General features: G+C 53.1%; 63 protein-coding genes across 67 annotated transcripts; 40 read left to right on the top strand and 23 right to left on the bottom strand.

Annotated features, from left to right (window-relative positions):
* Positions 1-369: 369 nt before the first annotated feature.
* On the top strand, positions 370-4,114 carry PV07_01952 (uncharacterized protein). Its single transcript, XM_016388534.1, has 3 exons — positions 370-586; positions 634-1,426; positions 1,473-4,114. Exons 1-3 carry the CDS (start codon positions 504-506, stop codon positions 3,255-3,257), a joined length of 2,661 nt encoding a protein of 886 aa, XP_016255462.1. The 5' UTR covers positions 370-503; the 3' UTR covers positions 3,258-4,114.
* Positions 4,115-8,591: 4,477 nt separating this feature from the next.
* Positions 8,592-12,846, top strand: PV07_01953. Of its 2 annotated transcripts, XM_016388535.1 has the most exons (4): positions 8,592-9,015; positions 9,160-9,624; positions 9,678-11,337; positions 11,385-12,846. In XM_016388535.1, the coding sequence occupies exons 1-4, from the start codon at positions 8,877-8,879 to the stop codon at positions 12,550-12,552; spliced, it is 3,432 nt and encodes a 1,143-aa protein (XP_016255463.1). In that variant the 5' UTR covers positions 8,592-8,876; the 3' UTR covers positions 12,553-12,846. The 2 variants fall into 2 exon arrangements, with proteins under 2 accessions (XP_016255463.1, XP_016255464.1); XM_016388536.1 differs by having other exon boundaries at positions 8,592-9,624.
* A 236-nt stretch (positions 12,847-13,082) lies between these two features.
* PV07_01954 (uncharacterized protein) lies at positions 13,083-28,020 on the top strand. The gene has a single exon (XM_016388537.1). The coding sequence runs from the start codon at positions 13,137-13,139 to the stop codon at positions 27,768-27,770; it is 14,634 nt and encodes a 4,877-aa protein (XP_016255465.1). The 5' UTR covers positions 13,083-13,136; the 3' UTR covers positions 27,771-28,020.
* Positions 28,021-28,136: 116 nt separating this feature from the next.
* PV07_01955 (uncharacterized protein) lies at positions 28,137-30,803 on the bottom strand. Its single transcript, XM_016388538.1, has one exon. The coding sequence runs from the start codon at positions 30,788-30,790 to the stop codon at positions 29,645-29,647; it is 1,146 nt and encodes a 381-aa protein (XP_016255466.1). The 5' UTR covers positions 30,791-30,803; the 3' UTR covers positions 28,137-29,644.
* PV07_01956 (uncharacterized protein) lies at positions 28,739-29,031 on the top strand (the record flags this gene model as incomplete). Its single annotated transcript, XM_016388539.1, has 2 exons — positions 28,739-28,926; positions 29,001-29,031. The coding sequence occupies 2 exons, from the start codon at positions 28,739-28,741 to the stop codon at positions 29,029-29,031; spliced, it is 219 nt and encodes a 72-aa protein (XP_016255467.1).
* Positions 30,804-31,080: 277 nt separating the features above from the next.
* On the top strand, positions 31,081-32,235 carry PV07_01957 (uncharacterized protein; the record flags this gene model as incomplete). The annotated part of the gene is made up of 1 exon (XM_016388540.1): positions 31,081-32,235. The coding sequence occupies one exon, from the start codon at positions 31,081-31,083 to the stop codon at positions 32,233-32,235; it is 1,155 nt and encodes a 384-aa protein (XP_016255468.1).
* Positions 32,236-32,597: 362 nt separating this feature from the next.
* PV07_01958 (uncharacterized protein) lies at positions 32,598-33,434 on the top strand (the record flags this gene model as incomplete). The annotated part of the gene is made up of 1 exon (XM_016388541.1): positions 32,598-33,434. One exon carries the CDS (start codon positions 32,598-32,600, stop codon positions 33,432-33,434), a length of 837 nt encoding a protein of 278 aa, XP_016255469.1.
* Positions 33,435-33,812: 378 nt separating this feature from the next.
* PV07_01959 (uncharacterized protein) lies at positions 33,813-36,235 on the bottom strand. The gene has a single exon (XM_016388542.1). The coding sequence runs from the start codon at positions 36,078-36,080 to the stop codon at positions 34,035-34,037; it is 2,046 nt and encodes a 681-aa protein (XP_016255470.1). The 5' UTR covers positions 36,081-36,235; the 3' UTR covers positions 33,813-34,034.
* A 484-nt stretch (positions 36,236-36,719) lies between these two features.
* PV07_01960 (uncharacterized protein) lies at positions 36,720-38,399 on the top strand. Its single transcript, XM_016388543.1, has one exon. It carries the CDS (start codon positions 36,819-36,821, stop codon positions 37,599-37,601), a length of 783 nt encoding a protein of 260 aa, XP_016255471.1. The 5' UTR covers positions 36,720-36,818; the 3' UTR covers positions 37,602-38,399.
* PV07_01961 (uncharacterized protein) lies at positions 38,176-39,554 on the bottom strand. Its single transcript, XM_016388544.1, has 2 exons — positions 38,741-39,554; positions 38,176-38,631 (listed from the first exon to the last, which is right to left on the bottom strand). The coding sequence occupies exons 1-2, from the start codon at positions 39,360-39,362 to the stop codon at positions 38,378-38,380; spliced, it is 876 nt and encodes a 291-aa protein (XP_016255472.1). The 5' UTR covers positions 39,363-39,554; the 3' UTR covers positions 38,176-38,377.
* A 1,456-nt stretch (positions 39,555-41,010) lies between these two features.
* PV07_01962 (uncharacterized protein) lies at positions 41,011-43,417 on the top strand (the record flags this gene model as incomplete). Its single annotated transcript, XM_016388545.1, has 9 exons — positions 41,011-41,199; positions 41,246-41,352; positions 41,404-41,427; positions 41,491-41,611; positions 41,659-41,812; positions 41,866-42,085; positions 42,137-42,383; positions 42,458-42,479; positions 42,529-43,417. The coding sequence occupies 9 exons, from the start codon at positions 41,011-41,013 to the stop codon at positions 43,278-43,280; spliced, it is 1,836 nt and encodes a 611-aa protein (XP_016255473.1). The 3' UTR covers positions 43,281-43,417.
* A 371-nt stretch (positions 43,418-43,788) lies between these two features.
* On the top strand, positions 43,789-47,370 carry PV07_01963 (uncharacterized protein). Its single transcript, XM_016388546.1, has one exon. It carries the CDS (start codon positions 44,004-44,006, stop codon positions 46,938-46,940), a length of 2,937 nt encoding a protein of 978 aa, XP_016255474.1. The 5' UTR covers positions 43,789-44,003; the 3' UTR covers positions 46,941-47,370.
* A 276-nt stretch (positions 47,371-47,646) lies between these two features.
* Positions 47,647-49,743, top strand: PV07_01964 (uncharacterized protein; the record flags this gene model as incomplete). The annotated part of the gene is made up of 1 exon (XM_016388547.1): positions 47,647-49,743. One exon carries the CDS (start codon positions 47,647-47,649, stop codon positions 48,976-48,978), a length of 1,332 nt encoding a protein of 443 aa, XP_016255475.1. The 3' UTR covers positions 48,979-49,743.
* Positions 49,744-51,440: 1,697 nt separating this feature from the next.
* PV07_01965 lies at positions 51,441-53,290 on the top strand. Of its 2 annotated transcripts, XM_016388548.1 has the most exons (3): positions 51,441-51,661; positions 51,714-51,896; positions 52,020-53,290. In XM_016388548.1, the coding sequence occupies exons 2-3, from the start codon at positions 51,882-51,884 to the stop codon at positions 53,091-53,093; spliced, it is 1,089 nt and encodes a 362-aa protein (XP_016255476.1). In that variant the 5' UTR covers positions 51,441-51,661; positions 51,714-51,881; the 3' UTR covers positions 53,094-53,290. The 2 variants fall into 2 exon arrangements, with proteins under 2 accessions (XP_016255476.1, XP_016255477.1); XM_016388549.1 differs by lacking the exon at positions 51,441-51,661 and having other exon boundaries at positions 51,678-51,896.
* Positions 53,291-57,090: 3,800 nt separating this feature from the next.
* On the top strand, positions 57,091-57,871 carry PV07_01966 (uncharacterized protein). The gene is made up of 2 exons (XM_016388550.1): positions 57,091-57,535; positions 57,603-57,871. Exons 1-2 carry the CDS (start codon positions 57,340-57,342, stop codon positions 57,827-57,829), a joined length of 423 nt encoding a protein of 140 aa, XP_016255478.1. The 5' UTR covers positions 57,091-57,339; the 3' UTR covers positions 57,830-57,871.
* A 7,372-nt stretch (positions 57,872-65,243) lies between these two features.
* PV07_01967 (precorrin 3B synthase CobZ) lies at positions 65,244-66,824 on the top strand (the record flags this gene model as incomplete). Its single annotated transcript, XM_016388551.1, has 1 exon — positions 65,244-66,824. One exon carries the CDS (start codon positions 65,244-65,246, stop codon positions 66,822-66,824), a length of 1,581 nt encoding a protein of 526 aa, XP_016255479.1.
* A 747-nt stretch (positions 66,825-67,571) lies between these two features.
* Positions 67,572-69,287, top strand: PV07_01968 (uncharacterized protein; the record flags this gene model as incomplete). Its single annotated transcript, XM_016388552.1, has 4 exons — positions 67,572-67,613; positions 67,668-67,755; positions 67,820-68,560; positions 68,662-69,287. 4 exons carry the CDS (start codon positions 67,572-67,574, stop codon positions 69,285-69,287), a joined length of 1,497 nt encoding a protein of 498 aa, XP_016255480.1.
* A 2,351-nt stretch (positions 69,288-71,638) lies between these two features.
* Positions 71,639-73,144, top strand: PV07_01969 (uncharacterized protein). The gene is made up of 2 exons (XM_016388553.1): positions 71,639-72,669; positions 72,726-73,144. Exons 1-2 carry the CDS (start codon positions 71,685-71,687, stop codon positions 72,755-72,757), a joined length of 1,017 nt encoding a protein of 338 aa, XP_016255481.1. The 5' UTR covers positions 71,639-71,684; the 3' UTR covers positions 72,758-73,144.
* Positions 72,625-73,931, bottom strand: PV07_01970 (uncharacterized protein). Its single transcript, XM_016388554.1, has 4 exons — positions 73,635-73,931; positions 73,563-73,581; positions 73,129-73,488; positions 72,625-73,073 (listed from the first exon to the last, which is right to left on the bottom strand). Exons 1-4 carry the CDS (start codon positions 73,853-73,855, stop codon positions 72,966-72,968), a joined length of 708 nt encoding a protein of 235 aa, XP_016255482.1. The 5' UTR covers positions 73,856-73,931; the 3' UTR covers positions 72,625-72,965.
* A 1,435-nt stretch (positions 73,932-75,366) lies between these two features.
* Positions 75,367-76,977, top strand: PV07_01971 (uncharacterized protein). The gene has a single exon (XM_016388555.1). The coding sequence runs from the start codon at positions 75,425-75,427 to the stop codon at positions 76,937-76,939; it is 1,515 nt and encodes a 504-aa protein (XP_016255483.1). The 5' UTR covers positions 75,367-75,424; the 3' UTR covers positions 76,940-76,977.
* An 85-nt stretch (positions 76,978-77,062) lies between these two features.
* Positions 77,063-78,004, bottom strand: PV07_01972 (uncharacterized protein). Its single transcript, XM_016388556.1, has one exon. It carries the CDS (start codon positions 77,790-77,792, stop codon positions 77,181-77,183), a length of 612 nt encoding a protein of 203 aa, XP_016255484.1. The 5' UTR covers positions 77,793-78,004; the 3' UTR covers positions 77,063-77,180.
* Positions 78,005-79,348: 1,344 nt separating this feature from the next.
* On the bottom strand, positions 79,349-82,453 carry PV07_01973 (uncharacterized protein; the record flags this gene model as incomplete). Its single annotated transcript, XM_016388557.1, has 1 exon — positions 79,349-82,453. One exon carries the CDS (start codon positions 82,451-82,453, stop codon positions 79,349-79,351), a length of 3,105 nt encoding a protein of 1,034 aa, XP_016255485.1.
* A 2,957-nt stretch (positions 82,454-85,410) lies between these two features.
* PV07_01974 (uncharacterized protein) lies at positions 85,411-86,048 on the top strand (the record flags this gene model as incomplete). Its single annotated transcript, XM_016388558.1, has 3 exons — positions 85,411-85,543; positions 85,578-85,749; positions 85,877-86,048. 3 exons carry the CDS (start codon positions 85,411-85,413, stop codon positions 86,046-86,048), a joined length of 477 nt encoding a protein of 158 aa, XP_016255486.1.
* A 1,165-nt stretch (positions 86,049-87,213) lies between these two features.
* PV07_01975 (uncharacterized protein) lies at positions 87,214-89,283 on the bottom strand. Its single transcript, XM_016388559.1, has 7 exons — positions 88,990-89,283; positions 88,888-88,924; positions 88,760-88,827; positions 88,460-88,648; positions 88,232-88,352; positions 88,100-88,166; positions 87,214-88,040 (listed from the first exon to the last, which is right to left on the bottom strand). Exons 1-7 carry the CDS (start codon positions 89,182-89,184, stop codon positions 87,596-87,598), a joined length of 1,122 nt encoding a protein of 373 aa, XP_016255487.1. The 5' UTR covers positions 89,185-89,283; the 3' UTR covers positions 87,214-87,595.
* A 2,235-nt stretch (positions 89,284-91,518) lies between these two features.
* On the top strand, positions 91,519-93,975 carry PV07_01976 (uncharacterized protein). Its single transcript, XM_016388560.1, has 8 exons — positions 91,519-91,818; positions 91,887-91,900; positions 91,982-92,231; positions 92,285-92,353; positions 92,415-92,672; positions 92,751-92,907; positions 92,977-93,356; positions 93,549-93,975. Exons 1-8 carry the CDS (start codon positions 91,565-91,567, stop codon positions 93,850-93,852), a joined length of 1,686 nt encoding a protein of 561 aa, XP_016255488.1. The 5' UTR covers positions 91,519-91,564; the 3' UTR covers positions 93,853-93,975.
* Positions 93,976-94,063: 88 nt separating this feature from the next.
* PV07_01977 (uncharacterized protein) lies at positions 94,064-94,573 on the top strand (the record flags this gene model as incomplete). Its single annotated transcript, XM_016388561.1, has 2 exons — positions 94,064-94,157; positions 94,218-94,573. The coding sequence occupies 2 exons, from the start codon at positions 94,064-94,066 to the stop codon at positions 94,571-94,573; spliced, it is 450 nt and encodes a 149-aa protein (XP_016255489.1).
* A 7,635-nt stretch (positions 94,574-102,208) lies between these two features.
* Positions 102,209-104,873, top strand: PV07_01978 (uncharacterized protein). The gene is made up of 7 exons (XM_016388562.1): positions 102,209-102,394; positions 102,448-102,507; positions 102,556-102,698; positions 102,753-102,801; positions 102,851-102,954; positions 103,003-104,167; positions 104,221-104,873. The coding sequence occupies exons 1-7, from the start codon at positions 102,332-102,334 to the stop codon at positions 104,425-104,427; spliced, it is 1,791 nt and encodes a 596-aa protein (XP_016255490.1). The 5' UTR covers positions 102,209-102,331; the 3' UTR covers positions 104,428-104,873.
* On the bottom strand, positions 104,387-106,931 carry PV07_01979 (uncharacterized protein). Its single transcript, XM_016388563.1, has one exon. The coding sequence runs from the start codon at positions 106,527-106,529 to the stop codon at positions 105,126-105,128; it is 1,404 nt and encodes a 467-aa protein (XP_016255491.1). The 5' UTR covers positions 106,530-106,931; the 3' UTR covers positions 104,387-105,125.
* Positions 106,932-107,714: 783 nt separating this feature from the next.
* PV07_01980 (uncharacterized protein) lies at positions 107,715-109,205 on the top strand (the record flags this gene model as incomplete). The annotated part of the gene is made up of 1 exon (XM_016388564.1): positions 107,715-109,205. The coding sequence occupies one exon, from the start codon at positions 107,715-107,717 to the stop codon at positions 109,203-109,205; it is 1,491 nt and encodes a 496-aa protein (XP_016255492.1).
* A 617-nt stretch (positions 109,206-109,822) lies between these two features.
* On the top strand, positions 109,823-111,099 carry PV07_01981 (uncharacterized protein; the record flags this gene model as incomplete). Its single annotated transcript, XM_016388565.1, has 3 exons — positions 109,823-110,051; positions 110,159-110,869; positions 110,948-111,099. The coding sequence occupies 3 exons, from the start codon at positions 109,823-109,825 to the stop codon at positions 111,097-111,099; spliced, it is 1,092 nt and encodes a 363-aa protein (XP_016255493.1).
* Positions 111,100-112,264: 1,165 nt separating this feature from the next.
* Positions 112,265-114,639, top strand: PV07_01982 (uncharacterized protein). The gene is made up of 4 exons (XM_016388566.1): positions 112,265-113,596; positions 113,647-113,768; positions 113,819-113,980; positions 114,042-114,639. Exons 1-4 carry the CDS (start codon positions 112,698-112,700, stop codon positions 114,362-114,364), a joined length of 1,506 nt encoding a protein of 501 aa, XP_016255494.1. The 5' UTR covers positions 112,265-112,697; the 3' UTR covers positions 114,365-114,639.
* Positions 114,640-115,199: 560 nt separating this feature from the next.
* On the top strand, positions 115,200-117,659 carry PV07_01983 (uncharacterized protein). The gene is made up of 3 exons (XM_016388567.1): positions 115,200-116,947; positions 117,000-117,102; positions 117,159-117,659. Exons 1-3 carry the CDS (start codon positions 115,660-115,662, stop codon positions 117,538-117,540), a joined length of 1,773 nt encoding a protein of 590 aa, XP_016255495.1. The 5' UTR covers positions 115,200-115,659; the 3' UTR covers positions 117,541-117,659.
* Positions 117,660-119,390: 1,731 nt separating this feature from the next.
* Positions 119,391-122,143, top strand: PV07_01984 (uncharacterized protein). The gene is made up of 4 exons (XM_016388568.1): positions 119,391-119,964; positions 120,032-120,157; positions 120,220-121,315; positions 121,445-122,143. The coding sequence occupies exons 1-4, from the start codon at positions 119,795-119,797 to the stop codon at positions 121,640-121,642; spliced, it is 1,590 nt and encodes a 529-aa protein (XP_016255496.1). The 5' UTR covers positions 119,391-119,794; the 3' UTR covers positions 121,643-122,143.
* PV07_01985 (uncharacterized protein) lies at positions 122,096-124,942 on the bottom strand. The gene is made up of 2 exons (XM_016388569.1): positions 124,761-124,942; positions 122,096-124,709 (listed from the first exon to the last, which is right to left on the bottom strand). Exon 2 carries the CDS (start codon positions 123,934-123,936, stop codon positions 123,271-123,273), a length of 666 nt encoding a protein of 221 aa, XP_016255497.1. The 5' UTR covers positions 123,937-124,709; positions 124,761-124,942; the 3' UTR covers positions 122,096-123,270.
* Positions 124,943-125,126: 184 nt separating this feature from the next.
* PV07_01986 (uncharacterized protein) lies at positions 125,127-127,665 on the top strand. Its single transcript, XM_016388570.1, has one exon. The coding sequence runs from the start codon at positions 125,496-125,498 to the stop codon at positions 127,320-127,322; it is 1,827 nt and encodes a 608-aa protein (XP_016255498.1). The 5' UTR covers positions 125,127-125,495; the 3' UTR covers positions 127,323-127,665.
* Positions 127,666-127,763: 98 nt separating this feature from the next.
* PV07_01987 (uncharacterized protein) lies at positions 127,764-129,650 on the top strand. The gene is made up of 2 exons (XM_016388571.1): positions 127,764-127,955; positions 128,013-129,650. Exons 1-2 carry the CDS (start codon positions 127,889-127,891, stop codon positions 129,329-129,331), a joined length of 1,386 nt encoding a protein of 461 aa, XP_016255499.1. The 5' UTR covers positions 127,764-127,888; the 3' UTR covers positions 129,332-129,650.
* Positions 129,651-129,994: 344 nt separating this feature from the next.
* On the top strand, positions 129,995-132,262 carry PV07_01988 (uncharacterized protein). Its single transcript, XM_016388572.1, has one exon. The coding sequence runs from the start codon at positions 130,221-130,223 to the stop codon at positions 131,397-131,399; it is 1,179 nt and encodes a 392-aa protein (XP_016255500.1). The 5' UTR covers positions 129,995-130,220; the 3' UTR covers positions 131,400-132,262.
* PV07_01989 lies at positions 132,262-135,924 on the bottom strand. Of its 2 annotated transcripts, XM_016388573.1 has the most exons (4): positions 135,674-135,924; positions 134,520-135,566; positions 134,286-134,472; positions 132,262-134,235 (listed from the first exon to the last, which is right to left on the bottom strand). In XM_016388573.1, exons 1-4 carry the CDS (start codon positions 135,749-135,751, stop codon positions 132,665-132,667), a joined length of 2,883 nt encoding a protein of 960 aa, XP_016255501.1. In that variant the 5' UTR covers positions 135,752-135,924; the 3' UTR covers positions 132,262-132,664. The 2 variants fall into 2 exon arrangements, with proteins under 2 accessions (XP_016255501.1, XP_016255502.1); XM_016388574.1 differs by having other exon boundaries at positions 134,520-135,924.
* On the top strand, positions 135,802-137,779 carry PV07_01990 (uncharacterized protein). Its single transcript, XM_016388575.1, has one exon. The coding sequence runs from the start codon at positions 135,997-135,999 to the stop codon at positions 137,503-137,505; it is 1,509 nt and encodes a 502-aa protein (XP_016255503.1). The 5' UTR covers positions 135,802-135,996; the 3' UTR covers positions 137,506-137,779.
* PV07_01991 (uncharacterized protein) lies at positions 137,537-139,635 on the bottom strand. The gene is made up of 2 exons (XM_016388576.1): positions 138,402-139,635; positions 137,537-138,342 (listed from the first exon to the last, which is right to left on the bottom strand). Exons 1-2 carry the CDS (start codon positions 139,534-139,536, stop codon positions 138,305-138,307), a joined length of 1,173 nt encoding a protein of 390 aa, XP_016255504.1. The 5' UTR covers positions 139,537-139,635; the 3' UTR covers positions 137,537-138,304.
* A 600-nt stretch (positions 139,636-140,235) lies between these two features.
* On the top strand, positions 140,236-142,567 carry PV07_01992 (uncharacterized protein; the record flags this gene model as incomplete). Its single annotated transcript, XM_016388577.1, has 3 exons — positions 140,236-140,496; positions 140,550-140,763; positions 140,817-142,567. 3 exons carry the CDS (start codon positions 140,236-140,238, stop codon positions 142,565-142,567), a joined length of 2,226 nt encoding a protein of 741 aa, XP_016255505.1.
* A 630-nt stretch (positions 142,568-143,197) lies between these two features.
* On the top strand, positions 143,198-146,748 carry PV07_01993 (uncharacterized protein; the record flags this gene model as incomplete). Its single annotated transcript, XM_016388578.1, has 1 exon — positions 143,198-146,748. The coding sequence occupies one exon, from the start codon at positions 143,198-143,200 to the stop codon at positions 146,363-146,365; it is 3,168 nt and encodes a 1,055-aa protein (XP_016255506.1). The 3' UTR covers positions 146,366-146,748.
* A 141-nt stretch (positions 146,749-146,889) lies between these two features.
* Positions 146,890-149,548, bottom strand: PV07_01994 (uncharacterized protein). Its single transcript, XM_016388579.1, has 3 exons — positions 147,772-149,548; positions 147,538-147,681; positions 146,890-147,462 (listed from the first exon to the last, which is right to left on the bottom strand). Exons 1-3 carry the CDS (start codon positions 149,507-149,509, stop codon positions 147,320-147,322), a joined length of 2,025 nt encoding a protein of 674 aa, XP_016255507.1. The 5' UTR covers positions 149,510-149,548; the 3' UTR covers positions 146,890-147,319.
* Positions 149,549-150,026: 478 nt separating this feature from the next.
* On the top strand, positions 150,027-152,066 carry PV07_01995 (uncharacterized protein). Its single transcript, XM_016388580.1, has 2 exons — positions 150,027-150,703; positions 150,752-152,066. The coding sequence occupies exons 1-2, from the start codon at positions 150,260-150,262 to the stop codon at positions 151,892-151,894; spliced, it is 1,587 nt and encodes a 528-aa protein (XP_016255508.1). The 5' UTR covers positions 150,027-150,259; the 3' UTR covers positions 151,895-152,066.
* A 7,792-nt stretch (positions 152,067-159,858) lies between these two features.
* PV07_01996 (uncharacterized protein) lies at positions 159,859-162,611 on the top strand (the record flags this gene model as incomplete). Its single annotated transcript, XM_016388581.1, has 5 exons — positions 159,859-161,126; positions 161,229-161,654; positions 161,712-161,944; positions 162,006-162,217; positions 162,264-162,611. 5 exons carry the CDS (start codon positions 159,859-159,861, stop codon positions 162,609-162,611), a joined length of 2,487 nt encoding a protein of 828 aa, XP_016255509.1.
* Positions 162,612-162,720: 109 nt separating this feature from the next.
* Positions 162,721-163,585, bottom strand: PV07_01997 (uncharacterized protein; the record flags this gene model as incomplete). Its single annotated transcript, XM_016388582.1, has 3 exons — positions 162,721-162,771; positions 162,827-163,271; positions 163,365-163,585. The coding sequence occupies 3 exons, from the start codon at positions 163,583-163,585 to the stop codon at positions 162,721-162,723; spliced, it is 717 nt and encodes a 238-aa protein (XP_016255510.1).
* A 2,198-nt stretch (positions 163,586-165,783) lies between these two features.
* Positions 165,784-167,089, bottom strand: PV07_01998 (uncharacterized protein; the record flags this gene model as incomplete). The annotated part of the gene is made up of 4 exons (XM_016388583.1): positions 165,784-166,669; positions 166,728-166,862; positions 166,918-166,948; positions 167,023-167,089. 4 exons carry the CDS (start codon positions 167,087-167,089, stop codon positions 165,784-165,786), a joined length of 1,119 nt encoding a protein of 372 aa, XP_016255511.1.
* Positions 167,090-169,564: 2,475 nt separating this feature from the next.
* PV07_01999 (uncharacterized protein) lies at positions 169,565-171,727 on the bottom strand (the record flags this gene model as incomplete). Its single annotated transcript, XM_016388584.1, has 8 exons — positions 169,565-169,936; positions 170,002-170,162; positions 170,209-170,712; positions 170,770-170,841; positions 170,893-170,916; positions 170,973-171,147; positions 171,218-171,269; positions 171,363-171,727. 8 exons carry the CDS (start codon positions 171,725-171,727, stop codon positions 169,565-169,567), a joined length of 1,725 nt encoding a protein of 574 aa, XP_016255512.1.
* A 714-nt stretch (positions 171,728-172,441) lies between these two features.
* PV07_02000 (uncharacterized protein) lies at positions 172,442-174,092 on the bottom strand. The gene is made up of 4 exons (XM_016388585.1): positions 173,631-174,092; positions 173,340-173,546; positions 173,073-173,293; positions 172,442-173,023 (listed from the first exon to the last, which is right to left on the bottom strand). Exons 1-4 carry the CDS (start codon positions 174,029-174,031, stop codon positions 172,470-172,472), a joined length of 1,383 nt encoding a protein of 460 aa, XP_016255513.1. The 5' UTR covers positions 174,032-174,092; the 3' UTR covers positions 172,442-172,469.
* A 1,566-nt stretch (positions 174,093-175,658) lies between these two features.
* Positions 175,659-176,015, top strand: PV07_02001 (uncharacterized protein; the record flags this gene model as incomplete). The annotated part of the gene is made up of 1 exon (XM_016388586.1): positions 175,659-176,015. One exon carries the CDS (start codon positions 175,659-175,661, stop codon positions 176,013-176,015), a length of 357 nt encoding a protein of 118 aa, XP_016255514.1.
* A 4,717-nt stretch (positions 176,016-180,732) lies between these two features.
* PV07_02002 (uncharacterized protein) lies at positions 180,733-182,357 on the top strand (the record flags this gene model as incomplete). The annotated part of the gene is made up of 5 exons (XM_016388587.1): positions 180,733-181,036; positions 181,098-181,768; positions 181,844-181,902; positions 181,956-182,006; positions 182,066-182,357. The coding sequence occupies 5 exons, from the start codon at positions 180,733-180,735 to the stop codon at positions 182,355-182,357; spliced, it is 1,377 nt and encodes a 458-aa protein (XP_016255515.1).
* A 1,209-nt stretch (positions 182,358-183,566) lies between these two features.
* PV07_02003 (uncharacterized protein) lies at positions 183,567-184,987 on the top strand. The gene has a single exon (XM_016388588.1). It carries the CDS (start codon positions 183,701-183,703, stop codon positions 184,451-184,453), a length of 753 nt encoding a protein of 250 aa, XP_016255516.1. The 5' UTR covers positions 183,567-183,700; the 3' UTR covers positions 184,454-184,987.
* On the bottom strand, positions 184,788-187,095 carry PV07_02004 (uncharacterized protein; the record flags this gene model as incomplete). Its single annotated transcript, XM_016388589.1, has 7 exons — positions 184,788-185,349; positions 185,419-185,601; positions 185,657-186,264; positions 186,321-186,401; positions 186,450-186,763; positions 186,823-187,015; positions 187,075-187,095. The coding sequence occupies 7 exons, from the start codon at positions 187,093-187,095 to the stop codon at positions 184,788-184,790; spliced, it is 1,962 nt and encodes a 653-aa protein (XP_016255517.1).
* A 685-nt stretch (positions 187,096-187,780) lies between these two features.
* PV07_02005 (uncharacterized protein) lies at positions 187,781-189,623 on the top strand. Its single transcript, XM_016388590.1, has 3 exons — positions 187,781-188,079; positions 188,134-189,227; positions 189,276-189,623. The coding sequence occupies exons 1-3, from the start codon at positions 187,916-187,918 to the stop codon at positions 189,554-189,556; spliced, it is 1,539 nt and encodes a 512-aa protein (XP_016255518.1). The 5' UTR covers positions 187,781-187,915; the 3' UTR covers positions 189,557-189,623.
* Positions 189,624-202,750: 13,127 nt separating this feature from the next.
* Positions 202,751-205,428, top strand: PV07_02006 (uncharacterized protein; the record flags this gene model as incomplete). The annotated part of the gene is made up of 3 exons (XM_016388591.1): positions 202,751-202,844; positions 202,898-202,952; positions 203,007-205,428. The coding sequence occupies 3 exons, from the start codon at positions 202,751-202,753 to the stop codon at positions 205,426-205,428; spliced, it is 2,571 nt and encodes an 856-aa protein (XP_016255519.1).
* A 570-nt stretch (positions 205,429-205,998) lies between these two features.
* Positions 205,999-207,837, bottom strand: PV07_02007 (uncharacterized protein). Its single transcript, XM_016388592.1, has 2 exons — positions 207,324-207,837; positions 205,999-207,269 (listed from the first exon to the last, which is right to left on the bottom strand). Exons 1-2 carry the CDS (start codon positions 207,458-207,460, stop codon positions 206,642-206,644), a joined length of 765 nt encoding a protein of 254 aa, XP_016255520.1. The 5' UTR covers positions 207,461-207,837; the 3' UTR covers positions 205,999-206,641.
* A 79-nt stretch (positions 207,838-207,916) lies between these two features.
* Positions 207,917-210,208, bottom strand: PV07_02008. Of its 2 annotated transcripts, none has more exons than XM_016388594.1 (5): positions 210,001-210,208; positions 209,672-209,808; positions 209,167-209,618; positions 208,685-209,113; positions 207,917-208,632 (listed from the first exon to the last, which is right to left on the bottom strand). In XM_016388594.1, the coding sequence occupies exons 1-5, from the start codon at positions 210,012-210,014 to the stop codon at positions 208,192-208,194; spliced, it is 1,473 nt and encodes a 490-aa protein (XP_016255522.1). In that variant the 5' UTR covers positions 210,015-210,208; the 3' UTR covers positions 207,917-208,191. The 2 variants fall into 2 exon arrangements, with proteins under 2 accessions (XP_016255522.1, XP_016255521.1); XM_016388593.1 differs by having other exon boundaries at positions 209,672-209,856.
* Positions 210,209-210,958: 750 nt separating this feature from the next.
* On the top strand, positions 210,959-213,318 carry PV07_02009 (uncharacterized protein). The gene has a single exon (XM_016388595.1). It carries the CDS (start codon positions 211,353-211,355, stop codon positions 212,319-212,321), a length of 969 nt encoding a protein of 322 aa, XP_016255523.1. The 5' UTR covers positions 210,959-211,352; the 3' UTR covers positions 212,322-213,318.
* Positions 213,241-217,946, bottom strand: PV07_02010 (uncharacterized protein). Its single transcript, XM_016388596.1, has 4 exons — positions 217,171-217,946; positions 216,915-217,104; positions 216,817-216,858; positions 213,241-216,738 (listed from the first exon to the last, which is right to left on the bottom strand). The coding sequence occupies exons 1-4, from the start codon at positions 217,627-217,629 to the stop codon at positions 214,004-214,006; spliced, it is 3,426 nt and encodes a 1,141-aa protein (XP_016255524.1). The 5' UTR covers positions 217,630-217,946; the 3' UTR covers positions 213,241-214,003.
* Positions 217,947-218,406: 460 nt separating this feature from the next.
* PV07_02011 (uncharacterized protein) lies at positions 218,407-220,720 on the bottom strand. Its single transcript, XM_016388597.1, has 3 exons — positions 219,928-220,720; positions 218,845-219,834; positions 218,407-218,791 (listed from the first exon to the last, which is right to left on the bottom strand). Exons 1-3 carry the CDS (start codon positions 220,591-220,593, stop codon positions 218,636-218,638), a joined length of 1,812 nt encoding a protein of 603 aa, XP_016255525.1. The 5' UTR covers positions 220,594-220,720; the 3' UTR covers positions 218,407-218,635.
* Positions 220,721-222,972: 2,252 nt separating this feature from the next.
* Positions 222,973-224,840, bottom strand: PV07_02012 (tyrosine-tRNA ligase). Its single transcript, XM_016388598.1, has one exon. The coding sequence runs from the start codon at positions 224,618-224,620 to the stop codon at positions 223,376-223,378; it is 1,245 nt and encodes a 414-aa protein (XP_016255526.1). The 5' UTR covers positions 224,621-224,840; the 3' UTR covers positions 222,973-223,375.
* A 123-nt stretch (positions 224,841-224,963) lies between these two features.
* On the top strand, positions 224,964-226,853 carry PV07_02013 (cyclin-dependent kinase 1). The gene is made up of 4 exons (XM_016388599.1): positions 224,964-225,275; positions 225,337-225,848; positions 225,900-226,063; positions 226,121-226,853. The coding sequence occupies exons 1-4, from the start codon at positions 225,239-225,241 to the stop codon at positions 226,392-226,394; spliced, it is 987 nt and encodes a 328-aa protein (XP_016255527.1). The 5' UTR covers positions 224,964-225,238; the 3' UTR covers positions 226,395-226,853.
* Positions 226,854-226,914: 61 nt separating this feature from the next.
* Positions 226,915-229,988, bottom strand: PV07_02014 (uncharacterized protein). Its single transcript, XM_016388600.1, has 6 exons — positions 229,100-229,988; positions 228,892-229,045; positions 228,451-228,799; positions 227,945-228,354; positions 227,855-227,884; positions 226,915-227,768 (listed from the first exon to the last, which is right to left on the bottom strand). The coding sequence occupies exons 1-6, from the start codon at positions 229,371-229,373 to the stop codon at positions 227,132-227,134; spliced, it is 1,854 nt and encodes a 617-aa protein (XP_016255528.1). The 5' UTR covers positions 229,374-229,988; the 3' UTR covers positions 226,915-227,131.
* Positions 229,989-239,934: the final 9,946 nt, after the last annotated feature.

Consider the following 239,934-nt stretch of genomic DNA (forward strand, 5'->3'; position numbering starts at 1 on the left):
CAGACCTGGGCGCCGGCACTGATTGCTGCGATTCGAAAAGGTTGCCTACAGAAGTATTGCAGCGGACGTATCAGATGTAGGAAGCTAGTTACACTTGCAAGAATACTAGAGGAAGAATGGATGCTGCTTCCAAAAAAGCCGTATATACAGCGCGTTGTGTTGTGTAGTGAATGAGATCAACGTGGCGGCAATCATGGCGCCATCCTGTCGATATGCTGTGCGTATGTTACGTCTCAGCCTTGGGCCTCGAAAGCCGGAAGCAGGCTGGTGAGGCTGCACGAGGCTGTGTGTCATAGCTTAAAAGCGGCGCGGCACGGGCGACAGCCGCCGCGACCTGGGCGCGAATTCACCATAATATCCGACCCTGGACTCCGTCCTCTCCGCATGAACAACCAATGTGTCCTCCAACCGGTCAATGTTGACGTTTGTGGGTGATTGTCGAAGCACTGTCATGATAATGAAGTCTCGCAGAATCGTGGAAGAGTCTTCGAAACTTTGCGAACATGGCAGGTCCACGGTCCGACGACAGCAATGCATCTGACCTTGACTTGATCAGCGCGGAGGAGACTGGTGATATCTCTTCAAGGTAATGTCTATGATTGGAGTTACATGGTTTTGCTAATGTCTGGACAGCAGAGCACCCAATCTGCTGGACTCAAGGACACCGGCTCGCCCTACAAGCACTTCCCCCGTCTCACAATCGCGATCGAGGAAGACACCGTCGACGGTAACATCCGTACGGCTCTCTTCCAACGGGGAGGCGGCCGAGACAAGTACCAGTACTGAAGAGGGTGACTTTCACAATCCTGAACACGTCGGCCAAAAAGACGATGGTCCACTCGACTGGTATGTCGAAGGGCCAGGCAGGCGGGTCGGTTACGACGACATGACTGCCATCGATTGGATTTACGAGTATACCAAAGAGCGACAACGACTGAGAAAACTTCTGGCACACTATACGGGCCTGGTTGGGAACCTGAGACAGCTGCTTGACGCCAGCCATGTTTGGTTCGTCCTCGTGGCGAGCGGGATCTCCGTGGGTTGCGTCGCAGCTTTCATCAACATTGCCTCGGACTGGCTGGGCGACATCAAGACAGGCTATTGCAAGAAGGGAGTCGGCGGCGGAGACTTCTACCTGAACAAGCAGTTCTGCTGTTGGGGTCACGACGAATTTGCTCAATGTCAAGATTGGACTCCATGGCCTGCGGCGTTGGGGATAAGAGCCAAGGCCGCCCAGTTCGTTATGGGCTACATTTTCTTCATTGTTTTTTCTATCCTGTTTGCGGTTTCAGCGGCGGTCCTCGTTAAACATTACTCGATATATGCCCAGCATAGCGGTATAGCGGAAATCAAGACCGTCCTGGGAGGTTTCGTCATCAGACGATTTCTCGGCACATGGACTCTGATCACGAAGTCTTTTGGTTTGGTGAGTTCATTCATGGATCTTCTTGAAGGCGAGCTGACTTGGACAGATCCTCGCCGTCTCTTCGGGCATGTGGCTTGGTAAAGAAGGGCCATTCGTCCATCTGGCTTGCTGCTGCGCCAATATTATCATGAAGCCATTCGAATCATTGAGCCAGAACGAAGCCCGAAAGCGAGAAGTCCTCTCCGCTGCAGCTGCGTCTGGTATCTCCGTTGCCTTTGGTGCACCTATCGGCGGTGTCCTATTCTCTCTGGAGCAGCTGGCCTATTACTTCCCGGACAAGACTATGTGGCAATCGTTTGTTTGCGCGATGGTGGCAGCAGTGACGCTGCAGGCTTTAAATCCTTTCCATACCGGAAAAATTGTCCTGTATCAAGTCACCTACACGACGGGTTGGCACAGCTTCGAACTTGCGCCATTCATTCTCCTCGGCATCATCGGTGGAGTATATGGTGGATTGTTCATCAAACTGAACATGTTAGTGGCACGACTGCGCAAGTCTGCAAATTATCCATTTCGCAACAGGCCCCTGCTGGAAATATTGGTTGTCTCCGCCATCTCTGCAGTCATCAACTATCCGAACCTCTTCATGCGGGCCCAACTGTCTGAATTGGTGTATTATCTATTTGCAGAGTGTGCCACTATCGGGAACAACGACATCTTTGGTCTCTGTCGTGCCACAACTGCGGGAGCTTTGTCGATGGCGTGGCTCTTGATCGCAGCTTCATTGCTAGGTTTCTTGCTGGCGAGCGTCACATTTGGCCTGCAAATTCCGGCAGGCATCATTCTCCCCTCTCTGGCCATTGGCGCACTCTATGGAAGAACACTTGGTGTGGTTGTTGAGCTGATACACAAACACTTTTCGACATCCTTGTTGTTCGCTGCTTGCGAACCTGACGTTCCCTGTGTTACTCCGGGCACATACGCCATCGTCGGAGCTGCTTCAGCGCTGGCCGGGGTCACAAGGATGACCGTCTCGATTGTCGTCATCATGTTTGAACTAACAGGCGCCCTTACTTATGTCTTGCCAATCATGATTGCAGTCATGCTTGCAAAATGGATCGGAGATGTCTTCTCCACACGTGGCATCTACGAGTCTTGGATTCAATTCAACGAATACCCATATCTCGAAAACAAGGACGACGCAACTATGCCTCACGTCCTCGTTTCCAGTCTGATGACGAGAGTGGAGGAAATGAAGTGCTTAGATGCCAATCGGCTGTATACTGTCGAGGACCTGCAAAACATTCTGAGAACAACATCTTATCGAGGTTTTCCGGTGGTCTCGTTCAGGAAGGCAGTAGGCGATGTCACTGAAACAGGTTCACACCGGCAGTACCCGCGCGAGAACACTCTTCTAGGGTACATCTCTCGGGTTGAACTGGCGTTCGCGCTGGAGCGGATGATGCATCCTAGCAGTCACCAATCCAGACCCGGGGCTGAAACGATTGTTGATCCAAGAACCCCCTGTTATTTCACCTACCATCCCGACATTGCCGCAGGTTCTGGAATCGACCTGCGGCCTTGGATGGACCAGACACCCATCACGCTCAACGCGAACAGCTCACTCCAACTGGCGGTGCATATGTTCCAGAAGCTGGGGCTTCGATACCTCCTTTTCGTTGAGCGCGGCGCTTTCAGAGGCATGCTCACCAAAAAGGATGTTTGGTGGATCTTGTCCGCATCGGCAGACGGACGCAAGGCTGGTGGGTTTGTTGCCGATGCAGAAACCGTTCGAGACTCTGCTCTGGAGGACGACGAAGGCCCCGAGGAAGCGAGAGGCCTTCTTCAGGCAGACTCAGAGGATCCAGATCCTCAAAGAATGCCGACTTAATCAAACTTTTCTTTGCCAGAGTCTGGACCCTCCACTTTTGCCTTTTTCTCATGGACATGAGAGACCGTCAAATAACTGTACAGCTGAACTGGATTCGAACTTCGGACGCCTGACAGTGAAATACCCGGAGAGCGGAAGACTCGTCCGGCAGAAGGTCTAGTCAACGCGGGATCCTCGCTGGATATCGCCCGCGAGAGCCTACCAGCTGTGTACGAGTCCAGAAGGGGGCGTGCCGTTTCAGGAGTCTAGTCCAAAGCATCTATCTTCCAGGGTGATGGAGCCACGGTGCAACTTTCTCCTTGCACAATCAATCTCCCGAAACAATCAGACCCAGCCTCTCTTGTATGCACAAAGTTACCAGGTTGGAGGTCTTGTCAGTAGACCGCGATACTCCGTAGACGACCCAGCGGGAAAGGCCTAGAAGCCCAGCTGATCATCCGCTCCCTAGAAAGTCTGGAATATCGCTTAGAAAGACATTGGCCCACGCTACATATGGCGCGTGTCCCACACATCTCTAGGTTGAGTTTTGGCGAACTTTAGGGCCCTGACAGCAGAACTACCACGAGGCGAAGACGCAATATATTGTCGTCGTCGGCCGCAACAAAAGGGGGCAGTGCATAATTGGCCATCTCTCAGAGACTGGGGCCTCCTTGCCTACGGGAAAAACAGGGCAGGCAGGAGAAAATTGGGGGCGAGACCTATGCGAGTGAGCTGAGCCGAGCCTCGCGTTGTACCTGTGCTCCTCCTGACGATCCCTTTTCCCGCAACCGAAATGATCAGCAACAACGTGTCAATTCACATGGGTTCAAGAAGCGAAGCATGCCGAATTAGCAGTTCAATGCGCGTTGCACCGATAACGGCAGACTAATGCGCAGGCCGTAAACTTCTAACACCCCTTGTGACTAACGACATACAGGTACTGCTAGAGTCTGCAATGATAACTTAGCCTGCTCTGGCCTCAAACTCAGGTCCCTCGAAAACGGGCACGGCGAAGATTTCGAATCTGTTGCGAAGCGGCGACCCAAACGGGTCATGATTGTCGTGCGCCACGAGGTACTAAGCGAACATCCACTTGTCCACTGGTGGGAAAGAGCACGGCACGGGGAACGATTGGACTTCGATGGTGCCAAAAGAAAACGCCCCCGGCTGCTTCTTCCAGTAATCGCTCAACAGCAGCTAAGAGAGTACGGACTCGTGCTTGCTGAATCCGTCTTGTCGCTCAGGTTCGCCTACCGCACAGTCGCCGTGGTTCCTCTCAGTGGTGAAGATGTCAGATACATGTATTTCTATACCCGACTCAATGAAATCTCCAAGCGATACAACGGAACTTGTTAGCTGAGTCGCCGTCAGCTTGTCACTGCGCGGTAGCCGGAACCTCTGGACAAAGTGCTTATCCACCCGGGTCTCGACCAGGACAGGAACATAATTTTGACTGGCGACCTCGCAGAGACTCAGGTTCCAAACGAACTCAAATGGGCTTCAGGGGGGGGGGGAGTCATGACTTTGCCGCGGCCGTGCTGAGCCCTGCGGCGACTTGATACGAGGATTCGACCTTCTATCGACCACTTTGGTGACGATTTCCCAGCTCCAATTTTCACGCCGCGATCTTTGGAATCGACGAGTTCCTCAGGACCAGTCACCGTTGTAGAATGCCTGCCTTCGCCTAGAATGGCAGCCGCCGTTTCTTGTTACATCACTTCAGTGGGGAGCCATCTCTTCCTACCGGTGTCGATCACTTCGATTTGACGTACAATGGTGTAGATTTGAGGGCGATCGAGGGACCGCGTTGCAAAAGTTGAGAATCATTGGTACGCAGAAGGAAAAACTCTCAGTCTGTAGACTCCACGCCCCTCCACTCAAGCACGTTGCTGCAGCTGCACACGTTTTTTTGGTTACCACTAGGGACTCAGAACGTCGTTGGGCCAGGAAGGACAGACAAGAAAGTCCTAATCGATGGTCCCAAAGCTGCGGACCTCAGGTCGAAGCATAATGCCCACTTTAATGCAGGAAGAATGGGGGTTTTCCTCTGGAGCCGATGGAATCCTTCACGAGCCACGAGGAGAAAGGATGACAAGCGACATGGCTCTGAGAATCCTTCAGTCGCTCGTCTCGACTTGCTCTGCGCCGATTGCGGATGCAAAAAGTGTCCAGGGTAATACTTGTCGGTTTTGCAAGGCTGCCCGGTAATACTTGAAGGGAGATTCAATATGGTTTGTGCCTGGAGGGGGATTGGGCCCTTGCGAGTTGCAACCACAGAATGGGAAAGGAAAGGGCCAATCTGAAATGGCCATACCCTTCCCTTGCAAGACGCTTCGGATTGGTCACCAACCCCTTGGTGTTTGGGTGCCTGTGCCCGCTGCCATCGACGCAGCAAATCCGAAATGTGGGAGCTTCAGGAACCGGCGATCCTTGCCGCGAACGAACCCAAACGCTGGGCTTTTGCGAGGCGTCACCTTCCACAATCAACAGGTCTGATAGGAGCCCGAACGCCACAATCCCGCCCTGCCTCCTCAAAGGCTCAAAGCGTGCGAGCATCTTGGAACGGGCCATTGTGGATAGACACTGCGTCCGGAGTACTCAGAACTCACTTACTCGTACACCCGGGCGATCAGGGGGTTAGAAGTGTACGGAGCACTGAGGAGTGAGGACTGAGAACAGCTCATGCAAAAGTCATGCCACCATATCTCGCTTACAGGAACAGAGTGAGAGGTGTCTGTGCACTCTGAAACGAACTGCTCAGGTACTATGGTTCTATCTAACAATGCCGGCAGTTTGAGGGGATGAAACCCGTTGCCCTAGTCTCTCGGTTGGGCGATTGGATTGGGGAATCTGATGAACAACTATCTGGATTGCTAGTCACTTCCCCGGGTGCCCTAACCCTGGACTTCGCAGCACCGGTAGTGAGGATGGGTTTGAGAAGTAAAGCGATGGAAGGGAGCCGAATGCACGAGCGCTCTTACTGCCCGCGACTATGTAACTTTCACTGGGTATCTGCGAGTACGTTTCTTTACATGCCAGAGTGTCTTGCGAGATGGTGAGTGGTACGTAATTTGCTGACGGTGGCGACTGTAGCTCTCACGCTTCACGCTTCACGCTGTTGGCCTTGCCTACTATCGCTCATGTACTTGGTCGAAAGAAGGCAAGTATGCGCAGGGCCATCGACACACGACGCCAGGCCGCTGTATCCTTCTCTGCCCGTGAACAGTCTCGTGAAAGTCCTTCGCATCGGGCTGCTTGCGCCACATGACGAGGTTCTCTATAGCGATGGACAAATGAGACGAGCTCGAGGACGAGGGCCATGGCATGACCACTGCAATCCTGGACACCAACGGCAACGACGACATGGCGATTGAGTCGGTACCTGAACCAGCCGGATGCTTTGGGAAAAGGTCCCCGGCGGAGGTATGCAAGTGGTTGGGTCCTTTTACGTATCGCTCTCTGGGCAGCCGTGGGGCCAATATGGCAGTCAGTTGTGCCTTCGTACGGAGTATTCATGCAGGAACCCCTGTCAGTGGCACCTTATAGACATGGGCCACCCTGTTTCGCCTATGAGGATTGAGCCGGGGGCCTCCTGAGGACGTCTGCGGTTGAACGTTGAGGACACAAGCCACGCTTTCTTGGGCTGCTTGCAGTCCTCATGGATGATGGCATCATGACACAGAATCAACGAGATCACTAGTGTATACGATGCAGATTCACTCTCCCCAGAACAGAAAGGACCGTGGGAAGGCGTCCCCGAATTGCACAATGCCCGTCCCCCAGCTGACTCGAGACCAGCTTCTTCCCAGATATTGTTGGCAATCCAACCAACCCGCCAACACGCCTGGCTTGGTCTAATTCAGGGATTTCATGCGACGGATCAACCATGTTTTGCCTTCTCAGGAGGCCCAAAAATCGAGGCATCAGGCATGAAGGCATAGGTTTCCTCCCGGGGTTCCCTTTGCCCTTCAGTTCCGCAGAGAAAGAGGGAACAATAGAGATACATACCGAATACAAACGAGCCATCGCTTAATATGCTGCAAGTCAAGGTCTAGCTCTGTCGATCAGTCATTTCAGAGGCACAGGTAGGTGCGAAGGAACGTGGTTTGAGATCATATTAGCTCTCGTCACGACACGGGAAATTTCGATAAAAGTGGAAGGGGATGATGCCCAAGGGACTATTTTTCCTTTCGCCCTGCTCCACCCGCCCAGAAGGCAAAGGCGTCTGCTAATGTTGGCCAACACCGTCGACCGTTGAGCGAAGTGTTGTGTGGTACCTTACATTTGGCGAGTCCATTGTTCCTAGTGTTCCTGCTGGCATGTCGCAAGGTTCCCCCTGCCTGTGTGGCCGTTGGCCCCCATGGGCAATGTCAACGCCGACAAAGGGCCATCACGCCCAGGTATGTACTACTGTAACGGTTATGCCTGGCTCGCTGCGTGTGTACCTACGAGTATACGGGGTCTGTCCTTGTGGGCACAATGTTCCGAACCCTTCTCCTCGACCTGTCCACGGGGGTTGTCCGTGACGTTGAGTTCCTGCCGTCGTGGGCCCGTTTCCTTTGCCAGGAGCCACAGGTGTCAAAAACCGAGGCTACCAGGCTTGGACTTCCGACGCGTCGTTTCTGGGGGATGTCTTGGGGGGAGGCTCGAGAGTCCAGGATAGGGCCGGAACAGCTAGCTCGAGACCTTCAGGTAACGTTGGTTGACATTTCCCCTTGGTGCTTTACCTGGCAAGGAAAGCCTGGACGCAGATCACTACTGCAACACGACGCCCCCCCAGAGAAAGCCTCCCCTCGAATGGCAGGTGGGAAGAGACGTGAATCGCCCCGCCAGTGTCGGGATCCCATGCAGCATTAGCATCAGTGGCATCCTCCGATGGCCCCCGCTGCTGTGCCTGCCCTGAGCCCTCTCGCAGCCTTTCAAAGGGGGTTGCCTGGGGTCCTCGCTGGTTTCTGGGTCTAATAGCGCCTAATGCCGGCTCCATGGCGCCGGCTGAGTCTCTTTCCCACAGCGGCATGGTTCCAGGCGCTCGGTGCAACACCATCTCCATGCCCGGTGCTGGTATGGAGCACGGAGCATGCCCCCAGGCCCTCAGATGCCTCTTCGCTCGTCCACAGACAGTTGAGCTTCTCCACCACTGCACGGTCACAGGCCCCTCCAGCCTGGCAAACTTGTCTTGACATGACATCCGCCGTCCCAAAGCAGGGCTCCACACAGCGTTGCGCCATGGGATTCCCCCACCGAGCCGGTTCAACTGGTTAGAATCGATCGTGCCTCATGGTCTCATATGCTAAGGTGCTCGTGGTCAGTGATGAATGAGAGTGCCCCCCCACAGAGGCCGGGTTGACCGTGTCGGAGAGAAAGAAGCAGCATCCACCATTTTCAGACGGCCAAAGTGCTACTTCCCTCCAAGTCCCCCAAGCAGCAATCCAAGTGCAATACTATACTCTAGCCATTGTAACCCCCCTCTGGATTCTATTCTCATTATCCCCGTCCTCCCGAAGTGCCCACTGAGGAAACAAAATTGAAAGGCCTCCACGTGGTTACCGATCTCCCCTAGTTCTCTCAGGATCTTCCCTCTGGATGAAATTGGTCTGACGCTAGAGTGGGAGAGCACTGCCAGTCGGGCATCTCTTTTCCATGACCAAACACGATCGCTCCTACTCCAGCGCCGAGGTGTCGAGAGAGACCACCGAAAACCTCTACGAGTTGGGACTTCTCAATCGTCCTCGTTCAAGGTCTCGGACAAGCACAAACGATTCGAAACCGGCCCACCACTGTAAGACCTCCAGCAGCAGCGTTCCTTTTTCTTGCGGCGGCGAAACTCCCTTCCTCCAGCGTTGCTTTTCCACAGTCAATTAGTGTTTCAGCAGGACAAAGCGAGGAAAACGATAGAACTGACTCATGGTGTTGTACCTCCCAGACCAGGTCTCGCGAGCCCGTCACGACGGATATCCTCCTCGCGCGGCCTCATCACTGGGCGCCTCTTCTCACAATTCGACCTTCAAGCAGTCTAGTATTTCCTCGGGCACATTGGGTAGACCGCATACCCCGAACAACCATCGTCCGCGTACGAGGGACCAACGGCCGCCTCCTTCCCCCACGACAAGCGTTCCTGGAGCTGGGCATCCCATGGCCGGCATGCTCGACTCCGACCGCTCACGATCACGACGAGAAAGGACATTTGTTGGAGGGGAATGCGCCGCTTGCGAAGAGCTGCTGGAACATACACTGAGGGGGGAGAGGGTTCTACAGTTCTCCTGTGGCCATGTCGCCCACGAGGCTTGCTTCTACGAATACATTCGCGACTCGGACTCCCAATATTGCCCAACATGCGACGCTCCCTTGAGTCTGGATTCTTTCCGCGGTGGCAGCATCCTGGATCTGAGTGAGTGCCCTCGTTGCCGGTCTGCTCAGATCACTTCTAACCGAACTTCATAGCCAAACTGAGTAATATGGTCCGAGCCGTCGCTTCCAAAGATGTATCTTCACCAAGGAGTTCACAAAATACACCCATGCCTTGGGAGCCCAGTAGGCAGGTGGTCCAGGACGACACTTACAGCTCACAAGCTGTGAGTGAAAGACTCAGCCGCGAGAACCCCAACCGAGACAGTCGAGATAGCCAAAGAATGCGCATCGAACGCCTCGGCATCGGTCATGGCACCGGTCATGGCACCGGTCATGGCACTCTCGGATCACAGACTCATTCACGTAACGACAGCGGCAATGCCTCCTCGACCGACTACGCCAATGACCATGCGGGTCATCCACGAAAGCACGATTATGACCTCCACGCTATGGAAACCACCGTCCCAGGAACTCAGACCAAAGATATGAAGCAGCCCATCCCGGTCCCTATTGTCACCGTTCGCAGTGAGTATCCGACCTTGACTCGGTCCCGTCAACAGCAGACTGTTACGTGCCTCGTTACTATTGAAGTTCCCGAAGGTAAATTCCATGGTCAACTCGAAGAAATGCAGAACACGCCTCCGGTCCCACCCCTTCCCAGCGACTCTGGCGTCGGTATTCCAGCAATGCATAGACACCAGGAAATCCAGCGGCCACCTCTCGCGTACGAGTCTTCAGAAATCCTTGACGAAATTACCGAAGAACTGAGGATGCGTGTGGATAATTGGCATGGGCTCGAGTTTCAGAGATTTGGAAAATTACGCCTGCATAGTGTCATCAGGGTGGGCAAGGACCGTCACTCCTGGCAAGAGCTTGAGTGCTACCTGTTCGGAGAGATGCTCATTTGTGTCAAGGAGAAGAAGAACGCTCAGCCTCCATTGATCACCGATTCCGGCCGCAAACTGACGAGATGCACACTGAAAGGCTCGATTCTGATCAAGAAACACTTGCGGCAGGTGCATGCATCTCCAGACGAGTGCATCTTGACGTTGAATTTGTCCGTGGCCGAGCTGCCTACATTCCATCTTTTGTTCCAGGACCGAGACAAGCTGGAAATCTGGCAACGAGCTCTGCGAGACCTTCATGCCACCGAGCCCTCTCCGCGTTTCAACCAGGACTACGAACCGGACACCTCCGGCACGGATGAGGAAGAGTACGGCCGGCAGACCACGCGCAATGTCCGACGTGTGCCTTCAGTTGCCTCGTCCTACGGAGGACCCAGGTCGGCTACGACGGCAGCCACGGAATATTCGATGTCGAAGAACATGGTCGATAAGCGGGTTCCTCCCTCACTCCACGTCCCCATAGACATTGTCGTTGTCATTCCTGTGTCTTCCTCGATGCAAGGTCTGAAAATTACCCTTCTGAGGGATACACTGCGTTTCCTGGTGCACAACTTGGGCGACCGCGATCGGATGGGTCTCGTCACCTTTGGTTCGAGTGGCGGAGGAGTTCCGGTGGTTGGGATGACCACCAAGACGTGGAGTGGATGGAACAAAGTGCTGAATTCGATTCGACCCGTTGGACAGAAGAGTTTGCGGGCGGACGTGGTGGATGGCGCCAATGTGGCCATGGATCTCTTGATGCAACGCAAAGCCGCAAATCCGATCTCGACTATCCTCCTGATCAGCGATTCCTCGACATCCGAAATGGAAGGCGTGGATTTCGTTGTTCAGAGAGCCGAAGCTGCAAAGTATGTTCTCGACTGTCTCGTGTTCTTCTCTCTGCTAACTGCCCCAGGGTCGGTATATACTCTTTTGGCCTGGGTCTCACCCACAAACCAGAGAGCATGCTTGAGCTGTCGAGTCGGACAAAAGCATCGTATCTTTACGTCAAGGATTGGATGATGCTCCGCGAATGTGCGGGTGGCGTCCTGGGCGCGCTTCAGTCGATATCTCACCAGAACGTGAAGCTCAAGCTCAAGTTGCCTGAAGGATCGCCCGCGAAGTTCGTCAAAATCAACGGTGCTCTCCAGACGACGAAGAGAGCCACCGGTCGGGATGCAGAGGCAAGCTTGGGAGACCTCCATTTTGGCGACAAACGCGACGTGCTGGTGCAGTTGGTGATCGACCCGGACACCTCGACCTCGGAGCCTGCACCACAGGATGCTTGGGAATCGATAGTGTCGGGTCTCGAAGCTCTGGGTGGTTCCCTTGATACCGATGATCAGAGGATTCAAAGCGTGGAGGAACTGCCATTGCTCCAAGCGGATCTCTCCTTTGGCGATCTGCACCGGGAAGGCTCCATGGTGCAATTACCCCGGCCATCACTCCTGACCATCACCATGTTACCCTCGAATCGTCGCTCGCGCCAGAATGGAAGACCGCCAACACCTCCCATCCCTCCCCATCCATCCATCGTGCAAAGGCGCATGGAGCTGCTGACGTCCGACATGCTGAGTCGCTCCCTCACTCTTGTCCAGCGCGGTCAGCACGAGCGTGCGCATCACCTGTTGAACGAAACAAGAACTATTCTGAAAGGGTTGGCGAAAGGCGGGCTGCCACCACTGCCTCCAGGCGCCACTCATCCGGTCAATAAACGCCACAGTCCGCAGTCAAAAGCCGGAAGTCCCAGAGCTGCCACCCCGGACCACGCCCGCGACCACAGCCCCCATTCAGACGCCAGCACCCCTATTCCGCGCTCGACTAATGTTGATCACACCATCATGAATGCTCTCGACGCCGACATCGAAGCCAGCCTTGAGTGGATCAACCATCCCGCCGTGTTCTCACGCGACTCACGCAAAGCAGTTCTCCAGGCCATTGGAGTGATCTCGTCCCAACGGGCTTATACCTTTAGAACTGCATCCGAATCCTTATGGGCGGAACGAGTCACCGGGGTCAAGAGGCTCACGGAGCAGTCGAGGGAATGGAGGGAGACAGGCGACGACGCTCTGACTGAAGAGTAATGAGGCCTTTACGACATGATTCTATGTACAAATTCCTCCCATATGTGCATGTTCATTTTCTTGATTATGTTGCCTGTTCTAAGATCAGCGAAGAAAGAACCCCCTGTGTGGAGCGAAAGAGCTTACTACAGCACTTCAAAAGTTGAGCGGTTCCATGTGTTTTGTTTTGGAGTATTATACCCAATGTAACAGAAGCGGCTTGATGATAGCGGTCAAAGCGACATTCCATAGATTACGCCCTGCTCGGTGCATAGTATTGCAGCTGTCAAATCTCCATCGCACTTGGACATAGTATTCTCGCGCACTGCACATGTAGAGATGATGTCGGGAGACCAATTGTCGCCTTTCCTCGTGTTCAATGTATGTTTGATAGACCGGGACTTCCTCAGCTGCTGATTGGTCAATGCTGGGTGCCAGCCTTGTTCAGCCTCGCGCCACGCGAAATTTTTTGTTGGCCGCCGCCTCGCCAAGAAATATCATGTTTTGACAATTGCCTTCTATCGACAACGATCTTCTGTACATTTACCCTTCTTGATTCTCGGGGCTGAAAGTAGGGAAGAGGAGTTGCAGCATCCGACTTTGCCATGGAAGACATAGCAGTATTCTGCTCATGGGCTGATGCGCAACTCAACGCAGACCACTCCTCTCTCAGAGGACTTCCGACAGAAGTCCGATCACTCATTATCAGATCAACAGCATCTCAATATCTGGAGTCCCTCGCCGACGCTATTCGAGATGCTCAATACACAGATGCGCTCTTTCCGCTTTACAAACCTCTCTTGCCCGAGCTGCTTGCGAGGTGGTCGAGTCCCACTCGCACCACTGACCTCAAGGACATTGTCACCACTATTTCATGTCTGGCGCGGGTTTTGCCACTTGCTACATATCTGCGCCCTCATGTCAAGTGTCTTCTTCGGATAGACCTCTTACGGCATCGTCTGTTGGATCTAGGAAGCGCTCCCACCGAGCCTCAAGACGATGTCGACCATTCGCTTCTGCTCGCGGTTTTCCGCCTTCTCTCCTTCGACCGACGCATGCTCGCCGACATCGTTACTCCTGTCTTTTTCTCGTCCTTTTTGCGTCATCGCTCGTTGTCAGTCAGATACTTGGCTGTCCAGTGTCTGTGCATAATCATGCACTTTGCCGATGCGTTTTCGGAGACGATGGTCAAGACATATGTGGGCAACGAAGCCATATGGGGCGAGTGGGAGGGCCGCAGGATCGACTATCGACTGCTCAAGCTTTGGGAAGAGAGGCGCTGGAAAAGCCTTGATCGTGCGCTGGCAAGCATTGAGAAGTCCTGGCAATCGTCACCACCGTCACCTTCAAAAGCTCCCAACCTGCTTGCTGAAAATTTCTCACCACGCATCGTTGATATCGGCAGCGTTCTTCACTTGCCCTTGGAAGGCCAGACTCCAAGCTCCTCTGCTTCCACTTTCGTTCTGACCGCCACTGCGAAGCGCAATTTACGGTTGCTCGGCCAGCGTTTGCTAGATTCGAGACCGATCCTCATCTCAGGACCGGCCAGTTCCGGAAAGACCTCGCTCATTCACGAGGCCGCCAGGCTCCTAAATCAAACGTCGTCGATGATCACATTGCACCTCAACGAACAAACCGATGCTAAGAGTTTATTGGGGATCCACACCTCTTCGGCCGATGGCAGATCTTTCACCTGGCAACCCGGCGTTTTGACCAAGGCCATGCAGCAGGGACGATGGGTTCTGATAGAAGATATTGATCGGACGCCTGGCGAGGTCATGGGAGTGCTGCGTCCGATCCTTGAGAACGGCGATCTATTCCTGCCTAGTCGTAACGAAAAGATCCGCCCAAAGGATGGTTTTCGCATATTGGCAACAGTCGAGGCAACCAGGCAGACCTCTTCCGCGACAAATTCTCGCCAATCGTGGTTACTCAATCCTCGACTCTGGAGCACTGTCGAAGCGGCCAACTACCCACCTGAAGAGGTCGAGGCTTTACTTTATTCTCGATACCCTAATGCTAGTGTTTTCATTCCGACAATCTTGCGGGTTCACCGAAATCTTCTTTCTCTTTACAAAGACCACCATGCACTAAAAAGAGTACAGACACGACTTCCCTCTCTAAAAGACCTGCTCAATCTGCTGAGGAGGATTGTTCGCAGACTGGGGCGTCATGGTGGCCGTTCAGAGACGGACCCTCTCCCCGAACATGCAAAACTCGACATATTCAAGGATGCTGTCGACTGCTATGCAGGCTACCTTGACAACGAGGAAATTCACGACGTGATGGCTGAGAGTATTGCAGCTGAGATGAACATATCGCCCCAGCAGATGCGGTATTGTCTGAATGAAGCTCTTCCAGCTTTTTCAGAGGACAAAGATGTGGTGCAGGTTGGGCGAAGCACTCTCACAAAAATTGCCCTTCGCCGTCGACAGGCTAAAAAAGCCCCTTTCGCACTCACCACTTCGGCTGGCAGAACGCTTGACCGTATCGCCGCGTGTGCAGACTGCTCGGAACCGTGCCTTTTGGTTGGTGAAACTGGGGTTGGGAAAACAACGCTGGTGCAACACATTGCCAACCTTGTGGGCCAGACACTTACCGTGATCAACCTTTCACAACAAAGCGAAGCTGGTGACCTTATTGGGGGGCTGAAGCCTGTGACAGTTCGATCTCTGGTCCTGCCAGTAGTCGAAAAGTTCAATACCTTATTCGATGATACCTTCTCTGCGAAAAGGAACGAGAAATTCCAGATCGCTCTGGCCAAGGCATTTGCGAGACAGAACTGGTCGAGACTAATAATTTTGTGGAATGAAGCAATTCAAATGGCAGCAACCTCTCTCAACACGGCGGAACATCCTCATACCAACGGATCTGTCCATGCAAACAAGAAGCGCCGGCTAGACACACCAAGATATGAAGTCCTGCGCACAAGGTGGGCCGACTTTTCCGAAAGTTTGAAGCAGATTCGTGCGTTTGTTGACCATGGTGGCAAGACGCACACTTTCGCCTTCGTCGAAAGCAGGTTGGTGCAAGCAGTCCGAGAGGGCGGATGGGTACTCTTCGATGAAATCAATCTAGCTCCCTCAGACACTCTAGATCACATCGTCAGCCTTCTACACAATGGAGATGAAGAAAAGCCATCATTGCTGCTCACCGAAGCGGGCAACATTGAGACCATCATTGCCCATCCGAATTTCCGAGTCTTCGCTGCTATGAACCCGGCAACAGATGCAGGAAAAAAGGATCTCCCGCCTGCCCTGCGATCACAATTTACCGAGATATATGTTCCCTCTGGTGACAGTAATCTTGAGGACTTGACCAAGGTCATTCAAACCTATCTTGGGACCCTACTTGACAATGACAAACGAGCTGCCCTAGATCTCGCGAACTCCTACCTCGAGCTGAAGAGGCTCAATGAAGCACACCAGCTTACCGATGGAGCAGGTGAAACACCGCATTTCAGCATTCGATCGCTTGTTCGGTGCCTGTTATATGTCTCACAACACAGTGCGATCCACGGTCTGAGACGTGCCATGTTCGAGGGATTTGCAATGAGCTTCTTCACAGTACTGAGCAGAGCGGCGGAAAGTCTAGCTTTGCCATTTCTTGAAAAGCACTTACTCTCAAGTGTCAAGAATCGAAAGGCATTCTTCAGCCAGCAACCGAAGATGCCACTTACTGGAGAAGATTACATTGCTTTCAAACATCACATCGTCAAGAGAGGTCCAATGCCTCCAGACTTTCAACCGCACTACATTAGAACACCCTCCGTCGAACGCAATCTGCTCAATCTGGCACGCGCTGCCTCCATGCGACGCTTTCCAATTCTTCTACAAGGGCCGACGTCGGCTGGAAAGACCAGTATGGTGGAGTATCTTGCAAAATTATCAGGCAACAAATTTGTTAGGATTAACAACCACGAGCACACAGACCTCCAAGAATATCTGGGCAGCTACATGTCAGATACGGACGGCAAACTCGTGTTCCGAGAAGGTGTCTTGGTGGATGCTCTACGTCTGGGCCACTGGATCGTGCTCGACGAACTGAATCTGGCTCCGAGTGATGTTCTCGAGGCCCTCAATCGCTTGCTGGACGATAACAGAGAGCTCCTCATTCCAGAGTCTCAGGAAATCGTGCGTCCACATCCTAACTTCATGCTCTTCGCCACGCAGAATCCAGCTGGCCTGTATGGAGGCCGGAAGCGGCTGTCTCGAGCTTTCAGAAATCGCTTTCTCGAAATCCACTTTGATGATATTCCTGAGGATGAACTGGAGATAATACTGCGAGAACGGGCACAGATTGCTCCTTCTTTTTGCACCAAAATTGTTGCTGTTTACAAAAAGTTGTCACTTCTCAGGCAGTCTTCTAGATTGTTCGAACAGCGCAACAGCTTTGCCACATTACGAGATCTGTTTCGATGGGCCTCAAGACCCGTGGATGACTGGCAGCAGTTGGCACATCACGGCTTCATGCTGCTGGCTGAACGGGTAAGAGAACCTGCAGAGCGTGCTGTGGTCAAGAGCATTCTTGAGGAGACTATCAAAGTCGTCATTGACGAAAGTGTACTGTATGGTGCGTCGAAGATTCCGGACACTGTTCAGCACTATGGTTCGATTGTCTGGACCCCAGCAATGAGACGAGTTTTTGTTCTTGTGGCTGAAGCACTGAAGAATAATGAGCCAGTTCTCTTGGTCGGCGAGACTGGGTGTGGAAAGACTCAAATCTGTCAAGTGATTGCCGAAGCAACTGGCACACCACTCGATATCTACAATGCCCATACAAATACCGAAACTGGTGACCTCATTGGCTCTCAGCGCCCAATTCGTAACCGATCCGAGATTGTCAACAACGTGCAAGCAAGCTGGCAAGCCCTGATTGGCTCCAGACCTGATGGCATCTTGATCGAAGATCTAGGCGTTGACCGAATTGTGGAATTGTTCAAAACTTTGGATCGATCTAACTACGAGCCCAGACTCGTCGAGCATCTCCGATCTAGCATCGGAGCATATGAGGCTCTGTTTGCGTGGAACGATGGCAGCCTCGTCCGAGCCATGAAAAGGGGCGAATATTTCTTGCTCGATGAGATTTCCCTGGCTGAAGATTCCGTCCTTGAACGTCTGAATAGTGTCCTGGAGCCATCCCGGACAATTCTGCTCGCGGAGAAGGGTTCTGTCGATAATCTCGTCGTCGCGCACCCAAGATTCCAATTCCTAGCCACCATGAATCCCGGAGGGGATTACGGAAAGAGGGAGCTGTCAGCGGCACTGCGAAATCGGCTGACCGAGATATGGGTACCTCCTCTGTCTGAAATAGCAGATCTCTTGCCCATTGTCCAGAATAGGCTGGGAACGAGAAAGAGCGATCTAGCCAAGAAGATGCTCGAATTTGCTGCCTGGTTTCGTGCCGAGTTCCATAATGCGGCATCCAAAAGTATTGCGTTGCGAGATCTGTTGGCATGGGCAGACTTCATCAATCGTGCTGAGTCACTGGGCGTGGAATCTGCTTTTGTCCATGGGGCGTTCATGGTCTATATTGATTCCATCGGCGCAAATCCAGCGGGAATGACTTCCACCGGCACAAGCGACTTGAAGTGGTCAAGGCAAAAGTGTCTCAATCAATTACAAGATCTGGCGAGCCTCGACGTTTCGGAGAGTTATAAAACAATCCCCGAGCTTTCGTCTACTGGTGAACGCATCCATGTTGGCCCATTCTCTCTCCCTCGAACCGAAAATTCGAGTCAGCCAACAACCGATCTTGTTTTCAACGCTCCGACCACCGCACAAAATACAATGAGGATCGTCCGCGCTCTGCAAATGGCAAGGCCCATCCTGTTGGAAGGCAGCCCCGGTGTAGGAAAGACAGCGATAGTGACAGCGCTTGCCCAAGCCTGCGGCAAGATGTTTACTCGAATCAATTTGTCTGATCAGACCGACCTTATGGATTTGTTCGGAGCAGATGCCCCATCCGACAACGAGGGCGTGGGGAAGTTTTCGTGGCAAGACGGACCTCTGCTGAAAGCCATGCAATCCGGTGGATGGGTCCTGCTTGATGAAATGAACCTGGCATCTCAATCTGTTTTGGAAGGCCTGAACGCTTGCTTGGATCACCGCCGAGAAGTGTACATCGCAGAGCTGGATAAGTCATTCCTCTGCCATCCAGATTTTACCCTGTTTGCTGCTCAAAATCCTCATCATCAAGGCGGTGGTCGGAAAGGACTTCCAGCTTCATTTGTCAATCGGTTCACGGTCGTATACGCGGATTCTTTCCAGCGTGTGGACTTGGTTCGTATTTGCGAGTCCAGATTCCCGGACGTTAACCGTGACCAACTCGAGAGCGTGATTGACACGGCCACGCATTTGGAGCAGGTCGTCACTGGAAGCTCAGCCTTTGCGCACGGGGGACCTTGGGAATTGAATCTCCGCGACGTGAGCCGATGGCTGCGACTGTGTAAGGAGCAGCCGACACTTCCCTCGTCCTACCATCTTCGTACTATTGTGACGGAGCGTTTTCGCACCTCTGTTCAAAGAGACCTAATCCTCAAGGAAACCGAATCGAGTTACATTTCCATTACGCCCGAAAGCTTTTATCACAACATAACTGAATCCCTTCTTCAGATTGGCAACGCTGTTCTGCCCAGGGACTCAGTTTTGCAGAACACTGAAGCACCGAACACAACTCCCTCTGTATGGCAACTTCCTGCCTCAAATTCTATCATTACGGCCGTCAAACAGAACTGGCCTGTGATCCTAGCAGGGCCTTCAGGCTCAGGGAAGACAACTCTTGTTCGATATCTCGCGGCTGCAGCGGGGGTCGAGCTCGTCGAGTTTTCAATGAACTCTGATGTGGATACAATAGACCTCGTGGGCGGATTCGACCAATACGATGTCCGTCGCGACGTCAGCGAGGTCCAGACCAAAGTACGAGAAGTGCTTCGAGAACGACTTGCAGCATCTCTACTGAATAAAGCCGACGAAGCAGGCCACATTCAACTGCTGAGGCTATGGCGATTGTTCGAAGGCGATGAGATAGATATCCCTGATCTTCAGGCAGCCATCTCAGGTTTACTGTCTATTTTGCCAGAGCTCCGAGCACAAGTCGAAATCATTTCAACTATTCCAGATGCAGCAGATCAGGAAAATCTCCGGTTCGTCTGGAATGATGGCATTCTCGTCAATGCTATCGAGAAGGGTTCGTGGTTGTTGCTCGAAAACGCCAATTTATGCAACCCGTCTGTTTTGGATAGGCTGAATTCATTGCTTGAACCTGGTGGATCACTTGCCATCAGCGAGCAACATAGTGGCAGTGCCGGCACGAGAATTATTGAGCCACATCCAAATTTCAGGATATTTCTGACGATGGATCCGCGCTACGGAGAGCTTTCGAGGGCGATGAGGAATCGATCGCTCGAGATTTTTATGCCCGAAATCCAAGAGACCTCCAATGCGTCTCCCGTCCAGTATCCGATCGCTTCGGCTCTTACTCGCTTACGACATTTGTCGGAGACTGCTGACCAAATCCAACAAGCTCACAGTATCGAAGCTGCGGTCGACAATCTCGATCTTAGAGATATGAAGTTGATCTCACATGCAGACTGCCCATTGCCCGGTGCTCACACCAATGACTCACTGCAAAAGGAGATCCGCGAGAGGAATCTATTCGAGGTAGAAAGCGTGTACCGCACCTTTAGTTCTGTGGGAGTTTCTGCGGACAACCGATTTCCACAAATGACCGTCTTGAACGAGCCACTCATCTTGCTAGGAGCATTTTCCGGGAATACATTCTCAAGTTCTTCGTTCACCAGGCTATTTACCAGGTATTGGTACCTCACACGGCGGTTAGCAGAAATCGACTCAATCATGAAGGACGCGTCAACTCGAGCCCAAACTCTCGCTATCAAAGACCAAACAATCCTCGAGCGATCAATTTCTATCCCAAAGCGAGAAGCAGTTGGTGCAGCCCCGAACATTGCAGCTTTTGGAAAGCTTGTTATCTCGTTAATTGCCGAACTTGTTCAAAGGGAGATCAAAGCGATGAGGAATTTGGACTTGGCAGATGGAGTAGAACGAATGCTCTGTTTTACTCACGAGCTCATCCTCCTCTGTAACACGAAAACGATCGACGTGGCTTCGTTCCAGGCATACCTGCAAGTTGGAACCGACTTAATCCATCTCGTTGGGCAAAACTTTCCCGAGATTGCCGCTCAATTCTCAAACTGTCTAGAGACTTTAGGAGCATATAAACCTGGGCTCAAGACTGGATTCGGACTTCAGTTCATGTGGCCAGTTTTTCGGCCCAAGACCGCAAGCACATGGCCACAACTTAATTGCCAGCTTGCATTGGAAGAGCTCATCGGTAAATTCGACGTTGCGTGTCGCTCCTTACCGCAAGCTCGAAACTCGCTCTCAGGCCTGAAGCTCAGATTGCAAAATGCGTATGCGTCGATTGTTGATTCAGGACAACCTGAGTCCCTGATGCTGGATCTTCAAGAAGCCGTGTCTAGACTGGAGGAGCAATCGACGAAAGGCTTTTTCCTTCAAGGAAAGTTTGAGAACGTCATCACGTTCGTATACGAGGCGGTTCGGTTGCAGAAGCGCATACCGAACGAGCCAGACCTGGGGAATCTGGCGATGTTTATGCCCCAGTCTGAAGGACAATCACTAGCTGTCGGGCATGAAAACTCTGTGCCTAATTCATTGGCCCGCCTTGCATCTCTGAATGCTGATATCCTGGTGGATGATGGCTCCATTGGGCTGGAACTGAGTGGTCAGCTTTCTTCGATCCAGCAGCAGCCTCTCGGCACGCTGGGCCATGCGAAAGAAGAACTACAACAGCTGACGAGAGCGTTGGCAACCCACACATACTCACTTGGCGACTTCATCTCTCCGCTGACTGAGGATCTGCTCTCGATCATAGAAGGATTCATGTTTTCCTTCCGCACCCTCCTGACGCCGGAGGCAAGAGAATGCTTTCCAGAAGGAGGTACACCAGATCTATTTCGGCTGGCTGCCATGCCAATCAATGATGTCTTCCTGAAGGGGCGCAGCGACGAACTCCTCAGTGAAGTCTATATCAGACTGATCCACCCTGTCCTGTCGCGGTTGCAAGACAGGGATAAATTTGGTCCTCAGCAGCTCAAAACATGCCTCGTTCGCTTGTCCCTTGCCGGCCTGATCCTCATGGTGCCCGATAGGCCCATGGATCCCGCAACATACCCGAAAATTGTGTATCATCTCCATGATCGCCGACAAGATGAACTGCTTTCCAGAATCGAGGGGCAAAAGCAATTTCACAGGCACCTGATGGGAACAGACACAGCTCTAGTTATCCGTATTCTGCAGCAAGAGCTTCTCGATTTGGGGACTGTCTCTCAACCTCCGGCAGTCGTCAGACCAGATAAAGAGGAACTCTTCAAGCTTCAAGAGATCTTCACAAGAATTGTTAATGGCGTGCTCGAATACCAGGGCACTCAAACGCTTCAAGGAATACGTGCTGGTGGTGCAGAGTGGATCGAGCAATGGTCTAGCCAACAGGGAATGTCAAATCTGAGGACCATCATTGAGCGACTAGAAAGCTCCCATCGAGCGTTCGACGACTTTGTGAAGCCGATCCTATGGTTTTTGAAATGCCTGTATCTTGCCTTGAAGCTTGAGATTGGGGAGAAGAGTCGAAGCACCACACCCTCCGCTCTTCACGAGCTTATCGTCAGCACTCCTCTGTTAACGAATAACCTTGCCACTATTCGATACTCGGAACCCCTTCATGCCACATCTTCAGTGGTCAAATTTCACTGGCTGGACTACATTGGAGTGAGAACTGCTCTAACAGGGAAGGAGGACCGGCTCCTCGTCGAGGAATTTCTTGGGGTACTTGACAGCTTTTACTTCGAATGGAAAACTCGCTTAACTCAAGACCAAGCCGACGCTGCAACGAGATCTCGATACTACACTTACCGTGGCGACGCGCTTCAAGACGAGGAAGACGAAAGTCGCGAAATGAGCGAGCTGTTTCCACGATTCGAAGATGAAGACCAGGAGGTCGATATGCATCAACACGATTTCGATGTTCGCGCTACTGCAGCACGACTCAGTATGCTGCATCAAAAGATCTACGCTCGACGGAATCCTGAAGAGGCTATGGAGGCATTCATTCTATCCACATTGGAGTCATTACCCAAGGCTGCCGGTGTTGGCGGAGGCACTGGAAGTTCGTTCATCGATCTCCTCCCAGCCGTCTTCCTGCAGATGGAAGCTAAAATGAACGAGTTCACTGGCGACAAAGGTACCCGCACTTTCAACATCTACAGCGACTCCGATGTTCAACAAAGCCAGAAGCTGCTAGATCTAGTGCATGAGATTCAATCGAGGTTCTACATCATTCAAGAGAAGTGGCCCGAGCATGCTATCCCCGCAGAGGTCCTGTCGTTTTGCAGAGAGGTCCTCCATTTGAGCTTCGGCGACCCTGTCGCCAAACTTCTCACCAAGACAGAGAAGCTATTTGAGATTGTGTCGCAATGGCAAAGTATTGCCAGCAGGGAGTGGTCAGTCAGCCCCCTCGTTGAGCAACTGTCGTCTTTGATCATTAGCTGGAGACGCCTGGAGCTCTTATCTTGGTCAAGGCTACTCGATGAAGAGATGCGTAAACATGAGGAGGACGCACAAGCCTGGTACTTCATTGCCTATGAGGCTGTCATCTACAACTCCAGAAAACTAGACGCCGGTGACGAAGGTGTTCTCTCATATCAACGGCATTTGGTCGAAACACTGCAGGAATTTCTCAAGTCAGCGACATTAGGCCAATACTCATCCCGCTTGCGACTGCTCGATACACTTAACAAGACTATGCAGGCTCTGGCAGATGATCATGTGCACCTCAACCCAATTGCCGCCTGCGTCCAAAACATCATTGATCATTATCGCCGGTATGAGGGTGGCGTTGAGTCCGTGCTGCATAGCGGCCGTGTTGGACTGGAGAAGGCTTTGAGCGAGCAGATCAAACTCGCGAGTTGGAAGGATACGAACGTCACGGCGCTCCGTGAAAGCGCACGCCGATCGCACCACAAGCTGTTCAAGATCGTTCGCAAGTATCGTGACCTGCTGAACCAGGCTGTTGTATGCACTGCGCCTGAAGAATCGGGACAAAATTCTCCGACCAGCATCGTGGAAGACCTTTCTGCGCCTCGCTACAACGATGAACTTATAGTAGCGGCATTAGGACGATGTCGCCTGCTAATCGATGATTGGACCATGCGCCCTGAGCGTCTTACTCAACCTCTAGGTGCAATCAGAAGCATGAGACATGTGTACCAGTCGAAGGATACTGAATTCCAAGCTCAGGTGGAATTGGCCTCCTTCCGGGAAGACCTGCTTGAAGCATCAAAGCAATTGAAGACTCAGACACCGTCAACATTGACTGAAGACAATACTCCATTTGTCCGCCATCTTCAGGAGAGAAAGAGAAGATTGCTTGCCGATACGCTGAAAGCAGTTACGCATATGGGAGTCAGGAGAAACCTCCCAACCTCTGAACTTGAGAAGCAATCGTCATGTGCCGCTGTTCTCGCACTGGCGGCAGATTCACCAATGACCCAACATACGCCAATCCAGTCTGCTGCCAACGGGGCACTCCACCAATTGCTTGATGTCATGCCTGAAGTCCGCGCAGCTCGCACAGACCATTCTGATGACCTCACCGATGGAGAAATCAACCGCTGCGTTGGGCTTTTGGAAGGCTTGCTGTTCTTGACAATCCGTCAACGTCAAGCAAGTCTGCAGCAAGCATTCGAAATAAGGGGACTGGGTTCTCAGTTGTCTATGCTCAGGTCCGTGGTGTCTTCTCCATCAGGCCAGATTATGCAATCCACTGTCTCTTCTCACAGTATCGATTTTGCGCAAGAGCGCCTCGCATGGCTAGCAGGGATCTTGAATATTGCCCATCGTATCTTAAAGTTCCAGGCGGAATATGGTGGGTTCGACATTAAAGGGTGCTTGGACTCACTGCGTTCCTACGCAAAGCAAATCACAGACCTGAGACTCAGTGTACTTGACCTGCCTGAAGCACCGTTGGGATTGACATGGAAGACCTCACAAGCTCTGATGGAGAAAAGTTCCGAAGTCCTTTCTCAACTCAAGTCGTTACTGGTGGAGTGGCAAGTCAAGGAGCCTCGTGTTGAGTATCTCATGCGCCGAATCATTCCCTGGACAGAAACAGTGCCACAACTGACAAACGGAACACAACTTCCTCGGTCGAACTTCCTTCTTCGAGAATTAGACCAGAATCTCAAAGACGCGGTAGATCAAGTTTTTGTGGCAATGCAGCGACTGTCTTCACTCCCAAAAGAGATACCCAGCTCAGAGGAAGACCAAGGGTGGCTCTCGAAATCGGACAGACACATCGTTGAGGCGTTGAGCTCGCTAAAGATGAGCACCATTACCAGCCGACTGGAGATGTCAGTGACACAAAAGCTTCAATATCTAGCTCCCGAGGACTTCGAAGCTGCCAAAGACTTGTTACTTGTGGCGATGCCGGTGCTCGATCAATATTACCACATATGTGAGCATCTCCATAAGCGGTACGTGGGACTGTACTTGGAGACGTCCCGGATGGCCTTGCAGCTAGCGAGGTCTTTCACGGTCATTGCAAAACAGGGTTTCTGTCGTCCCTCAGAGCCTGCGGATGGAGAGGAGCAGACCGGCAAACTAGAGTCTGGGACTGGGCTGGGTGAAGGGGAAGGTGCAGAGGATATCAGCAAGGATGTTCAAGATGATGAAGATCTCTCTGAGCTTGCACGTGAAGGGCAGAAGGAAGAGAGGGACGAGGAAATGGAGAAAACGGAAGATGCGGTTGACATGGACCATGAGGACCTTGAAGGCGAAATGGGTGACACTGAAGAGAGACTCTCGGATCAAGGCGACGACAAGGACCAGTCTGGGGACGAAGAGCAAAACGATTTCGACGAAGAGACAGGCACTGTTGATGACCTTGACCCCAACGCTGTGGATGAGAAACTCTGGGACGACATTAAGAACGAGTCGGAGAAAGAAAGGGAGATGAAGAATGACAAGGCTAAAGGAAAGAAATCTGAAGAGCAGACTGCAGGAGATGGGAACCGGGACGAAGGGGACGAAGGGGACGAAATGGAAGAAATGGGAGGGTCAGAAGAGGAGATGGACGAAGACGGTGAAGACCGAGACGAAGGTGGGGAGCGACCCGAAGGCCAACAGATGGACCAGCATGTGGAGGAAGAGAACGCTCTAGATCTGCCCGAGGAACTGCAGTTGGCTGGCGAGGATGAGATTGAAGACGATGATATTTCAGATGATGGCATGGATGAGTTGTCGGATATGGACAATCCTAGGGAGGAAGTCGAAGGGGGTGAGTTTGAGGAGACTGGGGAGACCGAACAGCAGGAGAAACAGTTGGATGAAGGAGCCAGTGAGGATGATATTGACCTAGAAGAGGAGCAGGCTGAGAACGGTGTTGCTCAGGACGACGAGATTATGGAAGACCAACCCGAAGCTGCGGAAGACGACCAGAAAGACGATCATAATCCCCGAGAAGACGACACGGTCCACGAGTTGGAAGAAACTGCTGGTGGAGAATCTGGAGCTGCGAACGAGGTTCAGGAGAATGTCGATGCCGAACAGACCGTCGAGGGCATGAACCAGACTGACAAAGAACCGAATCCTCAACAATCTCAGCCAGGCAAGGCTTCCGAAGACGAGGAGCAAGGAAAGACCGGCACTGGAGCGTATGAACGTGGTGCCGGACGGGCAGAAAGCCTGGAGTATCAGCAGAATCAATCCCTGAAGCAGTTGGCGGATGTCCTTGACCGATGGCATCAACGTCGCGAGATCTTGCCGGCCGCTGAAGAAAAAGATCAAACCAATGAGCAAGGGGATATTGACATGGCGGATGTTGATTTCGAGCATGTCCAGGATGAAGATGAGGGAGATGCACAAGCTCTCGGTGCCGCTGCCGCAGATCAGGCTCAAAATCTTGACCCAAGCAAAGCCATAGAAGATGAAGATGCGCCAATTGACGAAGACACAGCACTTCCTGATGTCCTGGAGCCGGAGATGCAGGAAGATATTGCGGAGAGGTTCAGCCGTCTCAAGGCGCAGCAGAGGCCAGCGGCAGCCAGAGATGCAGGGGCTTTCGTCCCTGACCAACAGCCACAACAGAGGGAATATGACGGACAGACAGATTCTGGCGACACTGCGTCTGATGACTTGTCGCCTGATATCGAACAGCTCGAGCTCAGCGGCGACCAAGCACAACTAGCTGCGCATCCGACGAGCAGCTCCAACGCAGCCCAGCTCTGGCAACAATGCTCAGCCACTACGCACCAATTTTCTCTCATCCTAACGGAACAGCTGCGTCTCATTCTCTCGCCCACGACCGCCACAAAGCTTCGCGGCGACTACCGCACAGGCAAGCGGCTCAACATCAGACGCATCATCCCTTACATCGCTTCGAATTACAAGAGGGACAAGATCTGGATGCGTCGCTCGGTGCCCAGCAAGCGCAACTACCAGATCATGATTGCGGTGGATGACAGCAAATCCATGAGCGAGTCCGGCGCCGACGTCCTCGCGTTCGAGACGCTGGCACTCCTCACAAAGTCCCTGGCCATGCTCGAGGTCGGGGAGATCTGCGTCGTCGGCTTCGGCGACTCCCCCGCCATCACGGTCGCGCACCCCTTCGACCAGCCCTTCTCGCCGGCCGAGTCCGGCCCACAGGTCTTCCGCGCGTTCAGCTTTGAGCAGCGAGGCACGGACGTCAAGAGCCTGCTCAGGCAGAGCATTCGCCTGTTCCGGGACGCGAGGACTCAACGACAAGGAGGTGGCGGCCGCGAAGAGCAGTGGCAGCTCCAACTCATCGTCAGCGACGGGCATTGTTCGGACCACGACGGGATCGCCCGGCTGGTCCGCCAGGCGCACGACGAGGAGCGCGTAGTGATTGTCTTTGTCATTGTCGACGCCGGCGACGAGAGCATCCTCGACCTCAAGGAGGCGGTCTTCGAGCCCGACCCCGCCGCCCAAAGCCATGCCGCCGGCCCGTCTGGCTCGGGAAAGGGAACCGGACCAGGCGCAGCGGAAATGCGAGTCCGCACAAAGAGGTACCTCGACGGCTTCCCCTTCCCGTACTACCTCGTCGTCCGAGACGTCAGGGATCTGCCTGGGGTGCTGGCGACCGCGCTGAAGGGCTGGTTTGGGAGTGTCGTGGACGTTCAGGGGTAAACTTGACAGTGCAGCCTCGTCGCGCACAAAGCAAGTTCATCCATCTCTGACCTTCGTTTTGGATGACCCGTTTTCTTTTCTTTCTATGCCAGGACGGGAAGATCTGAGTTAGAGTTGGAGAGTGTGTTAAGGACAGAAGCTGGGGATGAGTCTAAAGGGAGATGGGCAGTGTGGGGTGATAGATTGAGGATATCGCATGTAGATTGACTGGGTACATAGCTGTAATGAGGACTTCCCCGTCTAACTGAAACCTGAATGAACGGTGCTCTCGAACGGATGCATCTCTTTTACACTCCCACATGGTATGGGTATGGTACTACGCTCGCGGTTTGGGTGTGATCGCTTTCACCAGAGTAGAGTCGAGGCGCGGAAAGGTGTCTTTCGGATTGTCTATGGACGGGATTCAACAGGTGCTCCGGACGCAGTACTCCCTGGGTAGGACGTCCTGGGTACACAGCTATCTAGCCAAGCTACATCAACCGCAAATCCAGATGGCGGGCGGGAAATGTATCTCTTTAAGCAGCTCAGGGCGAGACCCCACGCGCTGAAGCACTTGCTCTCGACGCCAAGGCAGAAAGGGAACCCATGTCGGGAGGAAGGACGTGATATACTAGACTATCTCAAGGTGGTCTATCAGTCACTCATTCACCTTCACGTGATGGCTGTGAAGGAAGAGAGGAAGGAAGGAAGACGAGGCCAAAGTGAATCAGGTTGGTTGGTGCTGTACAGGAGTCCAACTGAGTGAAGATGGACGTACTACCAGTAACAACACCAACACCAACACCAACACTAACACCAACTGGCGTTCGACGTCCATTGTTGACGAGGGTGAGGCATTTCTGAAAACTGACGGCCAACACATCTCCTGCACTCACTGTATCGCGACCTCACGGACTCTCCCTCACCGAGACGCGCCTGCGGGATCAGATCATCTGTTGGGTGCGACAGGATGGGTGTATCAGGCGACAATGACGATTCTCATGGTCATGGCTCGCTCACTGAGTCTGGTTCGAATAACTCGGCACAACAAGCCGAATCACAAAGCCGACATTCCAGCTTACGAAGGGCGATACTACCCGAGAGCAGAGACCATCAGAGTCTGGTCCAGCATGCTCGAGAAGCTCTTCTGGTGCTGGGCTGCGAATGGGAGTCTCAGGTATGTGGTTCGCCCTCCCACAACTGCTCTGCTTCCTGTTAGCACTTGCCTCTGACACGGTTCGCAATATGCAGCACCCAACCGTTCCCGAGGATGTATCTGTAGCGCGTGCAAGTGCGGCATCAAGACGAGGCTCTGGTCACTACCGCCGAGACAGTCCTTCTGGAGGCGAAGGAGAGGAAGAGCATCATGAAAGGGACACAGGAAAGAATATCAATGGTGTCGGCGTGGGCGGCAACGACCCAGACGGCGGCGGTAGAAGCAGGCGCGGCAGATCTCAGGCGATGCAGCGAGCGACCGGTGACCGATGTGAGCGCTGCATCCTCCAGCGCAAGAGATGTGACGCTGTGAAGCCTGTCTGCGGCAGCTGCGCGAGGAGGAAGCGCGACCCCGATTGCCAGTGGCCAGGTGCCGTGACACGGCGCCAACTGCAGGCCGCGAGGCATCAGAATGCCACACCTTCATCTTCCGCCATGGCTTTTCACTGGCCCCAAGGGAGACCTGCCTGAAATGCCACGGTAAGGTCCAGAGCACCTGGGCGAAGGCTAAGGAGGGGATGTTCTTAGTGTTATCATTCCGGCACTCATTATTGGATACCTCATTTCCTTATGTGAACCAATGGGCCACGGTGCCATGATGCTGTCGTCAAAGGCCTGTCGTCCGAAAATAGGCTCGAATGGAGCGACTCAAACGTCGACCAGAGGCAGAATAAACAATATCACCATCCGTACTTGCTTCCAGCTTCCTTTTTATTCCTTCTGCCGGTTGCAAAGCTCTCCTCAAGTGCCTCTTTTTGGCCAGTAGCGGCACTCACGAGTTGCTTCAGGCTATGTTTTCCTGGAGCAATGGCGCGCACCGGATTGTGCTGGACTTGCTCCCCGCTTGCGCGCAGCACCTCGTTCGCTGCATATTCTTGATCTGTATTGAAGTTGACCACGTTGATGGCAGTACCGCCTGACTGGCCGCGGCGCCCGAACAGCTGCCTCCGGGCTGCTTTTGAGAGATTCAAATCGGCAGCGATGGAGTCAAGGGATTGAGCTTCAGAACCGGCTGATCCATGGACGGGGTCTTCTGTTGACGTTGTTTGGACGGTCTCGTCAAGTGGTTCGTCCAGGAACTCGACGATCTCGTCCTCGTCTTGTTGAGCCTGAGGCTGTTGCGCCGTCGTTGTCTCTCCGCCCATGGAGAAGAGGCTGACTTTCTTCGGTGGCAAAGAAGGTTCGGCTGCCAGCGATGTCGCAGAAGATATATCCCTGAGCGCATGGTGTCCTGCTCTGATGGCCGGTCTCGGACCATCGACTTTCCTTTTTGTCTTCTTATTGTTTCGTGCCACGGAGAGGGGTTTGAACATGAAGGGATTTCCTTGTATTGACTGTTCCTTCGGCACGTTTATCGCAGGCTCTGCGCGTTTCGGGATTGCAGGTATAGTCTCATCCGCCTCAGGGTTCGTGGTATTCCTTTGCTGCTCTTGTTCTGCAAACAGACTGCGCAACTCTTCATCTGCCTCTCTGCTGAAACCGGGCTCGGCGCCCGTCTTCAAGCTAAAGACTTTCCTCGTGGAAGGCTTTGAAGGGGCTTTGGTATCTGCATCCCGTTTGGGGGCAGGCAGCATCGCGTTGAACCCGCCGAATGTTCCTCCGCCGCCGCCGATTCGAGGTCGCTTCGGAGCAGGCTCTCCATCTGTATTGCCGTTTGTGGGTGTATCTTGTAGTTTGACTTGAATCTTTCTGGGGTTCGCTTTGTTGACAGTGAAGTTGGTGTTCGTGTTGCTCGCAATCTTCGTCGAAGGCTTGTCAGCTCTCGGTTGCGGTAGGACCTTCTCGTCCTCTGAGCCCTCCGAATCTGAGTATGCGACCAATGCCATTGTTACATGTCAGGATATCTCAGATGTATCGGAACAAGTCTAGGTGTAGCAGGCAGGAAGAACTTGACGTAGGCATAGAGATCACATGACCCAGTGCCACTGTTTTCCTGCGTCATTTCAACTTTGGACTCGTTAGCCTTTTGCCATCGAACCAAGTCTTTGATCTTTAGAGATCGACAAGAGTCATGCTTTGCCAGTCACCGAGGGAGGACATCATCTAATCAGCCATCAGCTATCAAATCTGGTACCTGGAGGCCGCCAGGGATACTGTGAGACGTCTTTCCCATCCCATGTTCACCTTCCGGGCATTCCAGCGAGCTGCCAATCAAGCAGCTCGCCGACGCTTCCAACACGGCTCCAATACTGTTCACGGATTCGGAAGAGGTCCACAGTTTCAGCCACGGCGACCAGCCTCCTGGGGTCCGAACTCGCGTTACAGGCGGTTTGGCGATGGAAATGGGTCTGGGCAGGGACAAGGGCAGGGCCAGCAATGGAGCAATTTTGGTCCCGTCTATCGCATGCAGTACATTTGGCGCAATTACCAGAGACCACTGACTGTGGTTGGGGTGGGCGGTGGGGTGTTCTATGTCTACAACCTCGAAGAGGTCCCGGTCACTCACCGACGACGCTTTAACATGATGTCTCCGGCGGCAGAGAAGGAATTCTTTGGTGGAGTGGGAATGTACAACTCTGTACTTCAAGAATTCCAGGGCAAAATCCTTCCGGCCGATCACCCTCTAACAATTCAAGTCGCCAAAGTGGTTGAAAAGCTACTTCCAACCACGCGCGGTCTGGCAGGCGACGATTGGCGGGTTCATGTCATCAATGACCCTCGAGAGAAGAATGCTTTTGTGATGCCGGGCGGGAAAGTCTTCGTCTTCTCGGGGATTCTACCTATTTGCCAGAGCGAGACCGGTCTTGCCGCCGTCTTGGGTCACGAGATCGCTCACAACGTCGCTCATCACGCCGCCGAAAGGGCCTCGAGGTCTAGTTTCGTCCTTCTTGCTGCTTGGGCGGTGTCTCTCATCTTTGACATTAGCGGCCACACCGGAAGGACTATCGCCGAATTGTTACTATCTCTGCCAAATTCAAGAACACAAGAAGCCGAGGCCGATCGCATTGGCCTTCTCATGATGGCTGAAGCTTGCTACGACCCCCGAGGAGCTTTGGATTTCTGGCAACGCATGAAGCAAGCATCAGAATTTGAACCTCCACAGTTCTTGTCCACCCATCCGAGCCACTACAACCGTGCCGAGCAGATCAAGAAGTGGCTTCCAGATGCCGAGAGAGTATATGCTGATACAGGTTGCGGCACTGCAAGCGGATATGAGGACGCGTTCAAGCAGGCTCTCACGTTCCAGGGACCCGGGGGAGAGCGCCAAGCTAGACAGCAGCAACGGCCGATAATTGTTGGGAGGAATGACGACGACGACGATTTCTTCTGAAGACGAGAGAAGATCTTTGTTGCGAAAAAAGATCGTTACTACTCTCTTCCCACGCTATATTTGGTCGGCCCATCCACTCCCTGCACAGTCCATCGGAACCTGCTCAGGCGTACATGATGCATGGGGGTACAGGACTCCAGAGAACCTCACATCATCACTACACGTGACATCCCGCTCCCTCATTGTACTTTATACTTTTATGCACGAACTCCGCACCAGCTACTGCTCTAGCTGCATCGATACTGACGTGGCAAGCGTGATCCAGCTGTGTATCTCCTCCCAACATATCCGTCGACTCTCACCTCATTCAAAAACTCCCAAAACGACCAGGTGTCGCTTTCATCTTCACGCCAAAAGCAATGATGGGCAAAACAGACGTCCCGGGAGTCGCACTCATTTCTGGCTCGGGCTCTGGCATCGGACGAGCAACAGCTCTAGCATTTGCGCACGCAGGTTGCACTCGTCTTGCGCTCCTCGACCTGAACGAAGAAGGTCTCTCGACCACCCAGAAACTCATCGAGGAGGCAGTTGGCAGCAACGCCTCTTTAAAAATCCACATTTACAAGTGTGATGTTTCCAACCCAGATAGTGTCACGCAGGCCTACGCCGACGTCAAAGAAACATTCGGTCGTCTCGACTATGCCGTACACTGCGCAGGGATCATCCTCTTTGGCCGCTCGACCGACTTCCCCCTCGAGGATTTCGACAGGCAGAACACGGTGAATTACCGCGGCTTGTGGCTGTGTTCTCGCGAAGCCCTACGGATTATGCGCACTCAATCCCTGGATTGCGATGCATACCCCGAAGCCCACATTTCCCCGACTCGCGCCCAGCGTGGGAGCATTGTCAATATCTCCTCCGGCCTCGCATTGTCATCGCAGTCCAACTGTCCTGCATACAGCGGCGCCAAAGCCGGTGTTTTGGCAGTCACTCGCTCAGATGCGATCGACTATGCGTGTGAACGTATCCGGGTGAACGCTGTGTTGCCCGGGATCGTGGATTCCCCAATGACAAACCCGGACCCTGCAACCAGGGAGTGGCTCGAAAAGAACCCGGTCCAGAGCACGCCGATGAGGAGATTCGGAGTGCCGGAGGAAATCGCGGACGTTTGCGTCTTTTTGGCGGGCAACAAGGCGAGCTTTGTCACCGGCGCGGGCTGGAGTGTTGACGGTGGGTTCATTGCAGGGACGGCATATTGAACAAGCAGACCATTGAATGGATAGTAGCCCTTCCTCGATCTACCATGGAGGAAGCCGCTTTCTGCCGAACCAGAATTGTTCCTCTTGTCTTCGGTCTTGTCACTTTGTCTTCTCCAGTGGACAAGTCATCTCCGTCCAGCACAAGGACGGCTCTAGCTAGTTGGTGAATCGGCCACACTTCCCTCCGCTCCCTCCCTTGTCCATCATACATATGACAGTTCCCTAGTCGTCGCTATTTCGCCGGACGTAGTCGAGACAGAAGTGCGCAGATGAAGGGTATAGACGGCCGAGAGCAGCCCGAGCATGCAGCCTAACTACGTAACTACGTAACTACCTATTCAAATTCGAGTATCCAGAAGACTCGCGTTCGTGAAATGGCGCAGACTGTGGCGCAAAAAAGCCTTCATGTGCTATCTGGATGTTGTGATGCCAACGGCACTGCGACTGTACAAGCATGTGCAAAATGAAGGGGTATAAATGTGCTCCGTTGACTTCAGGGGGCATGGTATTGTCGCTCTGCGTCGACCATCCCTCGTCCAACCCCTGTCCCCGGGGATGTTTTACCTTGGCTCACTAACACTGCCCTCTACTCTAATAGACCTAGATCAGTTGCGCCCCCGGGTGAGGTGGGCTCGCAGCGGGACTCCTTTCAGCCTCGATCTTGGTCCGCAACATCCTCACATAGACGCTCTGACTGTTGGGACTCGCGCTCAGCAGGTCGAACAGACACCGGAGCTCCTCGCTGTCCGACCAGTTGGTGTTGGCGATCGTCAGCGCATCCATCAGCGTGTATGCGATCTCGAACAGCTTTTCAAAGATGCCGAGCCCGTGGACGAGGATCGCGTTGGGTGTCAAGTCGCCGATCGCGGCGCACAGGTCCTTCGCTATGGCGATCGGGTAGGTCGAGGAGAAGATGGGGTCGGCGGCGCTGTAGCTGATCAGGCCCTGGCGCATGGATGCTTGCCAGAAGATTAAGCGCAACCACTGGTGCGTGATGAGGACGTCGGCCTTTTGAATGTCCGTCATGGCGAAATGGTCGAAAGACATTTCGTTCAGTGAGTGTTGGATTGCCGCCACGTTGTCGTAGGGCTCGTACCCCGACGATGCGGTTTCAAGGGGAGTGGTGCTCCAGAGCTGGACAAACTTCTCGTCAAGGATAGAGAAGAGATTGACCAGGGCGGAGAATCCTGCCAGAATGATTCCGTCCTGCTCATCGAAATATTCGCTGGAGAGAATTGGCAAGCGGGGAATTTGGGCGATCTTGTTGCGGAGGATGGCGAGGCCACGTTCTGTGATGAAGAGCAAGGCGAAGGTCCGTCTGGAACAGATCGCCTGGATCTCATCCATGCCGAAATAGGTGGATTCGAGGTGTAGGCCTTGTTCGAAGGCCATAGAAATGGCCTCCCGGAGGTACAAATCATGCGCCCGAGGCTTTTTGAGTTCGAACAGCGCAACGCAAATGTGGTAACTGGCTTGTATTGACAGAAGTGTAGCAGACTCTGCCCAATCATATTGGCATCTAAGAAGAAAGCACAACTCCACGAACTGCTTTCCAAGTTGCATTTTCCTATCCAACGGAAGATCTGACTGGGGAGCCGCGTGCAGAACGGTGTTGGCGCAAATTGACAAGATCAAGATTTTCTCTTCATTAGATAATTCATCGAAGCTATTGAGGCGTTGAATAAATGAGCCCTCGTGGATCGTAGGTCGTATGGGGTAGAGGTGTCTGAAATACTGCGCAATGCACTGAGTCATAAGGCGGGCCGATAAATCGAACTCTGTTGCTAATACTTGTATCTGATGTGGACTTTGGAGATCTCCAGAGTCGCTTCGATACAAAAATTTTGGTCCATGTAGTGGCATCGGCGAGCTCGTGGTGGTGAAAGTTGGAGAGGGAGCGTTTGTGGGAGCACGATTCAATATAGCCTCGAGGGAAGTGGGCTTGGTGAGAGGGGTCGAAGCCCTTGACGGGGTTTGCGCATTCGACCTTGGAGGAACTGTATGCGGAACAGGAGGGTACGTCTCCTGGAAGATTTCTTGAGCCAGATCCCTTATTGACATGTATCCATGGGGCGAAAGAGGGGTTTGGAACTGCAGAAGTTCCGACGCTTGCATCTGCCATGATGCTGGGAACTGAATGCCTGCTTGCGCAAATTCGGTATGCGAAGTCGGATCAAATTCTGTGCCATTCTGAATGATGGGAACAGATCTAGGGACAGCCGACGGTCCCGAGGTCGGGCCATACGTGTCGCCAAAATACGAACTGGTGGGAGAGCTTAACGACGAGGCCAAAGGACTGTCGTTTGTCACGGCTCTGTTGAAAGATGGCATTTGTAGTTGCAACTGGGGCAAGTCGAGTGGTGGGAATGTTTGTTCTGATGGCGAGGTCGCCTGGCTTTCGTCTCGCAATCTTGCGAGAACAGAACCTGATCCCTTCTTTGGCCCCCTCTTCTTTCGCGCAATCTCTCTTGTGCACCTCAGTCCTGCCGATATGCACCGTTCGCAGACCTCTTCTTTGGAGCATTTTACTTTCCTCCTCCTGCAAGCGTCACAAGGCAGGAGAGTTTGGTGTGATTCCGCCGTGGCCAGCGCGCCAGCGCCAGCGCGGTCTTCGAGGGCGTCTGCCATCTGAGTGAGGTTGTCCATGAGAGTATTTGACTGCAATGGGGATGTTTGCGAGAGAGGGTGGCCAGACACCAATTCCTTCTGGCCTTCGATTCAAGGACTGATCGTTGGCGGTGGAGTCATTGGATTGGATTGTTGGGACCGACGCAGCCCGACTCCATCATTCCGAAAGGTAGTGGAAAACGCTGTGAAGCTCGATAAGAGGAGGCTGGGTGTGTAATAGCTGAACTGATTCCTAATCAAGACGGAGAGCGAGGTGGGTGCAGAAGAGAAGAGAAGAACGCCTTCTGGGCAGCGCCGAGAACATGTGCGTCGTGTGATTTGAAGGCCATGGCGAGGCATTCCCAACACCCCTCATCCCCCGGAAAAGTAATGCGTTTGTGTTTGGCGTGGGGGTGTGCCTAACCAGGCGAGTCGGCTGCCAATAAGTTGGATCGAGGGAGGGGTAAAAGCTGGGGAGAGCTACCCAGTTATTACCTAGGCATTCAAATTAGCTATCCCGGGGGAGGTGGATAGGGGCAACCGCCAACAACTACCTACCTGGGCACCTTGGTGGTAATAAGCTTAACTATTTTTGGTGGGCAGCAGGCCCCCAGCACCTGATCAGCGCTTTGCAAGGCTCGGGCTCTTTCCATCTGCTCCTCCTCGTGCATGCGAATTATAAACTTCCCGCATCCGCGTTCCTTTCCAGCAGATCGATCGTCACGGCAAGCAAAGGTACTTACAACAGCCTTTCTGAACCCTTCCTACCATTCAAACATGGCATCGGCTGTGGCCATGGCCACTTCGCCTCCTTTTACGCTCGACGCCGGCACCGCTTTCTCCCTCGCCGTCGCCTTCTCGCTGATGCCCTCAGCTCAAATACTGGCCGCCTTTGCTTTGCCCAAGTCCACGCCTCGAAAGCTCTATTACCTCTTCCTGTGGCATGCCTATGATTTTCTCACGCATTTTATCATCGAGGGCAGCTTCCTGTACCATTGCTTCTTTTCATATGAGCAATTGCCGCCGCAAACCGCCGATGTCTCGCATCCAGCGTCTTGGGGCGGGGAGCCGCAAGCCTACCTGTACAATCGCCCCGACCGTCGTTATGGTGCCCAATACTCCCAAGGCCCCATGGCTAGACTGTGGCAGGAATATGCAAAAGCTGATCGAAGATGGGGAGGTGCAGACCTGAACGTCATATCGCTGGAGATTCTCACCGTTGGTCTGGCTGGTCCGGCTGCCGTGTACATCTGTTATCTGGTCTCGAAGGTTGCGAACACCACGGATGAAAGCATCAAAAATCGATATCAACCCCGGCTCTGGTTGACAGCAGTCATTCTCGCAACTGGAGAGTTGTATGGAGGGTTCATGACGTTCGCACCAGAGTGGTTAAGCGGCAACAACGCACTTGCTGGCGACGACCCCGTCTATCTCTGGCTATACTTGGTCTTTTTCAACATGTTGTGGGTCTTCATACCTTTCTGGGTTCTGTATGCGGCCTTCCAAGAGATCTCCGCAGCCTTTGCGATGAAAAGTGTATCCGCCAGGAAGACCAAATGAGCCTTGTACTTTGCCTTGTACTTTGGACCAAGAAGCAAAATGAAACCCGGAATTGAAATCAATCAACTTCACTACTGGTAGTGCCTCAGGAATGTTAAGCGTCACTTCTCCCGCAAAGCCAGTCATTCTGTACACCACCAACTATTCTGCTTCGGATCACGCCTACATATTTTTCAGCGGCCAAATTTGTGTCAACATTTCCCAATTCGAAAGAAGTCAACAGCAGCAATGAGACCCCAAAAGCTACACTTCGAGTCTGAAATGTGTTTTAAGGGTTCATGTTCTATCTGGTTTGGTGGGCGGGGCCTTTCCCCTCCTCTATAATTGTATGTGCTTGCTGTTACCAAAGGTAGTATTAGATTCACATTATCATTCTATGATATATGTGAACATCTAGTACCATCTTCAGGTAGCGGGGGGTCTCGCCATACCATTATGCAACAATTGGATCTCAGGGTTGTGATGCTCCTCTCGGAGTATCAACATACAAGAGAAGAGATCCAATTGTTAAGAGGAGCGGAAAGGTAACATCAGAGCCGGTGGGATTTGAACTTTTTGTCCCCTGATACATATGGTAGGGTAGTTCAATCCATCCTCTGGCAGAACATGATTTTTATTTTTGATCTCAGATATACAATTTTCTGTTCGCCAATGTTAGTTGTGTGGGCTCCTGCGTTAGGTGAGGCAGAAGATACTCTATCCTCAGATCATATCTTCAGATTTGTATCAGGCATGAGCCGTGCCCTCTCACAGCGCCTCCTAAATCCTGACTCTCTTTATTGTCTTTGCCTTGTAGGTACCCGCAACATGCCAACCACGGGAGCCACCTTCAGATCCTCATCAGGTACATCAACGTCGATGGTCAACACTGCTTTCCAGCCGTTGCGTTCGTACAGCCTAATCCCAGCCGGACGCGCAAACAACCATGAAACGATATTTTCCCTGTCGGCAACTTCAACGCCCCAGTCAAGCAGCTTTTGGCCGATGCCCTGCCGTTGATACGATGGATGGATCGTCAGCCAGTGTAGATCTGCCCACGCAGATTGCTAGCGTCAGCGCTTGTGCTAAGTGTACATAAGGGGAACGCGTCCTCAAGATTGAGAAACCGGGCGCCGACTGGGAATCGTGTCTTGACCTACACAAATGTCTCTTCCCTCTGATGGCCCCGACGTACGCATTGCCTAGTTTCCGGGCCAACTCGGCGTCGGGATTTGCATAAAACGGCTTTGGCTTTCCTCCTGGGCCAGCTGCGCCGTCGCCGCTGATCCCAGGGGTGGCTGTGGTTAGGACGTCGGTCGCGCTTTCAGCGTCGATGCCTTCGGAGATCGGCACATTGGTGATGCTTGTCGCGACGGTCGCGTCCTCGGTCGTCTCGTTCTTTGGTGCGAACGGGTCCATCTTGGGCACTTCGACGTATCCCTTCCGCCATAGTGTGAAGCCTACCATGACTTCTTCCTCTCCTTGAACTTCGTTGTTCGGTACCTCGGCAGTGGAGTTGAGATCTGCGGTTCGATCTTTCCTGGGGGCGGGTGACACAACTGCCTTGAAAATAAAGAAGCGGCCGCGATCGTCTCGGATCGCGTCAGTTAACTTCTCAACGGTATTATCGTATACACTCTTGCTGTACCGGTTCCGAAACTCGTGCAAGCCATCTGGTTTCAAGGCTGCGTCGGCAAGCTTTGCGCAGACGGGGATGTCGGCCTCGGAGGTGATTGGTTTGATCACTATCCCGGCCAGCCCCTGTGAGGAAGAAGACGCCATATTTCTGAGCAAAGTACAAGAGTCTCGGCTGCATATGCTGGGAAGAGGCTCCTTTTGTCGCGGTCGGGCTTGTCAAAGTTATAGAGAATGAGGTTCCAGGCAACGATATTTCACTCAACAACCGCAAACACAGAAATCAAAGGCAACAAATGCCCCAGGACACGGTGTTCGGACCCTTTGCATTCGTCTTCGAGGCATGATCACGGCTTTGGGAAGAAGTTATGTTCAACTGAAGACTAGAAATTATGACTCCTCAGGTCAATCGCTGGCCAATCATATTCTTTCCGCATTCGACCTCGATCGAGTCGTCCAGGCTGCGATGAATGAGAGCCTACCCTCCCAAAGAGAGGCTATAAAGACAAAACAGGCGACTTTGATTCTGGGCAAAATGAGGATTCTTTTAATTCTCACCCCAGCGCAGCGTGTGAATTGTGACGAGTCGGGAACTTCGCAGTCGCTGGGCTGCCTAGCGGCATCGGTCAGCCTCGCTTACAGCACAAGTCAACCCATTGCATTTTAGCAAAGGCTTCAAAGAAGTACATCGTTGCAATAGTGTCATCCCCTAGAAGCTCATCACCTCCACGAACATTGTAGAAGGGAGCATTGGGGGGAGGTCTGATGGCAGATTGATGCGCAGTGGTAGGAGGTTAGGTCAAGCTGTATGAAATCAATCAGGTTGTGATTGAGTACCCCAGCTCTGTGGATCCTACCACCTGAACTGCAACCCTTTTCCACTCTTCGTGGGTCTTGTGAAGCACCCAATGTAATTTTATTGGTGATCCACAAAGACACATGAGAGGGCTCGCTGGTGGTGAGGCTGCATGATCAGCAACTGAATGCCAACACGTGTCGACGATCCGGCGAGAGGTCAAAGGGTTCGTTTCGGACGTGGAGATGAATTGGGATATACAGTGCGCTGCGAGATCCACGCCCGAGTCATGGATACTGGATACACGGCACGCGCCCTGGCGTCTTGGGTTAGCATCGGATATGTGGTGCAGCGAAACAGCCAGCTCCCTTGACTCTCGCTGAGAGATATCCCGAGTGCGGTTGTGTGTGCAGACCTCGAGCGTTGTATAGATTGGTGCGCTTGACTGATTCTAAGCAGGCGACGTTGCATCGATCAACATAAGAGTATTTGATGTGAGGGGAAAAGTTATGGTACCATCAATAGACGAGAGCAGGCATGATCGACAGTCTGTTGCATTCAGGCCTCCACGAGGTTGGGCTTTGCCGTGCCTTGATAGCCGTGGTGGAACAGTGCCATAGTGCTAGAATTTTGAGAGGGAAGATGATCTCCACCGTTGGCAACCTGTCCCTGAACTGAATGCGGTCAGTGGCGCAGATGACGCACAAGGGCCTTTCGCAGGGAGGCGCCTTTTAGCTTCGTCGATCCCCGAGCCAAGAGGAGCTAAAGACATGCTAATGAGAGCCAAGACAGAAACAGTGATCCGGATTGGCCAGAGTGGTGGGGTGGCGTCTACACAACTGGGAACAAGCATCAGACGCCTATTCGACGAGCAGCCTCGAGTGATGGTCCACTACATCATCCATCCTGCCTCTGCCTTCTCCAGCTTCTACCCCCGTCTCTCCACAACCCCTAGACGAGACTGCACCAGGGTGTGTCAAATCATGGAAGCAGGGCGCAATGAGGTGGCACCATGTAACATTTCTCCGCAAGAGGTCACCGGAACACCCTGATGCCGTTCTCTACCACATTACAGATGCAAATCTCGTCCAATACCTCGAGATGTTCGGGCCCAGTTCGCTGCCCGTGTGGGAATACAAGTATACCCCTTCTGGCGCCTACCGTCGGTCGTTCCTCTTCCCATCTCTGGTGAACCCTTCGAGACTCCTTTTCTGTCCCCTGATCAGGTCGACAGCAGCCGGTCGCCATCATGTATCAGATAGGCAATATCTATTTCATCACAGCCATCGCCGTGATCGGCGGTGGTCTGTTTGGCTTCGATATCTCGTCGATGTCTGCTATGTGAGTAACGATTGTACATGCCAACAGACGGCCCTTGCTAATTTCCACCAGCATCGGCACGAACCAATACAAATGGTACGAACATGCACTCTGAACTATGCTGTCGAATGCTATCCAGGAACTGATTGATTCTCCCAGCTATTTCAACCAGGGCCCTAATGGACCTCCTCAGTGCTCCGGCCCGAGATCCGACGTCCAGGGTGGCATTACTGCTGCCATGCCTGGAGGCTCATTCATTGGCGCTTTGGCATCTGGATTTGTACGTCTCAGGTGCAGATGTTGTGACTTATACTGACGTTGTGAAAGTTGTCAGATATCTTTGGTCGAAAGAAGGCCATCCAGATCGGCGCCGTCATCTGGTGCATTGGTTCCATCCTGGTCTGCGCTTCTCAGAACATAGGCATGCTCATCGTGGGCCGTTTTATCAATGGATTTAGCGTCGGTATTTGTTCAGCTCAAGGTACATCTATCACCGTTTATCATCTTGAAGATCTGTGGCTGACACCCCTTGAGTTCCTGTCTATGTGTCCGAATTGGCGCCTCCTAGCAAGCGAGGAAGAGTGGTGGGAGCTCAACAATGGGCAATCACCTGGGGTATTCTGATCATGTTCTACATCAGCTACGGCTGCAGCTTTGTCTCCGGAGCGGCGGCGTTCCGCATCCCGTGGGGTTTGCAAATGATTCCTGCCATCATTCTTTTCTTTGCATTGTTCCTCCTTCCAGAAAGTCCCAGGTATAACCACCCGTCTTGAGTCGCCGTGGACTATAGCTGACGTCGTCGTAGATGGCTTGCACGCAAAGATCGCTGGGAAGATTGCCACAACGTTCTCGCCCTGGTGCATGCAAAGGGCAACCGCGAGGCTCCCTTCGTCCTCCTCGAGCTCAACGAGATCCGAGAGATGTGTGAATTTGAGCGAAGGAACGCCGATGTTAGCTACCTTGAGCTCTTCAAACCAAATATGATCAACCGAACGCACATCGGTGTTTTCACTCAGATCTGGTCTCAGCTTACCGGAATGAACGTTATGATGGTAAGTTCTCCTTCTCCACAGAAACGCTTTATATTCCCATTCTCGTTGAGAGCATATGCTAAGAGATTGCCTAGTACTACATCACCTACGTCTTTGGTAAGAAGCCTTGGTTAGCATTCTTGAGAATCACTAACGTGGATTATAGGCATGGCTGGTCTCTCCGGCAATACCAACCTGGTGGCCTCGTCAATCCAATATGTCATCAACGTCCTCATGACCATCTTCGCACTCGTGTTTATCGATCGATGGGGACGTCGCTGGCCCCTGATCATTGGCTCTACCTTCATGGCCATTTGGATGTACGCCAATGCTGGTTTGTTGGCCTCTTACGGTAAACCAGCACCTCCGGGAGGAGTCGACCACGTCTCAGAGGAGTCCTGGCAAATCCACGGAGGTGCAGCCAAAGGTGTTATTGCCTGCACATATTTGTTCGTGGCATCATTTGCACCGACTTGGGGACCTGTCTCGTGGATCTATCCGCCTGAGCTGTACCCTCTTCGCGTACGAGGCAAGGCCGTGGCCCTGACAACCTCTGCCAACTGGATCTTCAACTTCGCGTTGTCGTACTTTGTTCCTCCGGCCTTTGTCAACATTAAGTGGAAGGTCTACATCATCTTTGGCGTCTTCTGTACGGTCATGACAATCCACGTCTTCTTTTTCTTCCCTGAAACCGCCGGCAAGACGCTTGAAGAGGTCGAGGAGCTCTTTATGAGCGACGTCAAACCATGGAATACCCACGTCAACTACCAGAACATCAAGAGGGAGGAGCGAGGTGAAGTCGATACTGAGAAGCGACTGAGCTACGCTGTTCACCGGGAACGTGGTCACAGCGATCATACTGAGCATACTGAGGTCGGTCAGCAAACTCAGGAGATTGCAAAGAGCGAGGCTGCATGATTCAATTGCACCCATACAACACCGACAACCGGGTCGATCAGTCCCCGCCACTTCCTCTGACGTGAGGATGCCCGATTACAACAGCTTTGAAACAAACAGATGGGTTTTGATATGAAGCAGAAGCGCGGTTGTTATCGTAGGACAGCTGGAGGAAAGATTAGCAGATTTGAGTAGTCTGTGCAGAGACTCACAACTGTGGTAGCCCACGAGAGAATTGAGGATAATTTTTTTCCCTTCTGCTTACTCGCTCTGGAGAGGCGCATCAAAAGGCAATGCATCAGAGGCAGCGTTGCAGACCTCTCCAAAATAACGCCCAAGGATGCGAGGCACCCAGAGGCCCGCTGCGACCATGGACGCATCGAGGACCCAGATTTAGCTAGCGAACCGAGCTGCTCCAGTTAAAACCTCGGAGTGCCGCAACCCGCAAAGTAAAAATAACCGCCTTGGTTCTAAGGCTGGCAAAGTGTGAAGTTCGCCTCCGTGGAGTCTGGACTGGGCGCCCGTACAAGTCCACACCACCTGCGCAACACAGCTGAGCTCACTTTTGCCTTTTTCCAACTTGTCGTCGCCTTTTCGTTCATTACATGCTCTCTTCTTCCCTCGTTTCTGTCATAGCTCACTCGAGACGGTATATCAAGGATGCTACTGCCACAAGCGCACATTCCCCGAGGCTGAATCCGCAACAGCACTGCAATTATATCATGACCTCGACTCTATAAGCTCATGGCTGCCATCACCGAAGCCCCTGCCACAGGCCTTCTCAACCTTGAGAATGAGCTCGTCTGTTTCATTTGCACCGAGGTTCTCTATCAGCCTCTTACCCTTCTCGACTGCCTCCACACCTTTTGCGGCTCGTGTCTGAAAGAATGGTTCTCGCACCAATACCGCAAAGCAAGCCACTCGCGTGCCCCGCCCTCCGTAAATCCATACACCTGCCCGACATGTCGCGCTCCTGTCAAAAACGCCCGGCCCTATGCGAAGATAAATACCTTGCTGGAGATGTTCTTGATCGCAAACCCTGGCAGGGATAGGACTCCGGAAGAGAAGGCTGAGATGTCGCAGGCGTATAAACCAGGCGAAGAGATTCTACCAAAGATCGAGAACAATCGTAGGAGGGAGAGAAGAAGACGCGAAGAAGAGGATTCGGGATTGGGAGATTCACGGAATGCAGATGGCGCAAACGGCGAGAGAAGCAGACACGACCAACACCTGGACCCCGCTTCGGCTGACCGTAGACGGGGCACCAGCGGAAGTAGCAGAAGTCGGGAACGAAGAGACACAATGGAAAGGCAAAGAGATGCAGACCGTCGCCAGAGGCGTGAACAACAGCACACTTCAGATGTGGAATCCTCTCGACCCCGAACAGCAAGCTCTTCCCACTCCGCAGATCCCTCGTCCCTGTCTCCCCCACCTAGTTCACCCAGGCATCCCGAGGCTGTTGAAGCACGCCAAAGGGGTGCCCGGACCGTCGCTCATCAAGCAAGTCTAATATCCCTGGTCAGCGCCTCCGAGAGTGGCACTGGCACTGGCACTGGCGACAGTTTAGACGAGGCGCGACTCATGCAAGAGATTCTGGCTGAAGGCCTCTTGGATGGCATCAATATTGATGAACTGACCGAACAAGAACAGGACGCGCTTAGCGAGGCCATTGCTGAACGGATCAGGCAATTGCACCCAGAGAGACTTCGTCGACCAGGCACAGATGACAGTAGGCCCGACCCTCGCGGGGACACGACAAGGCCGCTGGGATCACAGGCTGACGAAACCGAGCGCCATTTCCGCCAGTCATCCAGGAACAACAATCGTGAACGGACGCAACCAAGTCCAAGATCGAGTCATAATGTGGTCATTGGAGGATCCAACACCCGACAGCCTACCGCTTCGTCCCAATCAGCAAATGACCAGTTATTGACGCTACCGCAGACTGCAGCTCACCGACGGCGAGCTTCTGATGAGACTCGAAGGTCCGAAAATTCTGTAATGAGAACAGATCGGACACCTCATCCTGCAGCGAGATCGGCGACAGATCTCTCCAACAGACCTCACTCGAATGCGGGTGGTGCGGATCGCCTCCAGCAACTCCAGCAGGGGCCACATGCGCAGAGATCTAATACGGAGCCCAGAACATCTCCGAGAGCCTCCGAAGTTTGGCAGGCTGCCGGTGGACGCCACATGTCCAGCCCGCCGCAAGTTGCTTCGCCCGCTCAACAGTCACCAAGGCCTGATTCTGTGCCGCCTCTCATGTCGAGTGTGGCAACCGGCCCCGTCCCAACTTCAATTCCCACCGTGGAACCCGAAGTTCGTGTTCCCGAGCCAACAGAGCTACCGGCAACGAGTGTCTCAACTAGGTCTGATGAACCATACGTCGCTTGCTCACGGTGTTCTCGTCCGAACATTCAGTATGAAGTCCACAAACACTGTGATGCTTGCAAAGTTGATATCTGTCTGCGGTGCTATAGAACTGGGCGTGGATGCAATCATTGGTTCGGTTTTTATCGCTCTGCCATGGTCAAATTCAACGCATCTCATCCGCCGAATCGCAACAGTCAGTCCATGGGCCTACCACACTTGCCAACTAGTCGACAATATGAGAAGCCCTCAGCAACTGCGGCACAATCGGGGCGGTACAATACGACTGCTAATGCTACTTCGCGTCTAAGAGAGGGCAACTTCTGCGATCGATGTGGCAGTTTTGCAAACGAATACTTCTGGTCATGTGACTATTGCAATGAAGGCGAGTGGGGATTTTGCAACGACTGTGTAGGGAGCAATCATTGCTGTGACCATCCCTTACTGCCCGTGGCCTACAAATCATGCGACCCGAACTTGACAAGCTCGAGATTCGGAGGAGGGCTGGGTGCTGCTACACTGAGCCCGTACAGCTCTGGTGGCCGCGACATCTCCCCAGCTCAGAGCGCAGCTTCGAGCGTCACTTCGGGAACTGGGCCTTATCCCGGTCTCCGCCCCGACTTTGTACCTTTAGCAGTTACAACCAATTGTGACATTTGCTCTCGACCAATTACATCTCAAGAGACCCGGTACCATTGCCCAACGCATCCGACGCCGACTCCGGAAAACGCTGGTCAGAAAGGCGACTACGATATTTGCAGCACTTGCTACCATAGCTTTGTTGAGACGGGGCGGATGAAGCGCGAAGATGGGCCGGATGGCTGGCGACTGTGCCCCGATGGGCACCGAATGATTGCTGTGGCTTTTGAACGGGACGAGGAAGGCAATGAGCGCAGAATCATCACCCGTGACATTGTGGGTGGTGTACAAATGACAGAGGCGGATGTGGCGGCGTGGAAACTTGCGATGAAAAATCTACACCGGGTCGACAGAGCAAACCTTTCCGCAGTGCGAGGCGACTGGAGCTGGCGAGAAGACGAAGCTGGTACACGACGCAAAACACGAGCTAGAACCTCCACCCTCCCACGCTCGGGAATGCAGCTCCCGCCGGACGGTGGCTGGGGCAAGACTTGCGTCGCCAGATGGGGTTACTACCCACCTCCCAACGATGATGGCAAGGCCAAGGACGAGCTGATGTTCCCCAAATATGCTAATATACGCGAGGTGGAGGAAATCAATGATGAATGGTGGTTTGGAGTATATGCAGGAGATGCAGGCGTCTTCCCAGCGGTGTTCGTGAACAGGGCTTGAGCATGGCGGACGTATGATGAACTATACGGCCACGACACTGAATTCTGGGATCATCATGAAAATTATTTGAGGGAGCGTGACCTTGGTTCTGATTTAATGTGGAATGTGTTATGACTTGGATATGGAAACCAGCCAGCGAGGACTAATGGCGGCTAGTTATCAGGCAGAGATACCAGGCTCTGAGCCTAGAGCCCGGGGCAATGGAAGTGCAGTATCCATCGCGCTGACATTCTCTTTCCGATCCTGGTCATCTGTTTCGCAATGTAGAAAGATCAAGATGGAGACTTGGACTTTCATACTTGGCCATAGGGGTAATATTAGTTAAGGCCTCCTACGATCGATTACAGCGGCAAGTCCAAGAGGCTTGGGATGCGATAGGAGAAGACACACTGGAAGGCCTGATAGATACTATGCCACCACGCTCTCAGGCTGTTATAGACGCCTAGGGCGGCCACACTGAACACTTCGAAGCGCGCCACTGAAATCGCCTAATCAGGTTTAGTTGGATTCTCAGGGCTGGTCTTTCCTAATATGGACTAGCTGCACTGGGGTCGGCTCCGGGCGACCATAGGGCGGCATCACCATTTTGCCTCATGAGGGCGAGGCTGAAGGAGGCAAGGCTGACCCGGCGGACATCTCCCAGGCAATTTTCCGCATGCAATTTGACCTTCTCCTAGCCCACCGTTTCATCAGTGGCCTCTCCAGAATGCACCATCAACGGTCTGCTTGTGATCGCTGCAGGGGTCAGAAGCTGCGCTGTCCACGGAGTGATCAGTCCAAGACTGAGCCATGTGCCAGATGCCTGAAAGTCGGGATCCAGTGCGTGACCAGCAGCGCGCGACCCCTGGGACGACCTAGAACGACGACAGTTTCTGGGCGCCGGACCAAATCCATCAAAACAGGACTCACAGCACCCCAAGCACCGGACACTGAATCGACTTCTCTACGACTACCATCGACCACAGAGGATCTGCAAGCGTTCTCCAACTTGTGGGCGCCTGGGAGGTTGGATCTGTATGCAGACTATCTGGAACACCCGTCTTACGTGACCGGCCTGAATTTCGAAAATCCAGGACTGAGCTCGGCATCCGAAGCAGATGCAGGATATGAATTTGATCAGCAACTGGGGAGCCACGACGAGCTTTTCGCCCTTGAACCGTCGACTGAACGTTACCAACGCCCACAGCATGACTTTAATTTGCCTGCTATTCCCGAAAGTCATATAGCAGGACCATCACTGAAACTGCCAGAGCCTGCAGACACCCTCACCTCTCTATCGCGACTGAATGAAGACATTTCTGGGCAGATATCCCGTATCAGTTCACACATCTGGGGACCTGTGAACGCAGGGCAGCATTGTCGCGAAAAGCTTCATCAAATCGAGGGTAACCCTATGGCTGAGATGTTACAAAGCACTTCCCAATTTGTTACCATTCTCGAAAACCTAGCTCCGTTGTCACTACAGCCAATCGCATCTACCGCTGGGTCCGTAACACATGAATCCTCTGCCTCGGACACTGGTACCCCCAATTCCAATCCCTCGCAACAGCAGACATCGCTGCCTGCGTCATCCTCGCCGCTTCATCCACCATCGACAAGCTTGAGCATATTGAGCACCCCAGTCGTGCTAATGCTTCTGTCATGCTATCTCCTCCTTTTGGAGCTCTACGACGCAATTTTCAGCCGTGTTTGTGATGCTCTGTCGAAACTGGGAGACCTATACAGCTTCTTTCGGGACCTGCCAGAGTTTCAAGTGGCTGGTCTGCCGTCAATGAAGGCACATCTGTATGCCAAGATCATCATACAAATCATTGAGCATCATTTCGACCATATCGAGCGGCTTTTAGGCCTGCCCAAGGAATTTGGCCTCTCCGAAAGGACGCCGAACTCGATGGGGTTGTTCAATTCTACGGAACTATCTCAGCTTCTACATATGGCCATGACGCAGATGGCAGGAAACTCCGGAAATTCAGGCAGTTCAACATTGAAATCGTTCAGAGCTAAACTGAGAAGTCTCCAAGGCATGCTACCGCGGTGAAGATCGGGTAACTATCTTCATCGATCTTGCGACACCTACTTTCAGAAATACCCTAAATACCGCTCGACGGAATTAAGTGCTATGAGGAAATGTGCCAGAAGGACGCCAGTAAATGAAGCTAGATCTTCTCCTTCGTCCCAGATCTTCTCATTCATTTCACAGAAGAAACTTTATGGGTGTTCTGCCACCTTCCTTTTATGCGAGCCTGGCACGAGCCTGGCAGAGATCTGTGCAGGCCGTACAACATCTCCCTTTGGTTTCAGCTGCAGCCCCTAGAGGCCAGACTATTTTCCAATATCCTCTTCCTTTGAGGTGCCAATTTCGCTCTCCTCCTTCTCCATGCCGAATTCGGTTTCAAGGTCCTGGCGCAGCGGAATCTCTTTCTCCAAGAACGCGAGCAAAAACCCTAGTGCTGCAAATCCGATTCCAACCTGCCATGTTCGGCGGAGACTTCCATTCAATACTGCGACAACTTGTTCGCGAGTGGGAGCAGACAGTGTATCGAGGAAAGCAGCTGTGGCATGGCCATACGCTTGACCATCGATGAGCTGCCCTCTGGCGACTGGATCTGTGATGCCTGTCGACGCAAGGGCATCGAAGCGATTGTTAAATATTGCAGCAGGAATTGCAGTACCCCACGTCCCGCCGAAACCGCGCACGAACGACCAAGTTGATGTTGTAAGTGCGGTGTCGCTTTCCGAAAGCGGCGCCATAACCGCAGGTAGTAACGTGGAGATAACGAGGCCTGCTCCAGCAGAACCTACCATTTGATATCCAACCCACGCGCCTGTGGAGGAATTCTGGTCGAGGAGATCCAAGAGACCAAAGCCAACCACTATCAATGCAAAGCCTGCGTAATGGATAGGACGATAGCGACCAAACTTGGACATGGCCGCCCCTCCCATTGCAGCAAAGGGAATCAGGATTAGTATGGTAGGCAGTAGCTGGACTCCCGAATAGGCGGGCGATGAGCCGAGGACGCCTTGAAAGTAAACCGGAAGAAAATAAATCGACCACATGGTGACTATGCCGTGCAAAAAAGTGAGGATGTATGCGATGGCGGATGTGCGGTTCGACATCAGACGCAGCGGCATGGTTGGCTGAGGAACAAATCGCGACCCTTCGAATACAAGAAAGCCTGCTAGGCCCACCAAGCCAATGACCAATGGAACAAGAACATTGTATGACGACCAGGGATATACGGCGCCAGCCCAGGATAGCGCGATGAGGACACCACAGATGGCCGCGATGAAGATGGCATTACCAGCCCAATCAATCGAGGTCAGCCTGGTGGCGAGCTTGACGTTCTTGTTCCATCTCACCTTCAAGAAGGCAAGGAGAAGTGACAACGCTACCCCGCCAATGGGAAGATTGAGGTAGAAGACCCATCGCCAGGTGGAATACTCAACAATAAGCCCGCCGAAGAATGGACCGAGCGCCGTGCCAAGAGCAATCAGACCAAAGATGATGGCAAAGTAGTTGCCTCGTTGTCGCAAGGGGATCAAGTCGCAGATGATCATCTCGATGAGGACGCTCATGCCGCCTGCGCCGGCTCCCTGAATCACACGACCGACGATGAGCATCGGCATGCTGCTTGCTCCTCCGCAAATTCCGCCGCCCAGCACAAAAATCGCCGTTGCGGCGATCGTTGGCCACCGACGTCCAAAGACATTTGCCAGCTGTCCGTAAAGGGGCTGCAATGCCGTCCTGTCGCGAAAATTCGTCAATACCACGTTGATGCAGCAATGGAAGAAGCTGATTGCGAGACGAATATGTTGTACTTACATGGTCAGGAAGTAACCATTGACGGCCCATATATACAAGTCGCCGCCACCTAGATCCGCGATGATAGACGGCAGAGCCGTGGATGTGATGGTTGCTTCCAGCGCTGTCAGCAGACCTGTGAAGCTGAGTGCTACCACAATCATCCAGAACCGCAACCCTTTCTTCAGTCCGGTCGTTGAGGGCTTGGTCGAGAGCTGAGCATCTTTTGGAGCAGCTGTCTCCGCCTCCTTGCTGGCTGCATCGTTGTCCATACCGGCACTGGAGTTGACCACAGCCTTGTCACGGGAGAGGTCCATCTCCGGATGCGGATTTGACTCCATGTGTAAACTCTCTTCTTCCAAGTTACTCATTTTCTTCCAGGCTAGGGTCTCGTACTGTCTCTCGTCGACTCTCAAGGATCGGGGGTGTCCTGGCGGGATAAGGGCGGGCTATACGGATCTGATATGCCTCTCCTGGGCGAGGGGGTTCGCGAATTCCAACTTCAATTGAAAGGAACGATTGACAGGACCACAGACCAAAGATAAAAGAAAGCCACACGAGTCAAAGGAGCACCAAAGTCTTATAGACTGTGCTACTACGGTGGACATCGATCAGACTGATGTACTCGGAGGTCTTCCTGTACCGGAGGCTTTCTTGCTCTCCGGATCGGAGGCTTTTGTTCAATCCTTTCGGGGATCTTTCAAGCGGGATGAAGTACGCCACCCCGTTTCGAAACTGGCTCATGACCAGACCTTGCTCCTAGGAGCATTGCAAGCATATTCGGATATTTTCAACCTTGTCATTAAGGGGAAACTGACTGCTCGGCGTGATGGTCGAGACAGAGCGTGCGGTCTGGGTTTAGGGCGGCATCACTCTCGTCCCGATCTGGGGAGGACTGCGAGTAGCGCCGACCTTGGCAGTGAGACTCTCTCCCCCCAGTTGAAATGCTTCTGCTTCTTACACATCAGCAGAAGCTGCCACTGCACCGTTCTCTAACTCAATTATATGGCCTAAAGCTACGGCCTCCTCAACACAAGGAAGCAACTAGCATCCTGCAACAGCGGACCTAGACACTTCACAACCACTTGTGAACAGAGCGTGGAGACGAGCCAGGATCCGACTCTGCTGGAACTTGCAGAATGCATATTCAAAGGGTGAGTTTAATCAGTTAACTATACTTCCATTTACTTTGGAAGCTCCAGCCGGACGCACCATATATGTTGCACTCAATTCTTCTTGCATACGCTGATCATAATCTGCCCTGTACATCTTCACAGCTCTTCATATATCCTATCAAGTCTCTCCTCCCAGTCGAGGTTACCGAAGCAGAAATCACGTCGACGGGGCTGAATTATGATCGGTCGTTCATCCTCATCAAGGAGACGGATGATGTGGCCGCCGATGAGCACACTTCATCGGTACAGGAACATCTGACCATCAAATCTCTGTCAAAGTTGTGCCTGTTTCAGCCGTCAATCCTGTCAACTGGTGAAACATCTTCGCATGGGAGGCTGAATGTCAAACATACGCTCAGTGGTGAAGAGATCGAGTTTCCCCTCGTACCTACGCCGAGTTTTCTAGGCAATGCTGAGGCATATACCGTTGAACTGTTCGGCACGCGAGCCGTGGGAGAAGATATGGGCGATGAGATCGCGGCATGGTTTACAAAGCATCTGGGACAGAAAGCACGGCTGCTATATATGGTTGACGGAAGCACAGGGACGCGGGATTGCCCTGCGCCATCATTAATTCCACGCAAGCCAAAACCACGGACCGGATTGTTGTCCTGGATCAAGGCTCAGGAGGAAGAACTTCATGCCCAAAAGATACAGTTTGCTGATGCAGCACCTCTGCTAATCACGACAGTGAGCTCCGAAAGGGACGCGAAGGGTCGGGTGCCCAAGAATGTAGTAGAAGACGAGGGTGAAGAAGACGATGTGATCGTGCGGTTCCGCTCGAATGTGCACATCGACAACGTCTCTGCGCGTGGAGAGCATGATTCCGTGAGCGATGATGAGGGGGGCGAGAGTCATTCAGCCCCCTATGCCGAAGAGAACTGGAAGGCCCTCAACATCGTCCCTGCAAGCTCCGGTGATGACACTGCCGCCACAAACGCCCCAGTCCACCTCGACCTGGTCTTCAACACGGTCCGCTGCATGTCTTTGAACGTGGACTTCCGCACCGGTGGCACCGTGCCGCCCGAGCGTCAGCTCTATAGACTCCTGACCAAGGATAGGAGGGTGAATCCGGCTTTTCCCTACAAGCCGTGTTTCGGACGGTATGCCTTTGCGGAGCCATTCGGGACGGTGATCAGGGTAGGGGATCGGGTGGAGGTGGAGGAATGGTGCTGAAGAATGCTCTGGTGCACTATTTTCCTTTGGTTCGGATATCAAGGCCCTCAATGTGTCAGTGAACCAATGCACACAGTTTCTTTGAGGAGCTATATGAAGCCATTGTTTGTGGGGGTTCCCTTGAATGCTGGACACTGCTGATTTGAAGCTGGTGACTGGGAGAGTGTCTTGGTAATAGCAATCAAAGTCCTAATCGCCCATCTTCCGCTCATGGCTAAGCTGCTCGCCGTTATTACTCGCCCTTCTCGTAGAATGAAGGCGTGCAACCACTTAAAATGCAAATTTGACGTGTGTTGAAATGGTACCTGAGTCCGTCCCCAAATGCCGAGCCTCAGCCCGGGAGAGGAGATTTCGGACACTTTGTGGCTCACCTTCGAAAGACCGAGCGTGGGATGCCAAGACGGAACATGTTAGCGCCCACAGAAGCGGGGTGTCTGATTTTTACACAATATAATATTTACCATCGGAATGTCCTTCAACAATCACAACAGGAAACATTCCTCTGTGGCGCAATTGGCTAGCGTATGTATCAGCAAGACCGCTAAGTCGACACAGCTAACAGTGTTTCTCCAGGCGTCTGACTGTTAATTCACGATTTGACACTGTGAAAAACAAGTGATCAAAGGGGATCAACACCCATCAGGTGGGAACTATGCTCAACTGAATCTTACTCCCAAACTAACAACTCACAGGAGGTTGGTGGTTCGAGCCCACCCGGAGGAGCATCTATTCTTTTTTTGCCCCGTCTTTCACTTTTGTTGCTGTGCCTAGGGGCAGAGTTTGAGCCCATGAACAGGCGTCTGGGCACAAGAATCCTCTGGCCCCCCATTGTCCCTTTAGAAGCCAGCCTCTTGATTTATCTTTTTCTCAAGATTAGTGTAGCCTCCAGTCGACGAGATAGATATACCGGACTTCACTTATGTATGACTGCAATCGTGGCTATCGCTTTCTCTTCCTATGTGTCATAAAGGGTGAAGGGATTGAACAGTATCACCTGCAGCGTGAAGATATGCGGATATCAAGAAGTGAGCGCCTGTGAATATGGTAATACTGATATCACTATTAGCTACCAGATCAACGATGAAGGCGTTACAAACCCTGAACTCATAGCTTCGCTAGAGCGCATAGGATATGAATCTGATACACCAAACATCCATGGAGTTTGGAAAAATTCGAGGCTATCCAGACGGGGAACTCTCAGTCAATGTGAGAATGTTGTAAGAGATCGCTGAGACACTAATACGAGGTGCTTGTGGTTGGTCTGCATCTCCGCATCGTTATGGGCGGAATAAGTGTGGGGGAAGCTCTAATTAAGTGCCCTGAGTGCCTGGGAGTCTCAATTCGGCCACCCGGGGAACTGGGCTGCGACCGCCAAATCCAGAAATGCACGAGGCCTCCAAACAACAGACTCCGCACCCAACTTCCTCCTTTCAATTGAGCCTTGACCCATACCGAGTACATACCTACACACATACTTCTTTGTTCGATTGGATCGTTTCATCGCCCCTTGATCCAGATCCAGTGCTCGCGATGGTGGCCACCCCAACGACACCGCGCACGCAGTCTGGGCAGAGGAAGGAAAGAATGGCGGACAAGTCTCAGCAAGACGGCCCCAAGTCACTAGCACGAGCATGTCTGTCCTGTCGAGCTCGAAAAACCCGCTGTGATACGGCAAGGCCACGCTGTACCTCGTGCGCCGCGCAGGGGAAGGACTGCGTCTACAAACAAGAGACGCCGCAGAGAAGGTACGTTCGTCCTCTCGGAGCTGGAAGCTAGGTTGACGCAGTGACATATCTAGACCGACGTTGGCGCGCATTCACGAATTGCAGAAGCAAAACTCGGCCCTTGATGCTTTCATCGCCAGGCTCAAATCGGCACCACCTGCAAAGCGAGAGAGACTGTTGACATCAGTAACAATCTGCGATGGGCGGGTTCGTTTACCGGACGACGGCAGCGACGAACGTAATGCTGAACCACGCTTTTCACCTCAACCACACCTTGCTGGGCCGCCAGCGGGAAACCAGGATGCTATGCCCAACATCGCACAAAATCTGCGGCGCCGGAGTAGCCTAGGCAGTCTGGAAGATTCCTCAGACGAGGAATTCGATATCGGCCCTTTCCTGTCTGTAGATGAGGCAGGGAAACCCAGCAGCTTTGGACCTTCCTCTGCCCTTCACTACCATCCCCGGTCGGGAAGCACTTCGGTGCAATCAGCAGCCTCTCTGGCGAGAGACCATATCAGGAACTGCTTGATTGCAGAAGCTGCGCTCCAGAGACAGAACGAGCGCCACTTGGCTTCGCTGCCCGACGTCCATGGAGTTCCGACAGAGTTAGCGATGCATTTGCTCGAATTGCACTGGAGCCGCCAACACCACACGTTATTGCTGACCTACCGACCTGCGATTATAAGAGATCTGTTACGGAACGGACCTCATTGTTCGAGGTTCCTACTTCATGCTATATTTGCGTGTACAAGCAAGTTTTCTGCCCGAGTGGAGGTCCGAGACGATCCATCAGACCCTTCAACAGCAGGTCGACGGTTTTTCCGACGTTGTGACGAGCTCCTTGCAGAAGACTCTCTCTTGATTTACCCCAAGCTTCCCACCGTGGTTGGACTCCTACTCCTAGGATCGAGCTACAATGCCAAAGGCGAGACCTCGAAAGGATGGTTATACACGGGTTATGCCCTGCGCATGATTTATGATCTCGGTCTGCACCTTGACCCAAAAGAGACCAGCGACTCTCCAGAGCAGGTGGAAATCCGGCGGAGAGTCTTTTGGGGTGCCTTTGTGTCGGACAAGTTACAAAGTCTCTACCTTGGACGCCCAGCGGCCATCAATCTTCGAGACTCGCATGTCTCGCGAGACTTTATGGACACTCTCGAAGAGCAGGAGCTATACGTGCCATACAAAGATCCCAAATATCCCGGCCCCCAGACTACTTCCCCTTCTACCGGTCTTCCCATCTACTCGGTCTCGACCTTCCAACAGCTGTGCCTGCTATCCAAGATTATGACCAAGATTATCAACACATTCTATGTCGTTGGAGCAACACCTCGCAACGCTCAGGCCAGTCTGCAGCTTGTCGACAATGCGCTACAAGCATGGAGGGAGAACTTGCCAACAAATCTGGATTTCCAGCCTCGACTCTTGCAATCTGATCCGACATCGTACCCCCCTCCGAACTTGATGAACGTGCACGCGCTCTATTATTCCTTGCTGATTCTTCTTCACCGACCGTTCATCTCGGACGGACACTTGCGCTCCACCGCTACTCCGTCATTGTCTTGGGGTCGCTGCACATCGGCGGCACGAAGTATCACGAGCATTGCACTGGCATGGAAAACTGCATACAGCCTCAGAGGCGCCCCGTACTTGTTGAGCTATGCGATATATGTTGCATGCACGATCCACGTTCGGAACGCCGCAGCCGATGCATCCAGTGGCAACAACAGAGAGCACACCTCCCTCCTGGCGGCAAGCTTGTCTTGTCTTGAACAGCTGTGTCTTGCGAATCCCGGTGTTTCTAAGCCCATGAAGATCATACAAAGATTGATGGAGGCTAGCAAAATTGTATTGCAGCCAGGTAAATATGTCTCGGATGTTGTCATGTCAGTTGCTGACTCTCCAAAGAGGAAACTATATACCCCAGCTACTCGCCATCCTCGTTCGATTTTGACACCATCTTCAGCATGTTCCCCACGAGGAATGTGACGAGCTCAAATGTGCAATACTCGGGAGAAGTGATTTTCGACTCGGATATTCCTGATGATCCGCTCTTCGGACTCATGGACGAGCCCATCTTGCCCTACACCGACATGTCTGATACCTTTTTCAATGGCACTAGAGCATTTTGAGGCCAAGATGAATACAATCAAAGCGAGTCGCCTGCTCTGGGGAAAGCGTGGAGATTGAAGCTTTGAGGCACCGTCCGCTCTGCAACGAGTGAAAAAGATAACCAGACTAAAGGAGGGAACTGCAGCCGGAGGATCATCCTCCGGCTGTCGGAATGTGACTCTCCGCCACGGGGACTGCAAGCGAAATTGGTCCGACTATCCTTGCTTTGGGGTATAACCTAGCAACTGGACTCCAATTCGTGGATCCCTGAATCCCTCTGGGTGCTAGTGATGGTCCGAAGTTGGAAATCTCTATAATACGTCGATATTTTGGCACCCCTGGTGAGCTCCAGTAACCCGTATCAGAAGGAGCCAGAGTCGAGAATCGCAAAACACTCGGAGCTAGTCACAATGAGCGGCGAAAGTTCATTATACGACAAGGGCAAGGAGGTCCGCATCGCGGTGCTAGGAGAAGCACATGTGCAGAGGTCTCTGGCGGCGCGACAAAGCGAGTTCGCCAAACCGTTGCAGGACTTCACCACCGAGTTTTGCTGGGGAAAAGTCTGGGCTCGCCCGGAGCTCGATCGCAGGTCGAGAAGTCTCGTCAGTACGTTCAGAGCTCCCCCAATGGCTGTCCCTTCACCCAGCACCTTTTCTGACAATGAGCAATTTAGATCTGGGATTCATGATTGCCTTGCACAGCTGGCATGAATTGGCTATCCACACCAAAGGAGCTATCCGAAATGGCGTGACGGAGGTTGAGATCAGAGAGGTCATTATGCAATCTATGGTGTATTGCGGTGTGCCTGCCGGTGTCCAGGCCTTGAAAGTGGCTGAGACGTCGATCAACGAGATGATTGAAAGCGGAGAGCACCAGAGACAGCTGAAGGAGAAGGTGTAAGGGCGGCAGCTAGAAGTAAATTCTGTCTTTTGCAGAAAAGCAGGGCATATTGAACATCTCCATGCCTGCCATAGAAAAGGATAGAGGAACCAAAATAGTCTGCATGGATCTCAATACATCCACCGTGGGAAAAACCGGTTCTGGTTCTCCGAAGCCCATTTCCAGTCGTGCGCGACTATCCACTCGACCGCGTCGCCATTGACCTCGATCAGCCTCTGCACGTTCTCAATTGTCTTCCGGGCCTTGTGCAGCTCGGCGTGCGCACTCTTCAACTTCCCCTGGCCGTTGTCGTACTCGAGAATCTGCTTCTCCCCGGTCATGATGCGGCGGTCGTGGCAGCAATCGCCGCCCAGATACACCCACTTCTCGGGCCCGACGCGGAGCAGGGCGTTGACATGGCCGTGGATGTGGCCTGGGGCGTCGATGATCCACAGGCTGCCGTCGCCAAAGAAGTCGACCGCGTAGGGCAGCGTCGAAATGGACGTCCACTGGTGCTTCGTCTGCGCGGGCGCCGCCATGTGTTTCCTGTCCGAGTCCGGCACGGGCGGGAGCTCGGTGACCTGGGACGCGGGCAGGGCGCCCTTCTCGATGCGCTCGAGCGGGTAGTGTGGTGCGCCGTTCTCGAGGATGTACAGCGTGCCCGAGCCCACGACGAACGTCGACTGCGGGTAGTCGGACGGCAGCCCGATGTGGTCCCAGTGGATGTGGCTCAGGACCACGTAGTCGATGTCCCGCGCTGGGTCGAGCCCGCCGCTCATCAGGCTCGACCGCGCGTCCGCCGACGAGTATACCGGTTGTCGGGTGGTGATGTGGTGCTGCGTCGCCGGCTGGGCGTACCGGGTCAGGTCGCGCTTGATGCCCAGGTCAAACACGACCCGCGTGGGCTTGGACGTGCTAGTCGCGCGGTGCTCGATCAGGAAGCACATCGACGGCACCGTCGTGCCTTTCTCCGGGTCGGGGTCCGTCACGAAGTTGCGCTCCGGAAGCGTCAAGAACCCCCCGTTCAGGGCTGCCACTTTCACATATACCTGGTTTGGCGCCGGGGGTGGTAGACGCAGAGCGTCGTCGCCAGGTCTGTGCGTGAGATCTCCCATTGCCGTTGCTGTAAGGGGGCCTGTCTTTGGATCTTACTGAGCTGCCGTGCTTGTTGGCATGTGTCAGAGCAGGACTGATGGATCTGATCAATACACGACCGAGTACCACTTATGTGCGAAGCCTCTCGAACCGGCAAAAGCGACATCGAAGTATCTTGTCCCCGTGTCGAAGTCTCCCTTGGAGTCACTCTCCAGCCTGGTGATGCTGGAGCAAATGCTAGAGGTGTCGCCCCCACTCCTCACTCCCGAATACCGCACCTCGTGCTCCGGGCAGAAGAATGCCAGGTCGAGTGTGGTCCCTTCCCCGAGGCAAAGCCACGACGGAGAAAGGCCGATTGGTGCAAGGTATAGCATCCCAGCGGGGCCATGGTACGGGGTATCATTCGGGGTTCGCCCGGGGTAGATGGAGACCAAGTCCCCAGCCTCATGAGCCGAACAAGCATAGCAGTTCAGACCCTGCGTCCGGAGACTCATTCTCCGGCCTAGCCTCACGCTTCACGCATCCCCTCACTCGACAAGCGACACTGCAGATTGGGGGAGAATCGACCCCCGAGCTGGAAGTACCCGAGAGTACGGAGTCCATGCAGCGACTCGTTGCCGGCGAGGACCACGCGGGGTCATCGTGCCGGCTATCGACTTCAAAGATCACAAAGTGGCAATCACTGTGGTAACTATTTAGTGAGTTGGTTGGTAGCAGCCTTTCCCGAATGTTGGCATAGGTTCATCACACGAAAAACAAACAAACGAACAAATCAACCACCACCAACATCAGCAGCCAGCAGTATCCAAACAATGGGCTCGTACGCGGAACCTCAGTTGCCCGCCAACATTGGCTTCGTGGGCCTGGGCAATATGGGCTTCCCCATGTTTTCCAACTTGGTCAGCAAACTGCCCGAGACCTCGACGGTACACTTCTACGATGTGAACCCGGAGTCAATGCAGAGGGGGCTGAAGGAGTCGGGCGCAGTGGCCAAGCTAGATCCCTGCAGCAGTTCAAGAGAGGTCGCCGAGAAGAGTGTATGCATTCCATTCCTGTTTGGATGGCGGTACCATTCCAGTCTCGCTAACCCAAGTCCCTTGCGAATAGGATTTGTTCATGTCCATGGTCCCCGAGGGCAAACACGTCCGAGCAGTCTACCTGGATCCGGAAAACGGCGTGCTGGCGGCCAAAGACCTCAGCGGCAAGATCCTCATCGACAGCAGCACAATCGACACGGCCACGTCGCTCGAGGTGGGCGAGGAGACGCGCAAACAGCACCCGCGGGCGCACTTCTTCGACGCCCCCGTGTCGGGCGGCACGGCGGGCGCGAAGAAGGGCTCCATCACGTTCATGATCGGGTGCGCCAAGTCGGACCCCCTGCTGCCGCTGCTGAAGGCGCTGATGGCGCTGATGGGCCACAACATCTACACGTGCGGCGGCCCGTCGCTGGGGCTGACGGCCAAGTTCTGCAACAACTACCTCAGCTCGTCGATCACGCTGCTCAACGCCGAGATGTTCAACTTCGCCATCAAGTCCGGCATGGACCCGCGAACGCTGCAGGACATCCTCAAGACCACCACCGGCTGCAACCGCAATGCCCAGTGGGCCAACCCCGTCCCCGGCCTGAGCCCCGACGCCCCCTCGTCCCGGGGCTACAAGCCGGGCTTCAAGATCGAGTACGTTAAGAAGGACATCGGCCTGGCCATCGCGGCGTGCGAGCGCGTCGGCGCGAAGCTGTGCGTTGGTCCCACCACCTGGAACACCTACGTCGAGGCCGGCAAGGACCCGCGCTGCGCCGGCATGGACTCCAAGGTCATCTATCGGTACATTGGCGGCGACGAGGAGTGGCTGGACAAGTTCCCGCAGCAGGACGAGTGATGCCGCAGGACTGGTTTTGCGATGCGTTTCAGGTTGGGGAGATTAGAATACTATAGCTTGATACACAATGGGATACATGGACGTTCAATCATTGGTATATCTTCGACTTTGCGTAGGCTGCGTCTTCCACTGACGGGAGATACGGCATGTAAACGAACGCCCTTGAACGAGCTGGAAACTACTGATCGAACAGCTTTAGCCACGCAAACTTGAGATAGGTCTTGGTTGATATCGTCATTCCACGAGTAACATTTCTTATTTTGCTCCATCTATCAGCTTCTGCAAGCCCTCCAGCACGGACCTGTCGACCTCGACGACCCCTCCTTCCCGCGTGCGCTCACGGCTCTCCCAGCTCCGATCGAAGGGCATCCGGATGGGCCCATTGCCCTCGAGCGGGCGGCTGGCCCGGATGGTGTCCGAGTAGGCGGCGACCTCGCGCTTGAAGTCGGCGAGGGGCCGGAACATCTCTGGGTCCATGGCGATGACCAGCACGCCCCAGCCGTCGTGGGTGCCCGTGTGGGCGGGCGCCCCGGCCAGCGCGCCCAGCAGCTGGATGGCGATGGCCAAGCCGCTGCCCTTGTGGCCGCCCCAGACGGCCATGGCGCCGCCGTCGAAGGCGCGGAAGGGGTCGCGGGTCGGGTGGCCGTCGGCGTCGAAGGCCGTGCCCTCGGGCAGCTCCTCGCCCATAAGCTGCGCCAGCTTGACCTGGGCGTGGATGATCTTGGACGTGCCGATGTCCCAGATGACGGGCTGGTTCGACGCGGAGGGGAAGGCGATGCACAGCGGGTTCGTGCCGAAGCGCGGCGTCGAGCTGCCCTCGGGGGCGACCCAGGGCCCCGCGCTGGCCGTGACCAGCGCCACCAGGTCCTGCCGCGTGCACATCTCGGCGTAGTACGACAGCATGCCCGCGTAGAAGGTGTCGCTGACGCCCACGACGCCCACGCCGCCCGCCTTGGCCTTGCTGATGGCGAGCTCCGTCGCCCGGTGCGCCGCCAGGTACCCGATCGCGCCGTGGGCGTCGAGCTGCGCCGACGCCGGCCGCTCGCGCGTCACCACCATGTCCGCGCTGCCCACCAGCTTCTCCCGCACCCGCTCCGCGATCGTGAGCACCCTGGCCAGCCCCGTCGGCCCGTAGCCGCGCAGCTGGGCGTCCATGATGTGCGCGCAGATCGTGTCGGCGTCCTGGTCCGTGAAGCCCACCGCGCGGAGGGCGCGTCGCGAGCGGTCTGTCGCGTCCGCGATCGAGATCGTGACCAGCTCCTCCCGGGCCATCTTCCAGCTGGAGCCGGTGGCCATTTTTGCCGAAGAGGTTACAGGTGTTGGGCCAAATGAGGGGGGGTGAGGAAAACAAAAACAAACGACTGCGACGTCGATGACAACAAAAGCGAAGCACAGATGGTCTTGTGAGGGCTGTATATCTACGACCACCCGACGCCGCCAAATCGGGACATGTAGCCGTCCTCAAGCGCGTTTTTGGTCTGGTGCATTACTTGTACGTTGCAAGTCCGGATGTGTTCTCTCTGCGAAGTCTGCGCGGAAGTCTACCATCCGGGGTGTTTGACTCGGTGGGAGAATCTCTCTCCGATGGTCCCTCCCCCCCCCCAAAAGGGGGATTTTGCACCAGTAGTTGGAGAATGGCAGTGGCAGTGGCATTGCCGTGGCTACCAACAAGCACGGGTCCAACGCATGGGAATCTATCTGATCTGATCTGCTCTCGCAAGTGGAGTCTTTTACCAACAACCCCTTTCTTCGATCAAAGAAACGATTACCGAGAAAAGGGGATGCTTTCAGTGGAGTGAGAATACCGAGTACGGATCCAATTTCAGGGGTGGCAGCTTGGGCCAAACTAGAATAGACGTCTACATTGGGGCATTCCCTTCTTCATATTCGATCGCAGGCAGCTCACGCTCCTCAAGGCTAATGTTCGCCGATGAAAATTAAACTTGAAATCCTCTTGAGCACTCGTCACATGTCTTTCCTCCTTCGCAGCGAAACTCGGTTAGTAGGTGTATCGGAATCCAGGCTGTCCCTCAATGACAATCTCGCCACGGTCGGCCCGCTTGTTCTGGATGTAAAAGATGACAAAGTTCTTGGCCACAAGCACGAAGTAGAGCATCTAGACGGCAGGTCAGTAAATTCGATCTTGGAGTCGCCCCGTCCGGAGGGATATTTTGCGCTCACCTGAAAGCCAATGCAGATCCAGAGGCCCGATCTGTAGCCCGGCGCGTCCTTGGACTGGAACACGTTGCCTGCGATGATGCCGCCAAAGGCACCGCCCATGACCATGAGGGCCATGGTGAGGCCCTTCTTGTTCTGCCCGACCATGTTGTTGTGCGCGTAGGCCCACTGGGTAGGGATGTTGGCGATGATGCCCATGACGCCCAAGAACACCCCGGCGTAGCGTGCGTGGACGTTGTCGGCGAAACCCGTCAGGGACACCCCGACAATATACATGGACGCGTTGAAGAGCATGACCGGGCCGCGGATCTTGAAGTGGTCGGCCGTGAACGCGCAGATCATGATCCACGCCGCCCCGGCCGCGTATGGAGGGAAAGTCAGCAGCTGGGCCCGGCCGGTCGAGTAGCCGAAGCCGTCCTTCAAGATCACGGGCAGGAAGTATGAGAAGGCGTAGACGCCCGTGTTGTTGAGCAGGAGGTACAGGGTGAACTCCCAGAGCTTCCAGTCTTGAAAGTGTTTCATGGCGATCCGAAAGGTGATTTTGTCCTCGACGGCGTCGCCACGATCACGCTCCACGCGGGCGAGAACGATGGCGGCTTCCTCGGGCGTCAAAAAGCCGGGCAGGCCAAGGGAGTTTTTGACGGTGGCTTTTTCGGGGAAGTCGACCATGACCACGTAGGAGACGAGGCCGACGATGGTGCTGACGATGCCCTCCTGTATCCAAACAGTCAGAAGATGCCACTCTGTACCTGGGGAAAAGTAGACTTGGGCTTACGATGATAAAGATCCACGACCACCCATTCAACCCGGAGTCTCCAGCCATCTGCTCGATCCCGTAGGCGAGCAGCCCGGCCAGGCCGCTGGAAGCATTGCCAATCACGTAGAACCCGGCAATGCGGGCCTGGATTTCGTAGCGTGTGTACCAGTTGTACAGCAGAAACATGGCTGCCGGGACGAGACCACCTTCGAGGAAGCCGAGGAGGACACGGCACAGGGCGAGCTCACCCCAGGTCTTGACGAAGCCTTGACAGAGGGTCACGACGCCCCATATGGTTGTAATGGTACCGATCCACAGAGCAGGGCCGACCTTTCGGACAAGGAATGTCGCCGGGATGTCGACGAGACAGTATCCAACGAAGAAAATCATGGCCAAGACGGAGTAGCGGTTGCCGATGTTGGTCTTGAGGTCTTCACTCATGCCGGCGATGTTGGCCTGCGGACATGGTCAGTTGTTGTCCCAAGAGACACATTGATGTATAATGAGGGAGTACTCACGTTTCCCAGGTTGGACCTGTCGATGAACGCCCACATGTAGAGCAGAGAGAGCATGGGCACAAGACGCAGGTCGACTTTCCACATGACTTTGCGGACGGTCTTGGGGTCCTCCTCGAGATGAGACTCCAGCACCGCCTTCAGCGGGATGTGGTACTTCTGCTCGAGCTCGTCGGCATCGTGCTGCACCTGCTCGGAGATGAGGTCCTTGAAGTGGCTCTGCTTCTCTGCATCTTCCACATGGTGCATGGCGGTATTCTTGACGCCCGCGGTGTTGGTCATGGTAATGACTCCAAGCACAAAAGAGACACTGCGAGATGCCTTGACAAAAGCAAAGACGGCGCTTTTCGAAAAGGAAGACAGTGGGCAACTGAGCACACAGGAGACTTGCTCTGGAAAAGCGAGATAGGGACGACGGCCTTGCTCTAAGTATCAGAAGACACCGCCTGGAACCTCCTGGAGTAATGGGCCCCGAAGATACAGGCCAACACCATGCCCCTTTGCGTTTGGCGGTGCGAGGCTGGGCCGGCACATGGGGGTGTTTAGACCTGCTGGAAGGACGGGAGAGGGATAAGTCTGGAGCAATGCCCTTCCCCGCAGGATGTACTCCAGATTCTCGCTAGCGGCACGCAGAGGACGGTGAGTGCCAGTGAGCATCGGGTAACGCGGCTTGGACTCTGCAGGGATGGCGGAGCTTGATGCTCTATCAACCCGTGTCTGCGGAGGGAGAGTCTCCGAAGCTGGGGGCTAGCCGGGGAGAGGTCGGTCGCTGTCCTGCCGTCTATCAGCTTCGATCATGAGAGGTCTACACCGCCACCAATGATATCGAGCAGGACGAAATTACAGAGGAGGACAGTGACCTGATCACAGCCTCGTGTGTTCCAGCTTGAGACGGGACTTGGGTCTTGCTTTCGCCTAATATATACTGCTTATACTGCTGAAGCCTTGACAATCAAATCTTCACATCAACAAACACACTTTCGACTGAACAACAGAAGACTACAAGATCAATATGAGTTTGCCCGCTGCGTGCGACGTGCTTGTTGTCGGCAGCGGCAATGCTGGCTTCGCTGCCGCCCTTTCGGCCTCTCAGTCAGGGGCAAAGAGGATCTTACTCATCGATAAGTGTCCCGAATCCTGGGCGGGCGGGAATTCTTATTTTACTGCTGGAGCATACCGGACCGTTCATCATGGCCTAAACGACCTCTTGCCCATCGTGAACAATGTGGACGCAGAGCTAGCGGGAAAGATCGATCTGGATCCCTACACGGAGAAGGACTTTTCTGATGATATGCACCGTATCTGTGGGGGCAGATCAAACCCCGAGCTCTCCACGGCTCTAATCAAAGATTCCAATTCGGCCATCAAATGGCTGGCTCAGAATGGAGTCAGGTTTCAGCTCTCATTCAACAGACAAGCCTACGAGGTCAACGGTCGATTCAAATTCTGGGGCGGGCTACACCTCAAGACTCAGGACGGAGGTAAAGGTCTGATCGAAGACTACCTCCAGATGGCGCGGCGGCAGAAGATTGCGCTCTCCTTCAACACCGCTCTGACCGGTCTGTCGGTAGAGGCCAATGGCAGGGTCAATGCAACCGTCCACCGAGACCGAAAGGAACACACCATCAAGGCTGGGGCCGTGATTCTTGCCGCGGGAGGCTTCGAAGCAAGCCCGCGTCTACGGTGCCAGTACCTAGGTCCTGGATGGGATATGGCTCTGGTGCGTGGGACGCCCTTCAACACGGGCGACTGTCTGGAAATAGCTATGAGAGACGTCTCTGCTCTAGCAGCTGGGAACTGGAGCGGATGCCACTCGGTTGCGTGGGATGCCAATGCGGACCCCAACACTGGCGATCGACTGGCATCGAACGAATATACAAAATCCGGATACCCTCTCGGTGTCATGATCAACACGCAAGGGAAGCGGTTTGTGGACGAAGGAGTCGATCTCCGGAACTACACTTATGCCATATTTGGTCGTGCGATCCTCGCCCAGCCCGAGAGCGTGGCGTTCCAAGTATGGGACTCTCGCACGAGCCCTTGGTTGAGAACCGAGGAATACCGGGAGGAGCGCGTGGAGAGAATCACCGCCAATACCATCGAGGAACTGGCCGACAAATGTGCGCAACGGGGACTGCGCAACCGCGAGAGCTTCATCAGTACATTGCGGGAGTACAACGAAGCTGTCTATGCTCATCGGCAAGAGCACCCCACGGCGACCTGGAACCCGGCCATCAAAGACGGGCTCTCGACACAATCCTCCACTAAGAAACTGGCGCTGGCCAAGTCGAACTGGGCGCTTCCAATCGACCAAGGGCCATTCCTCGCTGTCAAAGTCTCTTGTGGAGTGACATTCACATTCGGCGGGTTGTCTGTGAACCCGGAGACGGCGCAGTTGAAGAGTGCAGTGACCCGGGAGGGCATACCGGGGGTGTATTGCATTGGCGAAATGCTTGGAGGGCTGTTCTATTCCAACTACCCCGGCGGGAGTGGCCTCACTTCAGGCGCGGTGTTTGGACGCCGGGCGGGCAAAGCGGCTGCTCAATGGGCTGCGAGATCGTCTCTACAAACCGGACAGTTGGCGAAGCTGTAGACGCCTACAAAGTGTCGCTGCCGTCGCTGAATAGCACTATTACTCCCCTCAACCTAGCACTTAGGGCAATTGTGGAAAAGATTAAATACCTTCGCAGGTGTCTGGTAGAGGCGACCAGCTCCCCCTTTGTATTCTACAGGGTCCCCAGAAAAAGCATATATGAAGTCAGGCATCTGCCCGCTTCCTTTGGAGTGGCCATCTTAATCTCTAGGATAGTCACATACAGAAGAGGTAGCAGATAGATAGAACATTTTACTCGACGCTCAAAGCTTTCTTGTTTAGTTATATCCGCCGAACAACAACGAGCCATCGCAGTTTGTTTAGAAGCTTCGCTACGGAGGCAGGCGAGCGAGCGAGCGAGAACAAATCTGCCACGTCCCTCGACCACCACCAAAAGTCACCTAGCTCGTCAGCATGCCGAAACGGAGACTCACTCTCCGAAGCGGGACAACGCCCGACCTTTGGTGATGGTTTTTTTCTCTCGGCACGCCCTCCCCGCAGCCTGTCAACATTTGGGGTTGCTAGGGGCACTTTTTTGCGCCTGGCTGGCGAGGCGTGGATGGAGTTTCGGAGAGCATCATCAGTGGCTTGAACCTGAGCGCCATGCGGATAAATTGGACGAGGCTTTCGAGAATCAGCGAGGTTCGACCCCTGCCGTTCAGACCTTTGTATGTGCCTCCAAAGCGTTCTGCAAGACGACCAGCTGCTTTTGCCTCGGTGAGATCACAGCGCAACTTTTACGCCACGATGTCAAACAAGTCGCCGTTCAAAAAGTCTATACCGTACGAGGTGAGAGATGGATATTCAATAGCGACGGCACGGGTCTGACGTTTGCAACATCAGTTCAAAGACTTGACTCTCATTGACACGCGGTCGTTGATCGGAGGCCAATGGGTTGGTGCCGCGTCGGGCAAGACGTTCAAACTTACGGGTGAGAGAGCGCCCAGCGGCTCCTGAGGCTAGCAATCTCCTCTCGTCTCTAATGCGAAATGTAGACCCGGAGGACGATGCTGAGATCTGTGACATCGCCGACCTGGGCGCTGAAGACACCCGCAACGCCATCGAAGCGGCGAGCAGAGCCTTCGAGACGTACAGACTCACCCCCCACCGGGAGAGGCGGTGGCTGATGCGGCGCTGGGCCGACCTGATCAAGGCCAACAGGGAAGACCTCGCGGCATTGTGCACTCTCGAACTAGGCAAGCCGTACACCGAGTCACTCGGCACCGTACAGTATGCGGTCGACTTTATCGACTGGTTCGAGGGCGGCATCGAGCGCACCTTCGGCGAGACCATCCCTGCGGCGCGCGGGAACAACCGAATCCTGACGATCCGGGAGCCTCAGGGCGTGGTCGCCTGCATTACGCCCTGGAACTCGCCCGTGGCCATGGTCACCCGCAAGGTGGGCGCCGCGATCGCAGCCGGCAACACGGTCGTGTGCAAGCCAGCGCCCGAAACGCCACTGTGTGCGATTGCGCTCGCCAAGCTGTTTGAGCGCGCGGGCGGCCCGCCTGGCGTGTTCAACATCGTCACTGCCGGCGTCGAGAACACTCCGGCGATCGGCGAGGAACTGTGTAGTCACCCGGCGGTCAAGCACCTGAGTTTCACGGGGTCGACCGCCGTGGGCCGTCTGCTGAACACGATCTGTGCCAAAACGATCAAGAAGACCAGTCTTGAGCTGGGCGGGAACGCCCCGTTTATTGTGTTTGAAGATGCCAATATCGAGAAGGCTGTGGCGGGTATGTGTTCTCTCTTCCCTTTTCTATCGGATCTATCGTCTACGGGAAAACGGCCCTCCAACAATTTTCACGGTGGGGAAATGCAATCTAACACCGTCCAGGTCTCATTACTTCCAAGTTTAGATCGTCGGGGCAAACATGCGTCTGTGCAAATCGCATCTTCGTGCATGCATCAATACTGGACAAGTTCGCAGACGCCTTGACGGACGGGTTGAAACGCACTTTCACCTACGGGTCCGTGTGGGACAGAAAGGTCAACTTCGGGCCGTTGTACGCCGGAAAGGGCATCGCGAAGGTGGAAGATCATTTGGACGACGCTCTGGGCAAGGGAGCTCGGGTCCATGCCGGCGGCAAGGACAACACCCTGGGCCCCAACTTCTTCCCCGCGACGGTGGTGAAGGGAGGCACGGCGGGGATGAAGTTCATGAAGGAAGAGACCTTCGGCCCACTGGCCTTTCTGGCCCCTTTCCAGACCGAGGCGGAGGTCATCAAGATGGCGAACACGTCCGACGTCGGCTTGGCCGGGTACTTCTACACCGAGGACATTTCGCGGCTGTGGAGGGTCAGTGAAGCGTTGAAGGTGGGCATGGTCGGGGTCAGAGTCGGGCTGGTCAGCGCGGCTGAGGCGCCGTTCGGCGGTGTCCTGGAGAGCGGATTGGGCCGGGAAGGAGGCATCGCGGCGCTGGAGGAATACTTGAATATCAAAAGCATAACGATCGGTATCTGAGTGTGCCTTTGCTGGCTTTTAGGGAGCTCGGAGCTGTCAGGTATGCGAAGGATTGATGTCACAGGATTTAGAAAGGTCCATGAGGCCATGACCAGGCTCGCAAGGCTGTCATCCGTCTCGACAGACTTGGCGTTGTGAGAATCCAACTAAGGACCTCGACCACATTTGCGCCATATCCATACCATTGATCACCACAATGAGGCGTGACGTGCCGCCGTACTCGGCGTTTTTCCCGGTGATTGAGATCCTGCCGGAGGTTGTTTCCCCGCAGAAGCATTTACCGAGGAGCGCTCTCTCCAACGCGCATGGAGTAGAAGCGATCGATAGATGGGGGACCCGGTCATTACTGATGGGGCGAAGTGATCCATGACATTTCGAGAAGTGCAGTGTCGTCGAGAGTGCAAACTCAGAGCGGACGAGCAGCTTGCCTTCGCCATCAGGGATTCCCGCGACCACCACCCGATTCACATCGTCGAAAAGAAAGGAGGCCAGCCTCGTCGTCCCATCGCTCGACTGAACCCGCCACAATGGGCTCCGCTGAAACGATGAAAGCACTCGTTTTCCATGGCCCATATGATGTGAGATTAGAAGACCGATCAAGTCCGTTGAGACAAGCCACTTTTGCCTGGCAATGTGTTACTGACCACACCCAGTCCCTCACGTGATAGACCCGACGGATGTGGTGGTCAAAACAACCTCTGCAGCGCTGTGTGGGAGGTACTATTATCTCCTCCGGTATGATTAAATGCTCTCAAGTGCTGACTGTGGAATGTCGCGAAGTGAGCTGCACCGCTATCGAGGGCATTCGAAGATCAACATGCAGCCCGGTTACATCTGTGGACACGAAGGCATGGGCATCGTGCATGAGGTCGGCAGCGAGGTCAGAAACTTCAAAGAGGGCGACAGAATAATCGCCCCGTTCACCATCAGTTGGTTCGTACTATGGTCCGGTTTCTGGCATTGCAAAGACTGAATATTTGCAGTGGCGAATGCTTCCATTGCAAGAGGGGCATCACCGGCCGTTGCGTGAAATGCAAGTCGTTTGGATCCGTCGCATTGGACGGATCGCAAGCCCAGTATTTCAGAGTGCCGTTGGCAGATTCCACGCTGTTTCACACTCCGCATGAAGGTGACCTGGGAGAGCTGCTGATCTTGATGACCGACATTTTTCCTACCGGGTAGGCAGACATTTCCCCAATCACCTACTTTTTCCATTGATCGCAAGGCCCGGCTGATGAAACGGCACACCAGATTCAACGGGGCGAGAAACGCCTTCCGAGAAACTCCAAGCGATCAGTGGAAGGACATGACCGTGGTAGTGATCGGCTGCGGCCCTGTAGCGCTCTGTTCGATCATCTGCGCCCTCGAATACAAACCCGCGCGAATTATCGCCATCGACTCGGTCCCTGATCGTCTGCAACGGGCCAAAGACCTGGGCTGCATCCCTCTCAACTTCAAGACGGTAGATGCTGTCAAAGAGGTACTGAGCCTTACGGACGGCAATGGCGCTCATGCAGTCATCGAAGTGGTTGGTCTGAGTCCCGCGCTGAAGACTGCTTACGACGTTATCTGTCCGGGCGGCAAGATCAGCTCAGTAGGTATGTTGTTACTCACATTGGCCCCTTGTTTGATTCAACGCTCACCACACCGGCAATAGGCGTACATAATGGCGAGCTCCCATTCACGGCCGCAGACTGTTACAACAAGAATGTCCACATCCAGTTCGGCCGGTGCCCGGCAAGGTTCGTATTCAACGAGGCCCTGAAAGCCCTGATCCGGAACAAAAGCACGATCGAGAAGATGGGATTCATAGATCTGGTGTTGCCGGGCCTGGATGAATCGTGTGTAGATGCTTTGCGGCGCTTTGAACGGGCCGAGGTCAACAAGGTGGTCTTCAAGCCCAACGGGCCGGACGCGTAGCCAGGATTGAACAGCATTCAGCGTGACAAGAAAAGGGCAGCTCTTGAAAACTTACGGCTCAGTGCGGCTGAATCCTGTACCTTGTCAGCGAGGTGGTTCTGGGAAACTAATACAAGAGAGTTGCGCCCACAAACCCAAGAGAACCATGAACCCGGGAGTGTATACACCATCTCCCAGCACCGAGCTCTTGCCAGCTCCTATACCACGCATTGAGCATTCACATACATTTAAGATCGACTGAAACTATCGCCCAATCTGCGACTAGCAGTGCCCTACTAGGAAAGTGATCTCGATCCTACTAGCTGTTTTGGAGGCTCCATTGGTCAGTGGCCTTTGCTGTCATTACACCTCTTGGCCACCAGGCACCAACCAAAGAGCTGCCCTTTAAAAGCACAATCCTTGATCAAACAGGCATCTAATAAAAAGCCCGACTGATAACAGTGCGCACTTTCTATACCTTCAAACAATTTGGAAATAATGGCGACAATGGATGACTATGACAAGGTAAAGGGAGAAGAGGAACATATCCTCCCTTTACCAGGCGACCGGCAACTGGCATACGCCCACAGCGGCCCCGCAACGTCTCGAACCGTCGTTATCTTCTTCACGGGCATCATGAGCGTCGGCACCGCACCGAACACGCCTGCCCCGTGTCGCGACCTCGGGGTGCACTGGATTTCGCCTACGCTCCCGGGCATGGGGAATTCCAGCACTCGCGACAAGAAGGTACCCTACTACGTCTCGTTGGCGAGAGACATGGTCGCCTTGCTGGCGCATCTGTACCCCACGGACGCCTTTGACGCCCTCTACGTTGCGGGAGGATCGTACGGCACGGTGCAGGCACAAATGCTGTACGGAGCGCCGTATGACCTGTTTCCTCCTGGTCGCAAGATCGTCGGGTGCGTCCTGTTAAGCGGCTTCGCGCCCCTCAAATACCACCCAGGCTATGCGAAGACACTGAACTGGCAGAACTGGTTCTCCTTCGGGCCCCCAACACGGGTGCTTCCCTTCCACCTTCTCCAGCGGCTTTTCCGCCTCGCAGTCGAGTCGAAACTGCACACCGTCGACGGCGCGAAGACGTTCCTCCGGCAGACGCTTATTGACAAGATGGACGACGAAGAAAAGTCGACGTTCGGCAAATGGCTGGAGAAGAATGACCTGGCCGAGGACGCCTTCTTGGACCAGATGGCGCGAGGAATTATCCGATGTTGTGTGAACTGGGATGGCTTCATGGAGGTCTCGGACGTGATACACTCCGACTGGGGATTTGAGCCCAAGGAGCTTGACGAAGAGCATGCGTCGAAACCAGTCCTCGTCGTCAGTTCAGACGTTGACCAAATCGGCGGGAGCACCAATAACTGGCTGGTCGACAATTACAGGTCCACCAAGCACAAACTGGTGCCGGGAGGCCACATATCGTCCTTGTTTTATATGGATGAAATATGGGATGAGATCATTCAAAGTAAGTGGCACCAGAACAGGTTTCCAGCGGTTTGAGTGAAACTTACACGCAGGCAGTGGCGAAATCGCAGGTAGACCGTGATGCCTGATTATGGCTTGCCCCAAGGATCCATCGGCACATTTGGGCACAGGAGTCAATTGTGAAACCCGAGAGCCACAAGAAGAATACATGGGACCAGGCATGTGCACTTGACACCAGCCTAGAACAGGCAACAGCATAGACCCATCGTGGACTCGGCGGCAAACTAGATTTCTTCACGCTCCTGGTAGTGAGCTCCTCCTACCCTAGCAGGACATTCAACTCGTCCAATATAGCGAAGTCAGACCCAAGTCCATGAACAACTTCTCTACCTCCTGTGGAGTCATCCGGTCATAGTCGTAAGCGGCCTTGTTGGAATACCACGCCTGCGACAATTCTTAGCAGACTGGCCGTGGCTTCATTTGGTAGTAGCAGAATTACCTTTGATAATTTCCACAGTTTGTCCAGGCTGATCACATCGCCGTGGTGAAAGGCGTGTCTTTGAGCGAAGCTCTGGGCTTCTTGCTCAGACGTGCAAATCTGGATCCCGCTGCAGGCGAAACGAACGTCTATCCACCACTTGGAGGGAGGCGCAGAGAAGAAGGCATAGTACTGTTGCAGTGATCTCTCTCCATTTTCACCAATTACTTTGGTGATGTCCCCATCGACGACTTCGAAGGTCAAAAGCTCCCCTTGGGACGGAGTCAGGACTTTGACGTTGACCTCGCCCGGCGACAGCATGGCAGCAAGACCAAACGCGCACCATGCACAATTCACCCACCACAGCTTTCCTGCTTTTGTCTGACAAGCTGCAGGTCAACGACTGTTCACATTCAGTTGCGCACGGATTCGGAGTCTTTGTTCAAGACACTTACAACGATATAGGGTGTAGGCCTACTTGAATATTAGCTGGCTGAGCTTCCCGCTACTGCTGCTGGAATACTCACAGATGGGAGAATGGGTGGACCATTGCGATCGGAGTTGGTGTCGGCACTCCCTCGTCGTGCAGCTTTAGATGGTGGAGGTCATGAAGCTTGCGTAGCTGTAGCGTGACCTGCGACTCGTCACGCGAGCCAGGAACCACGAGCTCTTGGACGGTAGGGTGGCGGCACCTCTCCAGGATAAATTGGAAGACCTCGTATCTGAGCTGGCGAGCGTCGCGATCCATGGCTGTGATAGAGACGTGACTCTGAGTAGGGGCAGCCAGCGACGAATCCTTCGAATGTATTTCAATCGCAGTTGGCACGCGCCAGTAAGGTGTACGCCTTGTGACACATACTGGTACATAGCTTGGCCAATATGGTGGTAAATGCACCCCTCAATTCTACAGCACGAATCGCTTCTGTCGCCAAGGTCGAATGGGCAGCAAGATGGCGGATCGTCAAGCAGGGGAAGGTAGACCTTCGGTATTGCCCACTTGGTTTGGTAAGAAAATGTCAACTTCGCAGCCAAAGACAACAAGCATCAATGGCGTGGTCGCTCTAGCCCATCACGGCTTCGGCTTCAACCGAAAGTCTGTCTCCAGACTGCGGAGTGATCATCTTTCTTCCTCTTCGACATCCTTCTACCTGCCGTTTACGGTAGAATCAACATCTGATCGACCTCCAAAGGGGACAACTCGACTAATTGTGGAAGGTCCTGTTGTCTGATGATCGCCCGAGTATGGCCTGATGACGAGCGATCTCCCCGGGGCAAGCCAATGGCAAATGGTCTGCGCTCGCTACGTGTGCGCCACCTACCTCAAAGCGAGGAGCCTGTGTCATGGGGATGTTTGGCACTCGCCTCCTCCGCAGCTAACCTCATACCTTCCTAATCTTTCTGCATGTCCTGCCTTTTGTCTCTCAAGAAACCATTAAGAGGGTGACAGCCAGTCGCCGCTGCCCTTGAGCTCAGACTTGCCCGACCGAAAGGGATTTCAGCCCAGGCGCAATGAACAATCGGGCACCATTTTTTATGTGAAAAACGAAGCTGAGCCTATCGAGGCACTCTCAATCGATGAGCACACGATGATACGAGCTCCAGGGAGCTCCAAGGTGAATGGTTCCGACCCTACAGCTGCCATTCGTATCGCGCATTGTGGTATGATCCTTCGTTGTGGTGGGTGGAAATTGTTACAGCAGAGATATATATGCAGATGAGGTGAGGACCTGAGCGCTCCTGGCAATTCATTATCAAAAATAACTTCGCCCCAATGAGGATTGCAAATTCCGCCCTGAGCCATTAACTAACTTGGGAGAAATATCATGCTGACATGGATATGTTGCGGTGTATGTATGTCTAAGATTCCTTCACTGCAATACAGGCTCAATTGCTCATCTCGACATCTATTAGGAACTCCATCGCGTTAATCCTATATTTTATTCCAGCGCTAGAGTCATATCCCACTGGTCCAAGATATGGGACCAGCACATATCTCAACGACACACGTCTCAGCGGCTCACTTCTGTTTACCTCAGTCACCAACGTAACCCTCCCATCGGCAGCCGAGTCGGAAAGCGAATTCCAAAGATCGATCCATCTGAGCCTCGTCCTCGCTTGTCTAGTCCTGCTTGTTTTCTATCATCTCCATGTCAAGTCTTCAGGCTACCAGACGAGTCTCTGCTGGGTGCACTCGACGGACTGCCGGATGTGGTTGTCGATGTTTGCATTGTCGACTTCCTGGGCGACAATGGTCTTTTCCACGGCGTTCTGGTGGGACGATCACCCGTGCTGCCGGCCCAGAAGATTTTGGCCATGCATGGCTCGACTCGCTTTTGTTCCATGGATTCTGCTGATCACTTCTTCTTGGTGGTTGGTAAGGCTTGTGTTCCATCTTCTAGCTATTTGGGATCAAGAAAATCAAAACCTCTGGCGAGATAGCCAACGACAGACAAACAAACACGCAGAGAAAGATATCCAAGCCACCGAGAAAGGTTTCCAAGAAGTCGACGTGGCCGGTATGTCTCCAAAACCCTGGCATTCGGGAAAGCGGATGTACTACATCGAACCCGTCGGGCTCATAATTTTTGTGTGGTTGGCCTTGACCCCTGGGGTGTTGGGTGCTTGGAATGCTAAATTTTACACCCTTTCCCTCCTCACGGTCGCTGCGGCCTTCCTATATGTTCACGCAGTTATGGGCGACGAGTGTTACACAACCTGGCCTCACAAGAGCCGACTGGACGATATCAGAATTCCACTGTGGTCTCCATTTGGCCACTGTATGGTCTACACGTTGCCGGCACGAGGACATGGATTGGAAGCTCAGATCACCCGAAAGATCAAGTCAGAACACAAGGTCTTGGACAAGTACCAGCACTTACTCGGCGCCTTGGACGTTGTCAGAGACAAATTCACTCTAGATGAGTGCAAATCTGCCATGTCCAAAGTAGTATCTGAGCGGCTGCGAACCTTGAACGCGTACAACCAGGAGAAAGAGATTCAGTATCTCGCGCGCTGGCTCTACCATCCGGGAGAGAATAATAATTCGAGCCCCAGAGAACCCACAAAGGATAGCTCTAAGGAACTTAAGGACATCTCTAAGGAACTTAAGGACAGCTCTAAGGAACCTATAAAGGAAAAAGGTCAAGGACTAGGTTCCCTGAAGGCCGCGAAGTGGGTGCCCGGGGCAAGTTGTATAGGCCGCGATGTTGTCATGGCACTGCTTCACTGCGAGCTGCTCCTGTTTGAGAGGCGTACGGAGCTCGCCAATCGGGGTGACGTCTGGAACCTTCGGAGCAGAAATTATTCGGGGCCCCTTTACTGTCGTTATGAAAAAGACATTGCCGTCGTTGGTGATCCGGAGAAAGAAAATCCAGGCCAAAAGATCAATGCTTTCAAAGACGCTGTCTGGTATGCTATTCGGGTTGTCAAGCAGATCTCGAATGAGAAATGGGAAGACGGCAAGTGCGATGATCCTCTACTTACCCTCAACTTCAAAAAGCCAAGAAGGTCTGTTGTCAAGGAGCTCAACTTCGAAGGTTTATGGTTTCCATTTGAAGACATGTACGTGGAAAGGCTATGGTCCCTCTGTTGGGCGGCCGATCCGAGTACGTTTGGCGCGCTCTACCTCTTCCTCCAGGTGCTGTATCTGGATATCGGCAACGACAACAGGGTTCACATCGCGCCCTTGCAACCATGTGCGGAAAGCAAATACGACAGCGAATGGAGGTTGCGCTGGCGACACCTTTGGCAGACCGCTCTCGTTTGCGAAATCTTGATCATGCTTCCAACCATCACCAACTCTTTCTTCGTGGCAGTCGCCTCTGTCGTTTAGGCTATCCGTTTTGACTGACCAGCCGACCTTCGGCAAGCCACAACAAGTTCTTACACTGATTCAAAATGATCGGAGGGAATGAACTATTAGGGTGCCCGGACAAAGAAACAAAGGCAAAGAGGAAATGTCAAAGTGTGTGGTATTTTACTGGTGCTCAAAATTTAGCAAGTCTAGGAGAATAAATCATGTGCAATCCGTCTCTCCGTCCACAGTGTCTACGAGCCTCGCCCATCAAAGCAGCTCAAGCAATGACCCGATATCTTCCTTCCAAGGGCTTCTTTTCCTTGGGAGCGGGCTTCTCGCCAGCTGGTTTCCCGATGACCATCTGAGCGGTCAGCTTCCAGTTCGCATCGATCGACCACGTCTTCTTCACCTCGTCGTCGATGAGCGGGTTGTAATGCTGCACATGGACTCCCAGACCCGCCGCCTCCATCGCGGTCCACAGTACCAATTGGTGCATGCCACTGCCTTGCTCTCGCCAGGCCTCGAATTTGTCGGCATACGCCACGAACGACATGATCGGGTCGTACGTGGATGGGTCCTCGAAGAACAAGATCGAGGCATATGCCGCTTGGAAGGAGTTCACTTTCGCCTCGGTGGCTGCGGCTTGCTCTGGGTTGCCGGCCACGTGTGGAGCCAAGGCGGCCCTGACAATGTCCCACAGCTTCTTGTGCTGTTCGCCCAGGAGGACGATGATGCGGGCGCTCTGGGTGTTGAATGCAGAGGGCGTCACGAGCAGGGTCTTCTTGACGATTTCCTCGAGCTTCGCGTCTGAAATGGTCGATTCGTTCGTCAGGTTGTAAATAGTGCGCCGGTTGGCGGCGAAGTCGAGGTAAGCATCTGCGTCAGACATGGTGACTTCGTACTAAGATGGCAACGAGCTTGACTTGATTGAACTGCACTCTGGGGTTGATGTTGTCTCGGTCTCCACGGTCTTGGTTGTTTTGTGCTTGTCCTGGTTGTAAGTTAATCGAGTCGTCAAGCTCCGTCCTTCCCCTTTTATATTCCATTCCCAGCCAGCCCTATACCCTTTTTCTCCCCCACCACCTGTGTGCCATATACTAGACAGCGCGCATTCCATCATGCTAGGTAATTCCTTAGGAAGCAGATAAAGCTGGGAGAGGCTGCACCATCGGTAAGCATTGTTGTCCTAGCCGAGTTCCTGGCGAGGTTGGGCGCTGAAGCCGCATTCTCGATGGCGGAAATGGTCCGATGCGGAGCTGCAACATGACGCAAAGGGCGCAACATTTCGATGGCTGCTTTCCTAAAGCGCTTGTCGATAAGGAACGTTACTAATATCCCTCAACAGTGTTTCCATAATCGCCGCTCTACCAGTGGTTTATATCAGCGGCCTCGCTGGACTGCTTCCAAATCGCACAGACACTCGTGCTGGTCTGGATGGGCTTCTTACAACGATTGTTTCTCCGGCGCCAGCACACAGCACAGCTTGACCGCTACGAATCCAATGGGAATGGACGATGTTCGCATACTGCGTTGAGTCTGGTTGCTGGGTGAGTGTTTACAGCATCTGCCGCCAACAGAGCATTCTGTTTTGGGGCCAATGACGACTCGTCTGCCTCGTTGACCGTCGCGATTGACTTGAATTCTATTGTCCCCTAGACTGACTCCGATCTCTGCTTAAAGTCCTCATCCTTCTCATCAGTGGCAGCCATTTCGAAGTCATCTAGTGTTTCCAGTCAGCAAAGGCCCAGTCGACTTACTCCTCATTATGTACTGCTTCCAGTCCGCAGCAGTCGTGGGCGCCGCGTCTCAGCCTTACAATACTGAACTCGGGAATGACTTCGGCCCGCAACTCCGAGCGCAAGTGCCCACACCGGCAAGTTCGTTTGTACGTAGCAGATGCTATCCCTACCTACACTACAGCCTGTGTTATGGCGCTATCTCAGAGTGAGCATGAGTATGGCAAGTGCAGGTACGGTAAACATGGCCTTACAGTTAGGCAATCATATACTAGAAGACAGACTGTATATTTAGGTGTTGATGATGAGGTTGAAATATACAGCCGAGACGACAATCGTGTCCCGCAGCGACGAATCTCGACTGGCAACACCTTGACTTGTCCGGTCTGAGAAGCTCCGTTCTCTAAAAGGGTGGACTTTTCGACAAGGAGATTTGGTGCTGTGTAAAAACCCTCTAGCGTCACCCTTCGCGACGAGGTCCCTGCCGAAAAGACGACTATACGATGCAGCACGACGTCTCAGCCTTGGGACGACGCCTTCACCACACATAGCTGTCTGTGATTTGGTGATCTGAATGAACATCTACGGTTTGGTATTGATCAGTTATTGTATTCTTGTTCAAAAGTACACAGGGCCAATGCTGTCAGTACTTCATTTCATCCGCCCACCATTAGAGCACATAAACCGCTCTGTCTCTCCAGGAACGAGTTTACCGAGTCCTTTTAGTTCTCTTCTTCACTCCTGTGGACCTCTTCTTGACACCCTTTTTTGTGCTGGTAGTCTTCTTTCCGGTCGTCTTCTTGCTGACAGTCCGCTTTCCCTTGGTCTTCTTGCTGGTAGTCTTTTTCTTTCCCTTGGTCGTTCTCCTAGTTCCCTTTTTCTTTTTCGCCACCGCGCTCTTTCGCCGTTGAAGGAGTGCCTTGAGCCTCTCCGCCGTCATCTTGGTATCTGGATGACTGACCCCCTGTACTCTCTGCCTGATTTCTAGAACTTGACGGAATAGCTGTTCTGGCTCCTGATACTTGTTTTGATCTTGAATGATCTCTGCAAGTTCCTCGAGATTGTCCAGAGTCTCTAGAGCCTCAGGCCCTAGAGTCCTCTGTCTAGCCTTTAGCGTTGATCGACACATAGTCTCCGCCTCTTGACGCTTCCCCTGCTCCATTAGGGCTGAGATGAGGCAGTCCATAGTCTCGAGAGTCTCCGGGTGTCCAGGCCCTTGTATTTTCTCTCTTCCATCGAGGACTCGACGATATATCCTCTCTGCATCCAGACATCTATTTTGTTCGTAAAGAATTTCTGCAAGTCCCTCGAGAGCGTCCAGAGTGTCTGGATGATCAGGGCCGAGGGTCGTCTGCGTCGTCTTCAGCAACGATCGACACAGGGTCTCCGCCTCTTGGAGCTTTCCTTGCTCCACAAGGGCTGAGATGAGGCAGTCCATAACCGCTAGAGTATCGGGATGCCCAGATCCTTGTATTATCTCTCTCTCTTCGAGAACTCGGCGATATATTCTCTCTGCTTCCAGATACCTATTTTGATCACCAAGAATCTCTCCAAGACTCTGGAGATTCTCCAAGGCATCCAGATGTTTAGGCCCGAGAGACTTCTGTCTGGCGTTTAGCGTCGATCGACACATAGTTTCCGCCTCTCGGAACTTTTCCTGGTCCAGAAGTACTGAGACGAGGCTATCCATAGTCGCCAAAGTGTCTGGATGCTCAGCTCCCAGGAGGTTTCTTTCATGTAGAACTTGACGGTATATGTTTTCTGCTGCTTGATACCTGTGTTGATTTTCAAGCACCGATGCTAGATTTTCAAGAGTCATTAGCCTGTCTGGGTGTTCACCCATTCTGTCCAAGAGGAGGCGATAGTTTTTCTCGGCTTCCTGATATTTCTCTTGTTCGTCAAGTACCGCTGCGAGGCTCTCAAGGGTTTCTAAGACTTCTTGGTCCCTGATACCCTGAATATACTCTCTATCAGCTAGTGCCTGGCGGAAAAGCTTCTCGGCCTCCTGGTATTTTGCTTGGTCGGCGAGTACCGATGCCAGACAGGTAAGAGTGTCCAAGGTGTCCAGATTCTTAGTGCCTAGGGTCTGTTGTCGTCCTTCGAGTGCTCGTCGATACATCCTTTCGGCATCCGCATATTTCTCTTGGTCGTCAAGTACCGATGCTAGACTGTGCAGGGTCTCCAAGGTATCAGGGTGTCTGACACCTTGGCTCTTCTCTCTTTCGTCTAGTGCCCGGCGATAGGTTTTCTCTGCATCCGGATACTTCTCTTGGTCGGCAAGCACTGATGCTAAACATGTAAGAGTGTGCAATGTATCCCGATGCTTGATTCCCAGGGTACATTCTCTTCCTTCGAGTGCTCGTCGATATCTCTTCTCGGCATATTCGTATTTTTTCTCCTCTTGGAGCACCACCGCTAGATCATGGATAGTTGCCAGAGTACTTGGATGATCTGTTCTCAATACTCTTTTCTTGGCATCGAGCGCTCGGCGATACATCTGTTCTGCGTCTTCATACTTCTCCTGATCATGAAGCACCGATGCCAAATCATCAACGGCCGATATAGTGTTCAGGTGCATATCTCCCAGTATAGCCTCACTTCCTCCTAGTACCAATCGGTATATCCTTTCTGCTTCGCGATAATTGCCTTGATCATGAAGCAGACTTCCTGAGTGCTGAAGTGTCATCAAAATATTCACGTGTTCATTCTCTGACATGCTCTTTTCTTTCTGCGCTCGTTGATAGGTACTCTCCGCTTCGCTATACCTGCGCTGGTATAAAAGTCTCAAGATTGAATCACTGACTCGGGGTGAATTCAAGTTCAGAGCTTTCATCTGTGTAAGTGGCACATCATTCCCAATGGAAGATGGACTTGAAGGCCTGCTTCCCGAAACAACCATTAAAAGAGCTTTGGCATATGCTGCTGCGGTTGCCGCCGCGTAGACCTGCCACTCTTTGTTCTTGTGTGAATCTGCATAGTCACAGATTCCTCGGATGACGACGCAAGGGAATGCGGCGAGCAGTCCGGCCGCTTCCATTTCGAAACATAGGACGTCTGCCTCGCGTCCCCAACGATCCCTAGTTTTAGCATCTCTCATCACCTTGTTCGCAGATGCAATAGTTCCATAGTGAATAACAGGTCCAGTCCCACTCCGATAGGATCGTGAGACCAACTGACTCATATCACACCGGTCGCACGTCTTTTCGTCCTTACGATGTTTATACTCCGCCTTGAATAAATGGTCGTTTCCCGCTCCTCGATATGGGTATTTCGGTTTGCGTGATGCGTCACTCACAGAGAGATATTGAACCAATTGATGATCGACATGATCGTGTTGTGCTTTGAGGAAATTTATTGCCGTGAGTAGCTTTCTGGGAGGTGCGTTCACTGCGCCTGTGTGCTCGAATTCACCATCGTTGATCAGCCGCCCATAGTCATATTGGATGACACCATTATTGCGCTTGCCGGGAACACTGACAACGACATCGCCAAGTCTGATGTCGTGGTCATCGCTAGGAGCACCTCCTCCGACCCCTACCAACAAACAGAACTTGATCGAAGTGAAGGTACACTGCATAAGCATCGCGGCGGCCGCGGCGTGGTTGGTTCCCACTTGTCCAATAGGCAAACACGCAATCACAACGTTGTGCTCACCAATCCTTCCTAGTTGGTAAGAATTGTCGTCATTTTCTGGTAGCGGCGGTGTAGCATGTTTTTCATCCAGCATGTCCAGTACTGCCCCCGCCTCTACGGCCAAGGCACATACACATCCTGCCGTGTAATCATTTCGGTCCAGCACAGGATATCTGGTCATTGTGAAGATGTTGAGAAAGAATTTGTTCTTCACTTTGCAATCAGGAGGATTGGATGCTCAAGGGAAAAACGGTCGCGATCACGAACAATAAAGCAGGGAATGTCTTTGGACGAGTATCATGGAAGTTGCATACAGGATGGGATGTCAACCTTATGTAGACCAGCTCAGTATACATCGACTCATCGCAAACGCTTACATCTTTGAAAAACGCCTTGTGTGCGCCTTACTCGCTGTGTTGTCAAGAAGCACATTGCTATTGGTATCATTGGGACCCAAGTGTATGAGGCTACGCGTCACCCTGAGACTACATATGCAAAGTTCTTAATATGGTCACCCCATGGACCCATACGCCGATGTAAATTTACGTCAAAAGCGGAATGAGAAGCGACTTCCCTTCTTAGTCGTATCAATTTACAGGACAGAAGCGGCCGGTAAAGGGCCAAGGAGTGCTTCAGCCCAATGTTTTCACCACACCGGTTAGTCTTGGACTGATCAGGCTAGCGAATTTCTTCTTCGGCAGCGAGAGCAACAATAACCCCCGCTGTTTTCGGTATGGTCCATGAATTGGTCGGCTGTTGATCAGAACGAGATCAACCGGGGGGCACAGACGTGGTGACTCGACACCACACCCGCTCGATCCGGCACCGGTCGTGGGGGCCGAAGGCTCTGACTGCTTGGCCTGAATGGTGTGTCGCCAACCTTACTCGCCCATTGGGCACCGGTGATAACGACCACTTGTATGATTAGCCCGCCATGCCTACCTCTGAGGCTCCGAATGCGAAGGAATCCTCTCGCTATGTCCCAAACATTGTCTCCCTCCCTCTCTCAGCTTTCTCTTGACTGCTCCCAAAACACAATCGACACTAGAGCAATGACTTACCCGGTGCAGAGGACGGTCTGCTGTAAACCTACAGCTTCGGCCTACCGATCGAGATCTTCGAACCAATGGATCCGACAGCGTCGACAAGCCCTTGGCCTCTTCTCTCCCGTTCGTCCTTCCATGCCGTCGGTGCCCTTCCTATCGAAGCAAATGTTACATTCCTTCAGTGGGTAAACAGCCATGCTAATCATTTGTCGTTTCTTCCTCTCCCTTACGCCTCACCTTGGACTACAGACAGTGACAATAACTACATACATACTGTAAGTGGAGTTGCCAGGCCGTTAGGCTACGTGACTTCTCCTTGGAGACCACATAGTGATGATGTGGTTTCAGACCATAAGTCTATGATGTATGGAGTGTATCTGTCTCCTGATCAGTCCTTCACCTCCCTGGGGCTGGAGTCGATGTTGAAGGCAACCTGCCATGGTGCTGCATATTGCGTTCCCACCTGAACGGGCTGTTAGGCGAGCCTCCTCAGAGCCGCCTGATATTCGATCCAATGGCAAATATGCCTCACCCCAGAGTCTGCGGACGAGTGAACCAGTGGAACAGTGCAGATGTACGGCCTTCGGGCTCTCCGCAACTTGTTCGCGGCGTGGAAGTCGAGGAACGAATCGACCTAGGCAAGGGTGATGGGCTGTGGAGTGCTCGCCGAGCCCGAATTCTGCCTTGGTAGAAGGCTGGTGGGCTCGTGGGATTGCGAGGTGCAGACGTAGCGCGTCGTGCTGAATCGTGGATTGGGAGAGAGCATAAACCCTTGCTCTCCAGGGACTCTTAGCCGATGTAGTTGTCCCAATTCGTGAGAAGAGGGAAGGAATAATCAAAAAACGTATCCAAAGACCGCGATGGCGAAGGAGATGGTGTACGAAGTTCCTTTATGACATTGACAATCTAGCACTAGTAGCTATGCAGCGGTTCGATTCCCTCGTACAGACTGCAAAATACGGATGGAGTAGAGGCTAGCTATCTCATACTCACGAGAGGGAGGAGGGACCATGCCAAAAGAACCCCTTTCGATTTTGATCGGCCTTGAGCCCATATTGGCATGAACACCGTAAGGCTTTGATTCTGACCACATCTTCTTGAGTTCTTGACTGACGCAGGTTTCTTTTCAAGATGGCTTGGGTCCACGTATGTGTTCATTGACACCGTGACCGTAATTCTGCTGACCAGGTGGGATCTGTTTGCGACACTTGACTGTCATGTATGGCTCTGGCCTCAAGCGCAGTGCGAAATCACTTGGACAGCCACTTTGCCGTTGTCCATCTCTTTGAGCCGCAGCACGTCGGCGGCGTCGAACAGTCTCTCGAGCGCGCCCCCCCCCCCCTTCCCCCGGGCCCCGGCATTTGGATATTGCTTCTTTCAGGGAGTTGTCGTACGAGTCGAACACCACGCGCGAGTACCAGTGCTCCTCGAGGGTGATGAGTGGCGGAGTCATGACGAAGAAGAATGACAGTGACAGTGGCGGCTTGCTTGGTATGACAGGTGAAAGACTTAAGTAATTGACGGAGATGGAGAGGACACAGTGCTTGTCTGACTTTTAAAACGGAAAGGTCGAGGACTGAGCTCGGCGAGACCTCGATACTTGAGGCTGTCACATGGACGACCCGGTGTCTTTGCTAGATGGCGGACTTGTACTTGTACTTGTACTACTCCATCCCGAGACTTCACGCCTCCATTACTCGGTGCGTTTGATTCAGCGCTCCGCATTCACGACATGCTTAACAGTCGGCATTGTCAGGAGCCGAAGAGGTTGTTGCTTCAGCTATCGGCATTTCCTAATACGGTCGGCTCACCATTAGTTTGTCCTGGGTAGCGGCTCGATGGCCTTGCTCGGCTTTGTCGGATGATAACGACAGACTTTTGAAACGAACAAGATGTGCTGCGAAGAATACAGCTTTGGTAGTAGGCTGATGGTTCTGCGTTGCTGGCCATATCTGGCGGTGGCAGCTTATATCCCCCCAAACCACCAAACTCACTCGCCCGTCGGACCTTTAGCACCGAGTCACCTCCTATACACTACATCCCAATATCTTTGCGAGGAGTACTTCGCTTTGAACATTCTCAAAACCCAACCATGGGACCTCCCACCGCCATCGTCACCGGTGGCTTGTCCGGCATAGGAAACGCCCTAGTCCGACACCTCGTCTCGCTGAACTGGCGCGTCGTCGTCGCCGACATCAACCCCCCAAGGAGTCCCTGCCGGAGACGTTATTCGTCAAGACGGACATCTCCTCCTGGCAGGACCAGGCCGACCTGTTCAAGCAAGCGTATGCGTGGAGCGGGCGGCTGGATTTGTGGCGCTCAACGCGGGTGTCGACCATGGAGACGACGTGCTTGAGAATCTCTCGGGCGATGTGGACAGGCCGCCGTCGAAGCCGGATACGCGGCCGTTTGAGGTGAATGTTACTGGGGCGTAAGTTTCCCTACCTCCCTTTCTTTTTTTGAGAATACAGTCCGTCCCTCTCTTCCGTCTTTTCCCCTGGCTGACTCTGACTCTGACTCTGATCTCTGACTCTGATCTCTGACTCTTTGCGTGGCAGCTTCTACGGCATCAAACTCGCTGCGCATTACATGACAGTGCCGAGCACCCACGCCGGCACACCTAAATCGGGTGGCAAAATCATCATCACCGCCTCCGGGGGCGGCATCTTCCCCATCCCCATCCTCGCGCAGCACACGGCCAGCAAGCATCCGCTGATCGGGCTCGTGTGAGCGCTCGCCCGCAACGGCGCCGCCACCACGGCCAACGTCCATATCAACACCGTGTGCCCTGCTATCGTCGACACTCCGGGCCTCCCGCCCGGTTTGGCGAGTAAACTCGGCCCAGACCAGCTCACGCCCACGAGCACCGTCATTCGGTGTTTCGACACGCTGGTCAATTTCGCCCGTGTCGATGCTGTCGACTACAACAATGACGATTGGGTCACGCGCGGCAAGGAGGGAGAGACAGTCGAGGCGAATGGAGAGGAATTCATCTGGCATCATCCGCTGCAGCCGCAGGAGGGGAAGTTTAGTCGCGAGGCGGGTGTGTTGGTGGCGGCGCAGGCGTATAAGCAGAAGAGCGCTGAGGGGGTTGCGATGTGAGGTAGTAATATGGACACAAAGGGTCCGGGAGAAAGAACAGGGTCGCCGTGGTAGTGATGGTGATAATGTCTAATTGGTGCCTGGCTGCTTAGCAAAGCTTAGAACTAGCAAGGCTTAGAACTACGAATAAGTCAGACGATTCTCGTCCATAGGTTATTGAGTGAAGCGAAGCAGTAAGGCGTTGCTCATACTCGTTGTAGCTGATAAAGGATAAATCCCAAAAAGCCGCGGATTTGATTGGCTGGGGCAACCTGGCTTCCCTGATTAGCTGGCTCATGCTGGAGTCAGGTGATCGCAGCATGAATTACTTCACGTGACTCTAACATAAATTCGTCCTGGTGCCCTTTGGCTCTCTTTGGCATCTAGTAGTGTTGTCTGTCTTGTGTCTAACACGGTCGATTGGTACTTACGAGGTACTTCTAGGTACCATGTACTCTGGAGCAGTACAGTAGGTATGGACTATGTACGAGGTATGCCATGCATGCGACAGTCTCGTCCTCCGTAGTAACCGGACACAGATACCATCTTCCCCTCTCTTTGAACGTGCGAACCATGTCCATTTCGCTAAAGATATCACTCGCTCCGTGCGCCACTCTGCACATGAGCGGTGGTGAACGGAGGAGGGTCGCCAACGGGGTCGCCAGTGGGGTCTCTAACGAGATCTCTCTAGCACCCCCCGACTGATTGTCCGTCTATATAATATTCTTTTGGACCGACCGGCCAGCCATAGTTTTTCATTCAACTTTTGCTACACGGTATATTTACTGTGTATATATATATATATAATACATGTCTTGATACTCACAATCGACCGGCCGGCCGGCTGATTCGACCTTGAGTGTTTTGCTTTTGCTTTTACTTTTGCTCGCTTCTCGCGGCTGGTTTCTTCCGGACAAGGCCTTCAAATACAAGTGGCTTTCCCAATCTGAGGCAGGCGAGACGGGTGAGTGTGACAAGACTTGGGGATCCCATGATGGATGGATGGCTCCATTCATATCCGCACTTGCCCGACTGCCCGACTGCGTTGAGATACTGTTGTTGTTTTATCGACCACCCCCTCTTCTTCCTTTTTCACGACCGAGCTCGGTCCACAAACGAGTGTATGTGTGTGCTTTTTCCATCGCAGTGCCACCGCAGTCAATTTCCCACATATGCGTCGCGGGGACGAGGCGTGTTTAAACGGCGTGAGACTCCCAGTGAATGTCCGTCTTCACAGTGATACCCTTTGACCCGGACTCATCACTGCCCTTGGTGCGGGTACTTCCCGGTCCCGTCGTGTAGGTGGTCAACTGAACCTCGTCGTCCCCAAAAGTAGGGTTGACGATGCGGTCCCAGTCCCGTTTGACTTTGATCGGGATACCCTGGCTAGACTTTCCCATGGTGGACCCATTCATGTTCCCGCTGGAAAAGCCGCTCGTGGGTACTGATCGGGACTGCGAGCCGGCCGATTTCCAAAAGCGCCGTAGCAGCGGCGCGTAGCAGGGCATGCAGGCGCAGAGGATGCCGATGAAGGGTTCGCAGCACGACCAGATGAAGACGCTGGCCATGGACCAGGTCAGGTCGTCGTTGTGGATGAGCTGATGGATCGAGATGATGCGCACGATTGAGGCGATGCAGACACTGTGTTTTATTGTTAGATTTTCTCGGGAAGAAAAAGCGCTAATTGCGGACTCTCTTACAAGCCTCCGAGTCCAAGGACGCCGCCAACCATGAACTTCTTCCTTGTGGACATGCGCAATCCTAGAACTGTAGCAAATATTTTTAGCATGTGAAACACCGCCAGTATTTAACAGGAGTGGGAGGATACTCACGAGGTCGAATTGGGATGATCAAGATGCAAACATCGACAAGCATGGCCCAGATGCCGTTGGCGAAGAAGAATAACGGCACGTCAATACAGTGACCCTTAGCCCCGGGGGTGGTATACTGAGTCTGGTGGTTTTTGAAACGGGGTCAGCGTGTGTACAATTCCCCCTCCTTGTCGGTTTTTCTTTTGTTGTCACTCTGCCGAGAGAGTATGTGGAAAGGGACCGACTCACCCAGAAATACTCCAATGGCTGACAACCGGTATTGATGGTGACGACAATGACGACGAAATAGCTCCAGACCAAGAAGAGACCGAGATAGGTGGACCACCTCTGGCGAAAGAGACGCCAGTAGTACATGACGATGGATGCTTTGGTGAAGCTGACGGCGCCTGCGTAGATCATCACGTAGGAGAATAGAATCTGTTCGGGAGAATTAAAGACTGGTCAAAACTGGGAGAGTTCGAGTTCGCCCAAAGCATCAGAGGCGACAAGGGCAACATAGATTGTTAGAAAAATGGGATGGATAAATACCTGCCAAATGGTCGTAAAGTCTTCTCCCGACACGGCCCAAAGATGCTTGCCACCACCGTATGGAAGACCTGGTCATTTTTGTCAAATTTTCCAACATCGTGTGCTGGGGGAAAAGATTTCAAACTCACTGACGAGCGAGCAGACTGCTGTACCATGTGCCAGAAGCTGTTTTTTGTCGAGAATTAGTCCATGTTGTTTTATCCTTGTTCCTCAATATCGGGGAAACTCACCAATGCTGGGAGGATCAAGTAGTCATCCCAGGAGAATTTTCCTTTCTCCCGCATCAACTGCGACGCAAAACGGAGCATGACGGCGAGGGTCCCGATGACCATCAGGCTGACAACTGCTCTGATAATGGCGCCATTCTTGGTTTCGGACAGGTCAATGCCCGGAGGTGCAGGTCCAAAAGCTCCGCTTGCAGACATTGGATGGTTTGGTCGTGCTGAAAAAAAGGGGACACCCGAAAGATGAAGGGAAGGGACAAGTAAAGAAAGCCACTCGAGCTTGCGAGTCGACGATATAAGAAGTGTAATAACGAAGGAAAAAGAAATGCTCAAAGAGTCACTCAAGGCGAAGGTATTATAAAAAAAAGGGTCTTTACTTGACTTGCCTCTCCTTGGGATACCCCCAGATCCCAGATCCCAGACCGTTTGGGTCTCATATCACTTCAGACTAGCCATGTACCGAGTACATAGTATACATTGAGGAGCACTGTGACCCAAATGGGAATCCACAAGGCCATACTCTGTACAAGAAGAGAATTGGAGCTGGACCTTGCGCAATCCCGGTTCCTGATCCCCGGTCCCTGATCCCTGGTCCGGGGCAGTAGCTGTTCAAGGCGTACCGGATGATCTGCATAACCAAAACAACAGTATGAATCAAACTGGGTCATTCTGGGTATAGATCGTTCTCCGCTTCTTTAACTGAGAATGAGTTGGTGACAAGACACAAGGCGACGGGGCCGAATACGAAGTGGGCAGTAAGTAGTATTAGGCCTGAAGATTTCATTCAGGAAGCCTTGGTCTCGAAAGAGTGGCCAAAGTCCTCGGGACTACTGTAATCTCGGTATTTTCAAAAGCCCAATTTGTACTCGGTACCAAGTAGCACTCAGCGCCAGAGATTTCACTGCCTTCTGGAGTTCGTCGTGCGAAATAATATGCCCGGGACCCATATCCCTTCCAGCCGTTGAGCTAGTTGCGCCGATCAGCCAAGACGCCTTTTCGACTTGCCTAGAACCTGGCAAGCAATCTGCAATGGTTCTCGAACTAGATTTTTTCGACCTAGACTTTTTCGACATGCTTTGTACGGAGTACGTAAGTGTTGACCACTCGGTGGAGAAACTTCAATGCAGGTCGGGAGGTTGACAGTTCGCAGGTTGGGCAAAGCTGGGGATCCACAGTACGGTCGGGTCAGTGCAAACGCATGGCTACCTAACATTGTGCAGATCAGAACTGTAGGGGTAAGCTTGAAGAACAGGCACAACAGGAACAGTATTCGATCCTCGGATCCGAGTCCCTGGGCACAAGTGGCTGGAGCAAAACTACGCAAGGACTAAGAAGGGGGTGCACGTCTCCAGATGGGCATCCCAATACGGACGAAGTGTCGTCGATCTTGGGTGAGCCCCGACTTTCAGGTGTTTCAGGGCTGCAGCCGAGCCATGGCTGAGCCAACGGAACGAGTATCTGGTCCCTCGTACGCGTACCCAAGTACCTTGTACCTTGGATTGGAATCCTCGTTTCTAACGGTTTTTCTGGAGCCCTTTGCGGAGTAACTTTAGGGGGGGGGTAGTTACGGAGGATTGTGTTCAACGGGCCGGTCCAGATCTCCGAGTAAGGCTAAGTGCGGCCCCGGACTACTCAAAGACTACTCTAACTTTGTTCATGATCGTCGGCAGCTGGAGACAAATCGAGACACGAGTCAGTCACTCTCTTGTTTCTTGGCTCCGACGACTTGATGGTGGCCCGCTAGTCCGAGGCGATTCGGGTGCCGCCCACGAAAAGGATGGCGAGGACGAGGGACAAAGTGGGGGGAAAGGCTGTCACTGGGAAGGGGACGCGTACTGAGTAGGGAGTAGTTGTGTCCAATTGGTTAGGAGCTCAGGGACAGGATAGAGTACCTGCTCCGGATCACGACACAATACTTTAGGTGGTATAAGCACTCGATAGGCTTGACGACAACACAGCAAAAAGCCACAGTGGAGTGACTTGGTACAATAGCCTGCCTGGTGCTACCACTGATCTTGGCCGAGGTCTGTGGAAAAAGACTTTTTTCTCTATCATCCCAGCATGGTGGTGTGCTGTCGATCGGGCACCTTATGCGACGAATAGCGTGACAACCTAATAGTTAGCTACCCTTTGGGCCTGAGCTTTCCCCAGCAGGCGAACTGGGGACCTGACTTGCTTGGGACCTGGGAACTGGGAATATCCCTACTCGATACTCTACTCGCACATATCCTTCGTTAAGCAGCGAATGATACTGTCTTGCTGGAACCACAATGGCCATTTTACCTTTGGGACCAGCTGCCAGTTTCGTTTCACCCATAATACTACTGTCTACCGAGTGCATAGAACTGCTTGGTGCCACGACCGAGTGTGCTCCACCATCATCCGTTAATATGAAACTGGTCCACGAGAAGGTCTCCACAGGAAGAGAGAGTGGATGGGAGACTACTTCACACCGCTCTCGTGGCGCCCAATTCTTTTATTATTTATCAAGGGACGAAGGGCCCGGATACTTCCCCGTGGAGATATATATTCCTTGTCGACACACAAAGTGACACAGGGCAATCATCTTACCAAAAAGAAAATGGGATCTATCCAGGAAAAAGCACCCAACGATGTCAGCCAACGGCCAAACTGGGTCCCTTTGTTGGATACTCCGGTCCTGACTAGGAGGAAACTGAGGATCGTCGGTATCGGTGCTGGGTTCTCGGGCCTCACTCTGGCACACAAGATCCAGCATGAGTTGAAGCTGGAGGATGTCATTGACCTTCAGATCTACGAGAAGAACGCCGACGTCGGGGGGACCTGGTACGAGAACACGTATCCCGGTGCCGCGTGGTAAGAGTGTCTCTCCCCTGTATCCTTGTCAGCCAGAGCACATCAGAACCTGACCACAGAATTACTAGTGATATCCCAGCTCGTGAGGCTCTCACCTTGTGAAGACGGCATTGGCCCATGAAAGAAAGCACGCACACTAACATTTGGGGATCGTTTGTCTTAGATGCCTATACCTTCTTGTTTGAGCCGAACCCGAACTGGTCGCAGTTCTACCCTGCCCAGCCCGAGATTCACGCCTACATCAAGGCAACCGTGGCCAAGTACAACCTGGATAAATACGTCTCGCTCAAGTCCAAAATCTTGGAGACGATTTGGGATGATGAGGCGGGACAGTGGAAGATCAAGTTTGACGCGAATGGAGTCGTCCGCGAGGATACCGCCGATATCCTGGTCAATGGCTCCGGGTTTCTGAAGTAAGTCAAGAAGACTCTGTATAGCATTCAGCGATGTCTAACCGAAAATCAAGCAAATGGAAATGGCCTGCGATTCCTGGTCTACATGACTTTAAAGGGAAACTCGTCCACAGCGCCAATTGGTACGTGTTCACAAAGTCTAACTAGAAAGAGGTCAAGGCTGAGAAGTGTCTCTCTGTGCAGGGACAAGGACTACTCATGGGAGGGAAAGAAAGTGGCCGTGATCGGGAACGGGTCCTCGGGGATCCAAATCGTGCCGGCCATGCAACCAAAAGTGTCGAAACTCGTCACCTACATCCGAAATCCCAGCTGGATCTCGATCAATTTCTGCGCCGACAAGACCATCGACGGCAAAAACTTTTCGTATACCGAAGAGCAACGAAAAGAATTCAGAGAAAACCCCGAATCTCATTTTACTCTACGAAAAGAGTTGGAAGCGTCGTAAGTTTTTCTCGGATATTTTCTTGGGTTTGCAGAAAACCTCAATGGCTAACCTTTCGGGAAATCCTCGACCACCAGGGTGAATGGGTTCTTCTTCGGAATGAAGACGGGTCATCCATTCCAGCAAGGTCTCGAGGCTGCGTGTAAAGCTCAGATGGGCGCCATCCTCAAGGATCACCCTGAGATGGCGGACAAATTGATCCCCAGCTTCCATCCTGGCTGCCGTCGCCTGACAGTATGTTCCGCCAGTATGTTCCGCTGAAAAGAGATTGAAGCCCACTAACAAGCTGGAAATCTCGATTAGCCCGGTGATGGATATCTCGAAGCTCTTCAACAACCAAACGCGAGCATCAACTGGTCTCCCATCACTCGAATCACGGCCAAGGGGATCGAGACGGCAGAAGGAGGGGAAGAAGAATTCGACATGATCGTCTGCGCCACGGGCTTTGACACAAGTTTCATCCCGTCGTGGAAACTCGTCGGGCTCAACGGGGCGACGTTGGACGAAAGATGGAAGACTGACCCCGAGGCCTTTTTCGCCGTCCAGGTCGACACCATGCCCAACTACTACATGTTCAATGGACCCAACTGTCCCATTTCACATGGTTCCGTCCTGACCGAGATTTCTTGGACCTGCGACTATATTCTCCGCTGGGCGGAGAAGATTGCCACTCAAGATATCAAGTAAGTTTTCGCACTTCTCTTATCGACAGGGACCACACTCTATTGTTTTAATGCTTTCCCCTTATTGGCCACGTCGGCCGTGGTATCTGTGATTAGCATCTGCAGGTGCAGGTGATTGCGCAGGCGAACGAGGGTGAAAAGAAACGGATGGACGGACGGACAACTAGCTAATCTCAACGACTTACAATTTAGATCCATTACTCCAAAGGCTGAAGCGGTCGCCGACTTCAACACCTATTCCCAGGAGTTTCTCAAGTCCATGGTGTGGGCAGACAACTGCCGGTCCTGGTACAAGAACGGCAAGGAACGTGGCACCGTCACCGGCACGTACGCCGGGACCATTTTGCACTTTAAGGACTGTCTGGAGAGTCTGGGCGGCGAGCATTTCGACGTTGTCTGGCGGAGCAAGAATCGGTTCCGGTGGTTGGGCAACGGGCAGAGCAAGTGGGATAACGATGGGATGGGCGATTTAGCGTATTATATGAAGAGACTCTGAATGTCGAAGTTGTTGGTGCCTTGCCTGATAGCATACCGAAGAAGATGGAGAGAAGAGAAGAGAGTAACAGCACTCGAAGTCGGAACCAACTGACCTCTACGTACACGGAATCCTATTTGACCTCTTGAACCATCGAGTGACAACCTGATACCGTGCAAATGACATTTTGGCGACCGAATATCTCTGACACAAGAAGCTCCCGCTCGCGTTCATGGCGTCCTTCTTTGCCCTTGCCATCCAGCAATTCCCAAAGGACAAAGAAGGCAATAAAAGCCGGCCAAGAGGCTATGTCAGTGGTCTAATATGTAAGCCAGCTGGCAGCCCTTAGTCTGATATCAAAAGCCCTAAGCTCTGACAATATTCAGTTGGCATCTCTTTCGCAGTATCCATTCCCTTTATCATCTTCGCATTCAACATTGGGCTCTTCCAGCATCTGTGGATCAAGGTTTGGTACATCTGGCCCAAGTTACTATTGCTAGGGATGCTCTCGATCCTTTCACACCTGAAAATTTTCGGAATCGACAAAATGTCCTCAGGATGGAAGCGCGGGACCCAAGATTCTATGAACAAGTATGATCCGAACTATGGCGCTGGTCTCATGAACTGGCTGGCCCAGGACAACGTGCGCGATGCGGAGGACTTCCGGCGAATGACAAATGCGTATGAAATCCTGCAGACAGAGCACGGCCCACGAGCCAGAATCACTACACATCTGGTCTGATCCTCCTGACCAGCGATGATTGGAAGCTCCACAACAGTTCCACTGAGATGTTTTTTGTCTTTCAGAGGCTTGGTTTACGGTTTCAACGCGTGGCTGGGCTGTTGGGGGTCAATATATGCTTAGTTAGCTTGGGCGAGTCGGAAATACCTCAAGTTTCTTAACCCGAATAGCAGCAGCCTTGGGTGATTCTCTGACTGTTCGCTGTAACTGGTTCCTTCAACCGCATTCTTGTTTGAAGACGTTTTCCCATTACGTGGAAGTCGGGGACCTGGGAAGAATCTCTCCCTCGACAGTCACGCCCTTAGTTCGCCTTTATTTATATCTTGTCAGGCGCATGGGCCCTGATCTCTAAGCTTCAATCGACGATCTGCTCGTCGTACTTCCGATGGGGATCCTGTACCCGCTACCCCGGCGTTTTGCCTCTACAGTGCATACCTGAATTCAGGATTCTGCTTGTCCGTCAAATCCATGAACTCGGTGTCCGGGACGTGGACGTATCCCTCGGCAGCCGCCAGACGGTCTCGACGCTTGTTCTCCCAGGCGTACAAGAACCTCAAGACCAACGCGGTGACGATCGCTAGAGACAGACAGGCCATGATTGCGACCTTGGCCGGAATGTACTCCGGGGCTGTATAACCGGTGAAGGTTAGGGGGCCGATGATGTTGGAAGCACCGTAGGCAAAGAGGATGATGGCGTTGATGCTGATTTTCTTCGTGTGCCCTGCATAGTTGGCCGCGGCCCAGGAGTACATCATGGAGAGATCTGTGCATTGAGAGATAAGCATTATACGAGGGTCAGAGGAGTCGGGGGAAAATTGTTCTTACTTGGCCCGAAAATCTGGGTCAGGTAGATACCTGCCAGTTTCCCCGCCTTGTCGCTCTTAGGGAGGAAAGCCATCAAACCGCCGCCCAGCACGCCAGGGAGGAGGAGAGCAACAATGCCATACCCACGGTTGTTGAATTTGCCCGCATACCATGACGCGGATAGGACTGCAATCATGGAAATCGCGCCGCTGGGGATATTGAGCAAGGCTGACTGCTTGGAGGTATACCCAAAGCCTTTGATGAGTGTCGAGGAGTACGTCCCGCATGCCCCCGTGGGAACATTGCCGGCAATGATGATGACGGCGATGAGCCAGGTCCGCGGATCAAAGATGGTTTCGAGGAATTGTGGCCGCTTGAAGGTCTTGTTCTCGATGCCGGTCATGTTTTCACGCAGGCGCTCGATGGCCAAGACTTTCTCCTCGTGTGTGAAGGACGAGCTCATGGGAGAATCGGGCAGGACGAGGAAGACGACGATGCCCCAGGCCACAGTGACGATGCCGAAGACAAGGAACATGATCTAGATGGCTTTATCAGTTTCCGAAATCCCCAAGATTGGAAATGTGCGGATAAGCTGCTCACCTGCCACGATTTGAACGCGTCTGCGTGGTAGTATTGAAAGCCAAACGATGCGAGGGCCCCGACGATTGTGCCACCACCAACACCCAAATACCAGATGGCCACCCTGAGGGGCTGCTCTGCACGCTATAAAGGGTCAGCTTATCTTCACGAGCCATGATAGTCACAGACTCCAGGTGTTGATGCTCACGTACCTTGTACCACATGCCGGTAATCAGAATCAAGCACGGAGCGCTGGCCGATTCGAACATGCCCAAAAGCAACCGAACAACGATGAGGCCGCCGAAGTTGTGGCAAGCGCTGTGCACTATCACGGTGAAAGAACTGTCAGCCCATAATACATCTTTTCTCGATCATCAATCCGTTGTCTGCAACATACCGGCCAGGACGACACCCCACAAGACAACGTTCACAGCAAGGTACTTTGCCGTCGGAAACTTCTGCATCAGGTAGGCGTGCACCGGCTGGAAGACGGCAAAGGTGACGTAGAAGAAAGTGGCCAGGTAAGAGAAGTCGGCGGCGCTCATGTGCGTGTCTTTGCTCAATCCCATGACGTTGGCATAGTTGACTGTGTGGCACCATTCGTTAGCAGCGAGTTCTTTGCACCGAGAAATACAATCAAATGCGTGATCCGACAGCTAAACATACTCAAACTCTTGTCGATGTACTGAAGAATGTAGACGCCGAACAACATGGGCATAACGAGCCAGTCGATGCGGCGGAGCAGTCGCTTCTCATCCAATTCGGCAATGGATGCGTCGGCTTCATTGCGGAGGAAAGCCAGGGCACCGTCGACCTGGTCGAGGGCGAGCTTCTCTTTGCCCTCGAGCACGGGCTCCTCGACGGTCGGATTGGCACGTCCGATCTTCTCGACGTCCGTGGCCATCTCTAGATTCTTCCTCCTCTTTTCCTTTTGTCCTAGCTGGGGCGAGAGAACCCTTCTTCAAGTCAAATGCTAGTGTAGTGATGGAGGTCTCGAGGGCGGTACGAGACAATCCAGAGAGCTGTGTGTCGCGAGAAAGGGAGTCCTGCCCACCGATCTTCTCGTGAAGCCAGGGTTATATAACCATGTGGATCATGGCAGGACAGGGCTGTGGCAGCCCAGGGTCGCGGGTCGCTTCAACGCTTAGTTAGTTCCTTTCTGTTGCCTCCCCAGCCTAGAACCATTCTTTGCTGGCAAATAGGCTGTATAAAGCTGGTACGAGGTATGTTTCTCCAACTGCAAAAGGGCTAGCTTGGGGGTTGGTAGGCCATTCTCCGCGCTTGGTGACTGGACAGATCAGCAGAGATACAGTCCCGACGCTAATGCAGGGCAAAAGATACAGTCCCGGCTCCTACCCCAGCGGGTAGTGGCGCTGAAAGATACAGTCCCGTTGCCCGTCAATCAACTATGGGGCGTCGTGCGAGATACAGTCCCGCCATGGCAACATGTAAGGCGAACATCTGGTGCGAATGTGTCAGATTGAAGACGAGCGTCGACTCTTGAATATACCAATCGAGACTAGAGCGAGCCTCTCTATCAAGGGTCGTTCCACGTGGCATTCCACTTTTGCAACCGCATCGATTCAAGGCGTGCATGCCTTGGAAATCTGTGACATGAATGTAAGTTGTAATAGCGGCAAAATGCATGGTTCGGGTGAGGGTTACTGCAGCTACATGGAGGGGTCGATGTGCATCTTCTCCGACTTTCACTGTGGAGTACATCCACTCAAAAGCAGATGAAGGGGAGGATGTGCTGGTATACATATACTATGGATGCTGAATGATCCTTCAAGGTCATGAGAAGATCGACTTCCCACAGCAGCTTTGGGTTTTCTTGTTCCCCTTCGTGAAGTCCTCCAAGCCAACTGCTCTCGTTTGCCCACCACGCAATGCTCCTCACTGGAACGAGAAAGGCACTTGGCTTGCTTTCATCCAGAGTCGGGTCTACCTCGTGTTTACCGGGTGCCCAATATGTCGCCTTCGGCCAAACGTACATCCGCACGCTGAGCAGCACGACGCAGACCACCATTCCCTCATACTCGGTGAACAAAGACCGACTCTGGAAGACCATCCACGAAACTGCGCAATGGGGCGCGACCCCGGATGGAGGTATTCGGCGCCTGGCACTGACCGATACGGACAAAGCCGTGCGCGAGTGGTTCGTCTCCACGACGGAGGCGTTGGGATGCACCGTCAAAGTCGACGAAATGGGCAGCTTGTTTGCTACGCGCGCGGGCATCTCCACTTCCCTTGCCCCCATCGGAATTGGGAGCCACCTCGACACCCAACCGGCGGGTGGCCGCTACGATGGGATTCTGGGCGTCCAGGCTGGCGTTGAGATCCTGCGGGTCCTCGAGGAGAACGGGTACCAGACATATGCGCCGCTGGCGGTCATAGACTGGACAAACGAGGAAGGTGCTCGGTTTAACACCGGCATGGTCTCGTCGGGTGTCTGGTCTGGGCGGTACACCTTGGACTACGCTCACGCGCTCCCAGCTGCCGAGGACAAGACCAAGACGGCGACCTTGAAAAGTGAGCTGGAGCGGATTGGGTTTTTGGGAAGCGTACCCGCCTCGTACAAGGCGAATCCTTTGAGTGCGCATTTCGAGCTGCACATCGAACAAGGCCCGGTGCTAGAGGACGAGGGTAAGAAGGTAGGCGTCGTAACGGGCGTGCAGAGTATGGGGTGGCTTATCATCACCGTCCACGGGAAAAACCAGCATTCGGGCACCTGCCCGATGGACCGGCGGGCTTGTGCTCTCACATCTGCCGCGCGTATGATTTCACGCGTGGAGGAGATTGCTCTTGCTGCAAACGGCCTGTCGACCGTCGGAGTCATCAACTCGTGGCCTCAATCGCCAGCTACCGTGCCTCATAAAGTGGTCTTTAGCGTCGACTTGAGCCACCACTCCACCGAGGTGCGAGAACGCATGATTGCCGAGACGTGTGCAGAATTCGCCCAGATTGCGCAGGCGAACAAATGCACGGTTGAGATCGAGGACATCTGGAACAGTCCGGCCGTGCAGTTCCATCAGGATTGTATCAGCTGTGTGCGCGACGCGGCACGGAACGCAGCCGGGGAGGAGAATGTCAAAGAGATGATGGCAGGTGCTGGCCACGACAGCGTGCACACAAGCGACAGGTGCCCGACGAGCATGGTCTTCGTGCCGTCCAAGGGAGGGATCTCGCACCATCCCGACGAGTATTCTTCTCCAGAGCAATGGTATGTTTCGTCTGACTCCCCAATCCCACCACTCACAAGGCATTTCGAGTTGACAATATTATATCCAGTGCTCTCGGGGCGCAGGTCTTGCTTGAAAGTGTGCTGCGGTATGACGATCAACTGCGGAAGTCTGCACTGTGACACGTTTGTGCGAATGGGTTTTATCAGTCTCCTGAATTGGTTAACGGTCGAGGGCATCGTGGGTCATCGAATATTGCAATGGTGAAAATAGAGTAACGAACTTGATGGACTAATCACCCGGCACTGAGAACCGAAATCGGGACGAGGTCTTCCTGCGAGTCATTTCTTGTCTCATCTTAATCCGGAATATTGTTGTCGAGTAGTTGCCTCCCATGTTGTATACATCGCAGGATAAAGGTGAGTGTGTTCCATGGGTGGAGGCATAGACTGCCAATTTGACATGTCCGTTGAAAGCACACCTTGGGAGAGGTGAATGCAATTTGGGTGTTCCAGATGGACAGGCGGCGTCTCTATGTTGTAGAAAATCTCGCTCGCTGGAGCCTCTGGCATGCTGAGGGAAGTCTCTGGCGGAAGAATTGCGGGCATACGTTGCCAGGAGCGTTCAGATACCGGATAAGTGTGCGGGACGGGCGCTGTGTATGATGTTGTAGAGCCCTGGAGAGGATAGGCGAGAGGTGGAAACGGTTGTTGCGGTTCAGGCACTGCAGATACCTGACACGGCCAAGGTGAAGGTGTAGCAGCAGGGTCAATATAAACCGGTGGTTGCGACGTTAGTGGCCATGCAGTGTGAGGCCCATCTATCTGTTGGCATGACTCTGATGGCGTCCCAGTTTTGACGTGCCCTGCAAGTTCGGTGATCAGGACCAGGCACGGCCGTTGTAATAATGAGCCGTAGGCGTACGTACCAATTAACCTCTGAACCCGTAAAATGTTTTCAGGGGTCCCGTCTTCTCCCAGTATATCGAGAGCTTCCATGACCTCCACTTTAACCACCACGCATGGGTAGCCCAGACGCACGCAGTTGGCACATCTGCGCAAAGGGTCTCCAACGGCAGGCCTGCACCTGGCCTTTCGTTTTCGGCAATGGTCTACCAAATGAGCGAGTGTCCACATCGTTCCAACCCGGATTTTCTGCCCCAGTACTTACCGCACGCGACAGATGCCCGGTAGTAGCCCAGCTTGTCTCCTTTCGACCGCGCCCGTGAGAAGTAGCCACAATGGGACATGATCTCTGGACGCGCACAATGAATAATGGCGGTTTTAGCTTGGGTTCTGTGTATATACGCCTCAAGGACGCGTAAATGCCCCAAATTGCAGTTGATCAGGGAGATTCTTTCGACGGACGACTGAAAATGAAGTTTCCGGGGCCCTTATCACTGAGAAACCCCGCAAGATTGACGAGATGCCTAATCTGGACAAGCTGTATTCAAGAATCCGCAAATTCCACCCACAGGTGAGTGTTGTAAATTACGGGAATGGGTGGCTAAACGTTAGGGTCCTTCTCATTCTTCTTTACCGAGGGCGAGACAATGCCGGCCAGCTTCGAAGAGTGCCAGTCAAAACCTTCCCGGTCAAATGCCGTTTCTCCACATGGTCAGGATAACTGGTTTTCTTACCGCCAAAGTTGGGGTGCCATACCGCTGGGCGAATTATGCCCTCTCATGCCCTCTTCTCTTGCGCTGCATCCAGTATTCCGATCTGAAGGTCCCTTTCGGCAGAAGATATGGACCGCACAAGTTGGTGACGCTGGTATCGTCAGGCGAGGCTGCAATGGAGCGACTTTGTAACGGGAGCACCTCCCAATTCGGCAAGCTATTACACCAATCACAGTCTGCCTCAGTGTGGGTCTAGTTACCAGTTGGGCTATTCCAGTTACAGCCTGGCGCAAGTGAACACCGATGCTCTTATATCTCTTGGCACTTCCTCCAGGAGGCCCTCCTCCTGGTCATGAAAGGGTGAAAGGGAGGGACAAGTCGGAGGGACAGTTCGGGTATCTGAGTTATAGTGAGTACTTGAAAATGTCGTCGCGCGACAGTTTTATTTCTCGCTCCAGCGCCGAGCAAATATCTCACCAAGTTGAAGTAGAAATATCAACATCCTGCGTCATTTGCTCTCCAGGTTCGAATCACTCTCCGTTTGGAATTTAGAACTTGGCTGTGGCACTAGCGTGCGTCCGATGGCTGGCACAGCGTCGCAACTCGACGTGTTGGCAGGTATTTCCTCAATGACACGCTTCGGAGACACGCCATGAAGGATATCCCTGAGGCGAGTAGTGGTGGAGGTGGACCGGGCCCATCGTCGACACAGCTGGTAAAAACACGATTGAGGACTGTCTGGCTTCAAATGCACTCAGTGAGACAAAGAGTATCCCACTACCCGGTCCAGTAACAGGCTGCTAAGGATCGTGGTAGAAATGACGAGACTCGGTTTGCGCTTGCTCGACAGGGACGCAGCTTCCTTTCACTCTCCAAAAGGCTGTTTAGAGGTTATACGCCAAGTCGCATGCTGAGACCATGAGATCCATGTCGGAATAAAAGACACCAGACCCTTCTGGGGGTGTCCCTGAGTATCTCGTGGCTCCCTGGGGAGGAGTATCGGAGATATTTTGGATACTGCGACAAATCTTTGTCGAGGTGAACAAGTCGCTCACATACCTTGCGGACGTATCGCAAACTGCGTCTAATACCTTGTCACGCAGTCATCCAGAGTCCCAAATCTAGAATGCGGAGAGGGATCTGCATTGCGCATCTCGGAGCGTATGGAGCTTCTTCCCAGAGGGAGAAGCGCTTTGGAGTGTATGATTCGGATAATGGACAGCCCACCGCATGGAGATAAGGGAGCACATGATTCATAGGCTGATGCCACTCCTTGATGGAAGCGCATAGCTCTCTTTACTACTCGTAGGGCACCTGCTGTCGATCAGGTGTTAGTTCGGCAGATTCCCTCACGGTTCGCCGTAGTGCCAAACGGGGTTAGCGTGGTTTATCTCTCCGGCCCGCCGATGGAGGGACCAGCACCACAAGGGCTGCGGTTGCGGTCAGCTCCAATGCCTCCCAAAGTGCTTCAGATTTGTTCCAGCCTGGCAAATCTGAAAGCCCACCGAGACTGCAGGCTCAGTCTTTCCAGTTTCTCCTCCGCAATCTCTCTCTAGCATCTTCCCTGTCAAAACGATGGCAGGCCGTTTCGTACGCTCTTCAAAATATCGGCACGTGTTCGGCCGCCCGACTCGCAAGGTGCGGCTTCACTCACTCTCAGCTGGGAGGATTCATGGCTAAGAGTTGCTAAGGAACAATGCTATGACAACGTGAGGGTATCGAAGAATGCTTGGGACACGAACTTGATCAAGGTATACACCAAGTGCAAGCTGCAATAGTCCAGAAGCTCACAATGTCAGGCCAATCCAGAATACCTCGCCCTCAATTGGGATAGCAGCGGCGGTGGTGCGTTTGCCGTCATCCCTACGAAAGAGAAAGGCCGCCTGCCCGAACGTATCCCGCTCTTCCGAGGACATACCGCCGTGGTTTTGGACACAGATTGGTGGGCGATCTGTTAAAGAGAAGCAAAACAAGGGCGCGGGACTGACAAACGCAGGAACCCTTTCAATGACTCGTTGATTGCTTCGGGGTCGGATGATGGCAAGGTCGGGATATACACTCACGTTGATGATCAGGGAATGCTGATTTGCGCAGGTCTTCCTATGGCGAGTTCCGGACGACTTCACACTGCATCTCGACATTCCCGCAGATGAGATCCAGGACATTGCCCCAGTGGGCAAACTTAGCGGCCACCCAAAGTACGCAACTGGTACATTGTCTTTGGAGCCATGACTGATTCCGTTCAGGAAAGTGGGCCACGTGCTCTTCAATCCCGCCGCTGAGAATATCCTGGCATCTGCGGCTGGAGATTTTACGATCAAGATATGGGATATCGAGTCCGGTTCGTCCAAGTTGTCGCTCAAGGTCGGCGAGGTGATTCAGTCTTTATCATGGAGTGCGAATGGTTCCCTTTTGGTCACGACCTCCCGAGACAAAAAGTTGAGGATATGGGACACAAGACAAGAAAAACCCGTGCATGAAGGGCCAGGCCACGCAGGCGCCAAAAACAGTCGCGCCGTGTGGATGGGGGAACACGATCGCATCGCCACAACTGGCTTTTCCAGAATGAGTGACCGTCAGCTTGCGCTTTGGGACGTCCGGAACGCACAAGAACCCATCGATGGATTCCAAATGCTTGACTCGATATCAGGCGTGTGTATGCCTTTCTGGGACGAAGGCACCCAGTGTCTATTCCTTGCAGGCAGGGGTGACGGAAACATCCGTTACTACGAATATGAGCACGACAAGTTCGAATATCTGTCCGAGTACAAATCGTCAGATCCTCAACGTGGAGTGGCCTTCATCCCCAAGAGGGGAGTCAACCTACATGAGAACGAGGTTGCTCGAGCGTACAAGACGGTCAATGACAATTACATTGAGCCTATTTCTTTTATTGTGCCTCGAAGAGCAGAAACGTTTCAGGAGGACATCTACCCCCCTACTGTTGGTCTGAAGCCAGCCATGAGCAGCAAAGAATGGCTTGATGGCGCCGAGGGATTGCCACCAAAGATTTCCATGGAAAGTTTGTATGAGGGTACGGGTATCAAAGAGGTTGCAGCAGATGAGGCGAAGCCAGTCAAAAAGGCACCCGAGCCGGTCAAGGCTGTCGAAACTAAGAAAGAAGTTCCCGAGTCGATACCAGAACCGACCCCGACGACAATCCGATCTCCTCCTCCATCGATGAAGGAACAAGGTGCCACAATGATGGGTGCTGCAGACAAATTTAAAGACACCGAACCTACAGAAGGAGAGGATGACGAGTCAGATTTCGAGGAGGTCCAGAAGCCCGTGGAACGAACGACTGCGGCCAAACACGCCGTCCCTGAGGAGAAGAAGGAGCAGTCTCCCACACCCGCAGCGAGTAAAGTATGGGAAGATGTCGAGGACCCTGAGCCCGCTCCAAAACACAAGGTCAGCCAGATCCTGTCTCACAGGCACATCCTTTAGCTAACATGGAAGAACAGATGACCGAATCGGAAATGCCAGAAGAACAAACCGTCGAAGCGGGGGAAGCCTCGAATGTGGCCGAGGCGACCCCTCCGTCAGATTCCGTGGAGCGTGAAATGAAGAACATGAAGGCTATGATTGCCCAGCAGTCCCGGCAACTGAGCAGTCTGACCAAGACGGTAACAGAACTGGTTGCGGAAGTGAAAGCTTTGAAAGGGTCATAGATGGTCGGATTGGACACATCGTCACTTGACATTTAGCGAGCCGAGTCAAAAAGCCATAACCACTTTCACCTCTTTCGCCTCTTTCCACTGTCACCCCTTGTCTGATCGTGCTGACAGCGCTATTCGTACTCCATGCAGTTGAAAGTGTTTGAAGAAGGTGGACTAATCAGCAGGCAGTGTGGCACACCGCCACGGACACCTTTGATTGTGTTTCAGACCATCCCACAATCAGGCTGTCCCTATCAAAAGACGAAAGTGGCAATCCTGGGAATGCAGAACGAGCATAACGAGAGCATATCTTCACAGGACCATGCCGCTTTCGATCAAGGCCCTTGCTTCATCCCGTCAAACTTCCCATTCTGTCTAGTCAGAGATGGATTCCCGGAATCGTCTCAAGAAATACGATGCTATTCTTCCATACATAGCTCCCCTGAGATCAAAGATGGACTATCTCTAGTTTGAGGAAAGGGAAGGCGTAACGCAGTGGAATGATCAGACCGGGGCTCTCGTGGTGTCTCATCGGTTGCTTGCATGGCTTTCCCTGCTTCTCTCCTCGAGTGTGGGCTCCATTAGCAGCGGAGAGGTAGTCCAGGTCTGGCATATCTGGAAAAGAATGAGAGAAACGGTCGTGAAAGGAGGGCATGAAACCCGGTTTGGCTGAACAGATTGGCATACAGGTTGTTTCTACGGCCTCGCTTTCACACGTGAGGCAGGAAGTTAGGCCAGTTGATGTCTTGGTAGACGGATGCGGGCAGTGCTCGGAGGCTGGCGAGCGACTCGGCCAGCACGATGGCCCTCGCAGCCATGTACACAATGACGAAGGGCCCGTGCATGAGGACTTTGACCCACGGCGGCAACATGTTCGCGAGCTCGGGGATGCTGGTGGCTTCGTGCTTGAAAAAGTACCGGCCCAGCAAACGGGTGTTGTAAGCACCAATCGGCGCCGCGAAGCAGTAGAGCAGGATCAGGACGAAGTCGGTGCCACTGGACACGAGCCAGAGGTAGAACTCGGTCCGCGAGGGGAACGCGGCCAGCCAGGCGAAGCCGAGATGGAGCCCGTGATACATGAGCTGGAACATCATCGTGTAGAGCGTCACTCCCATGGTGAGGCCGCCGGGCGGGAGGGTGATGCTGTTTGGCATGGTCTGTGCGGGCCTCTGTTTGGCTCTTTGGTTGTAGAAGAAGACGACCGAGAAGCCGTACCAGAACGGAATCGTCAGACTCTTCGGGTCAGGCGCGGGCTTGACGAAGTCGAGTGGAGTCCGTGAGTAAGGCTCAGCGCAGGCAGAGGTTACTGCCGGAGCAGCGGCAGTACTGGCAATGAGCGTGGTACTAGCGATGAGGGCCGTGGTGGCGGTGTTGGCGGTGACGGTGACGGCAGGATTGGTCTTCGAACCCGTATCCGAGATCGGTCGCTCGCAGAGTTGATTAATGTTGGCATCAATGGGCACCACGCGCTGTGATTGTGGGTCAAGAGGCTTGTAGAACCAGAAGGAGAAGGTGTGAAGCGTGCAAATTATGAATGCCAGCGTGGTGACTTCGAGTGTTGAGTATCCCAGGCCGGTAGCACCACGGGCTATGAAAGAGATGCAGAACCAGGTCATCTGGATGAGCGTCACCAAACGTGCTAACCCGTCTGCTTTGTTCAGAGCCTGAATTTCCAGCGCGGGTATCTCTGGCAAGACCAAACTTTTGTGTTCAATGAGGTAGGCCAGTTGTTGGCTGTCAACCGGAAAGGCAGGATAGTCTCGTGGAGCGATGAGGATACCGCCCATATCTGCGTAGAAGCCATGGCGTGTGGTCCACTCGGGATGGCCCAGCCTGTGGAATACCTTGACCGACTGGTGTGCGGACAACCACTGTTCCATGGCCGTAGCCACCAGGACTTCGGGGAAGAATATGGTGAAGAGCTGCCACCGGAATTTGTAGAAAAGAGATCGCCATCCTCGGCGACTTTCTTGTGGGGGTATATTCAGACAGAGGCATGTCCAGGTGCAAAGCCAGGTGGTTGCAAGGCTGCCGTACAATATGTCACTTGTGCCTCGAACATTGGGTGCCGATACCCAGCCTCGCACAAGATCTTTCGCTCGAGGAGGGAGCATTCGGCATTTTTGTCTCAAAAGAGACCCTCAATCTGCGCAATATTGTCCTCGATCTGGTATTGACGGTAGCATTTGTGATGACCCAGTACCAATAGTAGCAGCACAGCCTTGTGGTTTCGTTGTCACTGAGGGTTCCAGGGGCAAATCAGTAATTTGGCAAAGTCGTCCGTGCCAGCGAGATGCCTTGCAGCCGTAGATATGGATGTTTGAGGTGCTGAATACCACGGCCAGATCTACCGATCCGATCCAACAGCACCTTGGGGTCTCATCCACCACATAGTGGGCAGGTACAACATGATTGTACGGAGTTTTGGAGTCTGGTGACGGTCTGAAGGGGCCTCTCACGGGAATATTCGCCGGGGTCGACGAAAATATCGGAAGATCTCTTGACGTGGCTTTGAGCCTAGAGGCAACGTGCCCCCAAATACCTCAAGCCATGCTCGGGCGCTGGATGCAGTCAATGGCCGATATAAGGGAATGGTGTATCTTGATTTGCTGTCCAAACTCTTGGCCCCCTTCTTCTCCCATCCTTCAGGCAAGAGGTCCGCCCTATTGTCAACGGTGGTTCGGCGGGTGGACGCAGCTATGACTAACACAATTTGAGAGGTACTTTGGTTTGACACCAGGCACGGGCCATGCCTGACACGTAGTGAACACCTCAATAAGTGGGCTTGAGCCTTGCCAGGATAGGAAGCTTGGGTGCAAAATGAAAGGCTTCGCAATACTGACCTGGGTCATGTCTTGCGCGGCGCGAATGACTAAGAATGCATGTAAGCCGAAGCGTCAGTCAGGCGACCAGTACTGACAACTAGACCCTCGAGAGCTGCGGAGGGAAGGTGGATATACGATAGTCATGTACCAGGCAGGGAGGATTAACTAGAAGCTGAATAGGCAGGCGGTAGGTGCGTTGCAGGTCAAACGGGGAGTTACCGCAAGGCTAGCGAGGCTAGGGTGCCAACCAAGGCTGCAAGGCTCCCAGTATCCCCCTTTCCAGCCTTATTCGTCTTCCCCCCGCAAGCATCACCTTTTCTTAGCATAAATCCAACGCTGGCAAGGGGGCTACTCCTTGTTCGGCCGCCTCAGCTCTGCTCAGTACGGAGTACTATGCTCCTACCTGCTTTTTGGAAGCTTGTCATGCCCCAGACATGAACTCCTTCGGTGGGTTGGAAAGAGATTACCACGAAAATGCCTTCCCACGAAGAACATGTCATCCAAATATCCAATGCCGTCAGAGACTTCTTTGAGCATGGCCAGCCGTTCCGCATCTTTCATGGTTCGACAAACAGCACCCGCCCAACCGACCGACGCCATGCTGTCGACATCACCCCCTTATCCAACGTGCTGAAAATCGACACTTCATCACGGACGGCGCTCGTAGAGCCCAATGTTCCAATGGACAAGCTCGTGGAAGCCACTCTTGCTCAGGGAATGATCCCCCCAGTTGTCATGGAATTCCCAGGCATCACTGTAGGAGGGGGATTTGCCGGTTCTGCCGGAGAGAGCAGCTCTTTCAGATACGGTTACTTTGACCAAACCGTCAAATCTATTGAGATGGTCCTCGCAGATGGTCGCGTGGTCACAGCTTCTTCATTCGAGAACAGCGACCTATTCAAGGGTGCTGCTGGGTCCTTAGGGACACTGGGCGTTACGACCAAGCTAGAGTTGCAGCTGATTCCAGCCCGTCGGTTCGTCAAGTTGCACTACTCTCCGTATTTCACCATTCATGAGACTATCAAGGCCGTAAAACGGCAGACGGAGAACCCTGACAATGACTACGTCGACGGTATCATCTTCTCCAAAACTCACAGCGTCGTAATGACTGGTCAACTGACAGATGAGATCCCCCACCCGGCTAAAGCCCACAAATTCAGTGGCTCCTGGGATCCATGGTTCTACCTCCATGTGAAGGATAAGACACTACAAGGACCATCTACAGAGTACATCTCTATTGCCGAGTACTTGTTTCGCTATGACCGAGGTGGCTTTTGGGTGGGTAGGCACGCATTCAAATATTTCAATCTTATCCCGTTCAACCGATACACCAGGTGGTTCGTGAACGATTTCATGCACACGAGGATGATGTACAGAGTTCTGCACGCAGGCGAAATGTCGTTCGGTTTCATGATTCAGGACCTTTCACTACCGTACGGCACTGCGGAGGAGTTCATCGAGTACACTTCCGAGAGACTAGGTATCTGGCCATTGTGGCTTTGCCCCTTACGAGCCGTGGATCCTCCGACATTCCATCCCAGTCATATTGAAGACGGAAAACTTCAGCCGATGCTGAATATTGGGCTCTGGGGACCCGCATCGACGAACATCGAAACTTTCGTGCAGCAAAATCGGGATCTGGAGAGGCGTCTAACTGAGCTAGGCGGCCGCAAAGTCCTGTATTCACACACATACTATCCAGAGGAGGAGTTCTGGAAATTGTACGATCGCGAATGGTACGGTAAGCTGAGGGAAAGCTATGCCGCAGCGAATTTGCCAACGGTATGGGACAAAGTCAAAGTGGATAAACTGTACTTGACAAGGAACCGCTCATGGCTTCAACGCCTCGCGTCATCGTGGCCCTTTGGAGGAATCATCGGGATCTGGCATGCGATCCGGAGCAAAGATTATTTGATCCACAGGAAGCCAGGCTGGACATACTGGAAGACGCGCCTGTCGAAGTAGGCCCGGGCTGGACTGGGCAAGATGATTACAAGCATCTCTGCCCGCACGAATTGGAGCAGTCCAGACGACCTCCCGGCATACACCTTGATAGGGGGACCTTGGTTTTCTTTACCAAGAGCTTGTGCGTTCTCGAGGAGGAGCAGGCTGACAGAGGTTTGGAGCATCTCTAAGTAGTGTTCGGACACGAAGCTGAGAGTAAATCAAGCGATAACCCAAGCGAACCTGATACGGGCCCTCGCGAAGTCCGAGTACACACGACACGACAACCCCCAGACCGTTGCCACGTGGACTTTCGGTTCCATCAATAACGGTCGACAGCAAGTCTTATTCGCCCGCTGCTCGGTTCAACCGAAAGATGAGGAGAAGTTTAAGATAAACAGCCGAATTCGGTCATCTCCAACATGGATTGCGTGATCAGACTGAACAGTAATGATCGTTGATTCTATCATCTAGTTCTCGATTTTCTTTCCTTTCCTTTCCTTCTCTTAATGCGTCGATATCTTCAATCCTGCACTGTCGACAGCAAAATTTTATACCAAGTGATAAGCACCAAAGCATAGACCCAGTTTGGTCATCCATAGACGTCTCCAAAAAAGATAAGGCTGTGCTTGGAGACCATGGGATCCATTGGCGAGAATTATTCCAACGGTCATTCGGCGGCCTCCAGCACTGGGGATGGCCAGGGTCCCCGAAAGCCGCTCAGACAGAGCGGGCTGCTGAATGAGAAATTCGAATCCGAAGACCTCACGCCCATCATCGGTCGGGAGTTTCCGAAAGTCAATATCGTAGATGACTTGGTCAACTCCGCTGACGCGGATACGCTCTTGAGGGATCTCGCTATCACGAGTAGGTACTCCGCAATCCAATCTCATTGCCGCGAGATCCGTTCCATAGCCTCGCACTCCGTGGAAAGATATTACAGGCAAGATATTTACCCATTCTGAAATGGTTAGTCAGCGAGCGGGGAGTCGTCTTCTTCCGCAAACAGGACAACTTGACGGACGATCTGCAGAAGAAGTTCATCCAGCGCCTCGGGGAGCTGACCGGCAAGCCACCCTCATCGACGCTCCACATCCACCCAATCCTCAATGGATCCAGCGAGTTCGGCCATGATCTGGAGATTAGCAACATCTCGTCCGTGTCCCGCAAGAAACTCTTCGATGCCAACGGCGAGATCAAGAACAAGCGCAAATACGACGCCGCGCAATGGCACAGCGACATCCAATTCGAGCCTGCCCCCGCCGATTACACGAGCTTGAGGCTAACCCAGCTGCCCAAGACGGGAGGAGACACCCTCTGGGCAAGTGGTTATGAGATATACGATCGCATGAGCCGACCGTGGCAGCAGTTCCTCGAGGGATTAACGGCCACATTTATTGGAGACGGTTTCATCAGAGCCGAGCAGCAAGGGAGAGCGACCTTGTATGATCAACCCCGAGGGTCGCCGTTGAATGTGGGCAAGCATTTGAGTGCCGTGCATCCTGTGGTGAGGACTAACCCGGTCACCGGGTGGAAGACTGTGTATGCGATTGGGACGTTCCCCAAGGCCTTCAACGATTTGAACGCCGAGGAGACCGAAGAGCTGTCGAAGAAGTTGCACGGGATGATCGTGAACAACCACGACTTGCAGGTGAGGTTCAAATGGAGGAATGAGAATGATATCGGTATGTGCCCTCCCAAGATTGATTCTGTCCTGTCGCTAGAAAAGCTATGCGATGCTGATTCTCTTTGTGTGCGACCAGCTATCTGGGATAATCGATGTGTCTTCCACTGTGCCACGTTTGATTACGACGGGCTGGGCGAGCGGTTTGGACATCGCGCGGTCGGAATCGGCGAGGCTCCGTACTTGGATCCCAATAGTCAGTCGAGGACGGAGGCTCTTGCTTCATCATAGAAGAAGCGCGTCAGGAGTCGTGCTGCTCGGCTGGAATAGCCTGCGACAAAATCACAAGGAGATCGCCTGAGAGCAAAGATAAAAGATGTGGAGCGATCACCACGAATGGTGGGACGGACTACACGTGTGATGTCAGCTCGATATTTGGAAGAGATAGTGCTCCCCTTAGAGTTCACAGGTCACCACGGGCCAACGGTGGTTGAGCGGCACCTGCTGATACTGATTGCTGGCGAGTGCAAGAACCATTTCAACTCAGTTGTACTTGACCATAGTTGGTCTACAACCACATTTTGAGAGAGAGGCGCAGCGGGCTGGTTCTCGTTCCTCACAGCAAGCCCGGCTCGAAAGAAGCACCGAATATGGCGGGGATTGTGGGGTGGCCCTGTTTCTTATCGTCAAAGGTTTGACATAGCGTCTCTCGTCAAAGGAAAAGGTGATCGCAGAGTTTCTGTAGCCGCATAGGCTTCGCGGATCCTCGGCTGATGAGCCACTCAAACCCTCTCGCTCTCTGGGGACTTGGAATTTATACACTTGGTGGAGTAGTTGCTTCCGCTTCCGGTTATGCACTGCAGGGTAGAATCCGATTTCAAATGGAGTTCAAAGACTCCCAAGTCGCATTTGGACCGTGTAGCCGAGACGAGTGTTCGCGGTGCATTGCCATCGGCTCTCCGCAGATGACCTCGGAGTCCACTGTGACAATTTTCGCATCCTGCCCACGCCGCCCGTGCTGTCGGCAGAGAGAAGGAGAGAGATGTTCGTAGGAGCTCGCCGAAGTTGTCAGGAATTGGGTTTGGCCTTCAGTGCATCAGGGCCGTCGCCTCTGCGAATCAGTAGACCGATGTCTATCTATCATGCTTACTGGAGTGCAGAACTCAGCTGCTTCTTAGATGAGCACCAGTATCGTTAGCTGTGTCGATGTAGTACCTTTTCCTCTATCCAGGAGCTGGCCCTCGGAAGAGGCTGCTGGTCCTGTGATAGCCACTAACCGGAAGTCGACTAGCTCCAGACCCACCACGCCGTCTGCTTCCTTCCTATTCGGTGCAGCCAAAAGCTTGAGCTTCACGTCATCAGCAGAAAATCGCGGGCGAAATTTTTGCTCCAAGGTTGCAGCCACCTCGCCATATGGTTCCGACGCGTGCCGCTATCAGTGGTGCCCATTTGAATCCCGCTTCCATCACTGGTCCATCGCGCTGCCTCGGCCTTGCCTTGTCGCCGTCTCCATCGATAACAATGGCTCGCAACCAAGCAAAAGCACCTGCTCCCTCATCGGGGCTTGCTGAGGCGATCCTTGCCCAGACGCACTACCACGTCACTGGCTACCATCAAGCCTTGCGATAAGCACTCGCAAGCTTCGAGCTCCGATCCTTGATGTGTGGTCGTGGCATCGCCATCCCGGGCTCCACATATCCACTTGTGCTATTTTTCATATTTCTTCAATATCCGCTCGCAGGGAGTTTCGCTCTGTCAATCCATCTCGTCGGCACCTTCACGACGTCGATTTGGCTTCGCTTTTTGGATACTGAAATCTATCCCCGCAGACAGTGCGTTTCTGGCTTCCTCGAACCGGGAATTTGCGCCTTGCGCACTGCGTCGTTATAATGACGGGTGACACGACCCCTCCGTTGGTGCCGTCACCGGACATGCTGGAAAAGAAGGAAAGTATACAACAAAACACCGACCTCGAGGCGACCATCGACAGAGAGGATCCCCTTGCTCTGCTCTCCAAGATCGAAACCAATTCGGATGCTCATCCGATCCGGTGGCCGCTATGGAAGAAGTGGTATATCGTCTTCGTGTACTGCCTTCTCCAAGTCTTCGTCACCCTAACGTCGACGACGTACGTCTCGGTTGAATTCTTGATCATGGAGAAGTGGACCAGCAACACACAGGTCGCCACGCTCGGCCAGAGCATGTTCATCGTCGGTACAGCCGTCGGGCCTGCATTCCTTGGTCCTCTATCCGACATTGGAGGGCGGAAATGGGTATACGTGGGCTCAATCCTGGCCTATGCGATTCTCAACATCGGCACCGCTCTGGCCGACAACTTCCCAATGTTGGTCATCTTCTGCTTCCTCATCGGATGCGCGGGCTCGGTCGCCTTGTGTAATGTTGCAGGGACCATCGCCGATCTCTTTGGCGACCACGATGGGGCGGCGCAGCCTATGGCTCTTTTCGTCCTCTCTGCCAATTTTGGACCGAGTCTGGGCTCGCCGATCGGAGAGTGGATAGGCGAAAATGAGAGCTTGGGATGGCGCTGGATCTTCTACATCAATATCATCATTGGCGGTGCCTTCGCCTTGGGCCTGTGTTTCATGCCCGAGACCCTACCCCGGATCGTCATTGCGAGGGCAGTCAAGAGACGGGGTAGCGTCGATCAGAACGCCCTGGATATCGCAATGGGGTCCAGCAAGCTCTCCGTGATGCGGGAGGTGAAGTTTGTGGCGACAATGGCGCTGAGGATCATGTTCACCGAGCCCATCGTCATCTCGCTCGGCCTGTGAGTGATTTCACGTCTCGGAGATTAATTTAACTGACTTGTGGGCTTAGATACAATGGGTTTGCCTATGGTCTGCTATTCCTCTACCTCGATGGCGTCTTCGATGTGTTCGTCTTCGACAACGGGCTCAGTTATATCGGGGCATCATTGACCTATCTTAATTTCTGTGTTGGTACGTGATCGCGTTTGAAGGCCTGTGTATCTATTCTAACCCGAGGACAGGTGTCACGGTGACATTTATTTTCGTCCCCGTTCAGACCTACCTCTTCCGCCGAGACAGGTTGAAGCACGGTCGCCATAGGCCCGAAGCCCGTTTCCTCACATCTCTGGTGAGCGTGTGGCTGTTCCCGATCAGTCTGTTCTGGTTTGCTTGGACGTGCGATGGTGAGTATCAAGATGCCGGTTTTTCCCATGATCCCTTGAGCCCTAACAAGTCCTGATTTAGGCTCCGTATCATACTGGTCTCCAGTCGTGGCGGGCGCTGTGCTCGGCTTCTGCGACCCGCTTCTTTGGTTGGCCATGCTCAACTACATCACGGATTCGTACCCGAACGTGGCCGCGAGCGCCATCGCAGCTTTCCTTATCCCGAGTTTCCTCATAGCCGCGGGGTGTGCACACGCTGGTGTTGCCATGTTTGCCAACATGGACATCAGATGGGCGTTCTCAACACTGGCATTTATCTCGATTGGTTTGGTGGTGTTAGTGTATGTTCTCTTCTTCTTCGGTCCGACGTTGAGAAGGTGGAGTCCGTTGGCCAGAACGTTTTGAACGAGAGGCGGGCAAGGCAATCACTTAGATAGACGACGTGAGGATATGGGATTGAGGGACTGGTCCAGATTGAACGACAAAGCGCGCAGTGTACACAGTTTCGTCAAACTTTTTGAGGTTACCGCTAATACAGTCACCTTTTGAATCAACCCGATCTGGGCCATGCTGTGAGGTAGAAAATGTTAGTTCCTTACAGCTGAATCAGAAGAAGCTGCAGATACATCACGAGCCTCAGGTGCAGCGGGAGAAAAGCCGAGTCCAGATGTCAGATGCTCTTGCACCAAACTGATGACATTGGGTTTCGTGTGATCTGGTCAGAGAAGCCAATAGGAGGGCGCCGATGAGGATCTGATATTGGATTACTAGCGTGACCTGTTTGCGTTTTTCTTTTCTGTCGATGGGTCTGGAGAGATGCTGTGTGGGCAGGGCATGGCACGAGGTGGGTGAGATCCGACAGCGGACCAGGCTGGTCTTTCTGATACTCGGTAATCGTGGCAGGATTTCTTATCCGATGGTCAGAGCGGTGACGGCAAACGTAAACAGGTCGAATAATGGAAAGCCGCTGGTCGAGATGCTCCAAGCGCAAGAAGCAAGAAGGGGCGCATCCCAGTCGCGGGAGGAAGAGAGGACAGAGGAGAGAGGAAAAAGAATGTGTCGCAGGCATTGGTCAAGCCCTGCCAATGCCCAGCCATTTATCTGGGCGGTCGGTGGGCTCCGGGCCAATCAGCGCGCGTCGATAACGTGCAGTCCCTCACAGGCGTGTCCCGACGCAGCCAGCGACCGCGGTGCACGGTGTTCGGAGAAAGTTCTGCATCTTCTTCTTGATCGTTGCCCATGCGCAGGGCCCTTCGCCAATACGAGCATCCTGCCCAAGGGGGCCAAAGGGACCACAGCGACCTAATCAGTGCCTAGCACTCATTCATTCTGATTGCTCGTCGCCGCCCGCCGTGCTGGGTCCCGCCCATTTGCATCGCGATATGCCTCGCTATCGACCCCGTCTGGCCCAACGCCATCTTGATCAGCGCCTGATCAACGAGAAATTGACTTTGCAGCTCTTGGGCGGAGCTGGCCATGGCCCGTCGAGTCAGGTTCTGCGCTGCAGCTCCAGCAACGTCGGTATAAAGAGAGAGGGGGAGCTTCGCATTGAGGGTGGTGAAAATGTGCCCAGACGACTGACCTCACTCGATTGAGCACGCGACCACAGCACCCCCTCTTCGACTACTCACTCTACCATTCCCTCTCGTCCTCGGTGAACCAAGACTCAAGTCGAGACAACCAAGAACCTACTACTCGCAATGGGCGAAGCAGACCGCATCGGGCCAGACATGACCCCCAAAAAGACCCTCGCCGACCGTGCCAACAGCATTCGCAAGACCTTCTTCACCAAGCACGGCCTGATTGGCGACTATGACTATGCCTTCCTTTTCCGACCGAATCTCCCTTTTCTCAAGAAGCCTCGTCGCGCATCGCCCTTTTTCGGCCTCCATGACCCCATGCCCATGGTTCTGGCGCTCCTGCTGGGCTTTCAGCATGCTCTGGCCATGTTGGCTGGTATCATGACGCCGCCCATTATCCTTTCCGGCCAAGGAGGCGTCAATCTATCCGCCGACTACCAGCAATACCTCGTCAGCACCTCTCTGATTGTGTGTGGGATCCTGTCCTCGATCCAGATCACGCGGTTTCATATTTGGAGGACACCGTACTTTATTGGCACCGGCTTGATTTCGGTCGTGGGAACATCTTTCGCAATTATTCCCGTTGCCACCGGCGCCTTCACGCAGATGTATGCAAACGGCAAGTGTCAACTAGATGCAGACGGAAACCGCCTGCCCTGCCCTGATGCTTATGGCGCCCTCATCGGCACGTGTGCGCTCTGTGCTTTGGTTGAAATCGCGCTGTCCTTCTTGCCACCCAAGGCGCTACGCAAGATTTTCCCGCCCATTGTCACTGGTCCGACCGTTATCCTCATCGGTGTCTCCCTGATTGAATCAGGCTTCAACGATTGGGCTGGTGGTTCAGGCCTCTGCGCCGCGCGCCCAGACAGCGGCCCCTTCACCGTCTGCCCTCAAGTGGGAGCTCCGCATGCTCTCCCATGGGGAAGCGCCGAGTTTATCGGATTGGGCTTCCTGGTGTTCGTGACCATCCTGATCTGCGAGCGTTTTGGCTCTCCGATCATGAAATCCACCAGCGTCATCATCGGTCTATTGATGGGCTGCATTGTGGCTGCAGCCTGTGGATACTTTGACGATTCGGGCATCACCGCGGCCCCCGTCGGCTCCTTCATCTGGGTCAAGACATTCAAGCTCTCGCTCTACGGGCCCATCGTTTTGCCCATCATGGTGGTCTTCATCATCTGCGCCTGCGAAGCCATTGGCGATATCACTGCCACTTGCGATGTCTCACGCCTCGAAGTCGAGGGCCGACAATTTGAGTCTCGTATCCAGGGTGGTGTTTTAGCTGATGGTCTTAATGGATGCCTGGCTGCCTTGATGACTATCACCCCCATGTCAACATTCGCCCAGAACAACGGTGTTATTGCTCTAACCCGCTGCGCAAACCGCAAGGCAGGATACTTCTGCTGCTGTACGTACAAACTCCCGATTGGCATCGCGACGAGTCACTGACCATTACGCAGTTTTCCTTATCGTGGCTGGTGTGTTTGCCAAATTCTCCGCAGCACTTGTTGCCATTCCTGCCCCGGTTCTTGGAGGCATGACCACATTCCTGTTCTGCGCAGTGTAAGTCGTCTGCCCTAGCGATGAATATTTATTTGGTACTGACATTGGAATGATAGCGCCGTATCTGGAATGGCCATCGTGAACCGTGTCCCCTTCAACCGTCGCACGCGGTTCATCCTCACAGCAGCACTAGCCCTCGGGTATGGAGCCACTTTGGTTCCCACGTGGTTCAGCTATGTGTTTACCTATAACGGAGACAATCACGCCCTTCGCGGCTTCTACGATGCCATTGTTCTGATCTGCGAGACGGGCTTCGCCATCACCGCCCTGGTCTCCATGATCCTCAACCTGACTCTGCCCGAAGAAATTGAGGATCTTCCTGCTGAGGAGGCTACCAAGGAGATGGAGGATGAAGGTCGATCCGAGGCTACTGGCTCTGTCGATGACGGTGTCCACAAGAAGATCAATGTGGATGCGCCCAGCAAGGAGGTTGTGTAAGATTAATGGTTTGTGCCCAACAGCCAAGACGCATTACCTGGGGTTTAATAGAAGTGAGATTTATAAAAGTGATAACTAGTGTCATACCTGTTTCAAAAATGTACATTGCCTCAAATCTGCCTGTCTCGAAGTGTCTCATTGAGCTTGTTCGCCTTTGTTGAGGTTCTCCCCTGCATCATGCTCGTATACCTTGGGATGGTAGCAAGCCCTGTGCTGAAGAGCTAGCGGTGCATTGAAATCGCCACTATCTCTGCGCAACATGTGGCCTGACTACTCTGATTATCTTGCAGGATTTCATAGTAGTGAACTGGATAAATTACCTTTGAGGCGTAGATCCGCATGCTTCCGCAGTATAGGATGCCAGATATCGGCTGGTGGTAACTACCTACGTAGCACAAGCACAGGAGCAGGAGACGTGCTGGACCAGGTAAAGTCTTTCTCCTAACCGTATGTGTCTACAACTCTTTTGTAATTACTCGGCTTGCCTCGGCTGGGCTCGTTCCCTTCCCTACCTAAGTATTACCAGTAATCCGGGTTACGGGGCCCCATCAGTCATCAAGAACGACTTTGCCTCTGTTGTGGCACATTCTCGGTTCGATTCTGGAAGCAACTCTGGTGCTTGGTGCTTCGTGTCAGAGTCTAACCTTGAAGGATGTCCCCTTAAAACTCGTGGTTGAACGGTGGTATTGGTCGCCTGCTGGAGTGCATGACAAAGAGCTCAAGTCTCCTGCCACTGCAACTACGACACTACCACACCATCAACCCAGACCATGTCAATTTTTGGCGTGCCAACTCGCTCAGACTTGGATAATCCCCGAAGACGACAAGCTCATTCCAGCCTATTTAGCCCTCTGCTGCCCGATCTGGCATGCATCTTACGCAAGATCGAATATCGTCAACCACCTGAGCCGGCACGGCTGGCCACTACGGCCGTCTCTGCATTGCAATCTCAAATCACGGGAGAAGATACGGGATGAGCCGGAACCCGAGCTAGACAAGCAGCTGTCTCTCCACCGTGGAGACCCGGCGAAAGCATTTCCATCACGACAAAATACCCCGTGGGGGCTGCCCAATGATTAGCCTGATGGGAATTTAGCCGGAATGCCCAGCTCTCGTCCTCGGGAATGACAGAAGGACAAGGGGCCGGTGCTGATTGATGGGCCAGTGCCGTTTAGCCAGGACAGCTGTCTCTCTCACATGTGGGAATTGCAACCGCAAATCTGGGGTAAGGAGAGAGGAGTTGGGGCCCATTCTTTCGTTCCTCGTGAGGGAGTCCGCGTCCCCAAGAAACCCGCTGATCCATGCATCTTCGGCCCGTCGATTGGCTTTGGACATGCAGTGGCTCGTGGGAGAGGTCGAGAGACACAACCTTCACGAGGTCTCTGTCCTTTTGCGACGTCATACAACGCCACTCTGCTGCCGTCTTCCGTATTTGCACAGTCTCCCCACGACGGCCAAGGCTGGACCATTCGCCCTTTGCAGTCTGGGGTAGGAAAGTGGCGGACAGTTGTTCGTATCCACTTGTCGCCACAAGGCTCCAGATTATCAATATATCAATAATGGACCAAAACAATCAATCAAATCTGGCAACCCAAGAAACATCAACAAAGCCACTGGCGGCGTGTAACCCCCCTGTCTCGACCAACGGAGTAAGGAAGGTGTGTGTGTGTGTGTCATGTTAGCGGACTCAGCTATGCCCCCTGGGAGAACAATTGACAATCTAGCTTCCAGAAGGAGCGCTAGACCCCCAAGCGAACGAATCGAGGATGCCCCCGTCCGCCACCCAGCATCCTGATTATTACGCCTTGGACACGAGCCGATTTTTCCTGGTTACTTCTTCTCAGGGCGGTCGAAAGGAGTCCTTCTGGAGGGTCACGGCGCGGCACAATGTGATTCAGCACAGACTTTTTGGGTTGCGATGGCACCTCGTGTCGATCCACTCCTGCTATGGCCTATGCCACCTTAGCCGACCAGGCTGATGATGCTCCTTTGGCTGCAACAACTGCATGATTCTCCTACCGCAATTCAGCCGGAAGCCTGGCCAAGTCGGCAGATGGCTCAATGGGCTCTTTTGGGGAGGTTCTTGCTCCAAAGGACAAAAAGAGTGCAACTTCCGGTGATCGACTGCAGTACATATATATATATGGCCATGCACCCGCTGGAATGATAGACTGACTTTGCCACTCCTTCAAGCCCGAGTGCAACACCCTTGACTACCTCCATCACTCATCCACGGCTTGACCTTACCGCCATCATGGTACCTAAGATCAAGAAGAGCGTCTCGCACGCCGACGAGGTCCAGATTGCCCAGGCTGAAGCACCGGAGCTCGAAAGAGTCAACTGGCTACAAGATCCCGGCTTGAGGAAGCTTTATTTCTATGCGGCTATCATCTGTGTTGCTTCTGCGACCACCGGCTACGATGGGTAAGTGTGTCGGGCAAATAAATCGTGGATGTTATCGTCTTGAGACACGGCGACTGACGTCTCATAGCTCCATGTTGAACAACATCCGTATTCTGGATCAATGGAAGGATTACTTCGACAACCCCCAAGGGTCGAACCTGGGTCTCTTGACCGCGCTGTACAGCATTGGTTCTATTGCGAGTTTGCCAGTTGTGTAAGTCTATGGCAGTCGTTTCGGTGACACATCAAAGATCGCCTGCTGATGCTGCTGCTCAGACCCTTCGTTGCTGACCACTATGGTCGCAAGGCGGCCATCGTCATCGGTTGCGTTCTCATGATCATTGCCGCAGCAGTCCAAGGCGCCTCTCAGAATCTCGCCATGTTCAAGGGTGGCCGGTTCCTGATGGGTTTCGGAAACAGCATGGCCCAGCTCTCTTCGCCTTTGCTCCTGACCGAACTGTGCCATCCGCAGCACCGGGGTCGCATCACAGCCATCTATAACTGCCTGTGGAATCTGGGGTCCATCGTCAACACCTGGCTGTCCTTCGGCACCAAGCACATCCCGAGCGAATGGTCCTGGAGAATCCCGACCATCGTCCAGGGCGCGCCGTCCATCATCCAGATCATTTTCATCTGGTGGATCCCCGAGTCGCCGCGGTGGCTGATCTCCAAAGACCGGGCGGACGAGGCGCTCTCGATCCTGTCGCGGTACCACGCCAACGGCAACGACCTCCACCCGACGGTGCAGTTCGAGTACGCCGAGATCAAGGAGACGCTGCGGCTCGAGTTCATCGCCAAGAAGTCGTCCAGCTACCTCGACTTCCTCAAGTCGCGCGGCAACCGGTACCGCCTGCTCCTCATCGCCTCGCTGGGCCTCTTCTCGCAGTGGTCCGGCAACGGGCTGGTGTCGTACTACGCGACCGACATCTACAACTCGATCGGCATCACCAACTCGGACACCCAGCTGGGGCTCAACGGCGGCCTGGCCATCATGTCGCTGATCGTCTCGTGCACCTGCGCCCTGCTGTGCGACCGGGTCGGCCGCCGCCCGCTCTTCCTGGCCGCCACCGCGGGCATGCTGGTGTGCTTCACCATCTGGACCATCTGCTCGGCCATCTACCAGGACAACCACAACAAGGGCGCCGGCCAGGCCGTGGTGGCCTTCATCTGGATCTTCAACTTCTCCTACGCCCTCGCCTGGTCGGGCTTGCTGGTCGCGTACACGGTGGAGATCCTGCCGTTCAAGATCCGCGCAAAGGGCCTGATGGTCATGAACTTCTGGGTCCAGGTCGCGCTGGTCATCAACCAGTACGTCAACCCCCTGGGGTTCGACCACCTGAAGCCGAACTGGAAGCTGTATACCATCTACACTGTGAGTTCCCCCCTTGGCATCCCAATTCACCCCCTTTCTCCTTTCTCCTTGGGCTCTTTTCTGCCTTCATATAAAATGTATATGCACACATATACTGACAAAACCCCCCAATTTTGCGGGATTTGATAGTGCTGGATCGCTCTGGAACTCGTCTTCGTGTACTTCTTGTACGTCGAGACAAAGGGCCCCACGCTCGAGGAGATCGCCAAGATCTTCGACGGCGAGGACGCCGAGGTCGGCTTCGTCGACATCGAGCCCAAGGCCGTCCTGGCCTCGGGCACCGAGAAGATCGACGCCGCCGTCGTCGAGCACCGCAGTGTCGTCTGATCTCGCCATTCGCACATTGACATCATCCTCACCTCCGCTTCACGTCAAGCCAAGTCAAGTAAAGTCGCGTGTCAGGTCATCTCACAATTCAATCCATCTCTTGCGCGCGCGAAAATGTCGATACGTGCGTGGTCATGGTCGTTGTGTGGTTAGGAGAGTGCGCAAATGCAGGGGCGAAGCTGTAACACCATACTCGGTCCACGGTGTGGGATGTTCTATGCGATGATGGAAAGGCTTGTGTGATATGATCCATCGCCGTGACTCGGTCGTCTGGCGTCCCGGTGCTACGGAGATGTATACACCCTGCGCGTCAAGACGAGAATATCCAGACGCCCCCAGGCAAGACAAGACAGGTCCTGTACAAGCCAGACCGACGGCATCAGACGAAGAGCGAAGTCGGGTCGAGCGAGCCGAAGCGTAATGAATAGACTGAAGACTTTAACATCTTCATGAGTTTCTACAGTACCTCTCAACTACCCTAATCATGCGATTCTATCTCGGCCATAGAGACATGGTGCTGCGTAGGTAGATACCCAGACCAGTGCAAATTGCAGTACCCTAGCCATTCATTGCACTCCGCCCCTACTCCCGCTGAATGAACGTACGCGCACACAGATAGCAGAAACAACGCCTCCGAATGTCCATTGTCCATTGTCCGTCGGCCGACTCGGCTACCCACCAAGGTATCTAGATCTTAGGTCCGCTATACGAGGAACTCATCGTACGGCGTATTGCAGTCCCGAGGACAATGTCCATCCGGCGTATACAACCGTGCCCGTGGGTGCGAGTAGTGTCATATCCAGCATATCAGCCTGAATTAGCATCGTACTCATGGACGATGGCTCCATCGCGCGGAATAGAGGCTGGCGAGATAGATATGCATAGAGGCGGAGACATGGATACACAGAGAGAAAGAGATACAGGCAAGGAGCTTGGGCCTTGCATGCATGCATACATACATAAATATGTGAGTTCGTTCGTGGGGGTGAATTTGCTCTTGCTACGCATTCTTCACCTTGATGATGCGTGCGGCGTGCGGCGTGCGGCGTGCTCCTCCGGCATGCACTGCACTGCATCGTGGAAAACCGGGACGAGCGATCTGTGTGGAAGCATTGGACGAAGCTGAGCGATCAAGCGACCGGCAGATGCGTAGGCAGTGCAAAAGTACCAACACGATCGGAAGAGCACCTGGACAGCTCATGGAAGTCAGGACCGACAAGTGTCCGCCGCGGCTGTCCATCGTACTGTGTTGCCACGAAGGAACGCAGCGCCCCGATCTAGACTGGCCCGTTCAACATGCATCACGCAGGTGGGAATCGGTAACGTACGCCCCATCCGTCCTGTCAAGATAATACCGGGGATGAGTGTTGGCCTTGCGGGCATTGATGAGGAAGTAACCCATACGGCCTCTTGCCGCGGCCCTTTTTTCTCTTCAAAGCATTCGTTTCTTATAGTTAGTTCGCTAGTCGTGCTGGATGGATGGTGGAAAACCGGGGCGAGAAGTGAGGAAGCAGTGTCGCGCCGTGGGAGACGACCCGCGCGAGAGGTCGTCGAATTTAGCCGGTCGCTGGGGCTGATTGGCTGACCCTCACGCGGACGGCTAGGAGCAACAGTGTTGTTTCTTCCTTTCAATAGGCAGAAAGATTGTGCGATGGACGAGGTGAAGGGTGCATATCGAAGAAGGAAAACAGGCAGGTAGATAGGGAAAAGAGACGGTGCGTTTCCTTGTTTTCGCGTTCAAGCTCGGCTTTTGGTTCGGCTTTTCGATCGGCGTTGTTAAGCGGCAAAGGGCATGAAGTTCCAACCAAAGTGCACGGGTTGGAGTAGCGTGGAGGTGGAGGTGGAGGTGGAGTCTCGGCCGGAGTTGACGCATCCGTGGCGGCATGGGGAGAGATGGAAGACTGCCGTAAACGAGACGTCTTTGGTGGCGTGTGATATGTGTAAGGTGACTTGTCACCTTCTCTGGCTCTCCCAACCCAAAGCGGAATACCGGACTGAGTCGTTGAAGGTGCTCCGAGATGCGTCTCTGAAGACAACAGCCACAGTAAAGTCCTGTAGCTGCTTGGGCCGTGCCATTTCTTCTGGTGGGCAGTATGGGCCGCTCCCTGCTCTTGTTCTGGATATTGCTTTGAGTAGCGGCGGTCACATATATCGACAGCTGTGTCCAGGCCTGCAATTTTCATGTTCCCGGACGAGTCTGGGAATTCAATCCATGCGGTATTCCTCAGTATTCCTCCGTGCTGTGATCTAAACATCGCCAGCTCGTGAGCACCCCAAACCTCCCCATGCCACATCGATTCTGTTGACTCCAGACTCGGGTTCTAAGTGCAACTTGATACAAGTAGTCGGGTCCATTAAGGATGGACGAAAAATGACGCCTACCTCTGGCACTGTTTGCGCAGACATCGTGTCTTGGGACGGGAGAAGATTCGTAGCGATACAAGCCGAAGCAACCTTGGAGATCCAAATGTTGCTAGGGCTTTAGCCATATTCCGAGAAAGTATGTGGCTGAGAGAATGGCTGCATGGAAGAGCAGAATGCACGACTGGGGAAAGCTTCAATAGATCAACACGCGTATTCGCCTCCTCTCCAGTCGAAGAGTCAAGTACTATGCGAGTATGAGGTGCTGCCAGCCTCGAGGCTTTGGGCCTTGGCACAAGGTCTGGCTGTTGAGATGCTGGTTGAGTTCGAGGAGGTCGACAAAAGCCCATCGCAACTAGGGCACAACGACCCCACCAACACACAACACACAAACATACAGGGTCACCCACCAAAAAATCCAATACCGAGAAGTAGCAAAAAAACTTTTTCCACCAGCTCCTTGGTAGGAGGTGGTGGGAAGTGAAACCCGCAGTGGCAGGTTTTTCCGGTCGAGATACATTGATTCCTGCCCGGGGCAGGTTACCTGGTATATCTCATTCGATGGTGGAGGTGGGATCGGAGGATCGCCTACTAGAACCATTTCCTTCGCTTGTTGACTTCGTTAAGTCTCTTTCTCTCATTGTGTTTTGTTGGCTCTTGTAGCCTCTTTCCTGAGTAGGGGTCTTTGTGATTGTTGGGAGATTTTCTGATAATCTAATTGATATGTTTGAATTTCCAGATGCCCATATAATCTCACCTTTTGGTCTTCACCCTGTGTGAAGATCTGTAGAAGAGCGGGTCCGGGTGTGGCAGAACGGGTTTGCTGAACTGATGGTTTTCTGGTCTTCGGCATGCGGACCTCTGCAAGGGGCTCCAAGTAGGTACAATGTTGAACTAAATGCTCTCCCAAAGAGCGTTTACCCACAATACGAAGTTGACACATTGTTCGTACTAGAAAGGGTTTGATATTCACGAGGCTGAACATGTCACCCATGTGGAGTGATGGGTGACACAGGTGATGTCATCCGGCAGTTACCCAAAAGGGCAACTCAGACGAGCTGCTCGCCTGCTTCTTCCGAAACTCAGGTGACGGCGAGACGGCGGGGCGGAAGCAAATGCAATGGCAAAGAATTTCTTGGTCTTAATCTCGGTACTTGGTCCTGGGGGTCCAACAGCCAGGATACAATAACAACCACGACCAAACGACATTCCCCTGGCGTTGCAAACATCTTCTTTGCTACTGACCTCCGTGCTATCTGTTCTGTTTCCATCAAGCGACCGGTGAGGCGTGCGCAGACTCTGCACAGCCGCCGATCGCGTCACCAGGTCATATCAGTTGGCCCTCCCTCCGGCTGCGCGCATGTGCTCGGTCTGAGTGAGCAATCCAGGCATCCAGGTCAGAACATAGATGCACAAAAGACAAACAATGCCAGCTCGACGCGGTCGTCCCTATCCATAAGGCCAAAACACACCTCGCAGGTGCTCGTCAACCATGGCCTTCAACTTCAACTGGTCGCCCTTGTCCACGGACGCCGGCTTCCTACCGCGCGCCCAAGAACTCCTCACCAATGCTCTCAATCGAGCCGACCCTAAGCCTGCCATCATTGTCGACGACATAATCGTCAATGAACTCAACCTGGGAGATGTTCCTCCCGAGCTGGAGATTTTGGAGATCGGCGATTTGGCAGAGGATAGATTCCGTGGAACTTTCAAGATGATGTACAATGGGAACGCATATCTCACTCTCAAGACAAAAGTTCAAGCAAATCCATTGAACACATACCTACGCACTCGCTCCGCGTTTGCTACACCACGACCCTTGGCTGCCGACACCGGTCTGACCATACCACTTCAAATCACCCTGTCCGAGTTCCGCTTGTCCGGCTTCATTATTCTTGTCTTTTCGAGACAGAAAGGGTTGACTCTGGTCTTTCGCAACGACCCTCTGGAGTCTCTACGCGTCTCCTCTACTTTTGACTCGATACCTTTCGTTGCAAACTTCCTTCAAAAGGAGATTGAAACCCAGCTACGCGGGCTGTTGATGGACGAGCTGCCTGCTATCATCCATCGACTTTCACTGCAGTTGTTAGTACCCGAGGATAAAGCACGGGAGGAACGTCAGCTTGGGGCCACACAGATATCAAAAGATGAAGTCGTGGTTGATCCGTTGGCCAGTCCACCGCAAGACCCGGTCGACTCTACCGGCGCAGTGTTGACCCCGGCAGAAGTTGCATCTTTATCACTGGATTCGTCGGTCGAGACGCAGTCATTGTTTTCACGAAAGAATCTCCTAAGATTAGCTACCTTGACTGATTCACACCGAACTTTGTCTTTGTTCACTCCATCCATTCGAGATGCTGTTTTCCGTGCCTGGACCGGTCCATTGGAACGAGGAGAGATGACGGGCCTTCTGACCCGAACAACAACCCCAGCCCTGTCTCGCAGCCACTCGTACGCTGGGAGTCTCAGCACGTCGACGGCATATACCTTTGATAGCGGATGGTCTCGGCCACCTTTGTCGAGCTTCGCTTCTTCAGGCCACGGTCTGAGCATGAGTGGTGGAAGACACGGGCAAGCACACAGAGCGCGCAGGAGGAAGAAGCGTGTAGTCGACCTGCGGCCTCATCCGGAAACTGGGGAGCCTGAATTGGTCGTCGAAGATAGTTCAACAGCTGATTCCACGAGTGTGTCGGAAAGCACATCGACTGCAGCGTCCGTCTTCTCGGCACCCGCCGCCACCACCACCATGTCTTCTGATCCAACCCAAAGTGTCAATCCTGTGACCCCGCCGAGAAGCCCTGTGGCAATCAAGCGAGCAGCAACGTTCGAACCGATCCGCCAGGGAGGGATGCGGAGTGTCAGTGAAGGCACGCCCGCTCAGGAGTCCATGGATCAGATCGAGGAACCCTCCTTGGACATCCACCAAACACCCCGAGCTACGGATCCTAACGCCACCATTCGGCTTCGGACTCGAAGAACACTTCCTACTGCTTGCGATGACGATGAGACACCTCGAGCTTCGATGTATCTACTCGATCAGAAGGAGCCACCCATGTCTCAACAGCCGGCCGAACCTAAGGTTGTTGTCAGCGAGAAAGCTGAGCTCCACTCCATCCCAGGCCCGTCGCGGCCAGCCCTTCCGAATTTCCTTCAGTTTGTCGCCGACCCGTCAAATGCAGGCAGCATTGCAGAGCGTGCCTGGATGATGAAAATGGCGAACGAGATGGCGCAGCGGTATGAAGAAGAAAGACTTAAAGGCAGCTTTGGACCAGTGTCCCGTGAAGAAGAGGCGAATCCTCCTCCAGCCTACGCGCGATAATGCTTTTGGGGCACTTTTGATTTTCCTTGAGCGATGCTTTCAGACTAAAAGTTTGCGTTTCTTTTCTTGTGTACCACCAACTAATGGCGTGATGAGGATACGATGTTGATGTAGATAGATTCAGACTCCTACGAGGCTCAGGATCCTCTCGGAGGTCCAGAGAGCTGGGATTACTACTATTTCTATGTACCGTTGTTTTGTGTACACGATCTCAACGATATCAACAAGTCTCTGAAGAATTGGTTCTTTACCCTTTTCGTCGCACATTGCTGTTTAATGTGGCCAGAGCCTTCCCCAAGTCGGTATTTCTCCTGGATTTTGGGATTACTTGGTGACCTGGTCGTTCCGAGAATACGACGCAGGAGAGTTTGCGCAGCTAGTGGATGCCACAAGCCACGCGGAGTGCATTTGCAAGAAATTGTGGAGAGCTGGAGCAACGCAGTCCTCGGCCTTCTGCACTTTTCCCTTCCCTCCTGTGTCAAAACAACGCAGCGCAGCCCTTATCTGCGCATAGAGAACTGTCGGGGTCATTTGTTTGATCCAGACCATTACTTTATTTGTCCATCATGGACTACTTTAAGTCTCTTCTCGGCCCAAAGCCTTCCCAGGCGCCCGTCGTCGCCGATGATGCAGGTGAATAGACAACACTCCCCAACACCACGTTCAAACTCACTCATGCCGGGCCTCTAGATTTTGCAGATTTCGCAGCTGCTCCTGCGCCTTCGCCGGCCTCGATCCCTGTCTCTCCCGCCGATGCGCAAGCTGCTACTGCAACAGGAGCTGCCGTTGAAGGCCGTCCAGTGGTTTACACGAAATGGTATCGCGTGTGGGAACGGACCCAGCTGTCCGACTTCATGATGGAGGGTGTTCTTATACCTTTTATTCTTCTGGCCCTTCTGGTGCATTTCTGGGGAACGAGGACGAACCGGCGCAAAGCAAAAAAATGGATGGCCGTCCATGCCCCTCTTTTGGAGCGAGAGTTTGCGGTCGTTGGATACAGTGCGATCCCGAATGCTGAACCCAGTGCAGAAGGCGGAGTGTCTCCTGGGGATGTGAGCTTGTTCAAGGACATTGTGAAGAACAAGGGAGATAACATCTCGGACGAGCTGCTGAAGGAGAAGGCCGCATGGGAGTACGAGTCGTATGCGACCGGACGACAAAATGTGGCATTTATGGATGTCAAGATCTACTTGAAGAGGCGCATGAATCCCATGATGATGCTGGCGGAGGAACTCACGGGAATGTTTATTGAGTCGATCAAACCCAAACCCGAGAGGATGGAAGCCGTCATCTACACCTTTGACGGCAAAGAGAAGGAATTCGTCCCACCGTCCGTTCCGGGCTCTGAGGAAGCAGGCAAGACAAAATCCGTGGGGAACTCAGCCTACGACCCGTTCGTCTTCGCCGTGGTCAACAAGTTGGCGATGCGCAAACTCCGCGAGGAACGGTACGACCTGTCTCTCACGTTCACCAAAGACCACGCCAAACTCCCCGACTGGGCTACATGCATGAGCGAGTCGGCCGAAATCAGTGACTGGATGCTCACCAAAGAACTGGTCGATGCACTTCATGAAGCTGGCCCAGACTATTTCCAGTACCTCATCATCACGGACCAACCTCATGACAAACCCACCAACTTGAACGAAACGGCGCCGAAAAAACGTCTCCACATCTCGCTTCGTCTCCCTTCGGATGGCAACTACCTCCCTACCCTGCCTCTGTTCGCGGCTTTCCTCCGCTTACCCGACGTCCTCGTCTCGCAGTCGCACCTCCGACCTGAGGTGCTCAGAAAGATCAACACGATCCGCGAGCAGGAAAAGAGCAAGCTCAAGAAGATTTCGGACAAGGAGGCGGAAGAGGAGAGGCTGAAACAGCTGGATAAGATGAAGAAGGAAGAAAGAGAACGGAAGATGAAGGGCATGAGCGCGGAGGAGCAGAGGAAGTTTCTGGAAAGGGAGAATGAGAAGATGCGGAAGAAGCAGGAGAAGAAGATGACGAGGAGAGGCTGATGCGCAGTCTGCAGAGAGAAAGGAAGGACAAAGGATCCATGACGGATGTGACAGTGATGAGTGGCCGATTCTTCTCTCGCCCTTGGTCTTGTCACATTTCTCACTATATTCTTGAGCACATAATTGCCCCCGAAGATACTCTTTCTTCGATATAGAGGTGCACATACCCTTCGACTGAATGTGTACCTGATGAGGCCCAGTTCCCAAGCGGATCTCTTCCCAACCTCCTCCACGTCAATGGCTGCGTGCTGTCAGAATCTTATCGACGGAAGTGTACGGAGTACGAGTCCTCCGTAGTATCGCCGTAGCAGGTGCCTTGTACCCCAGATCAGCCTTTTCCCTAATGATCCAAAATTAGGAGGCCTCGAAGGAGTGGGTTGGTGGGCTGTGTTCGGGGCCTGAATGCCAGGCCGAAACCACATCCGCCGTGCAAACTCCACCAAACATTTGCACGTCCGGCGACCTATTCACCTCGATTGGACACATCAACCCCCCCGTTTCAAGCTTGATTCTCCAGCCCGGTTTGAGACTTGGAGATCGCCTTGCCGGATCTGGGGGCGAGGCTAGACTCTGCCACCGCCCAATGTATCCGTACGCGCGGCTGGTGGCTCTCGGTTTCATGCACAAGGCTTCTGGCTCTTGTCCAAGCCTCAGCCGCTGCGAGGCCATGCCTGAGGTGCTGTATCAAGGTCAGAAGCTGGGCTTCGGAACTTCCCTCTCTTTCACTTTGCATTGTTCTCTTCTTCCACTCTTGCCTTTGTACCACTCGTTTGTTTGGTGATATCCTGGACGACTTGACTGCTACACAGGTGGGATAGAGACACCTCACCGCGAACGAGAAGCACCATTACAGCGGAGTGTAACTATACTTCTCTGACCTTTGGCAAATATGCATTTGCGGCCCTTGCTGTCCTTCCTCCCCTTCCTCAGCCTCAGCATTGCTGCTTCGCTCGACGTACCGGTGTTGAAACGCCAATCGACCGCATGCAACAACTCTCCTTCTCTATGCTCGAAAGCCTACAATAGCATCGTCCATCTGGGTGCGCACGATTCACCCTTTGTCCGAGATGCCTCGACGGGCTATTCAACGTCTGGAAACCAATACTACAACTCGACGGTACAACTCTCAGCCGGTGTCCGTCTGCTTTCGGCCCAAGTCCACAAATCCAACGGCGAATACCACTTATGCCATTCTTCCTGCGATTTGTTGGATGCGGGAATTCTGTCAGACTGGCTAGAAGAGATCAAGACATGGCTGGATAATAACCCGAATGAGGTTGTCACCATTCTCCTTGTCAACTCGGACAATGCGTCCCCAGAGGACTTGGGGGCACATTTCACAACGGCACAGATCACGAACTACGCCTACGTCCCTCCTTCCACGAGCACGCCTCCCGCCTCGGGCACCTGGCCAACCCTACAAGAGCTGATTACTGCCAATAAACGGCTTATGGTCTTTGTGGCATCCATCTCGGATCCCGCGTCCATACCCAGCCAGTATTCGTACCTGATGGACGAGTTCACTTTTATATTTGAAAACCCTTACGACAACACCTCCCCTAGCAACTTCAGCTGCCTCCCGGATCGGCCCACTGCCGTCCAGGGGAACACTGAAGCTGCCATTGCCTCCAACCGGATGGCATTTACCAACCACTTCCTCTACGAAGAGGGCCTGTTCGATATCGAGACTCCCAACGTGGACAATATCACCATCACCAACTCGCCAGGCAACAGCATTGGAAATCTCGGATATAGCCTGTCCCAATGTAACTCGGCGTACGGCAAACCGTCGACGTTCGTCCTGGTCGACTTCTTCGACCAGGGCCCCGCGATCGCCGCCGTCGATGCCATGAATGGTGTCACCAACCCCGTAGGGCGTACCGCCGTGCCTCCGAGAGATAGCGGACAGAGTTCTGATCCAAGCGAGTCAAGCTTCCAAGGCGTGGTCAACCTGGTGAATGAAGTCAAGGACGGGAAAAAGCCAAAACTGGGGGCCTGGATTTGGGCGGCTGGGCAGTGGACGTTCGGCGGCATCAATCTGAGTGGCGGCAACGTCTTCCAGAAGTGAGGGAGTGCATGTGAGAAGAGAAGAGTGGATTGAAGAGACATGAAAGAAGGAGACACCGACTAGTCCAACGGTATCCGCGACTTGGCCTTGCACGGCAAGCAGGATGTCGTCCTGGACCTGCACCGGGTGCGCACCTCCGACTTTTGGCGGACATGGATCTGGCTATCTCGCATGGCCACCATCCTCCCACCACGAGCACCACAAGCCCCGAGTGATCTCAAACACGGACTTGGCGCCATTTTGGAAGAGTCAAGTTGGAAAATCAAGGATCGACGGCAAGATTCCATATCTAATCCCGAAACGAAAACTTTCACGACGACATGACACGACACACAACGCCCGCTCTGGCACTGACTTGTTGGCCATATGCACGGCGAGCTATCCCACCTCGTTGGCCCACAAGGGTCGACACGACATTATATTGCACTGCATTGCATAGCGAACGGCGTCTTGTTTGTTTGTTTGCTTGCTTGCTTGTTTGTTTGTTTCGCCACCACCTGAATTTATATCGACTTGGATATTTGAAGAGGGGTTTTGATCTGGCGATGGATACACCACAAAAGCGAGTCTCGAGTAGATTTTGTCGCTCAACCGTTATTGTGGACGAAATAGGGGCATCGAGATTGTGAATGGAATTGGATAGGGATAGGGATAGGAATAGGTACCGAGATTACGAGTGGCATCGAGACTGGATATCTAGCAAGGATCGGGATACATATTATAGGTACTCCGTGTACGTATAGGTATCTGCGTACAATTCAATGTGCGGCGAATATAGGCGGGTGGCCACTTGCTTTCACAATTCGGGACACGAAATCAAAATGGTTCGTTGATACCTACGTAGGTAGGGACATTGATTCATGGCTTTCTTTCGTACTGGTTCTGCTTCTGGTTCTGATATTTGTATTTTTATATTTTTCTAGAACTTAGTCACTCTTCACCCGCCCTGTCACGTTGGGTGGTGCAGCTCTCTCCTCGAGAATCCATCCACGCTCTCAATCGGCCCCTGGCAAGAGAGACTACGCCTATCTGTGTCGAGTCCTCGACATTGCCATCCATAACCATTGCACGGCGATATCCTGATAGATGGCTGTCTACGTGTCTAGCGACCTGGGATGATCAAAATGGCTTTTACCACCAACCGCAGCAGCGTGTCCATCCGACTCGGGAGCAGCTACGACAAGCAGTGTCAAGATGACCTGTTGGATATCAAAAGCCCCCTTTTACAATTTTTTTTTCCATCTTCACACCCATTCCGTCAAGCATCACAACCTCGCAAACACCCTCTTCAGAACCTCTCGGCCCTTGTACAGGTTCTCCACCCGCATCCTCTCATTGTCCAGGTGCGCGTTGTCGCTCGCCTGACCCATGGGGAACATGGCGGCCGGGGCATCAAACTCGTGTTCGAGAAACGATATCGCGGGGATACTGCCGCCTTCGCGAATGAACAAGGGTTCTCGTGGCAGAGTTGAAGGTGGGAAGAAGCCCGTCGTCGCGAGGGAGGAGGCCCGGCGATGGGATGTGCGGGTTGGAGTTTCTGTTGATGCTGATGATGAGGTGGTAGCTTTGGAGGACGAAGGGGTTGTCGTCGCCTTCGACGGTGGGAATGAGCTTCCCACGGTGTCAGCGGTGCTGCCGACAGTGGACGCCTTGAACGTTCGTTGCTGATGCGCTGCAACGTCAGGATTCCAGACGTCAATGATGGCGTCTTTGAGAGCCGTGTAGATCTCACAATTCACATCGGCAAGCCAGGGATCTGCTTTCGACGTGATGGTGACAGTCAGAGAATTCGAGCTCTGCAGCTTCGCGAACTCGGCATGTAGATATTCTGTAAGCGACTGGGCAATCTGCTCCGCCGTCTGGGATGGGACGATTCGAATGGAAAGTGTCGCTTTCGCGGAGCCAGAGATGGTGACGGCAGTCTTTGCCTCAGGCACTTCGATACGGTGCACAGTAAGATTGGGATAGCGCCACCGTTGCATTAGCGAGAGGGCAAAAGCCTTCTCATTTTTGATCTCCGGGTGGCCAGGTAAAAGCGAGGAGGTAATGGATGCATAGGCCTTCACTTCTGATTCGGACAGCTCATCAACCGTGTCGTAGAACTTCGGAATCGTAACTTTGGTTGCGGAAGACCCAACAAGAGCAGCAAGTAAAACCGTCAGATCCTTGAGTGGTTCGTGTTGGACAGACTTCCCATCCATTCCCGAATGCAGATCTGGTCGGTTAGAAGTGACAGTGACGCTGGCATGAATAACTCCACGCATGCCAAATGTAAGACAGGGGATGTGGTCATCTAGCCAGTAGCTGTTGGATAGAAGAATATAGTCCACCGGACCAATGGCGTCGTGGGCCGATTGAACGGCTTGGCGGAACCCTCGGGAGCCAGCTTCTTCGTCGCCTTCAAGCAGAAACGTCACATTGCAAGACAGAGAGCCGTGTTGGACCAAATCGGCCACAGCATAAATGGCGGCTAGGATAGGACCTTTGTTGTCGGTTACGCCACGGCCATAAAGGTACGCGTCTAGTGGCTGAAGAACGAATGGATCTCCGTTCCATGTTGGATTTGAGCTGCTGGTGTCAAACTCGGCATCGACCACGTCATAATGGCCGTAGAAAAGAATTGATTTTGTTGATTTGGTAGGTTTGGATGCCGGGAACCTTGCGAGTAATACCGGGTTGACCCCTTCTTGGGGTGATAGGAGGCGGGTTGTCGCACCAAAGGCATTACATTTCTTGCGAAGAAATGTGATCGCTTCATGGCAGTCCCGAACACACATGGGGTTCAAGGCCACCGTACGGTATGCCACAAATTCTCGAAGAGCGTTGACGAGTTCATCTAAGTACTGGTTAGCAGGAGATAGAAGGTTGCACGGGGCTAGATGTTACCATTGCTCCTCGCAGATGCGGCGATGGAGGCATGGGACCCAGGCTTGCCGCTCCAGAAGGATACCACACTGTCGTTTCCTCCCGTTACTAGCATGTCGTGATCCGGGGTTGTTGTCAAGCCCATCGCTAGGATTTTTCCAGCAGCCGCCTGCCACGATTCGAGCTCTGCGAAATGATCGTCGTACCGCTGACAAGATGTCAATGACTGGTCGCCCCGCTGGATGGTTGGCTTACCTTGATCCAACCTTGGCTGGTTCCGCACAAGATGCTCTCTGTGCTCACCAGGATCTGACTGACGTCGCCGTGGCCCACTTGGAGCTTTTGCACGAGTTGGTTTGATGCCAGGTTGTAAATGTGGGCGCGCCCATCCGACAGACCAGCATAAAGGAAAGAGCCACGGTATGAGAGACTCAACACATTCGAGTCTGCATTTTTGAATTTTGTGATCTGTCTTGGTCCGGCTCCAGCCAGATCTTCAACCGACCATAGTTTGATGGTTCCGTCGCCGCCACCGGTGACGAGGACTTCCTCATCTCTGCCACGCGTGAAAAGCCCTTTTACCAGTAGCATACTGTAAATATAGCTTTTGTGAGCGTAAGGAAGATAGTTGTGGCTAGGGATGGTCAAGGCTCGACCGCCCTGGTTATTAGGCCCATTGCTTGCACCCTCATCTGCAATGACATTGGCTATCCCGCCTGGTCCCAAAGAGTCGAAGAATCGATGTTTGCGAGAGCCGGGTGCAAAGGTGGACGCTGGAGATTTGACAGCGAGGTCGGTATTGAGCTTGTACCACTGAATGCTGGCATTTTGGGCGCCCCAAAACAGAGTCTGGACCTTAGTAGAGTGGACCACGCAGAAGACATCGCCAATCTCGAAGTGCGAATATAGAGAATAGAGTCTCTGTAGCGACTCGGTGGACCAAACATTGACAATGGCATCGGCACCAGTGGAGAAAAGAAGCGTCCTGTCGTCCGAGAGGGATAGACTGAGGACACTCTCTTTGTGAGCAGGGACTGTAGCTAGAAGCTCGTACGTCTCGAGGGACCAAACGACGATGTTGCCCCCCTGGGTGCCGGCAAAGATCACATCATCGTCGACAGCAAGAGCCTGAACGCTGCCGGGAGCCTTGATCTGATGGAGAGGATGCTTCACGGGTGGTGATTGAGATCCGAGTGAAGTCGAGGCAGGCTTCTCGGCCTCAGGGAGAATGCGCTCATCGGAGGGTTCAATGCCGTCGGATGCGCTTGAGGCCGCAGAATGTGATTTGTGAGGTGACCCGTTCTGCTGGACCGAATCAGTTGGGGCCATGGACGAGAGCATCAGATGATTTGGAACTGGAGAGAACAAAGGCGATGGAGATGGGCTGGTGGCTGGTCGGAAACTCGTACCTCCGAATCCTCTTCCCAGGGCGACGGACTTGGGCGCGGCTGCGGCGCAGGGACTCCAGAGTCGCCGATCTGGCACATGATCGAACCGCGTCTCAGCAACCACTGTCAATTGTTCGCTTTTCCCTCAGGTGACTACATTATATATTCCTCCTGTTCCTTCTTCGAGATATGCTTGCGCGCAGTTCAAGCAATTAGACCGAGACAAGTCCACTTCATCCAACAGAAAATTCTGAAAGCCTCCGACTTTCGCCCCCTTCGCCAGTCGATGGCGTGATCTCGCATCAGCTCGCCTACTGTGTACAGCCTTGCCGACATTGATCGAAATGACCTTCAAGCAGCCCTCAGCACTCGGCCCTTTCAAGCCGACACTCATCCTCCACGGGGGGGCAGGCTCCCTCTCCCGTGCAAATCTTCCTCCGGATCTCTATGCGCGTTACCGAGCCTCCCTAACCAAATACCTAACTGTCACCCGTGAGCTTCTCAACTCGGGTACATCCGCCCTCGACGCTGCATGCCATGCAGTTACTTTGTTGGAAGATGACCCTTTATTCAATTGTGGCCGCGGGTCCGTCTTTACCGAGTCAGGAACCATCGAGATGGAAGCCAGCGTGATGGTGTCTTCCGTCGACCCCGCCGGACCCCCTGCCGGTGGAATCAAACGTGCTGCTGCTGTCAGTCTCATCAAGAACACGAGGCATCCGATCCTGCTTGCCAAGGAAGTGCTCTTGGAGCCAGATGAAGATGGCGGCCTGGGCGGCACGAGTACGATGCATTGCCAGCTGAGCGGGAGAGCGCTCGAGGAATGGGGCTGGCGGAAGCGGGGGCTTGAGAAGAAGCCAGACCGATGGTTTTGGACCAAAAAGCGTTGGGAGGAGCACAGGAAAGGGCTTCACCACGACGATTCCTACTCATTCAACAACCTCGTTGCCTCGCTCGATCCATATACCGAGTCACCCTTCGAAGATGACGACTCCGAGGTGGATGAGATCCCTAGTCAAGGCACAGTCGGCGCAGTGTGTCTAGATTCTTGGGGCAATCTCGCCGTGGCAACGTCGACCGGTGGACTCACAAACAAGAAAGCCGGGAGAATCGGAGACACGCCTACGATTGGCGCCGGATTCTGGGCGGAAGCCTGGGAAGAAGATTCTCTTCACCTGCCCCAAGTTCGACAGAAGTCATCTTCACGCAGGGCTTCGGGACTCGGAAAATTGCCTGTCCTGGACCAAATCCTGTCACACGCAAATGACTCCTTGGGAGCTTGCCTCAATCGCTCTGAAGCAACACAAACCTACGACCCACTAAACGAAGATCCCCCAACATATACTACAAGTATATCAACATACCAATCCTACCCACCCCCTCACGTGCGCCACCCCTATTCCTCTTCTGGTCAACCTATACGAAAACGCCGTCGCGCTGTAGCGATGAGCGGCACCGGCAACGGAGATTCCTTCCTGCGTCTCAACGCCGTGCGTACTGTCGCTGCACACTGTCGCCTTTCAGGTCCGCCCTCCGTATCACTGGCCGATGCAGTCAAACTGGTCACGGGCCCCGGGGGCGAGCTGCAACGCTCAGCTGGTGACCGCTGGGGAAGGACAGGCGAAGGACAAGGCGGCATCATCGGAATTGAAGTCATCGATGAGCTGGACGAGGAAGAACCTCAACCATGGACGGATGGCCTCAAGAAGCGAACCGAGTGGGAAGGGTCGAGGAAGAAGAGGGGCCGGGTGGTGTCCGACTTCAACTGTGGCGGTCTGTTTAGAGCGTATTACGAACTTGACGAATCGGGCGTGGAGATGCCCAAAGTCATGGTCTTCCACGAGGAATATTGATGGGAATCTATCCCCAGGCGACCATTACACACAGTGGTCAGATACTTAGATTTAGAGTTCTAATATTAATCATGATCTAGAGCAAGATATAGATTGTGATGAAACGCTCAGCGCTGTGGTACGAATGTGATGGATGGAACCGGGAATTTTCTTTTTCAATGCCTTGGCAGAGATAGATCAATCCCTCCGACATATCCTCTCTTTTGCCCATCTGGCAAGATCTAAGTGGGAGACCGTGTCCCAAGAGATGCCCGGTATCATCATAGTCTCCTATGGACCACCATGGAGCTCGGGCTGCTTTATTCTCTCCTTGATCTTGATCTCGTCTTCGTGTATAGCCGCCAAGCGTCGGTTTGGAGAGCACATGATTTCCTTTATACAGTGTGGTCTTCTCGGCCCTGGCATCCTCTCTCAGCCGACATTTCCATCGTTTCTCCATCGCCGGAACCGTGCTGCCGTGGTGGCCACCAGTTTTGAGTAAAGCGTCGCTCTCCAGTCCGTACATGCAGTACCCTGCCGTACTCCGGCAGAGGTCTCATACTCGTGATGACCTGGTCGCAAGGCCTGCGCTGGTTTGACGAGGATGGTTAGATAGTTAGAGACTTGGTCCGGCGGAAGTTAGATCGCTCGTTAACCTTGATGTCTGCCCATGGAAGGCGGAACGTCTTTGGGGGCCGGCGGAGCTAGGGACGACATTCCAAGTCGATATCATTGACAGCAGTTGTGTGAGTCAGGGACGCTGATTGGGCATGTCATGGCAACGATGTCCAAGGTGAGGCTATTGAGCATTGGCCTAACCTCAGTATTCCAATGTTCTTTTAATAGCGTCATAGATCCCTGTACTTCGGTTAGTCCCTGCATGTTGCTCGCCAGCGCTCACCAGGCGGTGGACTTACTCGTAATGTCTGGAATGTTAAATTTCTCGAAGATCAGCCCTGGATGCGTGCTCCAGCCCGTAACCCTAGCCACAGGAGCCTCCAGTCGGAGGAATGCCCCTTCTTGTATACTTGCGGCAACCTCGGCTCCTACACCGGCGTTGTACATACTCTCATGCACCACAACAGCGCGGCCTGTCTTGTTCACGCTCTCCATAATGGTAGCTCGATCCCAAGGATAAATGGCCCTCAGATCAATGAGTTCGATACTCAGACCTTTGACTTCCTTCTCCAAAGCTTCAATAGCAGCAGCGCAAAGGTATAACGGTTGGCCGTAAGAGATGACTGTGAGATCTTTGCCCTGCTTCAGGACCTCTGCTTTGTCTAGTGGCAGTGTGTATGGATCTCTGGGGACGAACTCCTCGGCGGCGCGGTATAGGACTTTTGGTTCCATGAAGATGACTGGGTCGTGAGAGTGAAGAATGGACGCTGTGAGTAGTCCTTTTGCTTGGCTTGGTGATCGAGGCATGATGACCCTGAGGCCGGGCACATGTGTGAAAAGCGATTCTGGACTTTGAGAGTGGTAGAGAGCACCATGGCCGACGCTACCGCACGGCATTCGCACCACCAAGCCTCCACAGTTGCCGCCCGTCCCGCCTTCTCTGTATCGAAATTTGGCGGCTTCATTGACCAGCTGATCAAATGCTGGGAAGACGTAATCTGCAAATTGGATTTCGGCGACAGGTTTCATGCCCTCAGCCGCACAGCCAATGGCAAAACCAACAATCCCTTGCTCAGACAGCGGGGTGTTGAACACTCTACTGGTGCCAAACTCATCCGTCAAGCCTTTTGAACATCGAAAGACGCCACCAAAGGCGACATCTTCGCCAAAGAGGAGCACATTCTCATCACTCTTCAAAGCATGATGGAGAGAGGCATTTATGGCACCGTGCAGGTTAACCCAGTCGACCGGTGCATCTTGAGCGAGCCCGTAGGCAGTTCTGGCACTGTTCTGTGACTGGTGGAGGACGGCTGTCTTTTTGAAGTCGATGGGTTTGTTCAAACGCGCTTCGGAGGACGCTTGACTGGCGTATCGAAGCTGAGTTGGTGGCTTCAACGCCCTGGAAACCGTGTTGAGCCTGCGACCGGCAAACATACTGAAGAAATGACAACTTTACCCAATCTATGTCACAGAAAGAGAAGCAGAGGGAGCAGATATTTTGAAGGGGGCTTCTTGTTAGATGGCCACATTGATCCTGAAGCCGAGAATAAGCGCACCTTCGCTGCGCTCATAACCGTCGAGGCCGTCTCTCCGGAAATCGGAAAGCTGAGGCTGTGCACGTGGGGTCCCTCGCACAAGTTGCCTTATTAACCAGCTGGCGAGAGGTGCCTTGCGCCATCCGCCATGACGCGGAGTTCACACTGCGGGACGTAGATGCACTGGTTGCTTCATGTATCAAGCTTTAGAGAACACCAAATAAGCATCGCAGGCTGGGAAGGGGACCGCAGAGGAGGTACTAGTGACCACAAGTAATACTTACGAAATCAGATTCGCAGCCGCACCACGCTGTTCTATCCTCCTCCACGAAGTACGCCTTCCGCCAATCATTTCGCCATTCGGCCCACGCGTGTCTACAAGCCCTCAGCTTCACCTCTGTGCTTCTCGCTACTGACCTATATCTGTATTGCTCAAAGAGACTCCACGACATACTCACCTTAGAATCTATCAGACACACGTCACCACTCACGAAGCTGCGAATCGAACGATTCCAAACCGAAGCATTCCCAAGTCGAGATCGAGAAGCTCTATCCACCTACAAAGATGTCGGAATTAGCATACCACGCCTGATCAACCATGCAACCACAAAGACCAAACCCCTCCTTGCATGTGCGGCCCATTGTCTTGGGGTTCGCCAAAATCCTATTTCTCTCTCTTGGGCAAATACCCTACGTTCAAGCCGCGCCGCTCTATGCTGCAAAGCTACTCTCCACCGCCGACGAACCAGAAGGGAAAGATCCGGATGACCCAGGGCTATGGATATACTTGACTGTTGCAGCAGTGCTTGTTCTGTTGGGAGGGGCATTTGCTGGGCTGACAATTGCGTTGATGGGCCAGGTGAGTGGAAGAGAGTCAAGATATGATACCCAGGCACTAATACTGGTTCAAAGGATGAGATATATCTGCAAGTCATCAAGGACTCTGGTGAAGGGAAAGAGAGGGCACATGCTGCCAAGGTGCTTAAGTTGCTCCGGAAAGGAAAGCACTGGGTCCTGGTTACATTGTTGTTGAGCAATGTTATCACCAACGAAACTCTCCCCATCGTGCTCGATCGGTCGCTGGGCGGCGGATGGCCTGCCGTCCTGGGATCGACTGTCTTGATCGGTGTGTTCCCTCTCCTCAATGTGGAAACCTACCCTAGCTAACGCTCTTTGCAGTCATATTTGGTGAAATAGCTCCTCAGTCCGTCTGTGTCCGCTATGGCCTCCCCATCGGCTCCTGGATGGCGCCATTCGTCCTGATCCTCATGTACATTCTGGCACCTGTGGCATGGCCAACCGCTAAACTACTTGACTATCTCCTTGGAGAAGATCATGGAACAACCTACAAGAAAGCGGGGCTGAAAACACTAGTCTCCCTTCACAGGAATCTTGGAGAAGCCGGTCAACAGCTTAATGCTGACGAAGTCACAATAATCAGTGCTGTTCTTGACCTCAAGGACAAGCCTGTTGGCAGCATCATGACTCCGATGGACGATGTCTTCACCTTATCCCTTGACGACGTGCTAGACGAATCTACCATGGACGACATTCTGTCACAGGGCTATTCAAGAATACCTATCCACCACCCTGATAACGATTCCAACTTCGTAGGCATGTTGCTGGTCAAAATGCTCATCACATACGATCCAGAGGACGCAAAGCCTGTCCGGGACTTTGCTTTGGCCACTCTACCAGAGACTCGGCCTGACACTAGCTGTCTGGACATTGTAAACTTCTTTCAAGAAGGCAAGTCCCACATGGTTCTTGTATCAGAGTATCCTGGAGAAGATCACGGCGCTCTGGGCGTTGTAACTCTGGAGGATGTTATCGAGGAGCTGATTGGCGAAGAAATCGTGGATGAGTCCGATGTTTTTGTCGATGTACACAAGGCGATTCGACGAGCCATGCCTGCACCAACCAGGCGTATCCCAAAGACGTATTTCCTTCCCGACGAACCTTCGACAATCAATGGCGCTCCAGCTGACTTGGTCAACATTGACGAAAGCGAAATACTCTCGCCCGAGGACTTACAGAGGGCTAAAACCGCAGATAATCCAACCCAGAAACCAAAGGGCCCGGCTGGCGCTAGAAGACGCTCGAGTGCAGGAAACAGTGTGGGTGGAGACGGAAAGGCTGGCCGAAGAGCCGCAAGCACAGATGAACTCAAGGAGCATCTCAAGCACCTTGGACCCTCCAACCTGGCGAGTAGGCCAAGGTCTACGCGTTACAATACGGTGAAAATCAAGCCTGGCAACAGCACTGCGGCCAAGGAGGATGAAACCCGAGCGACCCCAGTGCGGCAGATCTCCGAGAACGTTTCTGAATATCAAGGTGGCATTGGGGAAGGCCTGCTCAGCTCGGGCGGTAAATCCGCCTCTGGTGGCGTCCAAGCCTTGAAGCAGGGATATGGCTCTCTTTCTGGTTCGCCCAATGAAAGAAGGCCGAACAGTGCAGTTAAGGGATTGCAGACAGACTCAGCACATGAACAAGATTCCAAATACGACGGCACCGGAGCCAAAGATATACAACAATCCCGACCGCCTGCTAGAACACTCGAAAGCCAGAGCACCATTGGTAGTTTGCCCGAGTCACGAACTCCGTCGAGAAGTCCCTATTATCACTCCAAGGGCCCAGCCCGAAGTGGTAGTATCACAGAAAACATTGTCGACACTAACGGTTTCCGAAAGGTTGTGCTTGAGATGACTTCAAGCAGCGAGTCGAACGAGGAAGAAGAGAATTCGGGGGCTAACAAGGGACATCACACACACGATGAACGCAAAAACCTATCAGGGATGAAACTACGAGGCGGCAGCCATGAACACCTCCCCGAACCCCATGATGATGACTCCAAGAAGAAAAAGCGCCGGCGAAGAAAGCACGGCCACGGACACGGAAAAGGGGAACGTGAACCACTGTTGCGCGACTAGTAGAGCTGGTGGCCACTCTGGAAAAGCAAAACAACATGGTGATATTGTTCTATTGCACGGCCTGTGATGCGCAGTTCGTGATCATGCGTCCTCGGAAGGGGTTTGACATTAAAACAATGGGCACATTGAGAGAAGAGGTCTGGCAGAAAACAGTCCAAGGCATTGAATTCACTTGATGCATGAATAACAAACAAAGACTTCATTCATTACACCGTCTATTCACTGCCTCACTCACACAGTCAACACCTTGGCGTGGTCCACGTTGTCGAAAATTATTCTGTTTATATTTCTGCCTTCCATCTCTTCAACAAAGACACCATCTTTCTCTCCTCCGTGAACGTTTGCCCTCTGTTGTCTCGCTGGTCCGAATCAACACCACCAAAGCCACCACAACTTGACCACGCCGACCACCAAGACCTCATTTTAACCCAAGACACCCTCTTCTCCCTGGGGCACACTGCCCATATCACAAGTTCACCGCCCTCGGTCCAGTCACGACCACAGAGCCACCACCACCACCTCCCTCCTCTCTTCCTTTGGCGCAGTGAGAAGCGCAGACGACAGCAAGACCCTCCCAAGCTTGCTCAAGTCACCCTTCACAACCACATACCCAAACTCTACCACTTCGACATGGCGGCCGAGACCACGACAACCTTTCCCTCCCTCCAGGAGTACATCAGCCTCGTTATGGCTGAAGAGATGCCCTGGGAAGATGTCACGCTGGTCGTGACCAAAATGTGCATCTTCTTCATCATATACCACCTCGCCCGCCACCAAGTCCTCTCTGCCATGTATGAGGCAGTACAGAATCCCGAAGTCGGCCTCCCACAACTCCACGACTCGGTCTCAAAATACCTCACCCATATCCTAAAGACTCTTCACGTCGGCGCCTTGTTGCTGCTCATGGCACTGGTGCTAGGAATACCCGGGACAGCGATCGTCTGTTACCTCTTGATCATCTTCTTCTTCCTCCAAGAATGGCGTGGCGCAGCCACGAAAACTTTCAACTTCATCACCGCCACTTTGTCAAGTCTCTTTCAAAAATACAAGGACTCTGTCGACCTGGTCGCTCTCCTCTTTGGAACGATCTTGTTCATTTATAGACTCTGCTCCAGCACTTGGCAAGCCCTTTACTCTCTCAAACATCTCTGCGCCCACATCATCAACAGCCCACATTGGAGTACGCTCAAGAGCGCCTTGGACTCAGTCACTTGTCCCGCCTTGAAGTATCTTCAAAAGCGCACACAATTCGTCGCCGCCCTCGCCAATTCAACCTCGGAGCTTTTGTTCCGACTACGGGGCGGCCGTGAAGCCCTCAGAGCGGCGTTGGAGAGGAACGCCCAACTCTGTGAGGAGAATGCGCGGCTCGCAGCAGAGATTGCGGCCCTTCGGCTCCAGGCGACGCCCAAGGACAAGCAGGGGATCTGGATACATGAGCGGCCGTCCTTTCCAGGACAGTCGCATAGTTTCCAGGTCGAGCTTCTCAGTAAGCTCCGTCGGGACTGTCGGGTGGCGCAGAAGGAGAGTGAGCGATGGCGGATGGCCTGGGAGGAGTGCCAAGGCCGCATTGCTGAGCTCGAGGCCTGCGACGCAGACGCAGATGCGTGCGTCCTGGCTGCCACTTCCCAGAGAGATGGGCGCATCCGAGCCTTAGAGGCCGAGAAGACTGCCGTCGCCGCTTCGGCGGCTTCGAAAGTCAATGCCATGGCGTCGGCGCTTGAAGCTGAGAAGGCCGAGTCCCACAAACTCAGGTCTTCTCTTGAAGCTCAAGTGGCCAAGTCTGGCGATCTCGAGTCTCGCCTTGGATCTGAGAGGGTGGTCTCTCAGAGACTCGGTGAGGAGGCTGCTGTGCTTCGGCGTGGGAGGGACGCCGACTCAGCACTCCTCGAAAAGGTGAGGATGGAGGCGGCCCAGGCCGAACGAGCAGCTGCGGACCGGGTCCGCGGACAGAAGGATGCTGAGATCAGCGTCCTGAAGGCACAGCTTGCGGAGGCTCAGGCCAACGCCGCGGTGGTCGTGGTGGACACCGCAGAGATGGGGGTTCAGACCGATCTTGCTGCGGAGGCATCTCCGGTGGTAACGCCGGTAGATGTCAATGATGCAGGCACTCAGACCGAGTGTATCGGTCCGGACACCCAATCTCAGCACGCCGCGTCTGAGGACTTGGAGTCCGAGCTGCTCGCGAGCAAGAAGGCGCTCGAGGAGAAAGGCAAGGAGCTGGCGGCGTACCAGCAAGCCTGGAAGAAGACCTCGGACGACCTCATCAGCTGCAACACGGACCTACAGAAGGCCGTGAAGGAGACAACTGAGCTGCGTTCCCGGAACATGAAAGGCGGCCAAGAATTGCAACAGAGCAAGCGAGATGTGGAGCAGCTCAGACAGCTGCTGGCCCACCGCGAGCAGGAGGCTGCAAACCTCCTGCATCAGCTCACACACTGCAAAGAGAGCGCCGAGAAGCAGCAGCCAGTTGCGGAGGAGGTGAAATACTGGAGAGGCCGAACGGAAACACTTTCGACTGAGATGGCGAACCTGCGTGCCGAGAACCTGAAAGCCAAGGGACAACTGGACGAAGTCCAGGAGAGATTCCGGACTGGCGAAAAGCAATACTATGCACTCCAGCGCGATATGAGGCAGCAACTGGACACGAAAGAGAAATCCTACAAGGAACTCGAGAAACAATTGAAGGCAGAGCTCGAAATGCGTGCCAGAGATGTTCAGGTCCAGGCTCTCATGCAAAACAGCCAAGTCGAAAGCTTGCAGAAGCAGGTCATGTCCAAGGATTTCGAGATTCGCGATCTAAGACAACAAATCGACCAGCACAAGATGGATTCCGAAGTCGCAGTCACCACTCCAAGATCAGACCGCATAGGCGCTTCCCCCTTTCCCACACCGATCAAGACCCCTATCTCTAAACTACTCGAGAACAAAGTCCGCGAACATGCAGAGGACATGAAGAAGCATGCGATCGAGAAGCAGCAACTTGAAAGCAGAATCGCAGCACAAGCGCAGGATCTCCAGAAACTGTGGGATACCAAAGATCAACTCGAGCAAGACAAACTGAGATTGGAGGCCGAGAATAAGAATCTTCAGGACCAAATTTCCGACGAAGCCATGGACGTTGCTTTTGCCAAAGAATTCCTCGAAGAAGACAAAGAAGACATTAAACAAGCCCAAGAAGAGGCTCAAAGTTGGAAGACGCAGTTTAACGAGGCGCAGGTGTCGGTGAAGAACATGCAACTCGACTTGCAGTTCAAGGAAGGTCAAGTGGACGCAGCACGCATGCAAGCAGATCTGTACAAGAAACAAGCGCAGAATCTCGAAGTCCAACAAGCACCGAACAGCCAGCAGGGTAATCCACCGACCCTACGACTGAGACCTCATAAACGCAGCGCCAGCCTAGACAGTCAGGATGAAAAGCCGGGTCAGGACATAAAGAAGATTTTGACCAAACGTCAATTCAAAGGATTGCTGCCGTCATCTCGACTTCACCAAGGACACATGGTTCAATCTCAACAGGCGCAGGCACCTCGGCCACCACAAGCGCAGGTATTCCAACATCTCCAAGCGCAGGCAAGTCAGCCATCACAAGCGCAGATATTCCCTCCTCTCCTCCAAGTGCAGGTCAGCCAACCTACACAAGCGCAAGTACCTCAACCTCCACAAATGCAAGCAAATCAACTTGCACAAGCGCAGACATTTCAACCTGCACACGGACAAGCAACTCAGGCCGCAACATCGGAGACTGAGCAAGCCGACGAAAACATGGACGAGTCATCCATTATCTCGGAGGAAGAATAAAGAGAGTCGCGCAACACATGCACACGAACCATAGGCTTACAAAAGCACTCACAAGGCAGCCAAGTACGGACTGCAACTTTCACTTTGATGAATATGACGAAGAGTCAAAACGGACTCGGTGGAGGATCAGGGACTTTCAAATCGAACACAAAGGAATCGCGAAGCGACAGACCAAGCACAAGGCATTCAAAGAAATGCATGATTCCAGACAAAGAGTCAGAACGGACTCGGTGGAGGACTATGGGTAAATTCAAACCGGATTCAAATTGGAATCACGGATCGGCAGGCGAAATCACACAAAGCATTCGATGAAAGAGTGCATTTGGACATCGCATTGCTGAAACAGGAGGAGTCAAAACGGACTCGGTGGAGGATGAAGGATTACAGAGCTGGCATGGAGCAGAAGTCAAAAGGCATTACTGCACAAAAGAGTGCCCGGAAATCGCAGGCGATCACAGAGCTCCATTGTGAGGTGCAACATTCAGATGAGACAGTGTACAAAGGAGTCATAACGGACTCGGTGGAGGATGTAAAAACTGCCAAAGGAGCAGAGAAGGGGAGCCAAATCAGCTTGATGAATGTGCACAAGTTCCCAGATGAAGGAACACGATCGTGATATGCCTCGAATCCCATGAGAGCCAGATAGAAATGAAAAAGGATCTTTTGATCACCATGACGTCCCTGTTTCTCCCTCGTAGCCATTCTTGTAGATGATGACCTGCGTCCAGGTTCTTACCGCCTGCGACCGGCACTCGGACTACTCTGGATAGCTTCAAATGCCCTATTCCGCCCACAGGACTCGTGTTGGCTCTTGCCTGCGCTGTTTTCGAAACCAGTGCGCTCGGAGATCTTCCATTATTTCCATGTTTCATCTTCCCTGCTGCATGAGACGGACACAACGCCTGCAAGACCCAGAATGCACTGGCCCGGTCGACTGCTGTCGCCTTCGGTCCTTTACTTTCCAAAGCCACCCTCAAAATCTCCCCTGGTGACCCGCTCCAAATTGATCGCCGCAGACACATACGCCAAGTGGCTGAAGGCCTGCGGCGTGTTGCCCAGTTGTTCGCCGGAGAGGGCGATTTCCTCGCTCAGCATGCCTGGGAGTGCACAGGAGGGGGTCAGCAGTCATCATTCAGTCAGCTGCGGGTGGTTTTTTCGGTCGAGCCACTTACCGACGTGGTTGCGGAAGTTTGTGACCGTCTCGAACATGGTGTTGGCGAGCTCCAGGTACTTGGAGTCGTACTTTGCCGCGCGTATCAGGGACTCGATGAGCCATAATGTGCACATCACGAATGTGCCCTCGCGGCCGCCCACGCCTGCCAGTCCCTCGAGTCAGTATCGATAGTGGGTGATAAGGTAACAGTGCGAGGTATAAGAAGAGCGGGTTAGGATACAAGGGTACGCACCATCATCAGTCTGCTCGTGGTCGTACCGAAACACAAACCCGGCGCTTGTAAGGCCACCTTTCTCCGGCGTGCGCAATATCCGGTCCAATGTGCCCACGAACTGCGGATCATTGGGACTCATGAAAAACACCAAAGGCGCAATCAACACTGCGGAGTCCAACGTCGTGTTTGACTCGTAGCTCTGCACGAAGCAATTCATCTGGTAGTTGAAGCCCTTTTGCATCACCTCCTCGTAGATCGTGTCTCTTGTCTCCATCCATTTATTGCGGTTCGGACAAGGGAAATTTCTCTTCTCCGAGAGGCGAAGGGCGCGGTCCACGGCAACCCACAGTAGGATTTTGGAGTAGGTGAAATGCTGCTTGCGGCCGCGGACCTCCCAGATGGACATGTCTGGTTCGGTCCAGATCTCGCAGATGAAGTCGGTGAGGTAGCGGATGTCGAGCCACTGGGCGTACGAGATGGGCTTGCCGTGCTTGTTGAAAAGGTAGATGGAGTCCATGAGTTCGCCGTAGATGTCGAGTTGGACGTGGTCGGTGGCGGCGTTGCCGATGCGGACCGGCACGCTGTCTTGATACCCACCGAGATGGTCGAGCGTGAGTTCTGGCAGGCACGTGGAGCCATCGATGCCGAACATCAAAGGGAGATGGTGCCTCTCCTCGGCCGACGACTCGGCTTTCTTGCGCCACTCGGCAATGCGGGCGAAGATGAAGTTGATATATGCTTCGGCCTCGGCGGGGAAGCCCATCTTGAGGAACACATAGACCGTGAAGCTGGCGTCCCGGACCCAGGAGTAGCGGTAGTCCCAGTTCCGCGGCCCGCCGATGGCCTCTGGCAGCGAGAAGGTCGGCGCCGCGACAATCGCCCCCGTAGGGTCATAGGTAAGCAGTTTGAGAATGAGCATGCTCCTCTCGACCTCTTGCTGGAAGCGCCCACGATATTGGCACGCGCGCACCCAGCTCGTCCAGAACTTGTAGGCGTCGTTTTCGAGGTTCATCACAAGGTCCTTCGTGAGGTGGGGAGCGACGTGCCGGTTGCACATGATCATGAAGATTTGCTGGCCCTCTTGGAGGTCGAAGCGGGCGCGGAACAACCGCGTCTTGCTGTCGGTGGAAGCAGTTTCGCCGAGCTTGAGGGGTTGGAACATCTTTGGTGGCGAGCTAACCGGCCGGTCGTGGGTGCAGTATGTGGCGTGGAATTCTGGGATGTCGGCAGATCCCTCCCTGCCGGGGTCGTCGGGAACCCAAGTCAGTGTCTGGTGATGGGTGCCGTCTTCACCCTTGACCTCGGAGGCCCTCATGGAGCCCTGGTCTCGCGCGTAATCGGGTCGGGGACACAGTTCGATATCGATGGACATCTTTCCACGGACGCACTCCAGCTTCCTCACCAAGGTCGAACCGCTCCATTTCTCTCGCAGGACTTTGTTATGCTTTGACACGGCGAAGAAGTCGGTGAGATTGACCACGCCGTCTTCGTCAATCCATTTCGTCTGGAGAAGGTTGGAAGATGCTCGGTAGTTCTGTTTGCACACGGTGCTGCTTTGCGGGCTGATTTTCCAGTGCCCGCCCCCACCATCGGTGGTGTCAAGGACATTGGCGAAGATAGATGGGGAGTCGAAGTGAGGCCAGCACATGAAGTCAATGCTCCCATTCTTCCCAACCAGAGCGCAGGTTCGCATATCCCCGATGAGCCCATAGTCTTCGATCTGGAGGAGTTTCGCCTGACGCGCCATTTCACCCATGGTGAATACAAGTGGGCTGTGGGACCTGGAAGAGAAGATGGGCAGAGCAAAGAGAGAGGTGGCAGGCCTCGAGAGTAAAGACAAAGAGATGGGGAAGAGCTTCGGCGTCGAGAGTTTCACAATGGATCACGGGGACATACCGAAAGAGACAAATACGGGATGACTAAGGAAAAGGGAGGGCAGAACAAGCAGAAGTTGAGGCCCAAAACCAAAACTAGTGTGTCTGGTATTTGCCTGATTCATCAATTTGATTCTGGTCAGCCACTGACCGTCGCTTGTGTCACTCACACGCAGGATGAAGTAATCTATCGAACTTGGAGTTGGTTCAAGGTTGTGGAGTCCGAACCAGCTGTTGCTATGCGATTTGAGGTGGGTTGTTGATAGACCCTTTGTGTAGCTGCTCGGATAGACCGTTCCGGCACTAAAAGTAGATCCAGTCACGTGTGCACCTAAACTGGTCTATTGCCTCTGTTATGGGGTCCGAATTCGACTCGCTGACACCAGATCTCCATATCACCCCTGTCTCTCAACCAAGGACGACCCTCATTCATCACAAGCCGTCATCTTGGATCTTGCTCCTCCTCTGTTTCGTCGCCGTTATTCTCATCCTTCTCCTGCTCTTACTTTAAGCTTCAGGCTACCAGTCATTCGTTCATAGTCCGCCACTCTTTCCACCCGCTGTCCTCCTTCCAATGACTTGATATCCCCCTTCCGCACTCTCACTTCCCTGCTACGTCTCACATCCATTCCATGGATACCGCACCCTACAGTGACCACACTTCAAGACCTTCGTCCACCGCTCCGCCGACAACTCCTGCTGACAACGACTCTCTGTTCATCAACCCTCGTCGTAAGTACAAACGGCGAGGTACTGGCTCCATCTCCGACACCAAAAGCGAAGGCTCAGAAGATGAGGCAGGTTCCTCCATGTCGGAATCAGAAGAACATGAGCTAGGGCTGTTGGACTCGGACGTGGATGTCGATGACGACGGAGAAAGCGGGTTGAACAAACATGACAGACGCAAATACATCAAAAGAAAGAGGCGGCGTGATGGGCTCGATGCGAGAATCGCAGGCACACCGGGTATATCCAAGGATGAGGCACGGCAGGCTGACCAAAATGTCGCCCGCAACCTGGTCATCAATGCCGTCCTCATCGGCCTGTGGTATTTCTTCTCGCTGGCCATATCCATTGTGAGTCTCGAATTCTCGAATTCTGGCGAAAACTGACCAGCTGGGCAGTACAATAAGATGATGTTCTCATCCGACCACCTCGATTTCCACTTCCCGCTTTTCGCAACCTCGTTACACATGGTTGTCCAGTTCATCTTAGCCTCCTGTATCCTTTTGATATTTCCCTCCTTACGACCGTCTCGACCCCATCCGCAGGTGTACGGGAACGAAACGCACCCCTCTAAACCACTAGTCACCCCTCTATTCTATTTCACCCGACTAGTCCCCACCGGGACGACGACATCTCTCGACATCGGCTTGGGCAACACCTCACTTCGCTTCATCACCTTAACATTCTACACCATGTGTAAATCCTCAGTCTTGATTTTCGTTCTTGTGTTCGCCTTCCTCTTCCGGCTGGAAAAGCCGTCTCTCAAACTCATCCTCATTATCCTCACCATGACCTTCGGGGTTCTCATGATGGTCGCTGGCGAAACGGCTTTTCATGCTCTCGGCTTCGCGTTGGCCATGTCTGCATCCTTCTTTTCAGGCTTCCGATGGGCCTTGACACAAATTCTACTCCTCCGCCACCCTGCAACCTGCAATCCGTTCGCCACGATGTTTTTTATCGCTCCCATCATGTTCGTCACACTATTCTTCATAGCTTGCGTCTCTGAAACGCCCTCCGCGGTCATCACAGGCATTGTCCTCTTGGTTAGGGAACATGGGGTCGCCAAAGCGCTGCTTCTCCTGGTGGTTCCAGGATGCATTGCGTTCTGCATGATCGCAAGCGAGTTTACATTACTTCAACGTACCAGCGTCGTCACTCTCAGCATTTGTGGCATTTTCAAAGAAGTGGTTACAATTAGCGCCGCGGGCATCGTGTTCCATGACGAGCTGTCTATGGTCAACATCACTGGGCTGATCATCACAATCATCAGCATTGGCAGCTACAACTACCTAAAGATTGTGAAAATGAGGGAAGAGGCGAGAGAGAAATTGAAGAAGAGGGATGAGCAGCAGTATCGTGAATTGGACGATGAAGATGATGACGAGATCAGCGATACTGCTGCGGCCGACTTCGCGTTCCTCCATGACGCTACCAATACAGTACGCGACACGACTACGAGCTCTGGCTCGGGTTCGAGATCCGACCCCACACCGAACAATCTCCTTGGTCCCTCCGCGAAGAGGAAGGAAAATATAGAATAGAAGCCTTGTTCATTCAAGATGGGATTTTGTATGGTTTGCCATGAAAAAGGAGTAGTAGGAGCCAATATGTCTTTGATTTCTGGTACTGGATTCAAGCGGTGGCTTACGTCGCTTAATGGCATTACAAGCCAATCTGATCCGATCCGTAAAAATGTCATGCATACGATTCCGCCCCTCCAACTGAATATTGCCCGTTGTTCCTCGCAACTCAATCTTTGCCGCCAGCATCCTCCAGTCAGTGTTGCAACTGCATTCGTTTGACTTTGATTGTTTCAAGTCTCGTCATTGTTTCGCTCAGCTCGTCCGTGAGTGCTCTTCCTGCTTTGTCGTCCAAGTCTCCCAAGCAGACTTATGTCCCTCTGCCGGTACACAACTTTCCCAGCGCTTCTCCGATACCAGGGGCACCACCTATTCCAGATTCAGAGCACAAGGTCACGCTCCGAGAAGTTCAGATTTACCTGTCAATAAAACCACTTTGTCTTTCAATTGATCCAAGAAGATGTCTGGATAGGACCTGGAAATGGTGGACAGAATCTTCGACAACTTCAAACCATAATAGTTTACTATACTAACATTTTCACTTTTCTCTTCTACCCGCGACTATAACGTAAGATTTGTTCCTTTCGTCCGTCCCCCATGGAGCTTCTGTTGCATGTACTGAAAAGAGATCAAGAAGCCCCTGACAATGATATGTAATTCTTTCGGGTTAACCCCCTACGCTGCTGCGTCTGGATCCAGGAATGGAACGCTTCCGGGGTGATGACCAATTTCCCCAAGGCCTCCACCCTCCACATCTCCGCAAGATGGTGGACGACAGGGTTCGCAAGGTATACTTCCCCTTTCGGCGCATACGAACGCCTTCTTGATACGTACTTATACGTGGACCTTACTCTTTAGCTCCTGGGGCAACATGTTGTCAGATATCTTGTCGCAGGACCACGATGGCGTCGAACTTACGGACTTTCATTCATTCCGCAAGCGAGAAGGGGCTCTCAAGTGTCACGACGTTGATCGTCGGCGAGAGTCTGGCTGTCCTCATCGACCCTCCATTCTTGATTCCAGACGCCAATTCCGTGGTCGAGTGGATCAAGAAAACGACCCAAGCAACTTTGAAAGCGGTCTTCATCACGCACCACCATCCGGACCATTACTTCTCCGCGAATCCCATTCTTGAAGCGTTCCCTAGTGCAACGCTGTACGCTGCACCTTACGTCTGTGCTGGCATCGACCGAGAATACGACGAGAAGGTGAAGTACTGGCCCTCTGTGTTTGGCAAGGAAAACGTGCCGGCCCAACCTAGGAAGCCCACGCCCTTTAATTTCAGCTTCTTGCAGCTAGAGGGCAATCCAACGTCACCGATTGTTCTTCTTGGTCCATTACAGGGCGACTCCGTGGACCATACACTGTTCTGGCTGCCCACCGAGCGGGTTATTATTTGCGGTGACTCTGTGTACGCACGGAGCACGCACGTCTGGTGGGTCTCGTATCTGATACTGTTACTTTTGTTCGAAGCTGACAGAAATGTTTCAGGGTAGAGGAGATTGAAACTCCGCAGATCCTCGAGGCATGGAATAAGACACTCGATGTCATTGAGGCACTCAAACCCATGCAAATCATTCCGGGCCACCTAGAGTCCGGGTGGACTTTGAATGCAGAGGAAGACATGGCGCACATGCGAAAATACCTGAAGCTGTTCTCCGAAAAGGTCACCTACGCCGAAAAGAAGCCGCAAGTCAACGACCTGTTCGTAGCTTTCAAAGAAGCTTTTCCGCAGGCGGACAAGAACCTGGGCTTCTTCTTGGGTCACTTGTCGAATCAATTCGGAGAAGGAGGCGAGATTTGGGAGGAGAACCGGCACCACCAAGTCGGGGCGAGGACGAAAGAGCAGTTGCAAGGGTTTCTGCTCAAGCTCTAGTTATTGATTGAAATGCCAGCCTAACTTGAAGTAGCTCAACTCCACACTCAGAAAAGATGTCCTTGGCAGGATATACACCACTATGTTCAAATCACGGTCAAGGTTGCGAGTCTATTGAAGTGTGAGGATTTTTGGCTCCTTTCACTTGACCAGTGGGCCAACCAGGAACTTCTGACATGCCTCAACAAGCTTGTCTAGCCTTTCTTCGCCGACAAGTTTCACGAGATCGTTTTTCCTCCCGGTTTTCTCTGGCGTTTGAGTCGGTACAAACTCAGACTCATCCTTGTTGCCTTCCATAGGCGCATAGTACACCATTGACCCTGGCTTCTCTGAGCTGTACGCTGGCCAAGGCTCCGCTCCATTGACAAAAGCGATTACATCTTGAGCATATCTTTCCGCACATAGCCGTTGTCCCCCCGAGAGGTGATGTGTATAATTTTGCAAAACGAATATGATATCAAGAGCGTGGGTTGCATAGCCCTTCCACGGGCCGTCCCATGGATTGGGGCAATTGAAGTGGCAAATGTAAGCCTTGCAGCCGTCCATGGCAGCCAACGATCGCGTCAGGTAGCGTGTTGGAAGGGCAAACGATACGTCTGCAGCAAAGTCAAGACAAGCCTTCGTGGTCTCCTGGGAGTTGGATTTGGCATCGATGTCCAGCCCGTAAGCTGCTTGGATGACAGGGGCAATCTCAATGTCGATAGGATCGAAGACAGTACCCAGACACTGCGCCAGAGTGTGGGGGAGGACGTCTGTACGGCCTGCCACTCGGGAATGAAACCCGATTCCCTATAACGGTTGTTGTCAGTCAAATGCTGCCATTGTCATCCTGTACCATTCAGTCGTTAGTATTGCTACTTACATCCATCTGGCAATCACCCATGATGACTCTCTTACAATGCTTCAGAGCAGGAAATAAGCGGGTCAAGTCATATTCTTTGCTGAGAATGTCGCTAAAAGTGGATGGTGTTCGGACAAGGTCGTCGTCCGCAAATGGGCCAACTGGGATCTTTCTTCCAAGCTTGATCACAAATTCGTCCTTCGGTGCTTCTACGAGCCTTGCCACTTGATCACCTGGTGAACAGTCTTTTGCACCAAGTTCGGCAGCCGCCAACTCGAATCCTCTTTCAAGCAACGTAAGTGGTCGGGGGCGTAAGAAAGAAGAACCACTCATTGCTACCAGTTGGTGGAAAAGTGGCTCAGGAGATTGTAAATGGAACCACCCCGATACTATATGTATAAGCTGGCGTTCTCAAGCGTGCTCAGAGTTACTTTTGGCTCACCTGCGCCGGCACTTTCACCTACAAAGGTTACCCGTTGGGGGTCGCCGCCAAAGCCAGCAATATTGTGCTTGACCCATTGCAGCGCGAGTCGTTGATCGTCCAGCCCGTTATTCGGTCTGTAGCCCTTTTCCTTCATGGCCGACGAATACAAAAATCCCGGAACCCCAACTCGATAACTGTTTTGAGCCCAAACAACATCAGCAAAAGTCAAATAGAAGCAGGGGGGAAACGAGCTTACTTTAATCCAACCGAAATCATGGGCATGCCTGATCGAATACTCAGCTGCGTGATACCGGCCAGATCGTATTCCGGATACTCGCTGCTGCCACTCGTGAATGCACCACCGCATACAAAGACGAAGATCGGCAATTTAGTGGATACACTGGCGGTGGGAACATTAACGTCGAGGGTCAATCCCTCTGTATCTGATTGATCCCACGCCTCAACAGGCAGGCCTTTCTGCACGATTGCTTTCTGGTGACCCTCACAAGCATTTGGAGGGAGCAATGGACTTGGCCTGAGGGAAATGGTAAGCTGCCAAAATTGATTGCATGAGGAATTGAGGCTGGTGAGGATTCTGCATACCCCTTTTTCGTCGCATCGAGAACATTTCCAGAGCGACGAACGTGATCATCCGGAGGGCTTAGCAGTAGTTGTCCTCGGGCGAATCTGTCCTTCAAGGTTCCATATTGAAGACCCAAATATTGTGTCACCGCCGGAGTCTTCTGGATACCCCGGATGGAACCAATGGATGGGTGTTCCAGAACGTAGTCAGACATGTCGTCGTTGTGAGAGATGATGCGTCTGTACAATGCCGTTTGCCGTGGAGGGTATGTATGGGCACCATCAGATTCTCAGCCACGAACGAAACCTCGATTCAGCATCATAGCTATTCCAGTCAAGACCGGGGCTAAACTAGTCAAGGGACTCCTGCGAACCTCAGACTCGTGCCCTAAGTTGGACCCACCTCACTTGACGGATTTTCGCTGTGATTCTGATTGTTTGTGGGACTATTCTCGAATCTCCCGACGAGCGAAGCGGGAAATGCTGCGGAGGTGGGAATTCCGCAAACACGACGGGAAAACCGCATCTCTGGTAAGCAAGACACTTGGAAGTCAGCCAAATTGCCGGTCTTATGTCCCGAGACGACACGACTGCTTCCTTGCTGATTTGCGTATAGTGCTGTATCATTCATTATAAGTCGTGAATAAGACCAAGGAGTAGCTTGCGAAGGAAGCGTCAACAGACAGCCTTTACGGCAACAGCCTTCACCGCATTTCGTGTCCACAAGATGGCTAGCAACGGCATTACAGTGCCAGCCGATATTGACAAGATGGTCGATGGGAAACTCCTCGCGCCAGGCAAGATTGCCCACTGGGGAATGCGAACCACTCCGGAAAACTTCGAAAAGATGGTGGAATGGCACTGCAACTTTTTCGGCGGCGAGGTGGTTTATAAATCACCCGCCGCGGCCTTCATTCGATTTGACGACGAACACCACCGTCTCGTTATCGTCGCCGATGCCGGCCATAAGCATGTCGAGAACCGGAGAGCAGCATGCGGCATCTACCACATTGCCTTTACGCTGAACACCCTCGCCGACCTGGCGGTCAGCTATGAGCAAAAGAAGGCCCGTGGCATACTACCACACTGGCCTGTCAACCACGGCATGAGCACGTCGATGTACTACTTTGATCCCGACAAGAACGAATTCGAAATCCAGGTCGACAACTTCGAGACGGCCGAGGAAGCCCACGCCTTTATGAGGACCGAGGAGTACACCGTCAACCCGATCGGGGTCGACATCGACCCGGAGGAACTTGTGAGACGGATCAAGAGCGGAGAGCCAGAGGCGGAGATCAAGAAGAGACCAGTTATCGGACAGAGACACACCCGATGGGAGAATTCGCTCTACTTCAAGGAATCAGACAAATGGAATGATTAGGAAGCTCTCTCTGCCTGACGGTTCTATAATGCTGACGTGCTGTGTTCGAGATGTAACCACTGATCAGCAGCAGGAATAGAAATGAAGAATGTCTTGAGGCAGGGTACCTGAATAATCTCAGCTAGTTGTTTACTGGGAAGTCTTTCTACACTGGGTTGTTACATAGCCGTCCCCATTTCCATCCCTGGATAGAGGATCGAATGTGTATCCGTCTAGAATCAGTGAAATTCAAGTTGAAGCTAGGATCTTCTTTTTCGTTGCTAACCTGGGTCTTGATAGGATGTTGAATATGTGTGGTGAAGTTCGTCGTTGAGAATAGCTCTCTCCTTGGCGGAGGCGCTCATCATGCACTCGACAACCTACCACCATCTCACGCACATTGGGTCGACTAGAGACTTCACATCACAATGTTACTAATCAGGCCTTGTTGACTCGCCCGCAGCTGAATGTGTCAGACTTGACCTCCTACTGCCTTAGCAGTTCCCGCATTGCCGGAGAGATCGCGAGCTTCTTTTCATCCGCTGTGGCCTGCAGATCCCCAGATTTCACCTCGCTTCCCCACTCCTCCAGCTGTCCTCCGCATTATCTCCACCATCCATTTTGGTATCCGCACAGTTGACCTGCATCACCTCCACGTCCAGCAAGACACGACTGATACGGAATTCATTCTAAAGTGATGGAGGTATTAAAAGGGTCCGTGTTGGGTTCACAGCCTTGAAGTCTTGGCCAAGTTGACTGTCTCGCCGCTACCCACTGGAGACCTTGCAATACCTGACAGCCGACGAGCTCACAACATGGTGGCCGAGCCTTCAACTCCCGATATTGCCATTGTAGGTGGAGGCCCATGCGGCCTTGCTTTGGCCGGGATCCTGGAGCGGAATGGTTTCAACAACTACATCGTCTATGAGCGTGGTTCGCGAGAGGAAGTTCCTCGCGGCGGCTGCCTCGACCTGCACACTGGCAGTGGTCAACGTGCTTGTCGGGAGGCCGGATGCTTCGACTTGATGCGAAAGTACGGCCGACTTGGTGACGCGACAGAGGCCTGGGTATGGAGCCACACCGGCAACAAGATGGCTTCGTGGGGAAAGGGTCGTGATGCGCCGGAGCTCGATCGATGGCAGATCAAGGATGCCTTGCTGTCCAGCATCACCCCTGACAAGATCCGATGGAAGACTGAGGTGACGGACTCTACCAGAGACGAGAAGGGACGTGTGACCTTGCACTTCGCCGATGGAACAACAGCTTCTGGCTTCAAGCTTGTGGTGGGAGCGGATGGAGTGCGCAGCAAAATTCGACACCTGGTAAGATCTTATCTCTCGCGGTCGTCACCAAGCAACTGGTAAGACTATGTGACTAACCCCTTTCTATGGCGAATGTAGGTGACAGATGCGACGCCCAAATATTCTGGCTACGGCTTCGTTACCGGCCATATTCTTCCTGGCAACCCCCACTACCCGAAGGTCAAGGAAATGGCAGGCATTGGCCCTCAGGCAATCTTAGGGAAGGGGACGTTCACCTGGAACCAAATGCAGGCCGACGAGAAATATCGGATCGACATGGGTTTTGCGAGAGAGGGCCAATTTGCCTTCGAAGGCCTGGACCTCAACGACTCTGCCGCGGTGAAGAAAATGTTATTGACAGGGAAATTCGCGGAGCATGCCCCTGTGTTCAAAGAGTTGATCGAGCACATGGATGGGCCTTTCCATCTGTGGCCCTTGTGGTATATGCCCGTGGAGAGCCTCAACTGGGCCCCGAACCCCGGCGTCACCCTCATCGGCGACGCCGCGCACGTGACGACGCCTCATGTTGGCGACGGGGTCAACCTGGGGATGCGCGACTCCATCATCCTGGTGGACAAGCTCAAAGAGTTTGGCATCACGACGGAGGCGATTGCGGCCTACGAAAAGGAGATGTTCGAGTTTGCGATCGACGTCATCGAACGCAGTCAAGAGAGTGCGGGCTACTTCCATCACGAGAACGCCCCAGACGCCTTTTTCGAAGGGATGGATAGCTACTATAAGCGGACCGGACACCTTCTGATAGGGAAAACAGACGATTACTAAATTCAATCAGGCTTCAACGTGGATCGAGTACATTCCCCACCAATCTTGATAACGGGACTGAAGGACCAGAGGAGGAGGTTGAATGGCCATGGAGTGTCTGCATAATGTGTGCTCGTCATCCCCATCAACCCCCCCGGGAGTAGTTTCGACAATACATAACTAGTGGTGTGCCTTGTCTTGACCGTGCGGATATTCCGCACGGCCAAGACAGCTCTCTGTATTCGGGATAGCCTCGTGAACTGCGCAGCCGCCACAATTGTACGCCACCAAGCGCCCCCAGGCCAATTGCAGGCCAATTGATCCCCCCCTGAGCTTTCCCCAGGCTCACCTCCCCCCTCACTCCTCCGTCCTCGGCCCCCTCCTTCGACCTTCGTCACACTCCATAGGCTTACTAACTACGACTTGCATTGCACACCCCCCCAAGTCTCTGCATCCTGCATGTCGCGCATATCGTCTGTCGTCTATGCGTATTCAAGAGAAATCGTCGATTGATGCAGGACACACCTCCATCTCTTTCTCTGTTACCCAAGATATCCTGTATGGATGCTTGAGTAGACAACCTCCTCCAAGTTCTTCAATATAAACCTGGTCCTCTCTTTCTTCCGTCTGTGTGGCTGCGAAGATGAACCCTCCTTCGCAGAAACGTGGACGAGAGCCGGAGGCTTCAAATTCTTGTCCCCAGGGATCCAAGAAGCCCATGACCCGCAAACGGACTGTACTGGCTTGTGAAGAGTGCCGAGTTCGAAAGAGACGTTGTGATGGAGTCGTCCCGGCTTGCGGGTTGTGCACAAAGCGCAAGTCGCAATGTGTCTATTCTGCGGAAACTGATGCGCGAGAATGGAATCAAAGGTCCGGCCAGTGATCATCCCACAAGTCTATTGACGACCTCCATGGTGGCTGATACGAGCTATAGTATGATACAATCACTAAGACAGCGGCTGCAAGAGCTGGAAAAAGCTGCGGCGATGCCACCTCCATCACAAGAAATGCAAACTTCGACAGCTGCTCCAGGCCAACCACCGGATCAACCCGTACAGGCAGAGGATACGAGTAATCAAAACTCCTCTGAGCCACTAAACAACGCCGGTGGTGCTGGGGACCGAGAAGCCTACAATGGTCATCATCTTTCTCAGGACACCGCTACCACAGATTGCGCGCCGGCGAACGATGTCTCCGCCAGTAACGCAGAAGGAGAGGCATCACCATTTGCTAACGACTCAGCAACCTCAAATCTATCCTCTAGCAAGGACAACTGTCATTCCTCTCGGTGTATTGGATTATACAACTTCGAAAGGTTGATGAAACCAATTGGCATTGCACTGGACCGAGGTACTAATACCTCGGAGGGAACAATAGCAGCACGACCCGCGGATCGTGGACTGTCGCCCACGCCAGAGCCGAATTCTCCTCTGCCGGAGCGTGTAAAATGTAATTGTGACCGTCTACTTGAGGCCATGCCATGGAACTTGCCTCTGCGAAGGCAGGCCGATTTCCTGGTCGCAATTTACTTCGCTAGGCACGCTCGAATGTTTCCAGTCCTTCACCGGCCGACATTCATGAAACAATACGAAGCTCTGTGGGAAGCCAGGGCTGATTCGGAAAAGGTAGGACACAAGTGCGTGAGTCTCTGCAGGCAGAGGAGTAAAGGCAAACTATTCCCTGCCACGGTGAACGTGGTCTTTGCTCTTGCCGCCCTCTTCTCGTCTGGGCATCACGAGCGGAATGCGGCTTACGGCGCCGAATTCTTCCAACTGGCAGAAACCGTAGACGTACATGTCCTCCTGAACGAAGAGTCCGGGCTCGAGTTTGTCCAGTTGGGCCTACTGATGGCGTTCTATCTGCAGAGCACGGAAAGGTTTTCAAAATGCTGGAACATGGCCGGTCTGGCACTGAGGATGGCTCAGAATATGGGGTTACACTTCAGTCTGCCAGAAGCTCGAAGAAGGGGTTTGTTGTGCTCCTATCCCACACAAGTTGAATGTGAGATGCGGACACGCGTGTGGCACGCCTGCATCCTCTTGGAAACGTCAGTTTGTTGTCATTTCTTTCTGGTTGCTTTAGTTGCACTGTTACTATGCTCTCACTACAGTTCGTGTCGTCACTTCTTCACAAGCTAACTCTTGTGTAGCGAAGTATCGATGACCTTTGCTCAGCCATTGACAATCCCTACTCATGGTAAGCGGATCGGACTGCCAGAAGCCATCGACGACAGTCGTCTAAGCGATGAGGTGGGCAAATGGAACATGCAACCAAGAGATCTTCCCAGTCTGATGGAATATTACGTCTCTACATTACAGCTTCACGAAATCCTTGGGCAGGTTCTTAACAGGCAAGACACGAAATCCGACAAGCCATCCGACACGGTCGCCACGGTCCGTGCTGTCTTGACCCTCGACAGTGAGATCACGGAATGGCGCGACCGTTTGCCCCTTTACCTCCGACATGATTCGTCACGGGAATTGGATCCCGTCAGAGGTGCTGCTGGGTCAGAGCCCATACCAGATGCCGAAGTGGTTCTCGGCTTCCCGGATCTTGCAAGACGACTGCATTGCAGGTATGAAATCAACCTTCACTGCCACCAGGCACACTGACGCTAAGTAAACTATTGAAGGTTTCTTTGCGTTCGACAACTCGTCCTACGGCCGGCGTTGGATCTTCTATTTGAGAAACAACAAACTGAGAAGTCACTCATTACGGCTGACCGTACAGCGAAAGCAAAGCTCAAAGATTCTGTGATTTCTGATATCGCCGCGCAATGCGTGCTCTTGGCAGTCGAGCTGGTGGAGTTTTTGACGACCCAGATACAGACAGACTCTTTTATCTGCTGGTGGTACAATATCCATTGTAAGTGCATCCAAGTTCCGGGGTCACCGTTATGCCCAGTATCTCATGCGGGGCGAAATAGATCTGCACACATCTGGGAGTACTATTTTATTAGGACGTCTCTGCACCTTTCATGACGGAGCCGTGCTCCCAGCATCACTCTCATCAAGCTGGGAGCTGTGTTTGCAATACTTGACTCGTTATGAAAACCTCAGTAGCGTCGCCCAGAGGTCCTCGCAACTGTTGAGGGAAAGCGCAAAACGAATATCACAGTTGGGAATTCCCTTCTTCTCGGTAAGGACACCGCCGTCGTTCATTATTTCCCTCCTAACGAAACAAGGACGAGAACCATCAGTCTGGAGCTACAGATGAGAGATTCGGCCAACCTTGGAAAACGAGTGAACAGTCTGATAATGTTACGGCTGGATTCCTGAACGATATGACGCAGCCTTCGACGGCGGGTGAGCTGTTTGACAAACTTCTTGCCGGTGACAATTCTTTCCAGCTGTCGAGCGACTTTCTGAATCCTTTTGGAGCAAATGACCTAGAAGGTCAGCTGTCTTTCTACGAAGGCTACGACGTTCGCAACAATGCCCCTTTCGCTTGTCCATCATGGGCATTTTTCCCTCCCAACTGTTCTCCACTTGGGAAAATCCCACAACAACCGGATGGGTGGAACTTCATGTGACCATTGCTATATTTATAGAATGGAGGAGATTCTACCCTCCTCAGATATGGCAAGCACCGGGCAGGAAGAGCAACTCTCCTGGCAGGCACCGTATATATATGTGGGAATGTTAACGAAACAATTCCAACTCAACGCTCATGGAGCCACTGGCGGCACCAAGCTACGACTGCATTCTTAGCTCTTTCCATTCCATCTCTCTCGGCCGGCTTTCTTACATCTCCACGGATGGCAAAGCCGTGGTCAAGACCGGGGAAATGCTGATAGTCATAAGGGATGCCGAGGGTCGGAATGACCTGATTGCAGAGGGCTTTTAAGTCGTCGAGGAACATCGCGTCATTTTCAGGCGCGCATATTTGGACGGGTACGCCTAGACCTCGGATTTCCTCCTCGACCAAGAAGCTTGGATGGGCTGTTGAGATACAGTCGACCAACCCGTTGTTTGCCGTCGACCCGAGTTGAAAGACACCCCAGCCACCGAAACAGTACCCCACAGCTCCTAGGCGTTTGTACCTGGCTCGCAGGAGTTTGGCACACTCCACCATTTCCGGGCCTCTGACGTGCTTTGCATTTTTGCTGCCGAAGAAGGTCGGGAAGTCAAGGACGCCCCAATGCTCAGGACCGGCCAAAATTACATCGGCTGGTAGAACGTCACCGCCAAAGCTGTTGTCCAGAAATCACTGGTTAGCCGTGACCATCTTTCATTGGAAACATCCGCGCGCAAAGGGAGGCGAGAAAGAGAGTAGGCAGCCCTACAAATCTGGCACATAGACTGTCGCACCGATTTCTTCGGCATAATGATCGGCCAGCACACGAGTATTCGTAAAGGTCCAGCCAAAGACGTCGTGAATAATCATGATGCCAATCTGGTGCTGAGATTCGGATCCTGTCACATAGCAGTGCCTCCCGGCAAGTGTGGTGTCCTTGCCTTTAGGCTGTGCGTCCCATCGGAAGCCCCGTAGACAGCATTCGCCCATGTTTTGCTCTTGAATGGCAATCAATGCTTGCGCCCGAAATTTTAGACCAGCAGAGAAAACAGAGACCAAATCAAGCGATGAATGAATTTTTGGTAGAAATACCCTCGCGATGCTTCGAATGGAATAATGTAACTTGACACGTCAACTGTAACGCCGAATTCAGAAAGAAGCTATGCAGCAAGGTCTCAGCTCAAGAGCTTTCGCACCAACAAGCCGGTGGGGAATTCAAAGGGAGTTTCGGAACCTCCGCAAAATCAACTTTTACTAATGTCTTCTATAGTGTGGAGTCCTGCTTGTCTGTCTCTTCCGCACTGCATGGTGGCGCTGTCCTGATTGTGTGGACGCCTCTCTCTTCCGCACATGCTTCCGCAATGCTCCCGCATGTCGTATGGGCCTAGGAGAGTACTCGCTAGAATGCCTAGGTCTCCGCCCGTGAGGCGATTTGGCGAAACGCTGCATTCTCGCATGTTGCCAATCACTTTCTCCATGCAAGAAGTTCGTACGTGACGAAATATTGTCTGTCTCCTTGGGCAGCTCCAATAAATACCCAAAGTGAGCTATCTCCTTGGATACTGTTACGACTCTGCCCAATACACCCAGCGGAAGTTTGAGTGAGATACAGTCCCGGGGCGTCCCAGAATGTCGGTCCCTTCCGTTCAGCACGCAGTCATTGTCAAAGAGGCCGGCGGGCCTGAGGTCCTGGACTACTGCACCGACGTCCCCATCCCGGCCTTGAAAGAGGGACAGGTCTTGATCAAGAACACCGTCAGCGGGGTCAATTTCGTCGACACTTATTATCGCAGCGGATTCTACAAGTCCTCGAAACCCGAGATCCTGGGCCGCGAGGGCGCCGGTGTCGTGGTCGCTTTGGGTCCCGAGACGGAGCAATACAATTTCTCCGTGGGCGATCGCGTGCTCTGGCTGGGGACAAACGGCTATGCTCAGTACACGGCCGCCGACGCGGCGAAAGTGATGAAGCTGCCCGAAAGTGTATCCGAAGAAGATGCGGGCGCCTGTGCACTCCCCGGGTTGACTGCACTTGCTATCGTCAACGAGAGCTACAAAGTTAGTTCGGGGGAATGGGTGCTCCTGCACGCTGCTGCGGGAGGTGTCGGCGTACTCCTGACACAGATTCTCAAGGGCCTCGGGGCTAAAGTGATCGCCACGGCAGGAGGTCCTGAAAAGGTGGCGCTAGTAAAGAGTCTCGGAGCAGATTATGTTATCGACTATCGCAGCGATGAGGGCCAAAACTGGGTTTCGAAGGTCAAAGAACTCACCGACGGACGTGGTGTTGACGTGGTGTACGATTCCGTCGCGAAGGACACCTGGGAAGGCAGTTTAGAGTCCGTCAGGCGAAAGGGGACCATCGTCTGGTTTGGAAATGCCAGTGGCCCGGTTCCCCCATTAACACTACAGTGAGTCTCCTACTCCCATCTATCTACTCCTTCCTTTCCAGGCGCTATTACCACTGTCTATGTGTACGATCGACTGACGAGCACACGATGTTCCTCACAGCCTCATTGCCCTCAAGTGCGTCAAGATTTGCAGACCAACTCTGTTTGGATATATCGAGACCCGCGAGGAATTCGAGGAATACTGCGAGAAGCTTTTTGACCTGCTCACCACGCGTCAGCTGAAACTCTTCGTGCACAAGATATATCCGCTCTCAGAGGTGGCTCAAGCACATAAGGTGAGGTTCCACGGCGCTTGAGGTGTGCAGTGCTAATGATTTTGACCCGTGTAACAGGACCTCGTGGGCAGGAAAACAACAGGAACCCTATTGTTGAGGCCGTAGGCTGTCAGGGTCAGACGGAACTACATAGACACGATAGATCAGCGTTGTCAGTATACGAGTGCGACTCTGACTCCTAATTCGATTCCTTTTGGGACAATATTAATCCGCTCCGAATAGCTCGATTAGGTACAGACTACGACCCTACACTCGATTAGAGAAGGTTAGGCGAGGGGATAGACCTCGAAACACATCTGAAATGTAAAAGTCGTTGCTAGGAAATCCACCTTCGAATTAGGCGGTCTTGCCGCTTCGGGCATAGTCTCGGGCTAAGAGCGCCGCCGCTTTTGACGTCTACAAGAACACCGTCTATCATCTCCCTCCCTCTCTCCCTCTTTTCCAACCCATTCTTCTGCTGCACACTTCTCGGAACTGTACACATCTCACATGCCACGCGAAGATTCCCCTAGAGTTCTGTCTTCCTGACAGCATCGTTATCCGAATACCATGTCCATTTCTTACAATGCTCACTGTTCGGGTACCACGAGTTAGGCATGCATGCATCACCACCCATACACAAGCGGACCCTAGCAAGCTGCACAGCTCCCCTCGACGCGGCAAACAAGTGATGATTCAAGCCTCGCAAGTAGTCCTGAGCCACGATTTTCTCGTTGTCTTTGCACCTGTTTCGGATGATTTGTTGGAAATTGCTAGCCTTGACATGGGCGCCAGAGAGGAGCAGGAGATCAAACATGAGATCGTGGTCGTGCAAGAAGTCTTCAAGTGCATGCCCCATCCAGTCCCAATCCGTGGCGTTCGCTTTGGCATCTTCATCCGCCCAGAGGAATTTGACGGAGCCCGGCATGTGAGGGAATATACCGTCATCGCGTATCATTGACCGCAAATTTAGAGAAGATCGATCAAGATGGACGGAGAGTACCGACTGTATGTGTCTGCCTTTGAATTTTTCGCACTCTTCGTCAGGAACCTCGGTTACCGGATCCAGCCAGATTCCAAAACAGTCGTCCAGGTCATACATATGTAAAAGTGAGAGCTGGCTCTGTCTTTGGAAACTGAGGCGGTCGAGCCCAGCCAATTGGAGAAGCTGTCGAATTGGCCGGGTGAAGGTATCACTGGTGCTATTTTCAAAGTCTGGGATCGCCAGGAATACTAAGTTTTTCGATAGTGGCACCGATTTATTCGCCTCGGAGAAAAGTGTACTCATCATCTCCGCGATCGGGATGAGTTCCTCGTAGGTGGCCTGAGGCGAGGTTTCGGCGTGGTGCTGTAGCTGCGCCTGATACCACGATCGTAGCCGTTGTAGGAACGGAGGGGCAATGCTCGTCTCAGAACTTGGTACTTTAGCATTTGGCGCAGACACCTCAACCAGGTGCGGGTGCATGTACTTACTTATTCTCGAGGTCCAGAAGATGGGGGTCAACATCAAGATGGTCCCATCGCTTCATGGCTTGAATATATGCTTCGGTTCCGTGTATCAAAGCAACGTCGGAGATCGTACCATTGGCAAATTGAATGCTTGTGGAGCTGAAATCGATCAGAAAAGTTTTCCTTTGCACTTCCTTTGTCTGACGGTGCGTACCCATAACTAGGTGCTAAAGACAAGCCAACACCTGAGAAAAAGCATATCAGTGTCCCCCTTCTGTGACTCGAGGTGGATGAGGGCACAGCCCTCCGCATCACATACCTGGGGCTTCTTGGAGACTAAGCGGGCGGCAATCATCACAGACAACTGTGGCGTGAACGCAACTCATAAGAGTAACCAGGATAAAGATGATCCATCCATGGCTCGGTGGTGATGGAGGGCTCGACGAAACCATGTTGAGCAGCGGTAACATCACCTCAAGTTGGAAATATTACTTTTCCTAATTGGATTAGCAGGAACGCTGAAGATATCCTCCTTGGAGCCGAAACTCACATTGCGGTCAGGTCAGCGGAGTATTTCAATGTGTCCAAAATGCACTAAGCTACATCGGGCTAACAAGGCCCTGACGGGGAGAAATCTTGGCATCGGGGGAAGAAGCCCTCCAAAAGCGGCGGCACCGACCACCAAATTCGGCGGGAAATTTCCCTGCAAAGTACATATCCCGCAGATGCGAAGTTGCCTCTGCCTCTCCCTGCTGGGTCATGACTATTGACATGAATTCATCATGAGCCCCCGAATTCTACCGCCACTCATGCCGGAGAGCTGACGACTCGACTCTGTTCCCCTCCATGTGCGGCAAGGCTGAAACGCTGCGCAAATGCCGCGGATGAAGGCGGCAATGCCGCATTCCGCTGACTTGTTCCTCCCTGACAGACCTGTGATACCACATCTGCCTTAGCACTCACGGTGGACGTGAGACTTGCTGCCAGGCTCTTACATAAAGCCAAGTGTGTATGATGGTTCTAGGCATGGAGAGACGAGTAATTCGCCGGATTCGCAGAAACCTTGCTTTGGGATAGTACTGATACCTTGCAGAAGGGATAATCGTGGCCTTGAGCTGCCTGTTGCTGGAATCGGTCGTTTATTCTCTTACAAACGATTCTCGCGGAAAATACATTCGAAGATCATACAAATCCTCTCCATGGTCATGGCGATGAGTGCAATTAAGTATGTCGGCCGCGTTGTTTCCTGCACGTGGTTTTGAGAGGTCAATTGCTTCGTTGAGGGCCTCATAACTCATTCTTGCCTAGGCTAGACCCGGATGAACTTCGGACGATGTTTGTGGTCGCGTTGTCTGATATGTACAGATCAGAAGTACCTCTGTATGGGAAGCTCGTGGATATTGTCCGTGAGGTTGATCGATCGGTCGTCTCGGCCGGAGATGGGGGACGTCTTCCCATTCGACATGAGCTTGAAAGGCACGGCGCCATCAGACTCGGGACAGAGTATGAACTACACATAATTCGACGCCTGTTCGGAATCTTCGGTATGTATCCTGTTGGGTGCTACGACTTGGGCGTTGTCGGCTTCCCCCTCCACGCAACTGCCTTTCGACCAATTACCGAGGCGTCTCTGCAAAAGAACCCATTTCGGGTGTTTACGACTTTGTTACGAAAGGAGAGGCTATCACTTAAGATCGCGGCTATGGCAGAGAGCATCCTCGCGGGGCGGAACTTATTTACCAGTCGATTGCTCGACATAATTGACCGAATCGAGTCCAGCCTGCCTGTAACGCCGCAGGATGCCGAGGACTTGATCACCGACTCGTTGAAAATCTTCAAGTGGCATTCCAAGTCAGATGTGACGATTGGACAATATCTGGCTCTGAAGCAGGAGCATCCAATGGTGGCCGACATCGTCTGCTTCCCCAGCGCGCACATCAATCACTTGACCCCGCGGACCCTAGACATCAATCTTGTGCAGGAAGAGATGGTCAGGCAAGAGATGCCAGCCAAGGACAGAATCGAAGGCCCTCCAGCTCGTCAATGTCCAATACTCCTCCGCCAGACGAGCTTCAAGGCTCTCGAGGAACCCGTTATTTTCGGCAGTTCAGAGGGATCCTCTGTACCTGGGACACACACCGCACGATTCGGGGAGGTCGAGCAGCGAGGTGCAGCGCTCACTCCCAAGGGTCGGGAGCTGTATGATCAACTCCTCAATCTGACGAGAGAGAGCGTGGCCAACGCGAACGGCGCCGCACATGGTAAAGATTTCGACACCCTTCTCCTGGAACATTTCTCCAAGCACTATCCCGACTCGTGGTCGGAGCTGCAGGCGCGGTGTCTGGTGTACTTTCACTACCAGCCTACTTCTTCTGGTCGTGAATTCTCCAAATCTCCCGAGTTCCAGCCACGGAGAGTCCACCTGACAGAACTCGTGACTCGCGGCCTTGTTGAGTACGAGCCGATCACGTACGAAGATTTCTTGCCATTTTCCGCAGCGGGGATTTTCAAGTCAAACATGCGTGAGGATCCCGAGACTACATCAGCCGCAGCCGTGCAGAAGGAGAGCGCACCGGGCAATGTCGGATCGGAACAACGAGAAGCGCTCGAGGCTGCGTTGGGTTGCAAGATACTGGACGAGTATGAGCTATATGCCGCATTGGAGCGGCAAAGCATCAGGATGTGCGAGAGAGAGCTAAATCTTCAGGAGATAATCATATCTTGAATATCACTCGTCTTTTAGGAGGAAGGGGGGTTTTCAGTGGATACTCGGGCCAGGAAACGGAAATGGACTTGGGAGAAGATACCAAGATTAGCCGCTGAGGCTGTCGGTATTTATCACCGCAGAACAAATCAAAATTCTAAGCTTTTGAAACTTCCTCCTTCTTTCTCAAATCCTTCCATCCCATTCCCCATGCGAAAACGAAGCAGCCAACTCCCAATCCTGCTGCCAAATAGAAAACGCGATCAATACTCTTGGCGTAAGCAGTCAATACACCCGCAAGATCCGTTCCCGAAACAATTTTTCGAAATCCAGTAGCCCCAGCATCAATGACACTTTGACCATTGACCAAAGGCGCGTATTCGGAGATGAGATCTCCAAAACTATTGCTGAATATAGTTTCTGCGAGACTAAGGAATAGGGCTGCTCCAAACGATTGGCTAAACATGACGAGCGCCATGGCGATGGGGAGCTGTGGAGGTGGCACTGTATTTTGAACGGCAAGGAGTGGCTGCCACGGAAAAATAATGTTAGTAGGTGGGCACTAGGATCAATGATGGAGAATATCAAGCATACCATTTGCAATCCGAGACCACGACCAGCCCCGTAGAGGATCTGGTATCCAATCCACTTGCCTGTTGAGGTGCTAGGAGAGAAGGTAGCAATAAGGCCACTACCACTCGATAACAAAACCGCAGCAAAGAGAGCTACCGGTATGTAGTATCCCACCTTGTTGACTGTAGAAGCATTAGCAGTGCGTGCCATGGGAAACAACGTCCTTACCGATGGGACCTGAGGATAGAGCTGCAAAGATGTGAGCTATAATCATGGGCAGGATGTATACACCACTCATTGCTGGAGATGCGCCCTTGACTCCCTGGAAATATACTGGCACCCAGTAGGAAGCGGTGTATAAGTTGCTTCCGAATAATCCATATACGATGCAACTCGTCCAGACAGTTCTCATGCAGACTATGGAGAACGGAAGTATGGCTGCGTCGCCTTTATGGTAATCCCAGAGTAGAAAAGCGATGAACGTGGCCCCAGCGCCGCAAAAGAGGCCAATGATCTGAGAACTGTTCCAAGCGAATGTAGTGCCACCCCATTGTAAAGCAAGTAGCAGCATGATGAGAGCAGGGGCGAAGATGGCAAAGCCCAGAAGATCGAGGCTTGAATGTAGTGAACGAACGACGGACATGGGAGGAGGCCTGGGGTGTTGTTGTGGAATGCGGACAACAACCAGCATCATGGCAACAAGGCCGCCGACGGGGAGATTGAGGTAAAAGCCTAGCATATTTAGCTTACTCCAAGCCCAAGAGCAGGAAAGCGAGTTGGGCGACCTACACCATCTCCAAGTCGCGTATTCTGTCATTAATCCTCCAAATAACGGACCGCTGGCTAGGCCAAGCTGCGCAGCTGAAGTAGTAATCAGCATATGACAATCAGCCCAGATAGAGGTGGACTTACTACCCATAACAATGCCGACTAGAGCTGTAAGCAATGTCAGCTATCCAACCGCACATATTCAGGAAGGCATTGAGTCATACTTGGTCTTCTCTGCATAGGGGCGCATTCCGCGACGATAAGCATGATACCATTCAACACCCCCGAAGTTCCCAAGCCTGCAACTACTCGTCCTCCGATCAACATACCCGAGGAGTTCGCAACCCCACAAATTAAGGAACCGATTTCAAAGAGGACGAAGAAGCTCAGAAATGTCCACTACATACGATAATCAGTGAGCACAGAATCAAGAAAGGGGAGTAGAATGGGGACCTGAAACCCGACTTACTTTGGGCTTAAACTTCATATATATCTTTCCAGTAAGCGGCTGAAAGACTGCGCTGCAAGCATGTCAGTTTCGCGTTCACTCATGGTACAGGTTTCGTTCAAAGCTCGAATTCACGGACCTTCCTAGCTGATATGCAGCTCCGTACCATCCAATGTCATCCAGGGAACTGAAATCATCGGTGATGCGAGGAACAGCTGCGACGACAATGGTCCCATCGAGAAGGATGAGAAAGCAAACAAAAGTCACGGCGGCCAAGATGGTGAAAAGTTGGAAGCCGTGAGCCCACTCGGGCTCTAGATTTTGATTTTGGGAGAGGGCCATGCTGGAGGATGCTGCTATTTCTGTTTCTGCGGCACCTTGTTTACACCCCTCAACAAGTTCACCGTTGGGTTCATGTTGAATGGAAGATGTGGCGGGCGACGGGTGGTAATTGTCGCCAGTCTTTTCCGGATGGTGGAGTGAAACAGAAGGCTGCTGCTTCGGAGCAGGAGGAAGTTCTTGCAATGGCATTTTTTCACAACTAAGCAGTCATAAACATGAGTTGTTGGTTTGGGTTGGGTTGAGGTTGAAGTTGTTGATTAAATGACGACAGAAGGGACGGACACGGTGCGAAGAGAGTCCCCGTCGGTCTAAAAAAAGGCCAGTTATAAAATACTGCTTGAGTTGACAGTCTTCGTGGTTAATGTGAATAGGAGAATGAAGCATCGGGATTCAGTGAAAATCGAAACCCGAAACCCGGTCTGGTTCGTAAATCCGAAATCCGGTCGCAAAACATGATCTGATTGTCCCAGACAAGTACTGAATTACCAATACAAAGTGATGGGACATGCCAATCACGCAGGTAACGATTGGTGCGCTGATTAATTGCAACCGCAAAGCCGGTGTAGCTCGTGGGCAACGCATCTTCTCCTGGATCGTCGTTGCATGAATTGCTCGGCATTTGGGTCGATACCAACGCGTGTTCGCGGGTCGTGGTCTGGAATCAGATCCACTCAAGTAGAACGCAAGTAATTTCCCATTGTGTGATTTGGTAACTGACTGGAGACTGTAGCAGAATCATTAGACAATCTTTGATCTATTGACTATACTCACTGAATCTGAACCTGAACCTCTGGATGACTGTCACCGAATCCCTGAACAACTGCCGTCGAATCTATACAGCTGTCATCGAATATTGATCGGCCCTTCACCAGATACAAGGATAAGCACCGATACGAAGACAGGCACCAAACCAATACTGATGGATCCAGCGTTATTGATTGGGTGAAAGAAACAAATCCGTAAACCAGTCAATGTCAAAACTATCCGTGCCAATTAAATCCGGAAGAATCAGATCATCAATATACTGCGGAGATGACTTGCTCTGAACCGAATTTCGCTTTGTTTCCCACGCCGGTCGAAGGGATCGAAACATACGTGCTGTTCGAGTAAAGACGTCTCCGTCGGGACAATCAGTGTTGTCGAATCCACCAAGAAACGTCACTTGCTCCATGTTGTTGAGAACTCGATCCAAGACTTGCAGTGCTTCGTCCGTCTTCCAGACATGATTCTCCGCCCACGTTGAATCGTCAAGAGTCTTGAGCCGGTAGAGTATCATTATGCAGCGGGTCAGTTGCAAAAAGATGAAGTGAGAAAGTCCAAGGTAGGCGAGGGGTTGTATCGTAAAAAAGACATTGAACCAGGACTTAATCGACTCAAGGGCCACATCAAGGGATTGCCACTGCTCCAGGGTCAATTCATTAGTGTGAAGAAACTCTGAAAGTATGACGTCCAACTCAGCGCCGTACAAATGCAAGAGCACCACGTCTATTAGCAAATCAGTTAGTACTAGATCAGTTGGAGAACGACAACGTACCACTTATATGAGATGCAGAGACAAGACTCGTCTTGAGATTTTGCAAATCCAAGAGACTTCGTTCAAGCGGCATGCGGCTCTCAACTATCAATTGCAACCGTACTTGTTGTACCAAAATTGCATCGTTGGGACACTCTTTCTTTTCGTCCAAGATAACAAGACACTCTTCCATGTGTGGCGTCCAACGGAGTGCATCGGTCTTCTGGAGAAAGGAAGATACTCTTACAAATGAGCATGAAACACAAAACGTGATTTTGGGAGACGTACATTGATGTACTCAGGAAGCAACCAAGCACAGCTCTGCGTTCCTCCATTGTACGAGGAGTCGTGGGCCTTGAAAGCTTGGGCATACCGCATAGCCCCATCTGCGAGTCCTTGGGAACGGGTCTGGCAAGACCAAGTTCAGAAACCAAAGAAATGGCAAGCTGAGTGAAAACGGAAAGGAACGGCTTGTCATGGATTTGAACAGTGGCCCTGAGACAGATGGTCAGCGTCTGGTTGCATCAGATTGAGCATTCGACTGATTGCAGCAGGTTGACTGCAGAAATAATGACATACCAACCGATAAAAGCCAAAATACCCAAGAGAAGATCCATGTTCCTATTCAACTGAACAACCACTTCCTGTGCGATGAGATGTCGTATTCTTGAGCCCAGTAACCGTTGCTGTGAAGTTGATTTCGAGGCGATTGACATGATACAAAGCCACAGAAACGGACGTTCTTGCTTAAGATGGCTAGCAGTGGTAGTGGAGGGAATGTGGACAAAGGGAAAGCATCTTGATTTGTACGTCCGGAAACTTGCAAGAAATTCCTCTGCCTCGGCTTGCGAGGGTTCGTATGACGCGCGTGTTCCATCCGTAGTGGGCGTTGTCGACGATGTTTCCAATGTACCTGCGTCGATAACGTCCAACAATGAGACTCCAAGAGATTGAACGTAACCCGGAGTATTTGTATCCATGTTGATACTACCACGAGGCAGAGGATCGTCCAGAGACCTCGTGGCCTGGGGAGATATGTCGACGGTACTGCTTAGCGCTCCAGACTTAATTAATGATACAAGACCATCTAGTTTTTGCTCTAATCGTGCGGTCTTGTTCACAGCACGTCTTTTGGGATTTCGACGTCGAATCGACTCTATTGGACGACACTGCTTGTTTAATCGATAGCACCTAACGAACGTTAGTCGTGACAACAAATTCAAAAAGTTGCTCACCTGTCACAAGCGCCACCAACCGGGCGAATGATACATTTGCATTTTGACTGAGCGCAGCTTGTGCAAGCTTGACCATACGGCGCTGGAGTGCCGAGAGATGGCGATGAATGCTGGTCCATGTTCAACGGTCAGAACATGGTAAATCTGAATCCGTTCTGACTCTTCAGAGCCAACACACGCCCGTATCCAAGGGGGGTCTCAACAACCTCGGCGATGGCCTTTAGAAGTCATGCATATAGCTGGAAGTCTTCCTCAATACCACAATCACGCCGCCAACATCGAGTAAGAAGCGTGGAGCGATGTTTAGTGCTATCACCCAAAGCTTTGTCGAGGAGATGATTTGTCAGAAGGTAATAGTCGGGGCCGAATCGGGTATGTGAGATCCCGGTCATGTGCACAACTCGGCCTGAGCCTATACCCTTCAAGTCTTTGCTAGCCAGAGAGCAGCACGGCCTTAGAGATTATGGCGCCAGGAGATGGAGATGAGGACTTATCACTACGGGCGAGCAAAGAGACAATCCTGGCCACTCACGGTGCTAGAACGCTGCCCTAGACGACGCTGGTACCGTCACAAGCCGTCCCAAGTAGCTGCCAAGCAGCTTCGGCTTGTTTGCGGATCGTTACCGCGGGCCACTTTGGTGCATCGCGAGCGCTACCAGACCAGCGCCGCGGCGCTGTGTGCACGAACAACGGAGCCTACCTATGTCGGATGTCTATAGAGTGTGAGAGAAATGGCCTGGCCGTCCACCATGGTGATTCTGTCATCGAAAGCTTGACATATCGCTCCATTCGAGGCGCCCGGATGGCAGACTGCCAAAAGGTCACTGTCTATCTTGTCTGCCTATGTGTCAACAAATTGACGATCGCTAGGAATGAATCCATACCAGGGGTTCTTGTCAAGAAAACCTGAATCCGTTTCCCTGAAACCGCAGTCACAGGTCTGTTCGCCTCCTAGCCGTACACTGACCTAGAATTCGTTGACACATCCTTCGTCTCGGCGCTTGAATCTGACATCGAGATAATCACGCCGCTCCGAACTGACTCAAGGCCATTCTTGTCAAGACCCATCAGCAGCTGTGTCGAGAAAGGAAGCTAGGGGTCATCAAATCGCTTGCTCGTCCAGACCATTCGTCGTGGCATCTGCGGGGAATGCATCCTTGAAAGAAAGGGGTTCTAGTAAATGCCTAGTTAGTTCTCAGTGAGAGAGAGATAAATAATCTGAGTCCGCATATCGTAATGTCATCGTTTCTGCGAGTGGGATGTCGAAAAGCCCAACTTCCACCGCCTCCATTCCAACACCTCGAGTCACGCCGCGCGGAAAATACACTATCGAACTTGAGACTTTGTTTACCCAGCACATTCGGGTGTCATCATGTCTTCAGCAGCAGTCAAATGGATCTGCCTGGTGAAACGGAAGCCCGGCCTGTCCAAAGCTGAATTCAAAGATTACTACGAGAACAACCACGTACCGATGGTCAACGGTCTCATTCCTCACGTGGAGCGATATATTCGCAACTATACGGTCGGCGAGGGATCAACCTTCAGTCCTGCATGGGACTGCATCACAGAATTCTGGTTTACGACCGAGCAAGACTGGACAAATTTCAATCAATGCCTCTCAGAACCCAATATCTCAAAGAAGGTTGCGGCGGATGAAGAAAAATTCGTGGATCGTAGTGCGACACAGGCTACCCTGGTCAAGGAGCTTGGGGGTCTTGTTAAGGGATGAGGATCTAATTGTTCTCGCAGTCTTCTTCCACAAGGGACATAAACTTCTGGCGATGCGAGCTGCGGAAATGCCGTGTTACGTACGCCCACAGCACAGCCTAGATAGCTCAAAATCAGAAACCAACACACCCGCATTTTGGATGTGGTTGACAACAGAGGGCAGCATTGGCAGTGAGCTTTTACTACGATCTCCCACGACACTTGCGATCTTTTTATCAAGGGTCAATGGAGAAACTCCTGACATGTTTACAATATTCTAGATGGTAGTTGACTTGGTATCCTCAAAGGCAACACAGTTGTGACCTCATGACACGTTGCAGACTTGCTAAGTACCAGCGGACACCGCACATTGAGAGTCAGGCCGGCACAGTTTCTGCAAAGCCAACTTATAAGCCGAGATGCATTTCACCACTTTCCTCCACACGTCACGTTTACTGTTCGGCGTTTGAATTCTAATCGACTCGTCTCGATGATACCACTCTTCCTGTATATCATGATCACTGACATTGTGAAGTCCGAGTCAGATCTGGAAACGAGCCTCTTGACCACATGACTGCTGGAGGATAGAGTCATGAATCTCTTGGTCATACATAGGAGATAGTCAAGGGTTTCTCAGCGCCCCTGATCGACGAGGGGTTAGTTCCAATGAGGTTACTTAGGCCCTCCCGGGCAGTCTCACGTTTAGTTGACAGCGAAAAGCCACAGTCAGGTCGAAGAGTAAATTACAAGTGAGGTTGTAGGCGAAATGGACAACTCAAATTATAAAGAGAGAGTTTGAACAGGGAAGAGGTTTTCAAAATCAGCTCGCAATCTGGCACGAAAGTGACCTCTATTTTTGTTTAGTAATTCTTGACCTTCTTTTCGGGCCGCGAAAGGTTTCACGACACTTGGGAAATCTGTAATCATGCCTATGCCATCATTTACCAAGAAATACTACCACGCCCCGTACCGGGCGATCGATCCCCAGAAAGCCGAATTCTCAGCAAAACACAAAGTCGTTGTTATCACAGGAGGTGGTTCCGGCATTGGGCGAGCGACCGCTCTCGCTTTTGCCAAAGCGGGCGCCAAAGTCGTGGCCGTTCTTGGGCGTCGTGTGGGACCTCTAAATGAGACAAAAGCTCTCGTCGACCGGCTGGGAAAAGAGACGACCGTTGCCGTATATCAGGCCGACATTCAAGACGAGAAGGCCGTGGCTGACTGTTTCACCGACGTCGAGACCAAGTATGGTCCGATCGACGTATGTTCCAACGCCGCGGCGTACCTCTCCGACAAAGGAACGATCAAGGACAGCAGTCTGGCCGACTTCTGGGCCGCCTTTGACATCGGGGTCAAGGGCGCATTCATTGTTACTCAACAGTTTCTCCGCCACTGCGCCCCTTGTGGTTCCGTCTTTATCAGCGTTAACTCCCTGATCTCACACCTCGCCGCGGTGCACGTCGAGTCGGCGCCGGTTAGCTACGCAGCGAGTAAGGCGGCGGTAGCCAAGTTAGCGGAATTCACGGCCAAGGAGAATCCACATGTTAGGTGTTATTCTCTCCAACCGGGCATCATTGAGACCGAGATGCAACAGAAGAGTATTGCCATGATGACCGAGGAAGCCCGTGCAGCTGCCCCGTTTTGGCCTTTTGACGACGGTCAGTAATCCCCGTCTGCCTTCTTCTTGTATGTCATCGAGCGCGCTTACAGACAGCTGACATGTACCCATATCACCCACAGTGTCTCTACCGGCCTGCTTCTCCGTGTGGCTGGCTTCACCGGAGGGTGCATGCATTCAATCGGGAAAATTTCTCTGGGCCAACTGGGACGTTGAAGAGCTCGTACAGCGCGCGACCGAGATTAACTCGGATCCCTTCTCGCTCATCATGACCATCCCGGGCTGGCCGTGGGATTTGCCGAAGGAGGAAGTGATGCCTGATTATGAAGCCGCTGGGAGGATGGCGAGGGAACCTTGAGAAGGTCAGAATCTTGCATAATACTCTATGGTCATTTTAAACCGGCGAGCCGACTACAGTTCGCCAATCTGGGTCTCGGGATATACTCCAATTGTAGCAACAAATGCCTCCTTTCCTAGGGACGAGTCAATACCGAACACGGACGGCCACTCCAGATGGTCTCCTTACTTTTTAAATTTCCATTCCTTCGCTTTGATAATCATTTATCGCCAGCAAATGTCAAATGGGCACCGGGTGGAAGTTCTTACATACACAAAACATTTTCGGCCCAGGATTTGGACGAACGACCCAAACTATACTATCTAGGCATCCTCTCTCACTATAGTATCGTGCTTTTCATCACCTCCTTCGCAGTGCTCCAAGCTAGTACGGTTTATATCCCTTTCAAGCACAACTCGCTTGCCAGCTTCTTCGATCGTCTCGGCAACAGTGTCACCAAAAATACCCTCGATGTCTTCCAGGGTCTTGTTCTTGGTCTCAGGGTAGATGAAGTAGACGATGATAATATAGATGACGTCAATGATGAGGAAGATGAGGAAGAATTTCCAAGCGATTGTGTCCAGGGCGAGAGGAGTGATGTACACAAGAAGGATGTTCATGCCGCTGAACACAAAGATCCCGCATGCGTTGCCGGCAGCTCGAATATTCGTGGGCATAACCTGAACAGGGTTTCTTCCATTAGAAACATTATAAATTTCTGGGGGTCCAAGGAGGGATTGCCTCCTGCACCGACAACGTACCTCTCCGGCATATACAGGACCAAATGTGTTCATGACAGCGGAATAGCCATAGTCGGTCAAGAAAATACCAAAAACTATACCTTTGCCTAATGCCAGGTTCGTGTTGTTGCTAGCTTGAAAGGCGGCCCATAAGCCAACAATAATGCAGCCGGCGGGAATCATGATGCCGTATGACAGGAACAGCGACTTTCGCCGGCCGATTTTGTCGAAGAGAAAACCAAGTGACAATACCGCAAATGTTGAGACCGTGCCCCAGATACCAGTAAAGACGAGAGACAAGACAGGAGTAAAGCCAATGCTCTGATAGATAAAGACCTGATAGTTGGACAGAGGGATAATTCCTGTGCTCTGCATGGCAAAGAAGTAGAGGACGACGAGTCCAACACGGCGGATATAAGATCTCCGGGAGAAAATGTGCCTGACGCCGAGCTTTGCGAACTTGTCCTGCTCGATTTGTGCCCTGATCTGGTGAAACTCAGCGAAGTAGAAATTGTCGTCCTCGTTGCTGCTGTGTAAGCGCTTCAAAACGACCAGAGCTTCGTCGTAGCGGCCTTTGAGCGCGAGCCATCGCGGCGAGAATGGCATCCAGTACGATCCGATCAGCATCAACACACAGGGAACAAATTGGAGCCCGAAAAGAGTGCGCCACGAAGAGTTGCCTTTGATGAAGTAAAAGGCCAAGCCGAACCACTCGCTGACCATGTAAGAGGCCGAGACATTCAAGGCAAACCAAGCGCCGATTCGGCCTCGAAGATGCGGAGGCGCCATCTCAGCAGCATAGACCGGGCACAGCGCGAAGACAATTCCGGAACCTATGCCACCGAGAGCACGGCCGGCAAGAAGCATCCCATAGTTGACTGCTCCGGTCTGTAAGACGATGCCGACAATGGAGACGCAACAGGCGATCTGGACTGTTCGCAGGCGTCCCAATTTGTTGGGAAAGTACCAATTGAGAAGTGTGCCTGGGAGACCATCATTGTTAACCCCTATGACATCTAAGGGCTAAAGTGGGAACTGCTCGTGACTTACCGACAGCGCAAGCAGCATAATAGGCAGCATTGACGCCGCCGATACGGCTGTTGTCTAAGTTGAAATAGCTGAGGAAACTCTCGTAGGCAAGAACCGATGCCATCATCCCAGAGTCATAACCGTAGAAGGAGGCCCCGAAGCAAATGTAGGCTAGGCATAGGACTTGGTAAGAGTTCATCCCTAGGATTGCCATGATGGTGGTGGGCAGTCTTTTTTCTCGTTTCTGCAGGTCTATATTCGTTCCGCATGGCCTCGTATAAGGTGAGCACGGAACAGATGAATTCTTTTCAACGTAGATGTGCATGCCTGGGCCTTTATACAAGAGGGAGTAGCTGCGGTCGTTGGACTCGCAAAGGAGGCTCGTCTGCCCAATCGCAGTCCAAGATGGGAACCCCACGTTTCCTTGTGGGCCCGGGGTCCCCGCTATCCACCCCCTAACCCTCGTCTAATGCTCGATTAGCCAGGAAATGGACTATTTCTATTGGCTTGACGCGGACTTTTCTTCTTTGAGTCAGTTTCCTTTGACGCAAGCCGTCCATTGGGCCGTCACGTGATTTTCGGGGTCAACGATTTCTGACTCAAGGACGCCTCTGGCCCGGCGGCGTTATCACTCGATTGCAGAACCATTCCAGCGTGGCGCGATGGATGGGTTCAAGCTTTCCGAGTCGACGCCATCCTTCGATCCTGGTGGCGCACTCCCCAGCCTCCCACCCCGACTCTTTCCCATGGGCAAGGGTGAGGACGGGTCGTCGTACCCCGCACACGGTCACAAACTACCGAGAATCCCCAGAGCTCATGTGGTTGCACAACCTCTTGCTATCAATTCTAGGCCAGCTAACGCATTTTCAATCAATCGCAAAGGTTTGGCCATTCTGATCAAAGCAATCAACCGAATATCGGAAGTTGGCCACTCAAACTACGCCGTAGCATAGCATTCAAAGCGACCCGAAGGGCACGTAATCTATCCTTGCACATTCAACATTTTAACCAGCCCATCATGACCGACAAAATCAAGGGAAGAGTCGACGAATCACGGAATCATCGCTCGACGCTCGAGAAGACTCATGCTCAAAGAAAACGAGAGCTCGATCGAGTTGCGCAACGAGCCAGCCGCGAGCGGACCAAGAATCGCATCCGCTTTCTGGAAGAAAAGCTAGCGGCGCTCGAAGCAGAAGACAGAGACTCACGGATCTGTGACTTGATGAAGGTGATCAAAGATCTCCGTGAGGAGAACGGGCGTTTGGCTTCAAGGCTGTCCAAAATCAAAGTTTGGGCAGATGTTGACACTCAGTTAAGTGAGGGTAATGGTTCCTTTCCTGATCACCTTGACTTCCTAAAGAAATGACTCTGACGTACCTACAGAAAGCCCAACAGGCAATACACAGCTGCCGGCACCGCTGACTCCTTCCCGAGTCTTGACGCCCGACTCCGAGGACGCCACCGGCGATGCTCCATTGGAGCTGGTGGACGGTCATGAAGTCAAGGCGGCAGGCTATTCTCAGCAAGTATTCCAGGATCTGGGTTCGAACGAGCCTGATGATCCATTCCCAACCACGATTGATTTCAATCTCGAGAATGAGACACAGGAATTGAAAGACCTGGCTTGGGCTTTTTTATCTGGTCCGTCTAGCAAGCCAGCGGTCGAAGCGGTGGCTCAAGCTTCGCCGTTTGACTCTTCAGAAACATTATGTGGACTCTCCAACTTCATCCCATCATCCATCGTCTGGGCTCCAACACCTGCCACTCCGATGATGTTTCCCTATTCGGAGCTCCCTGCCGAGGCGAAGTGGTCCTTCGGAAATGAAGCTTACACATATGCGATACGATCAACCCGACAGATGGGATTCGATTGCAGTCTAACCGAGCTACAATCTCCCCTCAGGGCCATTCTCTCCGGCTGGGAAGTCGTGGATGAACGGCAGCGGTCGCATCCGTTATGGATGGCGCTCAGACATGTCGACGAGCTGATATTGCCCAACTGGTCCATTGCACAGAAGATTGCGTACATGCTCATTGCGTACCGCTTGCTTTTGGTACGTTGGCTCTTTAGCCTTCCCAGAACGTTGGCCAGCGCCATCATGGAAAAAAGCCAACTAATACGAAACTAGTATCGAATAAATCCCACGAAGGAGAATCTGGATAGAGTTCCGCCGTTCCTTCGTCCACGGTATCTCCTCTTACGGTCGGCCTGGATTTGAAATTGGTATTAACTTTTTCTAGGCCGTCACAAGAGCGGATTGAGCATCCCATTGTGATTGACTTTTTTATATGGTAAGAAGTCTTCCAGGACTTTCTGATCTCTTGAACGCGGTCTAACTTGAAGGCTACAGGCCTGGACTGCGTGATCGCTTGGTCTTCAATCATGATAGATATTCCCGAACAGGCCACTTCTCTGCAGCTTACTGCTCCTACGTCCGCTTTTGCTGGCCCTTCCCGGACAATTATATCTTGGCCCGCGACACGTCCAACAATTACAAAGTCTCCCAACTCTTTGAGAAATATGCCTATGACGTGAATAACTGGACTGTGGACGAGCGGTTTTTTACAAGCTTGCCAGAACTGCGGGTTGACGTGCCGTGTTCGACCGAAACTTGGTCGGGAAATCTATTGGGTGCTCGATGAACACCTTTATTCCCAGATAGGATCCGTTTTAGCGGGTGACAGTTGGTGCTGCCAACGATCGAGAACTCTTGTCTGCATTTCTGGTGAGAGCACACTTGGACACTCTCAATGCTCGCACCACAAACGGTGCTGAGCGGTAGGGTTTGTAGAGGCAAAAGACTCAACGCCATCAAGAGGGGCTTGACAGCTGCACCTCGCATCCCAGCTCGAGCCACGTTACTGTAGGCGGCACGTGCTAAGTAGCATCCCGAAAAGCCGCCACCTCGACTGCGGCGAGGCGACTAACTCAGAGGTCAATGATAAGGCGCCATCATCCTCCCCCAACTGACTATGCCCGACCACACAGACAAGTTCTTTGCTCACCTGTGGAAGAAGCAGCACTCAATCCAAGCGATCACAGCCCACCACCTGCGACTCAAGCCGGACAATTGTCGCGTTGTCAAGGGCAAGACCGACGAGCTGGTCAAAACACAGAGCAATTTCACCCTAGCGGGAAGGCTGCACTAGCTGGAGGAGGTTGCCAATGCGATTCTCCTCTTGGCTAGCAGCGAGGACATTGAATCAATGCAGAATATACGCATCAATGGTGGGATGACGGCTGCGTAGATAGGTGACGAGGCCACACGCATTCCTTTTCTTCCCGGTTAAGATTTGCCGCTGAGTATATTGGTATATGATATACTTGGAAGACTCTACCGCCACAGGCAGCTGGAAGACCGACCAACCGAAAAAAGGATCTACATGGGACGATGATATGACCTCACTCGTGGATGAGGTGATGAGAATCGTTCGGAATCTACATGTTTATTCCCCAGAATCCAACTTAGAGTACGTCAGTGGACAGCCCAATCACTCAAAAATAGGTCCATCAACGGTTTCAACCACGAATTCGAAGTCCAAATCTTCTAAATGACACGGGCATCAATGGTGTGGTAGACGACATTCCCAGTTACAGAAAGTGTGGCTCATGTCAAGCTCCCTAGGCGTTTCTCGGTGGACCGGCGCGCCCTCTTTCGCTGGGGCCGACGCCTTGCAGGAAACCCCTGGTACCATGTCATTGGAATCAACCTTGGCTCAGCCTCGCCTAAAGCCCGCTCAGCCTCACCACCTGCAGCCCGCTCAGCCTCACCGACGAATGCCGAATGCCGGTATCAGGCAGAAACCATCCTCATTGACCCAACCTTTTTATCCTTTCAAATAAAAGCCATCATGATTTGCATGATGCAAGTGCTCTTTCCACGATCTTGGTGAGAATATTCCAATTTCCGACGTTCTGGGACTCGTCAACCTAAGCATTCCAACAAGACCTAGATCAGTCGGGGTACGGCTGAGCTTGACAAGCAATGGCCCTGCTCCGCTGGCTTGACGACACCAAGAACCCAACCCTCTGGATCATCGCCATCTATCCTCTCCTAATATTCCTCGTCGGCCTTCTCTGTCACTTCAAAATGATTCATTTGGTCCGGACCCTCCCACTTGTTCCGGAAGAACCTGCAGAGAAGGCGGAAGGAACCGGATGTTCCACGACTGAAGACACATCATTTAAAGAGTACGACGTGGAATCGGCGACTTCTGTGAATGATATCACGCAGAATCCCAACCTTTTGGCTGAAAGTGATCCTGCGGTCACGGGTCCGGAAACTCGAGAACCACCGCCTGGAGACGGGGATTCGATGCCCGCGAACGTCGAGCACGAAACCGAAACAGTCTCTCGCCACAATCATTCCGAATTCATCAAAGGCGTTCTGCTGTACTGCCTCCAATTACTTCTGGCCCATCGCGTGGGAGTCCTGATCTCCAGACAAGCGCACGAGACTCGCCGCCTCACAGATATCCTGATAGGATTGCTCTCAATGTCGGCGGTCACCATCATGCTGCTGATATCCCCGGCGTACCTGGGCAACGCCAGATTCCTGACCCTCCGAGGGTACCGAACAAGCGAAAAGCAGACATTCCTCAACGACCCGTCGGATCCCTGGGCGAGCTTCTACGCCGTCTGTATCCTTTCGTTGGTGGTGCCGTGGTTGCGGCTTCTTTTTGGCTTCTATGTATGGTGGAGCCTCGGAGAAAAGAGTGGTTGTCAACACAGCAATTGAGGATCAACGTGAAAAGAGACAAATTTGGTACCCAATCACCAGTCTTTGCCGCAGCAACATCGGAACCTCTCGAAACTCGAAGGGAATACTTCTTCGACAACATTGTGGTGGGAACATTGGGCATTAGAAGAAGTTCTTTGCAAGGCATTCGGAAAGCTAGGATTGTCCTTGGTGATAGGATCAACCGATCGGCAAAGACACTTTATTCGCCAGAGGGATGGGTATGGGCTGGAATGGAGAGGGGGCATTACGATATCTTCCTCATAGGCGTCCGTGATTTCGGGGATCTCTCCCAGGTCTTCGTGACAGGCATCTACTGAACTACCTGTCTCCCTCATCCTCCAACAAAGCCCACGTCAAACTGCGGAAGATTATCGTGCAACTGTGTTGCAGAATTCAACACTTGAGCACCACTGCCGTAGCTGCTCGTAAATAAGCCCTCAAAGGCATCGCCAGGGAGACCAAAGCCAGGACCGAGTAGCTCATCCACAGTGTCAAAGCCCAGAGGATCATCCCACAACGGCAAAGCCCCACTCGTGCTATTCGTAAATGACCAGTCCTGGTGAGAAGAGTCAATCACCGGGTTGCCGTCGTGCCTTTGAAGTTCGTCCTGGAAGTTTACAGTCAGATGGGTGGCCGAGTGATCTTCTAGTTGATCAAAGCCCTGGCTGGGTCTTTGAACAGTATCGATATTGCCAAGCTTGGTTTCCTGAAGTATGCGCTGTGCACGCTCAAAAAGCCTGTGCATGACGCCGGCGCTCCAGTAGGTCTCGCGTAGTTTTGACAGCACCAGCATACAGAGTTGGAGGCGATTGCCCGCGAGACCACTGACGAGGGGCTCTGCGGACTTGTAGTCGAATAGATGGATTTGCATCGAGGGAACCAAGGCCGTGATTCTGGTCAGTTGATGCAAGAATTAGCATGTGGAAAGGCCAGCTGCATGCCCCAGAAGTAAGGCTGCTTACATCATCGGTTTTAGAAATTGGATGGCATTGAGCTCAATCAACTTCTCCAATATGTTGTTGATACTTGAAGCTGCCGCTCGTGCTTTCATCAAAGCCGTCTTTTGCCACGAAGGTGGAGCAGAAGTAGGAATGGCCGCAGGCCCGCCGAGGAGGTAGGGTCGATACAGTACGGTAACTGTGCCTCTGGGATATCATTTGCATCTCTATCGTGGACTTCCTGGGACATAGAGAGACTTACTGATAGAACAACTCGACCTGATAAGCATGCATACGAAGCAGGTCGCTGGAGTCGTCTGGCAACTGGTCATGCAGAGCGCATTCTTGCAACTCTTCCGCAAGGGTATCGACGGCTTCGAGACTTGGCCGAGGGCCCTTGACACGGTAATGGGCACGCAAAATGTTCCCTAAGGCATGACTTGTGTGGACAAACCGAACCCACATTGCTGCCAGCGGTTCGTATTTTAGGGGAATGAACTTCTCGAGATAGTCGTTTGGAATCTGTTGGAGGTCGAAGAGAACATCGCCCGCAGTAGGCATCGGCACATCACAGTCCTCGTGATGAATTCGCATCGGACGGCCTTTCGCCAGGGATACCCAGCGGTCTCTAATAAAACAAGTCCACCAGAGGCATCTTGCATGTCTGCCAAAGGACTCCGACACACCGGGGCTCCGAAAGGTTGACTGGGTATCTCGATGAAGGCCAAGGTTCTGGCACAGAGAAATAGCAATACCCGTCCAATGCCATGCTCCAGTATGGTCTTGTGGATCGGTATACCAAAATCCCATCAGGATGACAGACTGAATGAGGACGAGTTTATCCGTTCCTCGGTCGAAATCATAGAGACACTGCCATAATAGGGTCAGTTGATTCGACAAAATGAACCCTTTCCGCCTTGACTAACCTTCGCCCGCTCGTACATCGAGGTTTTCAGAGCACGTCGGGACGAATATCCTGTTTTTCGTAATAGGTCGGAGCTCACAAACTTGACAATCTCAGTGATGCTCCATCTAGAAGGAGTTGGCAAACTTACATTTGCCGCAGCTAGAATCATGCTCCAAAACAAAAGTGGGCTGATGTTATTGCGGTCGTTTTTATACTGGTTCAGGAAAGTGGCAGCATCTACGACAGGAATGAAGAAATGAACGTGCTCGAAATAGCAGCGAATGGCTTCATCTGCAACATCGTTCGAGAATGTCTCGAAAACACCTTTGGCGCGCATATATTCAATCTCGTAAGGCTTCCTCGGCTTGTTGTTCGAGTCTTTTGGAATATATGGCCGGGGGTCCTGTGCTTCACTCGGATGGCAAATATCGTAGACCGCAAGGCGAGGACCACGCCTGTCACCTAAAGCATACAGATCAGCTTGTGCTTCGTCAGGTTTACTGTCCCACCGCCAATCTCACCAATATATGAAAGCGAGGAATCGTCAGGTAATATAGCATCAACATCCTCATCCTCATCCCCATCAACCGTATCAGTTGTCCTTACAGTAGTGATTGATGCATCGACCGCGGCATTGGGTCGTGCCAAAGGACTGTATTGGTCGGAGGGGCTTGTATTGGCAACAGTCTGGACGGGTGGCAGCGAGGGCGCAGTCTGATCCAAGGTGCGTCGCGATCCACGAAGTCGATGTTTCTTGCGTGGAAGCACTTCACATTTTGCTGTGGGCCCTTCATGCTTGCAGTTGGAGCATGGTGTCCCGGTTCGTGTCACGTCGCACCGAACCTTGCGCCGATTGCAGGCCTGGCACGCGACTCGTGAACGCGATCGTACCTTGTCATTCGGCTGATTTGTATCTTGCATCGAAGCATCGGGCGGCTTTGATATCAGATGAGCAAGAGCAGAAGTTTGCCTCGGGTAGAAGAATGGCCTCAGCACATTAAAGGGTTGAACATGAGGTAGAACATTTCTCCCCGCCTCCGGTTAAATATTGACGGGAAGTAACGGTCTATTCGGCTCAAAGGGAAAAAGTTGAGCAGTCTGACAAAAGCTTTCTCTATGTCTTTACTGAGAGTTTTCGCCTGACCAGGACTCATGAGCGTGAAATGACCGCTGGTAATACTTGTTAAAATGATCAGATGTTCGATCATCTTCCCTATTTCTATACGTAACTGAGAGTCATTACATCCGTACTACCGCCGGCGCTCAAACAATAATTCCATCTGCAAATGACCCGAGAGATACATATTTGGTCGTGACACTAATTACCGACGATCGAACTTCCTCCCAAACTCCTCAAGAACCTGGCACCCATGTCTGATTTTCCTTCCCCAGATCTCTCCACGCCCACCGCGAATAGACGGAGTGGCTTCTTAACATGACCTGACCTTTCCTCATCAATGTCACGTCATTCGGGCTCCTGTGGGGTTGAGTTTGCCGAAGACGGCACGAATTTCTCATGGGACGGGAGGCGAGAAAAGATAAAGACTTCATAGACCGTCACCAACGCTTTGCTCGGTCTCCATTTCCAAATCGACTCGATAACCATCGGCCATCATGGGCGAGAAAGAATTCGACGCAAGCATTGCAACCGACGAGGCGATGAAAGAGAATATTGCCATCGAAGCGGAGCGGATCGATGGCATGGACACCACAAAAACTGAAGGCGACTCCTTTACGCCCGATGAAGAGCGACGTCTCGTTCGAAAGCTCGATTTCTGGTATGAGATTAAGCTGACTTGAACCCGCATGAGGATACTAACTGTCTATTCTAGGCTGCTGCCCCTCATGATGACGACCTATATGTTACAGAGCTACGACAAAGGCATTATGAGCGCGGCAACCCAGTTCGACTTCAATAGCGACCTCAAACTTACAACGATTGTGGGCTACCAAGCGGACGGAAAACCCATCACCAATAACCAGAAGTACTCGAATGCGTCCATGATATTCTATATCGGCTACTTGGTCGGAACCTATCCTATGATGTATCTGTCCCAACATTATCCCACGTCGAGAGTTCTTTCTCTCGCCACATTTCTCTGGGGCGCGGTGGTCATGTCAACAGCGGGCTGCTCGAACTATGCCGGTATCATGCTCAATCGCTTCTTCCTTGGCTTTCTCGAGTCTACGGTGGCTCCGGCATTCACGGTCTTTGTTACCTTCTGGTGGACTCGCGATGAACAAGCCCTTAGGACCAGTCTCTGGTACAGCTGTGTGGGTGTGGCTACAACCATCTCGCCCCTGATCAACTATGGTCTAGGCCAGATCAACACCTCAATGGCTCGTTGGAAACCCATGTTTCTAATTCTAGGTGCCGTAACCCTGGTTTGGTCGATCGTTCTGTTCTTTGCTCTACCAGACAGTCCCCTGACCACCAAAAAGCTCACTGAATCCGAGAGGAAGATCGTTGTCCGCAGATTGGAACGAAACAACGCGGGCACCATCAGTCGCACATTTAACAAAGGCCAGTTCTTTGAGGCATTCCGTGATTACAAGCTATACAGCTGCACTCTCATTATACTCCTCACCGGTGTTCCATCAGGAGCCCTCGGCACTTTTGGTACAGTGGTCATCAATGGGTTTGGCTTCGACCACTTTGACTCATTGGCCTTAACATGTCCCATTGGCGCCATTACCGCAATCAGCATTCTCTTTGTGGGCTTCATCACCCGCAAATGGAACAACCTACGCTACCTGTCCATTGTGACCTGTGCTCTCATCTCCATTGCTGGAACCCTCATCTGCTGGCTCGGACCGCGAGATAACCGTGGCTTGTTGTTTGCCGGTGTCTTCCTCATTGCGGTTCAAGTCTCTGCTGGAGGAGTAGCAGTTTCCCTCGCTGCATCAAATATCGCAGGACACACAAGTAAGTGGGAGCCACCTCTTCATATTTCTCTGGTCTAACTCAGAATAGAAAAAGCGACCGTCAGTGCAACAACGTTCCTCGGGTACTGCGTGGGCAACGTGATTGGACCTGAAATCTTCGGCGCCTCCCCGGGACCTGTCTACCATGCAGGCTTCATGGGAAGCTGTATCTGTTTGTGCTGCGTGGTAGTCATTGCGACGATCACTTACATCCTACTCCGCCGGGAGAATGCGAAGAGGGACAGAGTGTATGGGGGTTTAGCCGGACAGCATGATATAGAGGAGGATCTCTCAGACATGAAGAACGAAGAGTTCAGATATGTTCTGTAGATGGTGCGCAGTCGTTGGAAGGTGCTGAAGGGATATAAATTTCTGCTGGGCCATCAGCAAGCTGAATGACAAGAAGAAATTATGGTATGCTCTAGCCAGGCATTCTCTAACAACAAATCCCTGACTCGCCTTTCTTTCGATTGTCCTTCTCTTTGGCAAGTATTGGGAAGAATGAGCTATCGTCCAGGCGTCCCTCTACTACAATGAAGCACTCCTTGGTGCGTGGTCGTTGAAACCTCTGAGCCGAAATTCCCGAATATGCCGAGGTCGCCAATCAGAGCGCTGCCACCATTCCGCAAAGGCATTCAGCCGCACCACTTTCATTGTCACTTTCGCGGCCTTTTCCCGTGCTTTCTCTACCGAGATGGCATCTCATTGCGCCACCTTGAGGACCTACCTCGATGACACCCGCAACGACCAATTTCCGTGATTGCAACCGCCGCTGGGCGGAACCCTTCAACTACTTTTGCGGAAGCGCTCATTGATCGCTGATACTTGCCGTGGGCATAGACACACAGGATTCCGGGGGATGCTGTTCAATCTCCCTGTTGTGGAGATAGGAAGGGGGCGAGTGCGGAGATGAATGTCACTTGGCTCGATGCTTTTCAAAAGGTAAAGTGCGACGGCAGGTTCGAGGTTACTTAAAAAGAACCCGAATCGTACTTGGCTGCCACTTCTCGTTGCATTGCTTGCATCCTCCTCCTCCGTCAACATATTGATCTAGTGTCGAGAACCCAAGATCGGCTAGGATGGCGCTGGGCAAATGCTTACTGCAGGTGTTGTTTTACACAGTCACTCTCAATGTGGCGACAGCATGGGCGCTATCGATGGGTGCCCGGACCGACCTGAGTTGTCAATCTGTGGGATGCGGGAAGAATCTCCCTGACGGGCAGGTTGTCGGACAGGTCACCAACGTGACAATAACAAGCGATGGGAACGATCGGACTTATCTCATCTTCATACCGCCGACGTATCGCAAAGACACTCCGACATCTCTCATTGTATCCTACCACGGAGGTGCCCGGACGGCAGAAGATCAGCTGGAGTTGGATCTCCTCACCAGCCCAGAATTCAACACCAGATCTTTCGTGGTGTATCCACAAGGGATAAATGTAAGAACGTTTCTCTCTGTGATTGGCTTGCAGCGAGGGGCGAGGCTGAAACATTAGTAGAATACATGGCAAGGAGTACCCGGGGTCACAACGAATGACGTCCAGTTCACAAGCGACATTTTGAATGAGATCGAAAGCCTGTACTGTATTGACACTTCACGCATCTACACGACAGGGAAATCCGACGGCGCTGGGTTTTGCAACATTTTGGCCTGTGACCCGGCTCTTTCGACAACTTTTGCGGCTTTTGCTCCCGTTTCTGGAGCATATTACGTGGACTCTTCACCCTGCATGCCCACGACAGTGAGCCTGCCTTGCTCCCCGGGAAGGTCTGAGATACCTCTTCTTGCTTTCCACGGAGGCAACGACACCACCATCCCGTATGCAGGAGAAGAGCGAAAAGGCGAATGCCTCCCAAGTATCCCTCACTTCATCCAGGAGTGGGCATTACGGGAAGCTCTTGGGACGAGGAATATCACGACTTCAGTAGCGAACGATACCGTCAAATACAGCTATGGAATGGGGCATGATGCAAGCCTGGTGGCTCTGATTTTCGACTCTGACATCGGCCACGACTGGCCCAGCACAGCGCCAAACGATGACAACCAGCACGCAGGCCATCATCCGGCAAGCTTTAATGCTACGCCAATCATCCTGGACTTTTTTCAACAATATCGACTTCCGCAAAAGTGAGAATGCGACCGGATGCAGTGCCGAGTAACGAGTTGGGGAGACATACAACCAAATTAGTCCGAGAAACAAGGAGAAGAGATCCTTAAACCGGATGGTGAGGACGGACTCTTGATGTACACTTAGTTTCTTTCTCTCATTTTAGTTCGGTAATTTGTGATTCATTTAAGCACCGAGAAATTTTCGTATCTGTCGAGATATTTGCCGTGCTTGGACATTAGCCGAAGTATGCCAGGGCCTCAATTCCTTCGGGTGGCACTAGGGCCAATTGTCCAACCGGTATGAACCAGACGAGAGGCTTCAGCAAAGAAGAGGAGAAATGGGTCCTCCTCAGTCCTTCGTGTCCTTCTCTACTCAATTTTCGGCGGTTGTAATAGAGTGCTTTGATACAATATTTGCCAACGAGTCTGCGCCAGTGCAGTAATTGCCGAAGCATTTCAGGCTCCCGAGTTCCCACCCTCATTCTCTCCCCCCTCCAAGCCGAGGCCAGAAACGCTTAGACTCGTGTGCTCTTGACCTTATTTTCCATTTCCCAAATCTGTTGCAAGAATGCCACCAGCAGTCCACGAACAAGTCCCATGCCCGGACCAGTGGAAGATGGGCATCAAAATGTCGAGAGAAGGCCAACAACAACAACCACAACCAAAGTCCACCCTCGAGCCGCGGTTCAGCTTGCCCTCGACGACACCACCTTCCAGCAGAACAGACATCGTCATTGGCGGCATCAGGGTCTACGTGTACGGCCTGGAGGAGCTCGCGGACAAGTCCAACGTCGAGGTCGCCGTGCTGTACCTCGCGCACAATCGGAAACGGTCGTACCTGGTCACCGAGGACATCGCGTACGAGGTCCTGCACAGGTATAGGACCGAGACGCGACGGAAGAAGTATGAGCTGATTGCCTTGACGATCAATATGAGGAACCATGGGGATCGGGAGGTATGGATTCTCCTTGACTTTGTCGTTTGCTGTTCTCACCTCCATCCGCCGATCGCCGGATCTGAAGCGCCAATGAAGCCCAAATTTGGTTCCATCATGCTCATAGAAAGTGAATGAACAGGTCAGTCCTCAAGCGAATTACACGTGGGACGACGGAAACGATAACCATGGGTAAGTGAAGCAGAATTCCCTGTTCATCGAGCCGCTGTTTTCAAGCCTGGTGGAACTTCCATCACCCATTGTACACATAATTGGGTGTTCTTGTCTTCCTGCTGTTGTTTTCCCTCTCTGAGTAGATGCTGACGTTGGACCCCTTCGGGGCGAAACCAGTATGGACCTCCTCTCGATGATCTCAGGCTCGGCTCAGGACTTCAAGCTCATCCTCGACTACCTGCCCGCGTATCTACCCCAATTCACGCGCTTCCACAACATCATGGCCGGCGTCTCGCTGGGCGGACACACGGCTTGGCGGATGGCCTCGTTAGCAGCACCGGGCCAGATTGAAGGGTTCGCCATGGTCGTGGGCTGTCCGAGCTTGAATCCACTGCTGCTCTCGCGGTTGGAGATCGACGTCGCGGCCCTAGCGACCGCGAGCTACGACGACCTGGAGAAAGTCATGACGGCGGAGCAGAAGCGTCGGTGGCCGCGCGCGCTGGCCGGGCTCGTCCGAGAAGGCGACAGGGTGGTTGCGGAGGAATTTCCGACCGATGTCCCTGTCTTGTTGTGCAACGGCGCCGTCGACCCGTTGGTCCCACCACAGTACACGGTGGCCTGGGTGGACAGGGTAAGAGAAGTCGAGCGGAAGAACGAGAGTGGCCGAGTCCGTTTCTTCGTCCAGGAGAATACAGGGCACAGCTGCACCAAGGAGATGGTGGCGCTGATTGCGTCTTGGTTGGGCGATGTTTTTCAAGCGTAGCCCGGAAATCGAGGGTTTGGTTTTGCCATTTCAATTGGCTACGAAAAGGTGTCGGGATATATGGGATTCGGCACGGTGAAGTGATACACAAGTTTCCCCTGTTTTGAGGAGGCAGGTTAAAGGTGTCTGGCACAAGATTGGCTAGAGGTTGGGAACGCTATGTTACACACCACAGAAACAAGGACGGTTACAAAGTGAATTAGCTCATTAACAATCCTACAAAACTAGTAGTGTTGGTTCAGCCTTTGACAAAGTACGGCGTCAAAGCGATCTTGACGCATCCGCTGCCAGCTTTGGCCCCGACGGCCAGGTTTCCGTTGCAGGAGAACCAGTTCTCGGCTACGTTGTCAACCTTGCACGTCAATTTGCTGCTAGCCACGTTAAATGTGGCAGTTGCGTAGTCCATCGCTGTGATATTGGCAGGTGAGTCGAAGAACAGAGTCATGGCAGCGCCCGATGCATTAACTGGGGGGTGGAGGTTGGCGACTTCCTTGCTGGCCGACCCGACGAGGCTGCAGGCCTTGTTGAATGTGAATTTGGTTGCCTTGGTCGACGTGGCGCCGAAGGAGATCTTGTCGCGGCCGCCGCCGATCTTGGAGAGGACCGCATAGGTCCCGTTCTCCTTGGTCGTGCTGGAGGTCTGTTGGATGATGAACGTCGGCTGGAGGCCCGAGGGGTTGCACGTGGTTGGCGTCGGAGCCGCGGCGCTGCTTGAAGAAGTACTTTTCTTGCTTGTTGACTTGGGCGTGGTGGTCGTCGACGGCGGCGGCGTTTCTTCTATTGTTCCTGGCGGCGTGGAGATGGTAGTCGGCGGGGGAAGGGAGACGGGCGTGGTCGTCGTCGAGGACGAGTTTGTGGTGACAGTGTCGGTGCCGTTCCAGTAGACATTGCAGGTGTCGTCGGTGCAGCAGCTATACTGCACAATGAGATGCTTCACGCACTGGAACCCCGCCGGGCACCAGTAGCCCTGCGATCCGCCGCAGCAGATGGCTCCCTGGCTTGCAGGATACTGCCAGGCGCTGCCGCAGCACTTCCAGCCGTCGGTGGCATATCCCACCCCGCATGCGATGCTGTCCTTGGGCCGACAACCAAGAGCATTGCAGCACTCTTGGTCCGGCGGGCAGCAGTACGCTAGAATGAAAGCACTTACAGTCAGCCCACTGGACATAAGATAATAACAAGTGGTGTTTTAATGAGAAATGGGGCTGTACTCACCGGCGCAGCCCGTCAAACCGTCGCATGAAGTAGCATCAAGAGCAGGCAGGCAGGAGTTCGAAGGGGTCGACAGATCACGCTTCATGAGCTGGCCATACATTTGAGGCGGCGTGAGCAAGGTAGGATTCGACCGAGCCTCGATCCAGGCTGCGTCGACCAGATACAGGAAGAGAAACAGCACACAGATCATCGTGCAGAACGGACGGGGGAGCATTTTGGATGCCATTGTGGGTGAAGCAGGAGTGCGAAAAGGTAGCGTCGGGTTCTGGAGCAGATATACCTCTTCCTCCTCCAGGTTCAGAGGCCTCGCATATTTTTAGAGGCACTTCTTCGAGACTTGCCTTATGGTGGTCCGACGCTGCTGTTTGGAAACATCATACCGCAGGAACCTTTGGCAGACATCAAAAGTCTGGAAGTTCGGCACCTGCGGCTCAATGCCATGAGAACCTAAAGCATACAAGCTCAACCAACAAGCTTGTGTTTTTCCCGCTTTCAGACGTTCTGTATGGAATTGTAAGGGAGCGATTTGTCCAAGTTGTCCCGTGTGTAGTCGCAGATAGTAGACGGAGGTCGTCGATATTTGGTAAGGCTCCCCGCACTATGCATGCGCAGCGGCCGGGAATGTACACAATGGTCTTAGCTTGGAAGGGGAATGGCTACAGAGACGATTCTGCCTTGTGAGCGATACCCTTTTCTGATCAGCCCTATGACCACTGCCTTGGGCCTTTTGACAAAACACGAGGCGAGCGGGCCACATTTTTTGCATGGAGAATGGGGAAGAAAAGCCGATGCGCGACGCTTTGTTAAAACTCTCGTTCCCGCTCAGCCTAGCTTTGTATGAGGTTTGGACTTGTTAGGCGAGGCCAAGCAAGAACTTCTCAGCCGCATACGAGCGAGACGCGGGAAAGTGTTTCGAGAGATCCTTCAAATCCCCCTCGTTGGGCGATAAGCTATGACTTGTCATAGGGAAGCTTTCTTGGCTACAGCAAACACGAGCTTTAGTGCACAAAACTTGGTCTGTTCTGGACCTCGTTGTGCCGTACTTCGCCACTGAATACTCCCCTGAGGGCCGACTTGATACAGAACGGAACGGATTGTCTGTAACACACTCGCGGAGTGACGTTCACACCTGGAATGGAAGGGACAAAAGGACCTGGATGTCGTCGTGTTAGAGAAGTCTAAATACTTTGTGAAGGCCATTCACAGCCTAACCGGTGAGTTTCCAAACTTTCGCCGAGCCATCATCATGTTTTCTGGACCCGTGTTTCGAACTCTGCGAATTTTCATCGTGATCGTGGCGGTGAGAGTGGATTGGGTTGCAAAACGGCCCCTTTCAGGGGGAGAAGCAAGAGACAGCTCCTATGCCGCATAAATGGGCTAGAGACCCATTTGCCTGACTGGATCTTGGTCTTTTTTCTGCTCTGTGTTTTCGCAAGGGTAGACCTTTCCAGACACTCTTCTTCGATATCCCAGATCTCATTGAAAGATTCAAGAGATGAGATTGTCAATTGCATTACTGGGCGTGCCGCTTGCCGCCGTCCATATGGTCTCGGCACAGATGGTTTGCACCACGGAAGGATCTCCTGGGCCTGAGTAAGTCCACCAGCACGATTAATGCTGAGTTGTAGTGAAGGCGAAGGAGGAAAGTACTAACGGTCTTCATGCAGATCTGTCCTTCAATGCCTTGGCTCCGTCGTACAGTGTGCAACGACACTCACCAATTCTGAGGCTCTCAGCTCCTGTGAGTGCAGTTATATTCGTGCAGCTCTCAGGTAATGACACCCTTCTTATCCAGTCCACACTGTCTGTCAAATGACACCTCACTAACAATTTCCACTTCATCCTCGATAGTTGCTACACATCGATCTGTGGGGACAGCATCCCTTCCACCAGTGACATGATGTCCCTAAGCTCGCAATACTGCGGTGGCGTTGGCGGAGGGGCGGCAACAACGACCACAGACTCCGCGGCTTCGATGACAGGGTCACAGGCCAGCGCGACAGCCTCGGTGGCAAGCGCAACAAGCAGTGCAGGTGCTGAACATAGAGGACTTTCACAAGAAGTCTTTGTGGTTGCTGTTGTTGGGTTAGTTGGCGCGTTGGTCTAACTGAGGCCATGAGCAAACGGGAACTCTTGGGGTGTCATCCAGTTTAGGACTTCAACTCTGTAGGAGTTGAGCTTTGTTAAGGAGATGTCGATCAATTTGGCCTCGCCCTTGGCACAATACAGGACTCCTTTTGCTAGCAAGTTGGAAACGCCGAAAATCCACATGAGCACGATACGCCCAGAGGACGTACTTACTACCAAGTATCTCATTGCTGAATCTGCATTCTTCGGGTACATCATGGAAGGCTTTATGTGAGATTCAATAGATACTAGATCTCGTCCATTCTCCAACGCGTTTAAGAAGTCAAGATGGGAGTTGTGGATTGGCTCTGCCAGCTGGTCGCCAGAGGCCCGTCGGGGCTTGAGGTAGGTTTCCGATCAGCAGCAATCGTCTCAGAGCCGGAATGAGAGGATGCAGCTTGCAGTTGAGGCCGTCATAAGTTCAGCAATTCAGGTTGAAAGGATGAAATCCTTCAGAAACCCATCAACTGTGTGCTGGGGCCTGAGCCAACAGGAGTCGGAGGGGAGGGATCTATTGAAAACCGAGGTTTGGCCCGTCCACCCCTGGTCGGCCCAGCGCCACTTTCATGTGGGGGCCCCAGAATATGGTACCCCAGATTGCTCCAGAAGCTCCAGAAACCCCAGACGCAGGTCGACGAGGGACGGAAATTGATTTAGGTCCGACCGCCTGCTCGAAACCTAGAACTCTGCCAAGTTGTCTTGTCTTGACCCGAGACCAGCCTCTCCTCACCGCAAATGGTCAGCTAGACCCCTACCATTAGCCGGGATCTAGAATATGCGCCTCGATACATTCATTTCGGCACTAGACTATGTGGGGGTGAGATGGCTCTCCTGGATAAGGAGCTCAACGATTGGATCAACCTGAAAAGCCCGTCGACACCTCGGGCAGTGTTTTAGTTAGATAACCAAGAGTCGAAAAATCGATATTAAAGCCATCCCATCCCTGCCTACTCGACTGCGAGTGAGCTTCGCTAACATACGGAGCACACCGGTGAACACATCTCCACAATGGAGACTGAGATCAAGATGGATGCCAGTGAGATCGAAAAGGCGTCTGCAAACTCGCAACAGAAGCACGTTGAGGACGTTCCTCTCGACTTCCTCGACCCTCACCGTGCAGCTCTCGAGAACAACCCTGAACACGCGGAAAAGCTGTCCTTGTCGACAATACTGGCGGTCGTTGTATGTGGATTTGACACTTTATCTGATTATTGCATCATTCTGAAGTTAACGTGTCGTGGTAGTCTTTGGCGACGTCGTACATTTGTCCCATCTCCTGCGGCTTTTCTCTTGCGACGGGCATCATAATACCAATCGGCACGGATCTCGGAGACACAACTAAGATTACATGGCTGGTAGGCGGGTGGTCCATCGCCTCCTCCGTGTCCTTCTCCATGGCGGGGGGTTTGAGTGATGTGTTTGGGAGAAGGTGGACGATCCTCTCCGGCCAGATCTTCTGCGTCGTCGGCTCGGTATGTAAACGTCCCATTTCTCTCCATTTTAGGCTCCGCATGTATGAGACCCTGCGTGGCTGATCGGAAATGACAGATTGTGGCGGCAACGGCACAGAATGTGAGCACCATCATTATCGCCTCAACGTTTCTCGGGTTTGGCTGTGGCATCATCTTCGTGAGCTACGCCGGGATCTCTGAATTGCTTCCCAATAAATGGCGGTAAGTGGGTGGTTGGTTTCTGCTTCTTGTGCAGATGATGCTAAGATCCAAAACAAGTGGAACGGGCCTGGCACTCACCGAATTCGCCATCAACGTTCCATGGTGCGCCAATGTCCTCATTGCCACTGAGCTGAACTTGCACACGTCACTGGGGTGGAGATGGTGCTATTACATCGGGCTGATCTTTGCTGTGATCAGCACATGTGGTACCCTCCTGTTCTACTGGCCGCCCCAAAGACCCCAATTCGACAATGAAAAGACTCGTTGGCAAGAAGTCAAAGAGCTAGACTTCATTGGAATCAGTCTGTACTCGGCTGGACTGGTGACCTTCCTCATCGGCTTGACCTGGGCCGGCCAGGCAGGCCATCCATGGCGAAGTGCTTCGGTGATCGTTCCGATCATTGCTGGCTTCTGCTGCTTAATGCTTTGTTTTGCGTACGACTTTACGTTGGCGAAGAGGCCGCTGTTCCCACTTGTGGTCTTCAGGAAACTGCGAGACTTTACCATGTTGCTCGGCATCGTCTTCGTGGCTGGTATGGCGCGAGCCTTTGTCTTCATCTGCTCCCCTGTACTGACAGACTTCAGGAATGACGTTCTACTCCATGATGGCGCTACTCCCGCAGGCTTCTTTGTATATCTTCACAAGTGATGCAATGGAGATCGGATACATTGCCCTGCCAAACGGGATTGTTCAGGTATGTTTGGCCCTCTATACCGGAACAAACTTGGAAAAGCAATTAATCCAGGAAACAGCTACTGTTCGGTGCCGTCGCAACCAGCTTCATGGGCAAGATCAAACACTTGAAAGCGCAAATTCTTGTTTCCCTCGTCATCCAAACAATATTCATCGCCTGCCTCGCTGCCGTTATCCCACAAAACAAGGTCGGCTGGGCTGCACTTCAAGCCTTTGCAGTGGGACCATTTGCGTTGGTCGTGCTGGCTTGCTATGTCATTGCAGGTCTCAATATTCCACTGAAGTATCTGGGCGTGGCGACTGGTTTGATCGGGACTTTTCGAAGTATGGGAGGAAGTGTCGGAAATGCCATCTTCAATACGATTCTCCAGAGTGTGGTGGGCGCGGATCTCGGACCTGCCATTGCAGCGGCAGCTGTCGGGGAAGGCTTCAGTCCCGCAGGTCTGGAGGCACTAATCCCAGCAACCATTCAGACCGTGGTCGGCGTCCCGGGCGCCTTCGAAGGTGTTCCAGGAGCTACGCTTGCTGTGCAGAAGGCAGCTATCGTCGCCGCACGGTCAGTCTACGCCAAGGCCTTCCGGATGGTCTTCTTCAGCACAATCCCTTTCGGTGTGATTGCCATCATCATTGCATGCTTCATTCGGGACCCTTCCATCTACCTGACGAACCATACTGCGATTCACATGGAGAGGGAAGGCATCTTTGACAGGAAAGCAACAACACATGAGCACAAGCACAGTGGGCAGGTTCGAGAACAGACACTGGAAGAGCAGTAGCGATAGCGACAAAACCTCTTGAAGTGAATGGCTTCGATACTGTTGAGGAGATATATGCTGGTCAACGAGTGTTCAGTCAAAGGGCATCGTCAATGAACTTTTGAACTTGAATAATACAGCCCAGCCGAATCTATTTAAAGAGATCAGGGCTGTAAAGTAGGAGACGAAAATTGCTTGGATGACAAAGGAAACGAGGATTCTCTACACTCAGGCTGTGCTTGTATACATGTTCAAATCTGTACGCGCAACGGATGGCGGGCGACGTGTGTCCTTCCTGTGAAGCGGAAATAATCAGCATCTTACAGGCTATTTTTCGGACAAGTTGAGTAGCTTGTCCTCGAGCAAATGAAATTAACACATATATGTACAATTGCCAATCCACTTGTCCTTTTGTGCCGTCCCAGTTCCTTGTAGTCGAATACTACCCAAAGAACAGCGATTGCGGAGCTCCTTATCCACGGGTGGTCAGCAGTATTTGCAGCGGGGAATACCACAATGCGCAACTTGTATCTCTATGTTGCACTCAGTTTTCGCATCGAAGGTACAGAGATTAGTTGGTCCTCAAGAGGTGGCGGTGGTGTACGAGGACAGGATGTGGGGCGTTGAAAGGTCCCTAGGTACGTAGTAGGTACATAGAAGACCCGCCCCCACCTCAGCCTCGTCAACCCACCTCAAGACCAAGATGGGGTGCAAGGTGGGGGGATTTGGTGGGAGGAAGAAGGGAAAGAGCGGAGATGGATGGGTCGAGATTGCACACCATCAGTTCATGTGGGTTTGGTCATGCAGTTCCTTGAAATTCTCGACTATCGGCAGACATCTATCCACAGATTTGGCGTGGTGTATGTGCGAAACGCCGCTAGGCAAATGCTGAAGTGCAAAATGTCCCCGGGCATATATCCTCGTGTAGACGCTGTAAAGACTAAAAGGAGGCCGTACCCTGTCACCTATCTAGGTACTTGCAGGGAACCTTGCACTCACCGTTCACCATGAAATTAGAAACCAGCTTTGCAAACACTGGGTTTCTCAACCACTTTACTCAGCTGTCGGCGTTGCAAGTCGCTATCTCACTGCTTGCACTACCTTTCGCAGTGGGACTGGCCTATATCCTGGTCGATTACTGCCGAGTCCTCAAACAGCGACGCAGGCTTCCTCCGGGACCTTTTCCATGGCCACTCGTCGGCAATCACTACCAGATCAAGCTCCCGCGGCCATGGCTCTACATGGAGGACTTGAGTGAGCAATACAAGAGCTCGATGGTCACAATCTGGCATGGTCACAAGCCAAATATCATCTGCAACGACATATGGACCATCTCTGATTTACTCGACAAAAGGGCAAACATCTATTCTTCCCGACCGCACATGGTCATGCTTGGGGATTCCCGGAATGCCACGGACTACGACCAAGTATGCCTGCCGCACAACGATCGTTGGCGATACCATCGTCGACTGACTCATAATGCCACGGGCTCCCAAGCCGTGCGCACCTACCGGCCATTCCAAGAAGCTGAAATCAGGATCTTGCTGCAAGACTTGTTGTTGACGCCGGACAATTATGTCAAAGCAATAGAACGATACTCGATCTCAATTGTGTCCTGCATCGGTTTCGGGCGTCGGGTGGACAAGATGAACGACGGTGTAGCACAGGTCGCACTGAAATTTATGGAAGGAGTGGACCTGGTCATGCCGGGAATGTTCATCATGGAGACCATCCCGCTCTTGATCAAACTCCCCAGATGGATCTACCCGGCGGCATCGAAGGTGCTGGAGAACGGCAAGAAATTCCAGCGCTTCTTTACATCCTTGTCCAGAGAAGCCTCCACCGCAAGTTCCGACAACTTTGCAAAGGCGCTCTTCAAAGAGAAGGAGGTGAATGGCCTGCGTGACGAAGAGATTTCCTTTCTGACCGGCAACATGATCGGTGGCGGAGTGGACACGACGGCAAGCACGACCGTGACTTTTGTTCTCGCCATGTGCGCCTTTCCGGAAGTCCAAAAGAAAGCCCAAAAGTTCATCGACGACATTGTCGGGACTGAACGCTTACCGGACTGGACAGACGAGGCGCAGCTGCCCTATATCCGTGCATGTGTCGAGGAGGCGCTCCGTTGGCGCACGGTCACGATCTTGGGGGGGATTCCTCATGCACCTTCGCAGGATGACGTGTATGGCGACTACCTTATACCCAAAGGAACGTGGATTACGGGCAACCTCTGGGCCATCCACCGAAACCCGGACGACTTCCCTGACCCAGACGTTTACCGACCCGAACGCTTCATCGAGAGAGAGCGCCCTTACCCGAACAAGAAAGGTCACAATGCTTTCGGATGGGGACGAAGGCAGTGCAGTGGACAGCCACTGGCTGAACAGGGATTGTTTCTGACGTTTGTGCGGCTTCTGTGGGCATTTGACATCCGCCCCGGCGTAGATGGCAATGTGAGTTCAACGATGCTACCCTGTGACAATTGAACCAGTACTGACATGTAAGAAGGGAAATGAGATACCGGTGGATATATTCGCATATGGGGAGTCGGAGAACATGCGTCCAGAGCCGTTTCTTGCTCGATTCATTCCTCGAAGCGATCGGCACCGTGAGATGGTCATCAAGGAAGGCGTCGCGGCAAGGGAATTTCTCAAGCAATTCGATGGCGAGACAAAGGTCAGAATGGAGCCATTGGAGATGTAAAGTACACGGGTCGTAAACAGCGATTCGGCCCTTGAAGCTGAACCTGAGGAGCCTTTTTTTCAGTGACGTGGAGGTGATGATCTTGCTATGCTGCTTCGGCGGGATGTATCCTGAGTCCATCGAGACCTAGAACCGTGTTAAAGTTCCCATGTCTCTCAGATCGACTGATGGCGAGCCCAAGGTTCAGCACCCCGGCTTGGACGCCCAAACCTTCAGTCCCCGCAATATCAGTCGCTTGAACCCTGGCCCCACCAGGTTGTTTGTGAATAAATACGTCTTGCAACTACCACATGCCCAAGTCTAGCACTTTTCCATCTCTTTTCCCGCTCCCCAACGACTTCGATCCGGCAAGGACCATTATACCCTGACCGCGATGGATGGTATGTCGCCCGCCGGCGGGAAGAAATGTCAATTCTGTGATCGTCGATTCAGCAGAAACGAGCACCTTCGCCGACATCAACGGTATCGTACGTCGGGCAAGGCCAGGGCCAGCTACGTGCACCGGCTGACAGCTGCATAGACACGGGCGAAAAGCCATTCCAATGCCAGTTCTGCAGCAAATCATATGCAAGAAGGTACGTAGTGCAGAAATCAGAGCGCCGGGCCTTTCTCACCCCGCCCTTCATTAGCGACGTCCTTGCCCGCCATCTTCGAAATCATGGCTCCGAAAACCACGGGGACGGGGCGAATACGGAGGGCCGAGAAGATCAAGAAGATTGCATGATGACGACGCAAGAATCCGCGCCAGAGGCTTCCTTTGAACTGCAGCAGATGGACTTTCCTGCCGACCAACGTGCTCTTGGATTCGGCCATGATGGCGGCAGAGGTCCCTCTCTCAACAACCTAGAGAACCGAGCTGAGCCAGGCATAACCCCCAACGAGAATACCATCACGCATGCGATGCAACTTCCGGCCTCAGAACAGATGCCGGCGATGGAGGCTTTCCCCGTCTCCGCCACGGGCTTTGATCTGAGCGCACTCTGCGGCTACAACTTCGACTTCCCTTCGGTCTTCGAAGCGCTCGACAGATGGATCACGCCCGCCCCAACGGCAGACCACGGCATGCTACCCTTTTTATCTCCAGGGCAGGAACCCCCAAATACAATCTCGGTCGACCCAGCCTCTCTAGAGCTGTCGAAGCGCGTGCAGCAGGCGTGGCCACGAAGGCGTGCGTCTCCCGTCATCCGCGTGATCCGCAACATGTGGCGCTGCGCCGCCTCGCACACGGCCGACAATTTCTTCTCGAACCCACTCGTCGCGGGCCCGTCTCGACCTCCGAATGCCAATATCTCAAGATCGAGGTGGAATATGGACGACGAATGCCGAGCCAGACTGATGTCAGATTGCGAGACCAACCTCCTCCCGGCGGAGAGCTACACCGGAGGAGTCACCGCGCCGGGATCGCCTCGCATCTCGGTCCCTTCAATGCAAGAAGAGGTGGAAGTGGAGGGCCTCTCGCCTCAAGCCCCCCGCCTCCCATTCCCCTCGACGGAAACGTTGGACATGAGCATCGACTTCTACTTCCGGCGGTTCCATCCGGTCCTGCCCTTCTTGCACAAAGCCACCTTCGACGCGAAGGCGACGCCCAGCTGGCTCCTGCTACCCATCTGCTTGATTGGATTGTCGATCCTCAACCCCGGCGGATCCGAGGATCTCATTCGCCTGTATCTCGGCCGGCTCATACGGTTTAGTCGCTTGAACCTCACCTACAAGGGTTTGGGGAAGGGTGGAGCGCACCAACTCTTGACGTCCCTGGCGTCGGCGCTTCTGGTGCTGTACCTGGGTTTGAGCTGTGAGAAACTGGTCGACGAGTACCAGGCACACATGCTTGCCATACAGACGCTCTTCATCGCCGACCGTCACGGGATGTTCTCGGCTCTTGACGGGGAGACGGTGGCCCTGGACATGTTCCAGAGTCATTTGGCTCCGGAGGAACAGTGGAAGTCTTGGGCACGGGTTGAATCCTTAAAGAGATTGGTAATATGCTTGATATCTATCGATTCGGCTTACACCAGGATGCTTGACCTGGCCGCCAACATTGGAATCGAAAGAGTGGACGTGGTACTGCCCTGTGACTCGACATTGTTTGAAGCACCCTCGGCGGCCGTGTTCTTCTCCCGAGTGGAAGCTGGGGCCTCGATGATTGCTCACCAAGCCGATCTAGCTGCGGCGCCGGTAGGAGCAGGGCCTTTGATTTCCACCCTCGACCCTCTGGGTCTGAGGGCACTTCTCGACGTCCTCTCCCTGCGCGAAGCAGCATACAGGCACAAGCTTCTCTCCAAGGCGACGTCTTCGTCCAGACTCACCTCCTTCGTTCCGGCGCTGGCATATGCGCAGAACGAGAGTGCGTCGAACATTGCCAGGGCCTTGGTATCCATCGCCACCACCAGGATGGCCGTGCTCCAGCAAGATACGCCGGCCGCGTTGACCTGGAACCATCTCTGCCTCCTGCTGTGCGCAGATATAGATCGAGTCCAGACTGCGTGCAGCAGGACCGGCTTGGAGGCCTCACGCAAGGCCATGAGGGACCTTTCCCCGTGGTCGCAGACGCCCAGCGCACGGCGGGCCGTCCTCCACGCGGCGCAGATCTTCAGCATTCTGTCGCAGCGGAGGGTCTCCGACTTCAAGACTCTGCTGCCGGAATTGCTCCTGTCGAACGCGGCGCTGGTCATGGCAATGTACGTCTGCATCAGTCCGCAGAACGACCACTCTTACACCGAACCCACCGAGCTGTTGCACAGACCGGACTGGTCCAGCATCGGAGACCAAGGGTTCTGCACGCGGTCCCGAGTCGATGACCGTGATCACTTGACGAGGTCCGTGAACGACCAGGTCCGGCGATTCATCACAGAGGGAGGAGCATTTACATTCGGCGGCGAGACATACTCCCCCGGCGCGGTATCGGCGCGGAAGGTGGTGCTCGTCTACGCGCAGCTGGTCGACGAGATCTCGCCCAGGCCTGGGTCGGAGCATTCGCGGCTGCTTCGCACCATTGGCGACTTTCTGGGCGGGGTAGCCGAGCAGTTGACGGCGGTGATGGAGGTCGGCTGAACGAGAGGCAGTCACCATTTGGCACCCCTGCGGCGGGCATAAATTGGCAAATGCTGATGGTAATACACACTACCGATCAGAAAGAGCAACGTTCCAACTAGCCCCGTCCTCGTCTCGGATATCAAGGCCCAAGGCCAGTTCTCACATCTTTAAAATCGCTGTCTCTGGATGCCTTGGGTCTGTGCAGGGCCTCTATTAGTCGTAGGTTGTGTTCTGAAATGGGATGCACTACAAAGCCTCTCTGCTGCCTGAATTCGACGGCGACGAGAGAGGACAAACCCCAGTATTTAACATGGAGGGCGATCCCGACCCATTGAGGCTTAATGGAAGACGACGACTGGTACCTTAGAGAGACCCAGTCACATAGCAGCCGCCTGCTTGCGCTTTGAGTCTCTTGTGGTTATTGGGAATCCGAACATTGATCCCGCAAGGACTTGATACGGTTCGAACCTGGAGCGGCCATCGCTCGCCCTCCAGGATCAAAGCCCATTGGGCAGCAAGAGTTACTCGTTCTCGATTGATCTAGCTAGATACCTACTGCTCAATACCATACCGACCTGTGACATAGGTATATATACTTCGTCTGTTCTGGCCTATAGCTGCGCTGAGGGAGTCCGCAAGGCTGACGCGCGAAAAGGGGTCGATCACACTGTCCTCCCAAAAACATGCTCCATATGCCCCGCACCGCAGCGTTGGCCAAATTCTGGATGGTTGAGCACTTGAATTCGACCGTGAGTCACTCTGAGAGAGATACTGGAGCAGAATAATTTTCCTGCATCCCGCGCTTCGCGTAGAGAGTCCAGATACGAGTGATAAGAGAGGAGAACATATGCAGAATATTGTTATGGACGCATGGTTGGTCCAGCTCAGTGCACAACATCCTTTAGGATCTCCTCAATCCAATTTTCATGGAGAGTAGGATGATGAGCCTCTCTATCCTGCTGCTCGAACACTGCGCACAACATAACTTGACGGTTGTTATGACCTTGGTCTAAACAGGGCCGTCGGGTTGATTGAGTTGCAGTCACTCTGGCACCAAAGCCTGTCAGCGCTCTGTGCCGTCCTGATTGATATCCTGATGATGGCTCCAAACAAATATTCAGAGCCCGTCGGTGCTTGTTCCTGACCCCTGCGCGAGATTCCGCACAGTGGACCGTCCCTTCCTCTTTCCTCATTGAAGACCAGACATTCGGTTTTAATCCCTTGGTCTACATTACCCGCCCTTCTTCATGCCTGCGGGCGAAGCCGCTTTGACAGGCGAGACCTCCGATCCTAGCTTCCCATCCAGCGATCCCTTTGCAAATCTCAGTGTGATCTTCTGCCGCTCCATATCTACCACCTTCTTCATCCGGTCCAGATCTCCGTCCCGGCCTTCGGCGTGCCGAACATTGGCTGCGCCATACGGCTTATCGATCAAGAAAGTATCAGAGATAATCATCGTGTTGCCGGACCAGCGCGCTGGATGAGTCCGTGAGAGGGAATCGAACAGCGCTTGATCAACTGGGCTAGTGCCCTTGGGACCAACACGGGCTTGTGCTGCTTGTTGGCCAGCTATGTTCCTCGCAAGTCGGGTTTGCACAGCATTGGTATCGATTGTGTTAAGGGCCGAGATGTTTGCAGATATAGCGGATGACTGAGGGAGCGAGAGGAGCTGAAACGTGCTGATCTGCGAAATGGGGATGATGCGGTAAGCACCCGCTGGCGCGACGAGGGAAGTGGAGGTAATGGAGGTGCTAGAGCTGGCAGTGGTGTTTATGACGAGAAGGTTGGTCAGGGGATCAGCTGTATAGACAGTCCCCTCCACTGTCGTTTGATTTGGCGCAGTGGTGGTCAGGCGGACACTGTGACAAGTATGAGCAACCTGAGGCGACTAGTCTCGTCAAGCACGAGCTTACCGGCTTCCAATCGCTAACTGCAAACTAACGTCCTGAGAGACCGAAGATGCTGCAGGCTGAGTCGGCTCCCCCTTGGGCAGGGCCACGGGCACTCTGGCTCCTGCATTCTGGCGTCTGGTGTCGGCTGCCATCATCATGCGATAGGGGCCCGCGGAAGGAGATCAGGTATGAAAGGACACTCCCACAGGAAGCTATCACTTTCGTAGCCTGTTGGCGAGCTGCGAGGACGTGGGGACTTCGAGGCGAGAGGCACAGAAGCGGCGTGGGTCTCAAACGGTTGGGATCAAAGTCGACGTGAGGCAGTGACAGGCCAGGCTCGTGCCGGCAGTCACGATGCTCCGGAGCGCAAAATTCAAAGCCAAATTGATACGCCGGGCGCCCAATGCCAATGCTTTTGGAAATGGAATGGAGAAGCAAAAGCGAACCGAAAGAGAAAATGAAGTGCGTGGTCGATCAACCCGCGACGATGATGAGCGCGAGAAGCCGCAACTGACGGGTGCGGTCGCAGTTCTGGTGGACAAACTTATTTGGCGAGAAAGGGAAAGGCGAGTCTGGAGTTGGAGCGGGATACGAGCCGCATATGATTGGTCTATCGGGGTTGGAGTTTCACCGAAAGCCGCAAAGGGGGAAGAGGGGGGGGGAGCGGGCGGTCCCAGGATCAAGTTTTTATTTTCCAGGCACAAAAACACGGCCCAATTATGAACACTATCTATGCCTTAGATGCAATCCTGAAGCCCTCCAAGCGAAAGTGCCATGCACAACCAAAAAGCCAGCATGGACAAGTTTTCGAAAGTCCCGTCTCCCAAGACGATGCTAGAAGACATGCGAAAGAGAGACAGAGAGGGAATGGGGAGATACGACGACACGTCTAGGCATTGTAGGTGGAAGCAGAGACGTTTCCACCACGGCCAGTCCAGTTGACGTGGACGTGCTCGCCCTTGGGGTACTTCTCGTTGGCATACTCGGGCTTGATCACAAAGGTGTGGGCACCGAAGTAGTCACGCTGAGCCTGGAGCAAGTTGGCGGGGAGGTCCTTTGTGCGGTAGCCGTCGAAGAAGGCCAGGGCGGTGCTGAAGGCCGGCATGGGAATACCAGACTTGACGGCAAATGCAATCACGTCTCTCCAGCCCTCTTGAGCGTTGTGGATGGCCTTGTTGAAGAAGTCGTTGAACAGCAGGTTTTCGAGGTTAGGGTCAGCACGGTAAGCAGAGGTGATGTCCTTCAAGAAGACCGATCGAATGATACAGCCACCACGCCACATAAGGGCGATGGATGGCTTGTTGAGTTTCCAGCCGTACTGTTTGGCAGCCTGTCACTCCGAGTTAGCATGTCAAGTGGGAAGATTCTCGCAATCGACTTACGGTTTGCATCAGCATGAAACCCTGGGCATATGAAATAATCTTGGAAGCATAGAGGCCCTGCTCGAGGTTCTTGAGGAAAGCGGCCTTGTCTCCCGTGAAAGAAGGTTTGGGGCCGTCAATCAGCTTGGAAGCACGGGTACGCTCGTCCTTGATGGAACTCAGGCAACGAGCGAAGACAGCCTCGCCGATCAAAGTGACAGGCATGCCGAGGTCAAGAGCGTTGATAGCAGTCCATTTGCCGGTGCCCTTCTGGCCAGCAGAGTCAAGAATTTTCTCGACAAGCGGCTTGCCGTCGTCGTCGTTGTAGCGAAGGACGTCTCGGGTGATTTCGATGAGGAAAGAGTCCAAGACACCCTTGTTCCATTCGGCGAAAACGTCACCCATCTCCTGGTAGCTCATTCCGAGACCACGCTTCATGATGTCGTAGGCCTGGGCTTGGTCAATGCAACACATCCCCGCAGCAGTTGGCCGGGTCGACTCACCTCGCAAATCAGCTGCATGTCACCGTATTCGATACCATTGTGAACCATCTTGACGTAGTGTCCAGCACCATCATCACCGACCCAGTCGCAGCAGGGCTCGCCGTCGGACTTGGCAGCGATGCTCTGGAAGATGTCCTTGATGTAGGGCCAAGCCTCCTCATTACCACCGGGCATCAGCGAAGGGCCATAACGGGCACCTTCCTCACCGCCAGAGACACCGGTTCCCACGAATCGAATGCCCTTCTCGGCAAGGTATTTTGTGCGGCGGTTGCTGTCCGGGTAGTGGGAGTTTCCGCCGTCAATGATGATATCACCCTTGTCGCAGTAGGGGAGCAGCTTTTCAATGAAGTCGTCCACGGCAGGACCAGCCATGACCAAGAGCATCATGCGGCGGGGTTTCTTGAGCTTGGAAACGAATTCCTCGATCGAGTGGGCTCCGACAATGGATTTGCCTGGGCACCATCCGTTAGCACGCTCACTTGCTACACCCGGGATTGTTCCGTACCCTTGGCCTCATTCTCGAGGAAACGGTCGACCTTGGAAACGGTTCGGTTGAAGGCAACGACGGTGAAACCATGGTCGGCGGCATTCAAGATCAGGTTCTGACCCATGACCGCCAGGCCAATGAGACCAAAATCACCACTGGGTTCGGCCTGCGCAGGGCCGACCTTGAGGCCAGCCAGTCGCGCTCTAAAGTCAGCATCCTGTTCGTCAATCGGGTGTAATTATATGACGCGGTGAACGACGCTTTGCAATGCATTCTCAAAGCAGGAAGGGGAAGCCAGGAAAGGGGACCATTGGGGGTGCCTGCGCGACAAGAGGAGGGGGACGTACACTGGACCAGACATGTTGACGGGTAGTAATGAAGATTCTAAAAGGTATGGATAGGTTCAACAGCGATTCAAGAACAAGTTTGACGGGCAGCAATCGAGTCTCTGTCTAATGCACCGAAAAAGACGAGAGTCACGAACGTCAAGAAGAGAGAAGACCGGTGCAACTGGGGAACGGGCAGTAATAATATGTTGATTAGAGCTGGCAACTGGCATGGATGACGGCTCAGGCACGGCTTCAACCCCACCAAACAAATTTCTCTCGTTGGAGGGGCAGTTTGGGCAGGACCACCGCCGTCACCCACCGCCGTCCAGCGCAGTCCACCAGTCCACCAGTCCACCGCAGTCACCGCAACTCACTACTACTCAACCACCCTTTGTTCGGAAGCCTGGGTACTGAGTCGCCCTCGGCCGGCTGACTACTCCTGCCACTGGGACTAGCCGTCTTGACCACTCATCGAGGCACGGTCAGTTCCCCAATAAAGAGAGTCTGCGACTGTTGCGGATTACGTAGAACTCATGAATCCAGATGCAATAAGCCAGCAGCAATCTGGTACCCGGCCATGTGCTATCGGGATTCGTGAATAACCAGGACACTGGTGACTCAGCATGGAATCGTTCTTCCAGCCCTGCTTGGTGTGCCAGAGGCTGAGGCATCAAACACCTAGACACCTGACAATGACGCTGGTCAAACTGCGACTTCCGAGATCCTTCTCCCGAGCCGTCCGAAAACCGCCGGGGTTGTGGTTTTTGGCAAACGAGACCCGCGTCCTGGTAGTATCAGTGCTCCGTACATTGGTTCCCCATCCATATAGACCGATGCGGGCGATTGACCCACGTGGGACAGCCCATCCGAAGGGCTCTGCTAGGGCTCAGAGCAGGGCGAGTGTCGCTTTTCCAATGTTTGTTCATGACTAAAGTCTCGGAGCCTCCTCAACAAACTGCCTCCGCTCAGAAAAGTTCTCATGCCAAGACCGGTCACATGTAGCTAGTACGGGATTATGCTATATGTGGCCTAGCACCTTCGGCAAACTTTCTTCTTCAAACTAGACTCCTCGATGCGCAGTTTGGTCATTGTTGATTCCAAAGGGCTTCGGCGGGCGATCGCCAGACGCTCTTCTACAGATTTCGATAGCCTGCCCATCTACCACTCGATCACACATCCTCCAAGCTTGCGACAAGATACGTCCGCAGCCCTTGTCTTCTGCAGCACATTAAATTCTGTCTCTGTCACCCAGTGACCTCGACGACCCCCTCTATACCGGTTGCTCTGGTCCAAGACTTAGGTAACCTCTGAAGAGGTCTCTGGTACGTCTCATCAACCAGTGGTTTTCACTACCAGATCAAACATTCATCATGTCATATCCGACCCCTCCAGGTCTCAATACCTCTCAACCACCAGCTTCACTCCCTGCGCGACCGCCGCCCTCTGCAGTCAGCCCCGCACCAGCCTTCAAGCCATCCTCGACCGCCGCCTCCGCTAAACCAGCCTTCACAGCCTTTGCTCCAAGATCGATAGCAAACTCATATCGCACAAGCAGTCCAGCGCAATACGCGGCAGCGCCAGTCACTAGCTACAGTCCTGCTGCACAGTATCCGCAACCCACCTCACTACCTCAATATGACGCATCGTACTCAAGCGCCCCTCAGATCCGCAACCCTTTCGTGCCGACTCCAGACACATCTTCCTCGGCGAGCCCATATCCAGGCTTTGATGCAGACTATGAAACCCAGGTTCAACAATGGCAAAGCGCATACGTGAATAGAGACGTTGGTACCACGTCCACGCCAAAACCAGCAGGAGGAACTTCCGCAATCCCGACCCAACAAACGAGCACGTCCCACAGAGAATCTGCAACTCAACATAAGGATGATATCCCCAAAACGGTCCATCGCTCTGGCGGCGGTACAAACTGGACTGATCCCACCCTTTTGGAGTGGGACCCGGCACACTTCCGCATTTTCGTCGGCAACCTCGCAGGCGAAGTGACGGATGACTCCCTCCTGAAAGCCTTCGCTCAATACCCCTCGGTCCAAAAAGCTCGTGTGATCCGAGACAAACGCACCACAAAATCGAAGGGGTACGGATTTGTAAGTTTCGCCGATGGGGACGATTACTTCCGCGCTGCAAGAGATATGAACGGAAAGTATGTTGGCAGTCATCCGATTGTGGTGAAGAAAGCTGTGACAGACGTGCGACCCACAAACTCGAAGCAATCAGGACACAAGGGCAAGGGTGGCGCGGGTGGCCATGGAAAGGTAGAGCACGGCGGTGTGCATAAGAAACAACCCAAGACCAAGGGTGGACTAAGGGTTCTTGGTTGAAGACGGCACGCTGTCATTGTCATGACTGGAATGAAGGGTTCGAAACTTTCATCGAGCAGGATGGTAACAGTGGTCCAACCGCCCAACTGAAAGGAGCCATGACCCTTCTGCTTCTCAGTTTTGTCTGGACCCAGAATCGACATGAAAAGCATAATCATATGGTTGAAGCATTTTCAGGGCAGGACATCAGAGAGAAGGGACCACGGCTATCCCTGGGGCCCAGTGACAGACGCATATGTTAACCCAGAACGGCGATCCCACTGTAACGCGTCCTAGTTTCCGAGTCCAAATACTTGGTCACGAATTCATCATATTTGGAGGACCTGTGGCGGCAAGGTTGCACACTATTTCTATGCGACGCTAAAGTCGCTCAAGCAAGGGTATGATGGAAAATACCGTCTGACCCGGCCTCGAGGGACGCGACATTATCAAGCATGCGAGAGTGGGAGGCAATCACTCCTTGTTCCAACCTCACACTTTCAGCCTAGATGAACGCCCCGACATGGGTTGTCGAGGGATAATGCTTCTTGAGCTCTTGACGCCGTTGTCGGGATATATGATGGTCAGGTAGCTATCCAGGTTATGATGCAAGAAGGCTGCCTCCGACCTTCGCTACCGACCTGGAACGCAGATCTCCAGCTGCATTGCAACCAATAGCAGGAGCGGAAGGTATGCTTTCAGCTCGGCCCACCGGTGATATGGCTGTAAGGCAAGAGGAAGAGCATATGGCATAGATACAGGATGAAAAAGGCCTCTCACACCGGAGCGTTCATTTCCAGCCACGCAATCCAGACATGGACAGATGCGGTGCATGGACCTTACAGAAGAAGAACAACAATAAAGAATGTGATAGATGTCTCGAGGAGAAGCGGTAACATATCCCCTCTTGCTGAATACGGGAAGTTCATATCCTCCCGATGACCCATACCGGTGGGTGCAGTGTAGTTTAGAGCCACTCAACTCTAGCCTGCCAGGGAGATGAATACATCTTACAGTGTCTGTCTTGGTCCCGTCTGAATCTCAATCGATTGAGGTGATTTTCGGTTTCGTTTGGAGCTGACTATATGGTATTATTGTACGGCGCTGCCCCGTGCAGCCTCTGCCTATAGATAGATCTCTTCATCCCTGAGCCTTCCTGAGGTCCATCGGCGCTGCCACTGCCAGCGCCAGCACGCAGTAAGAAGGAAGTGCGAAATGGTGGTGATAAGTGACGTCGTGAGTCGTGAGTCGTGAGTCGTGAAACGTAAGTAGTGAGGGGTGACATGTGAGAGATGAGTCGCGAGTAGGCAAACAAGTCAATTATAAGTCGGGAGTCGTAGCGTCATCACGGTCGTCAGGTCAGGCAGTCGTCAGAGTCGTTGGTATATCGCGAGGTAAAGGAAGGAGTAGGAGGAGGAAACGCGGAACATAAACAGCCCACCACAGACCACAGCCCACAGCCCACAAGCTATCCTTCCCACCATATCGTACCCGGCCCATCATAACACATCGCACCCCAATCTTCTCCCCGTCATCAGCATCGTGACCACCTGCAGCGAGGAACATTTTCGGACGAGTCCATCCACCCGTCCAACCATGGACAAAGAGCCCATGCAAAGATAGGAGAGCAAGGGGAAACCGGCGATGAGAGACATGAAATGAAAAGAGGAGCAACGCCATACCCAGACCTCGACTGTCGCAACTCATCTCCGCCGAAGCTGAATCTCCTTCCTCGACCTCCTCTTGTTCGCCGCCATTGTCTCCTCCACAGGAGGACGGCTACCCAGCTTCAAGTCCCTGCTGCGACTCCCCAACGCCATGCGGTCTCCCGAGTGCTTAGCACCGCGTTTCCCGTCCTCGGCGTCCACCACGGCGCCCGTGCTCTCGGGCTCAGCGGCCACGGCGCCCTTGGAGATGTCGTCCGGGTCCAACGTCGGGTCGGGGGCGGCGGGCTTCTTCTCCGCGTTGTGGCTCCCATCAGGCCCCTTGGTGGGCTTGTGTCCGCGGTCCTTGTTGTTGTTGTCGTCGTCGGAATATTCGTTCGGCCGCACGACCTTCAACTTGATCCCTTCGGCCTGGAGCGTCGAGTACACTCTCAGACCCAACACGCAGACGGCGTTCCACGGCTCGTTGGGCCCGTCGCCGTCGTCCTCTGCTCCGCCGCCCGGCGGCTTCAGGCCAGGCCCGTCGATGTCGATGGCCGGGTTGAGGAGCGGCGAGCGGGAGCGGCGCCGGCCACGGCGGACATGGGGCCTGCTGATTCGGCCCAGGCCGGGAGTGAAGGCCGGGGCCGTCGACGAGGTGTCGGACTCGGCGTCGCTGCTGATGTAGGGCGACATGTCGAGTTCCGAGTTCCAGTCGAACGGCGGGAAAGAATCGGTGTCGGACACTGCACCGTCGTCATTCGCGGATCCTCTGTCGTCGCTGGGGTCCCGGCCGCCGTCGCTTTCGCGGTCGATGTCCAGGTCTCTGACTTGGATCTCGTATTCTCGGTCGTCAGCGCCGCTACCGATCCCTAGCATCACGGCTGTGCTGTTGAACGTGTCGCTGCGCAGGGGGGCTTGATGGCGAGGTCCGTGCGACATGCTAGATAGAGGATCCCTCTGTCTTTTGATCACAGAAGTGGTGTCGTTCCCTGAGACGGTGGCTTTGGACGCCTCATGCTCCGGGCGAGACAGTGGGGGCGACTTCGACAATGGCTTGACGTCTGTGACGATGTTGGAGCCGTCGACTTGCACAAGCGCATCACTGGTCCCTGCTGTGGTGACCTCGGGCAGTGCGGGTTGCTTGCCAGGACGATCTTCCGGCTTGCCGTCGCGCTCTTCTGTGTCGGCAACCTTGATCACTTCTTCCAGCGGCTGGACGACATTATTGGCGGTGACTTCTTCTGCTGGCTTCTTTGGAGACACAGGGATCGGGTTGGGCTCCTCGGACAGCTCCGCAGGTTCCTTTGCGGTTACTGTGACGAACCCATTGTCGGAGGACTGCACCTCGATGGATTCAGGTTCGAAGTTCAAGTCTCCCACTTTGTCGGCGTGCCCATTCTGTATTGTTGGAGTGTCCTTCTTGCTCTCTGGACTCTCATTGATCATGCTGTCAAAGGTCCCCTGCCTCTCGACAATCCGCTCGACAGGCTCTTCGTCCGCCTTTCCATTCGCCCGCTTCTTCCTCTCTTTCCTCTCCTTGTTCCTCGCCAATCTCTCTTTCTCCAGCTCATGTCTCTTCTTCTGTCTCTCCCAATGTTTCTTCGCGCGGGCCTTGGCCTTTTCCTTCATCTTTTCCTTTTCTTTCGCCCGTCGAGCCCTCTCGCGGTCTTTGCGATCTTTGCGTTCCGCCTCCGTCTCCACAGCTACTCCCTTGGCGTGTGCCAGGTCGTACGAGAGGCCCATCTGGATGAGCTTTTCGCGTCTTGTGGCGGCGTAGACGGGCAGGACGTCTTCGACGTGTTCCCTGTCCGTGTGTCGGGTGGCCGTGATCTTCATCAGGACCGAGTACGTGCCGGCTTCCAGCTCAATGTCTGTGCTGACAGATCTGGCCATGGCGTAGTTGCCGTTGGACCGGACAATGTAGTCGTTCTCGTCCTCCCTGTCGTCGGACTCGAGGCGGAATTGCAGGTCGAATCCGTAACCGCCCTCCAAGCCCCCGAAATAGGTGTCGTCCAGCTGCGCCAGGACAATCACCACGGGCGCCTTCTCTTCCAGCGTCAGGGAGAACTTGGTGCTGTGATACTCGGCCGACCACGAGACATCGACGCTGGTCCAGCACTGCGTGACGTTCCACTCGGCGCCAAAGATCCTGGTGCGGTCGAAATGCTGGTACGTCTTGAGGAGGTCCTCGTAGCTGATCCAGAAGATGCCGTCGTTGCCGAATTTGTGGTCCAGCAACTGCATCCACTCGGGCGTCCATTCGGAGCTGCCGTCGCTCCATTTGCCCGTCCACTCCTTCTTGCCCCAGGGGTTACGGAGTTTGAGGAGTCTCTCGCCCTTGATCTCCCTCGCGTCCATGATGCTGTAGGCGTGGCCTTCGGAGATTCCTTCGCGTTCGCGCGGCGCCCCGGTGGTGTCGAGCCAGTTGGCGTAGAAGCCCGTGGCGCAGCCAAACAGGAACTTCTTGCCGACCTGCATGAGCTCGTCGCGCCAAAAAGCCTCGCGGTCGAGAATGTCAGTGCTGTAGATCTCGGTCGTCACGCCGCCAGTCAAGTCCTCGATGGCCTCGCCGGTGAATCCGCCGTCGATCGAGGCAAAGTCCCCGTGGGCTTTGGCGTAGGCCTTTTCGAGAAGCGGGAGCCACGTCTCGTTTTCGTCGCTGCACTGCGCAAAGTACAGCGCCCTCGAGCCGGTCAGGTGGGCTTTGCGGTATTCCTCGGCGCTGTCCACGCGGTTGATGTCGTCCCAGACCACCCGCTCGTCCTGGGCTTCGTCGTAGTCGGGCGCTCTGGCTAGAAATTTCCGTCAGCGCTCGCGAGCATGGAGAGCTGTGATCACGCATGGAGACATGAACCCCAGGAGATACTTACTGTAAAGTTTATCATCGATGATGGTGTGCTGCCATTCGCCATCTTAAGAATGGATTAGCATATTTCATTGCCTTTCGCCCAGGGTGTCAGAATCTTACCTCGAAAAAAGACAAAGCCGTAAACACCGACGTCTGGGTGGTCGTGTTTGACACAAACCCTGTCGATCAATCCTTCCATATTGCCCAAACCACACAGTGCCGCCATCAGATAGCAATCTCCATCACGACCCTGGCGCACGTCACCAGCAGTCGGGCCGTTGATGAAAAATTGGGGCTTCTCGAAGATGTCCTAGCTATCGTATTAGCTATGGGTGAATCTCTCAAAACTGCATCCACAGAGCAGAGCAGAATTTACCGTGACCCTCTTGACGCCCTTTGGCTTCATGGAATCGCCCGGCGTGCTGAGCCCGTCGAGACAGTTCCGCTGCCCGGACTTGAGATCCCACTCGATGTCGAAGTGCATGTCCCGGTACTTCTGGTTCAGCCGACGGCACTCCCGGACGATCCTGTCGACGTCCCTCTCGCACTCGGCGCGGGCCTCGTCGTACGACTTGGCGGCGCGCTGGCCGGAGACGGTGCCACGGGGGGTCTTGGCCGCCTTGTTGCGCGCGTAGGGGTTGTTGGGGAGTAGGGTGAAGACTTTGCCGGGGTGTCGGGGGTTCAGCTTGTCCCAGAACTGGTTGACCGTCTCCTGGGGAGGCTGTCGGCGCGGTTTGCGCCGCATCTTGGTGGGCGGTGGTGCGATGGACAGATCCGGAGGTGGAGGACCGTAATAGCGGCCGCCTCCGCCGATGTTGTCTCGGCGATCGTCCATGGTCTTTTTATGAGTTGAGAGGAGAGATGATTCGAGCCCAAATGGATGTATCAGTGACTCAATTAGCAGGTTGCGTGTCCACAGAAGCTCGATGGCAGCTGAAATGCCACGGCCAAACTAGCTCGCTGAACACAGCGGCGGTGGGGAATAGCACAAGGCCCAACGGCGTGGCAGCCTGCCGAACAGTCAAACAATCACCTGAGTCAGACGACACGAGGATGAGACGGGTTGCAAGAGAGATGAAGTCCGTCTTATTAGTCCAACACGAACCAGATCGACAAACATAAAGAACAGAAGTGGATGGTGTGGAACGAGAGGGAGGCTGAAACACCCAAGGAAACAACAAAGACGAAGGCATCAATTTCACCGGCGACAAAAAACACCCGAGCTCGAGGTCGTCAGGCCAGCTCAAGTCGCACGAGGGATCTCGGCCCTGGACCAGTGCACGGCCTACTAGCAGCTACGCCAAATGCCAGACACATCAAGTGGGCGTGCGGCTGAGACGCAGCCAAAAGCCCTGGACTTTTGCGATGCATGCAACGAACGAGTGACGGACGCCACGATGCGCCAGAAAGTGGCATGTTGCCTTTTTGCTGGTTCTTTTGGGCATGGCCTTTGGTTGTTTTGGGCAGAGAATCCTTCAGATGGACGCCTCACTAACCTCAGCGGTGCTGCGGGATGAACCAGTGGCTGGGCAGAACCAGGCAGGATTGTGGCCCCCAACAAGGCCAGCGGTTATCGTCGCCTTCGCCTGGATGCGCAAATGTCCGTGCACTGGGGATGGTCGATGGTCGATGATGACCAAACAATCGAGTATATTGGGAGAGAGTTGCCTTGTACATGGTGAATTCTCCTGTTTTGTCTCGTTCCAAACAACTAAACATGGCGTCTACATTGCTTAGACACAAAGCCACTATTACCATATACCCCGCCTACTAGGTAAGCCCAACAATCAGACGTGCCTGACAGACCTATCCGTCGAGTCACGCTGGTAGCACGATACCCCTTAGAAGCCCTTCTTCTCGGCCACATCATAGTCGCCAAACTCGTCGGGAACAATGACCAAGTTGTCCGAGCGATACGGGTCGACCTTGACTTGCTTGAATTTGCGGGCAGAGACTTTGTTCTCAAACAAGACATCAAGTTCGGCATAGGTGAGGCCCTGGGAGCAGTGTAAGTCACCTGGACAAGATCCAAAATGGGACAGCAGTTTACCTTTGGCTCGGGGAGACGGAAATAGGTCCAGATCAAGCCCAACATGTTCAGACCGCCCCAGAAGAAGCATGTCTTCCCGCGCCACCCCCACGCCGTTGGGTTCATCATGCGAGGTTGAAGAGTGCCAACAATAATACCCATGATATTGTACACGTTACGGGACAGCACAACGGTCTTGATTCGAAGCCGAGTGGACGGAAGCTCAGCCACCAGTGAGTAGCAGACGGGCCCAACGGTGAAATCATAGATGAAGGTGAGGATGAGAATCAAGGCACCAGAAGCCCAACCAATCGAGGTGGACAGGCTGGGAACTCCAAGACCGCCGATGATCATCAGAATGATGAACATAGCCAATTGACCGGCGAGATACAAGGTGCGACGGCCGAAGTGCGGCATCAAGAACCAAGAGAGCACCGTCCCAAGGAAGCCCATGGCACTCTGGCCAACACCGAGGGAGTACGCATTGCTTTCGCTCAAGCCGGCCTGGATCATGAAATAGGTCCCCCAACCGATCATGGGCGATCCAGACGTCTGTTGAATCAACCAGGTGATGCAGGTAACTTCCGTTCGGCGCAGGTCAACGCCCTTGAAGCAGTCCCAGTAGTTGGTCCCCGCGGTTTGCTGGATCTCGAGCTCGTTGGTGTGGATCATCATAGCCAATGTGTCTTCAGCGTTGAATTCAGTGTTCTTTTTGGAGGTCAACCTGAGCAGTGCAGCGCGAGCTTGATCCAGTTTGCCGTGGCGAACAAGCCACCACGGACTCTCCGGTGCAAGGAAGGCAGCGATGCCAATGGGCACCGGCCATACCCACTGGATCGCATATGGCACGCGATAGGCCCACTGGTCAGTCTGGTTCACAAAGCCCTTCAGGACGCCAGCAGCAATAAGCTGACCAATGACCCAGCAGAGGTTGACGTAGGTAGTCAGGTACGGTCTCAACGGCACTGGGGTCACCTCGGCGGCATATGTGGTGGTCAGGGTTTGGAAGACCTAAGGGGAGTGATATCAGCATGATTGCTCGAAGCCTGGATGCTATGGTTGTGAAGGGGTCACTCAAGGCTGCAGCACAGGGATCGAACTTACACCCCAGGGGAGACCGGACAAGACGTAACCGGCGAGTAGCATATGCACATCAACGGCGAAGAAAGTGATGAAAATGCATCCACAGATGAAGGTCAGGGCGCCAATCATGGTCCAGCGGTATCCGATGCGCTCGGAGATGATGCCGTTGAGAAACAGTCCGATGATCTGAGCGGCAGCCGTGCCGTTGGTGAGCGCCGATTGCCAGGCCGCAGAGACCTGGTAAGTTTGGACGCCGTCGACGATCCCTGCGGGCGAACCATACTTGCGAGCAAACGTGGTCAACCCGAAGAAGTTGCCGAGGAGGTAGGTGTCGTATCCCTCCATGATGACGGCGAGAGACAGACAGAAGGAGAACATGATGGCTTTGGGATACAACCGGCAGCCCTCGCGGAAGCCCATCTTGTGTTCCAAGTCTGCGGCAGCTTTGGCATCGGCAGAGAGCTCAGCCAGGTTGGGGACTGCCACAGACATCTTGCGAAGGGTTTCATCCTTCTGATTGAAGACTGTCTCGTCTTGTTGTGCTGCGACAGCTGCAGCAGGGACAATAGACGACCTGCGTCTGGTCGTGTCGTAGGTAGGTGCTCCCATGTTGTTGGCATAGTTGGAGACACTCATGTGGCGGCCAGCACGGCCAGCGCCACTCTCTTCGTCGTGGGCGTAGCTCATCTTGAGAGGCAGTTAGGCTCAGTCAAAGATACGGGCAATGAAGCATGCGGCCTCGATGGTCCCGAGTTAAAACAGTGAGATAGCGTAGCTGCCCAAACACCTGGGCCTGTGGTCGAAGGATGCGAGCCTCCAAGGAAGGGGTTTACCACGGCCATATATACTCTTGTACCTGGTGATCGAGCTTCCCTTCCTCTGGTGAACCCAAATGACGCAGTGACATCTCAAGACAGCTAGGGCAGCAGTGTGCGCAAAGCATAGCTCTCGGTCGCATTGACATCTGCCAATAGCAAAGAGGTCGCCGGAGAAATTTCCAATCAGCGCGACTCGAATCAGCTGGGGGCTCGCATGATCGAGGTACGAGTTACCCAAACCAATGTTGCTCAGTCTGCACCATTGGCTTGTCCAAAAGTTCGCTGAGCAAGGCTAAGCGAGTTGGTCAAGGTCAGGCGGGTCAGGTGTTGCCAGCTCACAGACCAATGGATCCGAGTGGAGAGGCTACCAAGAGGCTTGGATGGTCCCAGAGCCTTCCCACAAACGCAGGTGGACATGCAGTCCGCGAGGGAAAAACAGGCGACGAGTGGTCGTTGGCTGGCCTGGGCGGTGAGCAGTGGAGCAGGTGCTGAAGATCGCAGAAATGGCCGGCAAAAGAGTGGAGAGATTGGCAAACAGCCTCGCTTTCCCATGTGCCACCCTGTCTCGCTCCTCTCCCCCTCGATGACCCCAGCAGACCTGGTTGCTTACCAAAACGGGCGACTTTAGACTCTCAGGATGGTGCCCTAGCTGCTGATGGTGAGCCAAACCCCGCACTCTGGCCAAAGAGCCCACTTGTGTCAAGCCCCAGATCGTCTCCACCATGTCGATGGCTGGGGCAACTTGATGTCTGGGTTTCCAACATGCCTCCGGACCAATCTGTCTCCCAAAGTCTGTTTCTCTCCAGGTGTTGGGCTGCGGGCAGATGCTCGGCGCTTTTGGTGATCTGGGGGATCAGCTCTCTCACCCACATTCCTCGGTAAGCCGCCGCCCGTCCACAGACAGGTCTTTGCCGTCCTTCTCTGGAAATAGAGTCTCCTGATGTGCGTGGGAGGATCCGCGCTTTGTGTTCGTCGAGGTGGTGCCGACAACCGCATGGATCATTGCAACCTCTGTAATCAAGATAACTCGGCAGCTACGAGTCTGCATTCCTATCTGAGGTTGAGATGCGACCGGCGAAATTGTGATCCCTGTCGATTGCAGCAGCCATCTGCCCCCTTGTCACCAACAAACGAAGCCTGAGCCTTCAGCCTCGAGTAGCTGCAGTAGGTCTAAACTTCGCCGAGTTCTTGTTGCATCGAGATCTGTCCGGGCACTAAGCGAAATGGAAAACGTCACCACTTGGGCGGGTTGTTGGTGTCAGAGAGGTTGTAGGTACCGTTGTTGCCGAATGTTCCTGTTGCCTCTCGCTAAACTATGTCTATCATTGATGATCTCCTCGTCACTCTGTTGGTTTTCCTCGAGCCTAGCAGACGACAGGACTGAATCAGGACGGGCTAAAGACAAAGGTTGCGTGGGTGGCTTGGCCTTCGTGTTGAGGAGGGGTTGTCGGTTGGCATTCCACGGCGGAAATGACAACACCCTCTTGTTCGCACTAGGCTCTGACATCAAGGATTGGAAAAAAGGGTGCACTCAAGCGACAGTGTTCTTCCCTCTTTTTCCTTGTGGCATTCATGGTTGAGACCAGTTGCACCATAGCTTAGAAAAGGACTAATGCATAAATCGGCGAGCCCTCGTTTCCATGTCAGAACGCACTTCAGTATCCACGGTTTCGGGGTTGAGGCTGTCGAGGAAGACCCGCTCGTGAAGACTTTCTGGGGGTCTCGTTCTATGCAAGCTGCCGTCATCATGCGCATGAAGACGCCTGCCTCACAAATGGATACTCCGTGCACTAGGCTGCTCTCATGTCAGTGATGGCCTGGCTACCTTCGCACGGGCGGGCGGAAATGCGCAAGCCGGGTTACAAGTCCTGCATTTGGACACTGAAAGAAAACGCCTGCCAGGCTTGGTGGGGAGTCCATTTGGCGGTTAGTGTGCCTCCTTACTGTGCTAGGAAACTTGTTGCGGTCTGGCGATGCATGAAGGCTTGCAGCAGTGTGATTCCTGCAATCTCGGCGCGTAAGCTGTGCCCTACCAGGCCAGGGCGCTAGCAGCCTCAACATCCTGGACGAAGAAGAGACATTCGATGGATTTGGGTCGCAGTAGACATGTCGAAGGGTGCGTTTGTTGAGTGGAGGAGTGAACAAAGGGGAAAGGCTTGCCAGAAGCAACTGCTGGGCTGCGCAAAAAAGTAGGGCCGAGAATTTTGCCGGCCGCAGGACCGCAGGATCGCAGGGAACCACAGCGGGACCAGGTATGGAGCATCGAGTATAGAGAACATCTCATCACACAATCCACAATTACTCCGGCCGCAGCACACTTTTCATTCTATCGACGTTCGAGATTTCTACCCGTTTCAGCTAATGAAACGGTCCAGGGGTTCTCAATTCTTGCAGCGGCAGGTTCTACGTACCACGTTGCGGAGAGATTGATCGTTTGCGACGGCAGCGGGAGACCTCTTGCCTCGATGTGATCTGTCGCTTTGCACTGGAGCGTCCTTCAATCGCACTCATCGGGCTCTCCCAGATCCTCCATTTACTCATCTTCCAGGTCTGCATACCCTGCGAATGCATCGAGAACCCCATCCACTGCTGAGGCCGGTGAGAGGACGTCGAAAAGGTTCCTGTGAGGGGGTGACCTCTATTTCCACTGCTCATGAAGCTTGACCGTTGATATCCAGGTTCGACATTGCCTCCTCTGCTGTCTTTCCCACCTCAACTCGTTCCTTCCCCTTGCCTTCGATCGATCCGTCTGGTTTGGCTGTGACATTGGCCGTGCCTGGGTATCTCGAGCCTTTGTCCTTGGGTTGCTTCTTCTTCTTCGCAGGCTCGGGAGGAGGGTAGGCTTTCCTCTCAATCTCTTGCCATTCCGGTGATGCCTGGAATTCGGCCTGAATAGGAGCCAGCAACTCCACAAGAGCAGCAGAAGCGCCAGATTTGAGCAATTGTGGGGTGAGCTTGTCGGCTTGGTAATCCCCCTTCAAGGTCTCGATATCATGATAAACCAGCGGCTCTCCTTCTCCTTCTCTTCTCTCGCACACGAAGGTTCCTTTTCCCTCCGGATCCCGAAGAGCGCTAATGGGCAGTAACACATACTCGACGAAAGATATCAGGCCATTTCCTTCGACTTCTCCTGCGGCGGCATAGGCTTTGCGGAGCTTCTTTCTGACTACCTCAGCCGTGTCGAGAATGTCAATTTTGGAGTCGGGGTCTGATGCAGACATTTTGCCTCCAGCCAGACCGGGCACCATGGGATTCATCAAGTGTGCTCGTTCTTTGTAGCCAATCTTGGGGAGTGTCTCTTGCGCCAGAGCAAAGATTTTGCGCTGATCAACTCCACCAAACTGTGCATCGACCCCCAAATGCTGCTCATCTAGTGCCTGCATCAACGGATAGATCAACCCCGATAATGTGGCATTTTCAACCTGTTTGACGACCTCAGCACCAGCCTTCTTGGCATCATGCTCTGTGACCACGCTACTCAGTCGAAAGACATCCATGGTATAATCTGCACTTAACTGGTAGGAGGAGCCGAGAACGAATTCCAACTTCTCCAAACTCACACCGACTGCCTTGAGGAGGGATTGAATAATGTATTTGTAGTATTCCGCCCGGAATTTGACCAGTTCGATTGGCGCTTTCAAATTGTCGAGAAACCCGTGAATGTCCGCAAGGAGGATCTTGACCCGACAGCCCGCTCGGAGGAAGTGCGCAATTTTCATCATCGGCACGAAGTAGCCGCAGTGCGGTCTTCCTGTCGTAGCAGTGCCCCAGTAGATTATCAATGGTCTCTGCTCTTTCAGAATGACATTTTCCAGGATATCTTCGTGTAGAACCTCCTGCAACTGGTCTTTGATCAAGGCGAGCTTCTCCTGCGGAGACAGCTCTTTGCCCGCCATGGTGGGCAGGGTGAGATGGGGGAGCGGTGCGGCGGTGCTGAAGGAGTGTAGGGAGAAGACTTCAAGGCCTGTAGATAACAAACTTGGAGCGCAAGTTCGTGATGTTGGCGGAGGAGTAGAAAATGGAAGCGCCGACAAGAGTATCTTAAGACCAAGTCGGTTGTCTTCGCAGAGCGGTCGTCTGTGACTCCCAAGATGAGTCAATTGGCGGAGGGCGGCGTGAGCGGGCAATTTTCACAGATGCCCGCAATTCAGCCGAACTGCGGGCGCGGAAATCTCTTGGCAGGGACCATCTCCTCCCAGCCAATCAAACGCGTCTCTGGCCTAAACAAACACTGCGCATGGGACAACCTTGCAGCACTACCTTACATCGACCTGTGAAGAATTCCGTTGTAGCTTCAGGGTGAGGACTGTGCATACTGTTCGCTGCCTCTGTATCGGCATACTAACCTCTAGGTCCTTCGCCACATCGTAACCTTACTGCCGTCTTCAGGCAGAGGCAACGCGGACATTGCAATATTCAAGGCGGCCCCTTAACGCTGTTTTCCTGTTACCTTACGACCAGGCTTTGCTCTCCTGACAGCAGGTAGATGAATCAATAGCGGTTATCGGAACAAGATGGAGAACTACCAGAAAATCGAAAAGGTCGGCGAAGGTGAGAGTGGACACTGCTACAAGTTCCAATTCCCGCATCTGACTGACAATTCGGCGACCAGGCACATATGGCGTTGTATACAAGGCTCGAGACCTCTCCAATGGCGGCCGAATCGTTGCTCTCAAGAAGATCCGTCTAGAAGCCGAAGACGAAGGCGTCCCCAGCACTGCAATCCGCGAGATCTCCCTGTTGAAAGAAATGAACGATCCGAACATCGTGCGTTTACTGAATATCGTTCACGCCGACGGCCACAAGTTATACCTCGTCTGCGAGTTCCTTGACCTTGACCTGAAAAAATACATGGAGGCATTACCAGTATCCGAGGGTGGACGAGGCAAGGCCTTGCCCGAAGGCTCGAACTTGGACATGCAGAGACTCGGGCTGGGCAAGGATATGGTCAAGAAGTTCATGGCACAGCTGGTTGAAGGTGTTCGATACTGTCACAGCCACCGTGTCTTGCACCGAGACCTGAAACCCCAGAATCTTCTGATTGATCGCGAGGGCAATCTCAAGCTGGCTGATTTTGGTCTTGCACGAGCTTTTGGTGTCCCCCTGAGAACGTATACTCACGAAGTTGGTCAATTCGCTCCTCCTGCCTCAAGCCGTCGCTAACTGAGATCATAGGTTGTCACACTCTGGTACCGTGCCCCAGAGATTCTCCTCGGTGGACGACAATACTCGACGGGTGTAGACATGTGGTCCGTCGGCGCTATCTTCGCTGAAATGTGCACCCGCAAGCCTCTATTCCCTGGCGACTCTGAAATTGATGAAATCTTCAAAATCTTCAAGTAAGCCTCCCACCCCGCAGCGCTCATCAGCGTCGTGTCTCGACTAACGCGAAGCAGACTGCTCGGCACCCCGGATGAAACGACTTGGCCTGGCGTCACATCATTTCCAGACTTCAAAACCTCCTTTCCCAAGTGGCGCCGAGAACCAACCTCCAAATTCGTCCCCAACTTGGAACCGGCCGGTCTTGAATTGCTGGATGCGATGCTCGAGTACGACCCTGCGCATCGCATCTCGGCCAAGGCAGCGTGCAATCATCCGTACTTCGCGGCTGGATCGGCTGCCTATTCCCAGCGTGGACCCGGCGTGGTCAGAACGAACGGATTTCATTGATATCAAGACTTGAACGTGGACGATGCATCTGTGGAATGTGGAATGAGTTCAAGGGGGAGGGGGGCGTCCACGTCAGTTAAACTGGTCAAAAGTGCCTGCCAGCAAACGGACTATGATATTTGTTACCGAGCTGTGCATTGAAACGAGCGGCACAGGATCGGAGTGAGATCGGCGCGGGCTGGGTGGACGGGCATGCTGGGCTGCACTGGGCAAAAGGGCCGGGTTGTAATGAGTTATGTATGTTTTGGGCTAGAAACGACGAGCGCAAGGGGTTTGAGTGAGGCCTTCTTCGGGGACCCCCTTCTACGCGCTGACCACAGGAGTTCCATGGCAACAGAGCTGCTTTGAACGAGTGCATGTCCGGCGAAATCTCCATACTCTTTCGATGTGCGTGTAGCTGCCCGGTCCGACATCGAGTGCTATTGTTGACGGGGTGGTCCGAGACATCCACATGAACGCAGATTGGAAGCGATTTCTTTCCACATCCCGCCCTTATTCCGCATTCTAGACTTTGGATGGGGGCCCGATGCAGTCTTGAGTCTGTGGAGTAGTAACACAGGATAGATTTATAACTGGCTACGGCTATAGCTGTGGCTATGTGAGAGCAGCGACTACGGATCTTCACTTGTCAACTTTCGCCCCAGCTGCTGCTCATCCCGTTGAAGCCCGTTGAAGCCGTGGGAGGGCGCTTCCTCTCCTCTGCTCAGCCTTCTGACATCCAGACGAGAGACGACATCTCACGCGTGGTCCTTGTCCACCAACGTCTCCTGCGTTGCCGGCCCACTCACGCTGGCCACGCTCTTCCTCTTGCCCACGTAGGAACTGGCCTGCAACATGTTCAACTTGTCCTCCTCGCTGTCGAGCTTCTTGAAGTTGAGCCAGAACAGGACGCCGCCCGCGCCGGCCAGGACGGCGACGACGCCGTAGTTCCACACGAGCAGCGGGTCGGCCGACAGGGCGACGAGGCCCTGGGCGATGGCGCTGGAGAAGGCGTTCATCAGGAGGTTGATGGCCATGACGAAGCTGCGCATGTTGTACGGCGCCTTGGTGAAGGCGTACTCCAGCGACGTGATGCTCGCCATGATCTCGGAGAAGCCGATCAGCACGTACGGCACCGTCTGCACCCACACGTTGATCGGCGCCGGGCCCGCGCAGTCCGGGTCCGACGCGTGGTGGCCGCACGGCGAGAGCCGGTAGATGTACACCTGGATCACGCACGCGGACACCATGGCCAGACTGGCCAGCGCGAACCCGAACGCGATGCGCTTGATTGGGGTGAAGTTGATCCGCGCTTTGCGGAGGGCGGGGTAGACGACGAAATCCATGAACGGGATGAAGATGATGATGGAGATCGGGTTGAGGTTTTGGATGATGCTGGTTTCTCGTTAGCGTCGTGGAACTGTGTACGCGGAGGTTGAAGGGGTCCTGCAGTCCTCGTGCAGGTCTCTGGGAAGACTTACTCGTTGGGAACGCCGTTGAGTTCCATGACGCTAGAATGTGTAAGCGACTGGTCAAGTTTCCCGATTTCGCGTCCAAGAGGAGTCACTCACGCAGCTTGAGACGTCAGGTTGCCCGTCATCTGGCCATAAGCAAGCCAGTAAAGAGGCAGGTACAAAAAGACGGCACACGCCTTGAGTCCGCGACGGACTTCTTCAACCCAAGCGTCGTCGAACGTCATCCACGTCGGTCGTTGAGCGGCGGGAATGTTGGAAGGTTTCACCCGTTCCCAAAAGTCCGGAGCAGACAAGTTCTTGTACGTCCTGACTGGGTTGATGCTCCATCGACCCTTGGACGCATAGGTCCACAGATGCCAGAACTTGGCCACGATAGAGCCAGTGGGAGGAGTCAACACGTAATGCTTGCGGCATACTATGAGCACCACGGGCGCAAACAAGAACAAACATGTGGGGAGCATGTAGGCGAGCCAGAAGCCGACATATTTCTCGCAATAAACCATGCCCTGCGGTGTTTGTTAGCATTGAAGAGCGCTGGCGGGACAAATAAACCGTGAAGTGTTCCTGCGACAACGAAGGCACCGAGATTGGGAGGGACTTACGATTTGTCCGACCAGAGAGCCGATGTTGATGCAGAGGTAGAAGTAGAGGAATATTCGAGAGGTCGTCACTGTTGGATCCACGATGACACGCTCGCCCGATGGGAGCACCTCGATCCTCTTCTTGGTCTCTGTTTGTTGCTCTGCCAAAAGTGGAGCGATGTTCGACTTGAAGCCACCAGTTCCAACACCGAGAATGATAAGTCCGATGGAGAAGGCGGCGAGAGCAGAGCTTCCGTGAGCAATAACACTCGGGGCTGCTGAGGCTGTCAAGATGACATGTCCCACAATTGCACAGACGATGGCGGCGTGGATGGTTTTGTAGCGACCCCAGTGAGCATCGGCAATGTATCTGCATTTCTGTCAGCGTGGCCTAGCGGCGATGCACTCTGATAGCAACAGCTTGTTCAAAATCAACATCCCTTCACCTCAGAGGAGACTTACGCGCCCAGCAGAGGCATCACATATGCCCAAAACTGGTTGAAAGTCACGAGTCCCGTCGAGGCTCGCTGGCCCATTCCCAGCGCACCAGACTGACCCTCATGGCCTGCCCCGGTCGTAGAGCCTTCGGGAAGAGGCTGCTGAATGAAATTGACAACTGAATTGAATCAGCGAGTGCCTCGTGTTGCAGGGCCCCGTGAGTGCAACTTACAGACAACGGTGGTGCCATAGTAGGAGAATCGCTCGCACAGCTCAACAAAAGCGACAGTGAAAGCAGGCCAAGGAATCTTTCCTGAGACTCGGCGAAGAGTGTGAAGATCGGCCTCAGTAACTTCGTCGTCGGATGAAGAGTTCGTCTCTTGAAATGAGGTCACATCAATGGAACCACGCCCCAGGCGCTTCTCCGCCACAGTGCCAGCAAGGGCCGCATCGTCCACCTGAGCCTGGGCAATAATGGGAGCCTCGTTAGAAGCGATAGCACTCATATTTGCAAGATGTTATGATTGAGACTGATGAGGCAAGAGTAATCATCTGCTCTGATGTCGGAGCGAAGCATGGGTCGTCTCTGCACAAATATATATCTCGATCCCATTTTTGCCATCGAAAGCATTCATTTGCATATCACTAGAACGTAGGCCCGGAGCAGTCCGACAAATGAGGAAGGTGTCGTTGGTCGTTATCAATGGGAGGCAGAGTGGCACAATAGTGATGCATCCCAAGGACTTGGCGACATGGTTCAAATGTCTTGGTACAGCAGGCTTAAGCGGATAGGATCATTGACAGGCAGTTTTTGACCACACACCAGCCCGCCAACTGATGTGATGGACAAGCTTGATAACCAAGGTGGCCATACCTTTACTTGAACTTCATTGGGGAATTCTTTCTGGGTGGTCGCGTGTCACAGGATAGCCGTGGTGGTTGTTGTACCACCTACCGTTGGTAAGCTGCAGACATGTTCCTTTTGTTGGCAAAACAAAGTGCCATGTACCGCGTGCACGATGCTGAATAGCTACACAGAGCTCCTCGTCCATATGCACATCAACCTCGATGAGACAGGTGATGGGGGTGATTTGCGTCCAGAATGATGGTGTAGAAAGGAGAGGGGGTCTTTCGCCACTGAATGGAAAACTGCGTCTATTGCTTCTCTGCCTCAGATCTCCCGCGCCCCAGCTGCAGATCGCACCATTCCGCTGTCTTGGCAGTCTTGGCCCTGCTAGTTAATCAGACGGAGCGAGGCAAGTGTAACGTCAACTTAGCGAGAAAAAGGACAACGAGGAAGGACGTACAAAAATACTACCTGGTGAGCTCGTTGTCTCGCGACACTCCTCGCGGTCCACCAGACCTCCGGTTCCTCACGGCTACGTACGGCATCAACTGATAGGGTGAGATAGGAGATACTGGTCCAAAGCTCCCCATAATTACGGCCTAGGAATTACCCATATTGGCTAACCATGACCGCCCTGGCAGGGAAGGGGCTCGTCCAGAGATGACATTACCTCGGTAGGTTCCGAATCGGCACTGTGGTCTCAAGAGCTCGAGTTGCTCATCAAACTCAGCCCATATTAAGCCGTTGACCTGGGTTGTCGTGACAATGGCTCTTGAAGCCTTCCTGGAATTCGTCCTTATACCCCTTGGATCGCCACGGATCGCCTATCTTTTCCCTTTAACTATTTCCGCTGGAGAATCCGCTTTATCGTCTCCGTGATGCCGACACCACCGACAAGCCGTTCGTTGGGTGCCGTGGTGTTGTGGGATCATCGCTGTTGGAGTCCAGAGAAAAGCCATGTGATTTCCGAACAAAGCCTCATTCGTTAGTGAAATCTCTTCATCACTCTACACCACTTATTTTCGTTTATACGGTCTCCTGGCTGCCTTGAAGTTATAGAGTCTTCTTGGTGCATTGTATACGAAACACAATGTTCTGTCCCGTGCTGTTCGTCCTGTCCTATCAACTCATTCATGTTGCGCAGTTGCGCAAATTGCAAGTATCTTGATTTCTCCATCTGTGGATGTCCTTCTCGCACAGGCGAGGAGGCATTCTCTATAGAATCCTCCCCCAAATCGGCTTCTGCGATGTTGCTCCCGTATACACCCGTTTTATGCGCAACCTTACGCCCGCAAGAGACTGCGGCTATACTGCAGTCTCTGCGTCGGCAACGTCGAGGCTGTGACGAGGCGGAAGTTGAATATATATGTCCAAATCGGGTAATTGGTCGGTGAGTGGCGACGTTGACCTCGCAGCCTGACAATACATTTGTTCGTGTATCGGGGACCTCCCTGCTGTCAGGAGTCAAACCTGTCCCAGTCAGCACTTTCTTTTCGCTGGCAAACTGGCGACAAATGAAAATGGTGTGCTCGTATCTGCAGCAATCCGCTTTGAGCATTGCCATGGAAAAAATTCTGCCTGCCATTACGACGCCGGTTTGGTTCGCACATGCAAGGCATCTCCCTGCTTGGAATATCAACCTCCCAGTCCCCCCTGAGTACGGGGTCATCTGACTCCCGGGGAACTGGGGTAAGAAACTTTGAGAGATTGACGTCTGCCAGGGCCAGGCTGACTTGGTTTGCACATGCAAGGCATACTCAGCGCCGCATGGATATGAGACGACGTTGTTGTCTGGGGACTGTTTAAAATGGAGGACCTCCTCGACTTTCTAGTTCATCTCTAGATTCTTTTTCAACCCATCGATACCTGACCTTCCGACCACATTTTAGTACGCTTTCTCGGACGTTGAGCAGGTATGGCTTTCATCAAGCTTAAACACGGGGACGAACTTAGCCTTACTATCAAACCACCGCCTACTCCGCCTTGTATGTCAGCCCTTCCTTCGGGCCAAACTGGCCTCAAAAGTTTTATTCTACTAACGAGAGGTGCCCAAGGGCCGATTACGCCAGGGCCTCCTTGCGTAGCTTGGCAGATACACGAAGATGGCTCATTCAAGGTTTTCAGTACGTTAAACATATTTTTTTCCGTTTTACCCCTCTCCCGGAGGCCTTCAACTGAGAAAGAAAAAGTAACTGATTATATTTTTATTAGCTGCAACCCAAATACCTGATCTGGAGGCATTTAGGCCCCTTGAAATTGGCGGTTTGAGTTCGCACCTTCAATCACAATTAGTCGCATCTGACGAGAATATAGCACCCGTTGAAGGAGCCGTGGCGTTAACAGCGACCGAGTCGCATGGAGAAGCCGGTGCGTCCATCATGTCACCAGTGCCCAGTTTCCCCGACTATTCCAGAAGCTAGAGGACTTACAAGATATGTATCTTCAGGCCCGGCGGCGCACGGTGAGGACGGCAAACCAAAGAAGTATTCGAGGCGCGAGGCCCTGATGATCCAGAGCGAGTCTCTGCGTATTGCAGCCAGGGCAGTCTCGTTGCAGAGCGAGGCCGTTCGCAAAGAACTCGAGGCCCTGGATAAGGTGGCCTCGTAAAGGTAGATGGAATTTGGAAATTCCAGAGGAGACTCTAGGGGGCAGAACTTTGATTTATTAGCTTCCATCGCAGAACAAAAGCAGATGACAACTGAGGCCAAGGGTTGGGAACACCTAATGCGGGACACAGGGGCCTCGCCTAGTGCACATAACTCTTGGATCCTCCGTTTCTAAATCTGCCGTGGCTGCTGGTGGGAATTTGTCGCTTAAGTACATTCGCTTCAATGATCAATGTTGTATGGGAACAACTTCTGAACCCGAAATGAAGGAGTCGCCGTTTGGGTATCGTTGCTGTCCAAAGATGCCTACGGTTGTTTCTCGATACGATACCTCCGCGATGGCCGAAAGTATTTTCTTTAGATGTGAGCATTAGATAACGAACATACTGATACGAAAATGACGTATTCAAGGCATTTGTTAATATGCCCGTCCAATCTGCCGGAAGTCGATCTGAGGGACTGGCCTAGGTCTTTCTCCCCAGGCGCCCCATGGGTGAGGCGGTTGGGTCAGTGTTGCCCCCTCCGGATCTTCGCCGTGATCACGGAGGTCTGGATAATTCACCGTGCTCGCTCCTTGGTTGTTTGCATCCTCCCCATGATATTCGAAGTCGGCTTGATTTGCGGGGATCTGACTCTCGCTAACATCTCCAATACTGGGAAATCTCCGAGCTATGGATGACGGGGCGGCGACGAAATTGGTAGAGGAACTAGATAGCCAGGAACCATCTTTAGGAGGCCGGAGCTCATGTACCTGAAGGTATAGAGTTCGATCGAGATCTGCAACCTTCATCAAATGGCCAGGGCCCGAGATTGGAATACCGTTTGAACTGAGTCCCCAGATGGTCCGACTCCGGCGCTCAAAAAGGATTCGCAACATCTCAAGCATCCCATTCTTCACCCACATGTCTTGTCTGAAACTGGATTTTGTGCGACCATGGAGGAGCCGACGTTGGCGCCATGTTGCCGTGCAATCCTCAATCGTCAACCCAGCAATGATGATTATTAGACCAGCCACCAGGATGAAGATAAGAACGAAAAAGTTGAACGACAGATATGACGTTCCGCGGATGATCTGATTCTGACACAGCCACAGTTGTGCAGGTGATCTGGTAACATTGATGTATGAAGTGTCTGCCGCGAACTGACCAGTGCTATAGTCAATTACGGAACGTTGTAAATTTGCCGTGCAGATAGAGCTCCAGTAACGCGCCTCCTGCTGCCACTGGTCCTCAGGTAGCCCGATTCCCATTAATCCTTGAACAGATCTGCGAGCTAGGAGAGGAGTGTCTCTTTGTGCCAGGCCTCGCACAACGTTGGCGAAGGATGAGTCTAAGGCTGACTGGAAAACCCTGTTCGCAGTGGCATATTGGCGGGCCGTCAGGTTGAGAGAATCTGCACTCTGAGGTCCAGTGCTGACTCTGTACCACCCTGTCAGAGGCGTGCACCTCTCCAGCACAGGAATTGCCGAGGGAGAATCGCTGTTGATGCAGATCTGATGCTGTTCGGCACAGGCAAGGGTAGTGACCGGCCTGTCCCGCGTGTACACCGTTTCGTTGATTGGGCCGATGCGATCCGGAGTCGGGTACGGCCGTGGCGTCTGTGCGAGAAACCAGGGATCACTCACAGGGGTCTTGTAGACTTTAGAGAACGAAAGAAAGACGAGGAAAATGTCCGCGTCGTCGAGTGCTAGCTCTGCGATCGGGATGAAAGTTGAGAAAGCTCCCGTGACATCACCGGCTGTGGCATATTTAACATTGATCTGGTATGGGTTGGTATCGCTGTACTGATCGAATGAATAGTACTGACTCCACTCAGAGAATGAATATGTCGCATTTCGATCAGCAATAGGGCTAGGGCCGTAATATGCATCAACCACACGTTTGGCGGGTGAATCCGCAGTTGCTGAAAGATTCTTCCAATCACTTATATATTTCTCATCGTTCAAGATTGTACAAGTAGTAACCTTGCGATACTGGATGCGGTCTCGTACCGGAGCATTCAATCCGAGGTGGCGATGAGAAGAAATGAGTCCTGTGTCCATCACAATAGACTGCTTCACCTTTGGTGAGCATACTCGCGGATCGAATGGACAACCGTCTTGGATCGTCCAATTCCAATCAAGGGTTTGTTGAGGAAGTTCCTTACATGCCGAGGATGGATTGGAGCAAAATTGAACGTATTGCTGACTTTGCTGATAATGTACTTGAGAGTTGGTGAAATACTCGACATTTCTGAGATTGGGCATTAATATAGCCTGGGAGGTGCCCAGTGATTCGTAGTAGGTATTGTTGAGCTCTCCACAAAATGGGCTTGTTGACAGCACTTGATCTCCAGCTTCCAGAAGCCTTGATGAGAAGATACCTGCAACACTGAAGGCGGCGAAATGCAGGAGTGCACACCCAATCAATGCCAGCGATCTTCTTCCAGATTTTATTTTCTTCTGATGTCGCCATGCAATAGCGACACGGAGCAACTGCCACAGCGTGCCGAGCTCGGAACCACTATTCCGAAGAATGACCTGTTGTTGGTGGTATAGTCCATCCCTGTCTTTGTTTGTCGCCCGGCACTGATGGAGAAGGAAAACTACCAGCTTCCACAAATATGTTCCCACAAGCTGTACATATATTGCCACTATGGCAATCAAGAGAGCAGCATTTGTAGGTGTGAGGGTCAATGTAGCGCCCAGCGGCATTCCTTTAGTCCAATTCGTCCATAACCTTTCATGGACATAAGAAGACGCGGCTTCGGCCTGTGGCATCGCTACCTATTTTCTCTCTGGTGCTGTCAAAGAGGTAGATCAGGTGGAGCCCAGGTCACTGATAAACCAGAAGTCGAGTCGTAAGCTAGAAACGGTTGAAGAATTATCGGTCCAGCAGAGAAACTCATGTATCAACAAGAATGGCCACTCTTCTTGCTTGACCTGGCTATCGCAAGTGGCATCGCAGAAGGCGCAGGGGACGAGAAGTTCCATTTCATCACACCCCCCAGAACTAGGAAGCTGGGCAACAAGGCAAATAGGCAGCCTAGCCGCGGCCTGGGCGTTGGAATGAGCCCAAGGTGCCAGCGGAAACCCCGGAAGTTTCGTGTTGAGGCTGCAGCTTGGTGCCAGTGTGCACCCTGTAGTGGCATTTGAGCTGAGGCTCTGACCAGGTTGCCAGCTTCGAGCTTTACTTCAGCCTGATTGAGTCTCTGCCAGCGTGCTCCTCTCATACCCACATGGACAGTAGTGCCATAGCCTAGACGTGAGTGACCTAGAAACGTTAAAGCAGAGACAACAAGTTAGATTCGCGAGAGTCTTTCAATTACCTTCCCTGGCAGCCAATCCTCGAGCTTGAAGCCATGATAAGTGCCAGAGCGTCCCTACGCTGCACAACCCCTCTCCCTCCGCGTATGCTAACGGGAAGTAACTTCAGGTGGCCAAGCCCCAAAAGTTGTACCAAGTATGAAAGAAATCATGCGCTTAACCTCCCCAAGTTTACTTCCCGTTAGCTTACCCGAAGGGTGGTGGGTGGTCACAAACAAACCAGGACCTACCTCTCACTGCGTCTGTAATCATACGGCTGAAAGCCCCCCTCCCCCCACCTTCAGGTAAAATGGAGGTTCAACCCTCAAATTTCTACAGCCTTTCATGCTAGATCGATGCAATTATAAACAAATTCTATCACTCCTGATCGTTTCGGGTCTGCTGGAACGCCTCCGCAGAGAAGTCGATTGACTTTGAAATGTCCACGACAGGGAATTGGCTACACTCGAATTACAACCGCAGGGCTATCATACCCCAGTGTACCGTGTCTCCAGGACCTTTAGCAGCTGATAGGTTCTTCGTGAAATCACGAAGAGGGCGTCTTGAGACACTTGATCAGCCCCCCTCCCCCCTTTCATGGCAAGAAAACAGCAATCAGCGGCTTCTGAATTTGCAGCCGTGTTTGGCTGGCTGGAGACTTAGGGAACGGTACACAAGATCCTCAAGTGTCTGTAAAGGGGCAGGGGCCGCTGAATTGGGGATTTCACGGAGCGGAATTCTTGGCAATCTTGATCACCAACGAGAAATCCCCAAGCAGCCAAGATTTCTTGCCAATGTGTCTCGACTTCAGACAAAACTTGGGCTGGGGCGGAAGCCTCGTATTCGCTGCGACTTCAGGAGAGCAGAACTCAATGTCTGGTTGTAAGGCTCACTAGGCCTTTTGTCACTCCTCGCTCTGTCCTTGTGTCTACCACCAATTGTTCTGCAGTTGAGCCCTTGTCTCGATCGTGGCCCTATTTCCAGCCAATACAGACTTCCGGTGAAGCTCATACTAAGGACCAGACTCTCAAGCTGAAGATCTAGCACAGCCACCATGATTGCCAGTGTTAAAATTCCTTTCCTCCCTCACCGCGTTCAATACTGTCCTTACTTCTCTGCATTTCTACACCAAATGCAATGTTGGGACGGGAGATCGAAACCCATCGCAAGCGCGCAGTTGATACCGCAGATTCGAGTAAATGAACTCAGCACCCTTCACAAGGAGAGAGACTAACTACGACTAGCTAGCAGACAGTACAGTCGGACAAAGCATCCAAAGTACTATGCACCATTTTGCACAAAATGGCCTGTTTTGACCTCCATTCTGATTGCTCTTCTCGTCTGCGTTGCTGTTCTTGAAGTCGGCTTGCAGGTGGGGCTCACCTTGGAAGAGAAGCATGAAGAACACGCTCGCAGGTTGAGAAGACAGGTAGAAGATCCTTCTTCCTCCAGTATTACTCAGACTGCCGTCGCTTCGTTGTCAACCACTACGACGGAGCGGACTCCAACCACTACGACCGCAACGATCAAGACTCTGACACCGACAACAGTCTCATATTTAACAACAACCGATGGCACATGGGCAGACTGGACAAGCGATTATATGATTTCTAATACGACTTCCTCAAAGCCGACATCAACCATAGCCACAGAGCTTGTGGAGGGTGCAACCGCAATTACCGCATTTATCACTCCCTCAAACACAGGAGCAGACGAAGTATCCCCAGCGATAGCGGGCGGTGGCTCAACGAGCTCTCCATTTTATGCCTCGGTTTGCAGTATCTACGTCCTCAATCCCAGTACTGCTACGATGATATCGCCATCCGGCCTCAATTATATGAGGACCACTCAACCGGCTCCCCCTCCCGGTCCAGCAGCTCCAAGAGACTCCACTGAAGACTCGCTAACCAGTTTGTATTTTGTCATGATTGCTTCTCAAGCCGTAACCGATTTGAACGGCCAAGTCTCTACATTCGTTGCAACTATTACCTCTTATCCCCCGGCATCGACAGTTCTTGGACCGCCTCGTTCGAGTGTCCCTCCTCTTACACTTACCCCTGACTACCAGCAGTCGGACGAAGTGGAGTTGGGTTTAACCACCACGGGACTCCAATACTTCCGGGCCATTTACCTACCCACAGTCGTGGCCGTCTTATCTAAACTTGTATGGAGTGTTGTGTTTGCATCTACCAAAATGATGGAGCCGTTCTATTTACTCTCCGGAGAAGCAGGTGCCTCGGCCAAAGATTCTCTCGTCGCTGACTATCTTATTTCCACTCTCTCCATCAACGGAATGCGCAACTTATTTGCCGGACATCCAGTTATTATTTTGGCCAGCCTAGTGTATATCTGCATTAGTATTCTTCCTGCCTTAGCCACGCAGTCAACAACTATTAGGGCAGTTGGAATTTGCGACTCGGTCACAGGCAGCCAGGCGCATTGTCATCCTATGTGGGAGTTAAACATTACGTACGCGAGGGTGTTACAGGGGGTTTTATCGGCGACGGCGTTACTCATTCTGGCAATGATGATTCTATCTGCGCGTCGACAAAGCGGCGTCTTCTCAAACCCGTCATCAATTGCAACCATGGCGTCGCTACTGGGCAACGACGAGTTCATCTCCGAGATCCGGAAACTTCCTCAAAACTCCAACCGCTCTGCGATACGAAGCGCCTTTGGCCCTGATAAATTTATACTGGCCCAATATCCAACAACATCCGGCCATGTTCGATACGGAATCGTCAAGACTACGGATGCATCGGCCCATCCGAGGCTCAACAAGGACCAACAGCAGCAGTATCCTGCGCTCTCAAACCCATCGGCTCATCGACCATTCCCACCCAAAGACCGGAGCCCACTCTCTACCAGCTTCCTCATCGACGCGATTTTCCTCCTGGCAATCCTCGCGCTCCTCTGTATCACCGTGGCCTACTATCTAACCCATGGTGATAATGCATTCAATAACTTCTTCAACAACCACCCGCTGCGCACCTTCGTGCTAACGTTGGCGGCCAGTGTGCTCGATGGCCGCTGGAAGCAGCTGGAGCACGAGGTCCGCCTCCTTACGCCATACCGCCAACTGTTTCGTGGGTCCGCCAAACCCGACACCACCATCCTAGTGACGCAGAACGCTACGGCCATCACTAGCTTCGTCCCGGCGCTCTGGCGCGGGAATTTCTTCCATGCATTTATCGCGTTCGTGGCGACGCTATCAGACGTCCTGATCATTGTGATCGGCGGCGTGCCGTACTCGACTGCGCAGTTCCGGATGGACTTCGTGGTGTGCACCTACACCAGCTGGGGCATCTTGGCCGTCATGGCGCTGACCGTGCTGGCGCTGTTCAGGTGGCGGGCGGTGAACGAGATGATGACAATCCCGCACGATCCGAACACGCTGGTCGCGGTCTGGCAGATGCTGTGCAACAAGGGCAATGGGCTATGCGAGGAGATGTTGGGCAGTGAGACAATGCAGGGCAGTGCGAGGGACGAGAGGGTTAAGTTGAGCGGTGCGCGTTACTGGGCCGGCTGGATCACGGAGCCGGATGGGTCGCGGAGATGGGTCGTCGAGAAAGAGAAGCCGTCCAGGACAGCGTCGGGCGGGATATGATGACTGAGGACCTCTCTGTAGAGAGGTGGCAGTCGTAAATAGTGAGCAGACTCGGAAGCACCCTTGAAAAGGCAACATCAAGGGTCCAGCTATACTGTACAATTTCGGTTGAGATCACCTTTGTTGCTCCTCTTGGCTCCTACTACTTACTTGGCGAGCTAGTCACGCGATAAGTAACAATGAGTGTTGCGAAGATATAAGAGTGACCGATGTTATCGCTCGAAACTTCCATTAAAGAACTCAGGAGGGAGAACCTGAATGGAACCAGCCATCATTGCCACTCTGCGTCCATCGCAGGACGCCAAGAAGATCAACCTGTTCAGAGATGATTTCGAAGGCCATGTTCGTCGACACAATGGAGTTGGGTCGACAAGCTAAGTGTGACCGATCACCTGTGTGGCGGGAGTTATATCATCATCTTGATTATCTGCTCCTGGAGCGGTCGAAACATCGACGTTCGAACAAGTCCCATACATTTCCCAAGTCGTCCCATCAGACACTTGAGGGCATCACGGGCGCAGATTGAAGGGCACTACGGTGGGAAACTGTCCGAAACCCGACCAGAACCTTTCTTCTCTGTGTCGGCCTGCGTCTTTACAAGGGTGTCGGTCATTGAAGCCGCAGACGGACGACGTTGTGAACAAGTACCTTACCTCGGGTGTGATTGTGGTAGCAATGACTTCGCCTGCCTCTTCTTTGCGAGCAACGATGGTGGGGAGTTTTC

Source organism: Cladophialophora immunda, assembly GCF_000835495.1.
Source record: "Cladophialophora immunda strain CBS 83496 unplaced genomic scaffold supercont1.1, whole genome shotgun sequence".
NCBI classification, from domain to species: domain Eukaryota; kingdom Fungi; phylum Ascomycota; class Eurotiomycetes; order Chaetothyriales; family Herpotrichiellaceae; genus Cladophialophora; species Cladophialophora immunda.

Excerpts from the sequence above, each read along its gene's own strand:
- PV07_01952 (XM_016388534.1), top strand. The coding sequence starts at position 504 with ATGGCAGGTCCACGGTCCGACGACAGCAATGCATCTGACCTTGACTTG. Across the intron at positions 587-633 it reads ACTGGTGATATCTCTTCAAG|CAGAGCACCCAATCTGCTGG; the intron begins GTAATGTCTATG and ends ATGTCTGGACAG. Across the intron at positions 1,427-1,472 it reads TCACGAAGTCTTTTGGTTTG|ATCCTCGCCGTCTCTTCGGG; the intron begins GTGAGTTCATTC and ends TGACTTGGACAG.
- PV07_01953 (XM_016388535.1), top strand. The coding sequence starts at position 8,877 with ATGACCAAACACGATCGCTCCTACTCCAGCGCCGAGGTGTCGAGAGAG. Across the intron at positions 9,625-9,677 it reads TGGCAGCATCCTGGATCTGA|CCAAACTGAGTAATATGGTC; the intron begins GTGAGTGCCCTC and ends CGAACTTCATAG. Across the intron at positions 11,338-11,384 it reads CAGAGAGCCGAAGCTGCAAA|GGTCGGTATATACTCTTTTG; the intron begins GTATGTTCTCGA and ends TAACTGCCCCAG.
- PV07_01954 (XM_016388537.1), top strand. The coding sequence starts at position 13,137 with ATGGAAGACATAGCAGTATTCTGCTCATGGGCTGATGCGCAACTCAAC.
- PV07_01955 (XM_016388538.1), bottom strand. The coding sequence starts at position 30,790 with ATGGCATTGGTCGCATACTCAGATTCGGAGGGCTCAGAGGACGAGAAG.
- PV07_01959 (XM_016388542.1), bottom strand. The coding sequence starts at position 36,080 with ATGGACAACCTCACTCAGATGGCAGACGCCCTCGAAGACCGCGCTGGC.
- PV07_01960 (XM_016388543.1), top strand. The coding sequence starts at position 36,819 with ATGGCATCGGCTGTGGCCATGGCCACTTCGCCTCCTTTTACGCTCGAC.
- PV07_01961 (XM_016388544.1), bottom strand. The coding sequence starts at position 39,362 with ATGGCGTCTTCTTCCTCACAGGGGCTGGCCGGGATAGTGATCAAACCA. Across the intron at positions 38,632-38,740 it reads CAGAGGGAAGAGACATTTGT|ATCTACACTGGCTGACGATC; the intron begins GTAGGTCAAGAC and ends CTGCGTGGGCAG.
- PV07_01963 (XM_016388546.1), top strand. The coding sequence starts at position 44,004 with ATGGCTGCCATCACCGAAGCCCCTGCCACAGGCCTTCTCAACCTTGAG.
- PV07_01966 (XM_016388550.1), top strand. The coding sequence starts at position 57,340 with ATGAGCGGCGAAAGTTCATTATACGACAAGGGCAAGGAGGTCCGCATC. Across the intron at positions 57,536-57,602 it reads CAGGTCGAGAAGTCTCGTCA|ATCTGGGATTCATGATTGCC; the intron begins GTACGTTCAGAG and ends TGAGCAATTTAG.
- PV07_01969 (XM_016388553.1), top strand. The coding sequence starts at position 71,685 with ATGGCGACAATGGATGACTATGACAAGGTAAAGGGAGAAGAGGAACAT. Across the intron at positions 72,670-72,725 it reads ATGGGATGAGATCATTCAAA|TGGCGAAATCGCAGGTAGAC; the intron begins GTAAGTGGCACC and ends ACACGCAGGCAG.
- PV07_01970 (XM_016388554.1), bottom strand. The coding sequence starts at position 73,855 with ATGGATCGCGACGCTCGCCAGCTCAGATACGAGGTCTTCCAATTTATC. Across the intron at positions 73,074-73,128 it reads AACTGTGGAAATTATCAAAG|GCGTGGTATTCCAACAAGGC; the intron begins GTAATTCTGCTA and ends GAATTGTCGCAG.
- PV07_01971 (XM_016388555.1), top strand. The coding sequence starts at position 75,425 with ATGGCTCGACTCGCTTTTGTTCCATGGATTCTGCTGATCACTTCTTCT.
- PV07_01972 (XM_016388556.1), bottom strand. The coding sequence starts at position 77,792 with ATGTCTGACGCAGATGCTTACCTCGACTTCGCCGCCAACCGGCGCACT.
- PV07_01975 (XM_016388559.1), bottom strand. The coding sequence starts at position 89,184 with ATGTCTGCAAGCGGAGCTTTTGGACCTGCACCTCCGGGCATTGACCTG. Across the intron at positions 88,925-88,989 it reads ACTTGATCCTCCCAGCATTG|CTTCTGGCACATGGTACAGC; the intron begins GTGAGTTTCCCC and ends GACAAAAAACAG. Across the intron at positions 88,041-88,099 it reads GTCCTTGGACTCGGAGGCTT|TGTCTGCATCGCCTCAATCG; the intron begins GTAAGAGAGTCC and ends AATAAAACACAG.
- PV07_01976 (XM_016388560.1), top strand. The coding sequence starts at position 91,565 with ATGGGATCTATCCAGGAAAAAGCACCCAACGATGTCAGCCAACGGCCA. Across the intron at positions 92,354-92,414 it reads CTCGTCCACAGCGCCAATTG|GGACAAGGACTACTCATGGG; the intron begins GTACGTGTTCAC and ends CTCTCTGTGCAG. Across the intron at positions 92,908-92,976 it reads CTGGCTGCCGTCGCCTGACA|CCCGGTGATGGATATCTCGA; the intron begins GTATGTTCCGCC and ends AATCTCGATTAG.
- PV07_01978 (XM_016388562.1), top strand. The coding sequence starts at position 102,332 with ATGGCAGGCCGTTTCGTACGCTCTTCAAAATATCGGCACGTGTTCGGC. Across the intron at positions 102,395-102,447 it reads TCGGCCGCCCGACTCGCAAG|GAACAATGCTATGACAACGT; the intron begins GTGCGGCTTCAC and ends AGAGTTGCTAAG. Across the intron at positions 104,168-104,220 it reads AGCCCGCTCCAAAACACAAG|ATGACCGAATCGGAAATGCC; the intron begins GTCAGCCAGATC and ends ATGGAAGAACAG.
- PV07_01979 (XM_016388563.1), bottom strand. The coding sequence starts at position 106,529 with ATGCTCCCTCCTCGAGCGAAAGATCTTGTGCGAGGCTGGGTATCGGCA.
- PV07_01982 (XM_016388566.1), top strand. The coding sequence starts at position 112,698 with ATGACGGGTGACACGACCCCTCCGTTGGTGCCGTCACCGGACATGCTG. Across the intron at positions 113,597-113,646 it reads ATCGTCATCTCGCTCGGCCT|ATACAATGGGTTTGCCTATG; the intron begins GTGAGTGATTTC and ends TTGTGGGCTTAG. Across the intron at positions 113,981-114,041 it reads GTTTGCTTGGACGTGCGATG|GCTCCGTATCATACTGGTCT; the intron begins GTGAGTATCAAG and ends GTCCTGATTTAG.
- PV07_01983 (XM_016388567.1), top strand. The coding sequence starts at position 115,660 with ATGGGCGAAGCAGACCGCATCGGGCCAGACATGACCCCCAAAAAGACC. Across the intron at positions 116,948-116,999 it reads GGCAGGATACTTCTGCTGCT|TTTTCCTTATCGTGGCTGGT; the intron begins GTACGTACAAAC and ends ACCATTACGCAG. Across the intron at positions 117,103-117,158 it reads ACATTCCTGTTCTGCGCAGT|CGCCGTATCTGGAATGGCCA; the intron begins GTAAGTCGTCTG and ends TTGGAATGATAG.
- PV07_01984 (XM_016388568.1), top strand. The coding sequence starts at position 119,795 with ATGGTACCTAAGATCAAGAAGAGCGTCTCGCACGCCGACGAGGTCCAG. Across the intron at positions 120,158-120,219 it reads ATTGCGAGTTTGCCAGTTGT|ACCCTTCGTTGCTGACCACT; the intron begins GTAAGTCTATGG and ends GCTGCTGCTCAG. Across the intron at positions 121,316-121,444 it reads AGCTGTATACCATCTACACT|TGCTGGATCGCTCTGGAACT; the intron begins GTGAGTTCCCCC and ends GGGATTTGATAG.
- PV07_01985 (XM_016388569.1), bottom strand. The coding sequence starts at position 123,936 with ATGTGGCATGGGGAGGTTTGGGGTGCTCACGAGCTGGCGATGTTTAGA.
- PV07_01986 (XM_016388570.1), top strand. The coding sequence starts at position 125,496 with ATGGCCTTCAACTTCAACTGGTCGCCCTTGTCCACGGACGCCGGCTTC.
- PV07_01987 (XM_016388571.1), top strand. The coding sequence starts at position 127,889 with ATGGACTACTTTAAGTCTCTTCTCGGCCCAAAGCCTTCCCAGGCGCCC. Across the intron at positions 127,956-128,012 it reads CGTCGTCGCCGATGATGCAG|ATTTTGCAGATTTCGCAGCT; the intron begins GTGAATAGACAA and ends CCGGGCCTCTAG.
- PV07_01988 (XM_016388572.1), top strand. The coding sequence starts at position 130,221 with ATGCATTTGCGGCCCTTGCTGTCCTTCCTCCCCTTCCTCAGCCTCAGC.
- PV07_01989 (XM_016388573.1), bottom strand. The coding sequence starts at position 135,751 with ATGTGCCAGATCGGCGACTCTGGAGTCCCTGCGCCGCAGCCGCGCCCA. Across the intron at positions 135,567-135,673 it reads CCTGGGAAGAGGATTCGGAG|AACGGGTCACCTCACAAATC; the intron begins GTACGAGTTTCC and ends TCGGTCCAGCAG. Across the intron at positions 134,473-134,519 it reads CCAGCCAAGGTTGGATCAAG|CGGTACGACGATCATTTCGC; the intron begins GTAAGCCAACCA and ends ACATCTTGTCAG.
- PV07_01990 (XM_016388575.1), top strand. The coding sequence starts at position 135,997 with ATGACCTTCAAGCAGCCCTCAGCACTCGGCCCTTTCAAGCCGACACTC.
- PV07_01991 (XM_016388576.1), bottom strand. The coding sequence starts at position 139,536 with ATGTTTGCCGGTCGCAGGCTCAACACGGTTTCCAGGGCGTTGAAGCCA. Across the intron at positions 138,343-138,401 it reads TAACATTCCAGACATTACGA|GGATCTATGACGCTATTAAA; the intron begins GTAAGTCCACCG and ends ACCGAAGTACAG.
- PV07_01994 (XM_016388579.1), bottom strand. The coding sequence starts at position 149,509 with ATGGGTGAAATGGCGCGTCAGGCGAAACTCCTCCAGATCGAAGACTAT. Across the intron at positions 147,682-147,771 it reads CCACGAGCAGACTGATGATG|GCGTGGGCGGCCGCGAGGGC; the intron begins GTGCGTACCCTT and ends AGGGACTGGCAG. Across the intron at positions 147,463-147,537 it reads AAACTTCCGCAACCACGTCG|GCATGCTGAGCGAGGAAATC; the intron begins GTAAGTGGCTCG and ends GTGCACTCCCAG.
- PV07_01995 (XM_016388580.1), top strand. The coding sequence starts at position 150,260 with ATGGATACCGCACCCTACAGTGACCACACTTCAAGACCTTCGTCCACC. Across the intron at positions 150,704-150,751 it reads TCTCGCTGGCCATATCCATT|TACAATAAGATGATGTTCTC; the intron begins GTGAGTCTCGAA and ends CCAGCTGGGCAG.
- PV07_02000 (XM_016388585.1), bottom strand. The coding sequence starts at position 174,031 with ATGGATACAAATACTCCGGGTTACGTTCAATCTCTTGGAGTCTCATTG. Across the intron at positions 173,547-173,630 it reads ATTTTGGCTTTTATCGGTTG|GGCCACTGTTCAAATCCATG; the intron begins GTATGTCATTAT and ends CATCTGTCTCAG. Across the intron at positions 173,024-173,072 it reads CTCTGCATCTCATATAAGTG|ACGTGGTGCTCTTGCATTTG; the intron begins GTACGTTGTCGT and ends ATTTGCTAATAG.
- PV07_02003 (XM_016388588.1), top strand. The coding sequence starts at position 183,701 with ATGGCCCTGCTCCGCTGGCTTGACGACACCAAGAACCCAACCCTCTGG.
- PV07_02005 (XM_016388590.1), top strand. The coding sequence starts at position 187,916 with ATGGGCGAGAAAGAATTCGACGCAAGCATTGCAACCGACGAGGCGATG. Across the intron at positions 188,080-188,133 it reads GTTCGAAAGCTCGATTTCTG|GCTGCTGCCCCTCATGATGA; the intron begins GTATGAGATTAA and ends TGTCTATTCTAG. Across the intron at positions 189,228-189,275 it reads AAATATCGCAGGACACACAA|AAAAAGCGACCGTCAGTGCA; the intron begins GTAAGTGGGAGC and ends AACTCAGAATAG.
- PV07_02007 (XM_016388592.1), bottom strand. The coding sequence starts at position 207,460 with ATGATGATGGCAGCCGACACCAGACGCCAGAATGCAGGAGCCAGAGTG. Across the intron at positions 207,270-207,323 it reads CAGTTAGCGATTGGAAGCCG|TGTCCGCCTGACCACCACTG; the intron begins GTAAGCTCGTGC and ends TACTTGTCACAG.
- PV07_02008 (XM_016388593.1), bottom strand. Across the intron at positions 209,619-209,671 it reads CCTCGAGAATGAGGCCAAGG|GCAAATCCATTGTCGGAGCC; the intron begins GTACGGAACAAT and ends GATGGTGCCCAG. Across the intron at positions 208,633-208,684 it reads GTTTCATGCTGATGCAAACC|GCTGCCAAACAGTACGGCTG; the intron begins GTAAGTCGATTG and ends TCGGAGTGACAG.
- PV07_02009 (XM_016388595.1), top strand. The coding sequence starts at position 211,353 with ATGTCATATCCGACCCCTCCAGGTCTCAATACCTCTCAACCACCAGCT.
- PV07_02010 (XM_016388596.1), bottom strand. The coding sequence starts at position 217,629 with ATGGACGATCGCCGAGACAACATCGGCGGAGGCGGCCGCTATTACGGT. Across the intron at positions 217,105-217,170 it reads AGGGCGTCAAGAGGGTCACG|GACATCTTCGAGAAGCCCCA; the intron begins GTAAATTCTGCT and ends TACGATAGCTAG. Across the intron at positions 216,859-216,914 it reads CGGCTTTGTCTTTTTTCGAG|ATGGCGAATGGCAGCACACC; the intron begins GTAAGATTCTGA and ends TCCATTCTTAAG.
- PV07_02011 (XM_016388597.1), bottom strand. The coding sequence starts at position 220,593 with ATGAGCTACGCCCACGACGAAGAGAGTGGCGCTGGCCGTGCTGGCCGC. Across the intron at positions 219,835-219,927 it reads TGTCCGGTCTCCCCTGGGGT|GTCTTCCAAACCCTGACCAC; the intron begins GTAAGTTCGATC and ends CACTCCCCTTAG. Across the intron at positions 218,792-218,844 it reads TCCGTCTCCCCGAGCCAAAG|GGCCTCACCTATGCCGAACT; the intron begins GTAAACTGCTGT and ends CACTGCTCCCAG.
- PV07_02012 (XM_016388598.1), bottom strand. The coding sequence starts at position 224,620 with ATGGCGGGCAAAGAGCTGTCTCCGCAGGAGAAGCTCGCCTTGATCAAA.
- PV07_02013 (XM_016388599.1), top strand. The coding sequence starts at position 225,239 with ATGGAGAACTACCAGAAAATCGAAAAGGTCGGCGAAG. Across the intron at positions 225,276-225,336 it reads AATCGAAAAGGTCGGCGAAG|GCACATATGGCGTTGTATAC; the intron begins GTGAGAGTGGAC and ends TTCGGCGACCAG. Across the intron at positions 226,064-226,120 it reads GAAATCTTCAAAATCTTCAA|ACTGCTCGGCACCCCGGATG; the intron begins GTAAGCCTCCCA and ends AACGCGAAGCAG.
- PV07_02014 (XM_016388600.1), bottom strand. The coding sequence starts at position 229,373 with ATGAGTGCTATCGCTTCTAACGAGGCTCCCATTATTGCCCAGGCTCAG. Across the intron at positions 227,885-227,944 it reads AACCTGACGTCTCAAGCTGC|CGTCATGGAACTCAACGGCG; the intron begins GTGAGTGACTCC and ends TACACATTCTAG. Across the intron at positions 227,769-227,854 it reads CTCAACGGCGTTCCCAACGA|CATCATCCAAAACCTCAACC; the intron begins GTAAGTCTTCCC and ends ACGAGAAACCAG.